Source organism: Micrasema longulum, unplaced genomic scaffold, assembly GCF_059751315.1.
Source record: "Micrasema longulum isolate JH-2025_06_02 unplaced genomic scaffold, ASM5975131v1 h1tg001391l, whole genome shotgun sequence".
Taxonomy (NCBI): domain Eukaryota; kingdom Metazoa; phylum Arthropoda; class Insecta; order Trichoptera; family Brachycentridae; genus Micrasema; species Micrasema longulum.
In genome coordinates, this window is record NW_028278577.1 from 29691 (window position 1) to 275044 (window position 245354).

General features: G+C 33.3%; 5 protein-coding genes across 14 annotated transcripts; 2 read left to right on the forward strand and 3 right to left on the reverse strand.

Annotated features, from left to right (window-relative positions):
* Positions 1-83113: 83113 nt before the first annotated feature.
* LOC148275552 (uncharacterized) lies at positions 83114-98763 on the reverse strand. Its single transcript, XM_088235545.1, has 12 exons — positions 98640-98763; positions 98427-98565; positions 97313-97412; positions 95145-95260; positions 94422-94554; positions 91452-92115; positions 89959-90105; positions 88368-88951; positions 87771-87956; positions 86726-86868; positions 83807-83964; positions 83114-83382 (listed from the first exon to the last, which is right to left on the reverse strand). Exons 1-12 carry the CDS (start codon positions 98655-98657, stop codon positions 83221-83223), a joined length of 2550 nt encoding a protein of 849 aa, XP_088091671.1. The 5' UTR covers positions 98658-98763; the 3' UTR covers positions 83114-83220.
* A 238-nt stretch (positions 98764-99001) lies between these two features.
* LOC148275553 (uncharacterized) lies at positions 99002-196835 on the forward strand. The gene is made up of 13 exons (XM_088235544.1): positions 99002-99223; positions 101157-101348; positions 102065-102252; positions 103128-103269; positions 104002-104214; positions 105356-105488; positions 106334-107318; positions 109302-109703; positions 110288-110511; positions 111583-111768; positions 113082-113224; positions 113931-114727; positions 196465-196835. Exons 2-12 carry the CDS (start codon positions 101165-101167, stop codon positions 114212-114214), a joined length of 3084 nt encoding a protein of 1027 aa, XP_088091670.1. The 5' UTR covers positions 99002-99223; positions 101157-101164; the 3' UTR covers positions 114215-114727; positions 196465-196835.
* Positions 118259-135946, reverse strand: GAA1 (glycosylphosphatidylinositol anchor attachment 1). Of its 2 annotated transcripts, XM_088235547.1 has the most exons (12): positions 135373-135946; positions 135144-135217; positions 132756-132875; positions 130507-130666; positions 129587-129769; positions 127013-127127; positions 125900-125990; positions 124119-124320; positions 122662-123006; positions 121922-122165; positions 120205-120382; positions 118259-118423 (listed from the first exon to the last, which is right to left on the reverse strand). In XM_088235547.1, exons 1-12 carry the CDS (start codon positions 135545-135547, stop codon positions 118334-118336), a joined length of 1977 nt encoding a protein of 658 aa, XP_088091673.1. In that variant the 5' UTR covers positions 135548-135946; the 3' UTR covers positions 118259-118333. The 2 variants fall into 2 exon arrangements, with proteins under 2 accessions (XP_088091673.1, XP_088091674.1); XM_088235548.1 differs by lacking the exon at positions 120205-120382.
* pds5 (cohesin associated factor B pds5) lies at positions 135775-178249 on the forward strand. 9 transcript variants are annotated; one of them, XM_088235536.1, is made up of 23 exons: positions 135775-135887; positions 138200-138289; positions 140469-140669; positions 142502-142686; positions 143006-143213; positions 144790-144958; positions 146321-146549; positions 150103-150335; positions 152422-152596; positions 154285-154525; positions 157082-157300; positions 158845-158986; positions 159880-159973; positions 161426-161609; positions 163797-164018; positions 164370-164507; positions 166698-166917; positions 168526-168644; positions 168902-169045; positions 171582-171752; positions 174919-175041; positions 176372-176407; positions 176750-177007. In XM_088235536.1, exons 2-23 carry the CDS (start codon positions 138209-138211, stop codon positions 176864-176866), a joined length of 3651 nt encoding a protein of 1216 aa, XP_088091662.1. In that variant the 5' UTR covers positions 135775-135887; positions 138200-138208; the 3' UTR covers positions 176867-177007. The 9 variants fall into 9 exon arrangements, with proteins under 9 accessions (XP_088091662.1, XP_088091666.1, XP_088091661.1 ...); XM_088235540.1 differs by having other exon boundaries at positions 171582-171746; XM_088235535.1 differs by lacking the exon at positions 135775-135887 and adding an exon at positions 136029-136302.
* On the reverse strand, positions 185476-243455 carry LOC148275556 (clavesin-1). The gene is made up of 6 exons (XM_088235549.1): positions 243186-243455; positions 215331-215516; positions 202074-202295; positions 200910-201103; positions 186979-187095; positions 185476-186348 (listed from the first exon to the last, which is right to left on the reverse strand). The coding sequence occupies exons 2-6, from the start codon at positions 215512-215514 to the stop codon at positions 186097-186099; spliced, it is 969 nt and encodes a 322-aa protein (XP_088091675.1). The 5' UTR covers positions 215515-215516; positions 243186-243455; the 3' UTR covers positions 185476-186096.
* Positions 243456-245354: the final 1899 nt, after the last annotated feature.

The window sequence follows — 245354 nt, forward strand, 5'->3', positions numbered from 1 at the left end:
GGTGTCTCCGAAGAATCTTGGGTGTGCGGCGGTTTGACTTTATAAGGAAAAGAACGGACGCAGCAAACTCCGGTGACAACTGTCATCAAGCGGAGGCGATACGGTTGGCTGATGGCTGGGCCATATACTGCGGATGCCTCCTGAGAGCCTCAACCACGCTTGCCTACTTAACAAGGCATCAGGTTCTCGATGTCCTGGACGTCCAATGCTACGGTTATGTCAGAACTACGGAATGCGAATCCGATTTGGGAGGACGCACTGGAGCTGGCAGAGATGCACGGAAGCTCTTTGTGGACACCATATCCTCCAACCAGGGAGCGGACATGGAAAAATGAATGAACATGTGCATTTGATTGATCACAAATGGAAAATACAGTGAGGGAAAGCATTTTTTTTTGCGCCACAACGGGCCAGGCCCAATTACCCAATTACAGTGGTGAATTACATCACAGAACATCCAGGCTAAAGAAAAATCGCATTTTAATGTTTGTGTTCTCACCGGAAATCGAACCCGGAACCTTCCGTGTGTGAGTCAATTTAATGTCTATTATTATTTTAGCGGTTTGATTGTAAAAAATGTTTAATTTTAGCCAAATTAGTTTTTTTTTTAAATATAGTGAAAATGCGAAACTATAGAAAGACGTCTTTACAACAATTCCGGAAAACAGGTGGGCGCTTTTATTGTAATCACATCAAATGCATAAAAAAATAGCGAATAAGCCCAGATCCCTTATTTTTCATTCATAAATAGATACTTTTTAATTTTATTTCAAAAGGTTATTCAACAAAGATACAACAAAGAAAACATACAATTTGAAGGTATTTGTCGTTTTTGTGACAATAGTGGTAAGTTAAATATGAATGAATTAACTAGGCTAAATAAGCAGTTCACAACGTCCTGGTACCGGCCCTTTTCTAAAGAAGTGAAGTATAGAATAGGTATCTAAGTATCACATACTACGAATACCGATAAAAATATATGATATGGATTTAGAATAATTAATTGTATTTTAAAAATCAATATGGATATTGTGAAGAAATGTTTTCATATATAACTTTATATATTTTTTTTAATATGTCACTAGAAAAACGCGATATGTTTGGCATTGATGGTTGTGACGTCAAAATTCGTGACGATGTTCTTAAAAAATTTGAACGGTCAGAAACAAAATTGAAAATTAACATAAATCATGACGTATTAGGGGCGTGGCCAATGTAACGACCGTTTTTGCAGGAATTTAAAATTACAAAATTAAAAATATTTTTTATGCTACTAATAAGTACCAGAATATTGTTTTTTACTTTAGTGTATTTCATAGAAAAAAACGTGATATTTTCCTATTGGAAAAACAAGGGTGAAAGTAGGCTAAGTGAATCTCTCAGGGGAATGTATAGCACAAAAATGTACGATAGGTTCGCAAATGTTGAGATTCGAGCAGTATGCGAAGCAGAGCCGAGCATTATCAGCATGTAGAGTGAATGGGCGACGAACAATTGTTCGACTTTATATTTTATAAGTGCAACTGACACTAAATAACGTAATAATGCACGGGCGCTTTTCATTTCTTGGTTTTCCGCTCCAGCTATAAGCCGTGTCACGTGTCGTCAGGGTGGCCCCGCCCCCTCGCCACGTGGTGAGCACCTGTCACCTGTCACGTTGACAGCTCGCACCGCGCGTGATTAGCCCCGATAGCCGCAATCACGTGCGCCGACACATCCGAGCAAATAGGGTAGTGACGTCACGAGAAAAATGAATGAAACAGCCTTACTTAACCACTGTTAAAAGACAAAAGGGTGCATACTTTGGCCACATATTTAGCGGGGACAAATATGCCCTTATAATAACTCGCTAAGCTCAGCAGGTGGAAAAACAGGATATGGAAGTAAGTTACGAAAAATACACAACACACAAAGACCAATAAATATTATTTTTTTTAGATTTTCTTGCAACTGGCGGGAATCGACGAAACGCTAGTTTCACAGTTAGCCGTCTAACCAACTGCGACACGGCGCCTTTCATAGCATCCCTAAAAACTTAAATGTGGATTTTAAAAATCTAACCTCAATTCAAAGATATTCGCAATTTCCCTTTTTTAGCAAAATAATGATTAGAAGATCACCCAGAAATTACTGGAGGTTTACAGCAAAACCAATTGATTATTTAATGGCTACTGAAGATGACAAAAACAATCAAGATTAAAAAGTGTCGTTGTGAAGTTTAAAATAAACTGGTCCAAAATAAAACACCCAGCATACATTTCACACAAATATTGCAATTTCATTGCGAAACGTTGATTGCGAAATGTTGATTGCAAAATCTCGACTTGAAGTCTTCATAGGAACTTTTGAAACTCAAAGGTTAAACATGAAAAATACGATTGATGTTCGATTAAGGCTCAATGTTTTTGTTTTAAATTCTACGAATTCTTAATATGTGTGATGCGAATCTGCAGACGTTGCTCAAAAGTTTTGCGTCCAAAAACTCGATTCGTAGTTGCAATCAAACATGATATGATGAGCAGATAATGACAACAGGTTTCCAATTTCACATAATTACTGGGAAGGCATTATTTCTCCAATGTGAATGAGTGATTTATATTGATTGGCATAATTAAGGAAATACAGTGTTGGTAGCGACAATAGCGACAAGCTAAACTTTCTAAGAAATGTGTTTATGTGTTTGACGTTGAAGTTATGGTTAAAAATTTGAGTAAATTGATGAATACAAGTAACCTTCCTAATAACACGGTCTCTCATCAACGCGGTTTCGCTCTAACACAATTAAAGTTTTGCGTAAACCATCCTACTACGCTTTTCACAACACGGTTGAGTTTTAATATACTATATTTATAAACATTTTTTTTTATTTTAATTATCATTATATTACATACACAAAATTATAATTTATGCAAAGTTGCTTTGACTGTCTTACTAGGGTTATTTACCCCGTTCTAAGACAGTCAAAAAATATAAAAAACAGTAATCAATATATAGAAACAGTTATAAAGATACAGGACAAAGTGAGAAACAAAGTAAAAAACAAAGTAAAAAATTGAGTAAAAACATGGTTAAAAATGTAGTAAAAACATAATAAAATGTAATAAAAACATAGTAAAATTGTAGTAAAATCATAGTAAAAATGTAGTAAAAACATAATAAAAATGTAGTAAAAACATAGTAAAAATGTAGTATAAAAACGTAGCAAAAAAATAATAAAAACAAAGTAATAAATGCAGTGAAAACATAGTAAAAACCATTAAAATATATTAATATGCCTGTAAAGATATTTTGAAACTTAGTAAAATGCGAAATAAAAACAGAATACATGGTAAGAAACATATTTAAAGTAATAATAAAAAAATTAATGAACATATATTAATTAATATAGTTACATACATCATGCATGTTTTTTTTCTATTGCAATCATCTTAAGTGTATTTATTCAAATAACAGATAGCAAATATAAGTATACAAAATTACTACTAAATACAGTTTTTATATGAATTAAATACATATATTTACATTAACATTTCCCATTACTTAAAAGAAAAAACAATTCTTGTGTACATAATGGGGAGTGACGTCTAACAATAGTTTGTTTATTTTATTTTTTATATTTTTAGGATAACAATAAATTACAAAAAAACGGTGTTTTTAATCAGTACTACACAAAAAATAATTTTAAATGTAACTTTTCACTTATTTCTTGAATATGTTGTATTCCTAACTACACTTTTAATTTTCTTTGTTCATTTCATTAAAGAAAAATATACCTCTGGAAGTATAATGATGTTGTGCTGTAGTTGTTTTTAATTTGGGAATTCAGATATTACCACCTATTCTAGGTCACGTATTTACGTTTTGTGACATAAAAACAATATTATTTATTTTGTCTTTGGGTATTTGAAGCAAACAATTCTTTTTATATAACAATTTTGTTTATAAAACCATACTTTTTAAAAAATAATTGAACAGTGGGAAAAGTACACCGCAAGACAAAAAAAATTACGAGTTTACCTGCTACCGCGCCCCTTGACTTTACTGAACCCTTTTTCTAAGAAATCCTTTATCGATACCTCTTTCTTTTGTTTAATAAATTAAGGACACTATGTGTCACCTTTCTACAATATTTACATTTTAAAATGTCTCAACAGTCTTGTTTTACCCGCGTTTGAGTGAACATAACACAACAATCATGGAAAGTGCAAAGCAAATGTCGATTGCGATAAAATCCAAAATAATCACATTGTCGCAAGAAAACATATCTAATTGTGAAATATCTCGTCGAGTTGGGTATTCAGAAGGTGCAGTGAGGTTTTTATTAAAAAAAATCCAAGAAACTGGATCCATAGAACGGAAAAAAGGAAGCGGACGGGGGCGCGTGACATCTGCCCGAGATGATCGCTTAATAAAAAAAATTGTTATGCGCGATCGATTTTTAACGGCACCTGAAATACACGCAGAGGTGCAGTCTACCAGCACATCAACATTTTCAGTAAAAACAGTGTCCAGGCGGCTGTTGGAGCATGGTTTCCAAGCACGGAGTCCCGCAAAGAAACCATTACTCACGGACAAAATGAAGAAGGCTAGACTGGATTGGGCGAAAGAGCACCAGAATTGGACCTTGGAGGATTGGCAAAATGTTGTTTTCTCTGATGAATCAAAATTCAACCTTTTTGGTCCAGACGGCAGAAAGATAGTTCGACGAAAACGTGGGGAAATATATCATCCGTCGTGCGTCACTCGAACCGTTAAACATTCACCCTACGTGATGATTTGGGGGTGCATGACAGCATACGGTTTAGGACCTCTAAATTTTGTACAGGGTACGATGAATGCCATTCAGTACAAAAAAGTGTTAAAAAAACATATTATTCCAACAATCGAGGACATTACGCAGTATACCGCGGACCCAATTTTTCAGGACGATTCTGCGCCGTGCCATAGAGCCCGCACTGTGAGTACAAATATATATATATTTAAATGCATTTTGTGACCACATGATAAATAACTTATTGTTTTTTTATAGATCAATGAATTCAAGGAGAAAATTGGCTTAAAATCGTTGACGTGGCCCGGGAATAGCCCTGATTTGAACCCGATTATGAAAAAAAAACTTTTATGGGCGATTATGAAAAAAAAAGTCGGGAAAAAAAAATCAAAAAACATTGAGGAATTAAAAAAAAACTTAATTCAAGTTTGGGAAGAAGAAATAACATCAGACATTTTAGATTCGCTTTACGCTTCTCTAAATAATAGAATTTTACATGTTATAAAAAATAAAGGTGAATTCACTAAGTACTAAATATTTTTAAATGTTATAAATATGTTTAAATGTAAAATACTTTAATTTAAAATAAAGCGATAAGAACCTACTTCTTAAATATGAATTAAAAAATAACATGTCTTTTATTATTCCATCACAAACACTCGACCATAAATGAACCGTTATGGGTCTCTAAGGTTCGGGTAATCTGATACCTGATATATAATGGCAATTTCTAAGTACAATTCATGAGTAAGATTTTTTATTTTAACCTTGAAATAACGAGTAGTCATCACATATGTCAAACAATATAAAAAAAACTAATTAAATATCAAGAATAATTCATTATATGTCAATTTTAGTTTTTTTTGAGAACTCGTAAATTTATTTGTCTTGCGGTGTAGATGGTTGTTTTAAAATAACTTTTATAATTATTTTTTGTATTTTTTCGACCGGTAAAATATGTGTTTTAAAAGCACCACCCCATCCGATTTTAGTCAATGTTATAACTGTAACTTTCCAAAAAAGAGACTAGCTCTTGTGCTTGGAGAGTGACGTACACATCACATAATGTATTAATATGTATAACATGAATGAACCTTTGCGAAAATTCTAAATGCAGGTTCTCCAGTGCAGATGAGGAAGCACATATTCAAATTATAAATGAATGTGATGCTTTACATCATAAAAGAAGCCTCATCCTCGAGAGAACACTGGTTAAACCCGAGGATATTAACTCTTAAAAGACTATGGTAAATAATCCCTTTGCGAGCGGTGATGTAACGTGATGGCGGCCTCCGTGGTGTAGTGGTCAAGACGCTTGACTCACGCACGTAAGGTTCCGGGTTCGATTTCCGGTGAGAACACAAAAATTAAAATGTGATTGTTCTCAAGCCTGGGTGCTCTGTGATGTAATTCACCACTGTAATTAGGCCTCCTGGCCTGTTGTGGTGCAAAAGAAAATGTAAAATGTAAATGTAACACCGTGTTACCACTAGTAAAAGACAGAATATTCTCAAGTTCAGAAATTTGAAGAAAAAAAAAACATGGAGTCATATTGATTAATAATTCCTTTTTCGTAATTTATGCGAATAAACATATAATTTAGCCCTGTTATAGTAAAATAAAATAAAATTACAAATACACCGCTCATGTTACGCGCGTGCGTCCCCTATCACTGTCATCAACCGACTGAAGACTAAATCTGTTTTAGACAACACCCGCCGCAGAACAGATGTATAGATGTGTTGCTGAATTAACAGACATTAATTTTTCGCGTAGCACGGATAAATATTCTTCGTATTGACATTTAGCAAAGTCATACAAATTTTACTTTCCAAATCGGGTGCAAAATGTCCATTTGAAGATTACAAAAAATACAAATTCATCAATTCAAAAACTAAGAGAGATATATCAAGTCTTGTGTTCTATGTCGACTAGTGTGACATCACAGCCACACAAGAGTTAAAGAGCTCGCTCCCTATCTGACAGCCGGATACTTTACGGATCTGGGCTTAAAGGGAGAGATTTACCAAAATGAGAACTCTCGCATTATCTCGCCGCTTTCGCATAAGCAAAAAATATAAAAATAATCAAATATGAAAAGACTTTTCTCAAAACTGAAAGCGGCCTCTATTCCCCGCCTGTCTTTAATGGTTTCTGAATGAACCGGATCCGCCAAGAATGTGACGAGGTGGCCACGCGATCAGACATGTCGGAAAACACAGTCGAAAGTGCAAGTGCATCTATTCGCGACACTGCACTCGGGCGGTCGTCGATCTCGAAGGTAATACGTTTGTAGTTATATTATGTACCGTAGGCAGGAGCCCCGTGGCACGCTGGCAGCGCGCCACGGCGCCACACAATACCCCGAATACCGAATCTGAATTCCACATCTAATCGAACTAAAGAGCGTGCTATCTCCTCGTGGAGAGTAGAGATAAGGTAAATGGGGCGTCAGGAGTATCGCGTTACCGCACTGCAGGCTTATTCTGTCACAATTTCGTTTCGTAAGATCGTTCGTTCGTTCGTCATATATCCATCTCACTCTAACGCAATCAAAATCGTATTTCGCTCTCGTTCCCTCTCATACGATACGAATGAATTTACGAAACGAATACAGAATATGGCCACTCGTTAGAGTGGTTGGCGCTGAAGAGAATGAAACAAACATTTGGTTGATTTCATCGTTTTACAGACATATTTTACTATTATTAATAAATTGATATTTACCTGTTTTAGTTTACCACCCATCAACGAAAACGGTTTGTTATTCCGAAACCGGTGTACTAAATAACGTAGGTAATTATTATTTAATATCTACAAACATCAAACAGATCTGTTGATGAATGTGGATTGGTTTAATATTCTTCACATTAACCTAGCCGGACCCAAGGGGGGGATTCGAATCCCCCATTGACCGATTTTAATTCGATAACTCAAATAACACTTAAGCTATTTGCCCTATTATTTTTGTAATCGTGAAAATGATAGAAAGAAGCATTTCCCTGTTTTTGTTTTTAAATTTTCAAATACTTGGTTGTTTTTTTTTTAACAAAAAAAGACGTAAATAATACAAGTGTCAATTTCACTTTATGTACATTAGCATTCGGCAAACTAACAAAAATGAATAAAATACACAAATGAGTAAAATATGTGTACATAAAAACATGAATAAATTAATTATTGCATGATTGAGTGATTTTTGTATGATTTAATATATTATTATTAATCACTCGGGTGATTTTTGTGTAATCTATATGTTTAAATTTTGTATATTGTACACTGAAAAAGTCATACGAAAAAAAGCATTTTTAACATACGATGTTTTACTTATTGGTACATGAAACAGGTGGTACCGCCTACAAATCCTGGCTGGCACATGTATTGTTATTAAACTAAGTAGTTCCGTACAGTGAACTATTCCTCTCATAATTTTGTAAAGCAGTAGTTGGTCCGCACACACTCTACGGTATTGTAGAGAAGTGATTCCATGGTAGGTGGAAAGAGTGAGAGTTGATACATAAGAAATTTATCTCCTGTTTGACTTTTAACTTTTAATTTGATTCTTAATTTTGTCTTTCAATTTTAACTTTTTAATTTTAATTCTTAATTTTAACTTTTAATTTAAACTTTTAACTTAATTTTAATTTAAACTTCTCATTTTAATTTTTACTTTTACTTTTGTTCATGGAAGCAGAGAGAGAGGGAGGAAAGTAGAGTAGCTTTACAATGTCTTCTCCTTTATATGAACTTTTTATGTAATATTTTTATTTTTACTTTTTAGAATTCAATTATTTTTCCCCTCTCCACCTGCATTCATTAGTGTGAAATCTGTAATTGGTCTTACTTTTTAAAATTGTTCCTTTGTACCTTGTTTTTTATATAAAGACTGTATGATTTCATTAATAAATAAATAATAAATAAATAAATAAATACCGGTTTTGTATTTTAGGTACTTTATAAATTTGTTATGAATATCTTCTATTCTTGTTTTATATATGGCATAATGCACGCCGACCGACGATATACAAAAGACAATAATACGCCCAATAGATGAAAGTTCAAGAATAGATTCCCTTTTTTCTCTCGGATGTAAAACTGGTTCGAAGCTAATGAAAAATAGTTTTGGGGGCTCGGCCGAACTAATTCGGTCTCGTCTCGACTATATCCAAACTAGAGGAGAGATGTTAATAATACGAATGTAAAAATATTGTAAAACAATAAATCCTGTGTCATCGTTTCAATGAATGGACAGGAAACAAGACGCGCATTCAATTTTACGATTCGTAGTTTTTTGTGGGAAAACATTTCACAGAAATATTTCTATTCCTGATTCGATTTGAGAGTACCGAAGAAATTGCCATTTGGCAATAAGCCCGCCAATGTACAAATAAAATTATGGACAAAAAGCTAAATAAATAAATACCCAGTGAATCTATTATTTTTTTTAAATTAAAAGCAATAAATTAAACGTTAATCCATTCTTATTTTACTGTGCAGTGTGGATTTAAATTTACTGCCGGTAAAATTATGTCGGCCTCGTGGTGTAATGGTCAGCGCGTTTGCCTACCGCACAAGAGGTCTCGGGTTCGATTTCCAACATGGTTAATGTGAAATTTAACATTCAATTTAAACTTTTACTTTTAATTCTAGCTTTTAATTTCAACTCTTAATTTGTACTTATTCATATGTACATCTACTACCTGCATCTAATTAATTATTATTGGCTGTGAATTTTTATTAAGAAATATATGTTCACGGAAGCAGAGAGGAGAAGGAAAGTAGAGTTGGAGCTATACAATGTCTTCTCCCTTTTATGTACTTTTTATTTAATATTAATATTTATATTTTTTTAGAATATAAATTATTTTTTCCACTCTCCTCCTGCATTCATAATAAATTAATGTCAAATCTGTAATTGGTCTTACTTTTTTAAATTGTTATTTTGTACCTAGCATTTATATAAAGACTGTATGATTTCCTTAATAAATAAATAAATATTCATTTAAAAGGGTGTTTTCATAGTAGAATATTTCAAAGTCCCTGGACTGGTATCTAAAGCGTAAAGCTAGGGTTTCCTAGGACAGCGGTGCCCGTATTTTAACGGCCGTAGTGAACGGTGATGCAGTGGACAGCCGTCGTAAAGGTGACTAGAGTGTGGTTTTCTAGGAAAACGGTATTATCAACACCATTTAACACCGTTTTCCTAGGAAACCACTCTCTAATCGCCTTTACGATGGCTGTTCACTGCATCACCGTTCACTACGGCCGTTAAAATACGGGCACCGCTGTCCTAGGAAACCCTAGCTTAAGACTGATTATCTTACCTTTGTGTAACAAAATGATCAAGATACGCTGCGATTGGTGTATCAATACAGTGCCCTATGCGCCCGAATTTCTTTAGCTGGATTTTTACGAGCCACAAAAAAAATTTTTTTCTACAAAATAATAAAATAAATGTCAGTCCACCCTATTTTACCGTGCCGTGTGGATTTGGCGCATTCGGGCCACGGTCCACGCGACAATATTTATGTACGCTACTAAACTTGATAGATGGCACGTAGACCAACACGAGTACTATGAGTAGGGGAATTCTGCTTAAGATGACATACCTGATAATATGACATACCGTTAATATATATTAAACCATTAACGAAAGAACTTTAAAATGCCGTTTACAAGTGGACACTACAATATTGTTCTGTTCCAGGACTCGACCGTTGTCCACGTGTAAACACCAATTGTTCCATTGTTCCGAGACATTATCACCGAGATCGACGGGCACGCTATCTCCGCGGAACAATGATATCCCCCACCAGCGTATTTTTTCTGCCGTAAACGGAGGCAGAAAAAAAACATATTTATTATTCAGTACGTTCTTTAACAATTCCAATACATCTTTATATATAATAAATAGTATTTTTCGTGAACTCGCTCGTAATAAATGCCGTCGTGTATTCATTTTCGCAGCGTTCACGTGTGAACGCGGCCGTATTTTCGTATTGTTCCAGCATTCTGTCCTCCGCGGTCTAGATTGTTCACGGAACTGGGAGAAGACAATATTGTCATGTCTATTGTGTGGTTCTACATCATATCTATGTGGTTCATCCAGTAGCTCAATCACAAATGACTTTCGACGTGCTAATAAGCGACGTGATAATTTATTACTATGGTTGTTTATCGTATTCGCGACCACAATGGAACATCCGTGAAATCGGGATTAATATATTTTTTAATATTGTCACACTTCAACCTGATGCTTGTCAACACCTAATATTAAATGTCAAAATATTTACGTTCCGCGACGCGTAATCCTGCTGCGCAATCACATATTTGGATTTCACCGGTTTAAATACGGAAAATATTCCAAAACTGTAACTACAGTAAAATAATTTAGTTTTATAAAGTTTTATTTGTTTGTTCACAATTTATCATGCTATTTATTGCATTAAGCTGGCGGCCGGCAAGCCAAATTTCAAGAAAAGGAGTCGCCATAGTAATTGTTTGTAATTTAATTTTAACTATTTTATATTAGGTACTCCTTAATATTTTGAAAATGCAATGTAAATATTGTATTCTTTTTTATAATAAACGCCGATTTTTCGGCAATGAACTAGATTTTTAAAAATACGAGGAAAACAAAAACAAACCGACACGAGCGTTGCGGTAGAGATTACACACGCGTTGACTTATGACCGCGACAACTTAAGCATGTTCATTATTGTTCATTGTGATCGCTCAAATGCTTAGCACGTTTTTAAGCACCTCGATAATCATACGTGATTGCAGCGCAGAGGTGCAATTAAGAATCTTCTCTATCCCCTAGAGAGTGGTTAATTTGGGGATATTTATTTTTTCCATGCAGCTAATTTTTGCTTCATATAATGGCCACACTCAAATGGTGTATAACACTGCTTCAAAAACGGAAATAAAACTAAAACGGTTTGGTCAACTCCACCTTATTAAGTATTTTGGGTAATGCTTAAGGTCGCAATAATGTTCTGAATAAAAATCATCATGTTTGATTTCACGTGTTCATATTTTTTGACGTTTGATCATCAGAGTGGCCATATTATATGAAGCAAAAAATTAGCCGCATGGAAAAAAAATATTCCCCAAATTAACCACTCTCTAGGAAATAGAGAAGACTCATAATTGAACGTAGTTTTACAGAAAGCAGCCAGCCATAGAAAAGTGAAACTGAGATAATAGCACTTTTGTGAAAAGGGTGAATAATCGAATCTACACAACAGTTTGAATGTTTTCGACTTTTGACAAATTATGAACAATGAATACATTAGTTTTTTAATGTTATGAACAAGAATCTAATTACGCATTTGACCACTTTCTATGATTTTTAAAATACCGTAAGATTATTCTAGTGCTGTGGTGTTTTCTGCAAATTGAGAAATGCCGTTTTTGTGATCGATGCTATTTTCAAAGGGTGATTATAACAGTTTTTTGTACGAAAGCGACCTGCCAGTTTTTAGCAGAACATAGAATAGACCTTACTGCAGCCGATAACGCCGAAATCTCAATTTTTCAAAATTGTGGACTGGCTGCTTTCTGCATAACTACGTTCAATTGCACCCCAGTAACGTGATCACAATCGATGATCAAAATACTCTACAATTTATGATAATTTGTACAAAATTTGATAATACTAAGTTCTACTACTATTTTCCACCACGCCATTTTCTCGAGGGAACATGCAGAGAGGATGAAGCACCACACGTCTCTATTTTGGCAAACGATCCGAGTTTCTTATATTCGGGTGATTGAAATTAAAATTATAAACGCCGGGGCACTAACCACAGAGCATTGAGTTTTGTAGCACCTCGGTTGCTTGCCAATTCAGACGAAACAGCAATACTGGTGAGAGATATAATTATTTTGAAAGGAAACATACTCTTGGGGTCGGTCAGAAATGTAACGCTTACGTAAACAAGATGCTGCCGGCCTCTCGTTAGAGGCTCGATGTTTTCAAATACTACATACGATCGATGTGCGAATAACATTAAGCAAAATCAAAATGTATTTTTAATGTTGGTAGCACTAACCTTTTCTGGCAGTAACGGTTTTCCTACATGAGGGAGTGCGGATATTATCCGTGGCTTTATTCCACTGAGTTTCTTCAGGGTATGCTTGGTCACAACTGTTTGAAAACCAGAAGTAATGTGTATTTAACTACGCATTTCTTTAAATTGTTGCGCGGTATTATTGACAGCCCTGAAATTATGCGGAGCATTAGCTTTTATGTTCCGGATAATTACCTTAGACAGCGTCAACGTAAACTGTTCCACATTCCAATATACAGGACCAACCTGCCAATGCCCGTTGAAAGGGTTATCTCTATGTTGAACAATATTACTTTGGATATTGACACTTTTCACGTCTGTGAGGGAGTTTTTCGTTACAAAATTCTCTTCCTATTTGAACATATTATTTTTAAGACATTATGTTTACCTACGTATTATTTTTATATATACCAAATTTAATCGACTTTTTTAGTACATATTTAATGAATAATGTGCATCGAGTCCCATATAACACGGTAGACGGTAGGTAACCACAAGATGCAGTGCATAGGATGTATTGTCGACAATAAACAAGGTAGGTATGACAGTGCGCGTGCGTTAGTGCAAATTGAACATATGTATGTTTTACAGATACACAAATTCTTTTAATTGTTTAAGAAATTCGTTATTTACATTTATTAAGCAATCAGTAACCTCACTTCCCCTTTCAAATACCATCACTTTTGACATACTTTTGGTCATCACCAATTCACTATCCACTCTCCAGGCACACATCATACATTCTAGAGACTATTTGTTGCAATACCTCTTTGCTGCTTGCTAAAAGAACTGCATCGTCAGCGTACAACAGCTCACTGCAAAGTTATCAATTTTCGCTCCAATACCCATCTATACATTCTATCTCTTGACATTTATGTGGATACAAGTTTTAGCCTAGTACTAGAACAACAAAACATCGCTAAAAAAGATTATATAATAGCCATAATACATTCGATCACTTTCTTTCAATATTTTGAATAATCCCACTTCACCTGTTTATCTGAGAAAGCTTTTCCAAACTGACAAAGCAACGTGAACTACCTCTTCGTTCTTTTTTATTTATTTATAAATCATATAACGCAAAGATTTTTACAAGTATAAAACATATGAATCCCGAGAGTTACAACTCAAATCGGACATTAAATAATAATTACATATTTAAACAAATACATACTGAGAACAACAAAGAAACAAAGAAAGTTTAGCACCTTTATAACTAAAGATAACACAACAATTTATAAGCCAAAAACCTTTTCTTACACAAGCAGAATAAATCAATAAAGACGCTTTCAAGAATGAAGGAAGTAGTAAATCTACTAAGGGAGATAAGGTCGTTAACATCACATGCCACACAGACGATGCAGCCATAGTTGGCAGTGATGATTATTATTGGCAGTGAACATATCCACCTCAGTTAGTAAAACATTTAGTTTTAGTTTCTTTCAATATACATTCACCGCTATAATTTTTTTGCCTCCTCTTTTACAGTAGAAGCTGCTTGATTGCATAATCTATCCCTTAATGTCAGAGACGCCTCTTCTTTATTTACATTTCAATCAAGATTGAATGTAACTATCTGAATATTTGGGTTTTACGTTTTCCTTTATTCTCCTTCCCCTCCTCCCTTCTCTATTCATAGTTTAGGTAGTGTAGATTTTTAGTTGATTTTTGTTTCAAATTTTCTACAAAATAATATGATTCTATATATGTCCATAAACAAAGGGTTAAGAAATTCAAACAAAAGGTAAAGAAATGTGTTAAGCAACTTATAAATTAAATATATGTACGTTTTTATTATTAAGAGCACACAAAGGAATATGTTTATGTGCATAGGGCACTGCATCGGTACACCAATCACAGCGAATCTTAATCATTTTTACTACATAAAGGTAAGAGGATCAGTCTTACGCTTCAAATACCAGTCCATGGACTATGAAAAATTAAAGTGAAAAAACACCCTTTTAAATAAATACTTGATATCATCTATATCGGGAAACGAATTCGAGACCTCTTGCATGGCTGACCATTACACTACGAGGCCGACAGTACCCAACTACAGAACTCGGCATTAAATAAAGTATATCGGGCTTAAGAAAGAAAATGCCGGCTTAAAAAGCTAAGTTCGGCTTTGTGGAGCGTCGTCTTTGTCATTTATACAGGTGCCGGACTCGTGCGACAGAGATGACGCTCTACAAAGTCGGCAATCTCTTTTTTAAGCCAGGTGTACTTTATTAACTGCCGGGTACTGTAGTTTCTAGTCGGATGTTCAAAAGAATCGTTTTTTGAGCTCCCCATTCAATATACGTAGATTACATACAACACACATTTAAGAAAATATAGCGACACGAAATTAAGTCTATCGTTTTGTATAACCCTCCATTATGTAATACAACAACAAGAAGGTTAGATTGACGTCACGAGCCACTAGAGATATCGCCAAGTTGAAGACCCATACAAAACTGTATGAAAGGAATAGCGCCCTAAGGAATCATCTAGGTTACTACGCATTAAGTACTTAGTCGCTAAATATAATTTTATATTTCTATATATGGACACATAAATCTTTTAATTCAGTACGCTACACAGTAAGAAGTTGTATTCAGTCATTTTATAGGGGATTTAGTGGTAGGCTTAGAGTTATAGCGAATAATATATTCATATTTGCTCGCAAGAACACAAACCAGATTAAAGAGAGGAGTTGAGGATTGAATTTTCCTTAGTGGGAGGGATTTGAGTGGGAAACTTTTTGATGATTTTCTGAATGTTTGAGTTTATTGTTTACCATATTGATGTGCCATGTATTTTTTATTTTTTTTTATTTATTTTTTTATTTATTCATAAATTTCATAAAAAGTACATGTTTTTGTAAAATTCTAAACATATCTACTTTTACACATCTAGTAAATGTAACAATCCAAAAAAAGAGACCAACTGTTGTGCTTGGAGAGTGACTTACACTGTTTTAGTTATTTATTTATAAGAATTTATATAATTTTAAATACGAGTACATGAGAAAGAAAAATAAAAACATAGGAAAAAACATAAAACAAAAATACATTCGTAGTAATTAAAATTTAATGTTGTTTTTACACGAGTTCAAAAAAAATATTTGGATTAACTTAAAATTTATTTATCGATATATTATTTTTAATAGTTTTTAGTTCATTAGAAAGATTATTATAATTTTTTACACCTTTGAAGACAAAGCTATTTTGACCATGACTTGTATGGAATTTAGGAATTTTAATATTATGTTGGTATCTGAGTGACATATTCATTTCAAATTCTTTTATTTTTTCTTTTTTATATTATTGTATAATAGAATTTATTTTATAAAGAGTGTCTACTGTATGAACCTTAAATGTTTGTTTTAATGTGCCAATATGTCTTCTTGACAGGGTTTAAAGAACACCCTATGTTATGAAATCTCCCGACATGGTTGATAAGAAATGTTTATTTAAAAGGGTGTTTTCACGTAACAAAAATTATTAAGATACGCTGCGATTGGTGTACCAATGCAGTGCCCTATGCACCATGAGATGCGGAAAGAGAATAATGATGATGATGTAGATTTTATTTATATCGATAGGCAAAAAATACATGCAGGTAAAAATATTAAATTATAAAAAGCTTATTTTTATTAATTACTGCCAATCTGTGTAATAAAAAGCCGCGTGATCTTTTTATAGCAACAATAACATCACGCGGTTTATTATCTGATAGTGATAAGGTTTACTGACGAACAATATCTACACGCACCTAAAAATAGATAATTATAGACAACACTTCATTTGTCAATGTTTTTATCACTTTCAACGCACTAAAATTTTGGCGAAATTTGAGGATATTTTTTACTGCTTTGTGTAAAAAAAAAAAAACTATGGAAGTATGAACAACAATGTACGTCAAATATAATATAATTCAGCAAAGGACAGAAAACATGGCTAAAAATTGGTTAGGCTTAAAGCCTAAAGATGCCAGAAACCTGAAATTTCTTTGCCCGAATCTAGAGTTTGTGGTAGAGCCCATGACCCAGATCTCGCTTTCTCTTTATTCATCTTTCTCCTCACATCTTTTCATGCACGCGCGCCGATTATTCCGACTTTTAACACGTCCATCTTCAAGTATTTGTTGGACTTGGTCATTCTATGTCTTTCTCAATCTTCATCTATTTCTACATCTATCTACATTCGTATTGTAAATATTTTTATTTGAAATATTGACATAGTAGTTATAATATAATACATTTTTTTAAACTCACCGTAATGCATCGTGTTGGCGCCTTCAAATGATGTCCAGCGGGTGACAGGTGATGTTCCTCGGCTTACAGAGGACTAATTTAAACCTGAATCGAACCACTGAGATGTCTAGCAAACAGTCGCACGCAACTAACTGCTGGTGCATCAAAGTCAGGCGATCATGAACAGAACACTCGTCCGCGGGCGCAGTCGTGTCATAAACACTCGGGTATTGGATACGATCGACAGTCCTGCGATTACCTGCGCACGTTTTGGTAGCTGTCCATTTTGCTACTGACTGATCAATGATTCGTATTGATTTGTTTTGTTTCGATCAATGGTGGTAGTTTGACTCACTCCGAAGATAGTTTTGATATTCACAAAGTATACCGAGTCTTATACGTCGCGGTATAAAGTTCGATAAACGTTTGCATAATACTATTTTCGATATTGTAGTCTTGCAGCCTCGGAAATTTCACCAATGTAGGTTTTTAGCATTCTCCCGTTACCATGCCGTGTTTTCCTGCAACTTTCTTCACCCTCGCTCGCCCCGTGCTCCTCGAGAGGGTGGCGGCTCTCACTCCCCGTGTTAACTCGCCTCTATGGCTTCCGGAGACTCGGACTGGGGGTACGGAGGTACGGCGGACCCCTTCCTCGTCGGGGACCTCTCGTGCGTTGGGCCGCGGAGCCTCCCCAACCTTCCGATGCCCCTCATCTCTCGGGCAGCCGGGGTCCGGAGAAACCTTCTTCACTTTTAAACGCAACTCCCCTAGCGGAACCCGAAGCGAGAGTCTATGGTTTCAATCAATCTGAACACCAATTGTAAGAAACGCGTTACTTTTTCCAAAAACTGAAACCCAAATGTAACGAATACATCAAAAAACGAACAAAGGAATAAGGAAAGATACGATTTCACCTCGATGCATTTGAAACCATAGCAAAATATACGGATTTATTTACAAAAAAGCACCGTGATTTTGTTTTAAACATCATCACGTATAAAATATATTACTGCTACTGTTAAACAACATTTATTTTTATCATATTTTATCAATAGAAAATAAACAAATAATAATTGTCTCGCACTTGACGAAGAAACAAAGAACACTGAGATTGAAAAACTTTATAATGGGTAAACAAAACTATCAATTATATTTCATTACCAATGTTATTATTTTCCACAATTATTGTAAACATGATAGACAACTATCACTGTTAATAAGTTGCTCTTTTATTACTAATTTCTGCCCCCAGACAGATACATTTCGCAATGTCAATCAATTGAATGATTAGTATTGTCAAGTACAATATTTGAAATGATGTATAGACGCTCATTATCGACGCTTTTATATTAAAAGATAAGAAGTTTATAATTTTTATATAGAGATACTCAATACAGGTGTATCGCAATAGTTAAAGGAAAATGTACAAAACTCCAAAAGAATTCGCCTAAAATATATATCTCCAGTCTAGACTCCAGAAGAAATAACTATAGTCCTTAAAATGTAACATGATTAGAATGACAGCTGTCAGAAAAAGTGACGACATAACTTTGTAGTAACGTCAAAGGAGTTATTTATATTGACACACGAAAATTCATTTGTATCTGGCGTGTTAATTTATTTTTTTATTACAATGCTTGAAACATAAATCAACATCAATATATAAAATCAGCTTTAAAACAAAAAAAAAAAAAAACCTAATTATTAACGACGTTCTTACAAGGTTACATCATTTTGCAAAAACGTTAGAGATGGGACAAATTGATCAACGTAAATTGATCGAATAAGAAAATTATTCGTTTGATGTTCACGAAAAAAGTATAAATGTCTCATTTTTTGGTGAACAATTATGTTAAACACACTATAATAGGCTTGTTTTTTCGCTTTTTATATCAATTTTCGGAAACAAAGTTTCATGATTGCATGAAATAACTGATAAAATCGATTTGATCAGTGAACAGTAATTTCCCATCACTAATGAAATTAGTTTGACAGCTGTCATTCTAATCAAGCTATATTTTAAGGACTATAAAATATTATTATTTTTAACGACATATTACGGTAGCTTTACTTAATTATAATTAGTCGTTATTTCTGGCAAATCTTTTAAAACTTTCCAATAGAAGAATTCTAACAGACCTATTATAACTTAATGAAATAATCAATTAATTTAATGGCTGTCGAGATTAGCTGGAGTTGGGGTGTTTCCGTGTTCCTGGTCAACATACCCGCCCCAGATCTGCTTTTTGTTCTAGTTCTAGGACCAGCTATCAGACGCGCTCGCCTATTCCTAGGCTCCACAGGTATGCTATTCAGTATGACTTCATCTGTACCAAAAAGGACTCAAGATGTTTAATACGTTTCCGAAAGACAGGCGCCGTGACGCAGTTGGTTAGACGGCCAGCTGTGAAACTGGCGCGGCGTCGGTCGCGTCGCAGGTTCGATTTCCGCCAGTTGCATGAAAAAATCCAAAAAGATTTTTCTGTCTGGGTGTCGTTATTCATAACTTCTTTCCGAATCCCATCTTTTCTACCAGCTGATAAGCCTTTAAAATAGAGGGTTATTCAATTGTAAATATATATTAGGGATGCTGAGTATACCACATCGTTTCGTGGGATAGCGATGATTTTGATGATGAAACCATACAGGAAGGAATGTTATCGGAGAGACACTGAATTAATATTTTTTTATTAACGTATATAAGCATATTAGGTATAATATATAAAATATAAAAAATAGTATCAACAGTATTTTATTTTTATTTATTTTTAATTTTGAAGTAGATAACACATAAACATATTCTTATGTGTGCTCCGATAAATAACAATGTACATAATATATTTCTATTATTATACTGTGTAACTGGAACTGAACCCGGCATAGCTAATTCGCACATAAATGAGTTCATTTGCTAATTATTGGATTTTACTTTCCCTAGCTAAAGTTTTATAGTTTGGGAGATATGTAAATTTTTATACTTTATTGATATTTTTCCAAAATTTGACCTTCAAGCATTCAGAACGTTGAAATTTTTCATTATTATAGTTTTTTAAAATTATTTGTTTGCGTTTCTTTTCAAAGTGTTTTTGTTTTATGACTTATTTTATTTAAATATTTTGATAAAGGTATAAGCAGGTTGTTGGGTAAGAAAGACAATGCAATGAGGAAGTTGAGATGCATACAACATAATATGTACTAACTAGCTTAGTAACATACTGGACACTGGAATTATTCAGAAGACCTGAAAAACCCGTTTATCCAATGACGCAGCCAGAGTGTCATTCGTCACTGGAAGTTGACGCGACAATTTTATGGATAAGTCATTTAAAAACCGTTTACACGTATACAATACAATATTGTTTTCCTCTCCACATGAGCAAATGCTGAGAAGTTCCTGATTGGCCCACATTAGTATATCCCTCCTGATCCCAACAGTTTAGATAAATTTAAAGAAATTTTATTGCAGAAAAATCCACTTTTGAAATATAAACCTTGTAAATTATAAGCAAGGTAAATAATAAAGCAATTCCCATATAAAAATAAATAAAATAAAATATTGTTTTGGCCCAGGGGTGCAATTATGAATCTTCTCTATCGCCTAGAGAGTAGTTCATTTTTTTCCATTCGGCTAATTTTTGCTTCATATAATGGCCACACTGATGATTGAACGTCAAATGGTGTATGAAACTGCTTCAAAAACGGAAATAAAACTAATACGGTTTGGTCAATTTACCCTAATTAAGTGTTTTGGGTAATGCTTAAGGTCGCAATAATGTTTTAAATGAAATTCATCATGTTGGATTTCATTTGTTTATATTTTTTGACGTTTAATCATCAGTGTGGCCATATATGAAGCAAAAATAGTCGCATTAAAAAAAAAATATCCCAAAATTAACCACTCTCTAGGGGATAGAGAAGATTCATAATTGCACCCCAGGACTCAACCATTCTCCACGTGCAAACAACACTTTGCAGGACGAAGAATTATTTCGAAACATTGTCACGGAGACAGACGGGTAGGCTATCTCCGCGGAACAATGTTTACCTTCACCACCGCACGCGGCCGCATTACCCTCATGTGAACGCGCACGGACATGATCTCAGAGTAATAACTCGCTACCCGCTTGTAGAGATGCTCTATCGCTCTATTGCACAGGACCAAAGCGTTCCAAATTATAAGTTTGGTTTTTGGTTTAACAAAGATGTAACGGACGGTTTTGGTTTGCGTTTGCGTTTGCAATTCTCGACCTGAGTACCTACGGCCCGTAGTATTGCTATAAACTCTAGCTAATTTCGTGGTTAAGTCATAATTTTTTTTTTGCGTAATATTACTCCGAGGACGGGACCTTATGACAATAGCAATTTGATCTACGCGCGCACGTTGCCCCTGCGTACATTTAGTTTTTTTTTTTAAATCATTATTATTTAGTTCGTTCTTCAATAATTTTAATACATTTTGGTATAAAATAAATAACATTTGTAGTGAACTCAAAATAAACACGGTCGTGTATTCATTTTCGCAGCGCACACGTGTAAACTGCTGCCGAATTTTCTGCGAAATGCGCGGTCGAGGCTGTTTACGAAGCTGGGACAAGACAATATTGTCGTTTTTGTATTGTACACGTGTAAGCGATACTTTACTGCCGAGATCCGTTTTAAGTTTGCGGACGTTCAAGACAGTTTGCTGGTCACATGGTAAGGCTAGCGATGCGATGGTGTTCATAACTGCGGAGTCAGATAAATTTAATTATTCGTTTCAACATTAAAAATACACTTTCACTGGGTTGAGTGCATTTCAGCTCTTTTGTAATTACTCCGCACGTGACGTCACAAGTTGCCGTCGGAGAATTCTGCAGATTGGTGAATTGGCGTCCCGTAAACCGTAAATTTATCACAACGTGAGTGAACTTGTGACGTAGTTGAAAGTTTTTTTTTTTTTTTTTCATACATTTTCGAAAAACTTCGATGTACAATTGAATGCTTTTATTTTTACAGCGTGTAAGAAAACATTTTTAGATCGAATTTCCAGTAGCACTAAACTTCCGTATTTAAAAAAATGAAGGTTTGTTCAATAGCATCCTCCCCTATCTATGATGCCAGATTGCAATGTAAATACGATGGCATATATATATTTTTTAAAATTGTTGAGAAATAATGTTGCCATGGATGGTAATCATGGCACCATGGACAAAACCCTGGAACCTCTTTTTACGCGGGGGATACGTTCCACGCAGTATCGTGTAAAAAAATATACTAAAAAAACAAAACTGGATATTTGCTAGACAAAGTTTTCTTGTGTAATAAACAATTTGGGATGTAATTTTTTGAAAATTGTTTTCATTTATTGAACTTTCATTTTTTTCTTAAATAAAGCATGACGTCAAAATACTTAAGAAAATCGTAACAAAGATTATTCACTATCATACATTATGCGCCTAGTAAACAAGAAGGTCATTCCAATAAAGAACATTATAATTATTAATATTTAAAGCATTAACTTTGTGGTCCAACATTTTACTAAATGTTATTAAATATTTGTAAATAATTACTTACCGACTTTTCTATGTCTACCGGTTTTGAGACGTACCCGCCTCTTTGTCAGGACACCAATAAAACCAACATGTAAAACCCATTATACACCATCACTATAGTTGTTGCACAAAAATATAAAACCAACACGACATGCATTTTAATAAGCACATGCACTGATTAGGACAAAAATGCACTGATTAAATTAGGACCAACAAGCACTGATTACAATATTTTCATAATTTGATGAGTGCATGTTTGTCATAATCAGTGCATGTGCTTATTAAAATGCAAGTCGTGTTTTTTTTTTTTTAAAGAAAAATAAATATTTGCGTTCTTATGATTTACCCAAATATTTCATTTTGAGGGCCATTTTCAACGAGTTTTAAATAACTTACTATTAGAAAATGGGTATTAAGTTGGGGTACAGCGGAATTCGAACCAGGGACCTTTGGTCCGTGAGTCCGAGACACTAGCCACAGGACCACAACCCGATACAATATGTTGGTTTTATATTTTTTTGCAACAACTATGGTGAAAGTGTATAGTGGGTTTTGCATGTTGGTTTGCATGTTGGTTTAATTGGTGTTCTGATGAAGAGATGGGTACGTCTCGAAACATAGAAAAGTCGGTAAGTGGTTATACACAAATATTTGGGAAAAAAAATTGGACTGCGTTAATCGAAACCGTTGAAAACGAGGTTTAAGTGCATACCAAAAATACTACAATCCATGAACCTGATCCACGCATGGCAGACGCAGACGGCGTGATAACATTCGTAAACAATACTTAATTAGATGAGATTAGGAAGCTTAAACGATAGGGTTTTACTGCATACCAAAAATACTACAATCCATGAACCTGATCCACGCATGGCAGACGCAGACGGCGTGATAACATTCGTAAACAATACTTAATTAGATGAGATTAGGAAGCTTAAACGATAGGGTTTTACTGCATACCAAAAATACTACAATCCATGAACCTGATCCACGCATGGCAGACGCAGACGGCGTGATAACATTCGTAAACAATACTTAATTAGATGAGATTAGGAAGCTTAAACGATAGGGTTTTACTGCATACCAAAAATACTACAATCCATGAACCTGATCCACGCATGGCAGACGCAGACGGCGTGATAACATTCGTAAACAATACTTAATTAGATGAGATTAGGAAGCTTAAACGATAGGGTTTTACTGCATTTGAGGTAAGTTCTGGTGCCGGGTAAATGATATGATCCCAATCGGAAAAACTTGTCAAATAAAGCAATACTGTCAAGATTAATGTGACATTGTTGACATAAAATTGCACTCAACATCAATGTGCCAATGAGTGCAAAACTGACAGTCAATTTAAAATGGCATGATTTATTTTGTTATGGAAATGTCGGGACTATTTTTAGGTTTATTTAATTTATAATATTTACCTTAGACTGTTTTTGTACTTTATTGTATGAGTATTTTCCGAGACCGGACTGAACAAAAAATAAGTACATACATTGGAATATCTTTTTCCACGGTTTCACCGTTAAAAAAATAAAAAAAATTGAACAAAAAGAGGATATGCGGTGCCAGACAGTTTTGATAAATGAGTATTTGAACATAATTTTTCTGTCACTCTCTCGCAAATGCCTCCCCGATACTGTGCGAAAAAGACAACCGCTCGTCGGACTTATAATGCCTAGCTGAAATCGACAAAATCGAGGTTCCGTTGTCGAGGAAACGCGGTCCGACTTTTCTTCGTACAAACGTATTCGCGTATTTTCTCGCTGGATTATGGCACTATAGAAGTGATTTTTTTTTACACAATATAGATATTTTCCATTGGCGTCTCCCAATTGTTTTGTTTTTTTTTAAACTGTTTATTATGGGAACTAAAAAAAACATACAAAACCCGTGAAAATGCACAGCTATATTATTTGCTGTCTTCGGGCGTGCGGTATACAAATATAACTATTTTTGAAAAACACAAAACGTTTTGATTTTGTAGTACGATTTAGGATATGTGAACAGAATAACGATGCTACGTCGCTATAGACTAACGAATCTTCGTATTTCTTAAAAAGCGATAGTTGGAAGACTAAGCTAATTTCAATCCCGATTAAATATATCATTGCATCAGGAAAAATCTTATTGATAAACGACACAACTAATTTACCGTAAATAATGTTTCCCCAATACAACATGAGCGAAGCCGCGGGTAAAAGCTAGTGTAGTGTAGTATTAGCTTAAAAGTAATCAAGGTGCGTTATTAGTAATAAACGATTGAGTCTCCGATGGGCCGCCAATCGGAGCGACTTTAATATTATTATATCTGTATTCTGTATCAGTACTTCAGTACTCGGCACTCAGCACTACTTGTTCCTGAGCGGAGTAGAGGAGTCCAGGGTTTGCCTTGATAAGTATAGGGACAATAAACTTTATCAAAGTGCCTACGCTGCCTACGATAAAATATGTTTGAATTGATACTTTGAAATTGATGTAAACAGCTCTGGTTAGGGGCCAGTTGGAATAGAACTCAACTATATGGACTCCGTATTGTTCACACCAAATATACTCTTAAAAAAGTTCGAAATATTTTATTTTTATACATTAAACGCCCATAGGGCTTTTACAATACAAATTTGCTTTTATAATACATAATTAAGTTACAGAGCTAGACAGAGTTAGACATGACAGAGGTTAAAAAATTAAGTTGATGAAAACATCTTTAAGAAGTTATAGTAGAAGTAATTCAAAAGTTTGTAATTTACTTGTTACAATGTGTAATTCAATATATCTGAAAGAGTAAAAAAAAAAAAATAAATAAACGCATCTACACATATTTTAATTTATTTATTATATACATACGGCCTAAGCCAATTACAACAGTTACATAAAGAAACATAAATGCAAGAAACTGAAAAAAAAGAACATTAAACTATTTAGCAAAGACAAACAAGGGCAAAACAATAATTGTATACAATATATTCAAAAAAACGAAAGGCCAAAAACTTTGAGCTAAACCATGCCAATCCAACTTCATCCCACACTGTTTAGTCGTGAAGAGATCTACGAAAAGCCGGAAGATCTATCCCAAAAAATTCGTGTGATGAATTGACTAATCTACACATTCTGGACATTGGGGCATAAAAACCAAAGTTGCTCTTAGAAGATTTTATAAATAGCAGATTTTGACTTCTGGTGACACGGTTGGGAACATGAAAAGAAATATATAAAAAATATTTCATCGCTATGATTATTTAGTAGCAAGGGAGTGACTAAGTTTAGCATTTATTTGACTGGTAACTTATTTCATTAACATAATTTTTTATTTAATTATAGCGGGCGAAGTATTAAATATATCAAAAAGATGGTTGAATTTATTGGCATTTGGGTGAAATCGAACTAACGGAGAGACCAAAGGTCCGTGGTTCGAATCTCACTCTACCCCAATTTGATTCCTATTTTCTAATAGTGAGTTATTTACAACTCGTTGAAAATGGCCGTCAAAATTAAATATTTGGGTAAATCATAAGAAAGCAAATATTTCTTTTTCTTAAAAAAAAAAACTGAGCATAATTTGTTTGGAATGATTTAGGATACGTTAACTTTAAACTCGGAATGAGATATGAATTTATTAACTATGACTTTCTTTTAAATACTCTAAACTTGTTAAAACTAACTGAGAAGAAAAATCTCAGATTTACTGAATTTATTTAGGATTGTTAACTTCACATAGGACTGCCCAAAACTATTAGCACTCATTAACTTAATACATTGTTAATAAATACAAAATAATGTATTTATTAACAATTTATTTAGTGGCTAGGCTACTCTCAGACAAAAATCCTACAAAAGGAAATCCAGCGGAGATTAGTTGGCCTCATGGTGTACTGGTTATTACGTTTGTCTGGCATTACATAAACACATGTACATATACCGTATAAACTTTATATTTGAGGCACTAACTTTGTGGTTATTCATTACCATACAGTAAATAAACCATCTGATAGGAAATATTCATAATTTCATAAAATACACTGGATTAATGCGTTAAAAATAAAATATTAAAATTAGACAACATGGAAATCTTACAATATTTGAGTTTGTCTAAATGTTCGTAGACAAAATACTGGATTTCACCCCCTCGGGAGTCATTAAGATTAACTTCGCTAAAATCAACAAATGGAAGAATTGAAAAAATATGGATGTTCAAACATAGGCAAAATGGTGAATGTTACACAGTGCGTAAAGTGGCCACTTAAACCAGCCAATGACAGATCATAAGCCCTGTAAATGCCTAGACTTCCATATTCCCTTATTTAAGGTATTCTCCATCCCTGTTGTAATTTGTTTAATGGATATCTTAGAAATTAAAAAAGCGATTTATAATAAGAAAAAAAAAGATAAATAACCAAATAAACAATATTTCCTTTAGTCCACTCCTGTCTAGTTTTGAGCGTATAAATCTCAAATTACGATTCCCATCCTTATAAAACAAACAGACTTGATTTATTAGTTCCATAAGTAGCACTATATTGATGTAATCAAATAGGATAGAATTCATTAGTTAAGTATACCTTGATAAAGAATCTTGTATAGCTTTGAAACCGGTCCGTAGAAGAAAAAAAATAATTAAGTGGTTAAAAATAAAGTTGTTTTATTTACATATACCGTACTTTGCGGACGATAAGACGCATCGGACCACAAGACGCACCCCAATTTTTAGTAGAATTTTCAGAGTATAAAGTGCGCCTTATGGTCTAAAAAATACGGTAATAAGAAACAGCATGTTATTTTATCGAGCCGTGTGGATTTCTGCCACGGAGTGAAAAAATTAGCCTAAGTATGGACGAGTAATCTACATATATTTACGTAATGAACGGCATTCAAATTTCTTTGTAAGATTTCTCACTAATGTAGGAGGCTCCCTAAGAGCCAGGAACCAGGAGCCTGGAGTGCTTCTGCGTGTTACAGACACACTAAGCGGCAATTGGGAATAACACATTGAATGTCATGTCGCGCCGGTTGGGAATTGGGAATGAGAGCAAAGTCTGTTAAAGGCGTGAAATTAGGAAGCACACTGTGGGCGGAAGAGATTCGGAAAGTAAAAAAATATTTTAAGATAGACATAATTTTACTCAACAATATTTTGAGTTTGTCCAAATTTTTGTAGACAAGAACTGGATTCAACTTCCTAGAGAGCTGTTTATATTAACATAAACCAGCCATTGAAAGGTCATAAGCCCTGTAGATGCCTAGACTTCTATATTACCTTCTCTTAAATGTTCTTCATCTCTGTTGTAATATGTAAATAATTTTACTCAACTATATTTTTAATATGGAAGACTTCTATAATTCCCTACACAAAAATGTTTTCCCTCTCTGTTGCAACAAATTTAGATTTTAACAACTCCCCAGGGAGGAAACCCATCCTGTCTACAAACATTTGGACATACTCAAAACATTGTTGATTAAACTGGTATAAGAAGAAGTATAAAAATTAAAAAAGATTTTAGGCGTTGCCAAGTAGGTGAAAAAATTCAGCCAGATAAATCTCACCCACATAAATAGGTCTTTTACTTTACATAAGTCAACCGATAGAAAAGTTAAGGAAATCAGGATGTTTAAACATAAGCAGAATGGTGAATATTATACAGTGTGTAATGTAGCCACTTAAGCCATCCAATGACAGGCCATAAGCCCTGTAAATGCCTAGGATTCCATATTTCCTTCTCAAAAACGTTCCGCTCTCTGTTGCAACATAATTTTATATTATTGATAATTTTTTTTTTGTCATATTTATTACAGCAATCTACAATGAATTATTTATGCAACAAATTAATTGAGAAGTAAAAGTATACATACATATAAAAAGACAATAATTATTTGCGAAAAATATATGTAAGGTGTACTAAAAATTTGCGTTTTTATGTATATTAATAAATTTTAAAGTTTTTATTACATTTATGTTCTAGTGACATTATATTTATGTTCTTAATTTAGGCAGACTTGAGAATTTATTTAATAATTATCATTTCACTCTGATATTCAGTTTTCTTAATAATATGTATACTTTATTACTGATAAAAATATTAAGGGATCTTTCTTCTTGCTGGGGGGTGTGATTCTATAAAATGGTGCGAACGCCCTGTTGCATTCCACCGGCGACACGTCTGACTAGTCCAACTCGTTAGCGTCCACGTCGCAAATCCTAGGCAATGAGATCACACTTATAACGGTGTGATCGCGGCAAATAACGAGAGGATGAAAGGCAAGTTTCAGGCGCCTAAAAAACCAAAACCAACCAGCTAAGAGAAGGTAACCCCGACAGAAAAATCCAACAGAGAAGGCAACGAGAAACCACTCTGGTCATCTTTTCTCGGGAATCATTATGGCGAGCACATCCAATAAGCAGTTGTCCTGGCTGCGGAATATAAGAGTGACGCAGGACCGAGACGCTTTCGCTGTAGTGATCGCCAGCGTCGGGGGTATATGACAAGCCACCGCAAGAAGAAGTATTTTTTTAAAATACATATTTTTGTAAGATCTAGTCAAAGATTAAATACTTTACTTGAAATGTTTAATTGTAAATCCAGGATCAGGAAAAGACACTCATTTTTCATAGCTCCAAAACTGTTTAATGCATTTCATAAGGACAATGTGATAGAGATGACGTATTTGTATTTCTTTCGAAGTAATTTTTTGTTTAAATTATGGAATAAAAAAGCAGATGTAAATAGCTTCTTTTTTATTATTTTATTATAATTTTCTCATTAAAAAAATGTTTTCTAATATAAGCAGTTATTTTTTATCTTTTGATATCTATTGATCTTCCAGTAGCTATTATTTAAATTTAAAATGTATACCACGCACAGGCATGTAATAGTGTTTTTCGTACGTATACCTATTATTGTAAAATGCAAAGAAAAGAATTATAATAAATTTTTAAAAAAGAAAACGCTCTAAATTATTTTTTAATTTGCCAATCATCGTGGTTATGGTAATGGTTATTCTAATATCATACAAAATGATAAATCAAACCGCTCATACACGCGTTTGTGTAATATTCATGTAAAAAGGTGAATTTGAACAGGAATGTTGCGTCTCATAAAACGAAATAATACGGACCAAAATGGACACCAAGTCATTGGAACAAAAGGCATAATAGTACTACACACGTGCGTTTCCAGAAACTATCTACCAGCCAGCGGGCCACATGGCGACGATATCTACCTACTGTCTACAAAAGCTTCTCTTCGGACATCTATCTCCCTTTGTTAACCATGGAGTTGAAACAGTGTTTGATTTATTTAGTTTTTTATTGCTCACTTCTTGGCATGAACACTTGACCAATTTACTACTATACTCTATTTTTTATAAATTTATTGATATTGTTTTAACTTTGCTAAAATTCCTCTCGTCGATGCGCTTTGTAGCTGCACGATGATTGGTTATCTAGCTTTCATATATCAACTTTAAAATACCTAAATTTTGTAAACGGGGTCTAGAATTCCAATCGTCTATGCGCTTAGTAGCTGCAAGGCGTGTTGTAATCTTACTCCTTTTTATTATTCATATTATTATTATTTTTTTATACACTAAATTTATTTGTCAATTTTTAAAATGTGTAAATGGGGGCTAAATTTCTAACTGTCTATGCGCTCTGTAGCTGCAAGACGTCCTGTAATCTAGCTCCTATCTGTTATAATTTTTGATTGATCTTAATTGAAAACGAGGAACTAGAATCCCAACCGTCCATGCGCTCTGTAGCTGCAAGACGTACTGGGATATTTATTAATTGTTCACAAAAATGGCGCTTTATAAATTATCCAACTATATATATGGATTTGGGGTTTACCATACACGCTGTATATAAATTCCCCGGAAATAAATGCTCAATCAATAATTTTATAAATCAATCGAATGATTAATCTCGTCATATTTTTCCATGATCCATTTGAGGGAGATTTACAAAATGTACCACCGACTACTGATTCTCGTATTAATGAACATTTTGGCGCAATTCTTATTTAGAAACACGGCTAGTAAATCAGAGAAACCTATAATCAACAATAAACACACGCCCATACAACGGTGATTTCATTTTGGCAAACTAAAATATGGAGGCTTGAAAATGCAGCGGGCAAAGTCTACATTCATTTGAAAAAAATATATATACTTAAAAACTGAATAAAAAAAACCATTAACCAATTAAGCACAAAAAAGTTTCACCTCAGTATCTTTAAAGGCTGATTTCAGCGAATTTTTAAGCCTATTAAGTACTAATTTCTTTAAGTATTATTACGAAAGCTTAGACTCTAGCGCCGTTTTTAAAGTTACTCAAAAACTAAGGAGTTGCCTTTTTAGATTTTTAATTTTAAGTTAAAAGTTTAAGTTTGACTCACTTGAACTAGAATTCAGCATTTTAGGTCAAAACTTTCGTAGCTTCCATTAATGGTACGAAACTGATTATTTTATGCGTGAAATAATAATTTTTAAAAAAGAGAAAAATTAATCTTAAAAAACCTTGCAGAAATAAAAAAATTGAATTAAAAACCGATTGAGTCGGAAATTTCCAAAAACTCGTAAAAAAAATCATAACTCGGAAACTACGCAAAATCGCGGAACATAAATGGGGGTGATTCGGAAACCCTTCAATATGAGGCACCTACATTTTACCTTTGGACGTCACTTCTCCGGCCATCCTGTATAAATACTTTTTTGGCTTAGTTTGATTGCCATCGATAAATAAAAAAAATATGTAAATTTATTTCAACAGAGGGAAAAAATTTTTGAGAAGGTAATATGGAAGTCTAGGCATTTACATGGCTTATGACCTGTCATTGGCTGGGTAAGTGGTCACTTTCCATACTGTGTAACATTCACCATTCTGCATATGTTTAAACATCCACATTTCCTCAACTATTCCATCTGTTGACTTTCGTGAAGTAAAGGAGCTGAAACCTTTATTATTTGGGTGAGATTCATCCGGCTGAACCATGACACCTACTAGGCAACGCTTAAAAAAAAATTCCAATTTTTATACTTCTTCTTTTACCAGATAGTTAATTAAAAAATGTTTGAGTAGGTCCAACAAATGTTTTCAGGCGTTGCCTAGTAGGTAATTTGGTTCAGCCGGATGAATCTCACCCACGCGATAAAGGTTTTAGCTCTTTTACTTCACAAAAGTCAACAGATGGAAGAGTTGAGGAAATGTGAATGTTCAAACATGGGCAGAATGGTGAATGTTACACAGTGTGTAAAGTGGCCACTTAAACCAGCCAACGACAGATCATAAGCCCTGTAAATGCCTAGACTTCCATATTCCCTTCTCAAAAATGCTTTCCCTCTCTGTTGAAATAAATTTAAATACAAATAACTCCCTAGGGAAGAAATCCAGCCAGTCTGCAAGCATTTGGACATACTCAAACATTGTTAAAAAATATATATTTTAAAAACCACTGTATTTACTCATTCTCAAATTCAAATTGTCGAAAAACCTAAGCAAGTTGAACTACGAAAACATACATATTATGCAATATTGTGCGTCCTTTTTCTTTTGTAATGCATATCGTGGTACTTACTGCTATTTCTGAAGTTTTACAATGGGTATTGTGTGAGCTTCGATATTTGCTATATTCAAATGGCAGAAAATAAGAAAATACATAACTATTTAGACGTCACTGTAATTTTTTCATATTTTTGTGACTTGGACGGCTTGTATTTCAGCCACCAATATTATGTATCTGGTACAACATAAATAGTAATACTTCGTTCATATTGCCGAATTTCATTTAGCCAAGGTTGTTTCCATTGGCGAATTGGCGAATTTGCCACCGAGGCGCAGTCGTTGTTAATCTCCAAGTTGAGTTGAACCGATGGTTATTGGTTACTGGTGACCGACTGAAACGAGATATTCAGAAATCAAAATCAGCCGAAACCGTAACTGATTTTGATAAAATTATAAATAAAATTATCAATGAAACTTCTTGGTTTAGTTTTACTTTTTTATTATTTTAACCAACGAGCGCTTTCGCCTTAGTAGGCATCTTCAAGACTGGTGAATTGTTTACAACATTTACAGCTAAGTAAAAGAGGGTTCGATTAATTGCTGGTAAATTATTAATGCATTAGATTTCATTCTATTAATTTCTAATGATTCTGATTTATCTAATTTTTTCGCTTTGTTTTCAAAATGTAGTAATTAAATATTGTATCGCTGTTAAAAGTATGGTTTAGCAAGTTTAAGTGAGTTGCAAAGTTAGATTTGTCATTTTTTAATCTATGATAATTTTATTTATAATTTTATCAAAATCATTTACTATGGAGTTTTAAGAAAGAAATATCAACAAAAAACTTCAATATAATTTATTGTTACTATTATTATTATATTTTTTACTTTGATGTATATATTGGACAATTTTGTATATTTATGTTTTTCTCTATAACGATATTTAAAAAAAATGTTTTTATTCATTATTGTTTTACAATTCTAAATAACTGATATTATTGTTTGTACTATCTTTTTATGTGAAGATGTTTTTGCTAATTATATATATTATATGTAACTTTGTTTTGTTTTAAACTAGTACTGAAAAAAATGCTTCATTCATTAATTTACATTTTTGCTTAAACATATTATTGGTAATTCAATTTATTTTGTTTCCCTTTTTACCATTATACAGCCTCATATTGTATTATTTTACTATTGGTATTTAAAAAGAAATATTTGATAATGTCTTTATTAACAAATATAACATTTAATATTTTGTTTATAGTTAATAGTACACAAAAAAATATTTTAATAGTATACAAAAATATGTTTTTATATAACCCACTGGTTGTATATGGCGGTTACGCAAATAGTTAGCTGTTGATTTGCAGTATGTTAAAATGTCTCGAATCGGAGCTGATTGGATGATAAATGTCTTTAGAAAAAAATGCAATAGACCAACGATCGTGTGTGATCAAGCGAAGAAATTGAGAATATAAATTAAATTATGAAATAAAATTGAGTCCTAGGCTCGATTGACCGTCCGTTGTCATATGAAAATACATAGAAAAGCAAGGACAAAACTTTTAAATGTGGGGTCTATCTCTTAGTAAGTAAAATTATTTCTGAATCTAAGAGAGGGGGAGGCATTAAAATGAATATGTAAAAGAATTGCTAGAACACTAAAAAAGCGATTTAAAAAAAGAATGCAGAACAAACCAGCATTGATAAAAAGCAGCCACTTCAAAACGGTTTAAAAAATAAATAAATTGCAATTAAAGCAAAAAGTGCTGTCTTGAACATTATTTTTATATGACATATTATTTTTTTTTTTTAATTTTACATATTTTACAAGTATAATACGTTGAATTACATTCCCAGGAGTTACAACAACTCAATTCGGGATATAAATAATATTGGCATTTAGAAAATAACACATATTGAGAACAACAAAGAAACAAAGCAAGTTTAGCACCTTTATAACTAAATATAGCACAACAATATTTACGTCTAAAACCTTTTCTTACACAAGGAGAGTAAATATATTTAAAAAAAACGCTTTAAGAATAAAAAAAAAGTAGTGAATCTACTAAGAGAGATAAGGTCATTAATATAACATGCCATGCAGATGATGCAGCCATAGTGATGATGAGAATATATCCATCTCAGTTAGTAAAAATCTGGATGCCTAAGAAATGTCGTATAGTACAATAAACACATGATTATTGGAAACATAATTCGGATATACAAAACGTTTGTCAGACAAAATCATGGTGTATACAACAGAGGCGAGGATAGATAGAGGGAAAATAAAAAAGACGAAAAACCAAGTAGAAAAACTAAATAGAAAAATCAAATAACTGCTCAGAACGTCAGAGATGAAAGCACTAAAGGCAATCGCAGAGAAACCTAAATAAGGCAGAATCTAGAGTCAAGAAGTTAGACGGATTTGCGATACCCATTGCAAAGTAAATAGTTTATGGAGAGATTACGTCAATAATTATCTCTTCCCCTCTAAGCCCGGGTCCTTAAGTATGGGGATATTGAAAAAAATGTTATAGTGTATTTTGTGTATGTATTGTAAAAAAAACACAAAAAAACACATTTTAAATATGGCATTATTGTTTTTTTTAATACTTATTTTTTCGTGATAATATATGCTTGCTTTTTTATTAATTTAACTTAAAAATGTCTTTCTTGCTTACCGCGACACTTTATTTATTGTTTGCATTACAGAATTTGTGTCATAAGCTTATATCTTTGCATTTTTTGTTTATATGCTTACTGTTTTTTCTTGCATACCTTTGTTATTATTGTTTTTTTTTTTTTTTTACTTTGTAAAACTTTTTATCATATCCTTTTTAACGAATTTCACAATTTTTTTCTGTATATTCTGTTTATTATTTAGTATGTTAGCATGTACTTCTTTTTTGTTTTTTGTAAATGCCTTTTAGGCGTTAATGAACAAAAATAAATAAATAAGATTGACAATACACTGAATAAAAAAACACACAATTAAGTCACACTCATTCTTATTACATCATGCTTCGATCTGAATATTCATTAATCTTATTTATTTGTACGAATATTGTATTATTTATTTAATTAATTGAATACCTGAATACCTCATTGCAATGCAAATTTGTCAGTAGTCAGTGATGAAAAATACGTTAGTCATTTAATCATTGCGAATAAAAGATTCGGTATGACGAATGACAAACATTGAAAAACTCATTGTATTATTTCTAAAACACAATTGGTTTATAGCAAAAAAACATTTGGACGAGTCATAATGCCGAGTTTTTCTTATCAATAGGAAATTAACCACATTGCGTGATAAATAAAAATTAACCCAATTCCGCCGAAGATAAAAACAATAATTATTATCATTTGTGTAATATATATCTCATTACAGTATGTATAATGATTTATTATTATATTTCATATTTTTTAATTATTATATGTAAAAACATATTACAAAAGAGATGAATAACATTTAAGAGAAGGTAATATAGAAGTCCAGGCATCTACAAGGCTTATGACCTGTCAATGGCTGGTTTAAGTGGCCACTTTACATTAACATTTACCATTCTGTCCATACTTGAACATCTATATTCCTTTAATTCTGTCATCTGTTGATGTTTGTGAAGTTAGTCCTAGTGAAGTCCTTGTCTACGAAAATTTTGACAAACTCAAAATATTGTTGATAAATCCATCCGATCCATGAAGAAATACAGAAATTGAAAAAATATAATTTTCAGGCCTTCCCTAGTAAGTAGGTGAAATAATTCAATTAGACGAATCTCACCCGCATAAATAAAGGAATATAGATGATCAAGTATGGACAGAACGGTGAATGTTACACAGTGTGTCTGCCCATACTTGAACATCTATATTCCTTTATTTATTTCATCTGTTGATGTTTGTGCAGTTAGTCCTAGTGAAGTCCTTGTCTACAAAAATTTGGACAAACTCAAAATATTGTTGATAAATCCACCCGGTCCATGAAGAAGTACAGAAATTGAAAAAATATCATTTTCAGGCCTTGCCTAGTAAGTAGGTGAAATAATTCAATTAGACGATTCTCACCCGCATAAATAAAGGATTCAGCTATTTAACTTCACGGACATCAACAAATGAAAGAATTAAAGGAATATAGATGATCAAGTATGGGCAGAACGGTGAATGTTACACAATGTGTAAAGTGGCCACTTAAACCAGCCATTGACAGGTCATAAGCCCTGTAGATGCCTGGACTTCTAAATTACCTTATCTTAAATGTTCTTCATCTCTGTTGTAATATGTTAATATAAACAGCTCTCCAGGGAGTTGAATCAAGTCCTTGTCTACAAAAATTTGGACAAACTCAAAATATTATTAAATGTAGCTTTAGAACAGGTATGTGTGTACCAGTAAAACTACTATGAATATTTCCTTGCAATTTTACATGTCATGAGTTAACACTACTACTACTACTACCATCACGCCATTTCCCCGTAGGGGTAGGCGGAGAGAATGGACCGCCACACACGTCTATCCTGGCATATATTTTCCTTGCTTCTTCCACATTCATACATCTTGTCATACATGCCCTTCAGTTCTGTCTGCTTTTGACATGACCGGACTTAAGATTTTGGTTTATCTGATCATGTCACGTCTTTCTTGGTCGTTCTCGTCTAACGTTACCGTTCATTTTCCCCATATATACTTGTTTTACCATTCTTTCGTCGTCCATTCGTTCTACGTGACCAAACCATCTCAGAGACCCTTTCTTAATCTTATCAATTATACTTGACTCAGATTTACACTCTCGCCTGATTTCATCATTCGTAACCCTACCATACACTGATTTATCAAACATTCGTTTAAGAGATCGCATTTCAACCGCGTTCACTCGGCTTTCATACTTCATGTTTCACTTCCATACATAAGTGTTGGGACTAACACTCCGTTGTGCACTGTCAGTTTAGCTTCGATTGACATATTTTTATTAGCAACAACCGCGCTTAGTGCGCCGTTCATTTTGTTGCCCGCATTCACTCTCCTTTCAACATATATTTCTACTCTTCCATCTGTTGAAAACACGCTTCCCAGATACACAAATTCTTCTACTTGTTCAAGACATTCGTTGCTAAACACCCCTTTTTAAATAAATATTTTAAGTTAACCATACCAGGAATCGAACCCGAGACCTTTTTACAAGGTAGATAAACGGGCTAACCAAGTATCAATAATTGTACCTTCACATCAATCTTAAACATTAAAACAATATATTCTATATTATTAATAGGTAATTATTTCAAGTAAGCTGCTGTCAGTGCAATGAACCCGAAGACTATAATTTGCGGGGTCTAATGCCGTAACTGGCCAATCTGCATAACAATAATATGAAGAAAGCGTCGCGTCGTTACCTACTGAAGGCGGAATACATAACATTTTTAGTTGAGATTTTAAAATCAAAATGAGATGCGTGGGTGGTAATCCGCATATTCTGGGGTTTCGTTAACGCCTGTGTAGAAAAAAAACTAGATGAATAGCTTTATTAACATATTACATACGTCTGTGTCTGGGCGTTTTTTTTAATCCTTAAAACGTTTCTGGAACGTACTTCTTGTGCCTCGATTATGAACGCTATCTTCATCTAAATATATCGAGACGGTATACTTAACTTCTGTACTATCTGTATCTTACCCCGGTATGTTCTACCTATTTGTCATATCGACATCATATGATCAAAAAAACCCAATGAATAGCCGCAAACAATTAGTCCGCGTTTCAAATAGTTCTCATTTATATTTTAAATAGGCTTCTGTGATAAAAAGTGCTCACTTCAAAGCGATTATAAACTCCAATAAATGACAATTCAAGCAAAAATGCTCGCTTGAACATGAATTTTGCACGACTTTCGGAAATCACCTAGACGGTACGCTTAACGATCGTCTGTATGTATCTACCGATCGACTACAAAGCCGGCTCCTTTAACGTCTCGATACCGATAAATTTAAGTATGAACAACTCCCTGGGAGGAAATCCAGCCAGTCTGCAAGCATTTGGGCATACTCAAACATTGTTGAATCAACTACCTGGTAAAAGAAGAAGTATAAAAATTGGAAAATTGTTTTCAGGCGTTGCCTAGTAGGTGTTTTGGTTCAGCTGCATGAATCTCACCCACATAATAAAGGTTTCAGCTCCTTTACTTCACAAAAGTCAACAGATGGAAGAGTTGAGGAAATGTGGATGTTTAAACATAGGCAGAATGGTGAATATTACACAGTGTGAAAAGTGGCCACTTAAACCAGCCAATGACAGGTCATACGCCCTGTTAATGCCTAGACTTCTATATTCCCTTATTTAAGGTATTCCCCATCCCTGTTGTAATTTGTTGATCAAATTTAAACTACTATTTCATGTCCATCCTGTATGGAATCGAACCTTAGATGTAAAACATAGCAAACGAACGCGAAAACCACTGGCTACGAGGCGGACTTCTCCATCCCCACTTCATTACGCGTTTCGAGATTTTTACCTAAAAGTAGTCGTCGAGTCAAAAACTCTCGTTTGGGTTTCTGATCACATTTCACGTACAGATCCTCAGGGTAGTAATGCTTTAGATTCGCGCATACAGACAAAGATCATTCTAGGATTCTCAATCACGAAGTTAGCTATAGTTTTCATAAAACAATGGGCCGTGGGTGTTCGGGTCGAGAATCGAAAGCGCAGCGACGAAACCGTCCGTTACACGTCTGTTGTGAAACCAACAATTTGTAACCCTTTTATTCTACGCAATTAATTTGAGTAATTCATGGCATTGGTCTGTATCTAACAAACTACCTTTCAGCATTTCAAAATGCTGCGTTATCTCGTATACTCGCTTCAAAGAAACATCTCTATTCATACTCCTATATTCCCTTCTCGAAAATGTTTTGTCACAAATAAAGGTACTATAATGAATAATAAAAAAAATAATCTCAATATGGGTATTTCAAAAATCTTCACCCCTGATATCAATATTCCCCATAATTAGGAAAACCCCAGCCCCTCCACCTCACTGCCTTGCCCCTTCCACAAGACCCTATCAGTACCTAAGTACTAATCCGTATATTTTAGTTTGGCATATATTTACACCTGATGATGGGTAATTCAGAATACCTGAAACTAGAAGTGTTATTATATTAAACTCGTATGTGGTAAAAAATTACAAAGTGTTTTATTTAAAATAAATTTAAGGGAGAAGTTGGCTAGCAACAAGCAGCCATAAGAGAGGGAGAGCTAAGAGAAAATATGTGCAGCTTTAGAATAGATTCGAGCAGTGCCGCACTGATCTAGCCTTAATCTTATGTAAATTATGAGCTAGGAACGCGTGCTCTATCCCCTAGATAACGTTTAGGATCGTTCTGCTGGTTTCGAAATTTCGATATCTCTCGAGACTCGAGATTTCGAGTCTCAAAGAACTGGAATATTTCATAATCCCCGGACTGGTACCTGAAGCGTAAGACAGATCAACTTACCTTCATGTAACAAAAATGATCAAAATACACTGCGATTGGTGTACCAATGCAGTGCCTTATGCACCATTAGGTGCGGGAAGAGAATGATGATGATGATCAGTACAACGATGATTTGTACATATTAAAAATAATGTTTATATAGTTAACCAGTGCTGAATACCATTCGTCACAATGTCGATGTTTTATCTGGATGTTTAGAAACATTTAGATTGACTTTTTAGGCAAAAATGAATCGGAACATACAGCGAGACAAATTGAGGGTCTCGAAACCGGGAAGCGTTTTTACAATATTTTTATAGAAAAGCGCCAAGATAACTTTATGTAAAAAATCATTGATAAACGAATCAAAACCTTGAATAGAGTCGCTGTGTCAATTATTCAATCGATTCGAACAAAAATCCTTGTTGATAAACTGGAGTAAAAATTTAGATCAAAATTGGTTTACAAGAAAAAGAATAAAATTAAATATGGTATGTAGATGTAGAGATAGAAAATTTGTCGAGATCGTAGAACAAAGACGGATGTGCGAAAAATGCGACATTGACTTTCTTTTATTTTTTTTTCTTTTAATATTTATATTTGACTAGCGGACGCGACTATTACCTTGGGGAAAAAAATCATTTATCAGTAAGTACCTAGGTACTTGTTTGTGATTAAATTCTAAACTGAAAATTCATAATATTCAAATAATACTGAATTTAGGTATGTACTTGTTTATGGTTGAATTCCAAAACATAAAATAAATATTTTTTCTAATATAGCATTCTTTTTGCAAACGTCAAACTCCGGTTTTCTCACCATCAGAGGGGTGTACTTATGTAGGACTACGATTAAAATGAATGTTTTAAATTTTAATATTATTTGAGTTTTACCAAAAATCCAATAAAAATAAATAAATGGGTAGAAATTATAAAGAATTTAAGGAAAGAATCTGATTGAGATCTACAAAAAACAAATGTTGTTTGTAAACATTCAAAAACAAACTTTTTTTACACAAAAAACACCATCTTTCCACTTTTTTGCAAATGCATTCTCCTCGAATGCAACCCTGGTAGATCGATGAATAAAACATTTATGCTCCTAACTTATTTTTTACATATTCAATTTAATATTTTAATATCTACGAACACGCACAGTGCAAAGATCTATATTTCTCTGAAAACCGCACGTAAATCGGTTAAGCTTTTGTTGTTGTTCTGGAATTTCTCAGGTAGTCATATTTAAAGTTGTTGCAACAGAGAGGAAAAACATTTCTGAGAAAGGAATATGGACTAGACTTCCATATTCCCTTCTCAAAAATGTTTTCCCTCTCTGTTGAAACATATTTCGATTATGGGTCAATTTTAAACGCATAGAATGTTCCGTTTCCGTTGGAACTTCCGAATAAAGTACACAGAAACGCTCTTGTGCTAAAATGTAATGTTCTGTAAAAAAATTGAGTCAATCCATCGATAACTTTCAGAGATTTGCAGCCACAAACATACGGAGCCTAAATGTATATTTAAATATGAACCACACGTTAACTACTGTAGTAGCATTTTATTTTTATCAAACAAAGAAAACATAGATAAACTAACTGTATTACAAAATAAAGCCTTTAGAATCATTTTGAAAAAAAACAGATATACGAGGGTAAAGTCGATGGTAAATGAAATGAAATTATTAACATATAAACAAAGAATATTTTACAATACAATGATATTTGTTCATAAAATTATAAACTCTAATAAAAAAACAGAATTTTGGAAAAAAATTGATCGGAACCAGCATGAACACGATCACAATACTAGAGAAAATAACAAAATTAGACTTCCATTTAGGAAAAAGGCAAAGTCACAAAATTCAATTTTATATAAAGCAATTAAAAAGTATTACGACATGGAAAAAAATATTTATGAAGAAAAAAACATATCAAAATTTTAAATAATGGTCAAGACATATGTGATAAACAATTTATAAATTAAATATATTTGCAATGTTATTATTAGAACACACATAACAATATGTATGATATGTGTGCCCTACTTTAAGATTTAAATTTTTAAAAAAATATTGTAGATAAAACGTATATCTTTGATCAGTAAAATTCGACTGATTTGTCGATAAAGCGTATGGCCTCTAATCAAAATCACTATCTGTAACATTGTCTACGTGCTCAGAATAAATCATTATACAGTAGGTACCTAGGTATATATTATTTTACTCTTGCCAGTATACGCTGGTCGCAGACAAACTAATTTTTAAATTGGCTCAAATTATCCGCGGTAAACATATGCCGAGTTTAGTGGTCTGTAGCAACAGGGAGCATGGAGGCCCTCCAAGTGTCTGACGAGTAACAGTAACCAGTAATACGTACCGTATTTTCATCACCTTTAGACGCCTCATTTGTATTTTGTGACATCATCAAATCCTGAGCAAGCCGCGATCAACACCAATCGTTCTAACGGTGATAAATAGGACGGTTTGTTTTACGCATTTTTAAAATACGCATAAAAATAGACCACTTTTCGGGCGTAGATCCTATAGTCTTTAAAATATAGCTTGAATAGAATGACAGTTGTCAGCAAAAGTGAGGACATAACTTTGTAGTAACGTCTAAGGAGTGATTTATATTTGACACGAAAAATCATTCGTATCTGGCATGTTAATTATTTTTTTTAATAAAATGCTTGACATATTAACCAACATAATTATATAAAATCAGTTTTTAAACTAAAAAAACTAAAATAAACGTAAATATTAATGACGTTTTTACAAGGTTACGTCATTTTGCAAAAATGTTAAAGATAAGGCAAATTGATCAACATAAATCGATTGAATAAAAAATAATTCATTTGCTATTTGTTATTCATGAAAAAAGGTATTCAATGTCTTATTTTTTAGTAAATAATTGTCTTAAACACATTGTAATAGGCTTGTTTTTGCGTTTTTATATCAGTTTTCGGAAACAGAGTCTCATGTTTGCATGAAAAAACTGATAAAATCGATTTGATCGGTACATGATCAGTGATCAATAATTTCCCATGACTAGTGACATAAGTTTGACAGCTGTTATTTTAATCAAACTATATTTTAAGGACTATAGATACAGAAAAAAATGTAAAAACAGAATCATCATAGTCATTACACTTTCCGCACCCAATGGTGCAAAAGTTCCGCAAAAGTAAGGTGATCAGCCTCACGCTTCAGGTGCTAGTCCAGAAACAATTAAATATTGCAGTTAAAACAACCTTTCAAATCAATATTTCACGTCCCGGGAATCGAACCCAGGACCTAAATAATGGTAGGGGAACGCGTCAACAACTTCACAACGAGGCAGACCTATCTCCACTCGATTTCCTCATTCTGGAATTTTAACCGAGAGCAGCCATCGAGTGAAAAACACTCGTCCAGGGTTCTGGATCTATTTCACACACAGAACTGTATTCTTTTTCCGTCTGGAGACAGAAAATAGGATAGAAAAAATTAAACAGTCGGTAGCCTCCGTGGTGTAGTGGTCAAGACGCTTGACTCACACACGGAAAGTTCCGGGTTCGATTCCTGGTGAGAAAACAAAAATTAAAATTTGAGTTTCTCAAGCCACCCTGGCTTGAGTGATGTGATGTAATTCACCACTGTAATTGGGCCGCCTGGCCTGTTGTGATGCAAAAAAAAAGATGAAAATAAAAGTTAACATACAATATTTAACTACCAAATGCTAGATATAAAGGATTTAAAAAGCAAATTAAAATTTGAAGAAAAAAACTGTAGGTACACAAAAATAGTGCAGCGAGAGATCTCTTCAAAAAATATTATGTAGGTATTTTTAAAAAATTTTATTTTTATTTATTTTTTTATTTTTTTGTTTTTTTTACAATAAACATAAGTGATAAAACAGAGTATTCAAAAAATAAAGCATAATTACAATGAAATACATATTAATAGTAAAAATAGTAAACAAAAAATCCCACAAAGGGATGGCCTGTTCGTGGGTATACAAGAAAGTGTTAATGAATTTTTGCTCCTATAATAAATAATGGACAGTTATAATTTTTGTGTAACATAAGAAAGAAAATGTTAAATATTCTATAAAAGATTATATGGCATATTTTTATAGTAATTAAATTAAATTAAAATTAAAAATATTTTTAAAAAAACACACAAATATTCCTTATTAGTAAGGGCAACAAAATAATTCATTTATTTATTTAAAAGAAACAAACAGTATGTAGGTGCCTACTAATAAATGCATGACTATTCGTGTCTAAATAATTTACGTACAGAAATTCAAATAAGATAACCAAGTTTAAGTGTTACTAAAAAAAAAAAAGGTTTTGTAAGACTAGGATTAGCACATAAAAATTTAAAACGAAAAAACAACACAAACTTGTAATTAAATAACGATCTATCATTTTGATTAATTGATATACAGATAGACACAATAGATAGAGGCCTCATAGAGTTAGGGACACGATATTATTTTTTTTGTAATATATACGAGTATGTATTTGCATGAATAAATAAATAAATATCATAATATGTTTATCGTCACGTCGGTGGTACATAGGGCACTAAACTGGCGCATTTAATGCAGCGTATTAGATCATATGTTACATGAAGACACGGTGACCAGTCTTACGCTTCAGGTGCCAGTCCGTAAACAGTGAAATATTGCAGTGAACCAATTTTGCTAAGCATGGTAGGCTTATTAGAGCTATCTCTACTCGATTTATTTTTTTCCAGGATCCTTACCTGAGAGTAACCATCGAGTAGAAAACACTTTTCCAGGGATAGAAAAAACATAATTTCATAAAATAGGGTTTGAACTAAAATATTCTTAATATTATTTTTTTAAAACGATTATTTAAGTAAGACATCCTTACACCAGTTTCAACATTTATAAAAATGTAAATTGCCAGGAATTCAGAGAATCGATATCGAAAGAAACTGTTTATACAAAACGAGTTTTACATATTTTTTTATTAAGATAAAAAAAAAAAAATTGAAAAAAATTCTTGACAAAATAAGCATAAAATTTCATACATAATTAATAATAACGTTTTTACCTCTCTAATAGAGTGAAAACTCGTGTTTAGAGAGAGAGTTCGTTTTACATTGATTTTTATGTTTACATATATTGTATAAATATATTGTATGTATACATATATGTACTTTTTTTTACTATCTAAAATATTCAAAAAGATACACAATTTTCTACTGTATAGAGTTCAGGATAGGGTGGGTCATATGTGTTTTTTAAATTAAGATTTAAATGTATTAATATTTGGTATTGATTTTAAGATTTCTGGAAGATTATCAAAGTAACTACATATTTACGGTATAATAATTTGACATAGAATTTAAGAAAAATGCCACAAAATTTATGATTTAAAATGCTAGTATTTCTTAAAACAAAAATTGAAGATTTTGCTTTCATATTTTTAAAATTAAATCTTCAGGATCATTGCAATACATTTTGATTGAATACATCGTTTTCATATTAGTAACAATGTACCAAAGTTCAGTCTAAAATTCAAGATGCGTAATCCATTGGTCGGTTATTAATTGAACGTAGTTATGCAGAAAGCAGCCAGTCCACAATTTTGGAAAAATGAGATATTTATGTTATCGGGTACATTAAAGTCGATTCTATGTTTTGCTAAAAACAACCAGACCACTATCATACAAAAAACTGTATTAATCACCTTCAGAAAAAGATGTCGACCACAAAAACGGCATTTCTCAATTTGCAGAAAACACCCACAAAACTAGAAAAATCTTATGGTACTTTAAAAATCTTTTAAACTAGTCAAATACATAATAAAATTCTTGTTTGTAATATGTAAAAAAAACTTATGTATTCATTGTTTCTCGTTTGGTAAAGTCAAAAACATTCCAACTATTGTGTAGATTTAATATGTAGATTCACTGTTTTCACAAAATGGCTTGTTTATCTCAGTTTCACTTTTCTATGGCTGGCTGCTTTCTGTATAACTACGTTCAATTATATTTAGGTTTTATATTTTTTTAAAGTATATTTTTTATCAGAAATATCTTAAATAACTGTTTTTTATTATCATTCCCTATCCGCACCTAATGGTGAACAGGGCACTACATTGGTAAACCAATCGCAGCATTTCTTGATCTTTTTTGTTACACGAAGATAAAATGATCAGTCTTACGCCTAATTGTTTTTACCGAATACTAATTCTTTTGATGGATCGATTTTTAATGGCAAGATCGTGTGATTTTTCTAAATTTTTATCAGACTAAACTACATACAGCCTTAACTCGAATTTTGTAACCCAACATTTGATGTTTTTAACATAATAACGTCATGATCGTAGAACAACGACGCATGTGATTTTCTTCAAATTTACATAAGAGCGGTTTCAATTAATTTTTTTAAACTTTTTGTCACTATTTCATAAGTACAAAAGTGTACAATTTAATACTTGGGTTAGTTAAATACATTTAAAAAACGGTCCGCGATTATGAACGGCTATCTTCATCAGTATATACTGAGACGGTATAATTTAATATCGATATTTATGTACGAAAGTGTGTATATTTGTATGAAAATTCAAAGTATCTTTGACGGTTACCAGTAATTAAACATGTTTAGAAAAAAAAAATTGTAAACATATTTCATTTTTCATACAGAAACAAAATTTTACTTAGTAGACAAAATTTAAGATAAATTTTAACTTCCCATCAGGTACACCAATACGTACCCTGGAATACAAAATCTTCTCAAGATCAAATGTAAAAGAAAGTCACTGTCGCATTTTTGCACATCCGTCGTTGTTCTGTCATCACGACGATATGCGCATTTTCGTAGTGGCATCGATACGTATCCTTCCAACTGAGTAGATATACAAACGACCGTTGATTTACATAAAACAATATAAGCAGGCGCCGTGGGGCAGTTGGTTAGACAACCAACTGTGGAACTGGCGTCGCTGGTTCGATTCCCGCCAGTAGCAAGAAAAATCCAAGAAAGGTTTTTTTATAAATTGGTCTGGGGTGTTTATTTATTTATTTTATTAGGTAAACAAACAGTACTGCCAATTTCTTTGTATATTAGTGTAAGACACTCGTGCACACACCAAAAAAAATGTTTACACTTAATACACTAATTTAAATTATGTTCAATATAATAAATGTAAAAGAAACGAAATGAAAGTTAAATATCTGCTTCTCTCAAAATTTCTATAATTTTAGACCTAAATTTACATACATTGTCACAAAAAATATCAGCCTCTGTAAATATATTGTTATATTGGTCGAATATTCTAGGTATTGTAGATTGTTTAAAATAGTTTGTTGACGCGTTTTCAGTGTAAAACAGAAGATTTTGTCTTGTCGGTCTAGATGGCACACGAAATGGAAGTCTTTAAAGTAAGTTGGGAGAATCAATTTTATTATTTATTAATTTAAATAAAAATAGCTGATCTGACATTATTCTTTGATTTTCAAGAGAGTTTGGGGGTATTTTTTATATTTTTTCCCAACTGCTGACAAACCTCTAAAATAAAAGCTCAGCGAGTAACTGCTTTAAAAAAAATATATAAAAACAGATTTTACTTACGCCGATTTATTTTTCCATAAAATTATTCAACGACTCGTAATGTAAGCCGAATACTCTTGATAAGACAAGGTCTCTGTGATAATAATATTTACGTGGTAAAGTTAGAAATGAGAAAATTACCTACATTATAAAATGTACTATTATGATTGTAGACAGTAAATGATTGTTTACAGCAGTATGACGCAATGCCACCACGATCTGCGATCATTTTGCGTACAGTACAGTCGCGAGTTTCTCTTATCATCGAGAGAAAATGAGAGTAATAATCGAGGCAAATCAAAACATAAATAAAATACTAGATTTAGTCAGAATTTCGGACAAATTAATAAATATGTTTATCAATAAAAATAATTGCTGTTTAAGTAATAATTTATAATAATATATTACAACAGAGATGAAGAACATTTAAGAAAAGGTAATATAGAAGTCTTGGCATCTACAGGGCTTATGACCGGTCAATGGCTGGTTTAAGTGCCCACTTTAGACACTGTGTAACATTCACTATTCTGCCCATATTTGAACATCTATATTCCTTCAATCCTTTCATCGGTTGATGTTTGTGAAGTTAAAGAGCTGAAACCTTTATTTATGCGGGTGAGATTCATCTAATTGAAATATTTCACCTACATACTAGGCAACGCCTGAAAAATGTTATTTTTTCAATTTCTATACTTCTTTAGGGACTAGGTGGATTTATCAACTTATTTTAAATTTGTAGCAACGGAGAGGGAAAACATTTTTGAGAAGGGAATATGGAAGTCTAGGCATTTACAGGGCTTATGACCTGTATTTGACTGGTTAAAGTGGCCACTTTACACACTGTGTAACATTCACCATTCTGCATATGTTTAAACATCCACATTTCTGCAACTCTTCCATCTGTTGACTTTTGTGAAGTAAAAAAGCTAAAACCTTTGTCATGTGAGTACGATTCATCCGGCGGAACCAATTTACCCACTAGGCAACGCCTGAAAACAATTTACCAATTTTTCTACTTCTTATTTCACCAGGTAGTAAATTCAACAATGTTTTGAGTATTTCCAAATGCTTGCAGACTGGCTGAATTTCCTCCGCAGGGAGTTATTCATATTTAAATTCGTTGTAACACAGAGGGAAAACATTTTCGAGAAGGGAATATGCAAGTCCAGGCATTTACAGGACTTATGACCTGTCATTGGCTGGTTTAAGTGGCCACTTTCTACACTGTGGAACATTCACCATTCTGCCTATGTTTGAACATCCACATTTCCTTAACTCTTCCATCAATCTGTTGACTTTCGTGAAGTAAAAGAGCTGAAACCTTTATCATGTGAGTGAGATTCATCCGGCTGAACCAATACACTTAAACCAGCCAATGACAGATCATAAGCCCTGTAAATGCCTAGACTTCCATATTCGCTTCTCAAAAATGTTTTCCTTCTCTGTTGCAACAAATTTAAATACGAATAACTCCCTAGGGAGGAAATCCAGCCAGTCTGAGGGCATTTGGACATACAAAAAACATTGTTTTATAATTTATAATTTCATATATCCATACTAATATTAAAAATGCGAAAGCGCGTATGTTAGTTTTTTTGCGTTTCTTGCACGTCCGATCGACGTGATATTTTGCATAGCGAAAGCCGAAGAGATGACAAGTATGATCAGGTAACACCCCGAAAAAACATCTTACACCCTTGGGAAAGTTGTTAGTGGAAAAATAAATTAATATTAAATCAGAATAACGATGCAACGTCGCGGTAGACTAATGGAACGTCGTATTTTTTACATAGCGATTTTTGTGCGGTCATTTTACCGGGAAATTTTATTGTTAAATGAAAAAAACTAATCAATTTCAATCAATCTGTAAATACATTTTCTGTTAGGGCTCTACTTTGCTACAAATCAATTTGTCAGCATGCGTCGCACTCCGAGTATAAACACAAGTTGGTACATAATTACAACACTAGGTTTACTAGCATGGAAGGGCTAGCTGTTCCTAGATATTGCAATAAATATGGCAAAAGGACACTGCAATACAGTATACCTAAAATTATTAACATGTTACCAAACAATATTAAAAATACTCAGTTAAATACAGGAGTGAGACGTTTGCTCAAATTATAGTTAATAGAAAAAAGTTTTTTGTATTAGTGATAGTTTTTAATTTTTGATAATGTAATATGTAATGTTTTTCAAGTAAAATTATTGTTAATGTAGGTTAAGTGCAAACAATCTATGCAATTTATAAGAACCTGATGACGAGTTGTATGTATGCAAGTATGCAACTCAGCAGGACTTTAATTTAAGACTATTTTGTAAATATTTTTGAAAAAAAAATTAAAATTAACTAATTTCTTCCTAATACCACGCGAGCCAAATCTCGAGAAAAAGCTAGTAAATAATAAATTAAAATACTTGGTACACTTCCACTCAGACCAATTAGCGCTTTCACCCTTTAGCCTAACTACTACCAGTATGGGACCGCCAAACGCGATACTATATATCATTATATATCACTCCTGCATTGATACACCAATCGCAGCGTATCTTGATAAAACAAAAATTACATGAAGGTAAGATGATCAGTCTTACGCTCCGGGTGCCAGTCCGGGGACTATTATAGTGTAAAAACACCCTTTTAAATCGAAATTTCATGTCAATCATGTTGAGAATCAAGCCCGAGACCTCTTGCATGGTAGGCAAACGCGCTGACCATTACACCACGAGGCTGACTGAGTGACCCTTTTACTGAGTTTGGCAAGTTATATGCTCGGCGTATGTCGGATATTGTCATTATTCCTCATGACCCAATTGCGGTGAGAAAGCTCAGTGGTTTTACATTTTCGTATTTGTTTAAAAACTACCAAACTTAGCCGAAATATTAAAAAAAATATTTTTATGTATCGATCAGCGCCATAAAGTTTTATGATTTTGAAACTACGCCTGTGATGTCTCAATTTCTCAACCTTTCGATAGGGTAACGCGCTGACCACTACACACTTCAACTCATTTTCACTTTAAATTTAAACATTACAATAATTGATATTTTCTGACTTTGTTAGGTATTTAATGATTTTTTAAACTGTAATATGCTTCGTTCAGTGGGGCACTATATATGGCTTCATTTATTATATTTTTTTACTTTTATTTTGTTACTAAAATATTTACAGAGAGAAATTCCTGCAAAAAACTGCTTTTGCAGTTTGGCGGGAATTACATAAATGAATGTTTAAAAAAATGCTTACGTAAAAAAAATTCAATAAAAGAAAAATATCAAAAAAGTGACTCATTGCAGTTAAGTTAAACACTAAAAAATAGGATAGGACAAATTACCAGGGCCCCAATTACAAAGAACCTCTGTACATTTTAAAACTGTAAAATTGATAAATCATTTCCCCTGAACTTTTCTGGACCTCTTCTGAAATGTAGTGACGTGTAAAACACAAACATTAGGCAGAATGGCGAATGTTAAATATTGTTTAAATTGATCTCTTGAAACAATGTTACAAGCCCCGTGAACGGGGTTTTGGTACCACGTCACGGTTAGTGTCGAGAACTACCCCAATTTTCCAATTTCTAATAGTGCGTTTTTACTCGTTGCAAATGGCCTCCATAATTGAAATATTTGGGCAAATCATACGTGACCAAATAATTATTTTTATTTTAAATAAAAAAAGTTCAAACGCCTAGATGTCCACATTGCCTTCTCCAACAATCATCCTTCATTCATCATGGTTGAGATTTCAAGCCCTCCAGTTTACGTTGGAAGAACATCGAGAATATTTAATAACCGTGTTAAAGAAGAACACATGAGGTGTCTTCACAATAACAATTTCTCCGAATTTGAAAATCATGTAATCAATTTAAATAAAGATAAAGGGTTAAAGGAAAATAATACGGAAATATTTAACATTAGAAAAGCTTTAAAAATTCATGTTCCTTTGATCAATAACCGAACAACTTTCAATATGGCCTATTATACGATGTTCCATTGTAACGGTCCCCTCCTTTATTTAAAACTATTTCTCCTACAATATAAAATATTTTCAAAAACTAATCGGTGCATGTAAGGGTTGCCATGTTAAAGATTTGAACACAAGTACAATTATTGATAATGTAACACCTTCATTCGCTTTCAAAATAGGTTTACTGCTACTTTTAATAGTGTAGTTGGTTTTATATGTAACCCTAACGGGTTTTTTAAAATTGTAAATAAATAAAAATAAAAAAATATATGAATGGGCTGTTTATAAAATCTTTATCTTCGTAAAAAAAGTACATTGAAAATTTGCGACATAACGCCTTCATCCACTCATATCTTCAAATATAAACGACAGTTATAAACTATATTTAAATTACAAATAAGATTGCCTTAAGGCTTAACTTTTAAAAACAAAGATTGCTCACGAGATTTGACGCGAACGACAAAAACACTTTTCTGAAAAATTACGTTTCAAACGAATGGCGAGTTTTGAAAAAAACTGTCCTCGTGTAAACGCGCTGACCTTTACACCACGAGGTGGACAGAGCGGCGGTTGCATACCATGCAAAAGGTCACGGATTCGATTCCCGACAAGGTTGATAAGAAATATTTATTGAAAAGGGAGTTTTTACACTAGAATATTTCATAGTCCCTTCACTGGCACCTGAAGCGTAAGACTGATCATTTTACCTTCATAAAACGATCAAGATACGCTGCGATTGGTGTACCAATGCAGAGCCCTATGCACCATTTGGTGCGGAAAGGGAATGATGACAATGTTCCCATGTTTTATATTATTTTTATGTATGTAAAAGCCTTATGGGGGTGAAAAATAATAAAAATTAAAAACAAAATACTGGTATCTTTGGATGAATTCTTAATGGGGTTTAAATTCCGGTAATAGTTTACAAATATTTAGGCATACTTTCAATATTGTCAAACATGCTATACCTATATTTAAAACGCATACATATGTCAAAAAACTTATTAATAAAGACAAAACGATAAAATTAATAATTGCGGTTAAGTATATTTTGCGCGTGTTCAAATGCATCGGCGTGGTTATAAATAGTTGTATTTTTTTACAAGTAGTGTATACAGTAAAAACACAAACCCAGACGTAGAGGTGCTACGTGCTACAGCGCAGCGAAGCCTGAAATTTAGTATCGATTTTCCTCTAAGGCGCGACTGCGCAGGCGAGACGCGTCCGGAAGCGACAACAGCCCGAACAAGACTGAAGCTAGTACGCTGTTGGAGTTCAGGTTCATACTTCATCCGCCAAGGACCAAGCTGCGGGGAGGACCGGCGCGGAAAAGCGGCGCCCGCTCGCGAAAATTTGAAAAGCTCCAGTGAGGTGAAAACGTAAGGAAATAGCGCTGATTTCAACACTTTCGCGAGTGTGTTTGATTTGGGTGCGGGACTCTTAATCAATCGGAAGGGCCGAGTCGAGGAAGCGGCATGCTTTAAGTGTATTTGTTTGTCTAGTAAAAATACACTTAAAGGAACAAGTAAATGGGTTGTTTATTATGAGAATTTACTAAGCCTTTCATTCATTATTTCAGTATATACGCGATTCATAACATATTTAATTACAAAACTTAAAAAAAAAAAAAAAAAACATAGCGCTGATTATTATACGAAACATAAAAATATGTTGACTTAGTTTGATAGTCTTTGGACAAATCAAATATATATATATACCCGACAGACGTTGTTCTGCCCGAACGTTGGCTTGCCTACTATTAGCTTGAAAAATGACTTTTCATTGTTAAGTAGGTACCTAGGTACTTGTTAGTGATTAAATTTCAAAACTAAAAACTGCTAATATTCAAATATTGATTTTAAGTAGGTACTTGTTTATGGTTGAATTTCAAAATATAAAATAAATATTTTTTCAAATATGGCATTCTTTTTGCAAACGTCAAACTCTGGTCTTTTCACCAATAGAGGGGTGTACTTATGTAAGAATACGATTTTTAAAAATGTATTGAATTCAATATTATTTGAGTACTACCAAAAATTCAGTAAAAAGAAATAAATGGGTGGAAATTATAAGGAATTTTAGGAAAGAATCTGATTGAAAGCCACAAAAACAAATGCAGTTTGAAAACATTCCAAAACAACCTTTTTTATACACAAAAAAACAACATCTTTCCTTTTTTGTAAATGCATTCTCCTCGAATGCAACCCTAGTAGATATATGAATAAAACATTTATGCTACTTACTTCTTTTTTACATATTGAAGATTTTAATATTTACGAACGCGCACAGCGAAAGATCTATATTTCTCTGAAAACCGCACGTTAATCGGTTAAGCCGTTTAAGAGTTCAGTGACATCACACGTACAGAGGAATTATATATATAAAGATATATATTGAACTTCCACATTGCTAAAAACACGAAAAAAAAACATTTATTTATTGTACGAGTATATGCAGACAATTGGTAGAATTACATATTAAATTTGGTAATCAAACAGTTTGAAAATGTCCTAAGACGAAACGCGTCACAATATACCCTCTTGTATATTTTAAAAAATAAAGTAGAATTAAAATCCAATAAACGTGTCTTTTTTTATACATAGCAAAAAAAACATTAGCTGAAAGCGGAGAGCTACTGGCGTCTGGCAGTTAGTAGAACTGGCAACTTGGCTGTAGGCCTGTGTGACGCGTGAAGTTGTCTCTCGCTCGCGAATATACTTGTACTATCGAGAGAGTGAGACGTAAAGAGAGTGTGAAGCAATCGAATAGTCGGTACTCTTTTACTTCATACGTCGCGACAATGTGACACGTTGGTAAACTTTTGATTGTATTGGTGACCCATATCTAATTCCTGAGAAAAGGCTTTTTCTGAACCCAATAAGTATTTTATTGTTTAATAATAAATTATTTTTACCGATACGTAAACGTATAACGGGTGAATACCGAAAATTTTAACACAGTATTTATAAACGACAAACGAATTGTAGCGAAAAACGAATTACATTCATTTTTGTAAAATGTTGGAAATATTTATTTATTTATTTTTATTAATTTATAATATATTAACTTAAACATTTATTGATATAAAAGTCCCAACTCCATGGAACCAAAGTCCTGTGTTGAGTTGGGATGAATATATGTATCAAACTTTTACAGTCAATATTACCATATTCACTACATACTCGTATAACAAAAACATCATCAAAAATACATGGCATATCAAAAATAAAAAGAAACGTGCAATAAAAATATAATAAAAATAAAAAATAAAATTGAAACAAAACCAAACTCAAATAGTTGAAAAACAATCAAGGAGTTTCTCACTCAAATCCCTCCCCCTAAGAAAGATCCAGTCCTGAAACACTTTTTTGAAATAGTTTGTCCTTGAGAGCTTAACACGCTATTCCAAAACATTAAACACTCTCGGTGCGATAAAGGAGAGGTGTCTCAGAGGAGCAAAAGTCGTCCGGGTTTTGGGTTTGACATAATTCATTCCCTGGGAAAACCTCATACAAACGTTTTGCCGAGACCTCTCCTTATTGTTCGACCAGAAATGTGTCAATGCCCCTTTAGGTAAAGTTGCCTTATACCCAGTACCCTCACGCACTGGAACAACTGCTCTGATGGATATGTCGCAGGACGCCGAAAAATAATTCTAAGCAATAGATTCTGCATAATTATTACAGGCTTTAAAATGGATGCCGCACAACCTCCCCAGCCAGCTATTCCATAAGTCACAGTGGATTAAAGCAGAGCAAAGTACACACTTCTGAGAATGCCAATATCCAGAATGTCTCCAAGACAGCAGAAAATATGGCACAGCTTTCTCAACCTGAAGTCAGTGACAGGACCTGAGCCTCCCATCGTAGATTCATATCAATGATAATACCAAAACATTTTATAGAATCTACCCTTTTTAAAAGTTGGAATGCGTTATCAGAGTAAATTTCCAATTTAAGCGCACTGCTTGGTATTGTACTTTTATTTAAACAAAACGTTTAGTATTTTGTTTTATCAATATTGAGAGCTAGAAGATTATCATCGGACCATTTTTTAATAATGTTTATACCATAATTTGCCTTTTTAAAAACAGATTTCCAGTTATATTTAAAGAAAGGAAAGGAGCACGGAAATGGACCTACCGTTGACGCGATGAGGATGTTCTTCTATTTCGCGCACTGGATTATGAAAGTTCACTATGAATGAATTATTTAATGATTCATTATAATAACTTTCACAACGACGCGCGGCTATTTCAAAACTCTTATGTAATGTCAACATTTTGTTTATAATGTTCAAAATCCAAATGACCTAATCTTCTATCTTGATGCTAGGCAGGTACCGTAAGGATGGGTTACGGATAGGATAGAATGGGAAACAAAGGTAATCGACCAGTGCCTCGATTATGAACGCTATCTTCATCTGTATATATCGAGACGGTATACTTAACTTCTGTACGATCCGTATCTTACCTCGGTATGTTCTACCTACTTGTCACATCTACATCATATGATCGAAACAAGCCAATGGAATGACCGCAAACAATTAGTCCGCGTGCCTTACGTCATAAACATTTAAAATAGTTCACATTTATAGTTTAAATAGGCTTCTGTAATAAAAAGTGCTCACTTCAAAGCGATTATAAACTCCAATAAATCCCAATTCAAAAATACTCGCTTGAACATGAATTTTGCATGACTTTTGGAAATCACCTAGACGGTACGCTAAAAGATCATCTGTATGTATCTACCGATCGACTACAAAGCCGGCTCCTATAACGTCTCAATACATACACTTGGAAAGATAGTAAAACAGATGGAAAAAATATAATAACTAAATAATTTTTTTAGAGTGGTAACTTTCTGACACATATAATTTGTGTCTGACGCCTAGATACTCTTTTTTGTTAATAGGAGAGAACCTAGCGACATTATTTTCACATCTAGGCGTTCGTTTTATTAAAGTGACAGTTTTGTCGTAATTTAATTCGACTTTAAAACTTACTTATTTCTCTCTTATATTTTTAATAAGCTTTTAAGAAAAAAAGTGCCAGCCTCAAAACGATTAAAAATGTTAATAAATCATAATCAAAGGAAAAATTGCTCGGTGGAACAAAATTTTTGACACTTAATGCGTAGATAAACGTATCGAGGGGTTCTAGACCCGTCGGTATAAGATGATGTACTTACATCAAAACTTGATGGTGGGGGGTATCGATACTATACCTTTGTAGTCGGTCGGGAGACTTTTATATTTAACTATGACGTCATACGGAAGCTATGTCATTTTAGAGCGTAGGTATGTGTACCGTGACGTACACTTCCTCTTGATTCATATCGATGTACCTACCCAAAACTTGAAAGTGGGGGGTCGGTAGTACATATATCTTTATAATCGCTAGAGGGAATTTATCTTCAACTATACCGTCAAGGTGAAGGTATGACGTCTTTCTCTTCCCATCATAATCGAGGCCCAGGAATAACATCGATAAATGCGGTTTTATACTAATCAGTATTTATTATGTTTATAGAGATATTGAAGTTATGGGATGCAATGTGTGCTAACACTGCTAACTACACATCACCGGGAAGGGAAGGTTAATTCAAACGGTTTTATAACATCTGTAATCAGTCGTAGTTTACATCGCAGGCACAGGCGTGGCGTAGATCCATAAGCAAAGAATTAATGGGCATAATTTATAAGGGCGGACGGGAGTTCTCGTCCTCGTACGCCGCGCCGTGGCCATTCTACAACTGTTACGGCACGGCGCGCAATCTCATGATATAATATTATATTCATGGTATGCGTGTATGTGAGAGAAGACGTTAGTGTGAGTGAGTGAACAGGGTCCGGCGTGGCATTTTGAATTAGAGACGAAAGAGCGAATGAACAACACAGGAATTTGTTATTCTGAAAGGCGATGAAATGACACAGAAGGATGAAAATAATATTATGAGTGATAATCGCTACGTGCAAAGAATTTGGACCAGAGTTTTGAAATAATTGCAAGAATAAACTTATTTTTTGACAGTGACATTAGAGCGATTGGCCTGACGAACTGGAGAAGAGCCGCGGGGTGCAGGGACGATGGAGACAAATTCTGTAAAAAGCCAGGGCCCACAACGGGCTGTAGCGCCACTGATGAATAACTCTATAATTTAATTAAGCAAGTCAATTTTTAGAGGAAATTATATATATAAACATTTTTTTTACTTATTTACGCATGTTGTGTTCACATACAACTGATAAACAATATCTAAACATAACATATTATGATTATTATACTAATTTCGTATGTATTGTTTGTGAACCCACACACAATAAAGAAAATAAAATAAATCAAAAATATTTAAAATCGCAATATTACATTTGTTTATTTGTTTAAATTTAATGTTGTGCACACAGTGCTATGTTAATATAAATCTAGACAATATTACGAACAAAAAATAAACCTAACACAGCACCAATTACGTACACAACACAATATATGAAACAACTATCTAACAGTACAACAAGATGTAAGAAAAATTTGTGCTTTGTGTGAATTTACTAGCGATTGTGTTTTTATTGTTGTGAGTATGAAATGTAGTGCGTGGAGTGAGGTGTATGGAGTGATGTGTATAAGATGTGGTGTTTATGTAGTGTGTATTCTGGTAGTACCTAGTTTAGTATTAATTGTTTCTGTTTATTTTCAAAGAGGCTAAATGATACTAATATTACAGTAACTTTAAACTTTGAAGTAGGGCACACATAAGCAAATTCTCTTATGTGCTCCAATAATAACAATAACATTATTTATTTTTATTTTATTTATTTAATTTTACATACTCATATTATGATATTTAATTTTCGTATTACAATGTAATGCGGAAGTTCAGAAGTTTTTTTTCATTTTTTTTATTTGTAAATTAATAGACTATCAAACTAATACCCGTATGCAGAGACAAAACTTAAGGTGAGGAAGGTACATTCTAATTTCAAATGCAGAGAATAACCCGAAGGTGAAGACAATAGAATGTACTTTCCTCACCTTAAGGTTTGTCTCTCCATACGGGTATAAGTCAATTAAAAAAATATATATTTTGTACGTATCGTATTTTTAGTGATATCTTTTTTTTAAAGTTTTGTAATTTTTAATCACTCCGCCAGTGACGTCACAAGTTCTCGTCGGTGAGTTCTGCTGATTGGTGAGTTGGCTTGCCGAAAACCGGTCAAAAATATATCACAACTTTCTATAGTTGAATGAATCGGAAGAGCTTGTGGCGTAATTCAAAGTAGTTCATATCGATTAACAAATAACAACAGGGATGGAGAGTACCTAAGAAAAGGGAATATGGAAGTCTAGGCATTTACAGAGCTTATGACCTGTCATTGGCTGGTTTAAATGGGTGAAATCCAGTCTTTTGTCTACAAACATTTGGACAAACTCAAATATTGTAGTTCATATTGATTTATTGTTTCATACATTTTCGATAAATTTCGCCGTACAATTAAATGCTGTAATTTTTAACGCGTGTAAGAAAACCTGTTTTATTTCCAATTTCCCGTAGCACTGAACTTCCTCGTCGTGCATTAGACATCTTTATTGAATACGTATATAAAAACATTAACTAAAATATTTGTTAAATTTTATTACGAAAATCGATGAATACAGCATGTAATTTAGGATGGAGGGACTTTCATATGATTTGTTTAGTTTGGATTTAGAAAATAATATTTTCAATTTTTTTTTGCGGAGTAATGATTTTGCGCAGTACTAATGTTGCACCTGTGCAAGTTAAATTAGCTTTTAAAATTTATTGATTTATTTCACTGTTTTTACAACGTAAAAAAGGTTCTTTGTTTCAGTCTTCTTGTTTTCACTTTTTTTTGTTAAATCTTTTTTTTCATTGGATGATGCTAAAATAAATGATAAATATAATAAAAATTAAAACAATTATAAATCACGATATACAAAAGAAAACGAGATATTAAAAAAAAAAAAAAAAAATTGATTTATTAACCCTTACGGATTATTACATTCATTTTACAAAAATGATATATCGTTTTTTATTCATACTCAGATGTTGAAAATAATATTTTTGACAAATTTGAAAAGTTTGTCTGAGTCTTGTTAAGTTTTGTCTGATAGTTTATTTTATAATTGCAGTCCCTGGTTTATTAGTTTCGACTGTCTGTGTCTCGTTTTAGAAGTTAGTATATGATATTTTTCTGATTGTGTCCATGTTGACTACATTTTTTTTCAAGTTATAGTTCTTCGTGTACAATTACATCAGTAGCTAATTTATGAATAAATTTAAAGGATTCAAGAGTTTATTTTATTAAAAATTTAATTGCTTTGTTTGTTCAAAGAGTTCTATAGTTGCTGTTAGATAGGGGAGGTTTACTAAAATTCATATTTTATTTTGCTGTCTTTGTAGTCTGTTTGTGTCATTTTGATTTCCTGTTCCCCATAGTAGTTACATATAACATATTTCAGTTTCTACATAGGCTTCATACATTACAATTTTTCCGTTTTTGGAACAAAGTTTATGATTTTTAAAAAAAGAATCGATAATTTCGCCACTTTGCTAATTGAATTGTTGATATGAATTTTCAATATTAATTTAAAAAGACAAAATATATTAACAAACCCGCCTCCAGGAAAACAAAATTTTATATGTGCGATATTCTAGCGGGTCGTTTATTTTGCCCAGTTTTGATTATTCGATACAGAACGCCGCGCCATTTAAATATAATTTTTAATATTTCGTTACATCAGATATGCTAAAGTAGGACGAGGGTGAATATTGTTCTTATACATACGAAATGACGTGTCGAGACGTTTACGGCGAGCGAGGGTTTATGGAGCACCTTATTTGAACGTAGGTATGCAGAAAGCAGCCAGTCCACAAATAAAAAAAAATCAGACATTGATGTTATCGGGTGCAGTAAGGTCAATTCTATGTTTTGCTAATAAGAGCCAGACCGCTTTCACACAAAAAACTTTATTAATCACCTTCTGAAAATGGTGTCGATCACAAAAACGGCATTTCTCAATTTGCAGAAAACACCCACAGCACTAGGAAAATCTTACGGTAGAGATGCTGATGGGAAGATTAATGCCTTCAGAAATCTAGTCTTTGAAATAAATTGAAGTGGATAAATGCATAAGTATTTTTATTTTATTTTATTTATTTGGAAAACCAACGGTATATTTATAAACAATGCATACTAAAATATGCCGTTTAATAATTTTAAACGTTTAAAATAAAGGCCGTTTTCACACCACAGTAAAAATCCACCCGGCACGATAAAATAACATAGGATTGATTGACTTTTATCGTTTTATAATTATTAAAAAAAATAATTTTTTTTCATTTCATGGCAGGTAAACGTACTAACCAATATACTATGAGGCCGACTCATCTCCACTAGATTTCCTTTTGCAAATGGTTACCTACGAACAGAAACTAAATGAATAAAACGAAAAAATACACTAAACATTTTACAACATAGATGAAGAACATTAAAGATAAGGTAATATAGAAGTCTAGGCATCTACAGGGCTTATGACCTGTCAATGGCTGGTTTATGTGGCCACTTTACACACTGTGTAACATTCACCATTCTGCCTATATTTGAACATCTATATTCCTTCAATTCTTTCATCTGTTGATGTTTGTAAAGTTAAAGGGCTGAAACCTTTATTTATGCCTTTATATATACCTTATCTTAAATGTTCTTCATCTCTGTTTTAAAATGTTAATATAAACAGCTCCCCAGGGAGTTGAATCCAGTCCTTGTCTACAAAAATTTGGACAAACTCAAAATATTGTTGAAAAAATACACTATAAATTAGTACCCACCCACCATAATTTTACCGTACCAGGTGGATAAAGGTGAAATGGTCATAAGAGTAATTATATCATTTTAAGTATTTACAGACGCTTTCTAAAACGGGAAATAATTTCGTTAAATCGCACCCAGATCAATAAAGGTTAAAAAAAAAAATTTAAAAAATCATTCATTCATTCATTTTCCGAATGTTTGAATTTGCTGTTTACCATATTGTTAAGAAATACAAAATATTATTATGTTTCTGATCCAATATACATACTCGCATGTCTGTGTCAACTAATTACCGTCCCAACTCACCCACGACTGTTAGTCCCATTGAGTTGGGACTTATGTCTCAAAAAATGTGTAATAAACTACTTATAAGAAAATAAATAACTTGACCTGACAACTTCAACCCTGAAAAAACTCCGCGTTGTTTTCGAAATAAAATTTATCTATTAAATGTTAATAGGGTATTATCACTCGGGAGGAATATCGGATTTAACCTTCTCTACAAATAAAATATTTTTTAAAGATTCTCCTAGTGTTTATGCAAACCCTTATAATGAATATTTTCATTCATTATTTTCGTTTCGAAAATAAGGTCTTTCGAAAACGATCGTTTCTCAAGTTGGTATTAAATTTTGTCACACAAGTTCACGAGTAATGCATTCATTTTAATGTTGGTAATGCCACAGGCCACAGATAGAAATATAAGGAGAGTTGTCGATGCATATTATCTTAAGCCCCCCCTCACCCACTCCACACTCCAGATCCAGGCACTGACAGATGAAAGTGAAAACGGATTACATCTTGCATCTCGAATTTCTTTTATTATTTTATGGTTGTCAACCTCTTCTAAATATTAATCTATTATGATAATAATAAATTGAATTATCAATTTATCATGAAAATTATAAATCACAACTCGTAGCGTTTGATAAGTGACAGGACGCCGAAAATGTAAACAAACGACACATAGAAAAAGGAAGCTATCTACAATACTCTTTAAAATCCATAGACATTTATAAAAACAATCCGATGACGTCACAAAACATCCGAAGACGTCATACTTGATGACGTCACGAATTGTTTGTTTTTGGCACCATTCAAATGACTAGAATTTAATCCTTTATATCTCCCTTATTTCTAAACAGATTTTAATAATAATAGTACCGATCGGCTTGTGATTTTTTAGATTAATTTATTGGTTAATAAAAAAATCCATGATAATTGCCCATTATAAAGTAGATACTAACCTCCTCAATAAAATACAAATAAATGCGGGATTGAGAACACTCAGAAATCGGGACATATTTAAACTGCCTTTGTTTTCAAGTAATGCTACATACGACACACCCATGGCCCGCATGTCGAGAATATAATATATACAGCAGAAATAATAAAATTGTCATTTTTTATGATACTCTTCCAACTTTTAAAAATAATCTCTTACGAATAAATCTTAGTTTATAAGTGCACACGTATGACTTATTATTCATTGTATTCTATGATGAATAAGAAATTGAGAATATAGATTTTTTTTAAACACATGTAATTCCATGTATTTTGAGTAATTCTATAATTGAAGATATATTATGCATGCGAAATTTCATCGACTAATACCTTTAAATTGTATGTTTTCTAGTATGTATATTTGTTCAATTACCTTTCAAAATAAAAATAAAAAAACTGGATGGATTTTGTAGGTATACCGCCGTTATATTTCTGTAAGAAGGAAAAACGATTACTCACAAAATTTTCAGGTTACCAGTTAAGTGGGGTGAAGTATCATACAACATGTTGGTACATTGTGGTCAATGTGTAAAACTACGGAGTTATAGGTTAATAGGTTAGAAGGGGGGGAAATGTTTTTTATTTTATTAGAAACATTAATTGGCAAAACACCTTCAAGGTGACACGACATCAAAATTATATAGAAATTATTAGAAATAATATCATTGTCAATGTTCATTTTTTTTGTACCGCAACAGGCCAGGAGGCCCAATTACAGTGATGAACTGTGACTTATGGAATAGCTGGCTGGGGAGGTTGTGCGGCATCCATTTTAAAGCCTCTAGTAATTTCGCAGAAATTATTGTTTAGAATTGTATTCCGGCGTCCTCCGACATATCCATCAAAACAGTTGTTCTAGTGCACGAAGGTCCTGGATGTGAGGCAACTATACCTAAAAGAGGCAGTGACACATTTCTGGTCGAACAATAAGGAGAGGTCTCAGCAAAACGTTTGTAAGAGGTTTTCCCGGGGAATGAATTATGTCAAACCCAAAACCCGGACGACTTTTGCTCCTCTGAGACACCTCTCCTTTATCGCACCGAGTGTTAAATGTTTTGGAAGAGCGTGTAAAGCTCTCATGGACAAAATATATTTTCAAGAGAGTTTCAGGACTGGATCTTTCTTAGGGGGAGGGGTTTGAGTGAGAAACTCCTTGGTGGTTTTTCAAATATTTGAGTTCGGTTCTATTTCAATTTTATTTTTTATTCTTTCATATATTTTTAATGTTTTTAATATTATGTTTTTTTTTTAATATTTGATTTGCCATATATTTTTGGATGGCGTTTTTGTTATACGAGTATGCAGTAAATATGGTAAAATTGACTGTAAAAGTTTTAAACATATATTTGTCCCAACTCAACACAGAACTTTGATTCCATGGAGCTGGGATTTGTACATTAATATTTTTTTAATGAATAGATTTGAAAAATTGAAAAAATTGTAAATAAACCGAAATAAAAATTTCAGCACAGAGTACCAAGGCCTGAGAAAAATTACATTCAATTTTTGTTTTCTCATCTGGATTTGAACCCAGAACCTTCCGTGCGTGAGTCAAGCGTCTTCACCGCTACACCACGGAGCCCGCCCTTTAACACTACATTTGGACTAAGGTGTAAGGATTATTTTTCTGTCAAATTGTTTCATAATATGCTTCTCAGGAGCTTGCAAAGCACTGACCCCCACCACTAAGAATAATAATAAAAATGCTTTTACATAAAATTAAGTTAACTGATAACAAACAATATTCCAAAAGAGAAATCAAAATCTGTCAGAAGAAAATTAGGACAGAAGAAATAAATAAAAAATTGAATAACATGTGAAATGAGTAAAAAAAAATTTGAACACTTAAACAGACCTCCTCAGGAGGACTCTTAGATTAATTTTGTGTAAAAAATAATTCACATAGTATAATCGTAAAAATTTATTTCTTAAACATATGCAAAATAATATTCGGTGTAATTGTACCCCTGGTACACAAGGGCACAAACGGTATGTCACCAATCATTACGGTAATTCAGTCGAAAATCCGTAATAATAGTTCCACGGTCATTACTAGCGATGCGCATAATCGATTCATCGATATGATCGAACGATTAGTAACTATTTACTTGCAAAAATTACACAATTATTTCAGAATAACCGAAATATTTTAGTTTCTTTCAGGGCGACGATTTCAGTTTTTTAACCTTCTTTTGTCGTCGTTCATGACGGAAATGAAATTTTGAGATCCACGAGCCACGGGACCACATCTAAAATACAAAAAAGAAAAAAAAGAATGGCCCACGCTCAGACGTTGAAAAATTCTTGGGCATTTTTCCAAACTGCACATACTAACTGTAATTGAACACGAATTTTTGAGTTAATAAAATTTTAAAATTTTACGGAAGCTGTTATATATTGTAATTTGGAAATAAAAACAATTTTTTTTCAAGACAGAGTGATACGATGTTCACAATCTCTCAGCTCGTTAAAAGTTGTGACAACAACTTTAATCCTAAAGGTAATAATCATTGAGTGCAAATTTCACATAAACTTATATATACATTTATGATCAAATAAAAAAAAACAACTTTGTTTTTAACCAGTATTTTTCATTTTTCACCGCTTCACATAAAACCGGCTTTCTACACAACTAATAATATCGGAACATTGTTAAAAAATCACAAAGACAAAGTCCATAAATATAATAAATCTGGAATATACCAATTAAATTGTAATGATTGCGATTCAATCTACATTGGAAAAACTAAAAGAAACTTTAATATTAGAGTAAAAGAACACTTAAGATGCTTAAATAATAATAACAATTTTTCTGAATTCGCAAATCATCTGATAGAAAATAATCACAACTTCAATAAAGACACTGGATTAAAAGTACTTTATGTTGAAAATAAAATATTAAAATTAGACAACTTAGAAATTAAAAAAGCGATTTATAATAAGAAAACTATGATTAATACCCAAATAAACAATATTTCTTTAAGTCCTCTCCTGGCTTACTTCGAAAATAATGATATCAAATTACCACCCGTGTAAGAAAAAACCACTTGAGTTATTGGGTCCATGTGTAGTATTTAGTGAAAATGATAGAAATAAAATAAAAAGGAATCAATTCATTAGTTACTTAAACCTTGACAAAGAAGCTTGTTTGCTTTGAAACCGGTCGGTGAAAAATAAAAATTAGTGGTTAAAAACAAAGTTGTTTTTTTATTTTATATATAACTTAAAGTTATAAAAGTAATTATTTGTTGCAAATCAATTTACATAGATCAGTCAAAACTTTGGTCAGCCATTTCTTAAAACCAGTAATGTCAAGTTATTGCTAAGGCCGTTTATATAATAAAAAAAATTAAAAAAACTGATAGATAAGATAAAATAAGTTTATATAAAAAAAAACACTTGCCGGCTTAGAACGAGGTACTAACCCTAGTTATCCTGGTAATGATACGATAAAAAAAAATACATAGATATAATGTATGTGTGTACTCTTGACTTGTATGAGTATCTGATTTCTGTTATTTTTTGTGAACTTGTCGGGATCGTAGAAAAACGACGAATGTGCGAAAAATGCGACATTAATTTTCTTTTTATATTTGATATTGAAAAAGTTTTACAAAGGTTTTTTTAACAGGTTTGAAAATATATATATATGTTTCTGTGCCCCAAAATATTCAATATGTTAACCAAAAATTGCAAAACCATGACCCGGATCCAATCAAATAAATTTGTAAAAAAATGGTTACTGGGTTAAGGTTGAGAAAAATCGGAAAAATTTACTCAAAAACATTCTTAAATAATAAATGGTATAAATGAATATTGTATAACTGTATAATAAATAAACTAGTAGGTAGTAATGTTATTGTTTATTTTGCATAAAAATGTCTGCCTTAAAACAGGTCGTACCTTGTTAGGCAGACTAGACATGATCCAGATAAATCTATTACCTTAGTGTGTATGTAGTAGATAAAGTATTTGTTGTTTTTGTTAATAAACCATGATTATTATTATTATTATTGTTATTATTATTACTTACCGTAGTTTTAAACTTATAATTAGAAATCAAACACTGATTTGAGTCTATTTACTCTGTGTCACTTTATTTTATTTTTACAAATATAAACATATAAAAATAAAAACTTCGTGACAATTGTTTCGCCTTATTAGGGCATTTTCAAACGAATGTGAAGATTATTTGGATTGAATTCGTTTGAAAATGCCCTAATAAGGCGAAACAATTGTCACGAAGTTTTTATTTTTATATTTGTAAAAATAAAATAAAGTGTTCAGTAGACTCAAATCAGTGTTTGATTTCTAATTATAAGTTTAAATACGGAGTTCTACAAAATAAACACCAAATCAATCAATCAATCAATACTTACCGTAGTATTGATGGTATAGTTTTGTTCTCATCAAGTTGTGACATAAAGTGTAAAAAAATTCATTTAAACCGCTCTCACGTAAAGTTGAAGAAAACCGATTGAGTTGTTATATGATCACGACGAACGGTTTTTGTAAATGAATAAACAATAAAACCAAAATTACAAAAACATTCGACTATCGTGATAAGGCAATTAATTGTTGGATTTTCACAACACTAATCGTAAGGTCAAATATGTGATGTTTTGATAATGTATAAGTTTTTACCCCTTACAAAACATCGACAGCACGAACCAGAGATAGTGGCAGGTACTATTTTAAATGTCAGAAGTCCAACAATTTTCCGATATTTTCTTGACATTCGCGTGTTTCTAGTTTGGAGGTAAATACGTAGAAACATAATGGTATTATCTATACCCGACCGTGCCCCTGGCTTGAGAAAGGAAAGAACCATCGGGTTTTATAAAATATCAACTGTCTCTTTTTTTAGAGAGTTACAGTTATAACATTTACTAGATGTATAAAAGTAGATTTGTATAGAAGAAAAACGCCTGTGATAATTGGTAATGAGTAGTAAATGATACTGAAGAAAAATTTACCCCTGCAAATATTCCTAGCAAGAAGAAAATTAAGGGTACACCTGAAAGGAAGCTAATAGGTCGATCTCTTGAGTCGTCTGTTCATGAAGCAAGAAAAATGGCTACTAAATTAAAGAGTGAAATTACTAACATGTACTATTTATGTAATACAAGCGGACCCGACAGACGTTGTCCTGCCCGAACGTTAGCTTGCCTGCTATTAGCTGGTTGAACAAACATTATTTTCGTAATTAATTACACAACTTATTTATTTTGGTCTTTTTTAAGCTATTTATATATTCAACAATGTTTGAATATGTCCAAATGCTTGCAGACTGGCTGGATTTCTTCCCTGACTTCACAAAAGTCAAGTTAATCCAGCCAGTCTGCAAGCATTTGGACATACTCAAACAATGTTGAACTACTACCTGGTAAAAGAAGAAGTATAAAAATTGGAAAATTGTTTTCAGGCGTTGCCTAGTAGGTGATTTGGTTCAGCCGGATGAATCTCACCCACGTGATAAAGGTTTCAGCTCTTTTACTTCACAAAAGTCAACAGATGGAAGAGTTGAGGAAATGTGGATGTTCAAACATGGGCAGAATGGTGAATGTTACACAGTGTGTAAAGTGGCTACTTAAACTAAAACTCATAGTGAGTTATTTACAACTCGTTGAAAATGGCCCTCAAAATTAAATATTTGGGTAAATCATAAGAACGCAAATATTTCTTTTATTAAAAAAAAAAAAAACAGTCAATGACAGGTCATAAGCCCTGTAAATGCCTAGACTTCCATATTTCCTTCTCAGAAATGTTTTCTCTCTCTGTTGAATTTTTTTTTTATATATTCGTAATAAGGGTTTGTTTTTTGTTTCATCTCCACGTGCGATTGGCTTAGAGGCCTCATCGTACTTAAATCAAAATCGTTTAAAATGCCATAATCCATGGAGAAAATACGGGAATACGTGTTGATGAATAAAAGTCAGACCACTTTTCCCCTGAGCGTTCTAAAATTATGACACTCAACTCATGACCGACGCGTATTTGGTCATTCTTAAACCGCCAGCCAGGTTTTGACGTGACCTTGAGATTTAATTCGAAACTAAAATAAATGAAAAGAAAAATGCCTGATTGTGTCGTAAAAGTGAGCAAAAACTGTTCGGATATTGATTAATATGTTATTTTTATACTAATTCTTGAAAAAGTTTTTTATTGGTTTTTATTTTGCACTACAACAATTCAGGGGGGCCAATAGGGAAACACCACGTTTTTTTACAATCTTAAAGTAAAAAGGGTATATGGAGAGAATTATTATCGAGTAAAAATATAAAAAAATGTACTTATTAGTAGTGGCATAAAGAATATTTTTAAATTTACAATTTTCAATTCCCGCGAAAACGGTCATTAAGTTGGCCGCGTCCCTAATACGTCACGATTCATGTTAATTTTGAACTTTGTTTGTAACCGTTAAAATTTTTATAGAACATCGTCACGAATTTTTTTTGTGGGATTTCCAAAATTACGAGTTAATTATTTTCTTGAACGAAATCATTGTATTGAAGGATTTTCTTTGTTTACAATGAGAAAGTACTTTAATTAAGTAATTTAGCATCGACTTTACCCTTCTGTATTTTTTTTTCAGGATTATTCTTGGAGCTTTGTTTTGTAGTATAGTGAATTTGCATCAAATTTGTCGTGGTTTGGTAGGATAATGTGCTGCTGCGGTGGTAGGTGTGTGGTTAAGTGATTGTGTTCCCGAATCAACAACCAATCAACCTTGGCAAATAAATGTTTGTCGCAAGAGGCAAAATTAGCAGTTCACAATGGAGTCCTGGTCCCCGACCTTGATGTATGGGAGCGAAGTATGGACTTGAAAAAACAGGGATGAACGTAGGCTGAATGCTGCCGAAATGCGATCTCTCAGGCGAATGTTTGGTAAAACTATGTACGATAGATGCACAAATGTCGAGATCCGTACATTATGTAAGGCTGAGATAGGCATTGTCGACAAAATCAAGAAAGTAGCTCTGCGTCGGTTTGGACATGTAGAGCGAATGGACAGCGAAAGAACGGCTAAAAATATTTACGATGTGAATGTTGATGGATGCAGAAATAGAGGAAGACCGAGAAAGACATGGCATGACCAAATCCAACAAATACTTGAAGATGGACTTGTCAAAAGTCGGAATAATCGGCGCGCGTGTATGAAAAGATGTATGAATATAGAGGAAGCGAGATCTGTATGACAAGACTCTGCTCCGGAATATCTAAGGGAACTATGCATTCCAGATGAACTAGCTGACAGGCGTCTCACGCTTAGATCAGCTACGTCTACGGCGAGAGGAAAAGTTATTGTACCTCTACGCAAACAGCGCACTAAATTTAGTGAACGCGCATTTGCGGTCGCAGGCCCTATGGCATGGAATGCTCTCCCAGCAGAGGTGCGAGGCTGTGAAAGTGAAGTGATGTTTCGGAAAAAACTTAAAACCCACATGTTCTCTAAATTATTTGAATAAATCCGTAGCATGTGACAACAAAATAAATTGTTTTAATTAAATAACAAATTTCAAAGCTTCAATTAAATTTATTTAACAATAGAATCACTATGTAAAGCGCCCTTGAGGTATTTTATTACGAAAATGGCGCTATATAAGTTATCCATTATAATAATAATAAGATGAGAGTAATTTGAGTGATTCCCAAAAATTCAAATGGAAAATATTTTGTTCTCTGCAAAATTTTTCGTTATTTATTTATTAATATACACGGCACGCAGTGCCTTTTACCTTACAAAGATACGTATTCAAAAAAATATAAACACTTCAATATAATGTGAAAAACATATAAATCAAATTGAAAAGTATTATGTTACATAAATATTATACATAACACAGCAGTATTCTATAAAGAACATATTTAGATATAAAAAAATAATTAAACAATGTGTGCAGATGAAATTTTAAAAGGAAAAGAATTTATATATTTTTTTCTTTAAGAGGTACAAAATAATTTCGTGAATACTTGAATATGCACGCGGGTTGAGGGGGTTTTTAATAATCTATCGTCAAGAATTGTTTCCATGAACAGCGAGCTTCGAAAACTCAACGAAACAGCTATTTCAGATAAATGAAACCACGATCGTTACCCAATGCAAATGAACAAGTTTTCGTTCGTGTAAATATAAAGTTTACGCCACAAGCCGAAGTTTTGAAATGAACCTAACTTAATTATGCCCACAAGTCAATTTACCAGAGCCTACCAAAGGGGTGAAGGAGGGTGGTAGAAATCGAACAGAAATAACAGAAATACACTATTATTTATTAGATAATCGACAGTTTCGAGTGATAACCAGATAAATTCGATTTGCGAAAAAATAACATCAGTTGAGACTGTGAATTTGAGACAGGGATAATTAATAATATTAAGAGTCACTGAGATAGTTTGGTCATGCAGAACGAATGGATTACGAAAGGATGGGCAAACATAAATAGGAACTGCAGCCCTACGATAAATTGGATATAACTAATTCCACTATCTATTAAAACAATTAGTAACGAGAAAATGTTCAAAAAGGCTATAAAAAAAATAGATAGTGGACCTAGGTAGAAGTGAAATGGATTGTCTCATCCGCCCAAACCAATATTGAATCAACTTCTCCACAAGTGTATAGCTTATGTTAGGTTTTTGTTCTTTCATTGTGCGTTTTGTAATATAAATGTACATAAATTAATTGTAAACATAAATACGTAGTGTTTAAAGCTGTCTGAATATTTTATTTATTAAGTTAGTGTTCTTTGTTTATTCTTCTTGTGTCCTCGGCACGGGTAACCCTAGCGAGGTCACATAATTTTTATTATTAATGACAGTTTGCTCAAATATGAATAAATAAAAAAAATAATTTAAAAATGTTTTCTTACGCGCGGTAAAAAGTGGGTTTCCTGAAAATGTAGGAAAAAAAATGAACTACTTTGAACGACGTCACTGGCTCAGATGAATCAACCAATGATAAGAGAGTTATGGAAGATTTCCAGTTTGCTTGCCGTGAATGGACCAATGGGCAGAACTGATCGAGAATAAGCGGAAGAGAACTTTTGACGTCACACGTAGAGTTATTTTAGAAATATGAAACTTCAAAAAATCGTAGCGCTAATAATACAGTATATAAAATTAACTATGGTTTTCATTCCCCTAAGCCCAGAATTTTTAGGTCTGACAACAAACAAATCAGTCTTGATTTCTTTGATAACAAGTTGTCTTCTTTCAAACGATCTCTGAATCGAATTCAATTAAAATACCCTTTTCCCGCTTCCACTCTCACCAAGTGTTATATATACCATTGTGTGATTCTACTTTCCTTGATAATAATTTTCTATGTATAAATATGTCCTTAAAAATGCCCATTGGGCGTGTAAATAAATATAAAAATTGAAGTTTTTTTTTTGGCTTAGTCTATTAACAAATATTAAAAAAAAACACTGAACTTCCTCACGGAAGGCTCCGCTATTGGCAAAGTTTTTATTTTAACGTTTTTCAATGCGAATATTTACAATGCGAATGTTGATGGATGCAGAAATAGAGGAAGACCGAGAAAGACATGGCATGACCGAATCCAACAAATGCTTAAAGATGGACATGTCAAAAGTCGGAATGATCGGCGCGCGTGCATGAGAATATGTATGAATGTAGAGGAAGCGAGATCTTTATGCAAAGATAGAGTGTTGTGGCGTTCTATCCTCTCTGCCTACCCTTACGGGGAAACGGCGTGATGGTTTTGTTGTTATATATACATGGGTTTTCCTTAACCCTTATTTTGAATAATTTTATTACTTGATTTTCGAGCCTATATGAAAATAAAACATGTTTTTTTTTCGAGATTTAAATATTTTAGGCTGCCAGTAGACGTGTTAATTCGATCTGGAAAGTTGCTACATGTCGCTTAGTAACTTTTTCCTTTCCACCGTCGATATTATTTTTTCATTTATTCGAAATTCCGACATCAAGTATTAAACGGTTTACTAAAATTTAAAAAAAAAATTCCATCGTAGCCGGTAATGCGACGTATCAAAAAAATATCCGTATATACAAAAGTGCTTATATTATGCAGATGTAGGCTGTAGGAACATAATGATTAATGGCAATAAAACAAAATGCCATTAGGCAAATAACCAATAAATAATAACGACTTTCCATCTACTCTGTAGAACAATATAAATACTTTATTCAAAGTAAAAAGGTTGGTTTCTCAATGTCAAGGAATTGCGAGTTATCTATTACGTGAACAAAAATAAATAATTTGATTGGCAGAGGAAAGAAAAAAAACATAAACGATCAATCCATTAGAAGACCGACTAACTGATAGAGACATGCGATATTCGCCATACTAAGAATGTGTCTGGAATATGTAGATGATATTGCTACATACTACAGGTTAATTAATACTACTTCTGCTACTATCACGCCATTTCCCCGATCGGGTAGGAAGAGAGAATGGACCGCCACACACGTGTATCCTGGCATACGAGTAAATTCCTAGATTCTTTCACATGCATGCATCTTGTCATACATGCCCTTCGGTTCTGCCTGCTTTTGACATGACCAGACTTCAGATTTTGATTTATCTGATAATGCCACGTCTTCCTTGGTCGTCCTCGTCCCACGTTACCGTCTACTCTCGACATATATACCTGTTTTATCATTCTTTCGTCATCCATTCGTTCTACACGACCAAACCATCTCAGGGCCCCGATTACTATGGGAAGTTAACATTTGTCTTAAATTTTGTCTACAAAGTAAAATTAAATTTTCTGTATGAAAAACAGAATATGCATGCATTTTTTTTTAAACATGTTCGATTATAGGTTACCGATAAAGATACTTTAAATGTTCATGCAAATATACTCATTTTACAACAACAACAAACCATCACGCCGTTTCCCCGTAGGGGTAGGCAGAGAGGAAAGAACGCCATAACACTCTATCTTGGCATACAGACCTCGCTTCCTCTACATTCATCTTCTCATGCACGCACCCCGATTATTCCTACTTTTGACATGTCCATCTTCAAGTATTTGATGGACTCGATCGTGCCATGTCTTTCTCGGTCTTCCTCGTTTTCTGCATCCATCAACATTTGCATCGTAGATCCTTTTAGCCGTTCTTTCGCTGTCCATTCGCTCTACATGTCCAAACCAACGCAGCACCCCTTTCTTGATTCTGTCAATAATGCATGTCTCAGCCTTACACACTTCACGGATCTCGACATTTGTGCACCTATCATACATCGTTTTACCACACATTCGCCTGAGGGATCGCATTTCGACAGCATTCAACCTACTTTCATAATTATTTTTCCAATTCCATACTTCGCTCCCATACATTAGAGTTGGAACTAGAACTCCGTTGTGAACTGCTAGTTTAGCCTCCTGCGATAAACATTTGTTTGCCAAAGTAGATTTTAGTGCACCGTTCCCCCTGTTCCCGGCACTCACCCTCCTTTCAATATCTTTCTCGGCACTCATTTTCATACACAAATATCGGTTTTTCTTTATACACAGTCGAAGATAACTCTGTTAACTTCCCATTGTAATCGGGGCCCTGAGAGGCTTGAGTCGCCTGTCTCCACGGGAATTGATATAAGAGCGGGGCACGAGCACGGTCGTCGGCAGCGCGCCGAAATACTTCTAAAAATATATTTAATTCAACAATGTTTGAGTGTGTCCAAATGCTTGCAGACTGGCTGAATCTCACCCGCATGATAAAGGTTTCAGCTCCTTTACTTCACAAAAGTCAACAGATGGAAGAGTTGCTGAAATATAATGTTTAAACGTAGGCAGAATGGTGAATGTTACACAGTGTGTAAAATGGCCACTCAAACCAGCCAATGACACGTCATAAGCCCTGTAAATGCCTAGACTTCCACATTCCCTTCTCAATAATGTTTTCCCTCTATTGCAATAAATTTAAATATATTCAATTATTATTCATCAGTTCGGAGAAATACTTTGAGCTGGACGAACATCGCGTCGGTTTGGATTGTTTTTTTTTTTTTTTTTAAATACAAATCGGGATGTGGGACTGCTAGATTGTCTTGGGCCTTAATCCTCCCTTATTTTACCGCGTCGTGGTGGATTTGTACGACTGCAGACCGGTGTGAACAATATCTATTCACAATTATTATTTTTACTCGATTCCCGATGGAAATTAGCATAAGTAATAATTATTATACAGATTTTGTTATCGACCATGTAAAGTACCTATTAGTCATTGCTCATTGGACTCGCAAACCGAGTCATGTGCTTCTCTGACTTCTGGGTCAGCGGCGTTGGAGAAATAATATAATAATAGAAATTTGCGTTCCAAAAATAAAAATAATTAATTTCTGCTTCTGTTAATAACATCTTTAGAATTAATAATACATATTTTTAATAAAATTACACTGAATCTCGTCGGCTCAGTGATGCAGTGGCCAGCGCGTTTCCCTACCATGCAAGAGGTCTCAGGTTCGATTCTCGACATGGTTGATACGAAATATTGATTTAAAAATGTGTTTTTACACTAGAATATTTCATATTACCTGGACTCCCACCTGAAGCGTAAGACTGATCATCATACATTTATGTAACAAAAATATCAAGATTTGCTGCGATTGGCGAACTATTAACCATTATAGTCCTTAAAATGTAATATGATTAGAATGACAGCTGTCAGAAAAAGTGACGACATAACTTTGTAGTAACGTCAAAGGAGTTATTTATATTGACACACGAAAAATCATCTGTATCTGGCGTGTTAATTTATTTTTTTAATACAATGCTTGAAACATAAATCAACATCAATTAATAAAATCAACGTTAAAACGAAAAGAAAACTAAAATAAACCTAATTATTAACGACGTTCTTACAAGGTTACATCATTTTGCAAAAACGTTAGAGATGGGACAAATTGATCGAATAAAAAAATTATTCATTTGATGTTGTTCATGAAAAAAGTATAAATGTCTCATTTTCGTTGAATAATTGTGTTAAACACACTATAACGGGCTTGTTTTTGCATTTTTTAGATCAATTTTTGGAAACAGAGTTTCATGATTGCATGAAATAATCAATAAAATCGATTTGATCAGTGATCAGTAATTTCCCATCACAAATTAAATTAGTTTGACAGCTGTCATTCTAATCAAGCTATATTTTAAGGACTAAAGGTGCGGAAAGGAAAAGATAATAATGAATAATTAAATTTATCGAGAATATTTTTTTTTCAAATCGATACAAAATATTTTGGGTCTTTCCATTTCTTGGTGCAACATTGGGCAAGACCTAAAAAAATACTTCTCGTTTCAGTTTGTCTGTGTTTTGTTTGAGTTTGATCTTATGACTGAAATTCATTTAATTAAATAACAATCACTCTTTTTAAAATAGTTTTCATTTTCCACTCTCAGAAATCAACGTCTATTTCGAGTTTATCAAGTATACAGTAACGAGAAAATGTTTTAAAAGGCTATAAAAAAATGGATAGTGGAGCTAGGTAGAAGTAAAATGGATTGTCTCATTCGCCCAACCAATATTGAATCAACTGCTCCACAAGTGTATAGCTTATGTTAGGTTTTTGTTATTTTCATTATGTGTTTTGTAATATAAATAATATAGATGTACATAAATACCTTGTTTTTTAAACTGTCCAAATATTTGTTAATTATCGTCGTTTTTTTAAGTTAGTCTTCTTTGTTTATTCTCAGTTGTAATTTTTTAAAATTTATTGTTAAGTGTCCTCGGCACGGGAAACCCAGTGAGGTCACATTTTTTTATTATTAATTATAGTTTGTAAGCAAAAAATACGATGGGGTTTACAGTGAGGCACATCTTGCTGGAGGGTGTGATTCTATAAAATGCCGCAAATGCCCAGTTGCATTCCACCGGCAACACTACTGACTAGTCCTACTCGTTAGCGTCCACGTCGCGAACCCTGGGCAATGGTCAGCGCGATAGGGTGACGTTTACCTGCGACTCAGGTAAAAAATATTTTCAAAACAATAGCCGCAAACATTCAAATGACAAAATACTACTTGTGTTGAAATATTTTGCGAGGGTAGACAAACAAAAAAAACATTGTGATGTTTATAGTAGCCTTTGTGAACGTGCTTGTTTTTAATGAAAAAGAGAAAGTCAGTGGTTTTTAAATATTATTTTTTTATTTGTTAGTAGACTATTAAACAAAGCCAAAATTCTATTTTTAAAAAAATATGAATCGTATTATCGGCGCTATGATTTTTTTAAAGTTTTGTATTTTTAAATTACTATGCGTGTGACGTCTTAAGTTCTCTTCTCCTTCTTCTCGATGAGTTCTGCCGATTGGTCCGTTAGCCTCGCCGTACAATTTAATGTTTTAATTTTTACCGCGCGCAAGAATACAATTTTTGTACCCAATTTTCCGTAGTGCATTTGACATTTGCATTCTTCCTCATTTGACAAAACTAAAAAGGTTTGGTTGTCTGTGTCCCGGCGGATGAAGAATACAGTTCTGTTTGTGAAGCCAGAATCCTAGACGGGTGATTTCGACCCGATGGCTACTCTCATGTAAAAATCCTGAAAAAGGGGATCGAGTGGAGAAAAGTATTTGTTTACGAGGTGTTTTTTTTCACTGCAATATTTCACTATCCCTGGATTGGCACCTGAAGCGTAACATGTGATCAAGACACTTACTTTTCAAATGCAGTGCCCTATGCACCATCAGGTGCGAATTAGGATTTAATAAATTTCCACAAATACAGAAAGAGTATAAGAAATAAGCCGTTTTAAAAAAAAAACAACAAACAAACCATAACGGCGTTTCCCGTAGGGGTCGGCAGAGAGGATATAACGCCATATCACCATATTTGCATACATACCTCGCTTCCTCTAAATTTATACATCTTCTCATGCACGCACTCCGATTATTCCGACTTTTAAAATGTCCAAAAATAACATGAAAATGCCAACGATCGGTCCATCCTTACATTGCTTTGCTTCAACATTATCGGTAAAGGATTTAATTACACAAAAATAACATGGAAATGCCAACGATTGGTCCATTCTTACATTGCTTTGCTTCACTTCAACATTAAAGGATTTAATTACGCAAAAACAACATGGGAATGCCGACGATTGGTCCATCTTTACATTGCTACATATATATATATACATTGGATATATATATTGGATAATTTATAGAGCGCCGTTTTTGTGAAAATCACCTCAAGGGCGCTGTACAATAAATAAATATCCCACCACGTCTTGCAGCTACAGAGCGCATGGACGGTTGGAATTCTTGTTCCTCGTCTCCAATTATGATATACAGGAGCTATATTACAGCACGTCTTGCAGCTACAGAGCGCATAGACAATAAGAAATCTAGCCCTTACTTACATTTTTTATTTGATAATAAAGTTTAGAGATTGAGTGATATTTAAAAAAATTAAATAAAAAACAGATTTATAAAAATAGAAGTTAGATAAAAACAAGTCTTGCAGCTACTGAGCGCATGGACGGTTGGAATTCTAGAGCTCTTTTACTAAATTTGGATATTATATAGTTGATAATATTTACCTATTGAAGCTAGATTACTAATCGTCTTGCAGCTACATAGTGCATGGACGAGTGTAATTCTGGCAACTTAAAAATATCAATAAATTTACAAAAACAAACATTGAGCACAATTTTACTATGTTTTTATTACATTTTACTATGTTTTTACTACATTTTTTACCATGTTTTTACTCCATTTTTTACTTTGTTTTTCACTTTGTCCTGTATCTTTATAACTGTTTCTATAAATCGATTACTGTTTTTTATATTTTTTTTACTGTCTAACAGGGTAAATAACCCTAGTTAGACAGTCAATGCAACTTTACATAAATTATAATTTAGTGTATGTAATATAATGATAATAAATAAATAAATAAATAGTAAATTTGTAAAGTGTTCATGCTAAAAAGCAAACAATAAAAAAAAAAACAGAAAAAGCACTTCAACACTATGGATAACAATGACATAACAGATAAAAATATCCGAAGGGTAGTTTTCTTAGATTTTGGGTAGTCACTAGTCACTGTCGCAGTATCGCACATGTGCAAACACATGTTGTTTGCTAAATTTGCTTCAACATCATCTGTAAAGGATTGAATTACGCAAAAAAAAAAAATGACTGGAAAAAATATTAAGATTTTTTTTAAAGCTTACCACGAAGAATGTTTCTCTGAAGTTTCGCGGTCTGGCCGTGTATTTCAACCCTTCAATGCCCAATTTGTCTAATTTTAAATATAAACATATTTTTGTGTATGTTTTTTTTATGCAAATACTGGGAAAAATTATGAAAAAAAAGGTAATTTTTTTTTGTTTTATTTTCATATATCAGTTTCTGTGGACAATTTGCTACATCGGGCATTAAATGGTTAAAAAATATAAGGAAAACAAGACATAACGATTCTTACGATTTTTTTAAATATAATAATTAAAGTTGCGGAAACAATTATAACTTCAAATATTTAAAAAAAAAAAACAAAGATATCATTTTTTGAACTTAGCCTAAATTATACTTTCGACAGAATGCGTGCGCAACTGACTTTGGTTTCAAATGTTATCGAAATTTTTTACCCTGGCGACGATTTTTAAAATAAATTATAATGGCTAGTATGTATGCAATATAATAAACTAGTCGCCGAGTGATAAACATGTGTGGAATAACTTTTATACACCGATTATCGGTATGTAGCAGAGCGTCTACATTGGCCATTGTATGTACAATAGTTTGAGTCTGGTTTGAGTGACCTACTCGCTTGTTTACATATCTTATTTTGATTGTTTTTCTGATGTAATCAAATGTTCACGCTCGATTGATAATAAATAAAATACCACAATATGCAAACGTTCCACTCTATGCATTCTAGAATCCTCCGAATGCCAATTTGATTGGCTCGTAACATATTAAATAAAAGTTCGTAAAACCATTTGTTTACTTTTACGTGTAAATAAATTACGCAGGTTCTAAAAACATGGCAAATATCATTTCAGACATTTTACTTTATTTGATTTCGAGATCACTATAATAAATCGTTTCTTCGATCACGCATCTAAACACAATGAAGAAAATTAGAAAAGATGCACTTTTTATTGCAACGTGCCTATATTTAAATTACCTGTAGTTAAATTTGAAGCGCAATTTTGAGACTTCCGTGTTTTTTTGGAAAATGCTGTTGGTAGACATGCAGAAATATTGCGTTCCACAAAATGCAATTCAAATAAATTGCTTGCGTGACCGGGTTTATAACTAATAAAACCACATTTAAATAAGTGTTAAATTATAATACGGGGTACATACCTTCGAGAAGCGATGACTCTTTATCCAGCTCCATTGTCCCGAAAGAAACTTTTAATATAGATAAAAAAAGAAAATAAAAGAATCAAAGAGTAATGCGGGATTCGCAGACGCTAAACATCACACAAGACAAAAAGAAATGCGAAAATATTCATTTGAAGCTATGATATTTCAGATAGAACAGACTCGAAAACGCGGTTCAACGTATCGAGCAGACAGAATAGAGCCTTCGGCGATTTAATTTCGTCGAAAAAAATACACACGTCAAACTAGAAGCATGGTACCATCATGGGTATCAATGGCCCGCGATTATTATCGAGACGCGAACCGATACAAAAATGTCCCCCGACAGCTTGGAGAATATATTAACGCGAAAAGATCTACGCGACAGAAACGCTAAGAATTATACGCGATAATTAGTACCTTCGCACAATCAAAGACCGGAGAAAACGCGATGTATATCAAAACACGACCCGACCACCATGTTTGATAAACAGAAGTTGCGGGATGCTAGAGAGAGACGGAATTTTACTGAAAATAAATTAGGATAAACTGGGTACTGCGCAGTTCTTGTACGTGCGTAAAAATTGTAACATATTGTAGAAATTGTTGACATCTCTTTCTAGTGCATTCAACAATACTATAGCGCCGTAGTAAATTTATGTATCGGCAGGTTGGCAGAACCACGTGTTCAGAAAACATGTGTTTTCTGGCGCGCGCCAAATTCGATTGAAGTAAAGGTCGCGTGACACTGAAATGAAAATTATTGAGCATCATTTTTTGTTAAAAACAATATATTTTAACCAAAACACATTATTTAATGGTGCTTTTACGTAGTTTTTAATAGAGCTTTTACGTAGTTTCTAATAGTGCTTTTACGTAGTTTTTAATAGTGCTTTTACGTAGTTTTTAACAGATAAACATTTGTTATCATACTATAAGTTGATAGAAAAATATTTCCATTTTGTTTTTATTTTTGACAAAGCAAAGATATTCATTGGAATTTTTCAATATAAACTTTCTAACCCTTCTTTCGTTATTTGCAATTATCATAAATAATTTTTATTATATATTTTGATTCTGTTTTGATGTTTCATATATATTATTATTTAATCTGAACTTATTATGTTTTCAATAATATTTTGAGTATATCCAAATGTTTGTAAATATTATGATTACATTCCAGCTGTTTTTTTTTTGTCGGCCTCGTGGTGTAATGGTCAGCACGTTTGTCTATCATGCAAGAGGGCTCGGGTTCGATTCCCGACATTGTTGATATGGAATATTTATTTAAAAGGACGTTTTTACACTAGAATGTATCATAGTCCCTGGACTGACACCCGGAGCGTAAGACTGATCATCTTACCTTCATGAAACAAAAATGATCGAGATACACCCAGATTGGAGTATCAACACAGTGCCCCATGCACTATTAGGAGCGGAAAAGGAATGACGATGATGAATTTTTTCCAAAATTTGTGAGTTTTAGAATTTTTAAAAAGACGTTTTTACACTAGAATGTATCATAGTCCCTGGACTGACACCCGGAGCGTAAGACTGATCATCTTACCTTCATGAAACAAAAATGATCGAGATACACCGAGATTGGAGTACCAACACAGTGCCCCATGCACTATTAGGAGCGGAAAAGGAATTACGATGATGAATTTTTTCCAAAATTTGTGATTTTTAGAATTTTATTCGCAAATAAAATCCCCTGACTCTGTCAAACCAAATCATTGAAAGGGTCGAGAGTTTCAAATACTTGGGAGAATCATTACAGAAAATGGCAGCTTTCAAAAAGAACTGGGAGAGCGGCAGTAGCAGGCGCCACATTCAACAGTATGAAGGCTGCCTGCAGATTGGATATTTACTCAGTGAAAACCAAATGCCGCCTATATAACGCCTGCATAACACCTATTCTCCTCTATGGATGCGAATTGTGGCACCTCACTTGAGCCTAAAACAGCAAAATACTGATTTTTGAGAATAGGTGTCTCAGAAGAGTTTTGGGTGTGCGGCAGTTTGGCTTTGTAAGGAAAGAGGGCAGCAAACTCCAGTGACAACTGTCATCAAGTGGAGGTGATACGGTTGGCTGGACCATATACTGCAGAGGCATCCGAGAGCCTTAACCATGCTTGCCTACTTTTCAAGGCATCAGAATGTTTATGTCCTGGATGTCCACTGCTGACTGTTCGTCAACAGTTTATGTCAGAACTACGAGACGCGAACCTGACTTGGGAGGATGCACAGTAGCTGGTAGCCGATAGAGATGCATGGAGGCTCTATGTGGACACCATATGCTCCAACTAGGGAGCGGACATGGATTGATGATGATACACAAATATCATGGTCTGTAAAATATTATTTGTCTATATAAAAGTATTTACATTAATTAATTTTCGTGTAAAAACAATGAGAATGTATTCAAGCCCCCAATAATTTTGTCACCATTTCCCTTTATTTTGATGAAAGGCAAGTTTCAAACCCATCTTTACACCTAAATATTTTATTTCACTAATTTCATTGCCTTTTTTGTTATTTATTACAATTGACAGTGTTGCTCCTATCGTTTTATTTGTTTTGAATATTTTATTAGTGTATATGGTACAAATGCCTTTTATAAACATAAGCATAAAAAAATTAAACATAACCGTGTTCTGAGTTAATAACTTTCATCTTTCATATTAGTGAAAAAAAGTTCAGAGAGGATAACATCCCTTTTCTATAATTGCTGGGTATTTTTATTTTACCATCTTTGTATATTTAAATTTGAGTATTATTTTTTTTAAGTTTCCATTCCATTCCACAAGATTCCATCAAGAATTGTCAATAAATATATTTATAAATATTACACAGTTGTTTTATACATTGTACTATATGTTGGTGCCGGCGTGGGATTTCCCGGTTCGGCCAACACCAGACGAGAGTAAGCGCCGCGATTCTAATAGCAGACACACTTTTACACTTTGTTTTATTCTATTACCGTGTACGCAAGCAGCCTATTGTGTTTGTGAAATTGTTTCCGAGTTAATTTTTGTTTTAAAAATAAAAATGTATGATTATATTTTTTATTTCACTATCATTAAAATCAAAAGAATATTCAAATATTTGTGGTTTATGCGATGATTTTGCAAGAAAGGAAGCAACTATCAAAGTAAATGAAATTAGATGCTTTTTTAAAAAAAGTGTGAGGATTTAATTTAAAACCGATGACCTGCTGAGTTAGTATTAATTATAAAAAAAACATTGATCTAGTCACCATTACGACGGCTATCCAACGCATCACCGTTCACTACGGCCGTTAAAATACGGGCATCGCTGTCCTAGGAAACCCTAGCTTAACCTTATATCTTACATTATATTTGTGTTCACAACCCTGGCGTAAAACGACGTTTACCTGTACTATGTGATTTATTATACTTAACGCACTTAGGTAAAAATAAAATAAAGATAGAAATTTGTTAATGTATTCAACATAGGAGATCGTAATATTTTGTACTAGAAGAAAAATTATAAATTATTAACTAACTAATATTATAAACTAAATATTTTTAAAAAAAATCACAAGTCTGGATTTCATGGTCCTAATATTTATTAAAACAACTTAAGAACTTATATTTTAAAACAATACATACTCGTAATATAAGTAATTAATGGGTTTTTTCAAATAATGATTTTTATTTCTTTTCATCGGCAGAAATTGTACATTTGTGTTGATCGAGATAATATTTTCTATGAAAAGTTCTTGCACAAATAGAACACATGAATTGTTTATGGCCTCGGTGTTTGTCTTCGTGGAGGGACCTATTTCTCAAGGATGTCAGTTGCTTCGGACAGAGCTGTAATCATTTAAAAATGACATGGTTAGCAACATTAAAATAAATTCAAAATAAAGATGTCATTCGTTGCCTTAATCGTTCAGTATTTATTTTATTTATTTAATTATCATACCCCTTACCGTATCCAATAGTGCATAAAGTACTGCACTGGTAAACCAAATGCAGCGTAGTTTGATCATCTATTATATGGAGGTAAGGTGATCAGACTTACGCTTCAGGTGCCAGTCCAGGAACAATAAAACATTGCAGTTTGAAAAACCTTCAAAATCAATATTTCACTTTTACCGTGCCAGGAATTTAACCCAGGACCTCGAGAATGGTAGGCGAATATGTCAACCACAGCACAATGAAGCAGACTTATTTACTCCACTCGGTTGAAGTATTTTCAAACCGCGTTCAAGTTTGATAAAGTCATAATACTTACCGAACATTTGTAGAGTTTCCTTGGTTTCTTATGGAGTTTGCAATGTCTAGAAAGGCTTGATTTGAGGCGAAATCTGACTCCGCAAAGCTTACACAAAAATGGCCGCTCTCCTGAATGGGTTCTCATGTGACCTAATAATCCACTGTGTCGTGTGAAACCTGGAGAAATAAAGCAGCACAAATATGTGTTTTACTTATTACTGAATACTCCAACAGAAGTTTGAATAAATAGAATTGAATCATTTACAGGGTTTTTGACCTGTCATCATGCGGTTTTATACATGCATAACATTTACAATTCTGCATCCGAATACCCAAATTTAATAAAAATTAATATTTGAAGCACTAACTTTGTGGTTATTCATTAATAATAAAACATATTTTGTTTTTAAAAGCTAAGTATTTTTGTCATGTTGTTCTTGTAAAGATAGAAGGTGTGAAGCGGGAAGGATTTTATCTTTAAAACTAGACAGAAGCAAACTAAAAGAAATATTGTTTATTTGGTTATTTATTATTTTTTATTGCTTTTTAAAGGAGATCACCCAGCCCCTATACATTTTTGGGCTAATTTCTAAAGTGCCGGCCATCTCAAATTAAATTTAATATTATAATAGAGTATAACAAAATAAAGCCCTTTTCTTATTAGACTAAATTTCTAAGTCAAGTCTGTGAGATAATATTCAAACTCAAAACATCTATTCTATTTGTGGAAATTAACCTAATTATTATTATATTTCTCGTAATAATGTTCAAGTTAGAATGAAAAAATGTAGCAGGCATCACAGCAGGTTTTTACCAGCGCCTTGGACACATGCTATTATGTGTGGTATATGGGGTTATCAAGGCACCTGCCTGCCATAAACATTCCTGCTAAAGGGTTAGCAGATATATTTGTTAGATCAGGAGAATTATAGAGGATAACATAAAAATATTGAATACAGTGATAATGTTTTTGTTTTATTTTCCTCCTGAGCCTTTGTGAGACTAAAACGCAATTAACTACTATTACACCGAACTTATAATTAGAAATCAAACACTGATTTGAGTCTACTGAAAACTTTATTTTATTTTTACAAATATAAAAATAAAAAAATAAAAACTTTGTGACAATTGTTTCGCCTTATTAGGGCATTTTCAAACGAATGTGAAGATTATTTGGATTGAATGTCCTTATATAGTTATATAATTCAAGGTACTTAAGTAGAAAATAAAAATAATCTTATGAACTATAGCATGTACATTAATCATAATTAAGGGAAAAACCAATGGTTAAGGGTGAGGCTGAGTGTTATTAGGTAATGGGGAATTTAGGTATTTATCTCACAATACATACTTGTATGTCAATAAATACTCACTTTGTTATATTTTCCCCGAAATTCAAATATAAATACCTAAATTCCCCATTACCTAATAACACTCAGCCTCACCCTTAACCATTGGTTTTTCCCTCAATTATGATTAATGTACATGCTATAGTTCATAAGATTATTTTTATTTTCTACTTGAGTACCTTGAATTATATAACTATATAAGGACATTCAATCCAAATAATCTTCACATTCGTTTGAAAATGCCCTAATAAGGCGAATAAATTGTCACGAAGTTTTTATTTTTATATGTTTATATTTGTAAAAATAAAATAAAGTGTTCAGTAGACTCAAATCAGTGTTTGATTTCTAATTATAAGTTTAAATATGGAGTTCTACAAAATAAACACCAAATCAATCAATACTATTACACCACTTTATATAACAATTTTAACAAAACAAAACTGCTCTACATTTATGCTGAGTGATACTTTGAGGCTAAATATTCAAACCTAAATATAATCTCAGAGAATTGACATAGAACTTTGGTATGGTAATAAAAAATGTTTTTAATGATGAGTTCTATTTAAATAATGCGTTTATATTAGTTGACCGGCAAAATAAAAATTAGCCCAATCTGAGTGATCTCCTTTCTAAGTTGTCTAACTCATTAATAAATAATACCTTGATAAAGAAGCTTGCGTAGCTTTGAAACCGGTCGGTAGAATAAATGAAACATAAGTGGTTAAAAATAAAGTTGTGTTATTATTAAAGTTTTCTGAATTTCTAATATGTGTTTGTGTACCTAATATCAAAGATAATTTATTTTATTTTAAACACACATATTAAAATAAATGTACTTATTCCTTATTTGTGTTTATGAAAATCTGGATATGGGTACACTATCAAAAATGTTGTTGCTTTTATTTATATTTTTTCACCTTTTCTTAAACTTGTCCAATTACTATTTGGAAAATTGTCAGTCATATTAGAATGTCAGCGACTTTGCGACCTACGCATAATTTCTCATTATATCAACGAGCCCTACTTACACTATCAATCTGCATTTTGGGAGGTTACAGGAGTTTATCAACAGACACATATTTGGAAATTCTACAGTATCTGATAGCTTCTTAAACAATTATCAAGCATTGTTTTTGCTCTCTTGTAAACCTCACAAATGCCGATTTGATAGTATACATTGGGATCACGTGTGATTTTCTTTAACTTTACATGAGTGCGGTTAAATTTTTTTTGGACAGTTTGTCATAACTCAATAAGTACAAACGTATATCCTTTGATACTTGGGTTAGTCATAATCATTTTATTTTTTTAAAAACCTGGAATATAAAGCCTTTATAAAACCTTTTCAAGCTCAAATATAACAAAAAGTCAATGTTGCATTTTTTGCATATCCGTCGTTGTTCTACGATCACGATATGAAGATTTTTAAGTGGGTTTATAAATTATATTTCTGTAATCAGTTTAACGGAAATGGATACTAATACAATATATTGTTTACTTTCAGAAGGACATGTCTCAATAAAAAAAATTAAAACCAAACCACATTATTCAATTAATACATATATCAGAACAATTACTATAATACATACTTTCTGAACATATTTGACAGCAAAAATTGATATTTCCAGAATGCTTATCCATGTGTATCCTCAAATCTGATTTCTTCACATACTTTGCATGACAGATATTGCACTCAAAAGGCTTCACATCAGAATGTCTTTGGATATGCCTCCTGAAACAATTTCAAAAAGAAAAAAATAAGACAAATGTACAATATTTAAAAAAAAACAAATATTTAACTTCAAGTATCTCAAAAGAGATGGACAAATTCATTAAATATTACCTTGAAATTATGTATTGTGTTAGTGTTCAGTCGGCAGAATTCCATTTTAAATGGTATCCAAACAAAACGGTCATAATATGAATTCTACTCTTCGTTAAATTGATTTTTTTTTTTAAATATGTGTTTATCTAATTAAGACATTATCAAATTAACTTGAACTATTACATATAAATCCTTATTATACAAAGTATAATTGGAATTTAATATAAATATATGAAAAGAGTAATTTGGTCAGCAACTAATGAAATGACTAATCAGTAAAATAAGGTCAACACATGTCGATAGAAGACCTTAACAACTTTCGAAGTTTTTGACTTCGTAGTTTTATACTACTATCCCAGATCTTACCAGGATCAACATCCGGAGGAAGTAATAGAAACGGCATTGGCAAACGAAAGCTAAAACTGAAAGAAATTTTAAAAATTGACCTTTTGAATAAGTGTGTCACCGTTGTGGACGACAGGGCCTGCATTTATAAGAAGAATAATTATATGGATTTAATCATTTTCCCCTTTTGTTTATAAATTGTACCTATTAGCCTAATTACCTTTTTTGTACATATTATTTTTAATTGTAATTTTGTTTAGTATATAAGAAGGATTCACAGATGAGTATCTACGGTGATTTATTTGAATACCTTTTAAACCTTGAAATTCCCTTATATTTTCAAAGTAACAATAAAAACAACCAAAATAAAAACATGGATGAAAACTTTGAGGCCTTCTTAATCTAATAAAAGGCAGGCTCACAAAATAATTATTTTCTTTGAATAGGCAAACAAATATACTTACTTGAGTTTGGGCATTGAATCAAAGTGCAAACCACAAACATTACACTGGTATGGAGTATCCCCAGTGTGGGTGCGGGAGTGTATTAGAAGATTTCTATTTTGTGTGAATCCCTTACCACACTTTGTGCAAACAAATGGCCCCTTACCAGAATGTGTTTGCATGTGCAATTTCAGGCGACTTAGAAATCTATATTTAAAAAAGATTAACCAGTTAAGATAAGAGTAATCATAGAAAGTGAATTAGAGAAAATTCATTATATGTCGCATTTTATACAAGAAAATCTATTCACCATTGTTCTTTTTTTAGTATCCTTTTTTTACATAGTCTGTTTTTATTATTACATTTTGACTCTCCCTTGGCGAGGCAAACTGATGACAGGTGGACGCCCAGAATAATAAAATGGCGACCATGGGGCAAACACAAAAGAGCCAGAGGTGTGGGAAGGCCACATAAAAGGTGGGTTAATGGCATTGAAGCAGGAAGCAAAACTTCTCGGCCACGCGCTCAATCATTATGGTTTTGGCACAATAAGAGCAGGGTTAAAATAAAATATAATAATAAAAACAGTTCAATCACTAAATGATTGTAATAACTTACTTAAAATCTTTCCCGCATTGCAAACACACAAGACCTTTCTTCACGGAACTGCCATGTTGATCACCCTTGTCAACATTATTACATTTCTTCGAGGAAATCTGTGCTCGTTGGTTAAAAACATTATGATTATTCACTTCAGGATAAAAACTGCTTCTTATTAATTGGAATTTTTTCTGTTGTTTAGATTCATTATCAACAATAATAACGAAACAATAATCATTATCTTGTATTCCTTTGATAATTTGTTTTTCTTCATTAGATTCATAATTGCGTTCATCCAAAATGGTTTTAAAATCATCACTGTTGTTAAAAACATATGAATCAGACTTACATTTATTTTTAGAATTGAAGTCTAGATCATTAGAATTCCGAGTGAACTTGTTTACTACATTTGCTTTATTATTATCTAATTGACAAGTCTTTCTAGGAGCTTTTTGTACAACTTGTTTATGAACTGATTTGTTGTAACGTTTTATATAATACTGTTTAAAAACAGTTTGCAATGTATCTATTGATAGTGATTTCATCTCTTGCCTATGAGTCATAGGTTTTTCTTCAAGTTCCCCAGAAGTTTTGTTAACAACCTATAATTCAAATAAGATTTTTTTTAAATGTTCCAGGAATGATTTCAAGAAAACTTGTTCAACACCAAGTGAAAATATTTATAAAATAACAACTAATGCACAGATAAAACTCGTACACGACAAACACAAGCAGGACTATTTCAGTGGAAAGATGATGGCCAAGTATGATATGTCAAACATATCTTGTTTTGTCAACCATTTCTCTATTTCTAAAGAAGGTATGTCATGTCTTTTGAAAGATGGCTAAATATGGTATGTAAAACATATCTTCCATTGGTCCCTGAAATCTTCCCTGGAAGTCTGGAGAAAAATTAAAACTTTTCAGCATTTTGTGTAAACATGCTATGTTGAAAAAAAATCATGGAGAAACAAATGTTCAATGAATCGTCTGATAAGCGCATTAGTTAGACAGCCAACTGTGAAACTCGCGTCAGTTTGATTCCCGCCAGTTAAAAGAAAAAAAAACCAAGAAAGTTTTTTTCTGAATTGTTTGGGTTGTTTTGTGTTTTTCATAACTTCCTTCCATATACAATCTTTCCCACCTCCTGACAAGCCTCTTAAATAAAGACTTATCAGGTTATTCCATTATTTCTATAATAAATTACAATGAACCTTAGAACTCCCCTTTCTTTAGATTTTTTTTTTTAAACATCAACTTTATATTTGAAGCACTAACTTTGTGATTATTCATTATGACAAAATAAATATTTATTTATTTATTTATTATCATTACATTACATACACAAAATTATAATTTTTGCGTCAAAATATAAAACGTCATTGTTTTTAACTCCATATTATTTATTAGCTCTATATGTATCAATAATGTAATATTTAATTATCACTGTAAAAATTAAATACGATAGAATTCATTAGTTAAGTATACCTTGATAGAGAAGTTTGAGTAGCTTTGAAACCGGTTAGTAGAAAAAAAAAGTTGTTTTATATTTATTTTATTGAAAATACAATGTTTTAGCTATTTTTAAAACACAAAAATTTTATTTTACCAATTTCGATCCGTGTTTTTGTGGGGATGAGAATTCAACATGATCGGTTTTAATATGATTGCACAGTTTCACCTTTTCTGTAAAGTTCAGTCCACACAACCCACATTTCCAGGGAGCAGATATATTTGTTTTATCATCTATCTCCTTCTGTGAATGCACAATTTGTATTAGTATCGTACACGCAATAAATTAATGATTTAGAAAAACATAATAATACGTAAGAGAGTAAAAAAAATACAAAACTAACGAACAAATTAAGAAAATAACTAGTTGTAGACGTATTACTGCTTAAATTCAAAAGGGCCACAAATCAAAATTCGACCTTTTTCAGTAGGTCTAAAAAAAGTTTTTAACATGAGTTTTATAATCCAACTTTTGGTATAAAAAACAAACGAACAAACAAACAAACCATCACGCCGTTTCCCCGTAGGGAGGATAGAACGCCATAACACTCTGTTTTGGCATACAGACCTCGCTTCCTCTACATTCATACATCTTCTCATGCACGCACATCGATTATTCCTACTTTTGACATGTCCATCTTCAAATATTTGATGGACTTGATCGTGCCATGTCTTTCTCGGTCTTCCTCGTTTTCTGCATCCATCAACATTTGCATCGTAGATCCTTTTAGCCGTTCTTTCGCTGTCCATTCGCTCTACATGTCCAAACCAAAGCTTTTTATATTTATGTTTTAAATATCATTAGATGCGATTTTTAAAGCTATATCTATCTAATGATGGCGTTTTGTGCTAATTATCAACCATAAAGCTCTGAAGTTAGCCACCAAAACGCAAAATGTCAAAAGGGCTATTGTGCAATTTGGGTCATTTTATTGAGTCTTTTTCTTATGGAAAAATATGACTGATTTAATTCTCCTAATAAAAATTAAATTAGGGAGTTAACAATTTGTGGCCCTTCGGAATTTAAGCAGTGATTCACAATATATTTATTTATTTTTACATAAACGGCATAAATTGCCTTTAACATATATTGAACATATATATGAAATAAAAAAAATATTTAAATACATTACAAAAAATTGTAAAATTGCATAACTATAACAATAGTAACAAGTAGGTAAAAATACACATAAGCAACCAAAAATACATATTAACGAAATAAATACATAAATATGAAAAAACAAAAACGGGAAAAACATTTTTAAATATAAAGAAAACTTTAAGAATAATATTGTGAGAGAAAAAAAGAAATCAGACTCGTTTTATAACTATCAAGTCCAGAACCAAATATATAAGCCTTGTCCTCATACTGATTGCCATATCTATGGAGCCTAAGGATAGGCGAGTGCATGTGATAGTTGGTCCTAGAACATGCAGAACAAAAAGGAGATCTGTGGCGGGTATGTCGACCAGGTACACGGAAACACCCCGACTTTTTATGCCCGTAAATAATACAAAAATAATATTTCGGAGGTATTGAAAAACATATCACTAAACCTAAAATATGGTTTATAAATCATAAAAATTTACCTTAGTAAATTCATCGCTCTGATGTTCCGTTTCTTCACCATCGCCCACACGTCTCTCTATTGTAGTTTGCACTTCTTCATACACCCATTCCCCATTCTCATTCTCTCTTCCTATTAACACTGTTATTGTTTCATTCCCAAAACGTTCAGAAAAATCAAAAACTTCATCACTTGTAGTCCCAATGCTTTCCACACCATCAGATACCAACATATTATGACTGTCATTGGAGACTATTTGTATTTCTTCATTGCGAATTTTTCTTTGTTCGCCGTGCTCATCGTGATTTGGATTTTTTAATTTTGTCGAGTTACTGGGGTAGATTTTTTCATTATTTAAAACACCATCGCATTCTATTACATTATTCTTTTCAACCTTTACGGAATCCATAGTAAATTCACAAGCATTTGTTTTATTGATATTGTGTTCTTTATCTGATAGAACTTGCGCTGTCACTATTTTTTTTATGTGCGTATTATTGTGTCTAGTTAAATGTCCTTTTCTGTAGAATCTAGAAGGACATAAAGTGCATGTGAAGGGCTTGATGCCAGAGTGAATTTTTTCATGCTTGATTGCATCTGATCTGTGACCAAACCGTTTTGGACATTTTTTACATTTGAATGCTTTTTCATTTGAGTGCACAGCAAAATGGCATTGCAACATTTGTCTGAAAGAATAAAAAAAAAGGACATATTATTAACTCTGTAAAGGCTGTGCTAGAAAATTTCTTTACATGCGGTGATGTAACATTGTGTTACCTCAAGGAAAAGATAGAATATTCTGAAGTTCAGACATTTGAAAAAAAAACATAAACACATCATCATCATCATCCCCTTTCTGCACCTAATGGTGCATAGGGCACTGCATTGGTTCACCTATCGCAGCTTGTCTTGTTCATTTTTGCTACATGAAGGTAAGGTAATCAGTCTTACACTTCAGGTACCAGTCTAGTGACTATGAAATATTCTAGTGTAAAAACACCCTTTTAAATAACATTTCATATCAACCATGTCGAGAATCAAACCGAGACCTCCTGCACGGTAGGCAAATGCGCTGACCATTACACTACGAGGCCGACATAAACACATACTGTTAAATAATTCCTTACTAAAATACGCCGGTTGTATAACTAGCGTGCGCCTCTGTTCACTGCCAATAATCATCTGATTGAACGAATTTCTTCTTTTGTTTTGTCTCTTTCACACAAACACCGGCCACAGAACAGCATCTTTGTCTTCCTTGCGATAAATTCTATTCTTGTGCTCTTTCTTGTACAGTAAAACAGATTTATTATGGTACTGACATCACTCTCGTTAGTATTATTAGAGCACACATAAGAATATGTTTATGTGTGCCCTATTTCAAGATTCAAAATAAAAATATAAAAAAATTATTCTTCCCATAGCAAGGAAAAATGTTTTGTTCATTGAAATCCAGCATATTATACAAATTTTACTTTCAAAATCCGATGTGAAAATCCGACTTCATAATTTAAATAAATAAGAGAGATATATAAGGTCTTGTATCCTATGCAGACTCGTGTTACACCACAGCCTAAAATTTAAAGCATTAACTTTGTGGTCAAACGTTTTATTAAATGTAATTTTTTTTATTTGTTTATTAAACCGCATTGTAGGATTTTACTTGATATAAATAAATAAAATAACAAACATAAAGTAACAAATGTATTTTACCAAAAAGTAGCTAATAAAAATGAAGTAAGATACATACATATATTATAGTGAGAGAACAAAGGTGAATTTTTTTCCCATCAATTATATTGAAAGAATCTTAAAATTAGAAGAAGTTAGAAAAAATAATAATTAAGAATACAGATATAAGTTAATAAAAGGTACCCAATAAAAAATAACGAAGTAGTAATTAGGTATTTAAATTTGAAGATAGTGAATTAATAAACTGCTTTTTAAAATTCATAAGATCATTTGTGTATTTATTTGAAAACGCATGAATTCTCCTTATTGGCTTAAATTAGTTATTCAATTTGATTAAACCCTATACCCAGTAAATTCATATCTTCTAAATAAAGTAAATTCTTAAATATATCTTCTCTTCAAGACCGTCGAAATAAATCCGACCTTCTAGTCCTATTTAAAACTCTCATCTCACTTCAAAAATCAATCAAAACTTACTTTTTCATACTGATAACCATAGAACTAACTATGGTTTTCATTCCCCTATGGTGAGAATTTTGGGTCTGCCAACAAACATACCAGTATTGATTAAATTATAAACACCTCTCTCCCGCTTCCATTACCACCATCTACTATATACCATTGTGTCTTTCTATCATAATAATTTTCTATGCATACATATGTCCATAAAAATGCCCATTGGGCGTATATATAAATAAATGTACAATTATTATTTACTATTTTTTTTTTTAAATAAACAAATATGCACTTACATAAAAAATGTGTATGAGGAAATAGAAAGATTTATGAAAGTATTTTGACATCAAACTCAACAAAAAAAGTCACAAAATTAAACCGAAAATTCTGTGGTTTGGATCTATAAGGGCAATGTCGTAAATCATAATATTACAGGAGAGTAATTACTTTCCCATTTTGTGGCGATATAATGAACTGATTGACGTCTTTGATAGCAAATATTAATAAAAAACACTACCACTCATGTATGTGTGAATAAAATAGTTAAATAGTGGCAAGAAAAATATGAAATCTGACATTGGTCCTTTTAGATCCAAGCCAAAGCCAAAGCCAATCATAATGAATTACCACATGGAACATTTAGGCTTAAGAAACGTCACGTCGTTTTATGATCTTATTTGAAAATGGCTACCAGCTAGCAGGTGGTTGGCTCATGGTTTGCACATGTTCAAATTCTAGTTTTCGTGAATTTGAGATAGTTTGAATGCTTTTAGAAACCGGCCAAAGGATTTGAAATATTTTTACAAAAATATAAATAAAGAAAACAAAAAGATAATAAACTTACTTTCTGGCGAATTTCTTTCCACACGTATCGCATTCGAAAGGTTTTTCATCACTGTGTACTCGCATGTGTAAAGCAAGAAACTGTTGCTCACTGAAAGACTTTGAACATATTCCACATGTGAAAGGCTTGATCCCTAGACAATTCACGTTTATGTTAAAATTAAAATCAATAAAAAATATATATCAATACATTTCACCATCATCAGCATTGGTAAACTAAATCGAGTGTATAAGGATCATATTTATTTATTTTTGCACCACAACAGGCCAGGAGACCCAATTACAGTGGTGAATTACATCACAGAATACCCAGGCTTGAGAACAATCACATTTTAATTTTTGTGTTCTCACCGGGAATCGAACCCGGAACCTTTCGTGTGTGAGTCAAGAGTCTTGACCACTACACCACGGAGGCCGCCATATGTTATATGAAGGTAAGGTGATCAGCCTTAGTTTCAAGGGCCAGTCCAGAAACAAAGAAATATTGCAGTTTAAACATTCTTTAAAACCAATATTTCAGGTACACCCTGCCAGGAGCTTAAGAATGATAACTGAATGCACCAACCACTATACACTACGAGGCAGACTTATCTCCACTTAAAAACATGGTTATTTATTATTATTCATAAGCCCTGCAACAATATTTGTTAGTGTCTACAGGCATCAGTTCAAACTCTTAAGGTAATATTTAATAGTAATAACATTATTATATAAAGTTTTTTACCTGAGTGTTTTCGAATATGTCTTTTTAAATTATCATGATACGAGAATTTTTTATAACAAATATCGCATTGGAAGGCTCGCTCTTTTGAATGAACTACCTGATGTATTTTAAGTGACCTGAAAATATTTTTTATTTTAAAAATTTCAGAAACATAGCAATCCCTCGTCTGTGTATATATTGGAATTAAAATATACAAATAAGTTTACATAGGTATTGTCGTAGTGGAGAAAAGAACCGGGTAAAAAATATCTAATACATCCCAACATAATATATCTTTAATAGCAAACTTTTTTATGTTTTCTTTTGTGCGTAGTATAAATCCTGCAATTAATATTCCATGGGTGTAACATTAACATAGCGAAAGAAACGTCGGTATTAATCTGCCCTGCTAAGCCTAAAAGTCGTAACTAAAAAAAAAATTGCTTGCATTTTTTTTTCGTAATAGAAATTCGATAGCCTCACATATTTACTAAGCCAGCAAGTCATTTCTGCTTCTCATATATGAGATGTTCCCTTGTAAAAAAAATTCAATTGAAAAAGCAATATTTAAATTTATTTCAACAGAGAGGGAAAACATTTTTGAGAAGGGAAAATGGAAGTCTAGGCATTTTTATGGCTTACGACATGTCATTGGCTGGTTTAAGTGGCCACTTTACACACTGTGTAAAAATGTTTTCCCTCTCTGTTGAAATAAATTTAAATAAATTCTACAAAAACGTAGAACTAATATTGACTCCATATATATGTTCGGCATACTAAATGGTATAATCGATGTTCCATCATTACTGGGACAAGTAAAATTCAATATTCCGACTCGTAGATTGAGAAACAATGAAGTACTGTTCATCGATCAGCATAGAACAAACTATGGCCTAAATTCTCCAATGACCCGCCTTTGTCGTATTGTTAACTCAAGACAGGATCTGGACTTTTTTGGTTTAAGTTTACAACGATTTAAACGAGCACTAAATAAATAGTCCAGATCTTGTCTCGATGTCCCTTATGTTTGTCAATGCTTCTTTCTTTTTTCTTTAAATGTTTTAAACTACTCTTTTATTTGTAATATTTAAACCTTATAAATTGTATACATGGACAATGTCCGTTAATAAATAAATAAATAAATATGAATAACTCCCTAGGGAGGAAATCCAGCCAGTCTGCAAGCATTTGGACATACTCAAACATTGTTGAAAAAATAATAATTCTGATTGGCAAAGCATAAAACAACAATGTCCTGTAAAATTTGCAATTTAACAAATACGACTTTTAGCCTTAGCAGGGCAGTAAAATGGAGATATATTTTTTTTTACTAGTCAACTTTCATCATCATCATTCCATTTCCGCACGTAATTGTGCATAGGACACTGCATCGGTACACCAATTGCAGTGTATCTTGATCATTTATGTTACATGAAGGTAAGATTATCAGTCTTACGCTTCAGGTACCAGTTAAGGGACTATGAAATATTCCAGTGTAAAAACACTATTTTTAAATAAATATTTCATGCCAACTATGTCCGGAATTGAACCTGAGACCTCTTGCATGGTAGGCAAACGCGCTGACCATTATATAATAAGCTTCTTAGTTTTTTTACCATCATGGCAATTTTTTATATTTTTCATTTATTTATAATTTTAAAAACCCAGAAGGGTTCTACTTTATCCTGGCTGTATGTTCCATTTATTTGGAGTTAGCCCTCCTAGTACTCAATTTACACGTCGGACTAGGAGATTTGTTGTTTGCTTTGTTTTTTAAGTAAATGTAACCTGTAATGGTTACGTAAACATATTATAAAGTCAAGTAATGTTATGTTAATTTTAAATTCGTCTCCAATATAATTTTTCAAGTATTCAGGTAAGTAAGTCATTGTAGTGTTTAAGTTCATTGTTCAGTATTTTTGATTGTCCTGCATTTGTCCTTGATTTTTGATTGCGGTAGTATTGTTGCCTGGTATTATATTTGCGTATGTCAGCATTTTTGGTTACTGTTACGTCATCGTCTTGTATGTTGCTTTCATACACTTTGTTTCATTTCGAATTATATTTCCAGACACAAAACCATTCCACAACAGATACACAGCAGGTCTCATGGCCGCTTGATAGAAAAAAGACAAATAAATTATTTTCAAAGCAGAAATAAATATAAAGAGAGTAAACAAATCTGGTACCTTTTTGAAGAATATTCTTTATCACATGTTTCACATTTAAATGGTTTTTCTCCAGAGTGTGTCCGAATATGTATTTCCAAATGAATATTTTGTCTAAACGCTTAAAATAATATATAATAAAAAAAACATTTTTATTTATTTATAAGTAAACACAGCACTCAGTTTACCTTACAAAAAATACATATTTAGTAGAAATAAACACATCAAATGTAGAGTATGCGATTTGAATGCACAACTTGTCTTTTTGTAGTGTTCATGGAGCAGTAGGATACAACACAGTGTTTTTAGTGGTTAACTCAAAAATGTAATTACCCGACGATATTTACAATATTAACAATAACCTAAAAAAAATACCGCTTACCATTGGCGGCCTCTGTGGTGTAGTGGTCAAGAACCTTGACTCACGCACGGAAGGTTCCGGGTTCGATTCCCGGTGAGAATACAAAAAATTAAATGTAATTTTTCTCAAGCCTGGGTGTTCCGTGGTGTAATTCACCTCGGTGATTGGGCCTCCTGGTCTGTTGTGGTGCAAAAAAAAACTTTGGAATGATTAAATAGAGTTGATTTATAAAACTATACTGAGTTTTTCTACTGACATTTCTTGGTGAAACTGCATTTTAATTATAATAATAAAAATACTTTATAGTTTTATTCCACTTTTATTTATAATTATTTTATAAATTTTTTACCAGTGACTGGATTTAATTGTGACGGGTTTCGTCAGACTGGTCACCAGTCTGACGAAACCCGGTCACTGGTAAAAAATTTATAAAATAATTATAAATAAAAGTGAAATAAAACTATTAAGTATTTTTATTATTATAATTAAAACTATACTGTATATTACTTTTATTTTATAAATAAACATTTTCATTTGTTGCTGTGCTGTGAGAAAGTAAATTCCTTTATGCATTATTTCTACATTTTAATAAATGATATTGGCTTTGAGTACCATCTTAATTATTTTTTATATTAATTCAACAGACTTGGACCATGTAAGATGAAGACTAACCTAACCAGAGAACACTCCATTTTATTGTTAAATGTTCTAAGAATTCCTGGAAATAAATATTTATATGCAATAAATTTTAAAAAACATTTATTTTTTAAGTACCTTTGGAGCAGATATGACAAATGAAGGACTTTGCATCCGTATGACTCTTGAGATGACTGATAAGGCTCCCTCTTCTACGGTATATAGAACCACACACACAAGAGTATTCATCACTAACTGTTGAAGGAAGGACTTCGTTCTGAAAAGCGCAAATTCAATTCAATATTTCATTTATAAAACAGACTCGTTAAAATATGCTTAGTTCAAACTCACATGTTTAGGAATATCCATTTTTTCAATTTTAAATAAATTTAAGGAATTGAATTTAACTTGGCATATTATTTATGACATTACTAGGCATTACGTCGTTATAATTTTGACAGCTGTCTGATTTGACACTTCATTGGAGTGTTACTATAGAAAATGAACAATTATCCTTAAAAATTTGGTTAGATTTTTTTTCAATTATTTCTAAATGGAAGGTTTCAGTATTCGATAAAAATGAAAATGAATTTCTAAACTTTTTTTCATTTTTGCTTTTAACATTTGTTGTTTTTTGCAGTAAAAAAATGTTAGGTGGATTATTGTTGCCAGTACAAAATTGTTCAAATTCCCAATCTGAATCATTAGATTTTAGATTAACATTTTCTATGGTGTTTAACTGTCAAATTTGACAATTACTAGAGTAAACATAGCATAATATTATTTTAAATAATATTATAACTGTTTCGGGATTCGCTTTATTTTCTAATTTGTTTATAAATTATTTACGCACGTAGGTAATAAATTTCATACAACGATTTATTACACTTTATATACATAAAAACTGTCATGTAAGTTTATTAGTTAAAAGTTAAGTATAAAAATAATAATCTTATAAATTATAATTACTTCCAAAGTAAACATGCGGATTTCCTATTAGATTAATACTTGATTTTATATATTGCTATTTATCTGTTTAGCTCTTAATTGTGTGCCATCTTGAACCATTTTTTGTTTTAGTTTTTATATTTATTTGTAATATAAAAAGAATTGATTTCATATAATATTATTATCATCATCATTCCCCTTCCGCACCGTGGTGCGCAGGGCACTGTATTCATAAACCAAATGCAGCGTATTCAGATCGTTTGTTATATGAAGGTAAGGTGATCAGTCCTTCACTTCAGGTCCCAATCCAGGAACAATGAAATATTGCAGTTCAAACAATCCTTTAAATTTATTTCACGTCCAAGCAAAGCTTCAAGAAAAGTTTCAAGCAAATGAACAAGCGAGCCAACCACTACACAGTGAGGCGGACTTATCTACACTTGATTTCTGAAAGTAGGCGCCTGAAGTATAATACTGATCACTTTACCTTCCATGTAACATAGGTGACTTGGATATGCTGCAACTGGAGTACCAATGGAACGCCCTATGCACCAATGGGTGCGAATAGGGAGAAAAGATGATGATTGTCATTAAGGTGGAATTAGTGAAATTCAAAAAGTATTTATGCGGGAAAAGTATTGTAGAGCGAATGGACAGTTAAAGGACAGCTTAATGAAGCTTGGTGAAGCGAATGTTGATGGAAGAAGAAAACGAGGATGACCGAAAAAGATATGGAATGATAATCCAACAAATACTTGAAGATGGCCATGTCAACAGCCGGAATAATCGGCGCATGTGCATGAGCAGATGTATGAATGTAGAAGCAAGGCCTGTTTGCAAAGACAGAATGATATGATGTTCTATCCTCTCTGCGTATCCCTACGGAGAAAAGGCGTGATGGATTGTTTGTTTTGTTTTTGAAAAATAATATGAATCGAAATGTGTGCCACTTTAGGGTCCTGCTCCAATGCTGCCACAGCCTCAAATCCCAGCAATTATTTATTTATTTATACTTTTACAATTTTGTAATTTTTTTTTATACACAATAATGTTCCTTAACTGGGGTGTCCCGTGCCAAGGGGAACATTTTACAACAAGTATAATGAAACATGCTTTAAATGAATTATTTCATAGTTAACATAATAAGAAAATAAAAACGCAATTAATCTAATTAACCTAAATATCATTGTAAACATAATAAGTGAAATAAACTAAAATAATCATAAAAACATAATAAATGCATAATAAATTGCAGACAAAATTTCATAATCAGGAAACAATTTTTTTACCTATTTGGCTTGATCCATTCATCGATCCGTGCGCAACCCACCTCCCCTATCCCTTCCTTATAGCAATTTTATATTGTAAATACTTACTAATTGTCCTTATGGACAATGGAAGTAGATTCTATACTTTAACCGAGTTGTAGGCCAATCCTCTTTGACCGAAAGTTGTATTAATTTTGAGTTGTTTTTGCAGCATCAGGGTGGAGTATCTAGTAACTCTTGTATTTGTGTAATGAGTTATGGAAGGTAAAGAATAATGTTTGTGTGCGTACAGTAAAGTACAGAGCTTTTACATAAAGTTATTTTACAGATGTAACATTAAGATTTACGAATATCCCGAGGGAGCTAGTTCTGATTGGGACTCTTGAGATAATTTTTATTAAAGCTTTTTGTGCAATGATTATTTGTTTGATCAATGTGTCATTTGCACATCCCCATCCAATTATTCCTTATTCCAAAACTGATTGACTTAATGCGTAATATATTTTTACAAGTTATTTTAGGCTGATTATAACATTTGGTTTCTTTTCCAGCTTTCCTCTGAGGCCTGCCTGCTATACGGTGTCGCAGCAGTCCATCCCTTAACTTTTATATCTGTGCTTGAATTGTTTTTCATTATGTCATTCATTTTTAGATAGGATTATGGATAACCACAGCTCTGAGAAACCATTCAAATGTGAACACTGTCACAAGAGTTTTAAGTTGAGTTGCACGCTCAAAACTCACACGCGGATTCATACGGGAGACAAACCTTTTGAGTGTGAAGTATGCAAAAAGAAATTCACGCAATCGGGTCACTTGAAAGAACATGCCAGAACACATACAGGTAATTTTATTTAATTTTTACAAAATAAAAACAAAATATATTTAATACTTTATACAGTTAGGTAGTTCAATATTCTTGGATTAATACAGTGATGAGATGATCAAGTATTCATTCATATCAAAATTTGTTGCAACAGAGAGGGAAAACATTTTGAGGAGGGAATCTGGAAGTGCAGGCATTTACAAGGCTTATGACCTGTCACTGTGTAACATTCACCATTCTGCCTATCTTTGAACATCCACATCTCCTCAACTCTTCCATCTGTTGACTTTTGTGAAGTAAGAGAGCTGAAACCTGACAGGTGATAAGCCTTGTAAATGCCTAGACTTCTATATTCCCTTCTCAAAAATGTTTTCCCTCCCTGTTGCAACAAATTTAGGTATGAATAACTCTCTGGGGAGGAAATTCAGCTAGTCTGTAAGCATTTGGACATACTCAAAACATTGTTGAATTAACTACCTGGTAAAAGAAGAAGTATAAAAAGTTGGAAAATTGTTTTCAGGCGTTGCCTAGTAGGTGAATTGGTTCAGCCGGATGAATCTCACCCACACGATAAAGGTTTCAGCTCTTTTACTTCACAAAAGTCAACAGATGGAAGAGTTGAGGAAATGTGGATGTTCAAACATAGGCAGAATGGTGAATGTTACACATTGTGTAAAGTGGTCACCTTACACCAGCCATTATAATAATTTTAAATCAAACGCATTTGTTTCCAGGAGAAAAGCCTTATCAATGTTCTGAGTGTGGCAAAGCGTATGTGAATGGGTCTCACCTTCGTGCACACATGAGATCCCATAGTAAGGAGCGTCCCTACACGTGTGCGGACTGCGGGAAGACCTTCGCACACCTCAGCGCTCTCAAGGTGCACTCTAACCGCCACACTGGAGGAAAACTCTACAAATATGTATGTTTATTGTATTTACTACAATATACACTAGTTGCTTTTTTTTTACATACAGCAAACCACAGTTTGTACATAATAAAAAATGTTGACTTAAAAGGTGTTGACAAATTTGATCAATGCTGCAAGGATTATTTTTCAGACAAATTGTGTAATAATATGCTTTTAAAAAAAATAAGAATGTTTAATGCCATACAAAATTGGATACTAAAAAATGTTTTCATGAACAAAATGAAAATTTATTTGCATATCCAATCACAGACCTTTGTTTGTCCATAGTTTGAAAAAAAAATCACTGACTTTTAGGTTTATGGTATACCTTTTTAATAGCTGCTGACAGTTTTTGGTTTTCCTTTGAATCGATACAGCTGTTTCTGACGTCTTCTTTAGACTCTTATCTGTTAAAGCCCGCTGGCTCAAAAAAGAAATATTCACATGGCGATGGTGGGTCTGATTAGACCCAGTTTTAAAAGTAGATTTTTAAACTTTTTGGGTTTTTCAATATTATTTCATCGTCAAAGTCTTAATCAAAAAGAAGGTGTGTAGTTAAAGATTTGTGTACGATTTATTGTGATTTTATACAATTATAATTTTAAAAATCCTAAGTGCACCTAAATCCTTCGGATATGCTCTGTGCACATTGACATTGACTTTAAAAAAAATAGGAATCTGATAATTTCGGAATCGGATAATTTATATAGCGCCATTTTAGTGAAAATCACTTCAAGGGCGCTCCTTGTCTTTGGTATCATGACAATGTTAACGTTTTAAAATTAATATGGTTTTATCATTAGTTTTTAATAGCATGGTTTATCCTCTCTTCTCTAATTTTCTAAACATGCAGATTAAAAACATAATTAATTGTCCATTTTTTTCAGGGTACAGATATTCATAAGGATGCACTGAAAAGGTTTTCTTGTGATGTTTGTGGCTCAAATTTCCGACTTCGGCATTCCCTCAAGGTGCATCTCAGGAGCCACTCAGGAGACAGACCATTCAAATGTGAACTTTGTTCAAAGGGTATATTGATCTTTGCCTAATTTATTTACTAAGTTAATTAGACATATTAGTAAATTTTAGGTTTTTATTTTAATAAATATGTACCTACATTATAACTGCATCAATAAGATGAATGTGTCCTTATCGAGATGCCCCAAGCTGACATCTCTTTTTTTATCTATAAAATGTAAAATCAATGGAAAAGATTATTTGGTTAGTTTTGTGGGTATAATAAAATTAAAGAAAGGTTGTATAAATGCAAAGCAATTTCCATATTTTATTGACTTTTTTGTTCATTGAGTTTACATTGTAGGAATAATTTATTACTGTAATAAAGAGCTTAAGAGATAAGACGGGACTTATTCACTGGTGAATTGTCAAACGTGGGAAAAACGGACCATCTATGTCGAGGGTCGACAACCTTTTATTGTTGGATGAATTTCATGAATTTTTCATGAGGATCTAAAATCTAAAGATATCTCAAAAGACTGTTAAGTACTATGACTAAAATGATATGTTTTTAATTTTTTAAAAAACTATTTACTTATAAGAGATAGACTGTTCATTTTAAAGTTTTTTGTTAATATTTTTTTAATATATTTTCATATAACAACAGCCAGTCACTCGAGCCCAGGACACATTGTATTGTGATTGAACTGTCCTGATTTGTCTATTTACTATAGGTATTACCCATTATATTTTGTAAAAGCCCTCTGGGCGTGTATATGCTAATAAATAAGTAATCAATTTCAGGTTTCACCCAAGCGTCCCACCTGAGATCGCACATATCCACGCACATCAGCACGGGACGACACAAGTGCAACGTGTGCGGACGTGTGTGTGGGAGCGTAGAACTGGCGCGACGTCATGCACGTTCCCACGTGCAAGGCGTTTACAGGTGCAGTGCCTGCGGGGAAAGGTTCCAGAAACTGACAAGCCTCAAGACTCACGCCAGGAGACATACAGGTTTAGAAACATAATAAATATTAATGTATTGTAATTATTATTTTCAAACCATTAAAATATTGTGTTGGTACCTTCTGTTATTTTGGCTTTCTTTAGCATAATAAAATTTTTATATTTCAACAAAGAGGGCCTTTTTGAGACTAGAATATGGAAGCCTACGCATTCACATTATGTCCTCTTATCACGTGGGTCGGAAAATGGTACAAAATTTTATGCAATTGTACAAAGGACAGTTTGTGGGATTGAAAATTGCACATAAACATGTGCAGCACATAGAAATTTTCGATGCCATGAAAGATATTGGGCAGTTTCACAATTAAGGATGGCTTTGCATCTAAAGCGTAAGACTGATCATCTTACCTTGATGTAACGTATTGGAGGGTATTATTTTTTCCGGGTGTATATTTCCGACAGCATCAGCATAGATTGTTTTATCTCCTGACTTTCAGAACCATCCTACCTCTGGTCATGCCGATGGGAAGAGCAGTCAGGCAGCTGAACATGACTTTGGACATAGACATCTTTCACAGACACATTAGTGAAACTATGTTTAAGGGGCAAATACTCTTGCTATTGAATATAATATCGAGCCATTGCTCGAGGATCCTGGCGTGTTGTCCCAATTGAACGCCTTAAATATTTTGTTTAATTTGCAGTGATATTTTGGTCCAATAAAAATGAATTTGAGTTTAATTTGAAATGCATGTTAACATATTACAACAGAGATGAAGAACATTTAAGAAAAGGTAATATAGAAGTCTAGGCATCTACAGGGCTTATGACCTGTCAATGGCTGGTTTAAGTGGCCACTTTACACACTGTGTAACATTCACCATTCTGCCTATATTTGAACATCTATATTCCTTCAATTCTTTCATCTGTTGATGTTTGTGAAGTTAAAGAGCTGAAACCTTTATTTAAACCCAGCCATTGACAGGTCATAAGCCCTGTAGATGCCTAGACTTCTATATTACCTTTTCTTAAATGTTCTTCATCTCTGTTGTAATATGTTAATATAAACAGCTCCCCAGGGAGTTAAATCCAGTCCTTGTCTACAAAAATTTGGACAAACTCAAAATATTGTTGAAATGCATGTGTTCAAAATAGACATCTGATATGTACGTGTTTTATCATATTTCAGGTGAAAAGGCCTACAAATGTGGAGTATGTAGTCGGAGTTTTAGCCTTCCCTCTCTCCTGGTAGCACACATACGAACTCACAGCGGAGAGAAACCATTTCAGTGTGAAATCTGCTCCAAGTGCTTTGCTCAGAGGTAAAAATACATCCTTCTTATTATAGGTAGGGTAGGCCCTTGAGGTGATTTTCACAAAAATGGCGCTATATAAATTATCCAAACATATATATATATAGTGAGCGTACTTGGCAAACATCTAAGAAGCGCAAGACAAAACCTACATGAAATATAAATAGCAATTAAGTGTTGAGATAATGAGGAAACATAATTCTAAATGAAAAATAAATCAAACTCTTCATATTGCCAACCAACTGACACATAGGCACATTCTGATATGTCGCATTTAAAAAAGGTTTATTATGATAAAATAATATTTGAAGCACTAGCTTTGTCATTTTCTTTTATTTAAAATGTTTAATAATTAAAAATATCATTGAATCCAAGTAAAAAGAAGCATTGAACACATGTTAGCGGGTGATGTGTTATGGGTATTTTCTTGTTATTTGGTAAGATTTAAATTGTTTCGTATTATAAATTTAATATTTGAAACACTAACTTTGTGGTTATTCATTATTATAAAATAAATAAAAACTACTTTGCAGCAAATACGCGTCATAATATTTAGTAAACATTGATAAAACAAAAATGGATAGAATTCATTAACTAATTATACCTTGATAATGAAACTCATATAGCTTTGAAACCGGTCGGTAGAAAAACAAGTGTTTAAAAACATAGTTGTTTTTATTTATTTCATTATTTAATATTAGTTTGTTTTTAAGCCTCGACAAAGGGACAGTCATGTTTGAAAACCGGTCGGCATATTATTTATTTTAGTCATTTTAAGCAAACTAAATACGTGGTTATCAGATACACAGAATCTTTGAGACTTTTTACAAGATAAAAGTTTTTTTTCTTTACAGATCAGTTTTAGCGTGTCACCTGCGAATGCACAAAGGGGACAAGCGTTTTGCGTGCGATATTTGTACCAAGAAATTCATCAGCCAATCAGATTTGGTCAAACACCGACGGATTCATACGGGCGAGAAACCATACAAGTGTGAGTTTTGTAATTCCTGCTTCGGAAGAAGCAACCATCTTACTAGGCATATGAAAATACACTTCCGGAACAAAAAAACACTCAACTCCTTTGACAGCAAAGAAAAACAGCAAACATTTGACAACAGAGACTGCATTATTGAAAAATACAGCGATCAAATCATTCATAAAGATATTAATGTGCCTAATTTTGTCACGATGAATAATTATATGAGTCACAATAGCTGCTTTGAAAGTGCAGTCAATAATTTAAACAGGCCTCTACTGAGTTGTCAAAATGGCACGGACATACAATTCAACACCTACAATAATAGATTTATTAATCAAAACTCGCATGTAGTTGACAACTATGAAATTTCCAATGGATTGGACAACGATTACAACAAAAGACTTTGCAACATTGGGAATAATTTTATCTCTGAACATAGCAACCGATACAACTGCGACTTTTTGAAATACCAAACAGAAGCGTATGGGTATTGCAAACAAATTAACATTGAGCAACGAGATCACTTAGATAATAGAGATAATTACATTTCGGACGGCGTAAGAAATCATTATGATAATTTGGAAGCTACGTATCCGAGGCTAGATCATTTTTACCGCGAAGATAAAATTGCAGAGGCTTCTTCTGTCGATACGAAAATTAAAAGTAGTTGCAAGTGGCGATATCCAAACACTGGAATCCATCTGAAAAACAGTTGCAAAGAAGTGGATGTGAAAACGGCAAATAACTGTAAGCCGTGGCAATGTGGGATATGTGACGCCAATTTTTCACAACAAACAGACCTAGTGGACCATGTGGCTGGACATAAGAGGACAATGCCAAGAGTTAAATATACTAAGTTGGTAAGTATGTGTTGTTATAATATTTTAGTGAGGTACACAGTAAGAGGTATTTTAAGAAAGTAAGTTCCATTTGTATTTCTTGCTATCACGCCGCTGTGATCACAGGTTGCCGCATCCGTGGCATTTACGCTGAATGATAAACGTGGACTGGTTTAGTGTGCATCGTATTAAGGAAACAAATTTGAGTGAGAAACTCCTTGATGGTTTTTTAAATATTTGAGTTAGTTTATTTCAATTTTATTTTTTCATAAATTGTTTTTTTATTGCAAGTTCTCTTATATGTTGATATGCCATGTATTTTTTAATGATGTTTTTGTTCTGTATAATATGTATGTTGTTAAAGTGTTTTACATATATTCGTCCCAACTCAACATAGGACTTTGGTTCCATGGAATTGGAATTTATGTCTCAATAAATGTTACATAAATATATTGTGAATAAAATAAATAAATAAAAATAAAATAAATTACAGACCTTATATCTCACATAAGCTTACCTAAACTCCAAACATTCGGAACTCGGAGGAACACGGCTGATGTCATCTTTATGTATAGAATATCGAATAATTTGATAGATTGTCCTTAGGTTCTATCACTTACTAAGCGCAGACTAGAAACTAATCTTTATTTAAAATTTCTAAATGTTCCACAAATTCATATCAAAACTCATTTGTAAATAGAACCTGCAATATGTGTAATCGTCAATTCAATCATATCGATATTAATAATTTGTCTTTTACTTCAACTAAAAATGAAATTTATAAAACAAATTCAAGTTATGATTTTGAATCCAGAGCCTATTATACATATGTGCTGTACTGTATGTAGGAGTCAAGCGCGTTCTGCCCATACATACTGTGGATGCGGCGCATTCTTTAAATATTTGAAAATAATAATATGTCTTTTATTATTAAAAATTATAAATGTGAAAAGAAAATATACAAATGTTCCTAAAATTATCGCATTCCTATGTGCGTATGCGTATTTTATTTGTAATTGTTCTGAATATAAAGGTACCTTGGCCTTGATATAGCGTATTATTGAAATTTGGCCAAAATTTAAGTACATCTCGAGTTTTAGGTACTTATAGAAAAATTATAAAACATCATTTTTGTAATAATTTATAATAATACCTTATGCGCACTTTGTAAAAGTGATAATATGCTATATTGATTTTAATTAGATATTTACCAATGTATATTTACTATCATGCCTACTAAAAGTAAGGACATGATTATTTTTTGGCAGCATCCCTACTGATAATATTCACCGCATATATAATAAAAGTACACTCTATGGTCAGCCATATTCATAATGTACATTATAATATTAATAAACATTATAACAGTATTACATTATAACTGTGGGAGCAATATTCAAGTGTAGATTTTTTATTTTACTTTTAATAATATAAATTACATTTACATATTAATAATGTTGCAAGTTGTGTACTATTAGTTATTTTACATCACATATTATATTTATGTGACAGTTATTTATGTTACCAATATTACGAGGAAGCCTCTAATTGGACCTTATGAAATATATTTAAAACATGTATCTTATAATTTTATAAATGTCTGTTAGCTTTCCAATAAAATGAAAATAAAATAAGCAGTGGGATTTCCAATTTTTTTCGGTATTTCAAACAAGCACCAAATAGCATAAGTCAGCTAATTTATAATGGCGTCAACTCCTTTTCATTAGGTCAGGGTTAGCACCACACATGAATGAAACTGCTAATCGCGGCGCTGTGATGGCAAGGAATACAAACGGACCTTGCTTACTGAGTATACCTCGTTCATATATAAAGCAAACAAGTATAGTGCGTCCGAATGTTTAATTAGCCTGTGTTGTTAGTGCCCGTCGGTGAAACAAGTAAACATACAAATTTCGTTTGTATCAGTAGGCACAACATTATACTGATAGACTTGCATGTTATTTATTTGTCCATTTTATTTTCTATTATTGCTTTTTTTTATAGGTAACTAATCCAGAATCAGGAGTTTTAGAAGAAAAAGAAATAGTGCCGAGGGAAAAATTAAAGATAGTTCCCAAAGAAATACTTCAACCAATCATTAATGCATATTTCACCAATAGCGATCATAAAAAACAAAAGAAAAATTCTGATGTTGCCTCATCGCATATTCTGAAAATTGAGGATGAAAAAGTACCTGATTTGGAGAATGAAAATAATGATAATTTAGAAACTGCAAATGAATCAAATAATCCTAATGCTGGCAACACTCAAACAGAACAAAAAATTCATGGTGCAGAAATAGGAAATAAAAATGATCTTTTAATTGAGAAAGAAATTAGTGATTTAGAAGATGAAGATGTTAGAGCAGAATTTTTGAATAATGATGATTCTAGTGATTTTGAAAAGGTGAGCGGTAAATGAATCAAATATTATTGTTGCCATTTATATATATAAAATATGTATTTAAATATAGAAGTATAATTTTATAATGCTTGATAGAGGAGGAAAAAAAATTGTTTGGTGAACAATTGCCAGTATTGAGAAAATATGGATTGTAAACAAATACTGGAATTGAACACTTTTAGGATTTTATCTAAAGTGACCAATATCTCAACATAGACGAGGAAATGACTTTTATGAAAAATATTACTATAAAAAAACTTGACAAAAATTCAACAGATGTCGCCTATGAGGAGGCGTCAAATAATGTGAAAGGAGGCCTGCTTCGACTAGATATACAACCTCAGAAAAAAATGTGTAGAAGTGGAAATCACAAACATTGGGCAGAATGGTGAATGTTACACAGTGTGTTAAGTGTTTAGTTCCTTCATCTCGGTTGAGATATCTATAAAAACAAATAAAAACATCGTCTCCGTCAAGATATTGGTCTCCCTATTGTTATTTTTTGTAGCAAGTAGCATTCTTAACAAAAAAGAAAAGAATGTATTTAAAAAGGCAAAAAAAAAAATTCTTCTCTTTTTTATTTACAGCCTCTCATAGAAAAGAAGCCCAAACGGATAATAAGAAAACAAGACCCATCTAAAATTTTAGTCAAAATGCAGAATGCTGATTTTAATTCGATTGAAAAAAAATGCCAACAAAGTAAAAATCATAAAGAAGAATATAAAATAAGTCGAAAAAAAATTGTCAAAAAAAAGGAAACACTCAAAGGCAAGAAAGAATACCCCTGTACAGAATGTCCAAAAATCTTCAAGTAAGTTGCATAGGTTTTCATTTTAATTCGAAAATGACAGATGAGAGGAGATATCAAGATTCTTAATAATTACTATAAGTATTTAGTATTTATGCAAATTAAAAAAAAAACTGTAAATAATCATAAGTAAAATCACAGTATGTCAATTGTTTCTAAAGCATAAAACCTATGTGTGTCACATCTACGCTGAGTTTTTGCTTATGGATCTCTAGATATTGTGTTATTGCTTGAAAAACGTTGTACTGTTTTTTGTATTTAAATATTTTTTTTACTTTTCATTGCTATATGGTTCGAAATTTCTTGTAGAACATTACCTAATATTTGATTAGTTTTGGGTTTTTTTATAAAAAAAACAGCTTTTGTGCTTACGATGGCAGTGTACATGTCCGGCCCATCTTAATCTAAGCAGTTTCATATTTTAACACTGTTTTGAGTGTGTCCAAAAGTTTGTAGACAGGCCGGATTTCCTTGCTGGGAGACTTCCATATTCCCCTCTCAAAAATGTTTTCCCTATTTGTTGCAACAAATTTAGATCTTAATAACTCCTTAGGGAGGAAACTCAGCCTGTCTACAAACATTTGCATGTACTTAAAGCATTGTTGATTAAATTAACTGGTATAAGAAGTATAAAAAGTGTTTTCAGGTGGTGCCTAGTGGGTGAAATAATTCAGTCAGACGAATCTCGCGTACAATAATGGTTTCAGCTTTTCACAAAAATCAACATACGTAGGTGGTGGATGTTCTACAGTGTGTAAAGTGGCCACATGAACCAGCCGATGACAAGTCTTAAGCCCTTTAAATACCTAGCTTTTCATATGCAACAAATTAAGACTTGTAAAACAGACTATCTACAAGAGCTTTAGATCTATCAATCGATAAGTAATACTGGTGCTACATAGTAGTATTTCCTTCTCTAAAATGTTCACCATCTCTGTTGTAATATGTTAATCTTAATAAGGGGGTGAAATCCAGTCTTTGTCGTCTACAAACATTTGGACAAACTTAGAATATTGTCCGATAAGTAACATTCGTGGGTTCTGATTTCAAAATGATAATGAATGCGATTTATAGGTATTCTCATTCCCTGAGGGTGCACTCACGTTTGCACTGCGGGCTGCGGCCGTACGCTTGCGAGCTCTGCCCTCGCCGCTTCACGCAGTCCGGGCAGAGGGCCCAGCATGCGCGCACACACTCGGGGGAGAGGCGCCACCAGTGCCAGCATTGCGGGAAGGCCTTCCTCAACTCTTCGCATCTCAAGTAAACATTTTTACATATAGGGTGTTCTCACGGTCACTTGTGGCTGCACGCATGCACGCCCTGGCCTCAAGCTAGCCAGGACATAGGCTATTTTGCAATATAATAAAATCTTTGTAAGAAAGAAATTTGTCTTTCTACATCTTTTAAGATCTTTGAGTCGGGTCCAAGTTTATACAATAGTCACGCTAATGGAAGTTCAATGTTTTTAAAATATTTTTTTATTTGTTAGTAGATTTTCAAACTAAGCTTTAAAAAAACTATTTTATTTTTATGTGTCATCGCTATGATGTACATAGTAATATTGACATTACTAGATGTCTGTGACGTCACTAGTGTCGGTGAGTTGTCCTGACTGCTGAGTTAGCTTACTGTAAACCAAAAATCTATCACAACACATAACAACGCTGTAACTGATTGATTCAGAAAAACTTATGACGTAATTCAAAGTATATGGTACATTTTTATTAATTTTTTCATACATTTTTGAGAAACTTCACTTGTATGATTAAATGCTCTAATTTTTACCTCGTGTAAGAAAACATTTTTTATATCTATTTTCCATACCATATTTTTATTAATAAAAATGTAATACATACCTGTCTGTAACATATATAATTCCTTAATTAATTTTCTTTTTGATACAGGTAATATCAATAACACAGGGAATTTTTATATGCATGTTTATATATTTTTAATGTTTTTTACCAAGTTTTCACTACATTTATTACTCTGTTTTTAGTATGTTTTTGCTTCGTTTTTTACTACATTTTTTACTTTGTTTTTCACTTTGTCCTTTATCTTTATAACTGTTTCTATATATTGATTACTGTTTTTTATATTTTTTTGACTGTCTTAGAACGGGGTAAATAACCCTAGTTAGATAGTCAAAGCAACTTTGTATAAATTATAATTTTGTGTATGTGATATAATATGATAATAAATAAATAAATTAGATGTGCATCTTTGTAATTGTATGCTCAGTATAATATGACTAGTTAGAAATGGACCCAAAATTAAAAAAATCATAAGAAAACAAATATTTCTATAAAAATATGTGTTATTATATGCTTGTTTAAGTGAGTTATGTTTTGTGTGAATGTATTTATGCTACAATAACATTTATTTGTGTACCTGGGCGCTGAGTATAATGCTCTGGGAAAAAGCACCATGCGAAAGAATTACTGAAGAGTAGGTACTCGCAAAGATTTGCTTTCGACCTAATGAAACTAAGCCGAAATGAAGTGAGGATTATCACTAGAGATTAATTAAACACTTTGCTAGAATGATAAATACTATTGTTATTCCACCTGTAGATCTCACTTGAAGACCCACAGCGGAGAGAAGCCGTACTCGTGTGACATTTGTAACAAGAAGTTTGGGTACCTGGCCGGGTGGAAACTGCACCAGAATATTCACAGCGGAGAGACACCCTACAAATGTGAGGCGTGTGGCAGAGGTTAGTGACATTATCATATACACTGAATTGTCAAATTAACAGCTTCTGTGCTTTGTTTGTTTTCCATTTTGGCTAAATAATTAATTTTATATGAGTGCGTCATTCTTCTTGGAAATAAAGTCTCCGGTCCTAGAGTAAAAGTTCTGGATTCAAGTCTTGGATATATTTTAAACAATTTAAGTCAAAGTACGGGAAAATGGTGTGTATCAAATTTAGTTTCAAACGTCCCAGTTTTTTGATCATGTGTTCGCAATAGCCAATAAATTAAAGCATTATTATGTTGTGACAACCAAGGGCAAACATGATCGCAACCGCAACAGATTTTCAGTGTCTTGGGTGGCCATATTCTTCGATGTTTAGCGTGTTTGGGGTACAAACTAATCCGATCACGTCAAATGATGTCGTTGAATGCCTGCAAGTCAGCGGTCCGTACAATAAACCTCAGTTTTCTTTGCTTCTTGTCAGTTATATTTCACCGTTCAAATGTGTGTTTAATCACTCACCGATCTGAACTCGCGACGTCGCAGACGGTGTAATTTCAAAGTTTTGTTGGGTATTTTCAAAGTTACAAAACTTTAATAAATCATAGCGATGATACATAAAAATAAAATAAAAATGTCTTTGGCTTAGTTTGATAGCCTGTTAAAATATATACTTTTTTTTTTAAACCACTAAACTACCCCATTCTCATTTTTTTATATTTCAGGTTTCCGTCAGCCATCGTCTCTGCGTTCCCACCTCCTGACGCACTCGGGGGAAAAGCCCTACGAGTGCTCTCGCTGTGGGGCTCGCTTTGCCCAGCGGAGCACCCTGTCCGCACACGGCCGCGTACACGGAATCGGAGCCCCCGCCGGTCCCCGTCAGCCCCGACCCCCGCCGGACAAGTCTTTCCCGTGCCCAAAACAAGGCTGCGGGAAAGTATTTGGTAGGAAGGCCCACCTAAAGAGACATATGAACACACACGCTGTGGTTTCGGACACAATAACTTGAAGAAAGTCTGATTTCATAGAGTAATAAGCTGACTATCACAAGGAGGTTTGGAGTTTCCAAAGAAGAAAACATCTCAAGTAAAATGTATAATTAGCAGCTGATTTCTGAAAATAATCGACTACTCTAAACTTTAACCCTTTTAGATGGTAATTGATTTCTGTGGATAAAAAAATGCATAGTATTTTACATGGAATTATTTGTAACTAGCAAGCAACAGTCGGTTATTTCAACTTTTCGACTTGAAATTTTATTTTAATATTGTTTCTTCCAGTTTTAGTTCATAGGGGTCAAGTTACTGCGATAGCAATTCGCCCCGAATAAGCAGATGAAAGCTAATACTGGAAAAAATCATAGAAAAAATTGGCCTTTTGCATAATTTGTGTAAAGCGATGACACTAGATGGGCAGATGAGCCAGGTGGGGGTCAGTGCTATGCAAGCTCCCGACGTCACTGCGATCTGTGAAGATCTATTGTGACGGGTCCCCGTAAATAGTTCTCGCCCTCCAAGCCCAAGTCTATAAAGAGCCTGGCTACTGTGTGGAAGATGAGAGTTTACATTTTGCCAAATCTCCTCCTCCAAGCCCAGATCAGTAAAATATCGGGCTATTAGGTAGGGAACCAGCTCTTTAACGTCCTCGGGTTTAACCAGTGGTCCCCCGAGGATGAGGCTTCTTTTATGATGCGAAGCATCACACTCGCATAGAATGGGTATAGGTGTTTCCATATCTGCACTGCATAACCTACATCTAGAAGTTTCGGAAAGGTTCATTCTAGCAAGGTGTCTGTTCAATCTGCAGTGCCCTGTAAGGGCTCTAGTGATAACCCGGTCGAAGGCAAACCTTTACGAGTACCCTTTATGATGACGGTTACAGAAGGAGAAAAGAAAACACAAAAAATAAATAAATAGTAATTCAAATTAAAATAAATACTTAGGCGCACAGTACAGAGTCGATTACTTGAACGTAGTTATACAGAAAGCAGCCAGCCATAGAAAAGTAAAACTGAGATAATAGCCATTTTGGGAAAAGAGTGAATTATAAAATCTACACAATAGTTGGAATGTTTTTGACTTTAACAAACGATAAGCAATGAATACATAAGAATTTTTCAAATATTACAAACAAGAATCTTATTATGTATTTGACCAGTTTAAAAGATTTTTAAAGTAGCATAAGATTTTTCTAGTTTTGTGGGTGTTTTCTGCGAATTGAGAAGCGGTCTGGCTGTTTTTAGCAGAACATAGAATCGACCTTACTACACCTGATAACATCAATAACTCATTTTTACAAAGTTGTGGACTGGCTGCTTTCTGCATAACTACGTTCACTTGTCAATAAGTATGTAAATATTAAACATGAATAAAAGACATAAAATTAGAGGGACTTTTTTTATTGAATAAATTTAATAATACTACGGAATGGTGGTCGGAAATGAAGACAAAATTCATAAAGTCCACAAAATTAATTCCAGACTAGATATACGAGGTGTGTTCAGAAAATAACGGAAATTTTTGAATTTCACGGGTTTGAATAGTCCGATTGTCAATTTACATGTCAGTTAACATGCCCCTGAAGTGAGCAAAAATTTTCAGCTGTTTTCATTGTTTACTTTGTCTGTGGCAGCCGCTAAGGTTGAATGTGTTCGGCGTGCTCGGCGATTTTCGTCTTGGCGATCCAGAATGCCACCACTGGGACGATTGAGCCTTAGTTTCGACGTCATATCCGTAAACGCATGTTTCGTCACCTGTTATAACACGTTTCAGTAATTCTGCATCGTCGTTGACTTCATTAAGTGACACCTGAGCAACTTCCGATCGCCGGTTTTTGTTCAAAATTCAACAATGTTTTCAAAAAATTTCATGGGGTGAGCCAATCAATATGCCAACATCATCAGCGACTTCTCTGATTGTGTTTCGGCGATCGTTCATATCCATTTCATTAACTTTTTCCACGTTTTCATCGGTTGTTGGAGGTGCGTCCGGGCCGTTTGTCATCTTCAACGTCTTCAAGGCCACCTTGGAAATGCTCATACCACTCATAAACTTTTGTTTTAACTTAAAACCCACTTGTTCTCTAAATCATTTGAATAAATCCGTAGCATGTGACAACAAAATAAATTGTTTTAATTAAATTGCAAATTTAAAAGCTTCAATTAAATTAATTGACAATAGAATCACTATGCAAAGCGCCCTTGAGGTATTTTATTATGAAAATGGCGCTATATAAGTTATCAATAATAATAATAGCAAACTCACCATAGATCTTTGTTAATATTTCACACACTTTGTTACACTTTCATTTTTTACACAAAATTTGATACAAATTCTTTTATGCATTTTTTTAACAAACAAAAATCTCCGAGCTCATAAAAACACGTCAAACTTTAGTTAACCCGTCTAATTTTAGCATACTTCAGGGCCATGTATAACAACATAATAAATTTTTTTAAATTACAATCGGATTCTCCAAACCCGCAAAAATTCGCATTTCGAAATTCCCGTTATTTTCTGAACACATCTTGTATATCGATTGTCCCTGGGTATACTATCGAAACTGCATTTTGCGAGGTTTACAGAAGAGCAGAAACAAAGCTTGATAATTTTTTAAGAAGCTACCAGATAATGTAGAATTGCCTAACATGAGTATTGAAATACAATAGATACATTTTCAGCAAGTCTACAGTATCTGATTGCTTTAAAAAAACATTCAAGCTTTGTTTCTGGTTTCCTGTAAACCTCGCAAAATGCAGATTCAATAGTATACGCAAGGACCGTCAATATACTTTTAAAAAACAAACATAAAAAAACACACTTCTTACAATCTAACTTATAATTACATACATATTAATAATTAATTGTACAAATTTGTTTCAAAGTTGACAGTCAATTTAAACTTAATGCAATTTGACATATATTCCAACAAAGATTGAGAACCTCTTTAAGTGTTATGGAAGTCTAGAGATTTACATACCCTGTAAAACTATCCGGGCGGATTAAGAATACAGTTCGGTGTGATTACCTTCTTTAGGATTTTTACTTGATAGTAGCCATCGAGTCGATAACACTCATCCAGGTTTTATTTCACACACAGAACTGTCTTTATCTGCCTGGACACAGAAATAATAATATACAATAAAAAAATACCATATTATCTTTTACAGAATACTTTATTTTTTCTGTCCATTATTTACTTTAGGAGCAAAAATTCTTTAACATTCTCTTGTATACCCACGAACAGGCCATGCCTTTATGGGATTTTTTTGTTTACTATTTTTCTATTAATATGTACTTCATTGATTGAAAATTTGAATAAAAAATAAAAAATAAAACTTTTTTTCCATCGATAATCTTCCTGAAAACACGTCATATCGACGTGTTGGTTGAGTCGGCTTCGTAATACCAATGTAAATAGAGATATGCAGTAGGAAAGTCAAATATAACGTCTCGATCATACCGATGAAGATAGCTTTTACATCGCCCCCTAAACTACTACTAAAAAGAATGCCTTACCATGGTAGATTAAAAGCACTAGGACTTACATCATTGGAAAAACAACGGAAGAGAGGTGACTTGATAGAAACTCATAGATATTCAATAATTACTATGACTGCCCCCTGCATGAGATGTTTCAATTAAATCCCAACATGAATTTACGGGGTCATAACTGGAAGCTCTATCGCCCCCAATTCCACCTCAATCCCAAGAGAATCTTCCTTTCCAGCGGGGTAGTTTAAGACTGGAATAAATTGCCAAGTCTAATTGTCCATTCATTCGGGGTAGAGAAGATTCAAAGGTAGGCTAATTACATTGCAGAATTACAGCCACATCACATTAAATTTTTTGTGCTCTGACCGGAGACCGAGGGAGACTGCCATAAATTTGGATGTTAAAACATAGATAAAATGGTGTAAAGCGATCGCTAAACAAGCACTGGCTTGCCATCAGGCAGGTTAATTAAGGCATCGTAAATGACCAAACTTTTACTTTTGCTTCAAAGAGATTCTTATCCATATTGAAATATTTGTCGATATTTACAAACTCAGTAGGTGGTTGAATTTAGTATTTATTTACAAGGATTTAGACATGCTCAAATTATTGTTTATTGAATTAATGCAATTTATTTATTCTGTATAATTGAGTATTTGCCAAAACATCATCCAAATTGGTAACAGAATCAGGGTTACTATGTTGAACAGCCAATTCCCATAGATCTGAAAAATATAAATAAAACAAATGTTAGTAAAAGTCGATTAGTGGTCATCTCTTACTGACTTCTCTATGTCTGCCGGTTTCATCAGGACACTAATGAGGAAGTTCAGTGGTTTTTTATAAATATTTATTATTTATCGTATTATCATTACGATTTTTTTGATATTTTTTAATTATTCTAAAAAATGGCTACCCAGAAACTGGAAATCTATCACAATGCATAACAACGCTAAAATTGATTGGTTGATTGTTCACAACAACCTGTGACGATTCAAAGTAGCTAATTTTTATTAATTTTTTCATTTATTTTCGAGAGCCTTCGCCGTATAACTCAATGCTTTAATTTTTAGCAGGCGTTAAACATTTTTATACCAAATTTCCCATAGCACTGAACTTCCTTACCACCTTAATAGTTGCACAAAAATATAAAACTGTGTGCTGATAGAACACATGTTATTAGAAGCAAACACCAACATGCAATGATCAACATTGGTGTTGGCTTCAATGCTGCATGCAGGTAACCAGTGAATTTAATGAATAATTATAATTATTATTGTGATAATGACTGAAACAAAAAATTAGGTCTGGTTGGTCTATGTGGGACATGAAAATTTATAAAACTCAAGAGTTCAGAGAAATCTATTACAATTTCCCCATCCACACCCAATGGTGTTGAGGGCACCGCATTGGTACTTACACCAATCACAGTATATCATCATTTTTATTATTATTGTGGATAATTTATGTAGCGCCATTTTTGTGAAAATCACCTCAAGGACGCTGTACAATGGGTATCCTGATTTGTCTTGCAGCTACTGAGCGCATAGGCGGTTGAGATTCCAGTTCCTCCTTTCCAATTACTATACAATTTATCAACAAATAAAATATAGATTACAACAGGTCTTGGAGTTACGGAGCACATAGATGGTATGAAATCTAGCCCCCATTTACATTATTTAAAAATAGGCTTGAATAAATAGTTTACAAATAAGAGCTAGATACCAGGTCTTGCAGCTACAGAGCGCATGGACGGTTGAAATTCTAGACCCTATTTATGAAATTTAAGTATAAAATAATTTGACAGTTGATGACATTTACACTTGGAAACTAGATTTCAATAAAAAGGTAAGATGATCAGTCTTACGCTTCAGGTGCCAATCCAGGCACAGCAAATATAATTTGTAATTTTTTTTTTAATCAAAGTTTATTATGAATTGTGATAATGTAATTAAGAATTTAAAATAAGATAAAGCAGTTTTAACCGAATACTGTTTTACACGTGTTTTAGTCCATGAGAAAAATAAGATCATAGGATACATTGCCAAGAAAGGGGTTAATTGCTTTTATCTGTTCTTTCGCTGTCCATTCGCTTTACATGTCCAAATCGACACAGTACTCCTTTGTTTGTTTAAAAAGGACTAAGAGGCCATTTATTATTCTCTGATGGGATAAGAAACACCGAGATACGGAAAAGGTCGAGAGTAATAAACGTAGTCGAAAGATTAGCTAGGCTTAAACAGTCGTTTGTGGGACACTTTGCCAGATCAAGAGTGGTTGAGTGGAGACCTCGTGAAGACAAAAGAAGTAGAGGGAGACCCCCGTACAGTGGTCAGATAATATAAAGAGAATTGCCGGTGACTGGATGCATAAAGCGCAAGATGGAGGAGTAGAGGCTTATGTTCAGCAGTGGACAGGAATGGCTGTGCGATGATAATGATGATCATTCTCCTGTTCAATAGTCGCGGAAGATTTTAATAATTCATCGGGGGTTCGTATTGGTTACCATTCCATCGACGACGGAGAACATGATGGCTTGTTTAGAAGCGCTGAGCGCGCGTGCCATGAGCCTCTTCCCGCTCTCTTCCGGGAAGGTAAACTTTGTGTAGCAGAGCACCACCAGCATGGAGAGGACCAGGGGGTGAAGCAACAGCCACAAGAGATTTAGCACACGCTTCGGGAATCTAAAATAACATAAAAAAGTGTCGAAGAATGATTTGATACAGTAGAATAAGGAAGTTCAAAGCTACCCCTAAATTATATTTATTTATAGAAAATATCTATCAAGTTGTTGCATTTCAAAAGTCGGAAAAGACGAGTCACCTGCAGTGCTCATTTTTTTTGGATTTAATAGAATGGGTATGTTCCTGTCTGTAATTCTGCACTGTCGTTGACTTCATTGAGCAACTTTTATTTGCCGCTGTTTTTGTTCAAAATTCAACAAATTTTGTTGCCATGCGTTTTGTACCCAAAACATTTGAAAAAATTTCAAGGCATGAGCCAATAAATATGCCAACATCATCAGCGACTTCTCTGATTGTGATTCGGCGATCGTTCATAACCATTTCATTAACTTTTTCCACATTTTCTTCGGTTGTTGATGTGCTGGGGCGTCCGGGCCGTTCATCATGTTCAACGTCTTCACGGCTACCTTGGAAATGCTTATACCGCTCGTAAAGTCATTACTACTACCAAGCATTATTACTACCCATTCTAGATTACGCTGATGTTTCCATGACTGATTTAAGCTGTGAGCAACTCGATAAACTTGGACGACTTCAGAATACATGCATAAGGTACATTTTTGGTCTTAGGAAATATGACCACATTTCTGATTATCGTAGGCAACTGAAATGGCTCAAAATTAGACAGTGGAGAGACTATCACTCCCTCTCACTTCTGTTCAATGTACTTCATAGTCCTAATCCCATCTACAATTCCTTTTTCTTCTCTAACTCATATAGTGTCCATGCGGCTCGACTGTGGAATCATCTCCCATCCACCATCAAAAATGTTACTACATTATCTCTGTTTAAATCACGTCTGAAGAAACATCTCCTTTCTCTTCCTTAATCTCTCCTCCTTTCCTTTTTCCTCTTTCCTCTTTTTTCCTTTTTCCCATTGAGTAATAGTTTTGATTTAAGGTAATTTATAAACAAATACGTTTATTTCCATTTTTATATATCTTAAGCTTTTTAATATTTTTTTTCTATTGAATATGTTCTGTAACTTGAATTATAAAAATAAAACTTTTATTTTATTGGTTGGTTGGAAGAAATTGCCATTTGGCAATAAGCCCGCCAATGTACAAATAACATTATGTACAAAAAGTTAGATAAATAAAGTCTTGTTTTACTCATAGCAGACTCACCATAGGCCTTTGTTAACATTTACACAAAATTTTATACAAATTCTTTGATCCATTTTTTTTAACAAATGAAAATCGCCTAGCTCATAAAAACACGTCTAACCTTAGCGGCTGCCACAGACAAAGTAAACAATGAATACAGCTGAATATTTTAGCATACTTCAGGGGCATGTATAATACCAACATGATAAAAAAGATTGACAATCAGATTCTCCAATCCTTTAATAATACCATATATTTATATATATATATGTAGTTGAAGACCACTTGAACACATTGAACTCCACTCAATTTCTTTTCTCAGGATTTAAAAAAGTTGGTAATGTTGACTGAACTAGATCTAGGGGTTACATACCTGGCAGTCTTTCCCCTACTGGCGGGTACCAGGAGCGCTATGGGCGTGTACGCCGCCGCCAGGCAGAAGCCCAGGGAGAAGTTGTGCATCCCGATAGTGAGGACGAGCGTGGCCAGCTCGAGTAGCGCGGCTATCAGCAGAGCCTCCGGAGGGCGGGCCCAGATCACGGCAGGCAGCACGAGGGAGATGGTAAGGAGGCCGTAGAAGACCAGGTCTTCGGTCGGTAGAGAGAAGTATTTCACTCCTGAAAGAGAAAATATCGATAGCTCAGGTCCATAAAGCTATAACTAGAAATTCTAGTAAATTACTTTGTTGTCTATGCACCACTTTATTTAAATTTTAAGTGGCCACTTTACACACTTCTTCCTTTTACACACTTACACGCAACATTCACTGCCTATGTTTGAACACCCATGTTCCTTCAATTTTTACATCTTATGATGTTAAAGAGCTGGTACCTTTATTGATACGGATGATATTCATCTAACTGAAATATTTTTGAATTTTTATACTTCTTCTTGGACAAGTCAGTATAATCAAAAATATTTTGAATTTGCCCAAATGTTTGCAGACAAGAACTGAATTTCACCCCCTAGGGAGTAATTAGGATTGATATGTTACAACAGAGATGGAGAACATTTTAGGAAAATACTAGAAGAGACATAACACATTTAAAAAAAAATGAAAGAACCCAGACTTTCTAAAAACTTATTCTTCGGAAGTAATTTTAGTTTACTGACCTAGCATGGTAATGAATTGAGGAGAAGACATGACTGCATATCCAATTGTGTGAAACATCAGAAAAACAATCAGTAAACTCATCAAATTAATATGATTTGGTAATGTTTGACTGACATCGTCCACGCTGCTGTCGACTGAGCAATCTTTATCTCCGCTGGCATCCACAGAATCTTCGTCAACTGTACTTTCTTTTGTTTTGGTATCAGTTTTTTCTCTTTCCGATGTGGCTTTTGTTTCTTGTTTGATTGTTTTGATGTTTTCTTCTTTCTGCGAAGCCAACCAGAGGGCGAAGGCTCGGATGAAGAGGGCCGCAACTAGTAATCCTAATGGTGGCATATATTGACCTGAAACATATGTTTTTCTTAATTAAACCAGTGTACTTTAATAATGGTATTAGTATTTGAAAGAAAAATATTAAGGAAGATATTTGGTGCTGTCAACCAAAACGGAGTGTGGAGGAGACGGTTTAATCATGAATTAGAGGCACTGTATGGCAAACCCAACATTGCACAATTCATAAAAATAAGAAGATTACAATGGTTGGGCCATGTGCACAGAATGAATGATAATCGTACCCCGAAAAAGATGCTTTATATTACTCCAGAAGGCAGACAAAACAGAGGCAGACCAAAGTTAAGATAATGCTGGATAATGTGGAAAGTGAGATTAGAGCAATTGGCCTGATGAACTGAAGAAGAGCCGCAGGGTGCAGGGAGGAATGGGGACAGATTCTGGAGGAGGTTAGGGCCCACAACAGCTGTAGCGCCACTGATGATGATGACTTTAATAAAGGAGAATAAAAAAAAAGGTAATAAGAAAACTTTATAATATTGTGTTCGGATCGGCCTCATGGTGTAATGGTCAGCGCATTTGCCTACCATGAAAGAGGTCTCGGGTTCGATTCCCGACATGATAGATATGAAATATTTATTTAAAAGGGTGTTTTCACACCAGAATATTTCAAAGTCCCTGGACTGGTACCTGAAGCGTAAGACTGATCTTTTTTTTTTAATTGAAATTGTTTACATAAGGATTTCTTTGAACAATTATTTAATTCCCGCCAAACTGCGAGAGCAGTTTTTTTGCAGGGATTTCTCTCTTTAAATATTTTGGCAACACAATATAATAATGTTTTTTTTAACACTGTTTTAAATTGTTTGGTTCCCCTTTTTTTTCTTGCTAAACTTAAAATTTAAGAAAAAGATTTTAAAGCAAATTTTACTTTATTTTTATTTATATCACTATTCTTTATTTCGTCCGGGAGTCTATTTACTATGCGTGGGAAGTATACACGCCCTGGTCCTCTCTCCATATGCATTTAGAGCTTTTTTTTCCAAAAATTTTTACCAGTGACCGGGTTTCATTTCATTTCAAAACCCAGTCACTGGTAAAAATTATAAATAAAAGTGGAATAAAACAACATATGTATTTTTATTATTATAATTAATAAACTTACTGATGGAGAGGAACCTGTCGGTGGCCGTGCGCAGGTAGAAAAAGTAGCTCTGATGGAAGCGCTCCAGCAGGTTGTTAAGGCTGCGCAGGGAAGCCTCCAGGGCGTGCGCCGGTCGCCCCCCTCCGCCCCCCTGCCCGGCGGACATGAGCGTCACGGCCTCGATTCCGTAGCGGTGAAACAGCCCGTGATTTCCGGTAGGCACCTGCTAGGTTAAAATTAGTCAGAAAAACAGAAACCATTTTGTGCCATGACATAACAATATTGTAATTTACATAAAATTAGGTTCTTGACAAATCGCACCCCCAGAAGTATAATGTTGTAAGTCTTGGCGTAATTTGACTGTTATGAGTTAAGAATGAAGTTTAACCACATTTTTTTTTCTTTTGAGAACACCTCATATCTCTACTGTTATTGAAACCGCAGCCGAAACTCGTTTGTTTGCTAGTGCCAGTCCAAGAAAAATGAAATACTTCAATGAAAAACCCACCTAAAAAATAAATATTCCATTCCATGGCTGGCGAATGCATCAATCACTAACCCATTGCACCACTAATAAAGATGACATACTTTGTTCATACAACACACTATTTAATTTAGACACATTTTTTTACTACAATAACATTAAGACTAAATTAATATATTGTAATAAATAATGTGAAAAAAATTGTGATTATTACATTTTATTATGAAATCAGTAACTGAAATATACCTATTTATGTCATTTTTATGAATAAAGTTATTGTCATTCAGTTTAAATGTAAAAAAAATCGCTTCAAAGACAAACCGGCGAATTGCTGGCTTTGTGTGTCAGTGACAAATTGACCTTGGCCGGCGATTTGCCGGCTTTGTGTTGCAATGGGTTAAAATATGAGGTGGACTTATCAGGATTTTTACTTGAACATTTTGCTTTTTTTTGTTTCTTGAGACAAAATGAGATAAAAACGGCCAGGCCGCTTTCATACAAAAAAACTGTAATAATCACCTTCTGAAAATAGTGTTTATCACAAAAACGGCATTTCTCAATTTGCAGAAAACACCCACAGCACTAGGAAAATCTTATGGCATAGATGCTGATGAGAAAATTAATTCCTCCAGAAATCTTGTTCTCTTTAATAAATTAAAATGCATGAATACGAGAGTATTTTAATTTTATAAATTCATTAATTAAAGTATACCTGTAGTAAAAAACAAGATTTAATACAGAACGTCACCTCATAAATTCAAATTTTGAATGAGGTATCAATCAATATTAGATCTGGCTGTTTTTGGCAAAATGCATATTTTAGGTTGTGTGGTCAGCCGGACTTAAAAATATCCCCAAAATTCCTTTAACACTTAATTAAATTATTTTTAAAGTTGGTATAACAAATGAATTAAGTGATTTCTTACAATTAAGTACTTAAATATAAATATAAAATAATATGTTCAATACATGTCATAATGACACAGACATCAGAGTTTTACTAGGGCTGACTGTCGTTTGCAAAATGCACATCTTAGGTTGTGTGGTCAGCCAGACTTTAAAAATCATTAAAACTAGTCAAATACATCATTAAATTCTTTTTTTGTATTATAAACAAACGAGATGTGCATTATTAATCATTTGTCAAAGTAAAAAACATTAGAACTGTTGTGCAAATTTGATTATTCACTCTTTTCACAAAAGTGCAACTATCTCAGTTTCACTTTTCTTTAGATGGCTGCTTTCTGCAAATTGAATTATTCCTGGCCATCAGTTTTGCATGTCGGAGTTATAAATTTAATACGATCAATAGTCTTACCCCCGTTACTTGCGTAGCGACCATAGATGTCAGGGTGCCTAGGGAAGACAGCCAGGTCTTCCAAGGACTCTGTCTGGGGGCCCATGAATAGCTAGAGCATAAACAATAAATAAATAAATCTAAAGTTGTAATTGAACTAGGTATTATTGTTGCACGTCTGCTATTTATATTTTATGTTCATATCCATAGTGTTATTTACTATATTATATTTATTTATTATGTACTATATTATATTTATTTATTATGTATAGTATGAAAATAATGTAAATGAATGCCTCAACACAGGTTATGCCCCCTGAAAAAAGAAAAAATATAAAGTTTTATGTAAAATAAATAAATAAATAATAAAATAAGAATATTTGATGAATAAACAATATGACATTTACACAGAATTTAAATTTATAAATTTCAACTATAATGAGGAACTTCAGCCCTACGGGAAATTGGATACAAAAAATGTTTTCTTGGGTGCCGTAGAAATAAGAGCATTCAATTGTATGGCAAAATTTTTTGAAAATCTTGAAAAAAATTATAAAAAATATTTTAATAAAAACGCACTACTTTGAATGACGTCACTGGTTCATATGAACCATCCAATGATATGAGAACTTTGGAGTCTGGAGTGGAGTCTCGCCAGGGTAGTAAATTTGTTTACACTACTTTGCTCATCTAATGAGAGAACTAATGAAAATTGGACCTCGGATTAAAAAACTCTGTTGTGGACATTTGACTGACATTATCTCCAAAACATCAAATATTATTTAACATGATATAAAAATATCCGTTTTATGTAAAATAAAATTTGTTTTATATTTAAAGTTTAAAGTTCATTAATTCAATTACTCTTATTAAATGACCCTTTACTTATCTACTTTGTTGTGTCAATCAATGTTTCCGTGTGCACAATAAAATTTTAAAGAAATTAACAGATTGCTTTTTTTTACCTTACATTTGTGTTATGATTTTTATTTCCCATCAAGCAACATTACCCTGCGACCTCACGAATGCGCGCGGCGAAAGTAGGGCATAGCGGGGGAATTATTGGACACAGTCCGGTGTATTCAAATATGATTCTACGCTCCTTCTGGACTATTCTTAATTCTATGCTTGTACCTATTTTTGTATGCATGCGGTAATCCTGACTGCACACACATCTTGTGCACCAGAGTCACCAAATCCAGGTTGGGAAGTTGTCCATTGAGTCCCTCCACTTTTACTTCAATGTACTCTAAAAATAAATCACATTTCTCATGTTTATTTATTTATTTATTCATTCAAAATTACACTAGTTTAAATATTGGTGAACTTATTAAGGCTTCTTAGGCTATGCCCGTGTCAAGCCATAATAATTAACAATAAAAATACATGGTAAAATTGATTAGATTAAATTATAATGACATGTGATGCAATAGAATAACAATCTAGAAGAAAAAAAAGATAAGTAATGAATAATAAAATTCTAAAGAATACAATGCAAAAAAAAAACAGAAATAATTTTAAAAATATAAATTATACAAATTAAGATTCACACATAATCAAATATACAAAATAATGGTATCATTAAAATCAACAAAATAATAGTAAAATATGGTAGTATTAAAAAAAGAAAAAAAAGAGTATCATTGCAATCAACAGAAAAATAATTAATAATGTATACTATATAAATAAATAAATATAAAAACATAATTGAAATGATAATTGAGATATGTTTTCTAGAAACTCGCACAATACTATAGTAAGAAATAGGAGTAATAAATAATATGCCAAATGATAGTACGTACTAAATTAAATAATACAAAAATACATAATGAAAAAAGATAAAAATATCAATATATATAAAAAGTATGGAAGGAAAGCAGATTTGTAAATTTTTGCTAATTGCTAATCGCAAACTTTAAAAATATTGACAACCTCGTCCCTATTCATCATAAACATTTTGTAGTTTTATTTGATATCGATTTGAAAATTACACAGGTTAGATTTGAAATATTTAATACTAGAAGTTACACACTATATCACCATATACAGTAAAACCTCGTTTTTACGTTTTCCGGCTTTTTACACCGAAATGTTCAGAGCCCATTTTCTTCGTACATTTTCATAAAAAATTTCCCCCTAATTAAAGTTTTTTACATTTTTCATCACCCCGGTTTTACGCTTAAAAATTTTCGGAATTCATTTGATGTGTCAAAAAGCTAAAATTATTTCGTATTAATGATGCCGCGGCCCGCGCGCCACCGCGTTTGCCACGCGAATGAAGAATAAAAACAGGTAAACAACTAATAAAGGATAAATTATTGTGTTACCTAAATTCAAAGCAGTTCCAGTGTAATTGACCTTTTTGTTAAAGTGTATTCCTTTAGGGTTAGTCTTAGTTTTCATTTGAACAAAAACGTCATATTGACTTGTACAAATCATGACACGCAGTTGACAAACGTTTAGAACAAAAACAATTAAGTTTTAATATCATTAAATTGCGATGTTTAAAACATAACAATAAAAAAATTTGAAGTTATAAAAAAGATGGTTTAAAAAGTTGTCATAAAAGTGGAAACAATTTTACCGCGATCTATATGACAGTTGTTTTAAGTGATGCCATTGAAAAAAAGGTGATACCATATAAATAAAATTTCCCAACATTTAGGGTAAAATTATTTTATGCATTTTCGAAATTCTATTTTCGTTTTTTTTTTATTTGCACATAAAATAATTTTAAAATGCTGCTTTTAAATCAAATAAAAAAACAGATTACATAATATTGTTTAAAAAATTAAAAAATATTTTTAGTGAAATCATTGAAAATAGGTAAAAAAAATATTGACAATTTCCACTTATTATCAACAACAAACAAAAAATATTTAAAAACCACTGAACTTTCTCATTGAATGACTGTTAAGTCATGATCATGTTAATGATCAAATTAAATTTTAACGCCCATTTTATGGCATCACAAATATTACAAGAAAATAAGATAATAGGTGACAGGGGTTTTGTTTTTTAAATGCAATAATATGGAAATCCTTAGTAAGAAATTAGAACTACATAAAAGCTACATAAAAAATAGAAAGCATAAAAATAATTCATAAATCAAGAGATCAAACCAATATATTATTTGGCGTCCCTCAAGGAAGCATACTTGGACCTATATTGTCCGTACTACTACTACTACTACCATCACGCTATTTCCCCATAGAGGTAGGCAGAGAGAATGGACCGCCACATACGTCCATCCTGGCATACATTCCTAACTTCTTCCACATTCATACATCTTGTCATACATGCCCTTCGGTTCTGCCTGCTTTGTTCCTTATCTATATAAATGATCTTCGCAATTTATCTGTTAAAGGCTCAATCATACGTTTTGCCAACAACGCTGTGCTTTTGTCTATTATCAATACACCAAAACCGGATAATTTTTACTATAGACCTAACGATAGAATTTTTTTTATTTATTTATTTTTTATTTATTTCTTAAGTTAGCTTATATTAAAACTAATATAAACTATTATGTACATTTACATCATCTATATATATTTACATTTCCTTACAGTAACTTATACATTTATTTTTAAATTCTTTCAGACACTTTTCATTCTTCATACATTCAGGCATCTCATCATACATTTTTAAACCCTTATACATCAAAAAATGAATGAATGAATGTGTTTGCAGTAATCGGGCACTTACTGACTGCTAGGGTGGATATCTCGAGGTTGATGGCGGCCTGGATGGCCCCCGCACGGCCAGGGAGATCCCCGGCTTGCAGCCAGGGTGAGCCTGTCTGGTGGTAGGCCTGCAGCCAGGCCTGTGCCCCCAGCTGCTCGTGAGCGGTGATGAGGAAGATCAGGTCTTTGGCCCAATACTTGCGTGCTGGAATACAAACATTTTGAATATACATACACCGGAACCTCTTTTTACGATTTTGAAATAACACGGCACAAAAATGAATTTAACAATGGGCCCTACTTGCATAGTAGTAGAATACGGATGGAAAAACTATCTTTATTCTACCACTATAATAAGGATGGTATTCCTAAGCGTAACTTTACACCAAATTTATGAGAAAAGCCCAATGCGTAATTTTAATATAATAAGTTATACTATTCATTATTGGAATGCCTCACATCGCTCTTTTACTTACTTGGCATTCTGATTCTTAGAGGTGGGGGTTAGTGCTATGCAAGCTCCTGATGTCACTGCGACCTGTGAAGATCTATTGTACTTGGCATATAATATTATATAATAGCATATAATCTTTGGTTGGATATCTCCAACAGTATCTGCACAGACTGTTTTACCTACTGACTTCCAGAACCAACTTGCCTCTGGTCATGATGATAGGAAGAGCAGTCAGGCAGCTGAACCAGATCACTTTGGAGATCGACACCTTTCACATCAGTGAAACTATGTTTAAGAGGTAAATACTCTTGCTATTAGATAGTATTATGTCTTCATAATATTGAGCCATTGCCCAACAGTTCCTGGTCTGTGTGTTGTCCCAACGCCTTGAATATTTTATTTTATTTGTAATGTTATTTTAGCCCAACAAAAATGAATTTGAAAATGTAGACTGCCCACAAAATGTAGATTTGAATAAGTTGTCTTACACCGTGCAAACTTGGCCATTGCCAGCATGAGTGCGATCCCAGCGTTGGTTGTCTTGTCTTGTGAGGACAGGGGACGGTACGGGGCACTGATGACCAGAGCTTCAGTGGAGGCGGAGCGGCCAGCGCGCAGGATACCATACACATTCTCACCATAGAATTTCTAGAACAATACATTTAGATTAGCTTCCGAGATTTGTCTTAGAGGAATTGCATTTGAATTTTATTATTTTATTAATATTAAACTCACATCAACTCTTCGCAGTTATGGCGGCCATAGCTGTCAAAATTGTGTCTCTCGTTTAGGATATATGGCTATAACCGTCAGTCCAAAGGAGATCGGTATCTTATATTATTATTTCCATAAAAGGGAAGAGGGTTTATCTACTGATACACTAACGAGTAGGGCTGGGAGGCGTGTATCGGTCGGAGGTCGGGCTGTGCTGCTCCTTCGCCGCCGTGGTGGGTTATTGGGGACGCTGTCCTGGATAGGATTGGGTTTTCATATTGCGTGTGGTTAATAAGGTTGGTTGTTAGGTTGGTTGATAGGTGATCAAAATTCCGTCCTATCCCAACACTACTCAAATAAAGATAGCCAGGAAACAAAATCCAATTGTAAAATATAAACCTTGTACATTATAAGGAAGGTCAATTATGCTGCAACTCCCGTATAAAAAAAAAATCATTTCAAAGGGTCACAACATAGAATTAAGAATAGTCCAGAAGGAGCGTAGAATCATATTTGAATACATCGGACTGTGTCCAATAATTTCCCCACTCTGCCTTACTTTCGCCGCGTGCATTCGTTAAGTCGCCGGGTAATGTTGCTTGATGGGAAAAAAAAATCATAACACAAATGTAAGGTAAAAAAAAATAATCTGTTAATTTCACTAAAATTTTATTGTGCACGCGGAAACATTGATTGACACAACAAAGTAGATAAGTAAAGGGTCATTTAATAAGAGTAATTGAATTAATGAACATTGAACTTAAAATAAATTTTATTTGACATAAAACGGATATTTTTATATCATGTTAAATAATATTTGTTGTTTTAAAGATAATGTCGTTCTAATGTCCCCCACGCCGTAGTTTAATCTGAGGTCTAATTTTCATTAATTCTTTCATTAGATGAGCAAAGTAGGGTAAAAAAATTTACTACCCTGGCAACACTAACGAAATTTCCCTTTTGTTTGGCATTTGCAAATTACAAATGAAATGTGATTGCATCCTGTTTCTATAAGATCGTAGCAGTATTTCTAAACTTTAAAAGGACACAACACGGTATAGTTGAATTCAAATCAGAAGTTGCGTACTGAGCGACATCTACAAAGAAACTAATGGGGCAAAACGTAAACCTACTAATTTATGAGTAGTTGAGTCGCCTTCTGTTTGATGTGCGTATGCGGTTTCTGGACTATTCTTAATTCTATGGGTGAAAATTTAAAAAAAAAAAATTGAAAGTATGTCTTCTTCTTCTTCTTTATTTATTGGCTTTTTCACCTCCTTACGGAGGTGTTCTAGCCAGTACCGAGTTTTTAATAAATTTACACATGCGTTAGTACTATATACAAGGTAGTGTGTTAGCATTTAATATTAAGTACACTATTCGTAATGATATAGAACATATTTACAACTTGATATCATTTATAACTAGATATTTACATATAATGTTGAATATAATAAACATGTTTATTGGGTGCGGACAGGGGAATTAGAATATAAGTAGGGAACAGGACGTAGTTATCGGAGAGGTCAGATAGGAACTCAGGATAACAATCATTTATGAGGCATCCAAAAAAAAACATGTTTAAATCTTTCTCCTCAAGCTGACAGTTGCACACGGCAGTCCAGGACATGGATTTTGAATAGGTGTGAGCCATTACAGCAGTACCCAATGAACATTCTGCATATGGAGGATGTCTTAAACTTTGGAAAACCGAGGCTTTTCTGTTACATTTGTTTTCAGTTGGAAAAGATGTCTTCCCTTGGCTTGGGAGGAGGCTACCCATTTTTGTTATTTTATTGTTCGTTGTATAATATAAATAATAAAGGTGTACATAAATGAAATAAAAACATAAATATGTAGTGTTTAAAACTGTCTGAACATTTTGTTATTTCTCTGTATATTTATTATTCATAAATTATTGTTTATAATGTGAAAAAAAATAATAAATAAAAATACAAATTTCTGTAATATTTTTCTTTAAACTAGATCACAAAATATTTTATTTATTAGATTAAATACAAACCTGGTCAGAACCGAGTGGAAACTTCAGAGTAAAGTTATGGATATAAACATCAAGATTTAACTGTCTCATTTTAGCTGCCAGCCAGGGTATCGGAATCGCGTCTTTAGTCTCATAATTTTCCTAAAATTAAAAATAAGTAAGCAAAACCTTTATCAATAAGGTATTTTTTAAATCGAGGGAGAAAAATCGTGATCCTCAGATTCACATGCTAATTGAAATAACTAGTATTGATATCAATCTCGTCAGGGAAAAATCCATAGTTTGTCTACTGAGATTTTGACATTTTCAAAAATCATCAGTTAAGTGTAGTTAAATAATCATACATAACCACTTACTGACTTTTCTATGTCTACCGGTTTCGTCACTAACATACAATCCCACTATACAACTTCACCATAGTTGTTGGACAAAAATAAAAAACCAACGCACTGATAGGACACATACTTTTAGTAGCTAATAGCAACGTGCACTGATTATATATGATTTTTAATGTTTGTGCAATTACATGGGTGGAATTAAAACAAATCGTCGTGATCGTAGAACAATGACGGATGTGAGAAAAATGAGACACTGATGTTTTTTATATTTTATCTTGAAAAAGTTTTCTATTCCGGATTCGAAAAAAATTCAATATTTACAACCAACTCAAGAATCAAAGGATACACTTTTGTGCTTATTAAGTTATGATATCATCATTCCCTTTCCGTAGGGCACTGCATTGGTACACCAATTTCAGAGTATCTTGATGATTTTTTTCTACATGAAGGTAAGATGATCAGTCTTACGCTTCAGGTACCAGTCATGGGACCCGATTACAATGGGAAGTTAACAGAGCTATCATTGACTGTCTATAAAGAAAGTTACTTTTTGTGCTGTTACATGTTTACTTAATTGCCATACTTACTAGTTCTTTGCTCAATGTATTATTATTGCGTTTTTTTAAATTATTTTTTAATATTAACTTTTTTAAATCATTCTTATGTTGTTGAAATTCCATTTGTCGGTGCGTTTTGAAGCTGCAAGACTTTTTGTGATGTTAGCTATCATATTATTTTTATCATATTATGTAAATGTTATCAAATATTAAATATCTAAATTTAGTAAATGGGGTCTAGAATTTCAACCGTCCATGCGCTCAGTAGCTGCAAGACTTGTTGTTATCTAAATTTTCATTTTATAAGTTTGCTTTTTATTTCGTTTTTAAAATATCACTTAAACTCTAAACTTCATAGTCAAATAAAAAAATTAAAAATATAAATGTAAATAGGGGCTAGATTTCTTATTGTCCATGCGCTCTGTAGCTGCAAGACGTTCTGTTATCTAGCTCATATATGTCATAATTGTAATATATCATAATATCATAATTGGAGACGAGGAACTAGAATCCCACCCGTCCATGCGCTCTGTAGCTGCAAGAAGTGTTGGGATATTTATTTATTGTACAGCGCCTTTGAGGTGATTTTCACAAAAATGGCGCTATATAAATTATCCAAACATTAAAGAAAAACCAATATTTGTGTACGAAAATGAGTATATTTGTATGAACATTTAAAGTATCTTCGCCGGTAACCTATAATTAAACATGTTTAGAAGAAAACATTGTATGCATATTCTGCTTTTCAAACAGAAAACTTAATTTTACTTTGTAGAAAAAATTTAAGATAAATGTTAACTTCCCATTGTAATTGCCTGGGACAGTGAAATATTCTAGTGAAAAAACAACCTTTCAAATGAATATTTCATATCAACTGTGTCTGGAATCGAACCCAAGACCTCTTACATGTCAGGCAAATGCACTGACCATTACACCAACGAGGCCGACACGAGTTAAGACACAAAGTGTAAAAAAATCAATTTAACCGCTCTCAAAGTGGAAGAAAATCACACCCGTCATTGTTCTACGATCACGATGAAATATTTCACATCCATCCTGCCAGAAATCAAGCCGAAGACGCTTGTCCAGGGTTGTTGTTCTATTGCACACACTACATCTGCCTGGACACGGAATAACTACACGAAGCCATAACGCGTGAGATTTTATTTATTTATTTAGAATAATTTATATAGTGCCATTTTTGTGAAATTCCCCTCAAGGACGCTGAGCGCGCATAGGCGGTTGGGATTCCAGTTCCCCATTTCCATTAATGTAATTTTAATAATTATATAAGAGCTAGATTACAATAGTCTTGCAGCTACATAGCGCATGGACGTTTAGAAATCTAGCTCCCATTTACACTGCACAAAAAAATTAGTAGAAAGTTTTTTTAATTTATAAATAACACTTTACAAATAGAATCTAGATTACATGTCCCGCAACAAGGTTTATGAGTATAATTTAAATTGATTTAAAAATACTATAATTTAAACTTATTTGGATTTGCACAATACCTTCACTTCTTCTTCTAGCCCACTCAGAAGTCTTTTTGCTGTACCATCATCAACAAATTCCGATCTCACCAAACCTTAAAACAATATTTTTATTTGTCAAGCAGAAAAAATAAATAACGAATAATGTTTTTTCGACGCTGGAGATTTGCATTATTATAATTAAATCGTTTGTTCACTACAATCTATGGTAATAAATCAATAAAATTCAGTCAAAATAATGGTATCTTACCGGGAAGGAGCGCGTTTTCTGAATACGAATTTCCATTATTGAAAGACTTGTGGGCTAGTAGACAAAACCAAACATAGGCTGATATACACAGGAGAAAGCAGAAAGGCCTGTGACATTTAATTAATAGGTGGGCCCATTTACTGTGCCCAGTCTCAGGATCAGACAAGAGCCCCATTTCCACAAATAAGTGAACTTAGAAGAAACCGCTTTTGATTAAGAAATTCAATAATCTAAGGAACTGTTTAGAACGACTGTTAGAATCATAATTATAGAATTGTATTTTTTAATAACAATAATTATATTTTGAAACGTTTGGCAAAATAATTTGTGATAGGTTTTTACCGGCTGTCAAAATAAGACAGTCGATAAATGAAAACTGTATTACCGACAAAAAAATGGCCATTTCAATGAAGAAAGCAACACAATCAACACATGTTGCCAATTTTAGAAAAAATATAATCATCAATATTGTTGTTATTCTTGATTATAAATTTGAGTTTTATGCAGATTGAGAGGTAAAAACACGCTCTTTTTATGTATTTACGTGGCACGTATGTTCTTATTATTTTACCATATAGTTTTTGTAAATAAAGTGTCCTAAAATTATTTATTTTACTTTAAATGGTATTCCTGATGACCCTGAAATGACAATACACGACTCATTTCTAATTTCACACCGATGTTTCCCGCAGTTTCGGCGTCTGCACAGCGTTTCTGTTTTCGGATTCGTTTATTGAACATTTTCTGTGTTAAAATAGTGAATTTCGTTTATTGACAGAAGCCTCAATTTATATTTATCATTATTTCGGTGTTATGTGAAGAAATAATCGCAGGGTTGGACTTTGAATGGTATTTGAATCCACCAAATCGAGGCGTAAACATCGACTCTTACGAAAGCCAACACACTTTTAGGTCTATGATTTTTAATAGGTAATTTGCAATTGCACGTGTGTTTTATGATCTCAAATTGTATTCGCTGTATAAATGCTCATCCATTCGAGCATTTTAAATTGTTTTTAAGTTTTTAGTGAGTGCGGAAGTGTCAAAAAATTAGTTTGTTTACCATGGAATTCGTGACAAATGGATGTAAGGTCGTGATTTGTACGCGACCATTTTAAAAGTAGATTTGGTGAGCGGGCCCCGTGAAGCGCTTGTTATTTTGTTATATTTCTCGGCAATATCAGTGTATTACTCGAATTTTGTTCAGTGTTACAGAAAAATGCTGTTATTGGTTTTATGAAATAAGATACCCGCTACCCGTGTCACGGGGAAATGTTAGAGCCTCTCGGACATTGTTGACAGTGCTATATTACGGTACTTTGAGGTTAATCGTTGTTTCGATTTTTCTTACATTTGACTTTTGCAACATTATTGGTATTTTTCCTCGAAGCAACTTCGCACATGCCAAAAATATTGGGTAGCCTCCTCCCAAGCCAAGGGAAGACATCTTTTCCAATTGATACCAAATGCAACAGAAATGCCTCGGTTTTCCAAAATGATTCTGAACAAATTTGAGACATCTTCCATATGCAGAATGCGCATTGGGCACTATTGTAATGGTTCTCACCTGTTCAGAACTCATGTCCAGGATTCTGCCATGTGTGAATGTCAGCTTGAGGAGGAAGATTTAAATCATGTTTTTTTTGGATGCCCCATTAATGATTTTTATCCTGAGTTCCTATCCGACCTCTCCGATATCAACGTCCCATTCCCTACTCAACTCTCCTGTCCACACCCAATAAACCAACCATCACCACTTATATTCCTGGACAACAACAGTTTAACAGTAACTGCAAAAGTCAAGTATCTAGGGCACATACTGACTGATGATTGTAAAGATGATCAGGACATAGAGAGACAGAGAAGAGCCATCAATGCCAGGGCCTCAATGCTAGCGAGATGCTTCTTTCAGTGCAGTGACGAAGTGAAGAAAATCACCTTTACTTCGTATTTGACATCCATGTATACAGCGGAACTATGGAACAATTATACGCAAGCAGCATGGAGTAAATTAAGGGTCACGTATAATAATTCATACAGGCAATTATTCGGACTGCCTAGGTACTGCAGTGCCTCTGAAATGTTTACAGCTGGACGGGTAAACACCTTTGCTGCCCTACTTCGCCAAAGAACCTGGAGCCTATGGGAACGCCTGAAAAGCTCTAATAACGCGCTTCTCCAAGCCACTGCAGAGTGGATCCATTCACCGTTGTTCGAGTGATGGCGGGATATGCTAAGACCACCATAAGTGCTGCAAATATAAAATTTTGTTTTATGTTTATAATTAATGTTTCTATTTATGTTTATATGGTAGAATTGGCTCTGCACTATGTAGCCAATTTACTGGAATAAAAAAAAAAATTGTAAATAAGTTATACATGTAGTGTATTAAATGCATCAACAAATGAGAGGCGTCTTGGGGTGTCTTGAATCACATGGACAGCTATTGATTTCTGAGAGCTTAAAGCGGCAGAGATAGCTCATAAAACCACTGTAACCAGCGAGGATTTGAGTTAGTTCTTAGCCAACTTGATGCGTTTTCCTGAAATCAAAGGCATGAAAAATAATTTAGTTACTCGTCCAGTAGTTTCACTTAAATACCGGTCATTCCAGAGCTAAGAGCTCATCTTCTTATTTTCTTTTTGGCAAAATTCACAGAAAAATTGCCAAAATCAGGATCAGGAAATCATGGTGTAATCTAAACTTAACATAGCCGCGTAGTAGAATTATTTTGTACGGCTCAAACCTCTACTGATATTATCTGGTTTCCATCCTGCGGGTTGGTTGTCTGCGATTGGTTTTTGCTACCTTTATATTTCTTTTACAGGTTGGCAGAATGTCGGACATAGTTTACCCACAGGGGTGTCGCCCTGTGACAGATGATCTCGGTCCGGATGAATTGGTGCGACGGCTTAAGGTAATATAACATCATCATATCCCTGCTCACACCCGGTGGTGCTTAGGACAGCATTTATGCCAGTCCGAGAACAGCTTGCCCACGTCATCTGAGGACAAAAGTCTGTGTAGCGGTGCCCACAAACGGAAAAATTGCTAGTTGTCGAATGGGAAAAGCTGTTTTTCTTTTATCTTTTTTACTACTATAAAGTATTTTTTACTATCACTTCGCTCTCTTTACTATTATAAAGAATGCTTTTTCTACCATATACTCTATTCACTACCGCGATGGCAATATATTATTCTCACATTTTATTTTAGCATAAAAATTATAAGTGGGTAAGTATATGTATGGAATACTTGACAAACATTAAGTATTAACATATTACAACAGAGATGAAGAACATTTAAGAAAAGGTAATATAGAAGTCTAGGCATCTACAGGGCTTATGACCTGTCAATGGCTGGTTTAAGTGGCCACTTTACACACTGTGTAACATTCACCATTCTGCCTATATTTGAACATCTATATTCCTTCAATTCTTTCATCTGTTGATGTTTGTGAAGTTAAAGAGCTGAAACCTTTGTTGATAAATTACCTGGTCCATGAAGAAGTATAGAAATTGAAAAAATAACATTTTCAGGCGTTGCCTAGTATGTAGGTGAAATAATTCAATTAGATGAATCTCACCCGCATAAATAAAGGTTTCAGCTCTTTAACTTCACAAACATCAACAGATGAAATTGAAGGAATATAGATGTTCAAATATAGGCAGAATGGTGAATGTTACACAGTGTGTAAAGTGGCCACTTAAACCAGCCATTGACAGGTCATAAGCCCTGTAGATGCCTAGACTTATATATTACCTTTTCTTATATGTTCTTCATCTCTGTTGTAATATGTTAATATAAACAGCTCCCCAGGGAGTTGAATCCAGTCCTTGTCTACAAAAATTTGGACAAACTCAAAATATTGTTAAAACATTAAGTAGAAAAATGATATTGGTCAAACAAATGGCTGATGGATATTGTTATGTTTGCTTATCACTATTTTGAAACCATCAGAAGTATGATTTCAAACTACATTTGCAACTCAACTCATGATTTTTATAAAAATAAAGCTGATAAACTACAGAATGACATCATCTCACTTGTTTGTCCTCTTTTAGAATATGCATCCGTGATCTGGTCTCCCTTCTATGTAGGCCGGATAAATCATATCGAATCGGTGCAACATCGTTTGCTAAGAAAAGTAGCATGGCCAATCATCCATGATCGAGAGGGGAGACTACACTTACGGAGAAATGGAGTCAATGTTAAAAATCTCAAGTCTACAAAAACGTAGAAATATCGTTGACTCCATATTCTTGTTTAATTTGCTGAATGGCTTAATTGATGTACCATCGTTACTGGAACAGGTGGCATTCGATGTTCCGATCTGCCGGTTGCGAAATAATAATGTGCTGTTCCTCGATCAACACAGCAACACACAAACTATGGCTCGCATGCACCAATGTCCCGATTGTGTCGTATTGTAAACTCGAGACAAGATCTGGAATTTTTTTGTGTAAGTCTTTATAGTTTTAAAAATTCACTAAGATTGACCGGATCTTGTCTTGGGGTAGTAATTTTTTTTTGTCCTAGCTTTAATTTTATTTAGTTGTATTTTATTTTATTAGTGCCTGTATTTATTATAAGAAATTGTATTTACCATCGTTAGAATGGATTGCATAAGTCCGTCAAATAAATAACCAAAAAAAATTTTTTTTTGGAGGTTGCTATCTTTGCTTCCAATGCTCTCAAATACCACACCACATCTGCTGTGTCATCATTTTTGCCATCAGACACATTAAAAAATAAACAATTTATCGGTCAGATCATCAAATAATGCAATTTCACATTTCCTATACTTAGCTTTAGACATTGTCAATGCAATTTCACATTTCCAACACTTAGCTTTAGACATTGTCACTGTTTTCTTCTGTAAACAAAAGCTTACTGCTATTAAGGCTTCTAGTCTTGATGCTAATTTGAGTCTTGCCACTAAGACCAGACTAGGAGACGCGAGATACACCAGCAAAGGCTGCCTGCCTATAATAATAATGATTTTTTCAAATTAGAGTTCAAAATCAATGCCACTATCTGGCACAGAACTATAGTAAAAATTGCGTTTTTCATTGTAACGACGATTTCCTTTGCAGACCCTGGCTCACACCCTCCAGGGTCTCGGGCAGGACGAGGGCATGTACCAGCAGTACATCCCGCTGGCTCTGCACCTGGCCGAGGAACACTTCCTGGGCCACGCGTCCCGCGATGTGCAGCTGCTCATCGCGTGCTGTATCGCCGATGTTCTGCGTGTCTACGCGCCTGAGGCCCCCTACAAGGAACAGGACCAAGTTAAGGTGGGAGAAACATTGACTATCAAATTGAGTTTCTTTACTGCCGTGTTGTTCAACCGTTTTGAATACGCGGTTCCTTTGCGAGTAAAAAAATCTGGTGACCCCTTAGAACCTTAATTTTATTATACTTTCAGATTTTAATGATGACGTATTTTTCAATTGAGACCATATTGTCATGATGCATGTGATTTTCTTCAACTTTACATGAGATTGGTTCAAATATTTTTTTACGCTTTATATCATAACTCGATAAATTATATAGATTTTTTTATCAAATCTGGAATAAAAAATCTTTATAAAAACTAGTTGGTGATTTGGTTCAGCCGGATGAATGTCACCCACGTGATAAAGGTTTCAGCTCTTTTACTTCACAAAAGTCAACAGATGGAAGAGTTGAGGAAATGTGGATGTTCAAACATGGTCAGAGTGGCGAATGTTACACAGTGTGTAAAGTGGCCACTTAAACCAGCCAACGACAGGTCATAAGCCCTGTAAATGCCTAGACTTCCATATTCCCTTCTCAAAAATGTTTTTCCTCTCTGTTGAAATAAATTTAAATATGAACAACTCCCTTAGGGAGGAAATCCAGCCAGTCTGCAAGCATTTGGACATAATCAAACATTGTTTTATAAAACCTTTTCATGATCAAATGTAAAAGAAAATCAATGTCACATTTTTCACACATCTGTCGTTCTTAGATCGCTACGATATTATTATTAATCAAGAAATCAAGTGTAAGGAGCTGTCCCTCAGCAGCAAGATCTATAATAAGTCTTGGAAATTAATTCACATAAAATTGACATCTTTTGAATGAAGATAAAAATAAGAATATTCAGAGCTAGCATAAGAATCTTTAAATTTATTCATGCCATTCGTCTCACCCATCTAATGTTAACTAATGTTAGTCATTTGCGTCTTATAAATTGAATCACAATTCCACAAATTGAATGTAATTGTTTTTTTTTTGTTTTTTTATTTATTATTATTTTAGATATTATTTGGCTTCACCCATAGAATTAAGAATAGTCGAGAAGGAGCGTAGAATCATATTTGAATACATCGGACTGTATCCGAAAAACCCCCCACTTTGCTCCACTTTCGCCGCGCGCATGCGTGAAGTCGCCGCATGATGTTGCCAGATTGCGATAAATATAATCACAACACAAATGTAATATTTAAAAAAAAGGGAATTTGTTAAAACATTGAGTGACACAATAGAGTAGATAAGTAAAGGGTCATTTAATAAGAGTAATTGAATTAATGAACTTTGAACTTAAAAAATTAAACAAATTTTATTTTACATAAGGCGGATATTTTTATGTCATGTTAAATAATATTTGATGCCATTATGTTTTAAAGACAATGTTGGTCAAATGTCCACCACGGCGTTGTTTAATCCGAGAGGTCCAATTTTTGTTAGTTCTCTCATCAGATGAGCAAAGTAGCGTAAAAAATTGATAACCCTGGCAACACTAACAAAATGTCCATTTTGTTTTCTTCAACAATCTGAGGGATGGAAAAATAATTAAATTTTTATGAAATGCATATGCTACTTACATATGCATTTGCTACTTACACATGAAATGTGATCTCATCCTGTTTCTTTTTGATCCCAGCAGTATTTCTATACTTTAGAACGACACAACACGGCACAGTTTTTCTGTCTGTCTGTTTGATACGCATATGCGGTTTCTGGACTATTCTTAATTCTATGGCTTCACCAATTTGAGAACAGTTATTGGCTACAGGTGTTATTTTTTTATTAGATATGTTATTAATATTATTGTATAGCTGTATGTTCTCTTGAAATAAATATTTGATGTTTATTTTTGCAGATGATCTTCATGTTCCTCATAAAGCAGTTGTCTGGGCTGCGAGACCCCAAGGACCCGGCCTTCAAGCGCTACTTTTACCTGCTGGAAAACCTGGCTTATGTCAAGTCCTTCAACATGTGTTTTGAACTCGAGGACTGCCAGGAAATCTTCTGTGCTCTCTTCTCCCTCATGTTCAAGATTGTCAAGTATGTTTTTTATATATATTTTTTTCTAAGAACTGTCTTTTGACATTTGGGGAATCATTTAATTTTAATTCAGAATAATTTATTTTGATACTTTATGCCAACCAGTTTTTTCATATTTTATTTTTAAAATTGTAATACATCTGGAAATTGATACAATTTTCTAAAGTTCCCATTAACCTAGCTGAATAAAAAAATATCAGTAATAAAACAAGTCTAATTTAAAAGTTTTTTTTAAACTAAGACAGTGACATTATGTTTTAATTACAAGTATTGTCAATAAATTACATGAACGGAATAAATAAATGGCGTCATTTTTCAGTGACGATCACTCGAGCAAGGTGAAATCATTCATGCTGGACGTACTGTGCCCGCTCATCACGGAGAGCGATGTGGTGTCCAACGAGCTGCTGAACATCGTGCTCATCAACCTGGTGGAGCCCAACAAGAAGGAGAAGAAGAATGCCTATCTGCTGGCCAAGGAACTGGTGGTCAAGACCAGCGATACACTGGAGCCCTATATACAAACGGTACACCAATTTATCTTTATCAGCGGTGACTAACTGATCGACTGGTTGATCGTAGCTATGAGGGCTGTCGATCGCAACAACGCAAAGAAAAAATAAAGCTACAGAATGACAAAGACTTTTATAACTTTTTCAGCTACCTAGTTATATTTCAACTGTGACAAAATATTTTTTTAATCAAATGTATCATAATGTTGAAAAATACAGGCATCATCATTCCCTTTCCGCACTTAATGGTGCATAGGGCACAGCATTGATTACACCAATCACAGCATATCTTGATCATTTTTGTTACATGAAGATAAGCTGATCAGTCTTACACTTCAGGCACCAGTCCAGGGACTGTGAAATATTCTAGTGTGAAAGCACCCTTTTAAATAAATATTTCGGATCAACTATGTCGGGAATCGAACCCGAGACCTCTTGTATGGTAGGCTAATGCGCTGACCATTACACCACGAGGCTGACTGCTGAAAAACACAGTACTGAGTTTAAAATAGAACCAGTACAGTTGTATTGCATCTGTGACAAAATTATTTTTTCAATTTTTTTAATCAAATGTATGATTAAGTTGGAAAATTCAGTACTGAGTGTAAAATAAAACCAGTACCGTAGACGAGTCTTTTCGCTTTCTTGGAAGTCCTAGGTTCAAATACCATCAGATTTGGTGTGAAATATATGTTTTTAAACTACAATATTTTGGACTGGATTTTGTATCGTATGGCAGATGCTCGAGCTATGTTGTATTTGGTGTTCCAACCCGGTGCTCTATGCACCATTGTATGCAAATAGAGGTATGATGATGGTAGACCGCACTGGACACTAGAAAGGACACCTCTGGTCTAATCTAGTTGACCACCCTAGATCTATACAACCTAGAAAAACTCTGAAACGCTGTTTACAAATTATGAGGAACCTCAGCCCTACGGGAAATTGGATACAAAAATTGTTTTCTTGCGCGCGGTATAAATTGGAGCGTTAAATTGCACCGCAAAGTTTCTTGAAAATATATGAAAAAATAATTAAAAATATTTTAATAAAAACACACTACTTTGAACGACGTCACTGATTCATATGAACCAACTAATTATATGAGAGCTGTGAAGGATATCCGATTTGCTTACCGTAAACAAACCAATCTGAAGAAAAACCTCTGACGTTGCACGCGGAGTTATTTCAGAAATACAAAACTTTAAAAAATGAACTGAACTTCCTTATTGTAAAAACCAAATGTCTGAATAACTAATCAACCAAAGCATGGAATTAACTTAATTTAAATTAAGGACTCCTATATTCAGAGAAAATGGAATTTCCAAATTTATTACAAAAAGGAATGAGTGTATTACGGCATGCCTAAAAGTATAATGCGCATATGTACAACTCCCAGTTCACGGGCGTGGGACGTTTTTTTCCGGCCGGCGCAAATATCGAGTTTCTATCGTACTTAATTCGTCCATAAGCTTAAAACATCTATCGTGTGTGTGATTTTTGGCAGTTTTTTTTTCATATTAGATAAATGATATTAGCGGGCATTCTCTCTTTCAAACACATTCATTTACCATTTGTCCTTTGTATACAGTTCTTCAACCATGTCCTGATCTTGGGCAAGGAAGAGAAGACTCTCCCAATATGCAGCAAGGTGTATGAGCTGATCTACGAGCTGAACCTCTGCTGTCCTTCTGTGCTCCTGGCAGTGCTTCCCCAACTGGAGTGCAAATTGAAAAGTGCTCACGAAGTCGAACGGTTCTGTGAGTGTCCTCAACCTTTTCTTTTCTTTAATTTTGTGCATTTACCACTTAACATCTTGTGTTTTAAAAATCATTTTAAAGAATATTTTTATAATAAATTAATATATTGGAATGTTAATAAACTAAATGCTGAAATCATTCTAGCTATATTGGGTGAATAGTGTGATACCCAACCAGCTGAATATTTAGTATAGAGTATAGGTATATTTTGCATCACTCGGTGATTCAAACCAATCAAGTAGGTGTACAACTTTGCTTCTGCCGTTGTTTTTTCCAAAACAGTGTTCCATCGGTTGGCTAATTATAACATTTAGGCTTTTCCTCAGTTAATTCTTTTTTTTTTTTCGAGGTCTTCAGCTCAACCAACCAACAGATCTTCTTACATATTTATAGTAAACAACAGATATATTGTATAAACTCAGAACCAATAGCAGATTTCCACAAATTGTACAAAGTTAGTAAAGAAAATATATCTACAAATCCTGGCCTGAAATGTGTATTGTTATTTAACTAAGTAATTCTGTAGTCAACTAGTCAGTCCGCACACACTCTGCAGTATTGTAGAGAAGTGATTCCATGGTAGGTGGAGGCAGCGAGAGTAAATTTGTTCTGAATGTTTTCTATTCTTGTTAGACAGGGTGCAGCAACTAACTTTGCTGATTTGTATTTGGCGCCAAGCGTTAAGGGGTAGTCGTAGAAGGGTGAAGTTGGTCTCGTTCGAAAGAGGTCTAAAAGTTTTATTTTTCACCTCGGCAGTACCACCATTCAGTGGACCGGTGAGCAGCCCGCGTTTGTCGTCGAAGCGTTCATTCAATCAGCCGCTCCGTTACTGCCACTCAACGTGCCTTCCGCACTCAGTTCGACCTGGAGGGCGGGTTTCCGGTCGGCAATCGATCGTTTCATGGGTGGACAGATTTAGGGAGAGTTTCAATGTGCTACCAGGAATATTGAACAGAAGGTATGTTGAGTGGCGATAACGGAGCGGCTGTTGGAAAAGAACGCTTTGATGTCAAACGCGCACTGCTCACCGGTCCTACTGCATGGCGATTACTGATGAGGTGGCAAATGAAACTTTAGGACCTCCCCTTTCGAATAAGACCAACCCCACCCTTCTACGACCTCCTCTAAATGCATGGCACCAAATACAAATCAGCTGTTAGATGCGTATTCCAAGTGGCTTCTAACAATCGTATAATATAATAAAATTAGAGCCTTGGTGTCCAACAGTCTATTCTCATTATGTAGTCTAGCGGCGGCAAGCATCTCACTCATCTCAGTGTTGTGAAAGCTTGTGTAAGGCTCTTTAACTACTGTCAAAGCAGATATTCCTATCCCTAAAACTTCAATATGTGCACTTCTCAGGCGCTGTTGCTTTGTTGGCACGCATGTTCTCCGAAAAGGACTCGAACCTGGCGCGTATGTATCCCGCCCTCTGGAGGGCCTTCCTGGGCCGCTTCAACGACATCTCCGTGCAGATCCGCATCAAGTGCGTCCAGTACTGCATGCACTTCTTGGTGCACCACCCGGACCTGCGCAAGGACATCACCGACACCCTCAAGATGCGTCAACACGACGGGGAGGAGCAAGTCAGGTAAGATATCTAATACTGTCTGAGTGTGTCCAGTACTGCATGTTCTTCCAGGAGCACCCCAACCTGTGAAACATCAAAAACAGTTTTAAATATTTAATGCAGAAAAGCATGGCAAGACAAATTCAACAAATACTTAAAGGTGGCCGTGTCAAGTCGGAATAATCAGCGCGCGTGCATAAGAAGATGTATGAATGTAGAGGAAGCGAGATCTGTATGCAAAGACAGAGTGATATGGAATACTATCCTCTACTATTTTCAGTGATTTCACTAAAAATATTTTTATATTTTTTCCAACAATATTATGTAATCTGTTTTTTTTATTTGATTTAACAGCAAAAAAAAAAACGTAAATAGAATTTTAAATTTGCATAAAATAACATACAATAATTTTTCCCCTAAATGTTGGAAAATTCCTTTTATACTGTATCACTTTTTTCTATGATATCACTAAAAGCAACTGTCATATAGATCGCGGCAAAAAATTTCCACTTTTATGACAACTTTTGAAACCATCTTTTCATAACTTTAAATATTTCTATTGTTATTTTATTTTATTTTATTAACATAAACGGCAAATCTGCCTTTTACAAACATTTATTATATTAACACATTGGCTTAATATTTTTTTTTTTTTTTTAAAACATGAATTTCCTTATACCCAAGATTTATAAAAAAAACATTAAACCTAAAATCATACAAGATTTACATTTGAAAAATTAACCTAAAATTATGTTATGTTTTAACCCTTATACTGCTAAACAACGATATATCGTTGTTGTTAATCCCTATCATAAAGTTCTAACTAGACTGATGCTGACGTCATAATCCCCAAAAAGGGTAAATGAATTCGGGAACTGCTTGTTGCACTTAACCGTCAGTGGTTTTAAAACATTTTCAAAACATAAAATTACTTATTCGACGGGTTATTATTTAGTTTCGTACCTATTTCAGCCCTACGAAAAATTTAATCTAAAAAATGTTTTCTTACGCGCAGTAAAAATTTAAGCATTAAATTGTACAGCAAAGTTTCTTGAAAATGAATAAAAAATCATTTTAAAATATTTTAATCAATATTTTAATGAAAACGAACAGCTTTGAACGACGTCACTTGTTCATATGAATCAACCAATGATAAGAGGGTTGTGTAAGAATTCCGGTTTGCTAATCGTCAATGGACCAATCAACAGAACTAACCGAGAAGAAGCGGAAGAGAACTTGCGACGTCACACGCAGATTAATGTCAGAAATACAAAACTTTAAAAGACCGTAGCGCTGATAATACGATACAAAAAAATTGAAAAAAAAATCTTTGTCTAAAAACATTTTTTTTTAAACCACTAAACACCCTCATTATAAATTTACTTGTGATGTTTAAATTTGCAGTGCTTTTAAGAAAAGAGAAACGACTAAACACAGGAAACTTCTAGCTAGTCGGGACCTGAAACAGTGAACTTTTTTACATTCCAAAAACAGTGAAAAAAATAAATCTATGTTAATTGTTAGATTTTGAATCACTTATATGATATTTGAGGAAAATAATTATATTTGGTGTTTTCCCCGCTATTAAACCCAAGTCAGTGATTACGAAAATATTGATGTACTTCCTTATTCATTAGAATAACTAATTGAATACTTTACCTTTAATACAATAACTCTTATCTAGTGAGGTCCCTATATCACCGGAAAACCCCATAATTAAGAATATAAACAAATAAGTAAAGAGCCATAAAACATAAAAATAATTCACCATGGAACCTAATGATTGTCAATTAGAACTATGAATATTAAAAAAATCATTTGTTAATTTATTATAATGGGTACCCACAGTAATGGTAAATCAAAATGATTTAGCTGTTCATTAGGTAGTAATTATTACTCTACTAACAAAACGTAATTATTACTATACAAACTCTATTCTACAAACAAAACGTAAATGAGGTATATCAGCTCGATATTGATCCAAAAATACTTCAGAAAAAGCTTCTTCGATTTCGTGCTCTTCGTAAGAGTCATATTTTAAATTATTATCACTATCACTTAAAAAAATATCGTTATTGTCATATTCACTTTCGGAATAGGTTGAGCTGCTAAGCCTCCGAGTTTCTCGGCGAGGTACTATTATTTCTTCTTATCACTTTCACTATCCGTTATCATTTTGAATGATATATTTTGTAAATTTATTCATAATAAAAAGGACGCTTTGCAGAGTTAAATTGTTAGTTAGAGTAACAAAGTAAGATTAAAAATATGTAAATGTAAAAAATATGTAATTTACCTCAGCTGTTTTTAATTTCGGCAACTGTTGTCTATCTCGCTCAATCCATTATGCGTGAACTAGCTATTAGTGTAACGGAATATTTTTCTTAGAAGTGATATCAATTTGTGAGACAGTTGTACAAAAACATTATTTTTTTCAAATTAAAATTATATTATAACAACTACCAAGAAATAATATCACTTCTTAGTAAATTTACCGGTTACCTTTAAGTTTCAATCTAAATAACTCCCTACAAACATTTGGACATACTCAAAATATTGTTGATTAAAATAACTTACATAAAAATTTAAAGTATTTGTAGGCATTGCTTAAGAGGTGAAATAGTTTATCCAGATGAAACTCACCGACATCAATAAAGGTTTCAGCTCTTTTAGTTGGCAAAAGTCAACAGATGGAAGAGTTGAGGTAATGTAAAAAAAATCATGAATGTGGATGTGTAAACGTACCCAGAATAGTGAATATTTTGCAGTGTGTAAAGTGGTGATTTAAACCAGCCAATGACAGATCATAAGTCCTGTAAATGCCTAGACTTCCATATTCCCTTGGCAAAAATGTTTTCCCTCTCTGTTGCAACAAATTTCAAGATATATTTTACTCAATTTTTGTTAAGATGCATTGATGGAAGTGGTAGGTTTGATAATATATAACAGAGCACTTTGCCCCGCAATCAACAAAAAAACTGTCATAATTATTTCTTTTCAATAATAACAATGTGCCTTGAGATTGCATTACGAGATCAGTTTTGTTTGTTTTTATTTTCAATTAAGAAAGGGTTTACAACCGCTGTACGAAAAATGTCTATTTGCGGCACGAAATGTCTATCTTGCTCACTCCATTAGGCTTGAATGAGATATTTATGAAATGGAAGATTTTTCTTGGAATTGCTATTAATTGATAAAACAGTAGTGTGTTGGAAAACAACGTATTCGATAAAATATTTTTAAAATGTATAAATAAGAGGATTTCTGATTAGATTCTTGAAAAACTGCGTAGCAGCGTAAGGGTTAAACATCGCAATTTAATGATATTAAAACTTTATTGTTTCTAAACGTTTAGCATTAAAAGTTGCAACAAAGATAGAGAACATTTTAGAGAAGGAAATGTGAAAGAAAAATGTACAAACATTTGGACACACTGAAAATATTGTTAAACTGTGGTAATTAGTTTTAACACTCCTGAATAATTTAGGATTTCTTGCAATTAAAAGTTTTAAGATCGTTAATTGTTTTCACTTGTATCTTATTATCAAAATGTGCAACAATTCTTTTTATCTAGATACGAGGTAGTGATGGCAATTGTAACTACGGCCCAGCGCGATTTCGAGGTGGTCTCCCAGTCGGACGACCTGCTGGACTTTGTGAAGGAGAGGACCCTGGACAAAAAGTTCAAGATCCGCAAGGAGGCCATGGCCGGGTTGGCCATGATCTACAAAAAGCACCTCATGGATCCGAACGTGCCACAGGCCACCAAGAAGGCTGTCATGTGGATCAAGGACAAGATATTGCACGGTATGTCTATATAATTTTGTTGGTTGTTGATAGGGTGGAGCTTCTACCCCAGTTAGCGATGATACAATAAACGAAATTGATGGTCATATGTGTATTTATTACATGTTAAATAAAATACAGATCTTGGTTATAAAGTGGGAGAGTAATGGCGATAACTTAATTGAATTGACTGTCTGATGTGATGTTACCATGCCCTGTGTAGTCCTTCTATAGGTCATGTCGGTTTTTTAAAAAAAAAAATATTGATTTTACACGCCCATAAGGCTTTTACATACATGAAAGTTATATAAAATATGAGTATATAAACAACATAAAATTTAAAAAATACAATATAAAGCAACAAAAGATAGAACAGTGTTTAGAAGTAAAGTTGGTATAAAAAAAGATGAGTATATAAACAACATAATTTTTTTAAAAATTAAAATCTTTTTAATAAAGAAATAAAAGATAGGAACAGTGTTAAAAGAAGTATAGTTGGTATAAAATAAAAAGATGAGTGTATTAACAACATAAATTTTAAAAAATACAATATAAAGTAAATAAAATATAGAACTGTGTTTAGAAATTTAGTTGGTTTTAAAAAAAAAAAAAAAATTATAATAATATTTTTTATTTTTAAATAAGCTAAAGAAATGCAGTTAAAGGTTTTAAGCAGCTAGGTACATAATGTTATAAAATACAATATGAACAGAATATTAAGTTCCGAACAGAATATTGATGTCTCTTAAGGCGGGGGTGAAGTTAATGCACTCCAGAACGTTGCAGTGAATTTATCATCCGATTTCATTATTGAGTTAAAGTCTTGCACAATATTTTGTGTTGTGTTAAATAGCTATGTTGTTTTTCTTTGGTCGATGCTCTAGATTTCTGGTAAAGTCGTTTGGTGCGTGTGTGTCATTGATCAATGGACCCTACATGTCAATTCAAAGCATACATTAAGAAGTTTGTTTCTTGAAATTTTTGGTTGAGGCGTAAAGTTATCGGTGTATTTAAATTTCGAAATTGACCAATAAACTGCTTGCATTCCATTAAATTTATTAGCGCGAATTAATTATTCCCATCAAAGAAACAAGCGATACCGCATATATCCCCAAATCCAATACAGCGGATGATATGTACACGATTTGTACATACATACAATACGGCGAATATGCCATGCGTAACTGCCACTGTTTACGTCTAATAGATACATACGATAATAAAAACAGATTTTTTAATGTAAATGAACAACACAGAATATACATCATTGATTTTTTTAAATAAATTCACAAGGTTTTTTGTCCTCCTGAACATTTTGACAAACAGTTCTTCCGCTGTATTGAACTTACACAAACAAACAAACAAACCATCACGCCGTTTCCCGTAGGGTAGGCAGAGAGGATATAATGCCATAACACTCTATCTTGGCATACAGACCTCGCTTCCTCTACATTCATACATCTTCTCATGCACGCACGTCGATTATTCCTACTTTTGACATGTCCATCTTCAAGTATTTGATGGACTTGATCGTGCCATGTCTTTCTCAGTCTTCCTCGTTTTCTGCATCCATCAACATTTGTATTGAACTTTTCTGAGAAACGGTAGCCTGGACCAAAAAACACTGAACATATGTTAGCAGATAATATGTTTTTAGGCATATGCTTGTTATTTGGTGAAAATTAAAATATTTCGTGTTTGTTTATTTTAAGCCTTGTCAATGGAACAGTTATGTTCTGAAACCGATCGAAATATAAAATTTACTTTAGTGATTTTTCACTATTATATTTTTCAACGTGGAAACACAAAGTTAGTGCTTCAAATATTAATTTTAAGTATTTGTACATTTAAATATATAATGATTTTTCAAAGCAAAACGTGATTTGAAATATAAATAGTGGTTAATTACAATAATAAAAATACGTATATACATTTTTATTATAGTTTTATTCCACTTTTAAACCAGGTCACTGGTAAAAATTAATAAATAAAAGTAGAATAAAACTATATAAGTATTTTTATTATTATAATTAAAAATGCAGTTCCACCAAGAAATGTTAGTAGAAAAACTCTATATATAAATGATGGTATTTGTATTAAATTCTAGGCTACTACATGACCACAATGGAAGACAGATTATTAGTGGAGCGCCTCCTGAACACGTCTCTAGTCCCGTATACTTTACCCGTTGCCGAACGCATGAAGAAACTCTACTATCTCCTCGGGAATATTGACGAGAACGCCACCAAGGCTTTTGTGGAACTTCAGAAGCATCAGCTGGCGTGAGTAACCCGCAATTCTATTATTATTATTATAGATAACTTATATAGCGCCATTTTCGTAATATAATACCTCAAGGGCGCTTTACATAGTAATTATATAGATAAATTAAATTAAATGAAGCTTTTAAATTTGTAATTTAATTAAAACAATTTATTTGGTTGTCACATGCTACGGATTTATTCAAATGATTTAGAGAACCAGTGGGTTTTAAGTTTTTTCCGAAACATCACTTCACTTTCACAGCCTCGCACCTCTGCTGGGAGAGAATTCCATGCCATAGGGCCTGCGACCGCAAATGCGCGTTCATTAAATTTAGTGCGCTGTTTGCGTAGAGGTATAATAACTTTTCCTCTCGCCGTAGACGTAGCTGATCTAAGCGTGAGACGCCTGTCAGCTAGTTCATCTGGAATGCATAGTTCCCTTAGATATTCCAGAGCAGAGTTGTGCAGTGATTTATACATAAACCAACAGAGTTTGTATTCAACCCTCTGTGGAAAACGTAGCCAGTGTAATTCCTGAAGTAGTGGAGTGATATGACTGAACTTAGAGATTCCGAAAATAAGTCTCGCTGCAGCATTCAATACAGTATGTAGGCGAGTCATTTTGTTCATTGGTAGACCTGCATAGATACCACTACAATAATCGACTCTAGACACTACAAACGCATTTATTAATTGACGGGCGGCATCAACCGGCAAATTTTTTCGTATGCATTTAATTTGTCTCAGCTGATAGAAGCATGAACTTATCGTTCTACTAATTTGAGCGTCAAACGAAAAGTCAGAATTGAGTAAAACTCCCAGTAGTTTAACGGTGGGTAAAGCGGTACTCCCTACATTGGGTAGGGCCGTATCCTGGATCAAATTCTGTCGTCTGGCTGAAGCCACCCATAGTTAATCCGTTTTTGATGCGATTCTAATCCGATAACCACAGGTGACTCCTGACGAAAAATTGCCAGAATCCACTCGGCGGACACAGGTGGGACCGACTGCATTTGCTTGTTATAAACATTACTCGTCATACCAGAGAATGGTTTTTTTCAATGCATTACCATTGTCGCCAAGTAAACAAATGTAACATGACATTCGTAAGAATAACATAAGTTTTAAATTGCCATAAGATGGCTGGTTCCTGAGTTCCCAAAGCTTGAATTTTTTTGCATGCAATTTCAACCATATGTGTGATGCTTTTTCAATGTTGTTGGCAAAAACACCTATTACTGACATCATCAGTCCTTTCACCCTTTATAGGATAGGATACCTATTTTGTACTTATTTGTTTATAAATTTGTATAAACCACTTTAATTTATTTTTTTTATTACACTTCGACCTGTTTTGAGGTTACTACCTCATCGTCAGGAATTAACTAACTTATAATTACACGCTTTGCTATTTATATAATAAAATATTGTATGAAAGAGACAGAAAATTGAAAGAAAGAGAGAGAAAGAAGATAAAATAAATCATAACGGGAATAGTTTTAAAAGAGGACTTGAAGTTAAATTTAATTGATTATTTATTATTTAAAGTTTTTGATTAATGGCTTTACTAATTTAATGGCTTTCTTGTCACAAATGTCAACTAATATTTCTTCATTACGCCCGAGATCTTACTATTTCCGCGAGCATTCCAAATTCGACTTTATTTGCTTTTTAAAATCTTTCATTGTGTTGTATGTCTTTCTCAGCGTCCGTCGCAGCGTGGCCGAGTGGGTGGAGCTGCACAAGCGCGGCGTATCGGCGGGCGCTCTGAAAGAGGTCCAGGCGCGAGTGCACCAGATCAGCTCCAAGTTCCTGCCGGAGCCGGTCAAGGCGCAGGAGTTCCTCACCAAGTTCTCCGCGCACATGCGCCACGACCCGGCGCTTCTGCGCGGCATGGAGGCCATCGTCAGCCCCGACGTCAGCTGCGAGACCTGCGTCAGGACCACGGTAACACACAACATGTCACTATTTCGTACATGAGGGGTTACAAGCCAAAATGCCACTGTCCATGATCATGATCATGATCACTGTTTTTGGGAAAACATAGAAAAATAGTAACGAAAATACTTTTTTTAAAAACAAATATTTGTTCATTTGACAACATACAGTCATATAAAAAAAAACAATCATCTCATATTAAAAATGAATTGACCAATTAAGTTATCATAAATTACCATATCTACTTATAGAAAACAAAAATACAATTAGTAAAATACGAGTTATGAGCTAAAATTAAAAGTATAGATGTTTTTTTTAAAATGGAATGTGTAAATCTATTTATTTATTATTTTGTCAGTTAGGTAAAATTCATTAGGTACAGATTAATTAAAACATGTGTAAAAATTATTTTTTTCTACAATCTCTAGCATATTGCTAAATGTTTAAGATTGTAGAATTCCGTACCTCAGAGGAAAACGGATGCAAATCCAGAATTTGATGAAATGACATTTCGATTTGCGTATCCACTTTGTGATCATGTCCATTGGTTTTGAAGAAATGTAGGTCTTGTAATGAATAAACCAATGTATTAAGATACTGAAAATACAAATTAATGCTTCAATTATTAGAAACCACTTAGAGAAAGTAGAGATTCTTTAGGCTTCTTTTAAACATTTGACGTAAGGATTTGCATCCGTCTACCTCTGATGTGCAGAATTTCACTCACTACAGTTTTCCAAGAGATTTTTGAAAAATATAAAACTTATTGACATAAAGTCAATTTAAATTGTAAAAACAAATTTTTTCGATATATTTGCTTTTCTCTTCAGGCAGACGAAAAATACGGTTGCACAATGAGTTTTTCTGGGGTCCGTTTTGTCGCTGCAAAATTTATTTGGTATTTTTAAACACATACAGTAAAACCCCCTTTTTACGTTTTTCAAGGGAGCAAGAATAAAAAGTGTAAAACTGAGGAAAACGCTAAAGTGAGGAAATGAAAAATGTATGGAAAAAATAGGAATAACATTACATATACTTAGGAATTTTATTATTATTTGTGTACATATACTTTCAGAAAAATTGTAAAAACGGTGATAAGTGGAAATTGACAATATTTCTTTTACCTTTTTTCAATGATTTCACTAAAAATATTTTTATATTTTTTAAAACCATATTATGTAATCTATTTTTTATTTGATTTAAAAACAGCATGTTAAAATTATTTTATGTGTAAATAAAAAAAAACTAAAATAGAATTTTGAATTTGCATAAAATAACATAAAATATTTTTTCCCCTAAATGTTGGGAAATTTTATTTATACCGTATCACTTTTTTTTCTATGGCATCACTAAAAACAACTGTCATATAGTTCGCGGGTTTTTAAACCATCTTTTTTATATCTTTAAATATTTATATTGTTATGTTTTAAACATCGCAATTTAATGATATTAAAACCTTATTGTTTTTAAACGTTTGTCAGCTGTGTATCATGATTTGTACAAGTCAATGTGACGTTTTTGTTCAAATGAAAACTAAGACTAACCCTAAAGGAAGACACTTGAACAAAAAGGTCGATTACACTGGAACTGATTTGAATTTAGGTTAAGACAATAATTTATCCTTTATTAGTTTTTTACCTGTTTTTATTCTTCATTCGCATGGCACACGCAGTGGCGCGCGGGTCGCGGCATCATTATTACGACATAACTTTGGATTTTTGACACATCAAATAATTTAAGAAATTTTTTAAGGGGGAATATTTGTATAAGAATGTATGAAGAAAAATGGGTCCTGAATATTTCAGTGTAAATACCTGGAATACGTAAAGTGGAAGAACGTAAAAACGAGGTTTTACTGTATTACACTAAGTCTAAAGCGTTTTCAGTGGGACACTTTTTTTGATACAAGTTTATTTTACACAATTTTATATTATACATATTTATTTATTGCCTTTTAACAGACACTTTAAAGTATTTAGCAGATATTTCTTCAGTTCTTTTTTTTAAATTGAAGATCTTTTATGTTAATGATAGTTTGCAGTAGATCATTGAACATCCTTGGAATAATGCAATTTAATATTATGCCAGGGTTATGGGTACAGTAGATTTGAAAAAAATTGTCACCTTATAAAAAAAAAATATATATTTAAATATATTTATTTATTTTATTTATTCATATTTTTTCCATTTCAAACTATGTTTAATAATAATCATAATGTGACCTCACTGGGGTTACCCGTGCCGAGGACACTTAACAATATACTTTTTTTTTAAATATTTTTACATTTGAGAATAAACAAAGAAGACTTAATAAACAGAGATAATTGACAAAATGTTTAGACAGTTTTAAACACTACGTATTTATGTTTATAATTAATATATGTACATCTATATTATTTATATTACAATATGCACAATGAAAGAAAAAAAACATAACATAAACTATACATTTGTGGAGCAGTTGATTCAATATTGGTTTGGGCGAATGAGACAATCCATTTTACTTGTAGCTAGCTTTATGTGCTGTGTGATTTTGCCAATCTTAAACGCCGTGTATTATTCCAGGCGGCTGTACTTAAGAAGTTGGGCCAGCCCATAATGACCAACCTGTACTACAACACCGTGAAGATGCTCCTGGAGAGGGTCAGCTCCGTCATGATCGACCACGAGGCTCTGCGGATCCTCATCTCCTACGTGGAGGACTGTCTGCGCGGGGGAAACATCATCGACGAGGCCTCCCTCAACCCCAGCACTGCCGGGGAAAGGGGCCTCAGGCTACTTGTGGTTAGTAACATTATGTGTTCCACGTGCCTTGCCCATCGCAGCCCCCCTATTATGCTGGGCTCATTGTAGATGTCATAGACTTCTTTGTTGAACCATATTCTCCAAACTCCGTTTTCCTGCACAGCTCTTAAATACCTTTCTTAGTATTTTCCTCTCAAATATGCGGAGAGATTTCTCATCTTTTTTAAGTGGAAGTGTACCAAGTATTTTAGTTTATAACATAGGTTCTCAAACTTATTTCATCTACCGTCTACATTGAGAATGATAATTTTTCTAAAGCCCCCCAAATTTCAATCAAAGCGCATCTTAAAAACAGCTGTTGCAATTATTTTTTTAAGCGTCTCTTATCCTATTTCTAAATTCAAACTTACATTTTAAGAGTTTTTTTTTTCGATACTGATAAGGACAGGTATGAAGAAGAAGAGGTATGAAGTTATAAATTTAATATTACAACCAGAATTATCTTCTTTTAAAAATAAAAAAAATACGATTCTATAAAAAAATGTTTCAACTAAAATATTTCAATAAATATTTTTTTTTAAAGTATTACCGAAGGCATAATTTTACATAGAAATAAAGGAAAATGTCACAAAAATGTATGTCATTTAAAATGCTTGTATTTCTTTTCAAAAACAAAAAAATTGTTCAATTTATTATCTTGAAATTATTACAACAATTTAGTTCGATACTTAGTCTTTATTGAGATCCCATATACCTTAGCTAAGTCTAAATTTAAAATGGCATAATCTGCCGGTCTAAAAGTAATTATATTTTAGTTACATAAAATTTTTAAGTATATTTTTTAACAAAAATTCCTTTAAAAATTCCTTTAAAAATTATTATTTTGAACTAATTTATGTTTTTTTATTATTGTGCGATTGAAAAAATCATTCGTTTGAAAATGACAAAATCGTATGATTTCCTCATTTTGCGTGCGTTTTACCAGACTAAGCCTTAATCCGAGCAATTAAAACGCATTTTCTTTATTAAAATTAAAATAAAGCATTATAAAACTTATCTAATGTGAAGAATGAATTTGATGCACTTTAACAAGTTTGTCAATATCAGGCTAGAATTTACTTAAAAATAGCCGTAAGTCGTCACATTTAGTAAAATGCAGTCGATTTTTGGCTAAATAAAACAAAAACGGTACGAATATAATTGAAATTATTTTAGTTTAAAATATGAGGAAAATATAATTTTACATCTTTTTTAAAATCAGCCATCGCCCCCATAGACTGCGACAACGCCCCCCAATTTTCTGTGAGCCTTCTACCGCCCCCTAAAAGCCTTCAGAGCCCACAAGGTGGGCGTTATCGCCCGCTTTTAAAAAGACTGATTTATAACAAGTTGTATTTGCCTGATAAAAAAAATTGTATTTTCAATTTCTTTCTGTTTACCATTATAGTCAATTAATTTTATGCAAGCAACTTTGTGTCTTATTTACAGTTTGCACCTTTTACATTAGTATCCGTATTTTATCAGCAGAATCGCGTACTGATGCATCCCTAATTTGTACGAATAAATGTTTGTTTGCTTTCCAGATGCTCTCGTTTGTGTTTCCGTCCCACTTCCTCCACGAGGACATCCTCATGCAACTGCTGGCCATGCTGGAGATGGACGAGGAGAGCGTGGCTCCGCAGATCCTGGCCGTGCTCACCTTCCTCGGGAAATACAAACCCCTCAGTCAGTACTCCAATCTCTGATAATTTATTTTATTTTGAATCGCTAGAATGATTTTTTTATTTTCCTCAAAATATACTAAATGTTGAAAAAAAGTGCTTTCCGGAATCTGGTAATCACAAACGCTAAAATAAAAATATATTTGTTAATAGACCATTAAACTAAGCCAATTTTTTTTTTCAATTTTTATGTATCGTATTATCAGCGCTAGGATTTTCAAAAGTTTTGTTTATCTGAAATCAATCCGCATGTGACGTCTCAAGTTCTCTTCTGCTTCTTCTCGGTCAGTTCTGCTATTGTTCCGTTGACGTACTATTTAATATTTTAAATAAATATCGTAAATATTTTTCATCTCTTATTGGTTGATTCCTATGAACTAGTGACATTGTTCAAAGTAGTTAATTTTTATTAAAATATTTTTTATTATTTTTTTTTCATACAGTTTTAAGAATCTTTGCCGTATAATTTAATGCTCTAATTTTTACTGCGCGTGAGAAAACATGTTTTTATATACAATTTCCCATAGGACTGAACTGCCTCATTGATTGGTTGATTCCTAATAACTTATGACATCATTCAAAGTATACATATATATTTTCGTACATTTATGACAAACTTTTCTGTACAATTAAATGCTGTTACTTTTACCGCATGTACAAAAATATTTTTATATCCATTTTCCCGTAGTGCAGATAACGGGACATTTTGGTGTCCTGAAACTGTGCTTTGGGACAAGACTGACTAACTAAAAATGGTATGCATGGTCAGGTTAGGTATCCGAGTACCTTCCTCATTTTACAATGAGTAAAAATAATACAAAAATATCTTTTATCTCAACGATAATTTCTTGTAAAATATACACTTTCTCTTTTATTACATATGATGTAATTTTACAGATGAAGCTTGCCCTAGCCTATTCCCCCGACTGACCATGTTATGCAAGGCGTATGCTGAGGTAGGAACCCCCAAACAAGCCAAGAACGCAGTCAGGTATGTCTTCTAACAACTTGGAATTATTGTAAATTTTTTTTTCCTTGTAATCATAATTATAACAGAAATCTATAATTATTGGTCTTTTTTTTTTCAATTTTTATCTTATACTTATTTATTGATTGATTTCCACAATAAATAAATTAATCATAGGTACCTACTATAAATAATTAAATCAAATCTCCCATGAATTTTCCAAAATTGGATACGATCAATTTAGGATCGTTTTTTCAAAACTCGACAACAACCAAGCCTGAAAATAATCTAATTTAGAATATGTGTATAGTTTATAATTGTCTTTTATATTTCATCAGCACACAATATCAATTATTAAAATTAGGGATCAACCTACACAATAAAGTATCATGTTTTGAAAAATCAAAAATACTTTGATATTTTATTAAGCCGGCGTGTTTTTTTTAGGTAATCGATGAATGTTTATACTGGCTGTAAATTTTTAAGAAATGGTACGAATATTGTGGTATTAAAAAAAAATCTCAATTTGCTGTTAGACATCAACATTAACCTCGGTTCACATGAGGGCAATACAATAGACAGGACAATATTGTCCAAATCACAGCTTCGTGAATAGCCTCAACCGCACAGGGCAGTATAATGGGACAGGACAGAACTATGGTTCAATACGGGTTACGAGCGAGTTTATGAAAAATATTATTTCTCTTATACAAATATTGTTGGAGGACGAACTAAATGGTAATATTGGAATTTTTGTGCCGACATTTTTAGCAGAAAAAATGTGCTGGTGCGACAGGCACTTGTGAAGCAATTGTCTATGGTCCTCCTCTCCTGTCCGTGTGCATTTACACGAGGACAATGCAGCCACCCTCTATACAATTCAATTAAAACTGCAATTTACGAAATTGAAATTTGAAAAAAAAATTTGCTGAATTGATGTACCATCGTTACTGGAACAAGTGGCATTCAATGTTCCGATCCGCCGGTTGCGAAATAATAATGTGCTGTTCCTCAATCAACACAGCAACACACAAACTATGGCTTGCATGCACCAATGTCCCGATTGTGTCATATTGTAAATTCGAGACAAGATCTGGAGTTTTTTGGTGTAAGTCTTTATAGATTTAAAAAGATAGACCGGATCTTGTCTTGATGTAGTAATTTTTATTTTTTTGTCCTAGCTTTAATTTTATTTAGTTGTATTTTATTAGTGCCTGTATTTATTATAAGAAATTGTATTTACCATCGTTAGAATGGACTGCATAAGTCCATCAAATAAATAAATAAATAATAATAATAAAGATTAACTTGTTTATTGACAAAAAATGGTTTTCAGATATGTAGAGGGAATACTTTCACTGTCCTCCAAATTTCTTTTCACACAAGGATAATAGGACAGACCGATGCTGGGACAGGACTTAATCGTCCTGTCCTCATTTAAACAGTACATTATTTATATTTTGTTTTTTTTCGTAGATGCATATTTGTGAACATGGCCGACCAGCACGAGACCATATTCATGGAGATACTGGACACACTCAAGTCCACCCTGACACCCTCTTCGGAGCACTACCGCACGGCCATCGTCACTCTCGGCCACATCGCCTTCAACCTCCCTGACAAATACCCCGTGCAGATCAAGAACATCGTCTCCAGAAAGGTCAGTCAATCCCCACTTCACATTATGTACGTAGCCGCCTAGCGGCAGAATGCGCTGCCAGAAAGTCTCGGGGAAGCTGGAAACATTTTTACATTTAGAAAATAATGCATGTACACCGTCACATTTCAAACGCATCAACCAAATGTGCTCCGATCACCTTCCCGCGAAGGCTATTGTTAGGGCAACAGACTGTAGAATTATGTTAATCTTCGAATTGGAAACAGGTTTTGTGGTGTTGAGATTATCTTCAAATTTATTGCAACGGAGAGGTAAAAGATTTTTGAGAAGAGTTTATGGAAGTTTAGGCATTTACTGGGCTTTTGACCTGTCATTGACTAGTAAACTAGTGACCTCTACACACTGTAGTATTCACCATTCTACCTCTGTTTAAACATTTGCATTCTTTTTAGTAGTTAACTTTTGTGAAGTATTGTTATTATAAAGGCGCTCCGCTCCACATAGACAGCGATTGTCTCGTGAGAATCGGCAGCCCTTTGAGTGATTGGTTCCGAGTTTCCACTGGAGTGAGACAAGGCTGCGTTCTTGCACCGTTCTTATTCACCATATTGATGGATTTAATCTTATTATTATTATTATTATTTATTTATTTACGGACAAAGTCCATTATAAACATTACAATTAAAAGAAATTTTTACAAAGGAATAAAAAAATATAAGGAACAGAAATAAGCAGCAAAGACAGATGATAGATTTTTTAGATTAAGTAAAAAGCATAGGCTAACTATACAGATTCTTTAGCTGATTTGTAAAGAAAGACATCCTTACACCATAATAATCAAGATCTTGATGATCGTTCACCCGCCTGATCATTCTGGGCAAAGGCGACTGTGCACCATAATTGGTCCTGTAGTGACCGAGGAAAAGCATTTCATTATTTCTTAGTCTACGGGTGGGAACGTTAAAAAGAATCTTTTGCAAAATTTCAGGGGCATCAATGAGACAGTTCATAATGCAAATCAATACCATCTGATTGAGGCATAGAAGCGAACTCCCCCTAAAACTGTGTGCCTTGGAGTATGCAGATGATGTGGTTCTTCTTAAAAAGTATGTTAGTGATCTTCAGGAAATTGTTGACAAATCGCAGATAAACTCTGCTCGCCTGGGAATATTAATACAAAAAAAAACTCAGATTTTGTGCGTCAAATTCTGTCCTGACCCTGATCAACCTCTCTATAATAATAGGCAGAGGATCGAGAAAGTTGATAGCTTTAAATATTTGCGAGTTCACATAACTGAGGATAGAAGCATGCACGAAGAGTTGCGAGATGCGTGTTGTCTGGAACTCTAGTCTATACTTGGTCAAATTGAAATGCCGATTATTCAACTCTTGTGTAATGCCAGTACTTGTATATGGGTGTGAATCTTGGCATCTTACCAAAGCTCAGAACATCAAATTTCTTTGTTTTGAGAGTGAGTGCTCGAGGAGAATGAAGGTAGTTCGAGTTCATAACTAGCATTGAGGTCTGAGAACAGTAGCAGCTGCTGCTGCATCCAATAATAAGCGTCTTGAGAATACGGCGGTGGACCTGGCTTGAACACGAGCTGCGCATGCCTCAGGATAACCTAAGCCCAATATGCCTCTCCTGCGGGCTCACGCCGTCCTGGAAGGCCATCTATAACGATCTTTCGACTTAATTCGGCGGAACTGAGGGACCTGAGAGAAGGCAAGAGTGCTGCCCGACGATAGGGTCTCTTGGGGGCGTTTAGCGATGTCCACATGCTCCACTTAGGAAATGAAGATCATTGTGACCTGGTGACGGATCTGCGAATTGAATACCCCATGGCCTAATTGTAAAAGTGGGAATCTTCGGAAGAATTATTGATTTCATATAATATTACATCCCCTCGTGGAAACGCAATTTTGAATATGATATGCCAAAACATTATTGTAATTAATAAACTTTTAACCTTGTTCTTATAATTATTGATAAATGTTTGCTAAACTAAATCATTTGATAATCTTGTGACAGTTGATAAAAATTATCCCACATAATATAATGTGATGATTGAAGTTATGATTCTTCTAATAAATTTTGTAATTTTATTAATTCTTGTAACCTACAAAATGCGGTAAGCCTAAATAACAAAGAAAAAAAAATATGTACGAACTGCGGAAATTGGACTGTGTCTAATGATGAATAAATAAATGTTGAACTTCCTCCCACAGATAGTAAAGGAGCTTCTGGTGAAGGAGTCCACGGAGGGGCGGGATTATGTGGAAGGAGACTGGTGCGCAGAGAGCGAGCTGCCGCTGGAGACCCGCTGCAAGGTGGAGGGACTGAAGAGCATGGCGCGCTGGCTGCTCGGCCTCAAGAGGGACGAGCTCTCTGCGCAGAAGACCTTCCGAATGCTGAATGCCTTCATCCTGCACAAAGGAGACCTTCTTCAGGTAACCAGACTCACAGCTGTATGACACACTTACTCACACTTATTTGAGTGCCACCGTTCTTGAACAGTGTCATATTTTAACTATTTTCTTTATGACGATTGAGATTTTCTTTAAAATATGTAATAGCATTTATTAAGAAAAATCTAAATAAATTTGCATTTAAAAATAAAAAAATCTCAATGAAAAATACATGGTTTTAGATACTACATTTTTATTTGTTTATAAAGCTCTCCTGGGAATTCTGCTTTTTGGGGTTACGACTCTATTTTGTTAGATGTCTGGTACATATTAAATGTGTGTAAAATTGTCTTTTATTTCTTCTGAATAAATTATATACTAAATATATTTCAGCAAGGACAACTGTCCAGGGCAGAGATGTCTCACCTGCGGCTAGCAGCCGGGGTGGCCATGCTGAAGATCTGCGAACAAAAGGGGGTCGGAGACCAGTTTACCGCTGACCAGTTCTACAACCTCTCCCAGCTCATGGTGGTACGTAAACCCGAGAACCTTTTAAATCCCCCACTCTCGTATACTTTTCCACGGTCTTAAGTTATCCCACCTTTATCGTGGAAAAAGAAATGGAATCATGAAATAGACTCCCTGGGGTGATTGGCAACACAGTGACTCAAGGGAAAATCAACCTATAGCTATTACTATTGTATGACCAGAATCTTATGTGGATTTCGAAGGTTAAAGATCTAGGCATCACTTTTGTGAGTTCCTTGACATTTCACGATCAGATCGAAACAGTTTTTAGTAGTTCGTTGAAGATGTTAGGATTCGTCTTGCGTACTGCCAGGGTTTTTGGTAGTACACGAGTACTGATAATTATTTATAACTCGTTGGTGCGAAGTAGACTCGAGAGTGGCTCGATGATTTGGGGACCGTGTTAGTTGAAGTACTCTCTTATGGTGGAGAGGGTTCAGAAGACATTTCTTCGGTTTCTCTACATAAGAGAGTGCAGATATTATCCATGGCTTTATCCCACTGAGTTCCTCCAGGGTATGCTCGGTTACAGCAGTGTGAAGACCAGAAGGAATGTGTATTTAACTACGCACTTCTTTCCATTGTTGCGCGGTATTATTGACAACCCTGAAATTATGTGGAGCATTAGCTTTTATGTTCCGGATAATTACCTTAGACAGCGTCAGCATAGACTGTTTCACATTCCAATATACAGGACCAACCTTTCAATGGTTATGCCTGTTGGAAGGGTTATCTCTATGTTGAACAATATTACTTCAACATATTATTCTCTGGATATTATGTATACTTATGTGTTATTTTTGTACATACCTAATTTTACCTGATTATTTTAATTATTTCTATATGTATGAATTAAGATTTTCCATTTTATAATGTACATATATATGAATAAATAAAATTTAAATTTAAATTAGTGGCAATATCATACCTACAATTCTCACAGTAGTACAACAATAAAATAATTATATATTTGGTTTCCCTCCCTGCAACCGATCAGCGGAAAACTGTGGCCTAGTAATGTATCAAACATTTTTATTTCAAGTCATTTTCGTATTGTGGAACAAGTCCAACGCTTCGAGTATTCAGAAGTGTTCCTGAATATATTTTCTATCCGCATAATTAACAGCTTTAATTCTTAAAAATATTCCTCTTCAATCTGTGCCTCATGTTTGAGGATGGTGATTACGCCTGACTCCAGAAATAACTCGTCTGTGGACAGTCTCCCTCCATCTGGAACGGTCTTGTGCTCTCCTATAGGCATTCGTCGGTGATAATTCAGTGACTAGGCTGCTCCATCTTGTCGGTTAAAATCCACGCGACCTTGTCCCTTCGACACTTCCCAGGAGAATAGTTTTCTCCAAACTATCAGAGTTCCCCCTGGAAATATGTCCAAAGAACTGTAGGATTCTTTTTTCACACATGGATGTTTTTCTCCTACAAGACGAAAGGCGTCACATATATTTTTAAAAACTAAAAATATAATTAAATTTTTAACACAATAAATATAATTGGTTTTGTAATAATTATGTAAATGGGGACATTTAAACTTGGACCAGTTATTATAAATAATTTAGTTCAATGCAGATTCAAGTCTTCTACATAATCTTTGTACATACGTATTCCATCTTAAATGGTAATCAATTTTTAATCCCAGATAAATATATTTTCGCTTAGCTAACAACACCGCCTAAGTCATTTTTGTTTTTTCTACAGGACGAGGAAAAAATGCTCATTTTATTGAATTGGAGAGGAATATTAGACTTCATTTTTCAATAGACGACATTTTATGGATATACATTTAATTTTTATACGTGTAAAGGTTTAATCAACATATTTTAGTTGAGCTTTCAATAAAATAAACAGCTTTTTTGACATCCTGTAAAACAAAAATGACTTACACAGCGTAGTTAGCTAAGCGGCGATATTATCTGATACTATCAAACACATCGATTGGTAGGGTTGTATGACATTCTGATAGTTAAAATCGTAAGGAACTATACAAGGCTCTGTATCAAATTTGTCATTTGGCAATCTAATATTCATTAATTTGGTCTTCTTAGCATTGATAATCAAACCTACATTGTGTGACCATCTTTGTAATGGTATAAAATCACCCTATTTTAGTTTTTCAGCAATTTCAAAATTTTTTTTTTATGGGAGATCAAACTTCACTTGTGTTTAAAATGTTTCCAGGACGAAGTCCCTCAGGTGCGCGAGGTGTTCGCCACAAAGCTGCACAAGGGCCTGTCCAAGGGCATCCCCAACAAGTGCCTGCCGCTGGACTTCATGGGCGTGTACGCTCTGGCGGGCCGCGAGCCCGACAAGCGCCTGCGCAGCATCATCCGCCAGTTCATGATCGCCGACGTCACCCGCAGGAGGGACTACATCAAGACCATCACCGTGGGCACGCAAGGTGAAAATTTTGGGTCTAGAACTTGTGATTCTGTAGGATTCGTGCTAGTGGATGCGGAAAGCTCCTACCCCAGTCGGAATGATGGAAGAAAAACGACGTTGCCACTTAGATGTGTATTCAATACATCTTAAGTAAGATGCAGAATTGGTAATGGAGAGCGAGAGTTACTGACCGATTAACTGACTGAATTAACTATCTGCTGATACCCAAAGGTGCTACTGCTTATATAAATACTGTCTATTGTGTTCTCTTTGCTTCCTAGTGGGTAAATTTTCTATTACCCGAACTGTCAGCAATTTGATATGCGTGCGTGTCTACATTTGATATCCATAATTAAATGTTTAGATTATTTATTTTTTTATCATCATCATCATTCCTTTTCCGCCCCTAATGGTGCATAGGGCACTGCATTGGTACACCAATCGCAGCGTATCTTGATCATTTTTTGTTACATGAAGGTAAGATCATCAGTCTTACACTTCAGGTTTCAGGTCCAGGGAGTATGAAAAATTCTAGTGTGAAAACACCTTTTAAATAAATATTTCTTATCAACCGTGGCGGGAATCGAACCCGAGACCTTTCGCATGGTAGGCAAACGCGCTGACCATTACACCATGAGGCCGACTATTTATTTTTACATACAGTAAATGTATGATTCAATTTTTGCCCGTCTTTAAGACAATAGTAGGTCTGATGACAGTGGGCATCGATTTTCAAGTGAGTCCCACAATTCTATGAACTAGCCTCCTGGGGGCAATTACAAATGCCGTCTTCATCGGTACATATTGAGACGGTATACCACCCTCGCTATTCACACTTTTTACTAACTCTTAAAATAATGTTTTATTCAGCTCGAAGTTTTTTTTCATCTCAAGCATTCTGATCCGATAGTTGTATTCAACACCCAAGGTAAATGAATTACAGTAAAACTCCCTTTTTACGTTTTTCACGGGAGCAAGAAAAAAAGTGTAAAACTGAGGAAAACGCTAAAGTGAGGAAATGAAAAATGTATGGAAAAAATAGGAATTACATAAAAATAAAATTGATTTGCTACACTATAGTGTGCATATACTTCCAGAAAAATGGTGATAAGTGGAAATTGTCAATTTTTTTTTTTTTACCTGTTTTCAATGATTTCACTAAAAATATTTTTTCAAACAATATTATGTAATCTGTTTTTTATTTGATTTAAAAACGGCATGTTAAAATATATTTAAGGTGTAAATAAAAAAAAAACAAAATTGGAATTTTTAATTTGCATAAAATAACATAAAATATTTATTGCCCTAAATGTTGGGAATTTTTTTTTATACTGTATCACTTTTTTCTATGGCATCACTAAAACAACTGTCATATAGTTCGCGGTTTTTTAAACCATCTTTTTTATAACTTAAAATATTTATATTGTTATGTTTTAAACATCGCAATTTAATGATATTAAAACATTATAGTTTCTAAACATTTGTCAACTGCGTATCATGATTTGTACAAGTCAATATGACATTTTTGTTCATATAAAAACTAAGACTAATCCTAAAGGAAGACATTTAACTTGATTTCAAGGAACGTAAAAACGAGGTTTTACTGTAATTATGTTTTCTATTTCAGTGGAGAAAGCGATGAGCCAACTATCCCACATCCTGCCCGACTATATGCTCGTTTTCTCCGTTCCTGTTCTCACACACGACCCAGTCTTCAAAAGATTTGACACTTTAGAACAATTAAAAGTATGTACAAATCATTTCTAACTAAATCATTATAGTATGTAAAATATTTTTAATTTCTCAATCGTCAATGAAATGAGTATCATTATACACTTGTAAGTGTAAGTCTTTTTATATGATAAAATGGAGCAGGCAGTAGGCACCGTTTTATATGTCTTTAAGTTCTCCGCGCCTCTGGAAACCTGGTGCTTATAAAACCATATTAGAGGCGAACTCTGGATTTAAGACCCCATGTTTATAATGTTCATGTCTTGTTGCAGATAGTAAAACAATGTTTATGGTTTATATTGGAGCCCCTAATAATGCGCAATGATTTCTACTGTTACGGCTTTTACAAAAATCTCATCGAAAGAATGAAGAATCACAAAGATGCTATCAGTGAAGATGATGACTCCACCAATTATGTAAGTTCAAAATAATTTTACATTCTTTATAATACGTTCGAACTTGGTTATTACGAGGAACACGGGACCGACTGAATTTGCTCGTTATAAGCTTTACTGGTTTTTTTTTTTTATAATACGCCAAAGGGGCATTTACAAAAATATTATAGTTAAGTACAAACATAGTGCGTAATAATTTTTTAAATAAACAAATGTTTTTTTTTTGTATACATTGTGGAGGTCATCACCATCAAGCCGTAAAGTTGACAGGGCCGAACACCGTTTTGGCCCGCAATGCGTAACCCGACGCAACATCAGCTCGAACAAGTAATTAAACGTCGTGCAGCGAAAGAATATGCACATTTCATCTTGGCATTTTGTGTCGCCCGTCCACCAGCTCCTCGCCATTGTGAATTCCTTCTGTACAAAATTGTAAGGATGTAACTCGTGTGTATCTACTCAATAAATGACTTCAATTGTAATCCATCTTTCTCATTTAACCTCAAATCAATCCATACAACATCTAGAAACAGAAAAAGCATGCTGCAATGCAAAATCAAAAGTGAAAAAATAGAAAAATATGGATATAAGAAAAATGTTGAACTAAAAAGCAAATTGTAAATAACCAGTAATAAATAAGAGAAAGGTTTTTTAAATCCAATCGCGATGCCATATTATTGTCACTATTGAAAATTATAATAATTGCTTTTAAACATACCACTTTTTAAATTTCATTTTCAGATAAATAAACATTTGTATTTTTTCACAATGTTGACAATGCGATAAGGATAGAGAATACTTTTTACACACTTCAAAATATTTCGTGCCACGTTCTGTTTTAAAAATAATTGCCACTTTTTCGCAAATTGAAACACTTCCGCTTGTTAGTAGTCATGTTTACAATTCAAGGGTTGGGTTTTAACTTATCTGACATCATCCCACTCGTAATGTTCATTATGCATCGACCATAGAACATTGAAAAAAAACATTGTAAAAACCCCCGAAACAAAGATGTCATTCTTAAACTACAAAAGAAGTTGTAAATTGTAATGAGGTGCCGAGCCTGTGCTTGCCAAGTTCACAAAGCTTGGATTTTTTACTCGCCGTATCAACCGTATGTGTGATACTTTGTCAATGTTGTCAGCGAAAACACCAATTAGGTACTTAGACACTTACATAGTATCATAAACGTCAACCGATCCCAGCGCCCGGCGCGGCATCGGCAATAAGTTAGTCCCTCGTTTGGATTATATTACTTAGGTTCTTATTTCGAAAACGATTGAAGAGTTTTTGTTCAACTGTTGACAATATTATTGTTCGGTATGACCGAGAAGAAGCTCATTATAAAAGTGAATAAATGTATGGAGAAAACCACCAACTAAAATGTCAACTAAGATTTCCTCAGTATATCCGAGATCTCACTATTTCCGTGATCGTTATTACCAAGTTCGACTTTATTTACCATTAGTTGCTTAACAAGATAATACAGTAAATAAATCACTGAAATTACTTGGCTTCATTAACAGAATATCCTCTGATTTTACTAATGTCCGTACAATCAAAACTCTTTATTGCTCAACTGTTCGCCCTCTTCTTGATTATGCCTCAGTAGTCTGGTCTCCATTCTATGTCAATCGCATAAATCTCATTGAATCAGTCCAACATCGCTTGCTTCGAAAAATAGCGTGGATGCTTGGACTAGAGAGAGATAATTATTCTTATGCTGAAATAGAGTCAATGTTAAATATTTCTAGTCTACAAAAACGTAGAACTAATATTGACTCCATATATATGTTCGGCATACTAAATGGTATAATCGATGTTCCATCATTACTGGGACAAGTAAAATTCAATATTCCGACTCGTAGATTGAGAAACAATGAAGTACTGTTCATCGATCAGCATAGAACAAACTATGGCCTAAATTCTCCAATGACCCGCCTTTGTCGTATTGTTAACTCAAGACAGGATCTGGACTTTTTTGGTTTAAGTTTACAACGATTTAAACGAGCACTAAATAAATAGTCCAGATCTTGTCTCGATGTCCCTTATGTTTGTCAATGCTTCTTTCTTTTTTCTTTAAATGTTTTAAACTACTCTTTTATTGTAATATTTAAACCTTATAAATTGTATACATGGACAATGTCCGTAAAAAAAAAAAAAAAAAACCAAAGTATTAGTACAAAAGTACAAAGCTTATGGCCAGCCCTGTAGATGCCTAGTCTTCTATATTCCCTTCTCTAAAATGGTCTTCATCTCCGTTGTAATATGGTAATATTAACAGCTCCCTAGTTGGTTGAATCCAAGTCTTGTCTACAAAAATTTGGACAAACTCAAAACATTGTTAGTTAATATTAATTAATTTAAAATTATTTTTAAAAAGTTATATCTCCCTATGGACAACCTATTTTATTCAATATATAAGACGCAGTGTCCCACAAATAAGGTTTCTTATTGTTATTTGTTAATGACCTCATTTTTGCCGTGTACCTTTCATATAGGTTGTCTGGGGTTTCAAGAGGTCATAATACTAAATTCTACATGTTCTATTTTGCAGAAAATGTGGGCGATATGCGATCTGGCCATGAGCATAATCTGGTCCAAGACGACCAACTACGAGATGAAGGAGTTCCCTACGGAGACGCGCATCCCCTCCATGTACTTCTCCCAGCAGCCGGAGCACTTTGTGAACACGCGCATCTTCCTGCCTCCCGAGTTGCAGGTCAATGTCTGTCCCTTCCTCCTCTCTATTCATACGTAGTTTGCACGTGTGTCATTTTACTATACAACTAGCATAGATACACAGTAGAAGTCACAGAAATTACATGGAGTGTAAATTTTACTTTAAAAAAACAAACCAGTTTTGAGTACATTTATTTTTTGTAAAAATTCTATTAATATTACCATATACAGTGAAACCCCTGTTTTACGCTTTTCAAGGGAGCAACAAAAAATAGTGTTAAACTGAAGAAAACCCTAAAGTGAGCTACTACTACTACCATCACGCCATTTCCCCGTAGGGGTAGGCAGAGAGAATGGAACGCCATACACGTCTATCCTGACATACAATCCTAGCCTCTTCCACATTCATACATCTTGTCATACATGCCCTTCGGTTCTGTCTGCTTTTGACATGACCAGACTTAAGATTTTGGTTTATCTGATCATGCCACGTCTTCCTCGGTCGTCCTCGTCTCACGTTGCCGTTCATTTTCGCCATATATACTTGTTTTACCATTCTTTCGTTGTCCATTCGTTCTACGTGACCAAACCATCTCGGAGACCCTTTCGTAATCTTATCATTAAAGTGTATCATTAAATCTTATCAATCACCCTAAAGTGAGGAAATGAAAAATTGTAAAAACTGTCATAATTGGGGATTATCATTATTTACCTATGATTTCATTTCAAATATTTTGTATTTTTCAGTCAATACCACAATGTGCTTTTTTTTATGAATGAAAAAAAAGGTTTAAATAATTTTATGTAGGTAAAAACACTGAAATAAAAATTTGAATTTGCATAAAATGCATACAATGAATTTTTCTCTAAATATTGGGAAATTTTATTTATATGGTATCACTCTTTTTAGTATGGTACCACAGAATTTCAACTGTCATTTATATGGCGGAAAAACTGTTTCTCACTTTCGTGATAACTGTTTAAACAATCTTCTTTCCAAATTATGTTTATAACTTCAAATAATATTTATATTACCAAATTTTTTAACTTTCTGCATCGTAATTTATTAATGTAAAGACTATTCTTGATGCGTCAACCGCACGTCACAATTTAGTAAAATGTCAAAATTAGACACTTAAACAAAATGGCCAATTACGCTGCACCTACTTTGAATTTAGTGAGACAATAATTTACACATTTTTTCAAAATGAAAAACGTAAGAAACGTTAATTGGGGGATACTTGAGTGAGAATGTTTGGGAAAAAGTGGGACCTAAACATTTCGGCGTAGAAAGCGGGAAAACGTAAAATTGAGGAACGTAAAAACGAGGTTTTACTGGAGTTTATTCATAATCTCTTTTCAAAATTCATTTGTAAATCGAACCTGCAATATGCGTAATCAGAAATTAAATTGTATTGATATTAATAACATATCTTTTACTTCCTTTAAAAGTGAAATTTCCAAAAATAATTCAAGTTATGATGTTGCGCCTTGAATCCGCAGCCTATATTATGCAGGTGATGTGCAGTTCTGTATGTAGGCACATTATAAATGTACACTGTATGGTCAACTATAGTTGTATAATATATTATAATGTGCAACTGTGTGACCAATATTCAAAAGTAGATATATTTTGAATAATATGTATTACATTTACATTCCTAGTAATATTATAAGTTTTGTATGATTAGTTATTTTATGTTATGTGTAATTTTTAAGTGACAACATTTACAATAACAATATTATGTGGAAGCCTCTAATTGGACTTTATGATATGTATTTATGGTATAATTGTATCTTATGAATTTATGAATGTCTGTTGGCTTTCCAACGAAATAAAATAAAATAATTATATTTGAGTTAATATTATGACATGAAAAAAATTTGGTGTGTTCTAAGATTAAATAAATAAATTCAACTCGTTTTCGCATGCGCTTGTCTACTACTACCATCACGCCATTTCTCCGTAGGGGTAGGCAGAGAGAATGGACCGCCACACACGTCTATCCTGGCATACACTCCTAGCCTCTTCCACATTCATACATCTTGTCATACATGCCCTTCGGTTCTGTCTGCTTTTGACATGACCAGACTTAAGTGTCATTATTCTGATGCGTCATTTTGCGTTTGATATTGGAGTAAGGTAGATATTATAACACATTCTACACTTTATAGACACCGGATATTTTTTCGCATTTGAACCGAAAATTTTGCATAAACCCAGTAATTACAGTGCACGAATAATAAAAGAGGAAATTGAAATACACAGACACCCAAATAAAATAAACAAAGACGACGGGCTTAAATTAAACTCAACATGGTTCCGAGCACTACGTACTACTAAATGAATAGAAATGTGCCTACTGCCGACGGCGGCACGGTACAAATTACTAGTACTTAAACACACTTTTTTTCTACAAAATACTCAGTTTACCCTGAAGATGGCACCTACAATGGTAGCCGAAACGTCGGAACAAATCCAACACACACGGTATCACCCAAAAAAGAAACATATTGATAACAGTGACCGTGAAAACCTTCGCACCTATTTTTTTCAATTTCTTCACACTATTAAATTACATTTTCATGTTTATTTTTAAAATTTCTATTGTTTATTATTGTCAACATAAATCGTTTTCCAAATGAAGAGGACAATAGGTCACAATTTTTTTTTTTTTATATGACAATTGAGTCAATGATGTATTCTCCTTCATTATTTTCCATCAAATTAGTCGATAATTCATAGAATCTTCACCGTACACTGCGCAAATATCGCAAGCAGCTTTATTCCTAAACTAGTAGGTACTTAGAGTAAATATTATTATGTTATAATAAAAGTTATACTCATAATGTAATTGAGACACATTTGATGTATATATTTCTACCGACATATTGTAACCATCGTATAATTTCCATAATGTGTTTTGTTTTTATGAGAAAATAAAATAAATATAATATAAAGAGCAAACACATTATCTTGTGAAGCAGAAAAAACTTATGTTAACACCTTATACCTCATATTACACTATTTATATTTATACATGAGATCTTGACCAACCAACCAACCGGTCATTGGCCCTGTACATGCCTGCACCTTTGAATCCGTCCCCTTCTCAAAAATGGTTTTAAAACTTTGTTGAAAATATTTCTGCTGTGTAACTTGGTTGATTATGAATACAAATAATTGACCCTTTTCTGTTTATTGTTCTCAGTTCCAAGCAACAAAGAAGACCGGCATTACGTACGCGATGATGCAGGCGTCAGATAGTACGCGGGGGAAGAGGAAAGCCAAACAAAAACCCGAAGGAACGGGGCCCGACGGAACTGACGTCATGGTAATGTTATATGCCACACTTCAATTAAGTTACTACATAAAATATTGTCTCCTTCATTAAAAAAAAATAGATTGTAGGTAACTTGTACAGCAGCATTTTCGTAAAATAATTTATACCAGGGCCCCGATTACAATGGGAAGTTAACAGAGTTACCTTCGACTGTCTATAAAGAAAAACCGATATTTGTGTACGAAAATGAGTATATTTGCATGAATATTTAAAGTATCTTCATCAGTAGCCTATAATTGGACATGTTTAAAAGAAAAAAATGTATGCCCATTCTGCTTTTCACACCGAAAACTTCATTTAACTTTGCAGACAAAATTGAAGATAAATGTTAACTTACCATTGTAATCGGGGCCCTAAAGGGCACTTCACAAAAGTGACTAATGATCCACTAATTTTGTGATTATGGCCATGTTCAAATTAATAAATTGTGTGATTGCTTACTCTTAAAGCCATTTTATAAAAATTGGCTTTCTTTCAAGTAATTTTGTAATAAATAAGGTATTTTAAAAATATTTGTGTCATAAATCAGTTGAAAGATGACTAAATATGATGTCAAATCGTATCAGCCACTCAATTGGACGGCTACGCTAAGATGGCGGCTAATTTCACTAAATGCCGGCATGAAACTGAATGGCTAGGCCGTTTGTTGAATGAATTAAGATAGCTCAACATTCAACGTGTCAGCTAGTTGAAAGCGACGAAACAACCGAACCAAAAACCGCCTGGTTAGGTTAAGATAGGTTGGGTTTTTTTTTTTAAAAAAAAACTTTTTTTTAAAAAATTATTAAACCTAACCCAACCTTACTTAACTTCACATAAAAAAATAAAACAGTTATTGTTGTATCAATATCAAGTAGGCTAAGTGACATTCAGCTCTTTCGTAAACATTGATTTCAATATTTTGGCTATGCGTCCGGTAGCCATTCGATTGAATGGCGGCATTAATTGAAATTACCCCCATCCTAGGCCTTCTCAATTGGGTGGCGGATTTAACTATTTGGCGTCGACATATATATCACCGGATTATTCACCAGACACTATGGGGAAAATAAAATCCTTGATAAACAAATATACAATGCTACTGACACTAGAATTAGGCTTATAAACTAAAATTACGGTTTTTATAGCCCATCATGTTTTGCCATCTTTCAACAGAAATATTCCTTTGACAAAAGTAACCCTCGAATAGAATTTATAACAGGGTTAGGTACTTTTCTCAAGGAAATAAGATTTATTTGATTTGATAAATCAGACCAACGGAATATATATTGTAACATTATATTGTTCCCCATATCATGTATTCCATTTGTCTTACAAGCAGCAACTGGAAAGGTCCCGAAGTATTGATTATGCGCAGGTACTTAATGTATTTATCATTATTTTTATATTATATTATCAATAAATACCCGTCGAGATCTGTACATTATGTGAGGGACAAGCATTATCGACAAAATCAAGAAAGGCATCCTGTGTTCGTTTGTAAAAAAGGAGAAATTTCTAATGATAATTAAAAGGGGGATTGAGAAAGTGTACAAAGGGGTAAACCATGATCTGTGTGAGATGATCTGTGTTTGATCACAAATGTGTGAGGTGTGAAAATCTCTCCGCTATCTGATTTAGATTTGTTTGCTGAAATGTTTAACATATCGATATTTTAAATATAAATAATGTTTATGAATATTTCTCCGTATTCCTGCAGCCTTCGGAAGCGTCAGAGACCCAGATCCAGCTCCCCGGGCTGACGGACAGTGCGGAGTCGGAGGCACTGGAGGCCGGTCCGCCCATTAAGCGCCAGATGGTGGACATCGAAGAGTGAGGAGCCATCTCGTGTTGTGAAAGACAGTGCGTTGGATATATATTTTCGGTTGTATTAGGACAACTAGTCAGTGACGCCGATAACCGACTAATAAAAAAAAGAGGATTCCTATTTTGCGGGATGTTCCCCCGATACCGTGCGGATTTTAGAAAATTTGCGTTTTAATTAGTGCTTAGTTTTACATTATGAATTTGCTCTTTTCCAAGATATTTATTTTTCTCTCTTTCTGCGCTGGATTTTTTTAAAAATAGAATCGGCCTCCGCACCTTTTCTTCGTTTACCAAATTATAGCGGCAATGAATGGTTTTGAAAACTAAGTTATATTATAATAATTAATTTACAAACGCTTTGTACGAAAACTGTGTTTCTTTTTTCAAAACTTTGACATTGCCTTAGGAATAATTTTTGCCGTAGAAACCACCCGACTGGTTTTGCTACAAATGTCTTAGGACCGTTTTAAGTTTCTCAATTAGTTTGTAATGTACTTGGCACGAAGGAGTGAAGGGAAGAATATTATACTTAATATAGACTCGATGTTCCACACCGACGTTACAATCCACAATCCTAATTTCTAACTTGTATCACTCGAGTTCCTATTGAAAGATTTCCAAATATAATTCAGCATTGCAAAGCATATAGTTTCCAACGTAACATTCATCATGTACAGAGTTTCAATGTCCTTTTTCATTGGATGTTATAATTCCAAGTTTTATAATTTATTTATGAAATTTTCTATATTCTCTAATAAAAATACCGTATTATTATTTCCAGATGTAAAACTCTTAGGTCTGGCATAGAAAATATAAAAATGTATGTTTTACCCTTGAACCAATGATGTAAATGTTTGTCACACTTGTGTGCTTCATAAATAATCTAAGTTACAATCTGTCGACAGAAAGTAGAAAGAGAGTGCTGTTGTTCTCATGGTAACACTTTCAAAACATTTGAAATGGAACTTCATAACCAATTGTGAAACCTATGTCCAAATCTCTGTCGACGAATATCGGATTTTAACTATCTCCGGTGTTAAAATAAAGATTTCAGCTCCTGCTACACAACTAAACGACAGGTGAAAGTATTTTAGATATGCCCATGTTTAAACATAGGCAAAGCGGAGAATCAGACAGTATGTAAATTCTTTATTAGTACCAGCAATGAGAGATCTCATCTATTTTTATACAGGATGATTTTGACGCAATTTTTGCGAAAAAACAGCGCTATGCAATAAACATCTTAACACTTCTTGCATTTACAGAGCGCGTGGGCAGTTGGAAACCCAGTTTCCATTCACAATGAATGCAAATTTAATTTATTTATGAGAGCCAGATTAGAGCCATACAACACAAATCCTGTAAATGTTAGAATCGAAGTTCCGTAAAAAAACACTAACTTCTCATTAAACACTGCAGATATGCCTTCGTTTCGTGAGATCAAACGACTACCTCACATTTTTTACGATCAAAATTGTATTTCTCTTTTGTTTCCACTGCGTACAAACAAACGCTTTACTCAAGCGCTAACTGCTCTGATCTCTACTATTTCTCGACAGATCGCAACCGCCGTTTTGACCCTATCTCAATTTTAACGAAATGAACTTGTGTTTGCGAAGGAATTACGAGTCTGGTTCAGAACCAGCACAGGTCGATAGTGGACGGATTGGCGCTCGGTGTGGAGTGCTAAGGCTGAGCGGGATGGGGAAAGGAAACATGTTTTGTAATATTTATAATAAGCATAGGGTATACTTTAATGATTACATAATATAATAATATTGAATATGTTAATGTGTTTGGTGACTATAAAACTTCTCAAATATTTTCTCCCCATGTATTTTGGTGTATTTCACTCCCCCTAGTTACTAGTAAGTATATCGAGAAAGACTTATCCAACCAATGCTATTGGAATTATCGCTTAATACTTTGGGAAAAAATAATTAATTTTAATCAAAATAACTTCAACAATATTTTTAAATTGTCCACATGTTTTTAGACAAGGACCGGATTCTTATAACCTGTCGTTGGTCAGTTTAAGTAATCTCATGATAGGGCACTGCTTTGGTACACCAACTGCTGCGTATCTTGATCGTTTTAATTACACGAAGGTAAGATCAGCAGTCTTACGCTTCAGGTGCCAATCAGGGGACTATGAAATGTTCTAGTGTAAAAAAACACCCTTTTCAACCATACCGCGAATTGAACCCAAGACTTCTTGCATGGTAAACAAATGAACGTAGTTACGCAGAAAGCAGCCAGTCATAGAAAAGAGAAACTGAGGCAATAGCACTTTTGTGAAGAGGTTAAATAATTAAATCTACACAACAGTTGGAATGTTTTTGACTTTGACAAATGTTAAACAATGTTTTTTTTATATTACAAACAAGAACCTAATTATGAATTTGACTAGTTTGAATGATTTTTAAGTACCGTAAGATTTTTCTAGTGCTGTGGGTGTTTTCAGCAAATTGAGAAATGCCGTTTTTGTGATCGACACAATTTTCAGAAGGTGATTAAAAAATTTTTTTTTTTTTGTATAAAAGTGGTCTGGCTGTTTTTAGCAGAACGTAGAATTGACTTTACTGCACTCGATAACACCAACGTCTCATGTTTACAAAATTGTGGACTGGCTGCTTTCTGCATAACTATGTTCAAATGTACTGACCACGAGGATAAGTAATCTACACACTGTATAACCATTAACTAATCTGCCTATACTTTAAGAACAGTGTATGTTCTAACAGGCAGAATGTTACACAATGTGTAAAGTGATCATTTAAACCAGCCAATGATGTAAGCCCATTTTTTCATTCCTGTTTCAAAACAAAAAAATAAATTATTAACAACAGTATTTTGAGTTTGTTCAAATCATTGTTTACAGTACTGCATATAAACTTGGAGGGATATATCGGTCTCAATGAAGATAGAGAATTTTTACATTTTCAGTTTTCCATGTCGAGCCACAATCAACCAACTGGAGTAATATTATACGGGACGATATTTTTTATTTTCAATTATCAAGGAATATGCTTTGGGAACCAAGTTTTGTTATGAATATGAAAATAAATTTTCAAACAGAGGTTGATTCTCAAAGTGTATTCCTTGTTAATTGAGACGAAGACGTCTTCTCCCGTCAAATATTGTTTTTGTTGATTCCGATGTTGTGGAAATTACGGCCCGATATCTGCAATTACGTATGCGCTAAGAGAAAATATTTTTCAGTTCCTTTGATATTTTTATAGTAGCCTTCATTCAATTAATATGTTTTTAAAATGTGTATTATAAACGAATTGGTGAAAATAAAAAATATATCTGCATCATTCTATGACAATTAAAAATATATTTCTTTTTACGATGGAATTATAAAATCACAAATGTTTTTGGACTCCAACTTATGATTTTAATTTTACAATAGTAATTTTTTTGTAAAATCTAATTCTTTTTATTTTATTTACTTAAAAATTATTTATGCAGTGAGAAATTTCAGTTGTTTTTTTTTTATTTTTTAAATTCGTTAATAGACTATTAAACTACGGCAAAAATATTTTTTTGAATTTTGGCTTAGTTTGATAGTCAAAAACAGACAAAAAAAACCACCGAACTACGTCATTAGTCACTCAAAACTTTGATTTTGTTGCTCAAGAATTCTTTTCACCGCCAAAATGACAATATGCTTATCAACAGTAGAAAGGCGAATGATTTATGTGCTACTCAGAATTTAAAGCTGTCGTATGAGCCGACATCCACGGATATCGGATGCCAATTTTGCCATTTACGTCAAAGCTCTTGTGCGATGTTCATAAAATCATCGGATTTATATCACACAAAATTGGACTTGTTTTTACAAATTGTCATTTAGGTTTATATTTAAATCTGTTTCTGGTATTTATCCTACTTTTACTACTCCGCTTAATGTATATTTTTTTGTTTAAATCATTTTTAGATTTCTAGAATTCTATTTGTCCATGCGCTTTGCGGCTGCAAGACGTTTGTCAATCTAGCTTCCGTATGTAAATGTCATCATCAACTATCAAATTATTTCATACTGTTTTGTAAATGGGGTCTTGAATTCCAATCGTCCGTGCGCTCTGTCTGTAGCGGGAGGACGTGTTGTAATCCAGCTCCTGTCTGTTATTAAATTGTATCACAATTGGAAACGAGAAACTTGAATCCAAACCGACCGTGCGCTATGAAGCTGCAAGACGTGTTTGGATACTTATTGTACAGCGCCCTTGAGGTGATTTTCACAAAAATGGCGCTATATAAATTATCTATATTAATAAAAACCCTAATAGTTAAACAAAACACTTGTCTTACCTGCGTTATTTTGGAACTGATTTGAAATTAAAAAATGTTTATTTTTAAATCTTTTTTGACTCCTGCGAAATTTGTTTTATGGCATTAGTCATTCTTTTTACTATCGTTGTGAAATTAAGTGACACCAAGGTATAACTCATGAGTCAGATCACAATATAATCATGTATCTTGTCTTATGACATATTTTTATAGACAATTTCTTTTGCATAAATATTATATGTATTTTATTATTGACTGTCTGAAAGTGAATTGTGTTGTATTATATTGTTGAAATTGGTTTGAAATGCGTTTGTAATGTGGAATATTGGTTCCCCATATATCATATACATAGTATTGTCATCAGTATACAGTCTATAGTTATTTGATTTCCTGTAGAAGTGACATTCTGAAAATGACATTCTGTGAAAAAGAGCGCCTTACAAAATGTGTAAATTATTTTTGTTCTATTTTTGTTTTATAATATTATGTATGTATAAGGAATAAGAAAGTGATGTCGACTGTCAAAAAACTATTAATAAACTTATTCTTTAGCTGGATATACGAATCCTTTTATTTCCACATTTTAACCTTTTAAATTGACCCTTTGTGCTTTTTAGCACGGACCCACTCGATGTTGTCACCGACTCGTAAAGATTACCAAATGACGAACATATCTGGTAGCACTCTTGTCAGTGGCAAATGAGGTTCCCGGGTGAAAATGATGGTAACCCTCATTTTGTTCGTTTTGAGAAAATACATTTTTTAAATTTCTCAAAATCTCCCTATTTAGTAAATTTTTAGGTTGGTGCACTTGTTATGTTTCAGATTGATGAACATTTTGGAAATTTGAAGAATTTAATATACAATGTCTGTTTGGTTTCAAATGTTTATGGTATAATTTTATGTCTTACATTTTTATTTATATTTATGTTTGTAAAGGATTTTTAGACAAATTCGAGGAAAACTACTTTGAAAATTAAATTTAATTCTTTGTAAAAGAATTAATATTATGATTATAATAATGTGAATAAACTGTAACTAAATTACGATGATCGACGTTTATCACAGCTTGATGATCGTAGGCCTTTAGATAACAACAGCAGTATGGGAAAAAATGGCTTGAGCATGCCACGTACTCGTAGGGTCACAATTTTTTATAAAAAAATACAATTGAGGAGGTGCTATTTGAAATCATATTTTTAAATGTTTTCTTAGACATATGTTTATGTAATGACAAAATGAACTTTTAATTGAATGGCGAAACTTCTCTAAATTGTATGAATAAATGGTTCATGTTGTCATCATTATTCACAAATAAGTTTTGCTAATCATAAATGCCTGTAAGAAAAGAAAACACAGATTTTGTAGAACAAAATATGATCACAAGTAAAATGGGAGCAGGTAAGCTAAAAATCAAAATCTTGAAGCAATCAGAGGCATCAAAATATTCATTTAAAATATATCTCATTTTACTTTTGTTTTCTCAAATTAAAGGGTAGTGACATAGAAAAGATGGTCAAATTGAAATACCTCGGCAGCATTCTAACAGAGAACCTCGACCCAGATATAGAAATTAAATGCAGAATTGAGACAGCAAGAGCTGCTTTTAATAAAATGAAATCCCTCTTCTGCAATGCTAATCTCAACTTGAAAATAAGGCAAAGATTGGTGTTATGTGTGGTCTGTATGGTCTGTATGGCTGTGAGACTTGGACTCTGAAGGTGAACACTATAAACAGGCTGGAGGCTTTTGAGATGTGGTTGCATCGCAGAATGCTTAATATATCTTGGATAGACCTGATTACGAACTCAGAAGTTTTAGAGTTCGAGCTAGAACGAACAGAAAACTCTTAACCACTGTAAAACTTTGTAAAATTTTGTATCTGGGGCATATAATGCTTGGAGAAAAGTACCACTTGCTTCATTTGGTTTTGAAAGGCAAGATTCAGGGTCACAGAGGGGCTGGAAAAAGACAGGTGTCCTGGCTGCGAAATATACGAGACTGGACTGGCTTCAGGACTGTGGAGCAGATTTTCCAGGCAGCACAGGACAGAGAGACTTGCTGGAGTAGTTGGGGATACCTGGCAGGGCACTAAGAGAAGAAGAAGAGAAGAAGTTTTTTTTACCAAGAAAAATGAAGCAGTTTAATGGCTACTGTTTAGTAAATAAAAGTTTGAGTAGAAATTCAAAAAAATAAACACATTTTTTGTTGTAAGTATTTATTAATTTCTAAAAACAACCCCCACTAACATTACATTCCTCTACTTATCACATTGTTTTGACATTACAAAATTCACACTAATTTTATAAATATAATATTTAATAAAAAAACTGACAAATATAATTTAAGTAATGATAATTATTTAAATAAAAAAAATATGCTATTTTTAATAATTCCTTACATATCCTTCAACTAAAGAAATTAAAATCATTTTTTTCATTTTTAATGGTAACTGAATAAATAAAAATTATCTGATGAATGAAATATTTGCAATTATGTAGCTATTTCTATTTTGGAACTATGGAAAACAGTGCTTTTTAAAGTCCACCATTACATATTTGGTTTATACATTTTTGTAGTATTTTTATTACTGATGCTGCTACAAGGAATTTATGTTTTTGTACAATTTATTTTCTAGATTGGATTGCATTTTAATAATAACTTCTTAACACAAAATCTAAATTCTAAACCACTGTAGTGCTCTTACAAACAATAATAACTCTAAACAATAAAATTGTGTCATGGTGGATTCGCATGTATTGATAGAAGAAAACCCACTCAGTTATATATTATCTGATACTAATGTTGTTTAATAACATCTTTAAATTATATTATTCAAAATTGTATTCACTTTTTGATCGGTCAGTTATATATATTTATAAATTATTTTTACAATACAATGTATTCTACTTACAGCTAATGAGAACGATACTATTTCGACTATCCAGAAAAAAATATAGTTGTTTTTGGTGAAAACATAAATGTTTTTGATACTCTTGTATATATAAAACATGTATTATTCTATTAACAATAATGATACTAAGTACAAGCGTCAAAAATGAAAAACAAGTATATGAATTCACACTGTTAAATATTTGTATATATTTTACAATCAGCAGTTCAGATTTCAGAGCAATAATGCGCCACAACTGTAGAGCCGCCGCAAAACAGCAAAACAATGGGCCGTGGGTACTCAGGGCGGGAATCACAAGCGCAAACCAAAACCGTCCATTACATGTTTGTTGTTAAACCAAACCAAAAATTTGTAACACTTTTGATCTATGCAATAGAGCGAAATGCTGTCTACCGCATATGGTGCCTTATTAATCTGAGGTTTAGATACATATTGTAAATAAATATTTTTTGGTTCTACTGGATAAATTTTATAATAAAAGTATCCTTGTCGGATCTCCAATATTATGCAGAGTTTGTAGGCTGTTCTTTGTTTAATTATGCATTTTATAAAAACAATAATGTGTACCATCGGAAATAATGAAAAAAAATGTTTAACATAAAACAAACAAATGTCTCAGAAAAGATGTGTATTTTTTTCGCGTACTCATTTAAATTTACATGTTATATGGTATGTAGATACATATTATTATAGGATGATTCGAGAAATTCTGACTTGTATACTTAATTTGACCGAAATCCTCCAAAACCAGCGTTTCTTTTGGTTGTAACAAATGCATAATTCTCACAGAATTAATTTAAATTAAGACATTAAAATAATTTTTCAAAGTTCTTTTCATAAAGCCAATCTGCAATTTGTATAGATGCGCCCTGTGGACTGCCTTTTCATAGATATAACATATTGGAGAAACCACTCTTAAAATGTTTACGTCTATTTTATTAGTAACATACATAAATAATTTTAATTTATAAATTACGTACTAGAAGTGATAATTGAAGGTTACACGGCTAAAACGGGCTTATTGCATTTTCTCTATTTTTGAGATATTAATGCCATTTTTTTCTCCTGGATGATTTCAACAAAATGGAATTTTCAGGAAGAAAAAATATTTGCGTTCTTATTATTTACCCAAATATTTCATTTTGAGGGACATTTTCAACGAGTTGTAAATAACGCACTATTCGGGAATTTAGTTGGGGTAGAGTGGGGTTCGAACCACGGGCCTTGGAGCCGTGAGTCCGAGACTCTAGCCATGAGACTACAACCCGATTCAATACAATATGTGGCCCCTGTCTTATATATCATTAGCACCTTCAAGAAATGCCTGAAACATTACTATGTATCCTTAGAACCCTAATCTCCCTTAATTTTTTTTATTTATATTTTTATTCTTTTCTTTCCTCGGTTCCTTTTTCTCCTTCCGAACTCATTACCTGATTCCATATTCCTCATCTTTAATATTTATTTAATAAGTTATGATATGCAAGCCTTGTCTCCTCATTAAAAAGCTGCTGTTATTTTTTAATAAATTCGGTTTTTTATGTATGGTATCTGTTATATATTTTGTTTTTTAGTACAATTTTTGACCAACTCTTCTTTTTTGGTTGGCGGGAAGATATTGCTTTTAGCAATAGTTGCACCAAAGTGACCAAAGTACTTATTTTTTGGGGTTAAGGCAGGGAAAAAACTGTCAAAATGCGATGATTGTTGCAATGAGCTTGTTTTTGTCAGTTCAAGATAGGAGTTTTTAAAAAATATAAAGTAGATGTTTTTGTTTATTTTTTTCTGTGATTGTACATAAAAATAAATATTACATTCATTGAAAGCCTATTTTATTAAATACATGAACCCAATGCCTCACAAATAAGCTTTTTATTAATCTTTTTGCTCTCCGAGCTCGTTCTTGCCATGTACCCTTCAGTCATATTTATTCAAAAGTTAACCGTAATGCAAATGCTACAAATACACCAGGTATTTAGTGGTACTAAAATAATTGTCGTAATATTAAAATTAATTTGTTCGCATATCACTTAGTCCACCTGCAGTTTCCGGAAGCTGCCGATGACTCCGGTTCCGAGTTCGTCCTTCATGTCGCTGTCCAGTTTGATGTTGCTGTCAATGTCGATGACCATGTCGTCGAGGGCGAGGATGGATTCCCGGCAGTCGTGGAGCCGCTTCTTCAGGGCGGCGATCATGTCAGCCATCGGAACCTCTCCCCCGTACTCCTTGGGCAGAATGGAGGGGTCGAATTTATCTTTCATCTCGTCCACTGACTTGTGGAGCTGTAAAAAATATGGATTACAACACAAATTATTTTTTTAATCGAACCCATTGTAAAATTAGTTGCCCAAATAAACTTGCCTCTAATATTATTTTTCTAGATATTTACTTATTATCATATTACATTCTTAAAATTATAATTTATGCAAAGTTGCTTTAACTTTCTTACTAAGGATATTTACCCTGTTCTAAGCCTAATTTATTTGAGCCTACTGCAAAGCAAATGATGTTATTTTCCTTCTTCTTGCGCCCGATCAGGTATTCCTGATGTCAGCAATAACTTATTCTTTATAGTCTTATCCTGGGAATTAATAATCAGAGGGGTTTCATGTTGCCATCCGTTGCCTGGGTGGGTCCTGTCATTTGACGCCAAACAATCGCCAGCCATTCGCCCTCTCAGTATCTTCTATGATTTTGACGGTAATGTCGATGCTCAAATTGCTTGGGGCTCGCGGGCCTGAAGACCACTCGTGGACGCTACCTGGTAAGACTTGATATTGCTGCTAATGTTACATAGTTTGGCTTTTTTTTTTGTTTGTCATTACAGAGACAAAAACCTATTTATTAACTTTTTTTATACTGTTTGTGATTCAGCCTAATATTCGAAATTTTATGTATAAATAAGCACTCACCATAATGCGGCTCTTGAGTTTTTCACTGAGTACTGAAACTGCGAATACCACCAGCTGCGTGGCGTAGGAGGGGATGTTCAGGAAGTGGGACTCCTTGTGTCTCATAGGGGTAGAGTTCTGAAAATATGCATCAACATGTCATGTCAGTTGGTTATAATGTAGGGTCGGGTGAGAAACGGTGGTACACTATAACAGTAATAATATTTCCTTTATTATAGAAATAAAACACGAGTGATACTTTAATCCATAAATTTAGAATATCCAGAGACCGGTTTCATCGCTTTTGCGACATATTTGAGACTGGTATCTTTATTAAGAAATTCAATGTATTTATACAAAACAGAGGTAAGGATAGAGAATTCAAAATTATATGGGAGTAAATTTAATTTAATTATTTTTAAATCTTGAGGAATATATATTTACTTTATTTTTTTTCATTGCAACACTGTTTTTTCTACAGCCAATGAGAAAGAAATATCCGCCATCTTAGGTATTAGTTAAATTAATATTCATTGGTTCAAATCTATCATTTTTTGACCCATGTATTGCAAGCTTATAAATAGCGTAATTTTATTTTTAAGCAGACAAGGCAAAAATGAGAAAATCGGGTATTTTGACAATATTTCATTTAATTTAAAGACAAAAAATTTAACTAATTGTGTTCGTTTATTCTAATGCTCTCCACACAATATATATTTTTATTTTATTTATTTATTTAAGGTTCTATAAACCTTTTACAGAATTATAATAACAGTTGTAAACTAATTACAACAAAAAATAAATAAAAAAAAGGAAACATCAAAAATAATATGCGCATTAGTAGAAAAAAAATATGAAACGTTTAGAAAGCTTAAACTATTTAAAATAAAAAATTAAAAAATAATAATATAAAAAATCCCAAGCAATAAAAATAACTGATATTATTAAATATGTTTTAATTTGACATAGGCCGATTTATGTTGCACCATTTTTATGACATACATATACGCCTGTCGGCCTTGTGGTGAAGTGTTCAGCGCCTTTGCCTACCTTGCAAATGGTCTCGGAATCGATTCCCAACATGGTTGACATGAAATATTTATTCAAAAAGGTGTTTTTACAGTAGAACATTTCATTGTCCCTGGACTGGTATCTGAAGCGTGAGATTGATCATTTTACCTTAGTGTAGCAAAAATGATCAAGATACACTGTGATGTGTACTACTGCGGTGCCCTATGCACCATTAGATGCGGAAAGGTAATGCTGATGATGATGATGATATATACGCCTATTTGGATAGCAAACAGCGTTACAGATATTATTTAATACTCCTGTGTAATATGCATTTTGCAAATCGCATTGATATGGTGCAAAAAATATACAAGAAATGCATTTTAGTTCATGCACAGTAAACGCAATATTTTGGAATAAATGAAAATTGTGTTTCCTGAAACAACATCTCAAAGCCATTAGTTTTATAAATGCATCTACATAATATGTAGGTACCAGATTACGTAATCAACTTACAAAAAAACCCAAATTGAGTTTGGTTGCAACATTTATATACTCGTATAATCAAGGGCACATTATTTCCTTCGGAGCTTAAAGGCCGAAACGATTAACATTATATCTGCCCATAATAATGAACACGGGCGTGTGAAGAGGTTCAAGAAACTGTAATATCATCGGTGATACTGCAATACCGCATAACTATCCCGAAGTTCTGACATGAACTTCCGACGGGCAGTCAGCAGTGGACGTCCAGGACGTCGAGAACCTGATGCCCTGTAAATTAGGCAATCGTGATTAAGGCTCTCAGAAGGCATCCGCAGTATATGGCCTAGCCAACCGTATCGTCTCCGCTTGACGACAGTTGTCACCGGAGTTTCCTGCGTCCGTTCTCTTTTTACTTCACAAAGTCAAACCACTGCACACCCGAGATTCTTCTGAGACACCTATTCTCAAAACTCAGAATTTTGCTGTTTTGGGCCCTAGTGAGGTGCCACAATTCGCATTTGGCGGCATTTGGTTTTCACTGAGTTAATACTTATTTTAATCAACCTAAAATACCGTTGAACTACCAGAAAAACTACCATTATTTGGAGTAAAAAAAGCAACACTTAAAAACTAACGGCTCCTGTCTCCATTATGAATTTCTTTCTGTCAAACATTTTCGAAAAAAAACAGTTACGCGGTATTGCAGTATCGCCGACGATATACGAGCCTAATGTGAAGTATAGGGTGTATTTAGACGCGATTTTTTTTTAATTTCCACCAGCCATCTCTCCACTGCTGGATACATGCCTATTACAATGTTTTCCAATCTTTCCTGTTATGGATAATATCGTCAACCCATCTTTTCTGGGGCCGTTCTACTGCTCAAAGGAGACCGTAGTACAATAAAAATAAACATTATCCCTCGGTCTCCACTTTAGAACTCTGGATGCCCATCTCTCTGTTCCCTGTCTCGCAACATGACCTGCTCGTTGCCTTTTCAATTTACCAAATATATCGACAAGTTTACTCCAGCTCGGCGTCTGACTTTTTCATTTCTGATCCTACCGTTCAGACCCCAGCATTTGCCGTTCCATATATGCGTGCGTTTGTCATTGTTTCATTATCACAGGGAGGATGCATACCTCAAAGACCTTTCTTTTTAAAATGATTAAAATACAACTCTAAATTCAACAATCAGAAACAAATATTTGTCCGGTAGAATAAAAATACAATCATATTTATTTGTTTAAATGTCAGAAAAATGTTCTTCACGACTAGCAGTTATGTAACGCATTCTGTCGGTCCAATTTTTAGCCACTTTTTCATACAAATCCGGAGTTATTTCCGAAACGGTGCGTATTATATAGGCTTCCATTGCTTTGAGAGTTCTTGGTTTGTTTTGATAGACCGTGGGACTTAAAATAGGAAATAATCCAATGGCGTCAAGTAACAGGATCGTGGAGGCCAATAATTAACAAGACCATTTGTGGAAATAATGCTATCGCCAAACTTGCGAATTCGCAGTTTCACGTTTGGTGAACTAAACACTAAATTTAAAGTGAATTTACACCATTTGCGAGCTTTGATTTAACACAAGACATTACATTGTTAATTTGATTATTATTACAGTGCATAAATGTGAAAAAAAAACAGTCATCATTAGTTTGACCAGAGACATTATTACCAATCGAAAATTTTGTAACTATAAAAAAACACCAGTTAGAATAGAAATGCATAAATTATGTATTAAAGAGTTCGTTTTGGGGGCAAGGCCAGTCCGCGACACTTTTCTAACTTCAGATATTATATTCATTTTTGTGCCCGTCTGCTTGACAAATCCGATATATTATTTTTGCCAAAATTACGTTCATAAAACAAAAACCACAATTTGGAAAAAATACGTAATAATAATAATAATGATTATAAATAAGTAAAAGAGCTGAAGCTTCACAAAAGTCAACAGATGGAAGAGTTGAGGAAATGTGGATGTTCAAACATAAGCAAAATGATGAATGCTACACAGTGTGTTAAGTGGCCACTTAAACCAGCCAATGACAGGTCATAAGCCCTGTAAATGCCTAGACTTCCATATTCCCTTCTCAAAAATGTTTTCTCTCTCAACAACAACAAATTTAAATATGAATAACTCCCTAGGGAGAAAATCCAGCCAGTCTACAATCATTTGGACATACTCAAAACAATGTTCATTATTGTTCATTGTGATCGCTTAAATGCTTAGTATATTTTTAAGCACGTCTATTTATGATTGAGATACTGGGCTGCTATTCCAAACGCTCTAGCGGCCGTAGAAAAAGCTTTTATCTCGCGTGTTTTCTACGGCCGCGTGATCGGTATAGAATAGCACTGCTGGGCTGGTATTCTGAACGGAATTACGCGCGATAAGATCGCTCTTTTAGCCCGTATTTAATACTTAAAAATGCGTTTTCTACTTTTGCGTTCAGAATACCACCCCTGAGTATCAACACTTTATCTAAAGAATAATAATACGCTTTCCCGACATAATATAGAGTGGTTTTTTTTTTCGAATACGGATATTATTATTTATTTATAAATTTATTGCAAAAAAAAAATATACATACTTATTAACAGGGAATCTATATAAAAACAATTAATGTAAAATGAAAACGGGGTGTTCTCTGTTTATGATAGTCTCCATTTAACATGGCACAGCCTGTTCTAAGATGGAGATTTTCTATCTTTAGAGCGTAAGTAGTCCTATACTAATAAAACAATAACATAAAAAAGAAAACCTCACACTATTTAATTATAAATGCCTAGCTAATCAAATGTAAGAAATTAAAAATAATTATTATACAAATATAAAGTATATATATATATGTGCCAAGAATACATGTTACTTAAACATAAATAATATAGAATAATATATAATAAAACAAATATAAAGCAATGAAATACATAAAAATATAAATAACATGTGTACCAATTATATAAAGTACTACAATCCTTATGTAATCAAGTATTATAATCCCCTCTTTCGTATGCGTGGACTGTTTTATCAAGTTAGGTACACCATGACACTATGAGAATTTTAGAAAATCTTTAAGCGTTTTAAAAAACGATTCTCAATAACTACTTGCTCGAGATGACTTTTAGATATTTTTTTTACATTTAATTATTTCTGAAGGTACTTCATATAATTTATATATTTTTTTGTAATTTGTAGTATTTGCAGGCTATGAATAAAAATATAATGAATCACCATTACTGGGCCAGCCCAGTAATGTTTTGTATTGTATGTATTTATATGTATTTATGGGTGAATGTATTGCTTTTATATATTTTTAAAAATGTATTTTTACAGGGGTTCAAAAGTATTTAATTGCAAATTATTGCCGAATAGATAATTTTAACATTATTTCTTTACACTTAAATTAAATACGACGAAGATCGTCATGTACCGGTCGTACTCGGTTCCTTACTAGGTTCTGTTGAAATAAAGTAGTTTTGTAAAATCGTTAAAATCAATGGAAAATTGCATGTGCTTCATGAAAATGTGGGTTTATTCTCTAATAACGCAATATCTATTAAATTTATATTCAAATGGCTATTTTATCATATTGGAAAATATGAAATAAAAAGGATATTAACACGCATCATTTAGTGCCTGTTTATTATTAATTTTTATTTTATTCATTTATTTATTCATTTATTAGTTTATACATACAGTGTTACAAAATGGCACAAAAAACACTCTGGCAAATTCTGCTAGTACTAGGAGTAGGCTCAGTATATGAAGGGTCGGCAAGCCAGAAATATTAATACGCCTAATGTTGCAATCGGTTCCTATATGGGCAAATGCCTGTTCTAAGAAACCGATTTGTTGCGGCAAATATGGTTTACGAATATGTTTCCTATGAATAAAAAACAATATTGAAGAAATAATATAAAAAAAAACAGTTATTGCCCAAAAGAGAAGAAAAGAAAAAAAAAAGTTTACATTAAATGTAAAAATACAATTAAATACACAAATATAAAGCATACATACTTGGTACATACATATACACATACATATATACACACATTCATACACAATATATATGCACATGCGAAAATACAATAAATTTATATATGATTCAATGGGGTAGCATAATATTTAGATTACTATCTTCATCATTGTGAAATATATTTAGGAAGTCTTGCGTGATACATAATATTAGCACTTTACACAATAAAACTGTTCCTGAGTAAAATTCAGACTACTGTATACAGTTGTAGCCAGAAGGGTAGGCCCTTTTTTTTACATGTAATTCCCGAGAAACTACATTTTATTTCCACTTCGAGTATGGATAGTAGTATTTTTTACTTAATATATGTATTTTAAACTTGTTTAGTATGATTGCTGAAAAATATTACACATAATGTTAAGATCCGTACATTATGTAAGGCTGAGATAAGCATTATCGACAAAATCAAGAAAGGAGCTCTGCGTTGGTTGGGACATGTAGAGCGAGTGGACAGCGAAAGAACGGCTAAAAATGTTCACAATGCGAATGTTGATGGATGCAGAAATAGAGAAAGGCCGAGAAAGACATGGCATGACCAAATCCAATAAATACTTGAAGATGGACATGTTAAAAGTCGGAATAATCGGCGCGCGTGCATGAGAAGATGTATGAAAGTAGAGGAAGCGAGATCTGCATGCAAACATATAATTATGTGGCGTTCTATCCTCTGCCTACCCTTACGGGGAAACGGCGTGATGGTTTGTTGGTTTTAAAAAAACACTCGTTTAGGATTTTAGTTCATTTCACACACAAAACTGTACTAAATCGATAAAAAAATATTATCCACCCGTTAAAAAACCGTTTATCAAGAAATTTGAAGAAAAGCCGGGATTTTCGATATATAGATATTTGAACATTGGTACCTTTTCCGTTTTTCAGAATTATTTATCATATTTGTATGTACGTCTAAAAACGCCAAATAAAACTGGGCACTTTTTTGGGTTTCAATCAAAAAGGCAAAACGATAGAGACGCTCCGATGGTAAATATTAACAGTGTGTAAAAAAAATCGCTGCTCGAGTACCATAATCCAGGGAGAAAATATAAGAATACGTACGGGGGAAGGGGACAAGACCACAAAATGTATTCAGAAGATTGATTAGGATATCCGCAGCAGCACGAAGAGGAATCAACAATATTAAAAATAAACTATTTTTCAATAATTATAGCTGATTTGTAAAAATAATAAAATCAATAATTGACAGCCCCGCTAAACTTGAATTAATTCAAATTCGAATACCTGGTAGGTGCACTAGAAGTAAAGTATTATTTTTTATAGAAATTCTTGAACTAACTTCGAAATGCATTCACCTATATCCAGGGTACATAGGAGTGGAAACAAGTTTAAAACAAATATTTGATATTTTCAATACAAACTCTATTAATGCATTAAAATGTAATCTCACTCGTTATTTTTTGGTAAAGTGATGACTTTATTTAAAAATATTTTTTTTTCAATACTTTGTTTATTTATTTATAAATATAAATGATATATCGATGGATTTATTGCCAAATGGCAACCTCTTCCAACCAACTAATAAATTAAAGGTGTTTTTTTAGATTATTTCAGTTTTTATATTGCTCCAAAAAACTTATTATTCATGAAATATTATTGTGGCATTATTTTTCTTTTTCATTTTTACCTAGTTAAATATTAATTTTTACGTTAAATTATTCTAAACTTTACTTGTTTAGAACATAAGATTTCCTCACGATAATTGTTATCTTCTATTTGTCATATTAGATATGTTATGTTTGTTTTTTACTTTTTTGTTGTTTTTTTTATATATTTTACTTTCACTGAGTTGCTTGGTTTTAATTATTTTACTTTATTTCATATTATATATTACGTAATGAATTGTTCAATGCTGTGATTATTTTTGTAATTTTTTTTATTGTAAAAGGTTCTTAGAACCATGCATTCAAAAACTTCACACCTTCACACATTCAAACACTTCACACCATACATTCAAACACTTTAAGTTAGATTGCAGATTTACGATACACGAAAACATTCTTCTACAATATCCATATTGGTTATGAAAAAAAAGTTTTTTTTCCTAAATCCATTTCATATATTTTCATCGCTATTCGTAGTATGTGATGTTTCGTGTGTAGCTGGCAGCAGTATACCTACAATACGATAGTACAGTTAGGTTAGTAAGAGTCTGAGTACTCCTCAGCAGCTGACGACAAAGGGAAAGTGGACAGACCGGTTCTGGCGAGACTTGTGCACGCAGCACGACAACACCGTGGCTTAGAACTCAGGGGCCTTAGTTTATTAAAAATAAACCAATTAATTGCATTTCAGTGAAGTGATAGAAACCTGGACGAGTGTTTACGACTCGATAGCGGCTCTCGGGTAAAAATCCAGTATCATGAAATCGAATGGAGATAAGTCAATGAGAAAGATGTGGCCGACACCATTAAAAAAATAAGTAATACCAACTCTCTCGGTCCAGATTTTATTCCTATATTCTTCCAGGTTGTGTGGAACTGATAAAAAGACTTGGATACAAAACATGTTGAACTTCGTCATTACAATTTATGTGTGTGCATTGCATTTTCTGGTGAGCCTGTTACCTATAGTGACCTTAGTAAAGGACAAATATTAGATTTTTTTAAATAGCGCGTCAAATAAAGGCCACCGTGTACTTAAATTAGCAGAAGCGTACTGTAGTGCAGTGGATGTAATAATGTCGATTGTACCTCGAGGAGTGCATGCCGGATACCGAATACCGGATATCGGATACCGGATACCGTGAAGTACCGTTTGCGATTTTTATTTTTTTTAATATATTATTTCGTTGACCTGATTAAATTTCATGTTTCAAACAAATATTTCGAATTCAACTTGCAAGGGATTAAGTTTGAGACCTTAAGCTCGGTAGACGAACGTGCCAACCACATTACTACGAGGCGGACATCTCTACTCGAACACCTTTTTTAGGATTTTAACCTGAGAGTAGCCAGTAGGAGTGGTTCAATTTTACACAAAACCTTATACATCGACCCGGACAAGAGAAGATATTTTTTCAATTGTATTATTAATATTTAACGCATTAACTTTGTGATCAAATATTTTACTATATGTTATTAAATATTTGTATTTAACCACTTACCGACTTTTCTATGCCTACCGGTTTCGAGACGTGCCCATCTCTTCGTCGGGACACCAATTAAACTAACATACCAAACCCTCTATACACCAAAATATAAAAGTCCAACATGCCGATTAGAAACCGATCTGAAAAGAGTTGCCTTCTAAAAGCATGTGGTTTCAAATCGGCATGTCGGATTTTTGTACTTTTGTGCAACAACTATGGTGAAGGCGTAAAGTGGATTTTGCGTGTTAGTTTAAATGGTGTCCTGACGGAGAGACGGGTACGTCTCGAAACCGGTAGACAAGTCGGTAAGTGGTTATATACAAATATTTTATAACATTTATTTATTAATTTTATGTACATATTATAAAATACAATTTTTATGATCGATAAATCTGACTGAGTTTGCAAACAAATTAATGTTCTCTAGCAACCTAGCATATTCTGTCAGCACAAGATTTTTCCATCTTTTCCAACAAATTATGTGCTATTTCCGAAATGGTGCGTATTATATTGGCTCCCAACTTCCAAAGCTTCGAAAGTTGTTGGTTTGTTTCCATAGACAATGAACTTAACGTAGCCTTATAGGAAATAATCCAACGGCGTCAAATCACAGGATCCCAGGACGGTTTCTGGAAATAATGTTGCCAAAGTTGTCATCCAGTAAATTCACGATTTCATGAAGAGCCCTATACATTTCTCGAACTAAACACTGATTTTTTAAGTGTTCAAGGCCTTCAACTCTATTGCATATGTTCTTATTCTTAGAAGTGGGGGCCAGTGCTATGCAAGCTCCTGACTCATCTATCCTACTCCTATTGTGACGGGTCCCCGTGAATAGTTCTCGCCCTTCAAGCCCAGGTCTATAAAGATCCTGGCTACTGTGTGGAAGGCGAGTGTTTACACTTTGCTAAATCTCCCCCTCCAAGCCCAGATCCGTTAAGCATCGGGCTTTTAGGTAGGTGGCGAGCTCCTTAACAGCCTCAGGTTTAACCAGTGGTCCCCTAGGATGAGGCTCCTTTTATGATGTAAAGCGTCACATTCACATAGAATGTGTATAGGTGTTTGCTCATCTGCACTGCAGAACCTACATCTAGAAGTTTCGGAAAGGTTCATTCTAGCAAGGTGTTTGTTCAATCTGCAGTGCCCAGGGCGGGCTCTAGAGATAACCCTCACTTGATGAGGCTGAGCTTTATTAGGTCAAAAGCAAAACTTTGCGAGTATCCTTCTATCAGTTCCTTCGCATGGTGTCTATCGCATACAACAAAAGCGTTCCATTTTTTTTGTTTTTCCTTTTAGTTTATTTTCTTCTTTTTTTTGCACCACAACAGGCCAGAGGCCAGTGGTGACTTACAGCACAAAATACCCAGGCTTGAGAAAAATCACATAATTTTTTTGTGTTCTCACCGGGAATCGAACCCGGAAACTCCCGTTTGTGAGTCAATCGTCTTGAGCACTACACCACGGAGGCCGCATTAACAACAAACATGTAACGGACGGTTTCGGTTAGCGCTTGAAAAACTCGACCTGAGTACCTATGGCTCATTGTATTGCAGCAAACTGTAGGTAACTTCGTAGTTAATAATAATAATTATGGTTTTTGTCCCTATGGACGACTCTTTTTTTTTTTTTTTTAAATAAAAAGAAATATTTGCGTTCTTATGATTTACCCAAATATTTAATTTTGAGGCCCATTTTCAACGAGTTGTAAATAACTCACTATTAGAAAATGGAATCAAGTTGGAGTAGAGTGGGATTCGAACCACGGACCTTTGGCCCGTGAGTCCGAGACACTAGCCACGGGACCACAACCCGACCGTAATCTAATAGCCAGTGGCGTATTGTTACTCAAAGGTTTGCAAGCATTATTGGAATACTTATTGTCTACTACTCGTCTTAACGTTCGATTTTTCATTTAAGTATTGTTGTAACAATCCCCGTAGAGCACAAAAGATGTAAAAAAAAGTTCATCATTAGTTTGACACGAGACATCAGATAGCAATCGAAAGTTCTGTCACAACAAAAAAACATATTAGATATGAAAAAAAAATTATGCAACCTGCTAACGAATTGTTTGATTGCAAATTCAGCATCACAGAATTAAAAGTAAATATATGATAATCAAATATTTTTTAACAAAATAATTGAGTAATATCTGTAACTTGGAGGATAAAACACGGGAGTCCACTTTTCCGTTTTGATGCTAAAAATGCAGAAATCATCCCAATAAGCTATTCATTATTATAAGTCAACTTTCGTCATATAAATGCTTTTTTAAGTTTTAATAAAAATCTGAAGTCCACTTTGTTTTAATAAAAAAAACATCAGTAGTTCCAGATACGCTATTTCAATGGATACTATTATTAATAAAATAATTATTATTTAACATTGAAAGTTCATCATAGATTGAAATCTTCTCTTTTGTTTCCAAAGTTACAATGTTTTGGGAATCGCATAATCATAAAATCTTGTTTCTTGAACGATTCGTTCAATGTGACTGGTTTATCCTTTAAGGTACACATATTTTTTTATGTATTCATTGTAGACCTTCGACCATAATTTACGTTAGAAAGGTTGAAGGTGGCAATGGTGCCACAATGCATCAAAGGTGATGCAGCCAGATTATTACTGTACCTAGAAATTGTAAACCGCAAACATAAAATTACAATAGTTAGGTTCAACTTGTTATGGCCGGCTGCAATCAGACATTGAAAGAAACCCGCGAAATGGTGGTTAAAGGTGAAACTAATAAATTATTAGGTTTTGCAATACGCATTTATTTAAGAGTAATTTTCTGAATGCACAAAGTGGTAAAACAACTATAAAATTCAAAGAAACTATTAGTTTCCACCGGAAAACGCTTGTTCTTTGAATTTACGGGCTAGACATGTGTACCTACACGTGAAGGAAGAATTGTCATTATCGTATTTTATTCTGTGAATGTGGTTATCCTGAAACTGGGAAGTATCCTTACTAGGGATGAGTGCCGGGATATTTATTTATTATTTTTTATTTGACCGTTTATATACATATACAATATATATACATATAAGGGCGGGCATATTGCCTTAAGGCAATTTCTTCCTACCTACCCAAACCGTTCATTTAGAGAAAAATATAAATACATGGACATATTGAATCTTACAATTTTATACAAAAATTAAAAGCAAAGATTAACAAAAATAAATATATTTTTTAAAAAATTATTTAACAAAAATAAACATATATATAAAAAAAAATTAACACTATACTATGAAGAGAGGAGAGGGGATGGGAAGGAAAGAAGAAGAATAAAGGAACAATTTAAATATTTAGATAGTGACATTTCAATCTGGACTTAAATGTAAATAAAGAATAGCGTCTCTAACATTAGTGGGGAGATTATTCCACAATCGGGCGGCTACTACTGTGAAAGAGGAGGAAAGAAAATTAGAGCGATGACAGGGTATAAAAGGGTTCTCTCGTTACTAAAACGAAGAGATAGTCCGTGTTGTGAAAGAGGTTGGATGAGCTCTCTCAGATAAACAGGCGAAGTGGGATTATTTAAAATATTGTGGATAAGGGATGAACGGGGCACTAAAATCAACCTTGGCAAAGAAATGATTGGCGAAATCAAACATTATAAAGTGCCGTTGCCGACTCGTCTGTAGAAAAGCGACATTTGGAAATAGAAAAACAAGGTTAAAATTAGGCTGAATACAGTCGAAATGCGATCTCTGTGTGGTCTAACTATGTGCGATAAGTGCTCAAATGTCGAGATCCGTGCATTATGTACGGCTGACAAAAGCATTATCGACTTGCAAAGGACATTGCATAACAAAAATTGTAGTGAACATCGACACAATACGAGGATAGTCAAGACTAATAAACCAGGAACTGAAATTATACAATAAACTACCAGACAAAACTATACAAGAGAGAGAAAAAATATTTTTTTAAATGAGTAATCCGTAAGTGTTTCACATTTACTTACGATACGCGTAAAATACTAATTCCCACCAGAAACCTCACAGAGTGGAACCCAATGGTAGTGGTGGTACATGGGCAGTATCATCACTAAAAATCTAGACACCGACATTGAGATAAAATTCAGAATAGAAGCAGCCCGAACAGGATTTTTAAAAATGAAAAATCTTCTTTGTGACGATAGTATAAACCTTAAGCTGGGACAACGAATGGTCAAATGTTATATGTGGTCTGTCTTACTGTACGGTGTAGAGGCGTAGACTCTGAAAGTTAATATTATTAGCCGCCTTGAAGCATTTGAAATATGGATCCACCGTTAATGTTAAGAATATCTTGGACCGATATGATAATCAACAATGAAGTATTTTTTTATAAAGGAGTTGCTTTATTATTTACCTTGCTTATAATATACAAGGTTTATATTTCAAAAGTGGATTTTTCTGCAAATTTATTTTTTTTAAATTTATCTAAACTGTTGGGATCAGAAGGGATATACTAATGGGGGCCAATCAGGAACTTCTCAGCATTTGCTCATGTGGAGAGGAAACCACTCAAAACTCTTCAGGAGAAGCCGGCCTGTTGGCAGCAGTCAACAGGCCTTCCGTTCCACTAGAGGAGTGTTCGGCATTTTCTTCCCTACTTTGGTTTATTTTACCAATAGCCTGCACTATATTGATCATGTATAATACTACCTCTCGTGTGAGTTCTTTATTACCTGAACAACGAAGTATTACGTAGAGCCAATACTAATAAAGAACTGTTCACCACTCAGCTCTGTAAGATTTCATATTTTGGCCATGTGTTGAGAGGTGATAAATATGCCATACTTCAGCTTGTCATAAGGGGAAGATTGAGGGACGTAGAGGGGTCGAAAGAAAACAGCTTTCCTGGCTTCGAAACATCCGAGCATGGACCAGGATTAGAACTGTGGAGGAGCTGTTTCGCACAGCTCATGATAGGGAAGCTTTCTTCCAAGTGGTCGTCAACGTCAGGAGGACTCAATATGAGACGTGAAGAAGAAGAAGAGATCAGCGGTGCTATTCTGGCTGTAGAAAATACTTTTGTCTCGCGTATTTTGTATGTAAATAGTAGTAATAAAAGTGTTTTCCACGGCCGCGAGACCGTTTGGAATATCACCCCGGGGAACTTTGTTAAAAATAAGAACAAACTTGGAAAGATTTGAGGACACATAATGTTTATAAAAATTTCAACCTTCTGAGAGCAGTTAATGAGTCGAAAACACTGCTTCTATTTCACACTCAGAGCTGTATTTTTTCATTTCTCGAACACAAAAACTTGGGTATATTATATCCATCGATACAGTGCTTCGCTTCACTAACCTGGATGCAGCCCATGATGGCCTTGATGTCCGCCAGCGACCAGAGGCTGACGTGCCCCATGAGCAGGCCGCTCTCGTCGTTGATGTACGTGTACCCGTACACCTGGTTCAGCTGGTCATCCATCAGGGCCTCGCACACGAGGGAGTGCGCGCGCGCCATCTGCTCGGACGTGAACTTGTAAGGGTCAAAACGCCCTGGAAAGAAAGTAGAAATGAGACGAAAATTGATACTAATTACTCGTCGAAAGTAGGAGGGCTGCCTTTTAAACGGCCACTAGATTGGCACTATTCAGATGTGACATAAGTATTTTTTAAATTTATTATGGTCCACAAACAATAAACCATACATTGGTAAAATATTTTCAACTAGCAGAAGCCGGCCTTTGGCTTTGTCTTATATTAATTATTATGGGAGTAAATACAAACACTCTAGCAACTATACATTTACCGAGAAAACGCATGCTTAATTCAATTAATCCGTACAAAATTTCTTAATCTTGTTCTTTATTTACTTTTTTTTCCTTATGTATCTCTATAATAATTTATATACTTATGTGTATGTATATGTATATATGCATGCATGTCTGTATATATGCATACATGTATGTATATATGCATGCATGTATGTATATGTGTGTGTGTATGCATATGCATGTGTATGTGTATGTACTCGTATGTGTGTATGTTTTTATATGTAAATTTATTAAATATTTTTCTATTTACCCATATACCTACATATATTGGTACATTTTCTTATTTTTAGTTATTATCATTGTATCTTTTAGCTTTTCTTATGTCATTTTTAATTTTAACTAAAAGTACATACTTATGTTTCAATGCTGCACTTGAATGTATATCTAATAAATGTAAAAGCCCGTAGGGCGTGTACATTAATAATAAATATCTTAATATGCGTTGCTGTGAATATAACTTTTCCGTAGAAATAATAAGTTTGCTGAAGAAAACAATTTTCTTAGCTTGATCCGAATAACCCGCCTGATCCGAATAGCCTCGGTCTACCTTATAATATACGTCTTATAAAATTACGATAGGGCCGATCGCCATATCATCTAGATGGTGCCCTGGCCAAGGTGAGTTCAGAAAATAGCCTCAAATTCAGCTTAGCAAAACTTCTGCAGTGACTGGAAGAGGTAGCATGCATTACCCGCGCAAGAGAGGATGATCTGCCGATTGTTGGCGTCTCTCTTGAGCAGCGGCACCAGATAACCGCTGTCCAGGATGGCCTCCATGCTGGGGTCCGTGATGTCCAGCTTCTGGAACCACTGCGGGTAGAGCTGGCGCACCGTCAAGTACTTCTCCAGCATGGCGCAGGCCTGCGGCACGGAGAACTTCTTGGTTCGCAAGAAGCGCAACAGGAACGGGGCGTCTGGAACAATATAATTAACCAATTTTAAATGAGCGTCCTTCTGAATTGGAAATGTAAGGTTATTCAACAAATATTACTTCAAGTATTAAGTCATTTTAACAACGGTAAATACATTTCTTTATAATACTTGTATATACAAGCACAATTGAAATAAAATAGAACTAAAGAAAATTAAAGATAAGACAAAAATGAAATAATAATTACTACCTCAAGACAAGATCTGGTCTACCTTAGTGATTGTTTAAATCTAGAAAAACTTACATAAAAGAGTCCAGATCTTATCTCGAGTTTACAATTGGGACATTGGTACATACAATTTTTTTATATAAAATGATTTATTTGTCTGTTCTTTCTTTTAACTTGCTTTTTTTTTTAAGTATTGAAATGTAATTGCCTAGCTTGGAACGGGGTATATACATTTGTTGGCTGGACAAAGTGTACAAAAAAATGTATGTAATATGATAAAACGTATAAATAAATAAATCAATATAAGGGCGGGCATATTGCCTTAAGGCAATTTCTTCCTACCTACCTAAGCTGTTATTATAAAATTGAACATATATAGTAACAAAACTTAGCTAAAAACATACATCTGAAGAGAGGGGGGAGATAATAAAGAAAGAAAGAGAACGGATAGAATAATAAAGAATATACAAAGTTTTAAATGTAAATAAAGAAGGGGCGGGTGTCTCTGACATTAGCGTCATAATTTAACATCATATTTTATTTATATATTTATTTATAAATATTATATTTTATTGAATTTTAATTAGAAATAACATTTAGAATTGTATGTTTATCGTGTTTTGCGTTTTATGCTTTTAATCTGATTTTAATAAATTTTATATCAATCTGATTTTAATCAAATATTTATGTTTAAATTTATTTCAACAGAGAGGGAAAACGTTTTTGAGAAGGGAATATGGAAGTCTAGGCATTTACTGCAGACTGGCTGGAATGCCTGTAAATGCCTAGACTCTGTTAAAATAAATTTAAATATGAACAACCCCCTAGGGAGAAAATCCAGCCAGTCTGCAAGCATTTGGACATACTCAAACATTGTTGAATTACTACCTGGTAAAAGAAGAAGTATGCAAATTGGAAAATTGTTTTCAGGCGTTGCCTTGTAGGTGATTTGGTTCAGCCGGATGAATCTCACCAACATAATAAAGGTTTTAGCTCCTTTACTTCACAAAAGTCAACAGATGGAAGAGTTGAGGAAATGTGGATGTTCAAACATGGGCAGAATGGTGAATGTTACACAGTGTGTAAAGTGGCCACTTAAATCAGCCAATGACAGGCATAAGCCCTGTAAATGCCTAGACTTCCACATTCCCTTCTCAAAAACGTTTTCCCTCTCTGTTGAAATAAATTTAAATATGAGCAACTCCCTAGGGAGAAAATCCAGCTAGTCTGCAAGCATTTGGACATACTCAAACATTGTTGGATATTTATGTTTTTATTTTATTTGATTTAAAATGGGTAATTTTCACAACTTTTGTTTGAAACTTTTCCCAGCTTACAACGGTGCATACTTATCAATATATTAATATATTTATATAAATTTATTTAAACAATAAGAAGCAAAATATAAAAATAATATTTATTTAAACCTGTTTACTAATTTTATATTTTTGTATCTGGTATCACTATGTTTTTTAATGTATTTTCAATATGAAAATCAATTTGCTATTTCTTGTTTTTATTTTTTATAAATTGGCTTTCATTAAGTGCTTACATTGAACAAAAAATTCCTACAAGCATTTTGTCAATACACATTTATAACACAAAACGAATCAGGTGAATAATTTTTAAGTGGATAAAGTTTTTAGTTTTCACAATAGTTTTTTTCTTTATTTTGAGCTTTTTAGCCATGCGCTTATCAGAATATATGTAGCTTCTACTAGTCACTAAGCAATCGGGTCACTGGCCTTTAAAAATGTTTCGAAAAACAACTGACTTACATTAAAGTTTGCTGAGCCGTGGAAAAATTACTTAGCGTGGTGATTATTTTTATAATAAAACAAAACACAAATGAGTTTCATTGCTTTTTTAACGGTACCTTTGCCTTTACGAAAGATGCTCAAATAAACCTAACAGAAAAAATAACAAATTATGTCCAGTAGGTACGGCTCTTATTTTATTTCAAAGAAAACAATTTAAATGCTAAGTAGGTAATTACTAAATATTACCCAAATGAGTGTCAGTGGCAACTTTTATGCTTAAATTATGTTAATAAGTTGTGCTTCATTATCTTTGGGTCATAAACTAAACTAAACATCGCAACTCTACATTGATAATGTCTATTGCTGTAGGTACAGTCTATTGGAGTCTATCATAGAGCTTAAGTTTAAATCCTATTTTAAAGGAAATAAACTTTTAAAAGACTAAAAATGTCTCAGTGCCTCGATTATGGACGCTATCTTCATCTGTATATATCGAGACGGTATACTTAACTTCTGTACTATCTGTATCTTACATCAGTTTGTTCTACCTACTTGTCATATCGACATCATATGATCGAAACAAGCCAATGGAATGACCGCAAACAATTAGTCCGCGTTCCTTACGTCATTTAAAAAAGATCTCATTTATATTTTAAATAGGCTTCTGTGATAAAAAGTGGTCACTTCAAAGCGATTATAAACTCCAATAATCACAATTCTAGCAAAAAATGCTCGCTTGAACATGAATTTTGCATGACTTTTGGAAATCACCTAGACGGTACGCTTAACGATCGTCTGTGTATATCTACCGATCAACTATAAAACCGGCTCCTTTAACGCCTCGGAAAAATAGTAAAACAGATGGAAAAAATATAATAACTAAATTATTTTTTAGAGTTGTAACTTTCTAACGCCTAGCTTTTATTTGTTTATAGGACAGAATCTAGTGAAATTATTTTCACATCTAGGCGTTTGTTTTATTAAAGTGACAATTATGTCGGAATTTAATTCGACTTCAAAATTTACTTAATTCTCTCTCATATTTTAATAGGATTTTAAGTAAAAAAGTGCCAACCTCAAAACGAATAAAATTTTTAATAAATCATAATTTAAGGAAAAATTACTAGGTGGAACAAATTTTTTGTCACTTTTAATGCGTAGATAAACGTATCGAGGGGTTCTAGACCCGCCGGTATAAAATAATGTACTTACATCAAAACTTGATGGTGGGGGGTATCACCTTTGTAGTCGGTCGGGAGAATTTTAACTTCAACTATGACATCATACTGAAGCTATGTCATTTTAGAGCGTAGATATGTGTACCGTGACGTACGCTTCGCCTTGTTTCATATCGATGTACCTACACAAAACTTGAAAGTGGGGGGTCGGTAGTATATCTTTATAATCGCTAGAGGGAATTTATCTTCAACTATACCGTCAAGGTGAAGGTATAACGTCTTTATCTTCACATTATAATCGAGGCCCTGAAAACGGTACTGTAACATCGCGTGTCGTGTTACAATATGATCTTTTCATGTTTTTTTATTATTATTTTTGTTTTTAAATAAGCATAGCAATAACGATGATAACATTGATTTTAAAATATTAATATTTTTTTCGTGCGACGTCGGATAAATTTTCTAGAATGGTTAAAATGTGTATATTTTTAATTACCCGAAAACGAGACGTTTCGCGCCCTATAGGACCAATGGCACATATGACGTTTTGGCACCAAACTTGTACGAAACGTTTATTAGAAGCGCTGTTGGCAGTCATAACGCGTGACGTCAAAATGACGTTATGCCAACTGCGGGCTGTTTTGGATGTGCTCATTTTTAAACCCGAAAATTATAAATGAAAACTGGTTTTGGATACATTGATAGTTATTTATTTATTAAAAGAAAACAACAGCCGTTACAACAAAAAAAAATATTTACAAATAAACCTAAATTATAGGCCAATTAAAGTTTTCTATACATTACTAAATATAATGTCAAAAAAATAAGAAAAAAAGCGTACATTGAAATAGCCACTCCGCATCATTCCAAATATAGAATATAGAATAAGAATTGTAAAAATCTGCTCTAAATATGTATTATATTTTTAACGTTATTCCCGACTTGTGAAAATACCCTATTGAGCAAAAGACGAGTGATTTAAAATACGGATTTTTAAAATCAAAAAAAATACGAATTGGTATAAATTGTTTAGCAATCTGTTTTCTTAAAATTAATAAAAATGATCATATAATTCATGCCGAAATATACCTTCATTATTTTTAAAATATATGTGTATAGAAGCGATTATGCGCTGCTTACCATTATATTTGACAATCCATAATATGGTTTCACGGTAACTTTATTTACAGAAAAACAAACAAAAAATGACTCCTTTTTACAAATCCTTGCCACCATTCGTATGTTTCTCCAAATATAAATAAAAATATTAATAAAGCTGGCCGAGCGCAAGCAATGAGCCAAGGAACTAGGCGATTACTCCAGCTTTTTTCTTTATACAAATAATTGCACTGTATTTTGAACATATTAAACCCAGTAGCGGGATTTTTTTCCTAGAGTTAACTTGCAGATTACACAAATTCTTTGAAGATTCTCGATTTGTAAAACAGTATTTCAAACGTTATTTCTTAAGGGCTATTTTTCTTTGAGGTGATACTTTTGACATATGACTCGCAACACTTGTGGCGCTCGACGCGACCGTTTTTGGCATTATTTATTTCTAGAACAAATCGGCCAGTTGCTATTTCATTGAGAATATCTTATACTGACTGAATTCATTGTGATATTTCTTATAAACTTTTGTATAAGTTATGTGTTAAATTAATGGATAGTAATATAGCTACACAACATAATATATCACGAAGTTACGTAGTTTGAGTTTATTTCATAGATGAGAGTTGTATCACACAGAACCACAGAAAAAATAGCAATTTATAGCATATTCATTATATTTTGTACCTACTTTTTTATCCGCTTTATTATTATGTTGGATTATTGAAGAAAATAATGCTTTGGACATTCAATACTTACTTGCATAATTTATTTATCACCCTAGAAAAATGTAGCAACACAGCAACATATTAAACCCAAATTACCCGTCAATACAAAAAAGTTAGGACCGTTAAGTTCACTGCATTAGTCTAATAGTCCATTACTGTCGTTCATACTCAAGGTCTGCCGGTAAAAGTTTGACTTCAACACAAGATAATACCATGATGTAAGTTGAGCGTTACAAAATATTTCCTTTGCATGTCATCGCGGGTTTGGTGACGAAACGCCGCCGCCGCGCCGGCAAATGCGCAGAATCAACACATTAACCAAGTCAATTCACATTTTCCGGTCAAATACTATTAAGTATTAGTATTTTATGTCCTTTTACGCAAACTCTAAGCCTATTCATAATACATTCTACGTACAGTAATTTGCGGTAAACAAAACATACGCAATTACCAATCACTAAGGACTCATTGTGCATTAGTAAGTGCATAACTACACCTATTGAATGTAGAAAATAATGCAATAAACAATGATGAATGCCGATTTGAAATCCTCAATACAATACTTACAAAAATCGTATTGAACATATTCAAAACTGTTGTCTTAGACGATTAAATTTCAAATATAATGTTTCATTTTCAAATACAACTGAGTCCGCTAATTTTCATAAGGTTCAAAATCTCGCAACTCGGCGTACCATGTTGGATATGAGCTTTCTCTACAAAATGGTTAATAACCTAATTGATAGCCCAGAAATTGTTAGAAGCATTTTATATCGAGTCCCTATCCGTAGAACTCGTCAATCTGTACTCTTCGACATTCCTAACCCAATGACTAATTATATGAAAAATAGCACTCTACGAAGAATACAGATTACCTGTAATGACAGTTTTAGTGACATCGACATATTACACTGTAAATACCATATTTTCATCAGATCTGTTAAAGAAATTTTAAATTTATCTCCTGCTTAACTTTTAACTTTGACTTTTAATTTTATCTTTCAATTTTAACTTTTAAATTTTAACTTTTAATGTTAACTTTTAATTTTAATTTTAACTTATAATTTCAACTCTTAATTTTTACTTATTCATATGTACATCTACTACCTGCATCTAATTGACTATTGTTGGTTTTTTACTAAAAAATATAAATGTTCATGGAAGCAGAGAAAGAGGGGATTAAAGTATATAGAAAGTAGGAGATATACAATGTCTTCTCCCTTTTATGTACTTTTTATTTTACATTTATATTTTTATACATTTTTTTTTTTAGAATTTAATTATTTTTTCCCTCTCCTCCTGCATTTATAATAAATTAATGAAAAATCTGTAATTGGTCTTAATTTAATTTAATTTAATTAATTGTTCTTTTGTACCTTGAATTTATATAAAGACTGTATGATTTCGTTAATAAATAAACATATCGCTAGCCCAAAGCACAAATAAGATAAACCCGAAATTTTAGATTTTGAGATACACATGCAGATATGTTAATAACTTAAATTGATTAATGTTTTCAAACAATAAAACATTGAAGTTAGATAGTTAACCTATGTGAAAATATAGTATTTATAATCTGCTTCAAATAATTTAATTTCGTCAGAACCTTCGCACGCCTCGAAGCCCGATTATCTGAGAATAGGTTCTTCCGAGATACCTCACAGTTGCTTTGGGCTAGCGATATGCTCATTTGCTCATACTCCCTACAGGCCACAATGAAAAAAAATGTATAACAATTTTTTATTATGATTAGGGCAACGAAATACTGACGAAAAAAAAATTTATGGACCTATTAGTAGCATATTTTTTTTTATTAAAAAAAATCACTAATACAAATCATCAATACGTAGAAATGATGAAGGGTTTTTTGAGAACGAGGAAGTTGTGTCTTTTTAAAAAAATATAAATTAATAGACAATTGAACTAAGGCAAAAAAAAATATTTTCATATACTCGTATATCGTATTATCAGCGCTATGATTTTTTAAAGTTTTGTATTTCAGAAATAACTCCGCGTGTGTCGTCAGATATTGTGCTCTGTTAGTTCTTTCGATTTGTTCGTTTACGGTAAGCCTACCGGATGTCAGCTCTCATGTCATTGGTTGGTTCATATGAACCCTTGACGTCGATCAAAGTAGTGCGTTTAAATAATTAAAATATTTTTTATTATTTTTTTCGTACATTTTTAAGAAACTTTGCCGTACAATTTAATGCTCTAATTTTTACCGCGTGCAAGAAAACATTTTTTGTATCCAATTTCCCGTATGGCTGAAGTTCCTTATTGTCCTTATATCAGATAGGTAGAAGTTACCGATTTTACAATAATGCATAAATATCAAACCCTGTACTAAAACGCCGCACGGATCCAATCACATGTATCGGCATAATACAGTGAGTTTTATTGACTGCCGGCGCTTTTTACTACCCGAGATAAGAGATAATTATATATGTGCAATGACATATAAAAGTGATTGACCGAATTAATTATTTTTTTATTCATTGAGATACATATTTATTTAAACTCTTTATATACTCGTACAACAATGTTTTGAGTTTGTCCAATTTTTTGTATACAAGGACTGGATTCAACCCCCTAGGGAGCTGTTAATATTAACATGTTACAATAGACATGAAGAAAATTTTACAGAAGGGAATATACAAGTCTAGGAAACCACGGGGCTTATGACTTGTCACTGGGTGGTTTAAGTGGCTACTTTACACACTGTGTAACACTCACCATTCTATTGATTGATTTGGTGTTTATTTTGTAGAAGTCCATATTTAAACTTATAATATTAGAAATCAAACACTGATTTGAGTCTACTGAACACTTTATTTTATTTTTAAAAATATAAAAAATATAAAAACATAAAGTTCGTGACAATTACCTAACAAGGCGAAACAATTGTCACGAAATTTTTGTTTTTATATTTTGTATATTTGTAAAAATAAAATAAAGTGTTCAGTAGACTCAAATCAGTGTTTGATTTCTAATATTATAAACTCACCATTCTGCCTTTATTTGAACATCTATATTCCTTCGACTCTTCCATCTGTTGACGTTTTTGAAGTTACAGAGCTAAAACCTTTATTTTTGCAGGTGAGATTCATCTGATTGAATTATTTCACATACTAGGCAACGCCTGAAAATATTTTTTAATTGTTTTACTTCTTCTTGGACCAGGTGGATTCATCAACAATGTTTTAAGTTTGTCCAAATTTTTGTAGACTAAAGTACAAATATACCTTAAATGATAAACCACGCGAGTCACATTGAACGAAATAGTCAGGAAACAAGATTTTGTTATTTAATTGTGCGATTTACAAAACATCATAACTTTTGAACTAATTAAATCTTTGAGTACAGGCCGAATACACATAGATTTTTTTTTTTTTAAAATATATTTGGACCCCTGTATTTAGTAGCCTTACGTGCCATGTACAAGGCTAAGGTACTCGGAAAAAAAAGTTTTTGTTTGTCTTGGAAATGGGATGTTCGATCACTGATTTTGGTTTATTACCTTTATGAGTCCAATCACCATTGTTGCAAAGTTCAAGAACAATGGCGCATGATAACATAGAATTTACCTTGTGCCCGGCCCATTTTCGTGAAATCTCATGCTTTGTGAAGAGTTTCTTAAACGTGTCATAATTATGAAAGTACTGGGTTAAATCAATTCTCGCTTCTCATATTTATTTGAAACAATTGAATAAGTCATTTTTGCATGATAGTTTTGCCAACATTGGCCTTTATGGAGAGCCACATTGCGCATTGCAATGATCGCACATATACATACAGCGTCTCACTCCTGTTTTTGTGCTTTGTATCCCGGAGCCGTGTAAACACGTGATTATAATAACCACGCGTTGTGTCCCGGTCCCGTGTTTTCACGTAGTTTACCAGCAGCGGAATGTACTAATGAAAGTCAAAAGATGTCATCAAAACGCGCTTTTTTTAACAGCTTGTAAAGAACGTGAAAACACGGGACCTGAACACAACGCGTGGTTATATTATATAATCACGTATTTACACGGCTCCGGATTACAATTTCAATCTATCAAGAACTTTCAATGAAAAATAACGAATATTTTGATAATAATTTAAGTAGTACATATTAAAATAGCATATCTAGGAATACTGATGTTTTTCGTATTAAAACAAAATAGACTTCAGATTTTTATTTCAACTTAAAAAAACATTTTTATGACGAAAGTGGACTTTGGTGTTTTTTTTAGTAAAAGAGCTGAAACCTTTATTATGTACTTCACAAAAGTCAACAGATGGAAGAGTTGAGGAAACGTGGATGTTTAAACATGGGCAGAATGTTGGATGTTACACAGTGCGTATAGTGGCCACTTAAACCAGCCAATGACAGGTCATAAGCCCTGTGAATGCCTAGACTTCCATATTCCCTTCTCAAAAATGTTTTCCCTCTCTGTTGAAATAAATTTAAATAAACTAAACTTGCTGAAACAATAAGTCGGGTTGTGGTCCCGTGGCTAGTGTTGCGGACTCACGGATCAGAGGTCCGAGGTTCGAACCCCACTCTACCCCATCTTGATTTCCATTTCCTAATAGTGAGTTATTTACAACTCGTTGAAAATGGCCACCAAAATTGAAATATTTGGGTCAATTATAAAAACGCTAATATTTATTTTTATTATTTTTTTTTTTTTAAATAATAATATAATAGATAATTAGTTGGTCTGATTGCATGACTCGGTTTAAAATCACTTTGGCGTGTAATAAAAAAACACTTGATCTGATAAAAATGAACATAACATTAACAAAAATTTTCCTCGAAACTATCTTTTTTGCTTTGGCCGCATTGGAAAATCATTTTTTAATTGTTCCAAGTACAGTGGTGCCTCACGCAACGAACTTAATTCGTTCCAGGAGCAAGTTCGTTATGCGAAAAGTTCGTTATGTGAAACGCGTTTTCCCATAACAGTACATGTTAAAAAAAATAATTCGTTCTGTAGCATAAAATATGGTAAGATGACATAAAAAAAAGATAAATTTTTTGTTATTATTTTTATTTAGATACATCTAAAAACATAATGAAAAAAACACACATTTTTTAATTTTAAGAAATAATCGAATCTTGCACATCTTCATCCATTTTCCGCTTTTTGGCCGATGGTGCAGTGAAAAACCTGTCCAAAGTCGTTTGTTTCTCTCTTTTCTTCAACATCTGCCGGAAATAACGGACAAGAGTATCGGAGTACAGGTCGTTGATCTTGTTTGCTTCAGCGGAATCCGGATAGTGGGCATTGGTAAACTCCTGAACTGCTTTCCATTTGACCAGGATGTTCTTGATGTCAGCAGTTGGAATTGGTTGATTGTTTGATTGTTGCTCCTCGTTATCAGATGACGCTTCCCTTTGAGCATTGTCCTGTTGTTGGGCCAGAAGTGTTTGGAGCTCTTCAGTTGTCAGCTCTTCTTTGTGTTCCTCAATAAGCTCCTCTACATCCTCTTCAACGATTGCTGCGACACGTGCGTAAGTTAAGCGTACTGCTCAGTGACTAACGACTGCCTGCGCGGAAGGATGCAATAAATCGGCAGTGATCGTGTGAAGTGGGCGACTTCGTTGTGTGAAGCGAAGTTCGTTGTGTGAAGCGAAGTTCGTTGTATGAATCGTGAAATGAACGAAAAAGAAGTTCGTTGTGTGCAGCGTTCGCTGTGCGAGGCGTTCGTTATGCGAGGCACCACTGTATTTGGCTTTGCATCATAGCCTCGGTAATTTTGTCTATTCGGTTTTAGCCACAGAGGACAGAGTTAGATCAGAAACCTTTCACCGCTCATCCGACGCAGTCATCCGCGAATTTGAAGGTTAAAATAAATATATTTTTATTCATTTCCCGTTCCTATTATCTTATTATTACACTTAGCTGAGTCAGACTAACGTCTACTTTCAATAGTTTTGATTTTGCTTAAGACTCTGATACTTATTTGTTTATAAAACTTTATATGTACATCTATGGTCCCCTCAATATAATGTATATATTAATCAAATTGTAAACATTCAAAAGAAATTTATAAGGAGCCTGGAATATCGTTTTGGCAACATTGAAAATGATTACGGCGCATCTTTGATCAATTTTAATATTGAATCACTACAAAAAAGGCGCCTTACATATGATTTTTTTTTTTTTTTTTAATTCTCAATAACATAGTTGATTCGCCGTATCTTTTACAAAATATTGGTTTCCGTTGTCCTCTTCGCTATACTAGAGTAAACTCTCTTTTTTATGTACCAACTTGTAAAAACAATTATACCTCGAATTCATTCATTAGACGTACCAGTAGAAATTATAACGGACTCAGTATTGATGTAGACATTTTTAACTGCACGTTGCATTTGTACAGAAAATTTCTTCATGGGGTCGATTATTTGGGATAGTTGCTGAATGTGCATCTTCAGTGGTTTATGCCATGTATATGTGCCGCATGTAATGTATATGTTTGTGTATGTTTTATATGTGCGTTCATGTGTGTGCGTGGATGGCTCGGAGTGAACATTCGGTATTTTTATTTATTTTAATTTATTACCTCCATGGAAAACGCAAATGTCAACAATTATTCTTTTCTCACTTAAAATTCTTATTTATTTTTTATCTTTTTGTCACATTTAATGTTTATTTATGAAAACTTAATTGGTCTTTTTATGTTAAAAAATGTTGTTTTTAATACTTATTTTGTATGACTGTATGTTTTCTGAATAAAATAAAATAAAAATGAAACATAAAAAAAAATATATAAAAGGCAATGTTCGAATGGTTGTCCTCGATGGACTGAATAACTACCGGACCGATTTACTTGCGGTTTTCAGATTAATGTACATCTTTGCCGCGAAAAGGTTTGTATCGCATAAAATCTTCAATTTATTAAGTACAAAAAAAGTTAGGAGCGTAAATATTTTTTTTATCCATCACCAGGGTTGCATTTGCCGGGAATGCGGATACAAAAAAAATGGATGGAGGATATTTTTTTGTGTATAAAAAAAGCTGGTTTTTTAATGTTTACAAACAACATTCGTTTTTTTATGGATCCAAATCAGATTATTTCATTGAATTTCTACTGATTTATTTCTTTTGCTGGATTTTTGGTTATACTAAGATAATATCAACTGATATTCTATACATTTTTGAAAATCGCATTCCCGACTAAAGTGCATCCCTGAGCAGAGTTTGACATTTGCTAAAAGAATTCTTTATTTGAAAATAATTGATTATTTTATGTTTTGGAATTCAAAAATAAGCAAGTACTTAGGTGCCTACTTAAATTCAATATTTGAATCTTTATTATTTTGAGATTTGGAATTCAAGCATAAACAAGTACCTAGGTTAGCTAGACTTATCAATGAAAAGTTCCACCATCTTTTTTCCTCTATATACGAGTACGTACTTAAATCTAGCAATAGCAAAGCATTGCCGGGATCAGCTTGTATTTTATATACATCATCGTTCTTTTTCCGAACCTAAGGGTGCATAGAAACTGTATTGGTACTGGTAAAAGGGTAAAATGATATGTCTTGCGTTTCAGGTGTCAGTCCAGGAACTATGAAATATTTTAGTCTAAAGCCCTTTTAAATCAAGTGTCAACCTGAAAAAAGTATCTCCTGTATGGTAGGCAAACACGTTGACCATCAGACCACGGGATAGACCTAAAAAGTAGATAAAACAACGCGAAAGATATGCCGAGTTTTTAAATTATAGTTATAAGTTAAAAGCTATGTACAAATATTAACAGCTAAAAAATAAATCAGCCGTTTCAGTAAATTTTGCATTTTCGCATAGAAAAGATTAAAAAAAATATTTTTCCTATTTAATATTGTCAATAATTTTATAATTTACAATATCGTTTTTTTGTTTAATTTCTGCCTTTGTTTTTAATATGTAAATTTCCGAATTTCACTGGTATAAATCCTTAGATTCATTTGCATTATTTTTTTATATTCATTTGATCTTTCCAAGCAGCCTGTGCTTGACAAAATCTTTAATTTTTCATATTTTTCTTTGCCAGCTAACCAACTTTTGGACTAAATCTTTACGTATGATAATGAGTAAGCACCTGTTCTGCACTTTTTGATGGCGGGGTGCTTGGCTATCCATTCCCTGAGCTGCGTCAGGGCCTGCTCCCGCACGGAGTCGTCCTCCCGCAGCTCTTCCAGCGCCGCGGCCCTCACGTCCTCGGGCATGCGCGGCTCCCCCTCGCCCACCGCCACCGCCACAGGAGTTGCCACTTCAGTCGACATACCTGGGGAGAAAACAATCATGAAATTCCAACTGATAAGAGATAAGCTTCAATCCTTATTCAATGCAATAGTATTCTTGTCTATTATTTTACATATGCAAAGGAGAGACTGGTACGGTCATGCCTAAAGATGGACACAACCAGACTGAGGCGAATCATCCATTTAATCGATTATGCGCAGCTTACCATAATACATATTGAACTATAAATAATAATGTTTTAAAGTAGTTTTATATATATTATAACGTTACCGTTTATATCTTCCTCAAAAAATAAATATAAGCATCTAAAAGCGCACTCAGTGCATAGCCCGTTCTCAATGCGTAATAGAAACTGGCCGATTGTTCAGCTTATTTCTCAATACAAAATGTATACTATATTTTAACACTTTGTACCCGGAGCCGCGTAAACACGTGATTATATGACCATGCGTTCTGTCCCGGTCCCGTGTTTTCACGTGGTTTACCAGCTGTCTATAAAAGTGCATTTTATTGATATCTAGTGACTTTTATTAGTACTTTTTTGCTGCTGGTAAACCACGTGAAAACACGGGACCGGGACACAACGCTTGGTTATTATAATTACGTGTTTACACGGCTCCGGGATTAAAAGCACAAAAAAAGGAGTGAGACGCTGTATGTATATGTGCGATCATTGCAATGCGCAATGTGGCTCTCCATAAAGGCCAATTTTGGCAAACCATAATACAAAAATGACGTATTAAATTGTTTAAAATAAAAACGAGAAGTTTCAATTGATTAAACCAAGTATTTTCATAATTATGACACTTTAAGAAACCCTTCACAAAGCATGAATATTCACAAAAATGGGCTAGCACAGGGAAAATTCTATGTGTATTCGGCCGGAGCTCAAAGTGATAACCTCCAAAAACCCAGTAGGTATATTTTCCTTGCTGAGTTCACTCGCACATTACAGATATTATTTGAAGCTTCTCTTTTTGCAGAGTAGTATTTCGAACATTATTTCCTAAAGACCATTTTAGTTTGATAGTATTCTGTTGACATATGACGCCCGTTTTTTCGTCCGGCTAGCTAGTCTTGGCTAGTGGCGCTGCATTCGGGGTTGTAAATTTTTTGGCACTATTCATTTTTGGTTAAGAAGGAAACGAAGCTGTCGGCGGTCACGACGCGCGATGGTCACGCGACATTTTTGTTGCAATATTATTGCGAATATGCTTAATGAATGTTATTGTAATGTTATGTTATGTAATGTAATTTGTTAATTTAAAACGATGTATTTCGGAATAAATCTAAATCTAATCAAATTGTTTTGTTGTAATTATAAATAACTAGGTATTCCGTCTTCTGTTGTCAGCAGGTGAAACTGGAGCTAAAGAGATGAAGTTGTTTTTACACAAAATCATAGAAAAATAAGCCGTGTACCTATATATACTTTATTACTTATATGTATGTATGTACATGCAGGTACAAACCATGAAAAAAATTGTAGCTTACCTATAAAAAAGTCACTGTTCGCCACTGCTACCAGACTCCCTTATATTATCAGCCTTACGGGACTTGTCCTCATAGAATACCTCCCAAAAGATGGGACAAGACAGCTGGGAATTCACCTCACTAGAGGAACGACCCTCTGGAGAACAGACCACATAGGTCATAGCAAGGAAGAAGAAGAATAATATTTTGGATAGTATTTTGTGTTAATGCGGATGAAGAATACAGTTGTGTGTGAATTAGAACTAGAACCGTCGACGATTGTTTTCGACTCGATTTACTGTTACGTAAAAATTCTGGAAAGGAAATCTAGACAAAGATAAGTCATCAATTTCCTTTTCGGGATTTATATCAATGTGTAGTGGTTGGCGCATGCATAATACAATACTTGTACAAAAGTTTATCAACAAATACCATAATGACATTCAGCAGTAACTGTCAAAACTGAGTACCGGCCGATTCCTTTTAAAATGAATAATGCCAAAAACGGTCACTGCGAACGCCACATGTCTTAAGTGATACATAATATGTCAACGGTATCCTATCAAAGAAGAATAGTCCTTCGGAAATAATGTTTGAAATACTAGTTTCCAAATAGAGAATCTTCAAATATTTTTGTAATCTGCAAGCTTGTTTTATTACTAAAAAGGCTGACTTCGGTTAAGGATGTAGTGTGTGATAAAAATATAGTGTACTTTTTTGTATGGAGGAATAAGCTGAGGTAACCGGCTAATTTCGTCGTTCACTGAGAACGGGCTGGGCGCATTTCATAGATGTTTTTGTAGGATATATAAACGGTGGTGATGATTTATAATAAAAAACAATTATTTAATTTATTTTCGTTAAACATGTTTACTATAAAACATTACTATCGAAAGTCAAATATAATGGTAAGCTGTGCATAATCGCTTATTTTTAAAAATTCGCCCCTGAAGGGCGGGCATATTGCCTTAAGGTTTCCTACCTACTCAAAAACCACTCACTCACTATACACTTTCACCATAGTAATTGCTCAAAAATATAAAATCAACGTGGTGATAGGACACATTTTTGTGCAATTAATTGTGACGGTGTATAAAGGGATTCTCACATTAGTGTCCTGACGAGATCGGTAGGCAAAGAAAAGTCGGTAAGTGGTTACATATAAATTTGACATAAATCTATTGAAAAGTGTTAGACCTCAAATTTAATGCTTAAAATATAAATTATTTCCGTTTTCATCGTTGGTCGCAGATACTAAGAAATATAATTATAATTATCATTTGAACGATACATATTTGTGAGCCAAGTGCGTTTAGCGAAATATCAATAACGAACTATTTATTTCGGTCAAAGCCGGAAGCAGAATCGGAGGATCATGGAGGTCATTCCAGCTCCCAGCTGGTGTCATTGTTCAAATATTACGAAACTGTTCATTGCAAATTTATTCAAGAGGCCATTGTCACAATGTGTTGAAGGATGATGTTCAGTTATGGGATCAGTAGAGGAAGAACGCCGCTATTAAACATTCTAGTCACGGGCATACTGAAGCGAAATATACTTGTTTGTGCTGGTACATTTTATGTGAATTCCTAACAATACCTGGCTAATGGTTTATAACAGTTCTACAATGTAACTAAAACTGTTTGTTTGTAACAAGCTATTTAAATGTCGTTAAGTCTAGGAGGGTCTAAGCAAAATGGATTGTCTCATTCGCCCAATCTAATATTGAAGCGACTGCTCCAGAAACGTATATTTTATGTTTGTTTTTGTTCCTTTATTGTGCGTTTTATAAAATAAATAATATACGTACGCAGAAATTAAATATAAACATAAAGACGTAGCGTTTACAACTGTACTAATATTTTGTTATTTCTCTCTGCATATTAAGTATTTTTTTGTATTTTTTATTTATTTATACAAATACATATCTGTACCTCATAGGCAGACGGATGCAAATCCAGAATTTGATGAAATGACATTTCGATTTTCGTATCCAGTTTATGATCATTTCCATTGATTTTGAAGAAATGTAAGTCTCATAATGAAAGAACCAATGTATTTAGATACTGAACATGCAAATAAATGTTCTGAATTATTAGAAATCATTTAGAGAAAGTAGATTCTTTAGGCTCTTGTCGAGCATTTTACGTTTGGATTTGGATCCGTCTGCCTCTGAGGTAAAGATATATATTACAAAAAAATAATAATAACTTATCTCAAACTATGAGACCAAGAGTCCAGTGTCGAGTTGAGATACAACATAATGGACAGTGGAAGCATGTACATTATTTAATAATGGAAAAAATAGTTATATGATAATAAAATTTACAACATAAACATTCTATGAAAATTACGCTTTTAAAATCAGTTCGGCTAAATAGGGTATATTTGCCAAAAAACGTTATGAATCTGTAAAATGTAATGTTATATACACCTAATGAGAGTATAATAGAGTCGCCCATACCGACAAAAAACATTCTTTGATTATTAACCACGAAGTTAGCTACAGTTTACAAAAATACAACGGGCCGTGGGTACTCAGATCGAGAAATGCAAACGCAATCTGAAAGCGCCAGATACACGTTTGTTGTTGAACCGAAAACCAAAAAAAAATGGAACGCTTTTGTTCTATAAAACATTGCATTTTTTAACGAATAAGCTACTAAAATGTATCTTAAAATGCTAATATTACTCAAATAATAATATGAGTATCAATATTTTTTACTTTTCCATACAAATGATTTCTTGTGAAGAAATTATGTACTCATTGTTTTTACCCTTTTGTAAAAATAATACCTTGTAAAGAAACTATGATTTTTACATTTTTGTTTTTAACAAATCTTTCTATTTGCACTGGTTATTTTAAACGGGGTTAAAAAACCCTTAACTTAAATTTTCGCGATTCTTTAAGAAATATTTTTAAAGAAATAAATATTATGACTGTTTATAGTCAGTATTATGATAATATCATGTATGTACGTAAAAATATATCTCTCTTTCAAAAAAATAGCGACAATCATAATCACAATACTACAAGTTAAGACAAATTAGTAATCCCGAAATTAAAGCCAAGTAAGGTAAGCACATCGTTTGTGGGGCACTGCGCACTGCGTACGCTTCTACAATAGAATACCCGACAATGTCCTAATTATTATGGACAATAAATTCAACATTTTCATAAAAAGCGTTCTTCAAAAAAAGGCCTATTATGGACTTAATGAGTCCATGAAAGATACCAGTATATGGAACTAATAGTATTATTTTATTTGTATTCGTTTATTTGATTATTTTTGAATATTTTTATTTATTAAAAACTGACTATCTCTTTGTGTTGTTTTGTTTATTTATTTATATATATTGACTTTCAATAAGCGTATAAATTATACCTATATTGAAGAAAAAATAAAAACTACAAACTTATTAAACTTTTGATTATTATACATGACCATTATAATAAAAATGAGTTATTTGCATGAATGTCGATAAAACATTAAGATTGTTATGGTTAGTGAAAGTTGAAACAGCATTTGGCAGATCAATATAAAAATTTAAGCACGCGTATAAAAAAAATAAAAAGTTAAAAATATATTGAACATAATTAAATTCCTCAACAACTCCATAAATTTGTCTTGCAATATTGTGCACGTAAAAATAACGATCTTTTTTGGCTTGTTTCGAATCTTGTGTAATCTATAGGAAATGCGATTAGTTGAATTAAGAAAATTGTATAAGCAAATGGCGATATCGTATCGTATTTGGGTTATTTCCTAATCCTAATAATATTGGTATTTTCCTTATTTTATACGATCGATAGACGAATGATGACGAACCCATAAAAGTATACCCTGCAATTCTTTATTTTATGTTTATTATGCCTCTTCATTTTTAGTATCACTTGTTTCGAAAGTTGAGCTGATTTTTAGGATGTTTATAGTTGAATTAACAAATAATGAGGAAATTAAGTTTTTTTATTTATTTTATTATTTATTAAAACACTATCGAGCTAAGCTAAAACTTTTTTATGGATCGTATTATTTACGCTACGATTTTTAAAGTTCTCGTCGGAGAGTTCTGCTGATTGATGGATTGGCTTCCCGTAAACCGGAAATCTATCATTGGTTGATTCAAAAGAACTAGTGACGTCGTTCAAAGCAGTGAATTTTTATTAATATACTGAGTTTTTCTACTAACATTTCTTGGTGGAACTGCGTTTTAATTATACATACATAAAACTTTTAAGTATATTTTTTAAACCTTTGAAAATACTGTTTTTATCTAATTTATGTTTTTATTATTGCGCGATTAAAAAAAACATTCGTTTTGAAATGGCAAAATCGTATGATTTACAGTCTTATGGCAATCTATACCAATGGTATGTAAAGAGTTCATTGATTTAAGACATAAAAAGAATGTTCATAACGACACTAAGTTACATATAGTAAACTACATAATAAATAATCAATACATTTTTAAAAAATATTTGGCTATTGTTTTCACAAAATAAATTCATTATTTGTAACATTTTACGTAAATTAAAGGGCACCATTGTTGCTACTAAAATTTAGAAAAACAGATTTAATTATTTAATCGTAAGGACAAGAACCAGGCCAATGTTGTCAATAACATTATCATCATCATTTCCTTTCCGCACCCAATGGTGCATAAGGCACTGAATTTGTAAACCGATCCCAGTGTATCTTGATCATTTTTGTTACATGAAGGTAAGATGATCCAGGGACTATGAATAAATATTTCGTATTAACCATGTCAGGAATCGAACCCGAGACCTCTTGCATGGTAGGCAAACGCGCTGACCATCACACCACGAGGCCGCACAATCATATCGTCTTCTCTGAAATGTTTTACATCTCTGTTGTATTATGTGAATAATATTTTAATGTTAAATATTTTCTTCCTTATTTCGCTTATAAAGCTAAATGAATAAAAAATGAAATTATGAATCAGTTGTTGTTCTATTGGCAACATGAATTATTAAAGAGCACATTTAATTAAGCGCTATAAATAATATTACTATTAGGCATCTACTTTATATATGCTATATACACCCCTTTATCAACTGATTGCACATAAATGTGTAGATAATGGATTAATGAACCTGATAATATATGGGTACCTATAGTGTAATTATCTACTAAAATGACTTTCTAATTATTTGAGGCTATCTTCAAATAATTATTAATTTAGGTTTTTTATAAGTATGTAGTATATACCTAAATACGATTTTGTAAAACATTCAACTTGTTAGGCATTAAAAAATCTTTGTTTGTATACTAGGACTGCATAAAATATTGCGCACGTTGGAAAGAATAGGATTGTACGCACACATTTATTGATTTTGAGTAAACAGCGTTTGAATATTTAAAAAACTACTGTTAATTGAGTTTTTATTCGGGAAATCGAATTTTTATACACTACACAATATATAAAGTGACGAGCGTCATAAAACTATATATTTTTAAAACTTCTAGAACAAATTTGCACTTTTGGCCATTTAATTTTCAAATTTATATTTCAAGTTTGCACATGTAGCCCTTTACAGGATAATTAGTTAGGAAATTTATGTTTTAAATTAAATTATATATCCCCGTCCTGCGGGCCACCTGTCTGTGACACCTGATTTTTATCATTTGAGCACCCACACACACGCACCGCCTCCCTCATTCATTTACACACGCGCATACACACCCTCCCTCATTCATGCACACATACACACATTCACATACACACATACAATTGCGCAAACTCATTTTTTATGTATTATGTATTATTAGATTTATAGTGGAATTTTTTTAGTTGGCTTTAGTATTAACAAATTACAACAGGGATAGAGAATACCTTAAATAAGGGAATATGGAAGTCTAGGCATTTACAGGGCTTTTGACTTGTCGTTGGCTGGTTTAAGTGGCCACTTTACACACCTGTGTAACATTCACCATTTTGCCTATGTTTGAACATCCAAATTTCTTCGATTTGTTTATTTTAGTGAAGTTAAAGAGCTAAAACCTTAATTGTTGCGAAGAGATTCATCTGACTGAATTATTTAACATACTAGGCAACGCCTGAAAACAATTTTTCAATTTTTAAACTTTAGTATTGTTAATTGTATTGAAACACCTATACACATTCTATGTGAATGTGATGCTTTACATTATAAAAGGAGCCTCATCCTCGGGGGACCACTGGTTAACCCTGATGATATTAAAGAGCTCGCCCCCTACCTAATAGCTCGATACTTTACGAATCTGGGCTTAGAGGGGGAGATTTAGCAAAATGTAAACATCGCCTTCCAGACAGTAACCAGGCTCTTTATAGACCTGTGCCTCGATTATGAACGATATCTTCATCTGTATACATCGAGACGCTAAACTTAACTTCTGTACTATCTGTATCTTACCTCGGTATGTTCTACCTACTTGTCATATCGACACCATATGATCGAAACAAGCCAATGAATGACTGCAAACAATTAGACCGCGGTCCTCATTAACATTTAAAATAGTTCTCATTTATATTTTAAATAGGCTTCAGTGATAGAAAATGCCTATTTCAAACTCAAATAAATCCCAATTCAAGGAAAATAAGCTCGCTTGAACTTGATTTTTTAAAGACTTTTGACACTTGCCAAGACGATAGGCTTAACGATCGTCTGTTTTTATCTACCGAGCGACTACAAAGCCTGATCCATATTCTTATATTTCTTACTATAGTATTTAGTGAGTTTCTAGAAAACATATCTCAATTATCATTTCAATTATGCTTTTATATATATTCTTTTTCTGTTGATTTAAATGATACTCTTATTTTGTTTTTTTTTAATACTACTATATTTTACTATTATTTTGTTGATTTTAATGATACCACTATTTAGTATATTTGATTGTGTATGATTCTTAATTTGTATAATTTATATTTTAAAAATTATTTCTGATTGTCTTTTTTGCATTGTATTCTTTGGAATTTGATTATTTATTACATTTACATTTTTTTCTAGATTGTTATTCTATGTCATTATAATTTGATCTAATTAACTTTACTATGTATTTTTATAGTTATTTATTGTGGCTTGACACGGGCATAGCCTAAAAAGCCTTAATAAGTTCATAAATATTTAATTTTGTAATTTTTAATGAATAAATAAATAAATAAATATTTTCTTCGCTAAAATGTTCTCCACATATGTAATAATATATTGATCTTCATAACTACGGTGGAATCCAATCCTTGTCAACAGACATTTGGACAAGCTCAAAATATAGTTAAAAATAACACTCGCTTACTTGAAAACGATCGCTGTTTTCTAACCAAGGTTATCACTAAGTAAAGATAAATAAGAATGCCTTCTTTCCCACTTTTAATAAACAATTAATTATTTATGCATGACTTGCTGGCGGTTATAAACATCGGAGAACAATTACTGATGTCCATTACGGTATGTCGAAGTGTCGCGAGTTTCATAAAAAGGTCAAACATTGTCTATTTTCGCGTTAGTAATTAGGTAATTTGTTCGGCTTGATAAATTGCGATTCGTTTTAACAATGGATAAAAATAATATCTATGACACTGTGGGGACATACCATTACAGTATAGAGTGACATCGACATTTATGTACAAAAATGTGTATATTTCTTTAGAAATTCAAAGTAGCTTCGTCGTAACCTATAACTGAACACGTTTAGGGAAAGAAAACATATCAAATTTTTCATACGGAAAACTTAATGCCACTTTGTAGATAAAATTGTAGATAAATTTGAACTTCCCATAAGAGTACGGGCCCAGGGCCCCGATTACAATGGTAAGTTAACAGAGTGAGTTTATCGACAATATTTTGAGTTTGTCCAAATTTTTGTAGACAAGGACTGGATTCAACTCCCTAGAGAGCTGTTTATATTAACATATTACAACATAGATAAGGAACATTTAAGAGAAGGTAATATAGAAGTCTAGGCATCTACAGGGCTTATGACATGTCAATGGCTGTCTGTTGTAATATGTTAATATAAACAGCTCCCCAGGGAGTTGAATCCAGTCGTTGTCTACAAAAATTTGGACAAACTCAAAATATTGTTGATAAATTACTTGGTCCATGAAGAAGTATAGAAATTGAAAAAATAACATTTTCAGGCGTTGCCTAGTATGTAGGTGAAATAATTCAATTAAATGAATCTCACCCGCATAAATAAAGGTTTCAGCTCTTTAACTTCACAAACATCAACAGATGAAATAATTGAAGGAATATAGATGTTCAAATATAGGCAGAATGGTGAATGTTACACAGTGTGTAAAGTGGCTACTTAAACCAGCCATTGACGGGTCATAAGCCCTGTAGATGACTAGACTTATATATTACCTTCTCTTAAATGTTCTTTATCTCTGTTGCAATATGTTAAGAGTGAGTTTAGTTTATTTAAATTTATTTCAACATAGAGGGAAAACATTTTTGAGAAGGGAATATGGAAGTCTAGGCATTTACAGGGCTTACGACCCGACAACGGACAAAAAGACTGAATTTCCTCATTATTTGGACTGCCTAGGTACTGCAGTGCCTCCGAAATGTTTACAGCTGGACACCTTCACTGCTCTACTTCACCAAAGACCCTGGAGCCTATGGGAACGCCTGAAAAGCTCTAATAACGCGCTTCTCCAAGCCACTGTCTATTCGCCGTTGTTTGAGCGATGGCGGGGTGTGCTAAGACCACCATAAGGGCTGCAAATATAAAATTTTGTTTTATATTTATATTCATGTTTATATAGTAGAATTGGCTCTGCACTATGTAGCCATTTTACTGGAATAAAAAAAAATATAATGAATAACCACAAAGTTAGTGCTTCAAATTTCAAATTGACATTTAAATAAATCTGTATATATAATTTCTCCCCCTCCATGAAAAAAGTGTACCTTACTTGCCCTTAGCTCTTCGTGTTAGTCATGAATCATGGCATAATATACAGAACAATTAATTACGCAATAATTTGTATTAGCTAATTGAAAGTAGGTGACACTTGTATTTTCTCTCGGTGCATAATATTATTATATTACTCGCAAGTCGCAAGTTAAGCGGACTGAAGTTTCCTGTCCATACTAATGAGTTGGAAAGCATTTCGCCAGTCTGTCTTACAATTAAGTTAGAAAATAGTAATATTTTATGTTTTTTATTAGGTAGGTGAATAGACTTCTTCAGTTTTATTTATTTTAACACGTTACAACAGAGATGGAGAACATTTTGGATAAGGAAACATGGAAGTCATAAAACAGCCAATTACATTTTTAAATTTATTTCAACAGAGAGGGAAAACATTTTTGAGAAGGGAATATGGAAGTCTAGGCATTTACAGGGCTTACGACCTGTCATTGGCTGGTTTAAGTGGCCACTTTACACACTGTGTAACATTCACCATTCTACCCATGTTTCAACATCCACATTTCCTCAACTCTTCCATCTGTTGACTTTTGTGAAGTAAAAGAGCTGAAACCTATATCACGTGGGTGAGATTCATCCGGCTGAACCAAATCACCTACTAGGCAACGCTGGATGTTCAAACATGGGCAGAATGCTGAATGTTACATAGTGTGTAAAGTGGTCACTTAAACCAGCCAGTTCCAGGTCGTAGGCCCTGTAAATGCCTAGACTTCCATATTCCCTTCTCAAAAATTTTTTTTTTCACTGCTAACGGACAAGTCAAATTTTTTTTTTTTTTATACATCGTATTATCAGCGCTATGATTTTTTAAAGTTTTGTATTTCTGAAATAACTCCGCGTGCGACGTCAGAGGTTGTTCTTTGACAGTTCTTCCGATTGGTTCATTTACGGTGACCCTACCGGATATCTTTCAGAGGTCTCATATCATTGGATGGTTCATATGAACCAGAGACGTCATTCAAAGTAGTGCGTTTTTATTTATTTTTTTGTACATTTTGAAGAAATTTTACCGTGCAATTTAATGCTCTAATTTTTACCGCACGCAAGAAAACATTTTTGTATCCAATTTCCCGTAGGGCTGAAGTTCCTCATTGCCTGTATGCATTATTATACGTGACCCTCAATTTATTCCATGCTGCTTGCGTATAATTGTTCCATAGTTCCGCTGTATACATGGACGTCAAATACGAAGTAAAGATGATTTTCTTCACTTCGTCACTGCACTGAAAGAAGCGTCTTGCTAGCATAGAGGCCCTGACATTGATGGCTCTTCTCTGCACCTCTATGTCCTGATCATCTTTACAATCATCAGTCAGTATGTGCCCTAGATACTTGACTTTTGCAGTTACCGTTCAACTGTTGTTGTCCAGCAATACAGGTGGTAATGGGTGCACGAATTAAGAAAATGACGTCTTGTGTTTAAATATAAGTACGGCAGGTTTTTTGGCATTGTATATCATATTGTGGTCAATTGCCTATTTTTCGCAAATATTGAGCAACAATCTCATACTATTAATAGATGGAGTCAATAATACCAGATCATATGCATAACTAATATTGTTAGCGCAGACGCCGTTAAAATGACATCCGACTTTGGTTGAATTCAAGAGCACGGTAAGGTCATCCGTATGTATTATATTTAAAAGTACCGGAGACAGACAACCTCCTTGTCGAAAATAATAAAATAAATAAGAACAACTTTGTTTTTAACCACTTATTTTTTTTTTTATCTCCAGATGCAGCATAATATTTATAAAAATTAAATATGATTAAATTCATTTTTTTTTTTTGTTTTTTTTTTAAATAGACATAAGAGGTAAAACAGAGTATTAAAAAATAAATGAAAATTACATTGCAATGAAACACATATTATTGTAACTGTTGTAATTGGCTTAGGCCGTATATATATAATAAATAAATAAATAAATAATAAAACATAAAAATATTCCTTATTATTAAAGGGCAACAAAATATCTCATGGAAAAAAAGAGTTCATATCTTTAGTTTGAATCCAGGATAGTGCTAGTTATATATACCTTGATAAAGAAGCTTGCGTAGCTTTGACTCCGGTCGGTAGAAAAAAATAAAAATAAGTGGTTAAAAACAAAGTTGTTTTTGTTTATTTAATTATTGAAATTCGGTTAATTTTAATAAAATAAATGTAAAACAATTTTGTCTTTAACCACTTATTTTGTATTGTATAAATGACAATTTTTCTCAACTTATTCCTTACCATCAAATATTAGTACCTAGGTACTTACTTATCCACGAAAAGTCTTTTTCCAAGCTGGTTAATACTAGGCAAGCCAACGTTCGGGCAGGACAACGTTCATCGGGTCCGCTAGTATTTAATAAATATAATATACGTATTATGTTTCTAGTCTTATTTTGATAGGATTTATCTTTGTAGGTACCTTGTTTTAATCTTAGATAATTTTTTTATATTTTGATTAAACGTATTTGCCTTGTATCTTGAGAATTGAAGAATCACATAAAAATAATATTGCCTTGTGGTCTTTAATACAATGATACGCTAGGTGATATAGGACGTGGGAGTGAGAAACATTAAACTGAGGCCAAATCGGAGGTTGAGCATAACGGGGTTTCCCAAAATGATGAAAATCGCCCGGTTTTACTCATTCAAGGTAAGAAAAAAACGGTTGAAAGATTAACTTACAACCTTTGATATTAAAGATGAATCATTTTACTAAGTAAAGTCCTTCAATTCAGTCGACATATTCGTCATAAATGTAATACTTGACATATTTTTTTGTGATTTGAATTTCGGATACTATTAGACCATGGACCAGTGATACTGGGTCAATATATGATTGCAAAAGGTTTTTTTTTAATTCCACCATTAACACTTAGAGTACCGGCCGAATACACATAGAATTTACCCTGTGCCCGGCACATTTTTGTGAAATTTCATGCTTTGAGAAGGGTTTTTTAAAAGTGTCATTATTATGAAAATACTAAGTTCAATCAATTCAAACTTCTTATAATAATTATTTGAAACAATTAAATAAGTAATGATGTAATAACTTTTATTTCCATATAAGTTATTAATTTAAAAAATACTTGGTACACTTCCACTTATTTATTTTGACCAATTAGCGCTTTCACCCTCTAATGGGCATCTTCAGACTGGTGAATAATATACAGTGTAAGGGTAATTTATATAAAACTAAATATTATCTTAAGTGTAGGTACATTTAAAAATAAGTTGAAAAAGATACAATACGCAATATTGCAATGGAACAGAGTGAAACAAATTATTGAAACATGTGTTGGCGGCGGTGTACTTTAAGAAAATATTATATTATATGAAATATATTTATTGTTTTATTACAATATACAGGGTCTAACTAAGGGGGCTAATAAGGGTGAGTTTTTAAATTCTATCTGCTGATTTATTAAAATTCTATCGCTATTATTTTTTATCCTATTTATTTCAAAAATTTCTAATCTATCTAACTTTTGACCTTTGTGTCCTACATGTAAAATGTTTATGTTTTTTGTTTTATCAAAAGTATGTTTAAATTCATTTAAATGTGATGCATAGTTTGATAAGTCGTTATTTAATCTATGTGAAGCTAAATGTTCTTGTCAAAATAAATAAGTGGAAGTGTACCAAGTATTTTTTTAATTAATAACTTACATGGAAATGTAAGTTATTACATCATTACAATGGAATTCCATCAAGAATTGTCAATAAATAATTTATATGAAATTAAATAAGTCATTTTTGTATGACAGTTTTGCCAACATTGGCCTTTATGGAGAGCTACATTTTGCATTGCAATGTTCGCACATCTACAAAGCCTCACTCCTTTTATCGTGATTTGTATCCCGGAGCCGTGTAAACACGTGATTATAATAACCATGTGCCCCGGTCCCGTGTTTTCACGTTGTTTATCAGCAGCGAAAAAGTACTAATATAAGTCAATAATATAATATAATTATAAAAATGCACACACGGGACCGGGACACAACGTATGGTTATATAATCATGTGTTTACACGGCTCCGGTATACAAAGTGTTACTTCCTGTTTTCAGATTTTAATTGAATTACACAATCTATATTAGTACCAGCTTTTACTCGAGGCTTCAGTCGCGTGGTATAAGTGATAGATTAGTTAATTAATAAGTAAATTAAGTTTTGTCGTTTAGCAATAAGAATTCCCCGAAGAAATGATATATTTTTTCAGAATAAAAAGTAGCCTGTATCGACTGTCGGTCTTCCGACATTCACTGTTCCTTAAATACGACGGTCCATTAGTCTATGGCGACGTAGCATCATCATTCTGTTTAAATATTAATAAATTTTTCCACTTAGGATTTTCCCAAGAGCTATATTTTTCCGGATGAAAAGTAGCTTGTAACACTTGCCAGTTCACCGGCTATCCTTATACAAAAAACAAGTTGATCGGATGTTCTCGTTGTGACGTGAAGGAATTACGAACAAACAGACACACACTTCCGCATTTATAATATTTGTATTTTTTTTAATTTGTTGCAACAGAGAGAGAATACATTTTTGAGAAGGAGAATATAGGAGTCTAGGCATTTACAGGGCTTATGACCTTTCATTGGCTAGTTTATGTAGCCACTTTACACACTGTGTAGCATTCACCATTCTGCTTAAGTTTAAACATCCACATTTTGTCAACTCTTCCATCTGTTGACTTTTGTGAAGTAAAGAAGCTGAAACCTTTATCATGCGGGTGAGATTCATCCGGCTGAACCAAATCACCTACTAGGCAACGCCTGAAAATATTTTTTTCAATTTTTACACTTCTTTTACCGGGTAGTTAATTCAATAATGTTTGAGTATGTCCAAATGTATCCAGACTAGCTGGATTTCCTCTTTAGGGAGTTATTAATATTTAAATTTATTATAACAGTCAATAATGTTTTCCCTCTCTGTCTGGGAGGAAATCCTGTCAGTCTGCAAGCATTTGGGCATACTCAAACATTGTTGAATTAACTACCTGGTAAAAGAAGAAGTATAAAAATTGAATTGTTTTCAGGCGTTGCCTAGTAGGTGATTTGGTTCAGCCGGATTAATCTCACCCGCATGATAAAGGTTTCAGCTTCTTTAATTCACAAAAGTCAATAGATGGAAGAGTTGAAGAAATGTGGATGTTTAAACATAAGCAGAATTGTGATTGCTACACAGTGTGTAAAGTGGCCACTTAAACTTATCTTAAGAGTCCTAATCAGAACTAGCTCCCTCGGTATATTTGAAAATCTTAATGTCAAATCTATAAAACAACTTTATGTAAAAACTTTGTTACTATACGCACGTAAACATTATTACCTACCTTCCGTTACAAATACAAGAGTTACTAGATACTCCACCCTGATGCTGCAAAAAAATAAAAAAATAAATGTAACCTTCGGTCAAAGGGGATTGACCTACTACTCAGTTAAAGTGTACAATCTACTACCATTATCCGTAAGGACAATAAGTAAGTTCTCACAATTCAAAATTGCTATTAAGAAATGGATAGTGGAGGTGGGTTGCGCACGGATCGATGAGTGAATCAAGCCAAATAGGTAAAATGTGTGCACTGTTTATGAAATTTTTTCTATAGGTCTATTGGTTATGTTTTTTATGAATATTTTAGTTTTTTATTGTTTATTATGTTAATTATAATTAGGTTAATTGGATTATTTACGTTTTTTATTGTTATTATTATGTTAACTTAGTTAAATTGAAGATGTTAGGATTTGTTCTGCGTACTGCCAGGGTTTCCGAAAATACCCGCGTACTGAGAACTCTTTACAACTCCTTGGTGCGAAGAAGACTCGAGAGTGGCTCGATGATTTGGGGGCCACATGAACTGAAGTACTCTCTTATGATAGAGATAATCCAAAAGAAGTTTCTGAGATATCTCTACATGAGAGAGTGCGGGTATTATTCTCGGCTCTACCCGACCGAGTTTCTCCAGGGTATGCTTGGCTACAACAGTTTAGAGACTAGAAGGAATGTGTATTTGACTACACATTTTTATCGATTGTTGCGCGGTATGATCGATAATTCTGAAATTATCATGAGCATTGGTTTGTATGTTCCTGATAATTACCTAAGACAGCGTCAGCATAGATTGTTTCATATTCCGATATTCAGGACCAACCTGCCTGTTGGAAGGGCTACCGCTATGCTGAACAACATCGCTCTGGATATTGATCTGTTCCATGTATCCGAAGGGGTTTTCCGGAGCAGGATTCTTCTACTACTTTGACATGAGTCTCTTTCGTGTATTTTTTTTCTTTTTTATAATATGTACGTATTGAACATATTTTTGTAATGTATATGTTATATTTAAAATAAATTAATTGAATTGAATTGAAATTGAATTAAATTGAATTGAATTGAAAAATAGCTAATCTTAGGCATGTTTCACATTTTGTAAAATGTTTCCCTCGGCACGGGACACCCACAACATTATTATGTATAGAAAAAAGAATACAAACAACGTAAAAGTATAAATAAATAAAACTAGCCAATGACAGGTCATAAGCTCTGTAAACGCCTAGACTCCCATATTCCCTTCTCGAAAATGTTTTCTCTCTCTGTTGCAACAAATTTTAAAATTATATCATCTGCTTTTTACTTACAGGCGAGTATGAAAAGCTTTTTGACACATTTTTGCGAAAATTTTATTTCGCTGAGAACTGACTATGCAAACTACGTTTCAATTAACTAGTTAAGATTCGCTGTACTTATAAATCGCGGTAACTAATAGATAACATGATGCAAATGAGGACATTTGTACGATGGAAAGTTAAGTAAGATGAGAAGTCTTGTACAGTTTTATTGTTACGATCTTTTTCTCAACCAGCGACCGTAAAAAGAAAAAGTTAAGTGTGTCTCAAACGTTATCCATAAATTATTTCCGCTTAGCCAAGAATATTTTGAGTATGTCCAAATGTTTGCAGACAAGCTGGATATCCTGTTTCATGTACCAACAAGTAAAACATCGTATGTTAAAAATGCTTTTTTTCGTAGGACTTTTTCAATGTACAATACAAAATTTAAAAATATAGATTATACAAACATCACTCTGTCAGATTTAAAATTTACACTAAAAATGTATTATGTAACTTAGTAGACATTATAATAATAAATATGTACATCTCCCCCCCCCCCCCCCTCCTTATCCTCTCTTTAAGCATTTTTGTCCTTATCCCGCCCAATTTACAGTAACTTAATGTTCTTAAAATTAATATTTAAAAAATCTTTGATTATTGAGTACTTGAAAATAACATTTTTATATGTATAAATTGTTTGTATTTATTTGATATGTAATATATATATTCTTTACTAACTTTGTATACTATGTGGAAATCTGTTATTAGTTCTGAGTTTATACACTATATCTGTTTGTTTACTAAAAATATGTATGTAGAACTGTTGATTTCCCTAATAAAATAAAAATAAAAATAAAAATAAAATAAAATAAAATATCCTCCCTAGGGAGTAATTAAAATCTAAATATGTAGCAACGGACAGGGGAAACATTTTTGAGAAGTGAATATGTAAGTCTAGGCATAACATAGTATAAAATCCTGTCATTGGCCGGTTCAAAGGGCCACTTTACGCACTGTGTAACATTTATTTATTTATTTGACACTTTATATACATATACAATATATATACATATAAGGGCGGGCATATTGCCTTAAGGCAATTTCTTCCTACCTACCCAAACCGTTCAGTTCGAGAAAAATATAAATACGTGGACATATTGAATCTTACAATGTTATACATAAATTAAAAGCAAAGATTAACAAAAATTAATATTTAAAAAAAATTAACACTATACTTTGAAGAGAGGAGAGGGGATGGGAAGGAAAGAAGAAGGATAAAGGAACAATTTAAATATTTAGATAGTGACATTTCAATCTTGACTTAAATGCAAATAAAGAAGGGGCGTCTCTAACATTAGTTGGTAGATAATTCCACAATCGAGCGGCTACTACTGTGAAAGAGGAGGCAAGAAAATTAGAGCGATGACAAGGTATTAAAAGGGTTCATTCACTGTTTGACCCATGTTTTAACATTTATATTTCTTCGAAGTGCCAAATAAATAAACCAGCCAGTGACAGGTCATAAGCCCTGTAAATGCCTAGAATTCCATATTCCGTTCTTAAAAATGTGTTCCCTCTATGTTTGCAACTAATTTGTTCCTTATAATAATAAAAATACGTATATGGTTTTTTCGGGATCGGATATTTACTCAGCGAAAACCAAATGTCCCCTATATAACGCCTATTCTCCTCTATAGATGCGAATCGTAGCACCTCACTGGGGCCCAAAACAGCAAAATATTGAGTTTTCAGAATAGGTGTCTCAGAAGAATCTTAGGTGTGCGGTGGTTTGACGTTGTGAGGAATGAAGTAATAAGAGAACGGATGCAGCAAACTCCGGTGACAACTGTCATCAAGCGGATGCGATACGGTTGACTTGGCCATGTACTGCGGATGCCTCGTCAGAGCCTCAAACACGCTTGCCTACTTTACAAGGCATCAGGTTCTCGACGTCCTGGACGTCCACTGCTGACTGTTCGTCGGCAGTTCATGTCAGAACTACGGGACACGAACCTGACTTGGGACGACGCGCAGGAGCTGGCAGCCGACAGAGATGCCTGGAGGATCTTCATGAACACCATATGCTCCAATTAGGGAGCGGACATGGAATGATGATGATATAGTTTTATTTTACTTTTATTTATAATTTTTATCAGTGACCGGGTTTCGTCGTGACGGACATCGTCAGACTGGTGGGAGACTAAACAATTTTTTATGTTATATACAAGTGCAAGCAGGGGTTGTATATCAAGAATTTAAATGATTATGGGAATAAAATATTTTACCGGTTGAAAAAATACAAAAATTAATTTTAAAAGTTATTTTGAAAAAACCATCTACTTTTCCCACTGCTCAATTATTTTTTTAAATTTAAGGTTTTACATATAAAATTGCTTTATAAAAAGAGTTGTTTGCTTCAAATACATAAAGATAAAATAAATAGTAGTATTTCTAGGTCTCGAAACGTAAGTACGCAACCTAGAGCAGGTGGTAATATCTTAATTCCTAAATTAAAAACAACTACTGCACAACATCATTATACTTACAAAGGATTTTTTTTTCTTTAATAAAATGAACAAAGATAATAGAAAGTACAGTCAGAAATACAATATATTTAAGAAAGAAGTGAAAAATTACATCTATAATTCTTCTTTATGTAACACTGATTGAAAACATCGTTTATTTCTTTTTTGTAATTTTTTATGTTTTTCTAAACATATTATGAATTAAACTAAAATAAACAATTGCAAGACGTCACTCCCCATGATGTACACAAGAATTGTTTGTTTCTTTTACGTAATGAGAAACGTCAATGTAAATATATGTATTTGATTAATGTAAAAAAAAATATTTAGTTGTAATTTTGTATTTTTATTTGTTATTAATAAAAAAATAAATTTAAAATTAAAAAAAAATCATTAAACGAACACATATTTTCACCTCAATTTAAAACGACAATGCTTGTCGAATGCCGTAAGATGTATTCTTCAATTGACTCTAGATTTAATTGAATTGACCTACTGTCAGGCAGGAGCACGTGTCGGCCATTTCGACAGTCTGGTCTGTTCAGTTATATAATTATAAATATGAAATTATTTTAATTTGTCGCGTCGTCGTGATGACATTGGTTGAATTTTAATAAGAGGATCAGTATTTTATGGAAAGCGTGCGCGTGACATTTTATAAATAACTTATAATATTTATGTTGTAAACAATATGTAATACCTATAACATAAAAATTATGTATAACAGAAAAATTATGTATAACATAATATGTACAGACGGGATCTACGTTCAAGGCGCACGGAAGGAATGCGGTAGTGTGTTTTGACGCTGCCCGGTTGAGTTTCGATAAAAAATGGCGTCTTGATATTCAAAAGTATAAATATATTTGTAAGCTATTCTTCCTGGATTTTGGAATTATTTTTTAGGCTATGGCAGATATAAACACTAGAGCAGTGGTCGGCAAACCGCGGCTCGCGAGCCGCATGTGGTTCTTTTGCCACTCGAGTGTGGCTCACACAGCCTACGTTTCTCTTTTCGCCGGTGAAACAAGTAATGAAGAACTTTTAGGATTACAACAACAACAAACCACCACGCCGTTTCCCCGTAAGGGTAGGCAGAGAGGATAGAACAACACATCACTATATCTTTGCATACAGATCTCGCTTCCTCTACATTCATACATCTTCTCATGCACGCGTGTCGATTATTCCGACTTTTTACATGTCCATCTTCAAGTATTTGTTGGATTTGGCCATGCCGAGTCTTTCTCGATCTTACCCTATTTCTGCATCCATCAACATTCGCATTGTAAATATTCTAAGCCGTTCTTTCGCTGTCCTTTCGCTCTCCATGTCCAAACCAGCGCAGAGCTCCTCTCTTGATTTTGTCGAAAATGCTTGTCTCATCCTTACATAATGTACGGATCTCAACATTATTTGTTTAGCATTATTGTCACTGAAAGGTCAAACACGTGGCAAAGATATTGCAAATGTTGTCATTAAATGCACAGAAAAACGTGATCTGGTGGGCCAAAAAGTATTACCGGTGGAAGAAAAGGTTTTGTTTCTATTTTGATGGTGAAAATTGATCACGAGATACAAGTTTACCATTGCATTATTCACCAATGAGCGCTTTGTGCGTAGACATGTCAAGATTTTTTTTTAATGCTTTGCAGTTGATAATCAAGATTGTCAACCTAATTGTACAATAACTTAAGCTCTTTATCATAGTCAATTCATTTATTTTTTTATTAATGGAGAGTGAATAAGCAAATCTTCTGCTACATAATAAGGTCCGTTGGCTTTCAAGAGAAAATGTTTCAAAACGAAAATAAATTTGGCTCTCAAAACAGTTCTTCATTGTTGTACTGCTGATCTTTGGCTCTTTTGACTAACGAGTTTGCCGACCAATGCACTAGAGTGATTATTTATTGTATATTTGCCATTGGCGTGTCTATATTGTTTTCTTTTTTTTATAAATTGTTTATTGTTCAAAATCTTAAATCTTTATTTTATCTCTTTATTTGTTCGTGGTCAAGTGGAGTACTGTACTCAAATATAGACTCGATCTAAAAAATTAAACCTAAAATACATTAAAAAGAAAATATACAATATTATTTCATAGGGAATTGTAGTGAAAAAATTTAAGTCATTCATTCAAATACATAATTACGTATTAACCTTCATATTTTTTACATGTTCATCTAGAATATTACTACGAAAAATCACCGCACGTGCGGGTCGTTCTGTAATTGTCCCAAAGCTAAAGTTTTCTGTCTACATTTTTGCATGAGAGAAAAAGAGATGAAAAGTAGCGTACGTAAGTACATGAATATCGAAACATTTCGCCCAAAATTAGTTGAAACGCGGGCATTGTCCCGGTAGAGCTAACAATACAAAATAAGGAAGATTGGAATAAGATTGATAATAATAATTGTAACATTTGCATTGGTCTAGACTGGAAGAGATAGACTGATAAATGAATTCCAATGAATTTTACATACCTAAACTAAAGAAGAACGAATTCTTTATTAATTATTAAGTGAGTATTGAGACCAAAAAAATAGTTAAATCGTTAAATGGTATTTTGTGAATTTGTGTATCATATTGGATATTAATGTATTTTACAAAAAAAAAATGTGAAACGCTTATGTACCTATTTAGTGAAAAAAATGACCTCTCCATTTTAACCCCTTCAGCCGCCATTGCTCCGTAGGTATTATAAAGTACACATTAAACTTCTTGAATCGATACAGAGAAGATTTCTAAGAGACATTAACTACGCTCAATATCCCAATGGATATGATTATATCTATTCATAAATATACATATATATATACAATGTAGGTGCACATAATATGTATGTATTATTCGCACTAACGCACGCGCACTGTCATACCTACCTTGTTTATTGTCGACAATACATCGTATGCACTGCATCTTGTGGTTACCTACCGTCTACCGTGTTAAATGGGATTTGTTGCACATTATTCATTCAATATGTACTAAATCAATTTTAAATTCAAATGTTTTATTCAGAATAAGGTTTTGACACTTACTAAAATTTTTCAAAAATACAATCAAAACATTACTTAAAAAAATATTTTTTGAAAGGTTTCGAAAGTAGGTATAAACTATATATTTTTATTATTATTTTATTTATAGTCAAACCTCATACCTAGTTCTCTCCTATACACGTTTTAAATTACTTTTTTTATTTACTCACCGACATGTTACATGAATACAAACGTCGCACACATAAAATTTTATAAACTTTTTTCTTATATATTATGTATTATTAGATTAACCGTGGATTTTTTTAATTGGCTCTAGTATTGTTAATATATTTCTACTTATTTTCTTGTGTAAAAAGCTGTAAAAATTCCAAATAAATTAACTATAAATAATTACAAGTAGAACTTTAGATCTAACTGTTGTTTTAACTACCTTCATTGTATGATAGAAGAGAAATGTTTAGTTTTATGTTACTGTATAAAATAGTCAACTCTCTATTTGATTGCCCAGAAATTGTACAATTAATAGATTTCATGTACCACAGAGACAAACAAGACAACGAATTTTATTTCTGGAAGAAAACTACCGACGCTATTAATAGGTTGGCAATTATTGCCAATAAATTTGGGAATATTGCTAATATTTTTAACACAACTGATTCATAAATCAAAAAAATGTCCAGAATCTCACTTTTTACTTCCAATTTACGTTAATTGTATTAAGTGTTCTCTTCATATACAAGCGTATTTTGTATCTGATCTTTATTTTTGTTTTCCATATTAATTTTGTTCTACAATTCTATTTGGTTCATATAATGTACAATTTTTAATGTAACAATATTTTAAGTTTGTCCAAATTTTTGTAGACAAGGACTGGATTCAACTCCCTGGGGAGCTGTTTATATTAATATATTACAACAGAGATGAAGAACATTTAAGAGAAGGTAATATGGAAGTCTAGGCATCTACAGGGCTTATGACCTGCCAATGGCTGGTTTAAGTGGCCACTTTACACACTGTGTAACATTCACCATTCTGCCTATATTTGAACATCCATATTCCTTCAATTCTTTCATCTGTTGATGTTTGTGAAGTTAAAGAGCTGAAACCTTTATTTATGCGGGTGAGATTCATCTAATTGAATTATTTCACCTACATACTAGGCAACGCCTGAAAATATTATTTTTTCAATTTTTATACTTCTTCATGGACCAGGTAATTTATCAACAATATTTTGAGTTTGTCCAAATTTTTGTAGACAAGGACTGGATTCAACTCCCTCGGGAGCTGTTTATATTAATATATTACAACAGAGATGAAGAACATTTAAGAGAAGGTAATTGAATGTTACACAGTGTGTAAAGTGGCCACTTAAACCAGCCATTGACAGGTCATAAGCCCTGTAGATGCCTAGACTTCCATATTACCTTCTCTTAAATGTTCTTCATCTCTGTTGTAATATATTAATTTTTAATGTAATTTACTTCAAGTTTATCATGTGTACTAATGTAATAGGTATATTTTATTTTGTATTACTGTGTTCAAATAAAAAATAGTGAAATAAATAAAAATAAAGTAAAATTTGTTTTAAAAAAAAAAAGTTTAGTGAGTAAAAAAAAAGGATAACCAAACAATTTAAAACAGTGTTAAAAAAAGTGTTTGTTTATTATTTTTTATATTTGTATTTCGGTATCAAAAAAGACTTGATTTACTTGTATTTAATTTTTTCAAACTTTTATTTTATTAACATATTTAAGAATTTTTATATTTTTATGTAAACATTATTATATTGTGATTCCAAAATATTCAAAGAGAGAAATCCCTGCAAAAAACTGCTTTTGCAGTTTGGCGGGAATCAAATAATTGTTCGAAAGAATGATTATGTAAAAAAAAGATTTAATGATTTTTTTTTTAAAAAACGCGATAAACCGTGTAAAATAAAAATAAAAAAAATTATGGGAACTAAGACCATCTTAAAACACCTAATTGCGCCCAGTGTTATCTGCCGTCTTCGGAGGCACGGTATATTATAATATATTTTTGAAAAACCCAAAATGTACCAACACAGAAAATTTTATTATGATACTCTTTAAAAAAAATAGTCGAATCGATTCAATTTTGGGGTGCGGAAACGGGACAACGAAACGTCGATTTTGTCGATTTTTAGGCATAATCAGTCCGACGCACTAACGAGTATTTAGACAGAAAAACCGGTCAAAGCAGATAATAAGAAAGTACGTCAAAAACCTCGTTAAACCTTTAGTTCTTCAAGCTAAGTAGCCGGTCCATCTAACGGCAGTCATCAAACGTCTTCCACTCCAGTCCACTCAAGTTCCTTGTCCAGGAGGACCAGGAGTCATTTGAAATCCAATCGTTATCAGAGGTACACGTTTTAAATCTAAGCGCTTTAATTTTACGGACAAGTTTCTCTTGCTATTTTGGACTAATGTGATTGAGTTTAAAAAAAAACCTTTTAAATATAGAAGATAATAGTATGTACTTTATTTTAACATATGTTTTTCTTAATTTTCTACTTATTTAGTATACTTACGATCTACGTTTAGGAAGTCCTATTTGGATGTTAAATTTATTTATAAAATTTTCAGAGATTGGTGTTTTTGTTTATATGTCTAATCTTGCCCACCTATATCTTGTTTATAGAAATAATATTTAGACTATTGACAATTATATTCTATAATAAAATCTTCCGTTTACATCTACCATTTTCGAAAATTAGAAAAAGAAGAAGTTTACTAAAGTGATTTATACTTTTTTTATAGAACTATGATCAAATATAGTATTTCATATGGTGTAATTGCCAAAAACGCATCAAATAATTGTGACCGGTTTTTCTATACAAATGAAACGTGCAGTCGCCTTTTCTGCACAGTAGCCATGAAACATTTGCGTGAGAGTGACAGAAAAACAATGCTCAATAATCGAAATTCTCAGTCACCGCATAACCTTTTAAGTAATAAATTGTGACGTTTTCGTCGAAATATCTTGCACGTAAAAAGTAGGATGAAACAACTCATTTCGACAATTACAACAATTATTTACCTTAACATTTTATCTATGTGCCTTATCTACTGGTAGGTGTAGGTACAAAAAGTATTAAATTGTCATTTTTTGCGTAAATATTATCATAGTTTTTTATTTCTTATCAAAATCATGAAAGCGTTTTGATTCGCTAAGGTTCTGCTAAATGCACTTCGTAATTAACATTTGAGAAAGTTGGTAAAAGTCTGGCAAAAAGGGAAAATGTGTACGTGAGTTTCAAATAAATAAAATGAAGAAATTAGAAAATAAAGATATCTCATGAAGTAATTTATTTTACATTATTTAAAGAAATAGAGTATTTTAACATTTAAAGCACTTTCTTCTGAAATTTTTTACAGTTTATGCAAAATACTTCACATGTATAAAGTATATATTTTTATTTGTTTGATATATCACATAAAATTCATTTACATTTATTACAGTTTTTATTACATTATATAAGTTCAGTATTTTGTTTTTTTTTCATGCTGTTCCTCTCCAAAAACGAGACACAAGATCTTGCGCTTGTAGATGAACTTACTCAGCGTTTATAGTGGGTACACGTATTATAAGTATTTTAAATAATAAAAAATTCATACATTGTCATTTTCCATTAGTCTTTTGTTTTTATTTTATTTGTTTTTTTATTTTGTTCACAATATATTTATATAATATTTATTGAGACACAAATCCCAACTCCATAGAACCAAAGTCCTGTGATGATTTGGGACGAATATATGCATAAAACTTTAACAATATCACAATATATTATACAAAACAAAACAAAATTTTAAATAGATGGCATATCAACATATAAAATAACATGCAATGAAAAGAATATTTAAAGTACCGCGAAACCGTCCAATTTTGCCCTGGATGGATATTTTGCCCAAACAGTCTAATCTATGATCAACCTTTAAAAAAACTTATCATAGATTAGACTGATTAGACTGTTTGGGCAAAATATCCATCCAGGGCAAAATTAGACGGTTTCGCGGTACATGAAAAAATAAAATTGAAATAAATTAACTCAAATATTTTAAAAACCATCAAAAAATTTCTCACTCAGAAGGAAAATCCAGTCCTGAAACTCCTTTCTGAGAATAGATTTTGTCCTCTTCCAAAATATTCACACATCACACATCACACATCACACATCGCACATCATCAAGTTCTTTTTTGCAAGGTTTTCTTTCAATTTATTTATATATTTATTTTCTTCATTTCTTTAGGGAGGCTATTTCACCTAAATAAACGTAACTTTGTTAGAATTGTTTAGTATGACATTTTGGCAAGATAAAATTATTTGAAAATCGCTAAGCTTGTTTTCATTGATCATGGGAATAATCTTTTATTTTCTATAAATATTGTCTACGTTATGAACTTGGAATAATAAATAAAGTGTTTTTATATATTTATCATTTTACTAAGAAAAACAAGAGAAATTATGTTAACAAATAAGTACGGAAAATAGTGCAATCCAGTTCAAGTTTGTTACATAAACGAGTATAATAGCAGAACACGGTGTACACTAAGGAGAGAATATAAAAAATACTGTAAGAAGGTGAGGAAAGAAAAAAATGAGGAAAAAGAACGAAGAAGAGGAAGGGGGACTTTTATAATATAATTATGATAAATAACACAAATATATAAATGTAATAAAACCAACTGGTCCAAGAAGAAGTTTAAAAATTGGAAAATTGTTTTCAGGCGTTGCCTAGTATGCGAAATAATTCAGTCAGATGAATCTCTTCACAACAATAAAGGTTTCAGCTCTTTTACTTCACTAAAATCAACAGATGGAAGAATTGAAGAAATATGGATGTTTAAACATAGGCAAAATGGTGAATGTAACATAGTGTGTAAAGTGGCCACGTAAAACAGCCAATGACAGGTCATAAGCCCTGTAAATGCCTAGACTTCCATATTCCCTTATTTAAGGTATTTACAACCCTGTTGTAATTTGTTAATCTTAATGACTCCCGGGGTGAAATCCAGTCTTTTATCTACGAACATTTGGACAAACTCAAATATTGTAACAAACATATGTGTTAGGTCAGCTCAATACCTTTCAAGCTGATAACAAAAGGAATTGGTGGACTGTATAAAAATTGTACTCACTCTAAAATTCTTCCGTTTTTTCTTTAATGAAGCACTTTACTTTTACTATTGTACATGCCGGTATCGTGTAGATGTTGATGAAATGTATTTTTAGGCAGTTTATGTAACACTTATTGTACTCTGTCAGAAGTGAGGAGATGCAGGTACATGATAAAGATTTTTCTCAGTAACACTTTTCACAATGTGACTTGCTCACACGACGGTGCGACAACAACTATTTGAATAAGGAAGGATGTAGGTATTATCGGGATATTCAGTCTTATTTGAGTTGCCAGTTTAAAAAATGTAAACTCAGTACTTAACACATTTTAAAAGTTGAGTATACACAGATCTATATTTCATTTTAAAGTGGGTGTTTCAAAAAGGTTTTTTTTAAGTCAAAAACTTTCATATCAAAAATATCTAAATGGGAACAGAGTAAGTTTAAGTATTTAAGTCTGTGTCCGGGCAGATAATGAAAGAATACAAGTACTTGTCCGATAGTACAATATCGTCGGTTAACAGGTAAAACTCATTAGGTAGATATTTATGGTAAAGTGGCTTTATGTCGCCTACAAAGTTTTTCTCTGCACGTGAAATTAACATGTACTTTCCTCACATTGAGTTTTGTCTCTGAACACGGGCATGAGTGACCACGGACTAGAAATGATTTTCGGTTTTAGAAAGTATGCGTGCCTACATAATATACAATATTGTAAAGGGCCGCGAGTCGTCATTTATTTCTTTTATTTATTTATTTATTTACACTCTTTATCAAAATACAATTCCATGTTGACTTTGCCCAGCTAACAAGGGTACGTACCCCGTTCCAAGCTAGGCAATTACATTTTAATATATTATAAAAGTTAACAAATTAATAACAAACAAACAAAATATAAACTTATTCGTATACACCTTTTGATACATATACATACAGACATACACATATATACACACACACATATATATATACACATATATACACATGAACATACACACACGTACATACACCCATGCGCATACACATATATACATTCATAAAAACATAGACAACTTATTTATGCGAAACTTCATGGTTGTCATCTATAAATATATTGTAAATTATTTCTTTTTTTAATATTTTATTTTCGACATCCAGTAAGAATCTCCAATCCATGGCATGCATCAACTTTTCTGACTCCCTATGACCAATGTCATGAAAGAGCGAGGTCAACACCTTCCGTAACTTGACAACACTCCCGTCTTTCCACGATTCTGGCAAAAGGTTATGGACCTTTTTGCCTACGTAATAGTGTTGTCTCGATGCCAGAACAGTGTTGACCCCTTCACTTAGTATCAGATCCCTATTAGAGTATCTTGTATTATAGTTGTGATTGACGCTTGGGTAAATGTCTCTATTTATGTGTGTAACCACTACCGCTCTCAATATATACTGTTGAATAATATTCAGTACTCTGAATTCTTTGAAGAGCAAGTCACTTGGATAACGAAATGTTTTTTTTTAAATGACTCGGATTAAAGATTTCTGTGCAATTGCTGCAGGTTCAAGGGCGGTTTATGTCAAAACTTAAATAAGGAGCAACAAATATAAGATTATTATTAACATATGCATTTATTTATTTTTGCTCTATGTAATTAGTTTACAATACTTTAAGAACTAATATAAACTGTTGATCACAATTCAACTTTATATCAACATTTCTCAAGATAATATTTATTCGAATTAATTTTTAATATTTCAAGGCTTTTTATTTCTTCTACTTCTTTGGGTAACTCATTGTACAGTTTTAATTCAATATTGCGGTTAAAAAACCTTTAGAATTAATATTTTAAGCCAACCCTGCCAGGAATCGAACCCAGGACCTCAATAATAGCAAGCGAACACGCCAACCACTTCACAACGTGCGGAATTATCTCCACCCGATTTCCTTATTCAAGATTTTTACCTGAGAGCAGTCATCGAGTAAAAAACATTCGTCCAGGGTTACATGTCTATTTCACATACCTACTAAAAAATAATAATTTAAAATCTTATACTATGAGGGGCGGGAGGGGGGGTAAAAGCGGGATGGAAAGAGGAAGTGGAAAGGAAAGGAAAAACTAAAATATTTAGATAGTGACATTTCAACCGTGATTTCAATGCTAAATAAAATAGAACAAAATTCACTAGAAACAACTTAAAAAATACAG

Coding starts and splice junctions, on each gene's coding strand:
- LOC148275552 (XM_088235545.1), bottom strand. Junction 97,413..98,426: donor TTGTCATATCTGCTCCAAAG/GTACTTAAAAAA, acceptor TATTATTTTAAG/CGTTTAGACAAAATATTCAT. Junction 88,952..89,958: donor AAAAACACGGATCGAAATTG/GTAAAATAAAAT, acceptor TTTGAATTATAG/GTTGTTAACAAAACTTCTGG.
- LOC148275553 (XM_088235544.1), top strand. CDS start 101,165: ATGGATAACCACAGCTCTGAGAAACCATTCAAATGTGAACACTGTCAC. Junction 102,253..103,127: donor GAGGAAAACTCTACAAATAT/GTATGTTTATTG, acceptor CATTTTTTTCAG/GGTACAGATATTCATAAGGA. Junction 110,512..111,582: donor GAATGTCCAAAAATCTTCAA/GTAAGTTGCATA, acceptor TGCGATTTATAG/GTATTCTCATTCCCTGAGGG.
- GAA1 (XM_088235547.1), bottom strand. CDS start 135,547: ATGGGGCTCTTGTCTGATCCTGAGACTGGGCACAGTAAATGGGCCCAC. Junction 129,770..130,506: donor AATGGCCAAGTTTGCACGGT/GTAAGACAACTT, acceptor TTTGTATTCCAG/CACGCAAGTATTGGGCCAAA. Junction 120,383..121,921: donor AGTAGGGGAAAGACTGCCAG/GTATGTAACCCC, acceptor ATGTTATTTTAG/ATTCCCGAAGCGTGTGCTAA.
- pds5 (XM_088235536.1), top strand. CDS start 138,209: ATGTCGGACATAGTTTACCCACAGGGGTGTCGCCCTGTGACAGATGAT. Junction 138,290..140,468: donor AATTGGTGCGACGGCTTAAG/GTAATATAACAT, acceptor TTTCCTTTGCAG/ACCCTGGCTCACACCCTCCA. Junction 176,408..176,749: donor GAAGTATTGATTATGCGCAG/GTACTTAATGTA, acceptor GTATTCCTGCAG/CCTTCGGAAGCGTCAGAGAC.
- LOC148275556 (XM_088235549.1), bottom strand. CDS start 215,514: ATGTCGACTGAAGTGGCAACTCCTGTGGCGGTGGCGGTGGGCGAGGGG. Junction 202,296..215,330: donor CATCAAAAAGTGCAGAACAG/GTGCTTACTCAT, acceptor ATATTGTTCCAG/ACGCCCCGTTCCTGTTGCGC. Junction 201,104..202,073: donor GATCATCCTCTCTTGCGCGG/GTAATGCATGCT, acceptor CTTTCTTTCCAG/GGCGTTTTGACCCTTACAAG.